The 276500-nt window shown below is 42.2% G+C and overlaps 38 protein-coding genes, 1 long non-coding RNA gene and 1 pseudogene across 49 annotated transcripts; 18 read left to right on the top strand and 22 right to left on the bottom strand.

Moving 5' to 3' along the window:
• The first annotated feature begins 61162 nt into the window (after positions 1 to 61162).
• Positions 61163 to 61615, top strand: LOC128310363 (keratin-associated protein 19-2-like). The gene has a single exon (XM_053046990.1). The coding sequence runs from the start codon at positions 61163 to 61165 to the stop codon at positions 61613 to 61615; it is 453 nt and encodes a 150-aa protein (XP_052902950.1).
• Positions 61616 to 65450: 3835 nt separating this feature from the next.
• Positions 65451 to 67065, bottom strand: LOC128297929 (beta-1,3-glucan-binding protein-like). Its single transcript, XM_053033645.1, has 3 exons — positions 66706 to 67065; positions 66470 to 66624; positions 65451 to 66340 (listed from the first exon to the last, which is right to left on the bottom strand). The coding sequence occupies exons 1-3, from the start codon at positions 66988 to 66990 to the stop codon at positions 65566 to 65568; spliced, it is 1215 nt and encodes a 404-aa protein (XP_052889605.1). The 5' UTR covers positions 66991 to 67065; the 3' UTR covers positions 65451 to 65565.
• A 1876-nt stretch (positions 67066 to 68941) lies between these two features.
• Positions 68942 to 70383, bottom strand: LOC128297930 (beta-1,3-glucan-binding protein-like). The gene is made up of 4 exons (XM_053033646.1): positions 70242 to 70383; positions 70064 to 70158; positions 69835 to 69989; positions 68942 to 69776 (listed from the first exon to the last, which is right to left on the bottom strand). The coding sequence occupies exons 1-4, from the start codon at positions 70381 to 70383 to the stop codon at positions 68981 to 68983; spliced, it is 1188 nt and encodes a 395-aa protein (XP_052889606.1). The 3' UTR covers positions 68942 to 68980.
• A 2009-nt stretch (positions 70384 to 72392) lies between these two features.
• LOC128297928 (facilitated trehalose transporter Tret1-like) lies at positions 72393 to 75101 on the bottom strand. The gene is made up of 5 exons (XM_053033644.1): positions 74889 to 75101; positions 74385 to 74826; positions 74143 to 74312; positions 73494 to 74054; positions 72393 to 73400 (listed from the first exon to the last, which is right to left on the bottom strand). Exons 1-5 carry the CDS (start codon positions 75099 to 75101, stop codon positions 73140 to 73142), a joined length of 1647 nt encoding a protein of 548 aa, XP_052889604.1. The 3' UTR covers positions 72393 to 73139.
• A 3169-nt stretch (positions 75102 to 78270) lies between these two features.
• Positions 78271 to 85158, bottom strand: LOC128297674 (leucine-rich repeat-containing protein 58). 4 transcript variants are annotated; one of them, XM_053033357.1, is made up of 6 exons: positions 85003 to 85158; positions 81036 to 81728; positions 80155 to 80371; positions 79087 to 79276; positions 78913 to 79006; positions 78271 to 78835 (listed from the first exon to the last, which is right to left on the bottom strand). In XM_053033357.1, exons 2-6 carry the CDS (start codon positions 81524 to 81526, stop codon positions 78757 to 78759), a joined length of 1071 nt encoding a protein of 356 aa, XP_052889317.1. In that variant the 5' UTR covers positions 81527 to 81728; positions 85003 to 85158; the 3' UTR covers positions 78271 to 78756. The 4 variants fall into 4 exon arrangements, with proteins under 4 accessions (XP_052889317.1, XP_052889318.1, XP_052889320.1 ...); XM_053033358.1 differs by lacking the exon at positions 85003 to 85158 and adding an exon at positions 82445 to 82704; XM_053033360.1 differs by lacking the exon at positions 85003 to 85158 and adding an exon at positions 82445 to 82704 and having other exon boundaries at positions 81036 to 81725.
• An 836-nt stretch (positions 85159 to 85994) lies between these two features.
• Positions 85995 to 87322, top strand: LOC128309713 (SUMO-activating enzyme subunit 1). Its single transcript, XM_053046171.1, has 2 exons — positions 85995 to 86179; positions 86253 to 87322. Exons 1-2 carry the CDS (start codon positions 86088 to 86090, stop codon positions 87157 to 87159), a joined length of 999 nt encoding a protein of 332 aa, XP_052902131.1. The 5' UTR covers positions 85995 to 86087; the 3' UTR covers positions 87160 to 87322.
• LOC128309712 (sialic acid synthase) lies at positions 87290 to 88566 on the bottom strand. Its single transcript, XM_053046170.1, has 2 exons — positions 88457 to 88566; positions 87290 to 88379 (listed from the first exon to the last, which is right to left on the bottom strand). The coding sequence occupies exons 1-2, from the start codon at positions 88562 to 88564 to the stop codon at positions 87363 to 87365; spliced, it is 1125 nt and encodes a 374-aa protein (XP_052902130.1). The 5' UTR covers positions 88565 to 88566; the 3' UTR covers positions 87290 to 87362.
• Positions 88415 to 89270, bottom strand: LOC128309714 (dynein light chain Tctex-type protein 2B). The gene is made up of 2 exons (XM_053046172.1): positions 89132 to 89270; positions 88415 to 89016 (listed from the first exon to the last, which is right to left on the bottom strand). Exons 1-2 carry the CDS (start codon positions 89268 to 89270, stop codon positions 88760 to 88762), a joined length of 396 nt encoding a protein of 131 aa, XP_052902132.1. The 3' UTR covers positions 88415 to 88759.
• A 961-nt stretch (positions 89271 to 90231) lies between these two features.
• On the bottom strand, positions 90232 to 92525 carry LOC128310678 (zinc transporter 7). Its single transcript, XM_053047376.1, has 3 exons — positions 92374 to 92525; positions 91541 to 91897; positions 90232 to 91470 (listed from the first exon to the last, which is right to left on the bottom strand). The coding sequence occupies exons 2-3, from the start codon at positions 91719 to 91721 to the stop codon at positions 90515 to 90517; spliced, it is 1137 nt and encodes a 378-aa protein (XP_052903336.1). The 5' UTR covers positions 91722 to 91897; positions 92374 to 92525; the 3' UTR covers positions 90232 to 90514.
• Positions 92526 to 93059: 534 nt separating this feature from the next.
• LOC128302312 (40S ribosomal protein S25) lies at positions 93060 to 93943 on the top strand. The gene is made up of 2 exons (XM_053039110.1): positions 93060 to 93109; positions 93428 to 93943. The coding sequence occupies exons 1-2, from the start codon at positions 93107 to 93109 to the stop codon at positions 93782 to 93784; spliced, it is 360 nt and encodes a 119-aa protein (XP_052895070.1). The 5' UTR covers positions 93060 to 93106; the 3' UTR covers positions 93785 to 93943.
• A 3-nt stretch (positions 93944 to 93946) lies between these two features.
• Positions 93947 to 95041, bottom strand: LOC128302301 (nucleolar protein 12). Its single transcript, XM_053039099.1, has 2 exons — positions 94845 to 95041; positions 93947 to 94755 (listed from the first exon to the last, which is right to left on the bottom strand). The coding sequence occupies exons 1-2, from the start codon at positions 94925 to 94927 to the stop codon at positions 93999 to 94001; spliced, it is 840 nt and encodes a 279-aa protein (XP_052895059.1). The 5' UTR covers positions 94928 to 95041; the 3' UTR covers positions 93947 to 93998.
• Positions 95042 to 95353: 312 nt separating this feature from the next.
• LOC128306453 (protein FAM114A2) lies at positions 95354 to 97705 on the top strand. Its single transcript, XM_053043977.1, has 2 exons — positions 95354 to 97492; positions 97566 to 97705. The coding sequence occupies exons 1-2, from the start codon at positions 95402 to 95404 to the stop codon at positions 97638 to 97640; spliced, it is 2166 nt and encodes a 721-aa protein (XP_052899937.1). The 5' UTR covers positions 95354 to 95401; the 3' UTR covers positions 97641 to 97705.
• Positions 97706 to 97780: 75 nt separating this feature from the next.
• Positions 97781 to 98862, bottom strand: LOC128306463 (probable dimethyladenosine transferase). The gene is made up of 2 exons (XM_053043989.1): positions 98750 to 98862; positions 97781 to 98690 (listed from the first exon to the last, which is right to left on the bottom strand). The coding sequence occupies exons 1-2, from the start codon at positions 98805 to 98807 to the stop codon at positions 97828 to 97830; spliced, it is 921 nt and encodes a 306-aa protein (XP_052899949.1). The 5' UTR covers positions 98808 to 98862; the 3' UTR covers positions 97781 to 97827.
• Positions 98863 to 99129: 267 nt separating this feature from the next.
• Positions 99130 to 102595, bottom strand: LOC128309970 (uncharacterized). Its single transcript, XM_053046489.1, has 8 exons — positions 102534 to 102595; positions 102307 to 102439; positions 102129 to 102227; positions 101814 to 102050; positions 101639 to 101733; positions 99913 to 101554; positions 99618 to 99847; positions 99130 to 99544 (listed from the first exon to the last, which is right to left on the bottom strand). The coding sequence occupies exons 1-8, from the start codon at positions 102539 to 102541 to the stop codon at positions 99376 to 99378; spliced, it is 2613 nt and encodes an 870-aa protein (XP_052902449.1). The 5' UTR covers positions 102542 to 102595; the 3' UTR covers positions 99130 to 99375.
• Positions 102596 to 102968: 373 nt separating this feature from the next.
• LOC128308493 (centromere/kinetochore protein zw10) lies at positions 102969 to 105188 on the top strand. The gene is made up of 3 exons (XM_053045497.1): positions 102969 to 104573; positions 104640 to 104905; positions 104973 to 105188. Exons 1-3 carry the CDS (start codon positions 102995 to 102997, stop codon positions 105186 to 105188), a joined length of 2061 nt encoding a protein of 686 aa, XP_052901457.1. The 5' UTR covers positions 102969 to 102994.
• A 106-nt stretch (positions 105189 to 105294) lies between these two features.
• LOC128308510 (phosducin-like protein) lies at positions 105295 to 106509 on the bottom strand. Its single transcript, XM_053045498.1, has 2 exons — positions 106371 to 106509; positions 105295 to 106297 (listed from the first exon to the last, which is right to left on the bottom strand). Exon 2 carries the CDS (start codon positions 106236 to 106238, stop codon positions 105357 to 105359), a length of 882 nt encoding a protein of 293 aa, XP_052901458.1. The 5' UTR covers positions 106239 to 106297; positions 106371 to 106509; the 3' UTR covers positions 105295 to 105356.
• Positions 106510 to 106874: 365 nt separating this feature from the next.
• Positions 106875 to 107776, top strand: LOC128309629 (uncharacterized). The gene is made up of 4 exons (XR_008288856.1): positions 106875 to 106965; positions 107054 to 107234; positions 107414 to 107545; positions 107639 to 107776. It is a non-coding gene; the product is annotated as an uncharacterized LOC128309629 (long non-coding RNA).
• A 254-nt stretch (positions 107777 to 108030) lies between these two features.
• Positions 108031 to 109497, bottom strand: LOC128309628 (cytoplasmic phosphatidylinositol transfer protein 1). Its single transcript, XM_053046067.1, has 7 exons — positions 109241 to 109497; positions 109029 to 109177; positions 108882 to 108970; positions 108803 to 108810; positions 108597 to 108668; positions 108275 to 108529; positions 108031 to 108213 (listed from the first exon to the last, which is right to left on the bottom strand). Exons 1-7 carry the CDS (start codon positions 109289 to 109291, stop codon positions 108031 to 108033), a joined length of 807 nt encoding a protein of 268 aa, XP_052902027.1. The 5' UTR covers positions 109292 to 109497.
• Positions 109498 to 109799: 302 nt separating this feature from the next.
• On the top strand, positions 109800 to 111773 carry LOC128310643 (CAAX prenyl protease 1 homolog). Its single transcript, XM_053047336.1, has 3 exons — positions 109800 to 109902; positions 109975 to 110081; positions 110145 to 111773. The coding sequence occupies exons 2-3, from the start codon at positions 109992 to 109994 to the stop codon at positions 111426 to 111428; spliced, it is 1374 nt and encodes a 457-aa protein (XP_052903296.1). The 5' UTR covers positions 109800 to 109902; positions 109975 to 109991; the 3' UTR covers positions 111429 to 111773.
• A 1194-nt stretch (positions 111774 to 112967) lies between these two features.
• On the bottom strand, positions 112968 to 114776 carry LOC128297170 (protein C1orf43 homolog). 3 transcript variants are annotated; one of them, XM_053032762.1, is made up of 6 exons: positions 114583 to 114776; positions 114272 to 114337; positions 113905 to 114209; positions 113753 to 113839; positions 113392 to 113672; positions 112968 to 113079 (listed from the first exon to the last, which is right to left on the bottom strand). In XM_053032762.1, the coding sequence occupies exons 1-6, from the start codon at positions 114730 to 114732 to the stop codon at positions 113045 to 113047; spliced, it is 924 nt and encodes a 307-aa protein (XP_052888722.1). In that variant the 5' UTR covers positions 114733 to 114776; the 3' UTR covers positions 112968 to 113044. The 3 variants fall into 3 exon arrangements, with proteins under 3 accessions (XP_052888722.1, XP_052888724.1, XP_052888723.1); XM_053032763.1 differs by having other exon boundaries at positions 113007 to 113060; XM_053032764.1 differs by lacking the exon at positions 114583 to 114776 and having other exon boundaries at positions 114272 to 114576.
• A 339-nt stretch (positions 114777 to 115115) lies between these two features.
• Positions 115116 to 121117, top strand: LOC128309726 (uncharacterized). The gene is made up of 8 exons (XM_053046186.1): positions 115116 to 115282; positions 115341 to 115461; positions 115548 to 116205; positions 116281 to 116343; positions 116417 to 117578; positions 117663 to 117855; positions 117932 to 118072; positions 118542 to 121117. Exons 1-8 carry the CDS (start codon positions 115116 to 115118, stop codon positions 121008 to 121010), a joined length of 4974 nt encoding a protein of 1657 aa, XP_052902146.1. The 3' UTR covers positions 121011 to 121117.
• A 67-nt stretch (positions 121118 to 121184) lies between these two features.
• Positions 121185 to 128185, bottom strand: LOC128309725 (dynein regulatory complex protein 9-like). Its single transcript, XM_053046185.1, has 3 exons — positions 128133 to 128185; positions 121796 to 122186; positions 121185 to 121724 (listed from the first exon to the last, which is right to left on the bottom strand). The coding sequence occupies exons 2-3, from the start codon at positions 122183 to 122185 to the stop codon at positions 121185 to 121187; spliced, it is 930 nt and encodes a 309-aa protein (XP_052902145.1). The 5' UTR covers position 122186; positions 128133 to 128185.
• Positions 122289 to 124017, bottom strand: LOC128310353 (uncharacterized; annotated as a pseudogene).
• LOC128310342 (uncharacterized) lies at positions 127983 to 130236 on the top strand. Its single transcript, XM_053046968.1, has 3 exons — positions 127983 to 128187; positions 128788 to 129560; positions 129625 to 130236. Exons 1-3 carry the CDS (start codon positions 127983 to 127985, stop codon positions 130234 to 130236), a joined length of 1590 nt encoding a protein of 529 aa, XP_052902928.1.
• A 10131-nt stretch (positions 130237 to 140367) lies between these two features.
• LOC128306702 (synaptic vesicular amine transporter-like) lies at positions 140368 to 161199 on the top strand. Its single transcript, XM_053044292.1, has 8 exons — positions 140368 to 140417; positions 145305 to 145541; positions 159230 to 159373; positions 159474 to 159612; positions 159699 to 159757; positions 159843 to 160438; positions 160521 to 160717; positions 160848 to 161199. The coding sequence occupies exons 2-8, from the start codon at positions 145328 to 145330 to the stop codon at positions 161197 to 161199; spliced, it is 1701 nt and encodes a 566-aa protein (XP_052900252.1). The 5' UTR covers positions 140368 to 140417; positions 145305 to 145327.
• A 4917-nt stretch (positions 161200 to 166116) lies between these two features.
• On the bottom strand, positions 166117 to 169166 carry LOC128306694 (polyphosphoinositide phosphatase). The gene is made up of 4 exons (XM_053044283.1): positions 169021 to 169166; positions 167360 to 168953; positions 166683 to 167277; positions 166117 to 166607 (listed from the first exon to the last, which is right to left on the bottom strand). Exons 1-4 carry the CDS (start codon positions 169090 to 169092, stop codon positions 166301 to 166303), a joined length of 2568 nt encoding a protein of 855 aa, XP_052900243.1. The 5' UTR covers positions 169093 to 169166; the 3' UTR covers positions 166117 to 166300.
• Positions 169167 to 169354: 188 nt separating this feature from the next.
• On the bottom strand, positions 169355 to 170118 carry LOC128298094 (ATP synthase subunit s, mitochondrial). Its single transcript, XM_053033829.1, has 2 exons — positions 170057 to 170118; positions 169355 to 169997 (listed from the first exon to the last, which is right to left on the bottom strand). The coding sequence occupies exon 2, from the start codon at positions 169979 to 169981 to the stop codon at positions 169394 to 169396; it is 588 nt and encodes a 195-aa protein (XP_052889789.1). The 5' UTR covers positions 169982 to 169997; positions 170057 to 170118; the 3' UTR covers positions 169355 to 169393.
• Positions 170119 to 170291: 173 nt separating this feature from the next.
• Positions 170292 to 173626, bottom strand: LOC128309941 (KAT8 regulatory NSL complex subunit 3). Its single transcript, XM_053046456.1, has 3 exons — positions 173161 to 173626; positions 172272 to 173096; positions 170292 to 172189 (listed from the first exon to the last, which is right to left on the bottom strand). Exons 1-3 carry the CDS (start codon positions 173430 to 173432, stop codon positions 170392 to 170394), a joined length of 2895 nt encoding a protein of 964 aa, XP_052902416.1. The 5' UTR covers positions 173433 to 173626; the 3' UTR covers positions 170292 to 170391.
• Positions 173627 to 174179: 553 nt separating this feature from the next.
• LOC128296809 (DNA-directed RNA polymerase III subunit RPC4) lies at positions 174180 to 175568 on the top strand. Its single transcript, XM_053032296.1, has 4 exons — positions 174180 to 174508; positions 174580 to 174740; positions 174808 to 174996; positions 175064 to 175568. The coding sequence occupies exons 1-4, from the start codon at positions 174279 to 174281 to the stop codon at positions 175546 to 175548; spliced, it is 1065 nt and encodes a 354-aa protein (XP_052888256.1). The 5' UTR covers positions 174180 to 174278; the 3' UTR covers positions 175549 to 175568.
• On the bottom strand, positions 175473 to 176431 carry LOC128296810 (probable 28S ribosomal protein S26, mitochondrial). The gene has a single exon (XM_053032297.1). The coding sequence runs from the start codon at positions 176214 to 176216 to the stop codon at positions 175572 to 175574; it is 645 nt and encodes a 214-aa protein (XP_052888257.1). The 5' UTR covers positions 176217 to 176431; the 3' UTR covers positions 175473 to 175571.
• A 4712-nt stretch (positions 176432 to 181143) lies between these two features.
• LOC128310086 (lethal(2) giant larvae protein) lies at positions 181144 to 191202 on the top strand. Of its 2 annotated transcripts, XM_053046633.1 has the most exons (7): positions 181144 to 181809; positions 185902 to 187753; positions 187832 to 188322; positions 188422 to 188861; positions 188936 to 189429; positions 189503 to 189611; positions 189674 to 191202. In XM_053046633.1, exons 1-7 carry the CDS (start codon positions 181726 to 181728, stop codon positions 189906 to 189908), a joined length of 3705 nt encoding a protein of 1234 aa, XP_052902593.1. In that variant the 5' UTR covers positions 181144 to 181725; the 3' UTR covers positions 189909 to 191202. The 2 variants fall into 2 exon arrangements, with proteins under 2 accessions (XP_052902593.1, XP_052902594.1); XM_053046634.1 differs by lacking the exon at positions 189503 to 189611 and having other exon boundaries at positions 190366 to 191202.
• A 2514-nt stretch (positions 191203 to 193716) lies between these two features.
• LOC128299750 (leucine-rich repeat protein soc-2 homolog) lies at positions 193717 to 205371 on the bottom strand. 2 transcript variants are annotated; one of them, XM_053035802.1, is made up of 4 exons: positions 205250 to 205371; positions 203358 to 203487; positions 200593 to 203289; positions 193717 to 197370 (listed from the first exon to the last, which is right to left on the bottom strand). In XM_053035802.1, exon 3 carries the CDS (start codon positions 203257 to 203259, stop codon positions 201478 to 201480), a length of 1782 nt encoding a protein of 593 aa, XP_052891762.1. In that variant the 5' UTR covers positions 203260 to 203289; positions 203358 to 203487; positions 205250 to 205371; the 3' UTR covers positions 193717 to 197370; positions 200593 to 201477. The 2 variants fall into 2 exon arrangements, with proteins under 2 accessions (XP_052891762.1, XP_052891761.1); XM_053035801.1 differs by having other exon boundaries at positions 200593 to 203487.
• Positions 197755 to 199659, top strand: LOC128299751 (CDGSH iron-sulfur domain-containing protein 2 homolog). The gene is made up of 3 exons (XM_053035803.1): positions 197755 to 198273; positions 198788 to 198999; positions 199118 to 199659. Exons 1-3 carry the CDS (start codon positions 198177 to 198179, stop codon positions 199205 to 199207), a joined length of 399 nt encoding a protein of 132 aa, XP_052891763.1. The 5' UTR covers positions 197755 to 198176; the 3' UTR covers positions 199208 to 199659.
• A 694-nt stretch (positions 205372 to 206065) lies between the features above and the next one.
• LOC128304047 (adiponectin receptor protein) lies at positions 206066 to 210579 on the top strand. 2 transcript variants are annotated; one of them, XM_053041173.1, is made up of 5 exons: positions 206066 to 206252; positions 207761 to 208532; positions 208615 to 208802; positions 208874 to 209067; positions 209150 to 210579. In XM_053041173.1, the coding sequence occupies exons 2-5, from the start codon at positions 207778 to 207780 to the stop codon at positions 209288 to 209290; spliced, it is 1278 nt and encodes a 425-aa protein (XP_052897133.1). In that variant the 5' UTR covers positions 206066 to 206252; positions 207761 to 207777; the 3' UTR covers positions 209291 to 210579. The 2 variants fall into 2 exon arrangements, with proteins under 2 accessions (XP_052897133.1, XP_052897141.1); XM_053041181.1 differs by lacking the exon at positions 206066 to 206252 and adding an exon at positions 207554 to 207669.
• A 115-nt stretch (positions 210580 to 210694) lies between these two features.
• LOC128310239 (sorting nexin-6) lies at positions 210695 to 214219 on the bottom strand. Of its 2 annotated transcripts, XM_053046829.1 has the most exons (7): positions 213787 to 214219; positions 213497 to 213640; positions 212666 to 213403; positions 212411 to 212593; positions 212187 to 212204; positions 211969 to 212078; positions 210695 to 211890 (listed from the first exon to the last, which is right to left on the bottom strand). In XM_053046829.1, exons 1-7 carry the CDS (start codon positions 213790 to 213792, stop codon positions 211797 to 211799), a joined length of 1293 nt encoding a protein of 430 aa, XP_052902789.1. In that variant the 5' UTR covers positions 213793 to 214219; the 3' UTR covers positions 210695 to 211796. The 2 variants fall into 2 exon arrangements, with proteins under 2 accessions (XP_052902789.1, XP_052902790.1); XM_053046830.1 differs by lacking the exon at positions 212187 to 212204.
• Positions 214220 to 214516: 297 nt separating this feature from the next.
• Positions 214517 to 216582, top strand: LOC128297205 (actin-related protein 5). Its single transcript, XM_053032806.1, has one exon. The coding sequence runs from the start codon at positions 214595 to 214597 to the stop codon at positions 216560 to 216562; it is 1968 nt and encodes a 655-aa protein (XP_052888766.1). The 5' UTR covers positions 214517 to 214594; the 3' UTR covers positions 216563 to 216582.
• Positions 216583 to 217372: 790 nt separating this feature from the next.
• Positions 217373 to 221740, top strand: LOC128309445 (acyl-CoA-binding domain-containing protein 5). Its single transcript, XM_053045836.1, has 5 exons — positions 217373 to 217582; positions 218108 to 218543; positions 219533 to 219644; positions 219717 to 219798; positions 219882 to 221740. The coding sequence occupies exons 2-5, from the start codon at positions 218483 to 218485 to the stop codon at positions 220731 to 220733; spliced, it is 1107 nt and encodes a 368-aa protein (XP_052901796.1). The 5' UTR covers positions 217373 to 217582; positions 218108 to 218482; the 3' UTR covers positions 220734 to 221740.
• Positions 221741 to 222243: 503 nt separating this feature from the next.
• On the top strand, positions 222244 to 224259 carry LOC128296694 (G patch domain-containing protein 4). The gene is made up of 3 exons (XM_053032158.1): positions 222244 to 222323; positions 222394 to 222838; positions 222910 to 224259. Exons 1-3 carry the CDS (start codon positions 222278 to 222280, stop codon positions 223877 to 223879), a joined length of 1461 nt encoding a protein of 486 aa, XP_052888118.1. The 5' UTR covers positions 222244 to 222277; the 3' UTR covers positions 223880 to 224259.
• A 767-nt stretch (positions 224260 to 225026) lies between these two features.
• LOC128297633 (exonuclease 1) lies at positions 225027 to 227811 on the top strand. 2 transcript variants are annotated; one of them, XM_053033315.1, is made up of 3 exons: positions 225027 to 227336; positions 227370 to 227555; positions 227641 to 227811. In XM_053033315.1, the coding sequence occupies exons 1-3, from the start codon at positions 225027 to 225029 to the stop codon at positions 227665 to 227667; spliced, it is 2523 nt and encodes an 840-aa protein (XP_052889275.1). In that variant the 3' UTR covers positions 227668 to 227811. The 2 variants fall into 2 exon arrangements, with proteins under 2 accessions (XP_052889275.1, XP_052889274.1); XM_053033314.1 differs by having other exon boundaries at positions 225027 to 227555.
• A 196-nt stretch (positions 227812 to 228007) lies between these two features.
• LOC128309942 (uncharacterized) lies at positions 228008 to 230364 on the bottom strand. Its single transcript, XM_053046457.1, has 3 exons — positions 230170 to 230364; positions 230022 to 230099; positions 228008 to 229933 (listed from the first exon to the last, which is right to left on the bottom strand). The coding sequence occupies exons 2-3, from the start codon at positions 230065 to 230067 to the stop codon at positions 229143 to 229145; spliced, it is 837 nt and encodes a 278-aa protein (XP_052902417.1). The 5' UTR covers positions 230068 to 230099; positions 230170 to 230364; the 3' UTR covers positions 228008 to 229142.
• Positions 230365 to 276500: the final 46136 nt, after the last annotated feature.

The raw sequence follows: 276500 nt of genomic DNA, 5'->3' as shown, positions 1-276500 counted from the left end.
TGGATGCTAATCAAATTTTGCTTAGCTACGCAAACGAACCGAAGCTTCCCTGCGCACAGGCCCGCCTTCTTAAACGAGGCTTTTCTTTTAGTTCTCGCGCTTTTTCCACCGCAAAACTTTTCACTCGCAAGGTGGGCTGTAGTCCCCACAAATGCTTGCAGTTTCAACGCTCTCTTTCGTGTTCTCTCCCACCGACTCCCGGCCCATTCAGTGAGACGCAAAACGGCAAAGCATGGATGATTCCTTTTGCAAAAAAACTTTTTGTTTTCTACATGTTGTCTCCCTTTGCATTCACCCCATTCCGCATTCTACCCCAAACGTCCGCGATGTCATCAGTTGAGGGATGGTTCCCGATGCGACCGCGCGTTCCCTGGAGGTACTGCCGTGGAAAAGGTAAACGAGCAGCGTAAACGCAAACAAACACAGCCATCCGCTAGGCACAACGGAACGAAGCGAAAAAAGCTTTCGGGGGGAGAGTCGAAAGAACAGCAGCATAAAACAAAAGGCACACAACAACCAACCATCCAGCTCGTGCGAGATAGCGAGATGGGAAACGGGGCGCCGTGGAAACTCTCGATAATATTACGGCAAACCCCCACCCGATGTGGGCGCGATGTGGAAAACGCATAGGAAAATACGACCAAAATTTCACGCGCACAGTGCGCGTTTTCGGAACAGGATGAATACACACCGATAGTCGGTTGCATGAGATAACATGACGCGCTTATCGGGCATGGGAGGGAAAGAAAAACCAGCGAGACCAGGAAGGACTCGACCCGAATGTTGCTCTGGAGTGAAAATTGCTTTCATGGCAGGTTTTTCTCCTACTTCCTTTATTGCGCCACGTTTTCATCGAGCGTTCGTTCAGGTTGGTAGAGAAATTATGAAACTGCTAACGACGCGGTGTGTTACATTCAAAAAAAAATAAAATCCCTCACAATAGACGGCGGCGTGCATTGTGAACGTGCAGTGTAACACATACCGTGAAACACAAATTTTTACAAATTAGTAAGTGGTTGGATTTTTCCTCCAATGTTACACTCACACATACATTGTCGCTCAGCGTGAGTCTTTTGTTTATCCTGCCAAATAAAAAGGACATATTTCGTGGCCTGCTGGGAGTACAAACAAATACATACAAAACCAACGTTTATTTCACACCGTGCAGTGATGCCGCAACGGTGGGGCACAACGGTGGCAAAAGGCCCTAGGCATCCATTAACGAATTCAATTTGTTTTCATTTATAGCACACAACCGCGGCTGGGGCAGGCGAAAGAATCGGCACCACGAAGAAGAACCCACATGCACGAGTAGCGCAAGTATGTTGTGTTTACAATACGCGAAACTTTAATAAACGCCAACAAATTGTGTCAAAATTTTCGCATGAAGTGATATTTTCGAACAAAACTTCATTCATTCCGCGCCCGAACACACTGTCGGACTGTGTCGAAGCTGCGGAGTTTGAGCCCGCCTGTCATCGGCGCGGTACACGTAGCCAACTCGCACTAATATACTCCCAGAAACCAGTGGCTGCGCTAGTGTCTCCGCGGGTAGAAAGTTCATAAAATTTCACAAATTTACCACCAGACGCGTGACTGCCACTTTTCCCTTCGAACGGCAGGCTAGCTTTGTTTAGAATAGACACGTTTTATCGAGTTTTCTCCCCACCTCGACGATTGACACAAGTTTCAAGTAAAAGTTGTTGGCCGTTTCTTTTTTTTTTTTTCGTTGGTGGTGGTGTTGTTGTTGTTGTCGCTTTTCGGAAAAAGAACCCCCACCCCCTCGCCCACTCCATTACTACTGGCAAACCTTCTGTAGCGTCAATGGTTTGAAAGGTACTGGGGCGACTGACAGCGAAGAACCGAAACGAACGTAACGGTTCCAAAGCGCGAAAGTTCCTCTTTTGATGTTGGAATCGAGTGCTTCCACGACCAAGGCTGCAGGGTAGCGATGGACGTAAAATGATACAGTTGAAATGTTGAGCAGTCGGTTTTAACGATAGACCTTATGGAGCTAGAAAATAAGGGTGGAATAAAGAGAACTTCACTGCGTACCGAAGAACCAAAATTTTGCAACAGCAAGAAAATTCATTAGAATTTAGAAATTTGATCAGCTTCGATCGAATATCACCGCAAGTTTGTTAGCCGATGGTTAACATGAGTATCAAACGAATTTCCCCATTTGATTCATGTCCTCAAAAAAATTATTATTTGGACATTATTTGGACACTTAGGAAGGTGAAAGCAATTCAGTTATTGCAATTAGCCAAAAACTCATTGTAAATAATTAAAACAGGTATTTGTTGCAGCGACAAAGATTTGTTGAAAATTACCTAAAAGAAGGGTGACATGCGTACAGTTGCATCAATTAATTTCGTAAAGTTCATCATTTCAGTCAACAGTGTAGTAATGTAACACAGAGTAATTCACTTCAAACGGAATGGAAAGAAAATGAGGGCACCAATTACCTTTTCTGTTTTAAGAAACGCCTTCATACAGGTCAGACGCGAGTTTTCCACTGCTTGAAACGCGTTGCACGATTTGCCCTTTCGGTCGAAGTTATGACCCCCAGCGGAACATAGCTATCCTCTGATAACAAAATTCCACATTCCATCTCAAACCGCACTCATCGCTCGTACTTATCCGCAAACAGCAATCATCGTGGTACCATCCTCTCGATTCCGTTTACGGTTTTACACATCAATCCCAAAACAGCACAACGCTCGCTGCTGCAGCGTAAATAATCAAACAGCGCTTCACGGGTTTTCGACAATCACTCTCTCCGCACAAATACGTTTCAGCCGTGAACTTGAACGGAAACGAGCGCACAATAAATGGCAATAATAAAAGGAGCAAAATAAAAAAAAAACCATTCCAGCCAACCATCACCTGTAGAGCACTTTACAAACCGATTAGTTCTTAACGGTCCAGTTTACTTTCAGCCAAAATCACCTATTTTCGATTTCCGCCCCGCTTTTACACCTTCGCTGGCGGAATGGCTTTTGCGATTCATCGATATCGATTGAACTAGCACCATTGACCGCAGAGTTCGACATTTGCTAGCACTACTACCTTCGGTGTTTCCTTCAGCCACTTCACCAGAAACGAATGTGGCCGATGATGATGAACGTTTCTAATGGGTTCTTCGGTTGCGCACGTCGCGCGTAGTTCCCGCGTGCGGATTGTTAAGATTTTTCCACAGCAAATCTCTCTACTCCTATTCGCCCTTTCTACTCTTCAGCCTCACGGCCACCTCTCACCCACACCGATCAAAGTTTTCAAAAATTGAGAAGCTTAAATGAAAAAAAAACCGCCAGGCTTACAAACGGAGAAAGCAGCAGCAGCAGCACCAAAAAACAGACGCAGGCAGCAACGCTCTTCTGCACTGCGGACGAAAAGAAAAAAAATCCCCCATAAGTCTTTAGAAATCGTCGTCTGGTGAGCCTTCAGCGAATGATTTTTCCTTCAGCGTTGGTAAATTGCTATCAAGGACTGAAAAGAACCTGAAACACATAACCGGATTGCTTTTGTTTCCTTCTGCTAGATTTCCGTTTTTATTCACTGCTGTACTTTATGGCTGGTGATTGAGGGTTTTTTTTTTTTTTTGCTTCTCGTTTCTTCAAGATTTCATTGTTTTGCTTTCCACCTTTCAGAAGTGTGAAATACTACAGCGCCCGTAAAGCATCGCCAGGAATGGGCCTCGTCGGGGCGACCACTTCCGAGCGGCCACAAACGAACCGCAAACGAACTTTGAAGCGCTGTTCAACAACAACTGCTCAGCAAAACAATCGATTTAGCCACCGTAGAACACCGGTTATACCAACCAGACCAAAGGGGCTGTTTGGCCTATTTTTATTTCACTGTAAAGATAACAAGAAGTGACAAAACTGCTGCAGCTGGTTCTGTTTTCGCTATTGATTGGTGAAATTTTCAAAACCTCCACTTCTCCACAAACCACAAACCACAGCCTCCCAACGCTACGTCGAGCGTATCTTCATCGATCGGAGACGTTTCTGCACATCAGCCATTCCGGTTGGGTCGGGGAAGCTCCACAGCTCAGCAGTAATGGAAAAGGGACATTCGGCGAATGCTGAATGATCCTTAACGAGAGAATCATTGTTCCAAAGGTCCTGCCACCGCCCACATCTACACGCGGGCGGGGTAAGACGCACAAGCTGCTAAATCCGCACTACTTCAACATTGAACCCGAACTGCTGCCCTTCCGCAAAAAAAGGGCTCAAAATGCGGGGCACCACAACACACCACGCGAACTGGGCGCTAAAAACTGAGCGGAAAACCGCAAGATGAAGTGCCCAAATGGAAACTGTCAGTTCATTTCCGCTCACTTCCGCACAATCCCGGGCTCCGTGCCCCGTGGGAACGCGGGTGTCGCACGGTTTCGCCGCGACGGTGGTGGGCGATGTTTTCTGTTATTGTTTTTGTTTCACAGTTATGTGCAGAGGGGCGGGGGGGGGGGGGAAGGGAAGTAGTCCCCTTTCCGGAAATTTATTGTTTGTTTCCGCGTTTCAAGTGTTTTTATTTTCCCCATCAATCGTTTTTCCGTTACTTTCCACTCAAATGCTACAGCTACGGTGTTGATTTCTTTTTTTCTCGTCTTTCGCTTTTTTGTGGGTAGTTTTTGCCGTCCAATTCCTTCAGCCTTTTCCCTGTTTCGGTCGGTCCGCTCTCACATTTTCCCACCAGCATAGCCCACAGACAGCAACGGCAATGCTGGCCACACCAAAGGATATACGACCAGCCATCGAGGATTATTGGGTTATTGTTTTTCTCCTCCGAGATAAGCCCCGTTGCCACGCTCTGGGGTTGGGCAGAAAGGGCCGCGAATGCGGAATTCCGTTCGACTGACGAATTTCTGAGCGCCACGCTGCGGTTTGTCTCTGCCCGGCCGTGGGTGTCGTATTGTGTCATTTTATTTATTTACTTTCTACCATTCACCATCACGGACAAGGATAGAAAAATTCTGGAAACACCCGACTCGGAACACCGCTGCTGTCAACCGCTTACCACTAAAGGGTCCCAAATTTGACGCATTTTGAATATATTAAACCAAACCCTCTTTGTCACCAGAAAAAAAAAAATCGCACCATCTACCAAACAGCAACAGCTGTAAGCGAACGTTCTCCATCGATGACCATCCTCATGGACAACCCAGGTCGATTTGTTTACGTTTACTTCTAGGCCAGGATTCTGCTGGCCGTGATTGGGATTTGCAAATATTTTAATTTTGTGCTAAGCTGTTTCCTCCTGCGGTTTGGAACAACATTTTCAATCCACATTCCGTAACGAAAAAATACTTGTGTGTTTGTTTCTTATAAACACCATTACCTTTTACGGATTGTTAACCGGGTTCATTTCTCACCGTCCCCGTGTCTTGTATTTTCTTTTTCAATTTTTTTTTCTCACATTTACTTCCATAAACATTTTCCATTCTTTCGAGTGCTTTTCAGTGTAAGGTTTCCGTTTTGGTTTCCACCCAGCCCCGGCACTATTCCACCCAACGGTCGTCCATTTCACCAGAAACAACAGTAGGTTTTTGGGGGAGAAAGAAAACTTTCCTGCACGCACACACACTAACACACACGCGTATCATCAGAAAAACACACTTGTGCCGCATCGCTACATACAAACGCCGCGCGTAATTACGCACGTACGGATATTACGTCCTGCATGTTTCCCAGGCGTCTGCCAGCGATGAGATCTTTTGGCGCTCGGTTGCACGGATAACGAGATGAGTGGGATGATGAGCGCGTGATGGCATCTCCACTCGGTTCGCCAAGTTTCAAGGGTCATCCACAGCGTAGCGCACTCCCTGCGTCCATCTGATTGCCCTCGCGACCGACCATCGCTCATGCCGGCCCGCCCATTACATAATACATAATTGAAAACGTCCCATTTCGCATCTGCTTCGGCCGGCTTTTCATGGGCCGCGGACAGGGCTTTCCACAGGGCGACCACACCACGAGATGGATTCTGGGGCGATTCCGCTACCGTTAGTCGCCCGTTATCCACCACTAGTCCACCATTTTGCGCTCATCATCGTCACGCTATTCAGCCGCAGCTTTTACTTTGCTTTTGCTTTGTTGCATTGCATTGTGTCATCTTCATTAGACACTCATTTCTTCCATTCCAACTTTGGTTGGCGTACCCTTATTTGCACAGATCACTAGCTTTTTTTGGGGGTTTGATCGACACTACATGCGTGCATGAGCATTTTTTCTTTCTCTGACAATGTTTCCATGCCTTCATTTTAACTAATCCATCCCATGGCATAAACACTTTCAGAAACGAACCATTTTGTAATGCTATTTCATCGCAGAAGATAGTACGATAGCTGAACGCGTACGGCGTACAGAGATTGGATTCGTTATCCCTTACCATTCCTGCACACATTGCACACAACTCGCTTCACTATTTTTGTAAAACGCTGCCAATAAAACGCTCCCACACAGAGCATTTTCCCACCGAGCAATAAATGCGTCGCACGTGAAAATTCACACCCGCAGCACACCCACCTTTCGGGGGGCGGCTAGTGAAAAAAGGATTGCTTTTCTCCGTTTTCCCGTCGCTATTGGCCCACGAGTCACCGAAAACTACGCGCACGAAGGAACGAACCTTCTTCACGGGCGAACGTACCGAATACTACCAGCGAGCGAGCAGAACGTGTTCGAGCGGATTCTGGTCGAACCGACGACTGACTACTGAACGGATGTGCTTGTTGTCGTTGGACGGGTGATCTCACGGGTTGGCATGTACTTTGGTCGGGTTTTCCACCTTCCCGCAACACGCAAGTCGCCCGCCCGGGGCGTATGACGGGAAGCGTGGAAAATCTGTTCGGGTCACGACTGCGAGATTCGGGATTCGTTTGCTGCTGACACGGAGACAGGCTGGCTGGCATGATTCTTGCAAGGGAATGAGAAGGACATTTTTTCCACCGTAGCTTTCGGTAGCGACACGAAGCTAGAAGCTTACGATGCCCGATCGCCACCATTTTCCGAATGAACGTACGAACGAACGAACGAACGAAGGCAATGAATGCATGAACGAATGAACCTTCCCAACGAAGTAACACTCCGATGAACTAATAGCTGCGATTCAATCGCCTGCGCGGTGGTTCATTTTCGAACTTTTCGAAAAGCACATAGCAAGCGATTGAAGTACGGCAGGCACATGCTCGAACAGCGGAACAAACAAAACAACCGTCAAAGCGCAACACGTAGCTCTAACCCTCCAAAGGAACTGTGATCCTACTGAGGAGGCGTAAGAGGGACAGCACGTCGAAATGCTTACCGCCGTGATGATATGATGCTGCAGCTGTGGCCATTTTCGAAAATGAACTTCATTGATTGATGTGACGAAGCACACCGATGGATGACACGAATTCCACAAGAATGCTGCCTATTTGCTGATGACTCCCAACCGTTCAGCACGGTCCAGTTAGAATACTTCCGGTGGGCGGAAAACCCCTCCAGTTCTCCCTGCTGCGAGGCATGTTGTTTTCGTCTGACAACATCTAGGAACGAAAGCAGTACCAGCCACAATGCTCTAGATGGATGAATAAGGTTTTCTAATGTGGAAATACCAGTATATGCACTAAGCAGGCAGGTGCTCCTTTAGCAACAAGAAATGGAGGCGCCCAGTTGTTTGTAAAGATTTTCTTTTCAGTCAATATTTTAATGTTTTCGAATGTTTCAAGGATTTCAAGAATAATCTTTCTTTTTTGCCACAATTTTCAAAACCTATTTCTATTAATTTTTTAACTAGTAGGTAGATAGTCGATTAAAAGGTCTGCGAGGAGTTCTTAAGTTTCATAATATGAAATTGTATGGTTTCAACAGGCATCCAACGACCACTGTGGGCTTACAGGGGGCATGTTAAAATAAACATCGATCACCGTGTCACATGAAGTGTGAAGTTATGCAAGCAAAAAAAAAAGCAACAAAAACATCTCAACGAGTCGCAAGCTTAGTCCCATAAAGTCACCGGACTTTGTTTTGTCCGCACTCTAAATCTGACGCTCAGCCACCCACCATGATATCGCACCTAATCCCCGGTCAATTTATTCCCCGTTACGCGAAACACACAACGTTGTTTGTTTCGCCGCAACTTCGGTTGCGAGAAAGTGTGATAAGAAAATTACTCTACACCGTACCGGAACGGGAGACAATGCGTGGAACGGGAGAGAGACAAAAAAAAAAGGCCAAACGAAACAACAAACTCATTGATTATTGCTAATGTCAAAACAAAGACTCAAAAACATCGACTCATCGTCATCTTTCTGCTGTCATCGTCGTGTTACGTGTGGAAGCACAAATCCCGTCCGGTGGTCGAACGGATCCGGAAAAAAAAATAAATAAACTTCACATTCCTAACCCATGGGCGAACATACGTGAAAAAAAAAAGTTCCATATGTACAGACTGGGTGGTGCTAGGTACATGCTTCACGAACAAACCAACCAACCAGCCCATGTGCCTCGTCACTAGACTGATGATTATCGATCCCAGGCTGATGAAGTGCTACCGTTGCTACCTCCTGCTATTGCTCCTGCTGCTACTGGAAAAAATATCCCCATCATCCATCATTTCCCTTCAATTGAAATGTGAGGAAGCTAGAGAGGTAGAGCTATGGCCGGTAGAGCCAGCTTTTCTTGCTCCTGGAAAATGTCGACGTAGCTTGGCCATCAGCACTTGAACTTCAGCACACACACACGCGCGCGCGGTTACTGCCCGCATTTCATTCACCTACCCTAATTCAATTCAACTACTCCGCTTTAGATCCCTTTGCTTCTTTTCATCAACCGCCAGCATCCTCAGACGCCTCCGCTTACCTCGAGACCCAGCCCTCAACATTATCAAACCCCGGTTGCCCAGAGAGAAGCAGGACACCGTCCAGGAGGAAAGAAGTCATGTCCCGCGCTATGCCAATCGTTTATCTCGTGCGGAAACGCAGAGGGAACCATCGCAGGGCGAGCGCAGCGCAGGGAAGAAATTCCCACACAAAACAACATGGCACAACAAAAGGGGTTGGCATCCTTCTTCTTCAGCGCTGAAATAATATTGATAGCACCAATCAAGCGTGTCCTGCCGCCGAACAACGCCCGGCGATACTCGGTCGGTAGCGAGGTTGCGATGGTGGTGGTGGTGGTGGTGAAAACCTTTACACGATGGAAGGAGTGAATCTGTGGCGCACATCGGCAAGCGACCGGAATAAGACAGATGATGATGATGACGGTGATGAAATAGCGAAAATTGCCGCCGTGCTAAGCGCAATCGTCCCTTACAGCGAAAGGGATACCGCACACCGCAAGCGGACAGCTGTACAAGTTTTGCAACGCGCACAGGACATTCCCCACACGAGACGATCATAACATAACGTCTGCTACAGGTTCCTTACTTTGGGTTGGTACTGCAAGAGCATGAAAACAACATCCGATCGATACAACTGATTACTTAAGAGATTTGGAATGTTTTCTATTTTTCATGCACCGCGCGCAAGCGGTTCGCGGAAGCTTTTGAATGACAACGGAGCGTCCGTACCCATTACTTTCATATGTGTCGTTTTTTGTTCCATTCCTCCTCGCTTCTACATTTCATACTTCCATGATTTGACCCATGAAGGGTGAAACATCACCTACTTGTACCATCGGCCAACGATCTGAACGATCGAGATGATGTATGGACCCGCTCTGTCACATAGAAAATCTTCTTTCGCCGTCCAGCTCACACCAACAGGCGGTGCCTACAGGCCATTGCCTAGCATCCACGACTCTGCGCTCGTCGCCCATCAAACACTTTGTGTGCACAAAGACAGCCTGCCTGTGCCTGTGTCTTTGACCAAAATTTGACTCCACCGAACGACGAATCGCTGCACCCGAACTCGCCGCGTTGATGCCGGTGACAATGATGATGATTAATGGATAGTCATTTGTAATAAAATTAAGTCTTCTATTTTAGACAGCACACCGCACGCCCTGATCGTCCTAGCTGCGCCGGACCGACTGTGAAGCCAATGCATGCGAAACCGGGCCATGAAACTTGTTGAACTCTTGGAAACCGAGCATGGAGCTTGGCAACCGCCGATCCATCAGGCGAAGAGGATAGATAGGCTCGTCTTTTGAACTGCATTTGGTGTCTCGGAAGCGGTATGGTTCAATATCAAGGTTAAATCGATCATTATCACACGATTCGAATGCTTCGCTATGTTTGCTCTGTTAATGAGTATTTATTATTGGATTGCGCTTTAAGCTTTCAGTAAAAGCAATTAATAAAGCTTGCATCAATGGGAAAAAATTACAAAAGAATTAAAAAGAAGGTTATACGATGTCCTCGCAAGCAAACATTGAACAAAAATTCAAGAATGAGCAGGAATAAGTTATTTAACAATTGTAAATTTAAACCAATTCTCAGGTTCGTCACAATTTGAAATGTTAAAACCCGGATTTAATTATAACACAAGTTTACCTGCTGATCTATTCTTTTTGTTAACATTATCTACAAATATTTATCATATAATATAGTTTAAAAAACATTGCACTTTAATGTCTGACATTGAACTAGAATCGAACTGACCTTTATCATTATCATTTTACATTAGCCACTGACGTCCGTATGCTAAAAATTAAAACACTGACATATGTTGTACAACATTTTTTGTTGAAGCAAAAATTGTTCAACAAATAATTTGCTATTTTTACAAACCTACTCTATAAAAAAAAAACACAATCTTGACAATACTCGATGTTCAACACATGCCTCAGCTCGTTATCACCATTTGCACACTTACGCTTCATACCATTCCGAAGCAAGACAATTTTCCAGCAATCGAACAGATTTACGTTCGTCCTAATACAAAAGCAAGCATCTAGCCCGTTGTTTCAGCTTCAACTCAACTGGAAGAAAACGCCAAGTACAACAATATAACTGTGCGACTTAAACCGCCATGTCTTAGTGTGCCCAAATGAATTCCAAGGAAATACACTCCATCGCCAAGTGGCTGCTACCGAAATCTTGATGCTGCCTAGCGTAGAACAGAAAGTCATCAAATTAGGCTAATGACACAGCTATTATCGTGCCGCTTGGCTTTTCAGCTTCGTGGTCAATGCCTTTGCTTTTTATGTGCCGATGTACTGATGCTTGAAAATTGAAGGAAGACTAAGGAAATCTGTTCCTGTTCCTGTATCTTTTGTTTTTGCTGTCATCTGAAGCTGTGAGGCTTGGGAAACAGCCGATCGATACAACGAACGAGAACTACATGCTAAGCATGAGCCCCCATGGCTTTCGATGTGTTTTTTATACGTACATCATGTGCTGGCAGTAAGGCGCAACATGTTACCACATTCGACACGCGCTCCTCAGCGGATTTTTGCACAACAGGCTAGACTTTATGTATGTTTCGAGAAAAAAATAAATAAGCAACAATAAGTATGGGCTTGCACGGACAGTGAATAGCAACAATTGTTTGTATTGACATTTTATTATTCCTCCATTTTATACATCTAACATCATATATGGCTAAACCCTATCTGGCTGATTTGACTGATTTTGGCTACTTGCATAAGGGCTCATTCAATTATTACGTAACGCAAAAATTGTCAATTTTCGACCCCCTCCCCCCCTATTGTAACAAAACGTAACACTGGATGCAACCCCCCTCTATTAATTACGTAACATTTCGTTGACCCCCCCCCCCCTTGTTTGAAAAAAAATGAAATTTTCTTAAGTAATCCATGTAATTCCATCGAATTTCGACTACTGCAAAAAGAAACAAACATACTGCCTAATAAATTTACTACTCACGCCAAGCTGACTTGCTTCATCGTTGCTAATAATTTGAAGCGGTTTTAGAACCTACTTCTTCCATACAGCTACGTTTCTGCGTACGATACTTCCTTAACCTTGTTTGTTTTCCGGCTGTCTGTATCTTTCATCAATATAATTCATCATTGGCATGTACATGATTGGCATGTAGTGAACTAACCTAGGTTGTATAGGTTCTGGATAAACATAGTAATTTCTGGAAGACGCTTCGTATAAAAGTCTTTAACACCACAGATTCCAAACGAAGGATTCATTTGCTAATCGTGCACTGAGCAAAGCTTAAGAAGCTCGTTTTAAAGTTTACACTACATGACGAATCGATGTAATCTATTAAGAACAAGAATTCATACGTAAATTATTTATCAGTACTATTCCTTTCTTATTTATCCAGCAACCTTTCTTTTTCGTATTTGTCTTCTGTTAATTCTCATTATTCATTCTCTTTTTAAACTTTCTTATTTTTTAATAAAACACAGATTTAAAGGATCTAAAAAAATAACGAAAGTATAAATACATTTGTTGGTAAAGTAGATTTAGTGAATAATTTTCAGTTGTACCAAGCTGGGAGCATATAGAACTTATATAGCTCTAGTACTTTCATACGCCTGTGAGACATGGACTTTGTCCAAAACTGACGAAACCCTCTTAGCCGCGTTCGATAGGAAGATGCTCAAAAGGTTTTTTTGGCCCCATGTGTGTGGAAGGACAATGGAGCCGCTGCAATGATGAGCTCTATGAGTTGTACGGCCTACAGTCGTACAGCATAATAAACGACCCAACAATTTTAGCCGGTATGCTGACTTCGAACACGGCCATACAAGCACCGATCACGATGTTGCACGTTCTAGTTGGCAAAAGTTATTCATTGTACCGTAAATGAGCTTCCGAGCACTAAATGATATCGAATAATTAACTGGTGTATAAGCTCTTTACGATAGTGGATAACTTGGATGCATCATTCTGAGTCTGTTTAGAGTTCTTCAAGCTCAATGTAAGTTTTAAGAGTCGGCGATGCATGCTATGTGACCATGGATGCAAACTGGATCCACTACAACACACAGGATTCCAAAATCACCATCTGATTGGACATCAGAAGTCATCAATAAGTGGGTATCAAAAGATACCAAGAAACTTGACCTTTGAATAATCGAAAAGTAGATAGGTAATATGGAATTTGTATAAAAATCTCTGAAATAAGTTAATTTTTCATACATAGACTATGAAGCGGGAATCTAAGTATAATCTTATTGTATGTTACGTAACAAAAAGTTAAACCCCCCCTCCCCCCTATGTAACAAATCGTAACGCTGGTACTGACCCCCTCCCCCCCCTATCATCGTTACGTAATAATTGAATGAGCCCTAAGGGGATTGCGGGTTTTTCTCGGGAAGCTGAAGATTTTTCTGTTTTTTTTTTCAAATAGAACTAGACTATACAGAGATACAACTCCATCCATTCACACTCTCTGCAGAATTACAAAATTAAATTGAAATCTTTGTAGTATGTAAGAGTTTTTCGATGTTATCTACCAACTATTTAATCCCAAACCCTTCAATAATAATTTCAAAAAGAACTTAATCTTCTAAATTACAGCAAATCAATAAAAATGCAATGTTAAATAATGGATCACCATTTCACCACAGTGCACAACTAATCTGTGAGAAATTTCAATTTGATCGTTTGAATGTAATGTGCTATTAAATCGGACTCACCTGCCCAAATCCAGCCGGTAATTAGCTGTTTCGCTTTAATTAGGGCTTCATATGAAACATTATGTACAGCGACTCATACCGCGCTAATCAAATCAGACGCAACGGACACATCATTAGCCAAAGCCAAACAACACAACATCCCCTTCGGCCGGAAGCCATCGCGGGGCGAATGTTTGGATAAATTGTTGAAAATAAATCATGGTTTTAGCATGGTTAAAAAGCTCTGCTCTACACCCTTCCAAACCGTCTCCGCACGGTTGATTTGATTTGATTTTTGTTTTTCCCTGCTCTTGTGCGCTGCCTCGAAGGATATCTGATACTGGCGATTCATTAGTGGAGCGGGCGACCGTAACGTACGCTTTATGGTCAATGTGTGCGTATGTGTGAGGATTTGCGGCCACGGGAAAACTTGTCAGCACGTTTCGAGTACGTGAACGTCAGTAAGTTGCGCGTTCCATCGCTTCACGCCTAATGTCCACCGTGTTTCTCTCCTCATATCATTCCTATTTTTATGCGTACACTCTTTTCGAGCAGCTACCGCATCACCATTCCTCTTAGGCTTTTCTCAATAAAGCCGAAAACAACCCGCAAGACGGCTTGAACTGTAATGATAACGGACACGACGTGTGCCACTGGACCATTCGACCATCTGCAAAAGCAGTAAATCTACGGATCATGAAGCAAATTTATCATTCGCTTCAGAAGTGCTGAGGACTGCTGCCTTCGTTAACGACTCATCTGTTAGCTTTAGCGGGTGGAAAAATCCTTCCATGCTTCACTGTAAAGTGTCCTTATGGAGGCATTTCCGCGCCAACAAATAGCGATCTAAAATTGGCTTGCTTCGACTTACCCCGAGCTATGCACTTCGTTTTCTACCAGGAATCAGGTCTGAAGGATCAAGTTCAAGGTATTGTTTTTCAAGACACGATACCGTACGTTGGCTTGAGAGGATTCAACAACAACGTGGGACGAAGCTATTATCTAGCACAGTACTGTTCTACTATAGTAGGGTGCAATCATCCTTTCTCTATTCGTATGCATCTTATATCGGTACCATACGGTCGCATAGACCATCTCTCTTACCAGCTACACGCACCAGATATTTAAACAAGATAAACTCCACCGTAATTGCCAATTGTCAAATGCAGAACCTTCGCTTAGTACTGCATCAATACTGAATGGAAAATTCCAACTACCACACTTCCGTGCAGTAAAATCCATTCGTTAGAGAAAGACATACTCTTTACTTTCAAACCATACTAAAAACCTACCCCATTAGTATCACCAGGAGCAATCTTCTAACGAATACTTAAAATTTCACGCAGTGTGCCTCACTCCTGGTTAATTTTGCATTGTTTTTGTCGAGAACTTCTTTTCGTCGCTTATGTCGATTTTCGTTTCGAAACATCATCTGTAAATGTGGACGCTCTTAGATTCTTGAATTCAATTATAAAAACAATGCATTCAATCTTCCTCGAACGTAAGTAACATGTCAATGCCTAAGGACGATGCATCATGGAATAAAGGAAGGATTCAAATGCAAATCCCTCACATCCTAACGAAGAAATTTGGAAATGAATTCTTTTTTGCGCGTAACATACGAATTGTTCGGCAAAACAAAACAAACAGAAAATTGTTACGCAGCAACATACAGACCTTTAAAAATAGAATTAAATGCAAGCAATTATCTACGCTTAAAAAAGAAATAATTCCAATGTTGCGACGCAGTACTTTCTTATAATATAAAAAATATATCTAACAAATAATCACACTTATTCACAATTCACCACTTTACCATAATGTTGTAAAACGCAAATTATATTTACCTTGAACAATACACTATACACACCGGAAGCTGAGGATTCGATCTTCGTTTTCGTGCCAACGTCCTGACTTGTGCAAACGTGGCTTAAAAAATGGTGGCGCTCATCCTATAAATATTTGACAGCTGACACCTGTCATCTATGGTATATCGCACGTCGCGAGCTACCCAGATGACTGTGATCGATTTAAACTTATAACGGGAGTTCTAAATGATTAAATTTATTTGGAATTACCTAGAACTTTGATTTGTTTAGGAATTAAAGCAGCCCTCAAAATTTCCTAACCCCATTTCCTAAAGCAGGCTTTAAAGGAAAGAAATCGAAAAAATAAGTTTTTTCTCAACGTCTGCAACATCTACCCACAGCATTTCTCGAACCAACTCTGGTCTGGCACAAAGTCATCATCAATGTTTCTACAGTTTTCCAACTTTTCAAAGGGGCTTGTCAAATGCCTACCACTTTTCATCTGCATCAAGCACCGTTTACGGCTTTACCAACCACGCAGCAAGCTATAACTCTTTGTATTTAAAGTCCTTGAAATCGTAGAAATACAGAATTCCGATGCACGCAAATTGGAAACCAGATTCTCCTTCCCACCAGATGGTTTTGCAGTAAAAGATAATATTGTTCAGATAACCGCAACTCACCGTAACCAGCGTTCTAATCCTAATGCTGCTGCTAGCTAGCACAGTACATTCAGCAGAAGGAGTACATTCAGCGAGTACCTAAAATTATGTAAAGCGTATTCATACATTCCCTGGTGACCTTTAACCTCACCCAAGGTTCCGGCGATGAGCGTAAGGGAACGATTACCCTGTTGTTGAAAATCGGGAAATTCGTAGAATGGAATAGGAATGCCTGCACGCAACACATTTGCGTTCGAAACTACAAACAAACGGTCGGTAGGAATATACGCGCGTTCTACGTACGCGCACAGCATTCTCTTTATTAAATGTGCGATGAAGCTATTATCTCCTTCATATCGAACCCTCAATTCACACAAACAAAACCCGAACCGTATGAACTCAATGATCAATGATTACAACGCTAGGAACAGCAGTTCTCGCAACAGATTCGTATAACGCCATTGACGCAGTAGTACTATCTCTGGAAAACTGGTTTTCACTTTAAACGAATATAGGCTTGTCCTGGAAGTCACCCACCTTCCACAGCTAGGAAATGATCCAAAAATCTCCTAAAGTTCCCACTTCTACCCACGCAGCCAACATCTATTACTCTTTAGTCACTCGTTTAGTGCTTTCTTGTGGTAAAATCTCAAATCACTTTCCCAAGTTGTAGGCCAGTCGAGGCTTTTTCCGCATCGTACACGTTTCGTTTAAAGTCGTCAGAAGGAGCAGTTGTTACATATTTTCGATGGAAAATTGCTACAATCCTGCCATCCGGACGAGTCCTTTTCGGTGTTTACTGTGCCGACTTTCGGAAAGCTTGGCGTGCTTTGCCCATCTTTCCGTAAAAAAAAATCCCATCGTCATGGATGCCTTCTCGCTGGTTAGCAACACTCCAAAATGCTTCAAAATGTCGTTTAGGTAATGCATATAAGTGGGTACGTATACATGTAGGCTTCTGGTTGGATGGAACGATTGCCGCTGTTTTTCCTCGCTAGATTCGTGGATGAAATGGCGTTTTGAGCACGAAGCGGGAAAATTGCCCCCGCTTTGGGGAGGTATCGTTTCGTGCGTGAGCTATTTTTCTTGATTCTTGGGATGGAAAAATTCCTTCACCCTGCACTGTAGCACAAAGTGTGATCGCTCGGGCGTTCTAATCCAGCAATAATAACGAACAGAACCGTGCAAGTGTACATGCTTGAAATAGCCAAATTGTGTGTTCAGTTTTCTAACGATTTAACTGATATCCATGAAAATTGGGGAAGATTTATTCATGCTGATTGAATTACACTCAACAGAATTGATTTTAGTTTCTAGCTCTGATATTATATCATGTTTTGAACCGGTAGAATAAACGATGCAGCAAAGTGAATGTGCGAATATGACATATTTGTGACATTCTCAACTCCGCGATGTATTAATCCGGAAAACTACAGTTCATTCGTCTACTGTAGAACTCAAAATTCATTACTTTTTCCTGTTTGTATAAACCATCCCCTGGCTTCTTGCTTCGAGTACTAACAGCTACGCACGTTAAATGTGCCCTATCTTTGCTCTTCGTTTTAATAAAGTTTCTTTATATTACATCTGCAAATAATTGCACTTCAATATTTAAAAAATCCAACAACCATCATCGTTGCAAATGCAATGAAGCTTTGCCTTGCGCTACCACCCCGTGTCGTTAAGTCGTGTATCATCATTTCAACTATACGGCAAATATTTATCTTGCGAAATGAAATATAATTCATATTGACATGCAGACAACGAGCAATGACAATAGCAGAGAACAGAGCTTAGCATTTTTGTTTAACTCTGGTAAGCTTTCCCAACGCGTCATTTATCATGTTTATTACGCATTTATGTTATTTGAGTATCATTTTCAATGTCTCTTGTTAAGACAGGTAAAGAAATAAATCTTCAGATCTGTTCCTTCTTATTTCTAGCTTTAAGAAAATCCTTCTATTATTAAATTTTATTACGCAGTTATACAAAATACTCACTAGCTGTTAACAAAATCATTTTGAAGGCTTTTTGTTTGTTTTGTTTTTCAGTTTTTGCCACATTATTTTAATAAGGACATAGCTTTTAATTTTTTTTTGTCGCTTATTCCAACCATAGCATAACAGTCGAGTACCATAGCATAACAGTCGAGTGGACAAAATGCAGAACGATCACACATTTTGATAAAGTATATTGCATGTACAGCGAATATTGACCAAAAATTTTGCTGTAATAATTTTGGAACTTTAAACCTTTTGGCTGAAATTTTTGATTTGCCATTTTTGTTAGTATTTATTTGCTTACTCACTTATGAATATTGCTACAAGTTAAAATTGTTGAAATAACAACTAAGTTAGTTTCTGCGTTTAACTTCCAAATATATTTTCACTCTCTGAGTACAGCGATTGTCCATTAATCCGTTTTGTACCGCATGTGTTCTACCGGAAAGAACAATCCTACTCAGTTGTCATTTTGGTCCCCATCTGTCAAATACAACGAGGTGAACAGTGTTCCCTTTCCACAAAAATTAAATTGTGTAAGTATGTACTGTATTCACTAATCTTTAATAAAGGTATATTTTGTGTTAAGTCACATTTGTAGCACACTCTGCAAGCGCACAATATTAAAATAAAAAGCAATCGAAAGTTCAACTCTGTAACTCCCCAAAACGCATTCATCATTCACTAAAGGGATTGCTTTATTCTACCTTACCTTAGAACCTGCCTTAGAACCCCACAAAGGAATCCGTTTTATGCCTTCACTCTCAGACAGTCTCCATTCTTATGCCTTCCGGTATAACTCTGATTTTTTGGTCAAAAACTTTACCCTCAACACTTTTTTACATCCAAAGCCTGGCCAAACTTTATCCTCATATGTGTGTGTGTGTGTGTGCGTGTGGGTAGTAGTAGCTTTAACTCCAGTGGTGACCCTACTCAAATGTGTGCTTGGGATGAGTTAACGCTTACTCTTTGCAAGCAGGAGAACCTGCTTCTTTGTTATTGAATTTGTTTTAGCTTTTTCATAACACATAACTTAGCTTATCTTGATTAAAGACTCTTGGGGTGAACCGATTCCAAACAAGCAACAAGCACAGCGGCCACACTGAGAACTAAATTGTGCGATATTAAAAGAAAACGTTGAAAACCCGCGTTGTTGCTTGAAATGAATGGAGAAAACGTGATCTCCAACGCCCTACAGATAAGTGGTGCGTTCGTTTCCCCGTGGTTTATCGTGCATTCTTTTAATACGAAACAAACGTACAGAGCAACCCAACGGACGTAATTGAAACTCCGACTTTCAATAATAATATTTGCAGTTTCGCAGCATCCTTTCAATTCTACTGCAATAATTCCCATATTCCTTCATCCCTATAATTCTTTTGTATCGTAGTCCTCATCGAATAGAACTTACATGTAGAAGTACTCTGAATTTTATTCTCTAGCTTAGTAAAGAAATATTACAAATATTCTTGTTATGATCATTCAAATTCAATGATCTTCTCATTAGCTGCAAATGCGCAGAAAGGTACATGTAGCCGCAAAAACTTTGGGATGGCATACTACCCAAGTACTGATTCAATTAAACTGCTGACAGATAAACATACGGCTAGTTTTGCCTAATGGAACTATTCGGAAAGACAGATCAATTTCCGCTGAACTTTTAAACGAAAAAAAAATACAAAGGAAGTTGCAAAAAAAAAGATCCCACAAACACGACACTCCCACGCTAACACATACTCTTGCACAACAAAAGCATAGTTTACGCCGACAAACATGCGAATGCAAAAAACGGACCAGCCTTGAATGGAAGTCTATTGTGGGTTTGTCTTTGCACTCAAGTCAAAGACGAGAGCCCATGGACACCTTCAGCTTTAGACAATCGGAAAAATAAACTCCAGGACCAGCCCCGACGCGTGATGCAGTCGGAAAGAAGGGGGGGTGCGGAGTGTAAAAACAAATCCTGCAAAGAAGCTGCACTATCGGAACACCAATGCATCGGATTGCAGTTCGTATCAAATCGCCCGATGCCCGGAAAGCATGTCGCCAGACCGTGCAAAACAGTACGGACAACTTTTCACCGATGCCATTTCATTTTTCCCTGCGCCCTGCCCCGTCCATTACTCCGTGGATGTTATTTTTCACTTCAATGGCGACAAAGGACCCTACCGGTCCATCCCCGGAGGGTGAACGACGACCGTTGCAAAATGCGGTTATATGAAAGCAAAATCTCATTTTTCTTCAACCATTCCACCAAACGGATATCGTATTTCGGTCAAATTGTGACACAAACTGGTTGGCGCTGAGATAACTTTTACGATTCTGATAAACGAACGGCTGGGTGAACTTTAGTTTTCATTCGTACCTCGGATCGTCGTCCATCTGAGCGTCGTCCAGTTCGTTTTACGGGTTGTCCCAAAAGTGAGTGTGCCTCCCTTAATACGAGCGATTGTATACGAGCGAGCGGATGGCGTCACAACAAAATTTCACCAATTGAGGTCAAGAGTTGGAAGCTTACCAGGAACAGGATTGCCTCAAATGCCATCGCATTGTATCACTGTGAGCTACAGTTTATAAAACTTCGAATGAAACTATATCAAATTTAAACGTCAACATCATATCGTTTGAGGCACACAACTTAATTTCCATTAACCGTAGACGACCAACCGAATGAATATAGCTAAAACTAAAAATAAACTCCACTACAATATACATTACGTAAATTACATTCATCGAATTATTCAATTCTTAAAAATGTAGTTCTATAATAACATAATATTATTCTTGAACAAAGTGCATCAGTTCAGTTCAGTTCAGTTCAGTTCAATGTTCTTTCCACCCATTTTGACTATGGCATCTCCCTGTCTTCATTTCGCTCTCGTATGTTATCCTCTTTTTTCTAATTAGCTATCTTCCTGTTTTCTTTTCGCTTTCTCTTTTTCTTCCCACTCTGTTTACTCTGTTTTGTGAATTGTCCATATTCTCTTCTATTTGTTTCCTTCCTTTTTATCTTTCCGGTTTAATTGTACTGGCTTGTCCCTGCAGTTTTCTTAATTTTTTCTTTTCGTTGTAGGGTTTAGCTTAGGGCCACTTTAGATTTAAAAGTTTTTTTTATACCATTGTACAGCCCGCATAGAAACAAACAATTTGATTTAATAAATAATAATAATAATAATAATAAATTATTTATTCCTCCTTGATGTCGGCAATGCAACATTAGTGTTGATCCAAGTAGCACATTAGTCATACCAAGAACATATTGAACTGATGTTGACGATATCGACTCCACTCGCACTGGTGAAATTAAATTGTTTAACTTCAAACAGCATTACTTTGTAACGAAACATTATCATACGTTACATCACTTCAACAACAAGCGTTTAGCCCTAAACCTCTTAATGTTAACTAGTTTGTCTTAGCTCAAATATCAAAATTTTACTAAAAACTTATACAACCTTGCTCGTAAAATATCATCTCACCGATCATTCCTCTCACGCCCCATTCGTAGATGTGCATCAGATTTTTTTATTTGCGACCCTTTTACCGCGTACAGATGAAATATCGAAACGGTAATCGCATTTTTTCCACCACGTCAACCGCTACGACTCCATCAACCATCGTCCATGACCACGGGGTTTTGTGTCATCTCAGCATAAAGGCATTTCCGTGTGTCCGTCCCAAGTAAAGCCAACGGTGCGAACGCAATGTGCAGAGCGAATTGGCTGTTTGCCTGTCCGGTGCTTGTCATATTTTTAACGCATTTGCTGTCAAACGTAGATTTCCGATTCGGAAAAGGGTTAATTTGATGCCTTATCTTGGGTTCTGTGCCCGGTTCTCGTTCCCATTCCTGTCCATCCGCTGTGGGACATGGTTGCGCAATGTAAGGCAAATGTTCTGTGATTGCAAAACCGGGAACAAATCAACATGGAACTACTATCGTATGGTTTCTGTTTTTTTTATCTTTCTAAAATACAAATGGATTGAATTACATACAGCTGCTATCACCTTACGATGAAATTCTCGTTTACGTCTATTCATGTTGGATGGCAGAACAATCTTACCGAGCGAAGAATGCCGTACGTTGAAGGTAAACATCATCTGCTCCTATGATAAATTAACTTCCTGACGGAAAATTCGATTGCCAAATCAACATTCAATCACATTGGCACACCCACAAGTGTGTTGACATTTTTGCTCGTGCTTGTATTTTAATGAAAAAGGCCGATCTTTAAAAAAACATCTCTCTCAATGTGATGTGATGAGTGCCTAACCATTACCATCAGATGTGTGACATGTGTGGGTCCGAGCACCGAAGATATCAACACTTTGCCACGCAAAATAAAAAGCACTACCCTGGTCAGCTCTCGAGTGCCAACCACAACTTGACCAAACCCCACCCTCACGCGTCAAACATGTTACCTTGGTACGTCGTCGAGTTATAGCCGAAATTTTTGATGAAGGATGATTCCAATTCCACTCAGACAACCAGATCGGCCGGTTTTGATGCTATGAAATGAAGCCCACAGAAATGAACCTTCTCAAGTGGTTTCACACAACAAAAATACAAAGAAGGATCCCAAGAACCAGGTACTCCCATGGTCCCAGCCCTGGAACGGTTTGTAAGCTGTCAACTGAAAACCGAAAGTCTTGCCATCGTTTGCGAAAGATCAGATTAGCTTTGCTACTGATTCGATGACAACAAGATCGTAATCTTTTCGCTGTTGCACCCAACAAAATGTTGATTTCTTCTAAAGGTAGAAAATCTGAAGAAAATCGATCGTTTCTGTGTCCTACACTAAATTCATAACATTTAATGCATGCTTGGACAAAACAGAAAATAAGATTGTTCGTTACAAATGCTAATTTAGGTTATTTATTTAAAAGAGGGTTATTAAAAATATCCTACTATCCAATATCCAATTAAAAATATTAAAAATATCCTACTTTCCCTATTGTACATTTATAACACTCATACTCGAAATTTATGGTTTTGTTCAATAAGCAAAATACAATCTTTTATCGTTTGGTTCGAAGCGATTTCGATAAGAAGCGCTTATTACACATTAAACCAAATCAACCAAATGTTTGACACCGGATCAAACCCTAATCTAACACACTGATTTACTTCACCTCCCATCGAAGGGTTTGTTGCACAACGTCCTAGAACGTGTCCTTGTTCCGTATACTTTTTGCTTCAGACCTTTCTTTTGTGCCAAACCAGCTACAGAATGCAAACAAATCACCATCTGGTACACCTTTCCGGTCGACTATCCTTCCGGAAAAATCACCTTACCCGATAACAGGAAGGGATTGAAATCTTTTCGAACAAATCCTAACCTAACCTGTAAAGAGGCTTTCATGCTAATGGTGAGATTTAACACACACAAATTCAACATTTTGCTATCCCTTTGCAAGTGTCACATTTTTCATCAACCCTACGATTCGTACATTGCAAACTGTACTGACTATTTGCAAACTAAACCTATGCTCATCTATGCATAACTATCTCCTCTCCCTATTCTTGATGGTTTTGGTGACATTTTCTATTTTTCTATTTCATCACTAACACAACCCGACCAGTTGCTTTATTTGTTACACTGCATTTTCATCACATTAATTTTTAAAATTAAACGTGCAGACAGAATGTCAAACCTTCTAAGGTTGCTGTGACGATAATGAAAAAGGAAAAACAAAAAAAAGGGTGACATGACCTTTGGGGTCGTTATACCGAGAGAAACTAGAAGTATTTGTGTGTCATCCGTTTCACCAATTTCACCGTCAACACCAATTCAAATAACCGATCAGATCGACATTACTGGTTATGAAATGCAATTATTTCATTATGTATCAATATTTGTTGTAAAATAGTGCCATATTATTCATGCAATGTGTAATTATGCTTCTGGTTAAATATGGTAAAAATAAAGCCAACGCAACAAATTTAATTAACACACCACAAACATAATTATAGCAAGTTAGAGAATAGTTTCATAACACATTCTACACCATGATAATTTTATTATTCATTTGTGTGGTAAATTTACTACTTTATTGTAGCCAAAACGTTATTGTTACATTTAATACGACGTAAAAGCTTTTAGAGTAAGACTTAAATGCTTTTAATTTTTGTTCAAGTAAATAAACTGCTGGCGCTGCTAACATCACCATTTTACGGAAAATTTCAAAACATTTCCGATAAAGCTGCATGTTTTGCAGTGAACATAATCATCATAAAATTAATCAGTTCCATTCCAAGCAATAAGCTTATGTTCATCAAAACGTTGTTATTCACAGTACCTTCATGTCGTCCCATCTCACACAGCATTGTAAAATCCATTTTCTTTTCGCCATTACAAGATAATCGGCCAATAAATGTAGTTTAGATCCAAGTAAATGATTCGTCGATCAAATTAGGCAAATTGTTCCATCCAAGTAGGTTCTCTCGACTACATTCGGTGCTCGCTGATTTTCTGTATGTCTTATGGATCGTCAGATCTTTCGGTAAGTAGCATTTAGTTTAGTCTTTGTTGTAATATTTGCTGGAAATGGTAACATTGCAACATTCTAATGCCGTTTTTTATCAACATTTGAAAAATTTTACATCATAATAAAAATTATTTTATACTCGATTCAAGTAGTTATGATTACTAAAATACAATCACGACATATTCATGATGGACAGTTTACTAATTGTTCAACATAAAGATTACATGCATAATATGTTCCAAGGTTAGACTAAGATGATTTATGAATGTTGCTTTTCCATACACTCTCAGCCAAAGTTAATTTACCTATAGTTAAGACAATTGCCACAGGTATCTTAAATATTATCCTTAACACAAAACAACGTTCTTTTCATATTCATAGCACCCCCAATTTACAACACTCCTGATGGACAACCTGTGTTTTTAACGATTCTGGTTCTCCCCGTTTTCATTTGCTCTACACATTCGCCCTTTTATGGCATCCGTGATTTCTGCTGTCATCTGTCAGCCTGTCCGTCTCTGTCCTCGTCTATTTGCAAAACAACCTTCATCGAGCATATGCCTACCCAATATAAAAAGTACGAAAGTCTCAAGATGTATCCAAATATTCCTATCGCCCTCTCACCAACAACCGCTCCAACAACGCTCTTGAAGGGAAGCGTTGAATAAAATTAAAAATAATAACACCAATCCCACATCCCCAACCGAACTGGTCGGTATCGTTGCTGCAAGATGGCAGCAGGATGAATAAATTCCTTGCATGAGCAGCCGCTGGACAGGGCAGTTCCGACTGTACATAAAAGTACACTGGGGAGGCTGGGGATTTGGCACACAAAAGCACAATCGGAAGAAACCCCTCGAAGTGTAAACGATGGCAGAATAAAGACGATGAGGGGTTCCCTATGTTCACCCCGCGCATACGTATCCCTGTTTACTGCCGTCCAGTACCTTGCAACGCGGACAAGTCGGCATACGGCGTTCCTGTACCGCTGTTGAGGGATGGATGGACCGTTTACTTTTTTTTTAATGCTACAACGCATTCTCTTTCCTACTGTCCATTCTTTACTTGTAGCGACCCAAGGGCGAAAACTTGCACTACCTTCCCAAGCGCGAGTGATTCCTTCCCTTCAGTAGGTGGAGATTTTCCCAACAAGCCCGCCTACACAATTAGCACCACCGATCCTTTTGCCATCCCGACCGAAGGGCAGGCTGTTCGGTCGAGTGGAAAATAATAAAATTAAATTAGACCACCGAAAATTGTACGGAATGCAGCGCGTGACGAAATGTTATTACGTTCTTGTTATTTTTTTTTTGCAAAGGATGGCTCGATCCGCAAACGCGTGGTATGGCAACGGGAGGACCAAAAAAAAACACACCTACAAATAAAACAGGAAGTAAATGTGGGTCTAAGTGGGTCAAAACGAACGAATCGATGAAACTGGGTGGAATGTCCAAGGGCAGGGAATGATATTCGACGGTGCGTAATAGCTACGTATCCGTTCCTGCACTACTGTTTCAGTTGAAAATCATTCCCTTGAAGCGAAATGGTTCACATTTTTACGAACAGTTGTCGTTGGGACAGTCTGTTTTCGATTAGTCATTCCGGTTCCGGTCGTTGTGCCGTTGGTAATCAATGTGCACTTTAATACAAAATTTCATCTTCCGCTTGTAAAATAAAGTTAAATTAAATTCATCAAAGTTGATAATAAAAAGCTTTACTCGCAAAATGAACTAAGCAAAACCCGACAAGATTTAAATCATTCTTAAAGTTAAAAAATATAAACCATCGTCTTCTCCTTACGTTCTAATAATCTGAGTTGAGCAAATCGAGAATGTGCTCTATTAATTTGTACTGCACGGTGTTCCCCATAATAACACCAGCCTACGCTTTCAACAATTCTTAAACCGAATCACCCAATTAACAAAGCACATTAACTATCACACAAAATTGCAGCCACGTACAGTGCTTGCTAGTAGTATTGCTAGTATTGATCGTTCATTTTCCCAACTTCAATTTTTCAAGCACTTCCTGTTTCGTTTTGGACTTCCCAAGGGTAACTTAATTTTTGCCTTTCTGCTGGCAAATGATCTTAAAAAGCTACCCCTCTCACAACATCCCCCTTTCTTCGCGGCATATTGACAGTTAATTGTCACCAACGTAGGGTAGGTAAACTTAAATTAATTTTCCTTTTCCTGCATTGCAAGGATTACCGACGGCTCTGCTTGAAAGCATCGGCTGTAAAATGTGATTTTAAACGTAATAAACTCTACTTGCTGTTAGGCCGCTATTTTCATCACTTCAGTGAATGTTTTTAACTTTATAAGATACGACATAACCCAGCTTCAATTAAAATTCGCATAGAAGCAATGGACAGGCAATGACTGGGGTTGATTTTGTTACAGTGACTGTATGAATGTTGTAGAAAATACCTTATTCTTGCTACTCCTTCCTATGAGGTAGAAAATACCTTATTCTTCTTTTTATTTTTTTAAACCATCATAGGCATTTTTAAGGCTTTGAAATAAAATATTTTATTATATTCCATAAAATAAATAAAATAAAATTACTAATTGGAAAAATTGTAATTGTGAAAAAAATGTGAAAAAAACTTTCAACCCAAAAATGTTATTTACTACATAATGTGGTATTAAATTTCAAATATTTTTCTTTTTCTTCATGGAACGACCTATTAGGTCATGCCTGACATTTCTGATTGACTAGACTTAATGTTACTATATAGCCGGAAGGTCAGTCCTTGCTACGAACAAACGATCCGAATATGATTTTGTACCGGTTATGTCGCATGGCGCGAGTGCCACTACGAAATACACCACCGTTAACCGATCCCGTAATAGTTGATCTCACTAGTTTCATTCCATTAATAACAACATATTAATGTTCGAGACAAAAGCACCCCAACCAAAATGTTAAAACAACAATGCACTTCATCTAGAATCTGGCAGCATAGGATACTAGATTGCAGCGTACTGACTTAACGTTTGATTGTGTATTGATTATACATTTGATTATGCAACGTTTGTTTATCATTGTATTTTGTATTTATTTTTGTTTTGCTCTATGTTTATTGTCTTTTTCGGCTACATAATATATCTTAACCGAATTTGATTCTTGATAGAAATCGGCTCTGTGGAGGAATTGAAACTGAGAACAACACTAAGTAGCGGATCTTTTGCGCGTACCGAAGTAAGCCGCGTTGCAACAGCGAGGAAATAACTAGGACGACGTCAATGGAGAGGGACCTAATAAATTTTTGTTCAGAAAGAACGCACACTAGGTTTTGCTCCTTCTTATTTTTAAACAATAGTAAAGTTAGGTTAACTCTTTTTGTAAACAAGTCACTAAAAATAATTATACTCAGACAACACTTTACTCATCTGAGCTAAGCGCACTAGTCCCAGTACAAGTTTTGCGTCAAACACGACAGCACGAAACATTCGTACGTTTCAGCACAGTACATTACAAAGTATGCAACCGTACAGTAGTAGTTCCGAAAAAGGTGAGCAATCCATCACAATCATAAAACAAAACATAAACCGCGCAATCCAAACAGCAAAACATAGCTGCAAAATAAAACAATCTAACAACATTCAAACTTTATTCGGATTGGGTAACGCATTGTCTGGTCGGTAATCCAGAAAGCGTCATTCCAACCCTATCCAGTTGCGATCGGATCCGTGGAAAGTTATTACCATTGCTTACGAATGCATCATCCGCCGTTATAGGTTGTTACAGCATAAAAATTCACAACAAGTGAACCGTGCATTATTACAGCTGAGAAGGAAAACGGAGGGAGTAAAATATTCAAATCAGGTAAATGTTGTTGTTTATTTAACAGCACGCAAATGTACTTGTGCTATTTCGCTTTACCAATCAAACAAAAAAACATCAATTGACTCAATTCTTTTGTATTGTTCGCATGACTTGTTTGTTTGAGTTGATTGAGAATGTACCAAATAATGATTGGTGTTCAGTTTTGTATGTTTGTATGTGATATATCTGATTGCTTCATTTGAATAGTAAAACTAGCTTTTGATTCGCTCGGCATGGATTGAAATGATTTTGTTTCCTGGGATATGATGAGATTTTTTTTGGTAATAGAGATGAGATTTATAAACTCAAATATAGTTTCGTATAATCGACTAACACTACATAAAGTTATGCGAATTATTGCTAATGGTACAAGGACTCTTGATTGCATCATTAGTGCCAAGTGTAGTCAGTTTATGGAACAGTTCAAACTTTGTTGCTCTCTCTCTCTTTCACACACTCTCGCTCTCTGTACCCCGACGAGTGAATCCCGTTCGTCATCGCACAAGTTGGACCCGTGTGAAGTTGTCCTTGTTTCGACAGGTGTCAAACGGGTCAACATTTGTTGTACAAACTGTAAAGTTGTAACTGTTGGCCGGCTATGAGTTCCATCACTGATTAGAGCACCGAGTGGACCGAGATGTTTAGGATAGGCAAACGTTGCTTTGGATGGGACAATTCTGCATTAATAACTTCCATGCCAGCGTTAGCGATTCCATCCTTCCGGTTATGGGACCATCGTACAGCCAAAAGACGCCCTCAAGTGCCATTATTTAAGCTAGCTCCATAGCATTACCGTGCACTCGTTCCGGACCATACCTATCAAACATTGGTGAGGCGCTTGGTTCAAATTGAAAAACTTTGTCCATCAAGTCAAGCTACGGATTACGGTGCCCGGTACAACGATGCACTCAAAATGATAATGTGTGGAGTAACGGAGCACTTGCAACGCGCAACAAGGATCTACGAATTAATGGTACGTGCTCGACTGATGCTTCTTAATACGCTTGCTTATTTTCTGAGGGCAGTTACAGTAAGGAAAAACCAGTTCCAGTTCTTGAAAACATTGCTAGAATCCCTGTAACATTATTTTTCTTTCAAACCCGGAACAAGGCTTAGAACTGGATGTACTATCCGGACGTGTTGCATTTGCTGACCCTGAGCCGGGCGTCTACGATGGGTTCATCGAAAGGACTTGCAGTTCGGGCTTCCATTATGTTAACTCGTAAGCTGCCGGTCTTCAATAAACCGTAAAGCAAGTGGTAGGTAGGGCAAGGTAGTGAAAGGTTTATTGCATTCGAGCTGCCAAGTCTGGAGCCTTTGAGCCGTGCTGAATCTGGATTTAAGCTTTCTTGCGGTAAATTGAAACGATCGAAACGTCTTTCGAAGCGTCGTGGTGAAATAGCTCAAATGTTGTAAATATCTCGCTCCTGTCATTCATTACACAAAATACATGTATCAGACATACCCATAAATGAAGCAAACAAGCATCAACTTATAAACCTTGTATAACATAACATTTCTGGGAATATTGCGCTTAAAACTTTCTTATTTGCAAAAGACAGTCAAACCTGATTTGCAGAAGCATCATTTGCATACAACACCGAAAAACTCCAAAACGATCACGTGCGTCTCTACAGTGGCAAAGAGAATAGTGCTGAGAGGTTGTGTACCGGTAGCAAAATTATTACCGCGTGACGATTATATTTCTTTACTTTACAGCCTAAAACCGTATAAAATATAACATTACAATGGTGGTTGTCTCGATTATCCCAATATGCATCCCCTTTGCACCGCGGTTTTTGCAAGTTGGTGAGGCTAATGCTGTTTTACAAATATTTTCTTAAATCATATACACAACATTTGATTGGTATTTTAAAAATAAACATAATGAATAACGTGGAACATTTTTTTTATGGGCTCAATAACCTCAAGAGCTCCAGGCCTGCCATTTCTGGCTTTCTGTGGCTTTATTTACCCTTTGTTAAATAGTCAGTTCTGCGTACGGAGAAATTCGGACCAATGAATGAGATTATGGCCTGGTCTGTTCGTGTGGAGACCGGCGCCCCTACCATCATGCCACCGGGCCGCCCCACACATTTTTAAACACTAGTTGAAAAATAAAATAATTTTTTCTATAAAATTTATAAAAAAAAACACACATTTACATACTGTACTATTTTAGATCAAACTTGTTTTAATAAACCTCTGTTATTTTTCAGATATTTTATTTAAAAAATTATTATTGGAAATATTATTTATGGCCAAGAATGTATTTTTTCTAAGTGTTCTTTTACTTAAGGATCAAAATTTCTTTTCACATGCACTGAAACAATTCTCAGAAAAATATGATAAGACGAAAATTTATATTTCAAACAAGATGTTCCATCATTGTTATAATATATCTTAAGGAATGTAGGTCAAATGCAACAAAAGGTGCTCTTCTGGTGCTCTCTGATTTACCTTCAAAGAAATATCATCTTTAGCCCTGTTGGATGATTTGCGTATTATGCACTAAGCGTAACTACATTAAACTTGGAACTGATTCGTTTACTCTATCACGTTCTAACTTACACCTGCTAACAGGTCTCATCGAACATTAATACGCCTTGTACCCAGATATTCCTGGTTCGTTTAATTTTATCGCACAACATCTACCGACGCAAATAGTTGCAATTCGTTTCTTTTAACTTTTCATACGATGAAAAAAGCTTTTCCCTCCAGGGAAATTTGATTCAGCAGCTTTTGCAGGCTTTGCTGATTGATGCAAGCCCGCCAGCTCAACCAAAACACGCCCGTTGATGTCGTTCAATTTCAGCAGCTTATGCTTTTTAAGATCCGTAATTTTTCGCCCACAGCACGTGAGCGAGGACGGACCGTGCCGCCAACCAGACCATACCGCGACGCTTCACCACAAACGTATATTCTCGCTTTCGAAGGATGCGTGAAAGATGAAAAATGTGCCCTGCCTTTCAGTGTGTGTTTCTTTTCTTTCTTGCCCACAGGGCTGGAGCTTTCCAGTTTTCGGAACACACCCTTCTTCCGGGTCTAATGGAGTCGGCTTCGTCTGACCTCACGTATATTGTGGGACGTCGTACAACCGACACACGGTTGAAGCATAATCCGTTTGATAAATATCGATAACGTTTCGCCAAGCTCGGGGAATATTTAATTAAATCGACCGAAAGCGATGAGGAAAGTGAAAATTCGTATCTATCCTTTTTCAGCAGTCTCATCATAAAGCGCAAGATGAAGAGAGCAACGGGACTCGCGCTGCATTTGGAGCGATTTATGTGCGAAAAGATCCCCACACGAAGTCGGCCAATCAGTAGGGTTTCAGTTGATTTGATTAAAATTCATGGTCGGCAAAAGGTTGCCATAATCACAACGTCGCGCATAACGTATGGCACATGGGTGGAATGGAATGGTGTTTGGTTTTTGATTTCGTGGCACAAATTCAGCCGATTCGGGTTGGGATCGATCGAAGTTAGGGGGAGAACCTGCAGCACAAGCGTATTTCGAACAAGGTGCGAACATACAGAAATTGAAGTTTGAACTGAATGTGAAATCTGCCACGCTGAGCTTTGGAGAAATCTTGGGATACTATGATTAGGAAAACGCTTTATGTTAGCTTAAGTTTTCACTAAAGCTAATGTACAACTTCCTGATTTAGGACCTCAAGCAAACGACAGATTGATTCTTGTCCTTGTCTTATATATTTTTAAATAACGTCCTATGGTTAATGATTCAATAAACGGCCATTTAAGGTAAAATGAGTCCATCAAAAATCACATACTGCTAACAATTGATGCAGATTTGTATTAAATACAAATTTGGCTACAAAAAAGCCACGATTTAAGTGCACGAAACAACTATTTTTTTATAGCTATTGAAAAATCCTATTGCTTTTTGCTAAACAAAAAGTATGACTTGGTTGACCTGTTATCCAACCTCTATTATTAATTTAAAAAGTCCCATACCTAACGACCCAAAATCACTTTTTGTGTGAAATATTCAGGGAGATTAATTATTTGGGGTGTAAAAGTATGTAAGTGTTGGTAGAGAATTTAAACTAATCATCACATGACAAATATTGTAAATAAAAAGCCGTCGATAAGCGAACACTCTGCTCATCCACTGCAGGCTCGCCCACTTGAATTAATTTTTATCTTTCTCAAACTCTATAAATACCCAGAAAACTTGACTAAAACAAAACCCTTCAGACAACCATTTGCAATAGATTACCTTAAATACCCTACCCATTGACCATTTGCGTGTGACGCTAAGTGATCAATCAGCCTTGCAGGGACTAGATCAGCGTGCTTGGTGGAACTCGACTAAGGGAATAAAATAATGTGAGATTTTAAAGCTACAATTAGCAGTACTAATCTACCTCGCAAATTGCTTTTTGCAGCACGAGCACAGCATTATATTAAACAAAAATCACCGCTACAGCCAGCGCGCTGCAGCAGTCCGTTTGAGAAGAGGAATGATAAATGGGTCATTTATTTCTCCAACTCGGTGCAATTCCATGCCAAATGGCCATCTCAAAAGAAAGACATTCATTTGAGATATTTATGCAAGCACTCACACACACAGAGCCACCTACACAGTATTGTAGAGGTTAAGCAAAAACGTTTAACTCAATATCGTACGCTTGACTTGATTTGCAGAAATACCCAGTAGTAAAACGTCCCTCTGTTACGAAATAGAACCCATAAAAAGAAACGAAAACCTAAAGATTGCAGAAAGGAAAAATATGTTCGTGATACAACAAAAAAAAAACGTGTTCCATTTTGTCACGATTTTCATCCGCCCACTCGTGTGCATCTGCCAGCATGAACAGGCGATGCAATGCTCAGGCAATGGCAGTCTGGCAGTATAGTAAATTAATGAGGGTCTTCTCAAGGGACGAATTAACATACTAGGGCACAATAAAACTTCAAAAACCAATCATTTATAACCCGGTCCAACCGTTCGCCAGCACGGAATGAGCTTAACTCGCTTGCTGCTTCAATTATTGCGTTAGGGTAATCACCACACTCAATTGAGGAACTCACATCACCAGCAGGAGAACGATCAGTCGATCAGTGTGCCATTTCACCTAAAAAAAAAAAGAAACATCGAACGAACGAGCAGCGATTGAAAAGCGATGGAAATCAATTTGTTTGCCGCTCACTGACATCGATGGGTCAGTCAGTTGGAACACACTTGGCGATGCGATTGATAGTGGAATTTTAATTTGGTTCCATTTATATGATAATTTCCACATATTTTGGCTATCATATTTTTTTATACGTTGTACAACAATTCCATGCTATTCGATTTTATAGTATAATTAATGGAAAAGTTGATCAATTACTTAAAATTATTTCCGAAATAAGTAATATAATTTTCACAAACTAATTTAGTTTATGTGTTTTTTTGTGTTTGTGTCTATGGTTGCTTTAATTGATTATATCACTTTTTATTCATTACCATCGCTCATAAATAATCTACTCCTTTTTTTCGTCGCTTTTTACTCGTAATCTGACTTCCATTTCAGACCCTTTTGATCTTGAATCTGCATCGCCAAAATCACACGCAGTATTCAACACACAGCTCAAATCGAACCGAAATTCCTAGAATCATTATTACTTTCCATTGGATCTCATTTCAACTAGAAGTGCGTTCCACCGTGAACAAAATGAACGGCAGGCAATGCCGGGATGATGAAGTTAATTGAATAAATTTCATTATATTGAGTGTTTTTAACTTTAATAGCAAATCGATACATTCCATACACTTGATATTTCCGCTTTCGATCATACTGGTCACGGGTGAGGGTCACGGTCACGGGGGGCCTGACTGCACTGACGAGCAGATTTTGGTGAAGCGCTCATGTGTCGTCAAGCGTTCGAATTGCGCCAATGTGCGGACACGCGTGTCGGTATGAGACAGTTGACTGTCTCGATAGCCTACCAGTGCCGCAGCAGAATGAAACAAAAAGCCCCCGTTTTTATGATCAAAACTTGATGGCACCGGTAAATTCTCCAGTGAACCGAACTTCAGGCCTTTGTTATGGGTCGGACGTGCTACATCCGAAATGGCTTCTAATCAGCAGCAAAACATCGACTGAAATGGCAATTCCGTTTGCCGTATCAGCTCCCATGCAGTTTCTCTCTACTAAATCTGACCTTTTACAAGCTAATAACAGAAGATAAGTATGGTGTGCACAGTGTTTTACGTCTGCCGATTCGGCTATTGACTTATTACAACTAATAGTTGTTGACAACTAATGGTTATAATTACAGATAATGATTCATGAACAGGTACAGATTATTGGGACCAAATTACTACAACACTTAGATTTCTGATATTGCTTCTATATAAATGAAGTATGCGATACTTGTATTCATTCGTAGTGGGATAATCATCACTTGGCACATGACAGCGCAGCTTCACTGATGATGGAAAGCAGGATAGAAATGTCAGATGTCCCATGCTCAATACGTAATCATTAATTAGTAGTAGTAGTAGTAGTAATAGTAGTAGTAGAAGTAGTAGTAGTAGTAGTAGTAGTAGTAGTAATAGTAGTAGTAGTAATAGTTGTTAAGGCAGCAGTAGTAGTAGTAGTAGTTAAGGCAGCAGTAGTAGTAGTACTAGTAGTAGTAGAATAAGTACTTATAGTTGTAAACCTCACGATAACATTTAAAACATTCACTATCAAGTGAGAAGTTGGTGTCGCTACCAATGCAATACATCTGTTCACTTTCACACAACTTTTAGGCCAATTGAATCATATTATGTTGAACAATTACTTTGTGATAAATTCTAAAACAATTTAAAGTTTCCTTTTTTTATTATCAAGCGCTAACTTTGCTTACTGCAGAGTCATAAACCACTAATAACATTAACATAATAACAAAATAATTGCATTCCACATGAACTTCGCATCCCTTTACGACAGTTCCAATATTATACTCCAAGCTTAAAGAGAACCGGATACAAAAAATAACAGATGCATAAAAACTTTTGCCCAAAACTCATTTCGGCGGGGTATAAATACTACCACACGATCCCGAACACGTTGTCGAGTGTTTCGTTTGCTACAGTACACACTTTTATTGCCGGGTTCTAATGCACAGCGCTAAAAACAATCAATTACGTTTACAATCATCCTTCCAGGAACCAAGCGAGAAACAAAATTGCCACCGGTTTCACTAAAAGCCGAATGTAAAATTGATTTCATGCTCCTCCTCGCAGCATGCATATGTGAATGCGTGGCAGAGGGTGCAGGCAACGACCCAGAGAGACAAACCTAGGGACTGCACTAAATCCTGACACACGCTGCACGTTCCTGGCGCGCCGAGATGGCATGAATAATTCAACCCACCCATCAAGGAGCGACGCGCGCATCGCTCTGTCTCTCTTTAGCGCTCTAATTGGCCCTAAAAACCTGTGATAGTGTGTACAATAAACCGATAGCATAAATTAAGGCCCACTGCCACCGTCCGTCTTTGCGTCCAGGCAACAGCATTCCACAAACAGCAAGTCCGTGCCGTTGGTGGTCGTTTTGCCCGTCTGTATGGTGAGTTGATTATGGTTCGACGAGGCAGAAAATCCGCCTCTCAAGCACAGACACTCCAATACATAAGCAAGCAAAACATAAACATCCAAATAATCCTTACTGAAGATACTCGCGTAGCTGCCAGGAAAGCCGTAGCCCGACGGCTATGTACTCCTCTTTCGAGACACAGCCTTACTTACGTCCTTGGTATAAAGCAACGTGTGAAGTTTTGGACATAATTGAATATCGGCGAAATGATCCATGCGTGTGTGTGTGGGTGTATAATTGTGTCAGCTTATAGGACCGGGTGCGGAAAAGAAAATAAAATCATCTCCCCGACAAGGCTCACTTCTCAATCACAATCGCAGGGCCACCGCCGTGTGATGTTTGATGGTTCTGACAAATGGAAGAAATTGTCAGACGCCTCCTGTATCATTTTCACCAACGAGGCCGCCCAGACTCAAGGGTTGCGCCGCGGGAAGGCCCAACTGCCGAAAAACTTTTTTCCCACCGTGCATGCCTCCCATGAAGCGTGAGAGACAACGTGAGCATAAGATGAGAAAAACGGAAGTTCGCTTCGATCGTAAATAAAAATTTACGACAATTTTCAAGAGAACCTGTTTATGGCACCCTCAGTTTATTGTTTCGGGGCCTTATCCGACTCTGTGTTCCATCATGGCGCAAGATGATACGGTGATACAGCGTGGGCAAACCAAATGAACACGTTCGCTCGATGTCGAACGCTTCGTAAATGAAGTGTCACTTTCTCTAGGCGTTGCGTTTGTGTTTACGAATTTCCGCAATGCCTGTTAGTGTTTCACTTCTTTTTCTTACTTTTACTCCACCAATTCCAGCATCCGGAAGCTGCTCGCCCCGTTACGCTGCTCTATGTATTGCTAGTCAGCCATTTTTACGACCCATCGTATATTGTTGCTCTGCATTCTGGAAAGCACTGTCGTTACTGTTTGTCAACTTCATCGTACTAACCCCAATGGTTTCCTTCGCCAGCGGATAGAATATTGGGTCGTGTAACGTGTTGAACTAACAAAAATAGTACACACCAAAGAAGTGAAATCCACGCTGCTGGTGCAGCACGTAGTCCTTAAGAAGATATTTTGTATATACAGTGCGATGCGTTCATTTAGCCACACCAGCATGTTGATATGTTTCTCAGAGAAATAAAATCCGATTAACTTTAACTTTTCCACATGAAAGTGTTAATGTTAAAACGAATCTTTGAAGCCGTTAAAACCAAAAAAGGAGCTACCAAGCACTGAAACATATAATATCAGGACTGTTCGTTATGCCTTCTTAAAGGGCATAACGATTTTTTTAAAGTATCCAGATGTCACCACCGTCTGACGTTTGGAACCGTGGAATGACATAAGTCAGTAAGAAAAGAACAAGCGTAGGTTTCTGGATAACACGTGAAGCACAATACACAAGTAAGAAATTACTCAAATAAACTGTACTCCGATTAAAAACACAAAACTGAGCTAAACAAGGACAGTATGTCTTATTTCTTTTACTGTTTTAACGGAATAGCTAAACGAATGCAACATCCTTTGCTACGATTTTACGATGTTGATGGGTTTTTTATTATAAAAAGAGTTTGAAAAAATAAAATTTCAATTTCAAAAGGATTTCAATTCACTGAAAAAAACAAATATGCTGGTGCAGCTAACGCATGCATCTCACTGTACTTCTATCGTCGTCGGCGTATTGTTTGTCATATCATTTAATTGTTTAATCTATTTCAAACAAGATTATGATATCACGAGGCATCCAAAATAAGCTACACAAAGACTGAAACGCATAAATATTATTTGACTTTAAGGGTTTGATTTCTAACCGCCCAAAATCAATCTTCGCTGAAATTCATTTCAGATTTTTATACGCTAAATTTTAATTACAAATATAGCGCCGAAACCTTATATTACCCTTCGTACTGACACGTAACAAAAACATTTAGCAAAAGGCCTTACCATCATTTTTCTGTCCCATTTAGCTGCACCATAGCAGTACAAACTACTTAATGAGCAGCTTCTTTTCCACTATCCCACCATCTCAATTTCGCCTGACTTGCTAATTGCTTCTAGGAAAACTTATTTTCTCTTCCCGTTTTCGCGCATGGAAGCAGCTACAGACCTGGCCGGACGATAAAAGTCCACTGCAATAAATAACAAAGCTGAAAAGTTTTAATAAATCTCCAACTTTTCAACACCACGCTACTTGTATCGGATCGATCTATGCGCAAAAAGGGGGCCGGGAAAATATGGCATTCATAAAGCTTTCCTCCAAAAAAAAAGCAAACACTTTCAAAAGATGCGCTACGGCTCACACTTTGCCACAACCAAGCGAAGAAGCTGCAAACCAAGGGTATCGATTTCGCGTTGTTTAAAATTCTATCAATGTTTTACTTCTCTTGCTTGCTAGCTATCCGCCAATGGTGAAGCTTTGGGCAGGTTATAAACAAAACGCTTCGACAGGTAGATGCATTATAAGTGCATTCGGGACGTGCACCACGAAATTGTCTTTAAAGTTGTGCTGTTAATTCGACTTCGTTCGTCACTTCAAGGACGCAACGGGTTGGTTTCTTAACAATATAGGATTAAACTCTTTTCTTTAGCGCAGATAAAGCGATTACTACAGGATTTCAAGCTGGATAAAGGATTTTTTCTGATGCGTTGTACTGAACACCATTGGGTAGGAAACAAACTATTCTGCAACAATATTTCGCTTCTGTACAGCTAACCTAGAGAATCAAAAAAGTTTGCTACTTCCTGTAGCCGGTATGCAAACTGCATATTTTATCTAGAAGCTACCGAACTTCGAAAAGCCAATTATCGAATTTGTTTTCATTTTAATAAATTGGCTTTGAGTGATACATTATCTACATGTTGTTCACATTTTTACATTTTTATTTCTTAACTTCTATTATAATTATTTCATTAAAATACATCCACAGCTTATGCATCTATTGAGGCTTATTTGGCCTTATTCAATTAAAACACATTAATCATTTTGAATATGTTTCCCTATCTTCAGAAAAAAGATTTTTTCCCAACAACCTGAAATTACTATTACATTTCCATTGTTCAACCAAAACCATCCACAAGCGCCCACAATCAAAGTTCCTCCATTTTCTGTACAATTTACAATAAAGATCCAAAGCTTAATAAACTGAAGATTAAAAAAAAACAACAATTAATAAACCAGCCAACAGTTGGTACAGCACAAGGAAAACTACATTCAAAAGAAGGAAAAAAACACAATCTTGCCTGTGAAGCTGTTATTCAATCGCCGCGCTCAGCTCTGGACTGTGCATTGTTCCCGAAACGATGTTTAATTATTTCCTGCTGTCAGTAAATGAACTAAATTACGCCTGTTGGCCATTTCCCTTCAGCTATGGTGGATTATGCTCTTCTACCGGTGCAATTGCACTTTCCAAGCACTACGGTTTGACGGATGCACAAAACGCAACGCGAAGGGAAATTTCATAAAAATGAAATTGAAAGAAAAACAGCCGCCCGACAGAAACTCCACGCTCAAACGCGGCTTTTTCTTAGTTGCAAGCTCGCTCTCTGCCAGTTCTGATTCCAAGCCTTCATCCCTACACCGTAAACACAAGAACTAGCACAAGTGTCGCTAGTTTTTCATCGCGCACATCATATTTTTCCCCCTTTCGGCTTTTCCTGACCAAGGCCCGGCGAGTGTCGCTCTCTTTGGACGAAACTTTCTGGTGTCCGTTGAAGTTTATTAATTATAGTTTTACTTTCTGCCTCTTTCCATCCGAACGCTTCTGCTTTGGCTGACTGCGCGCGGAAAGATTGATGGTTCACCGTTACTGTCGCAGCAAATGAAGGCGTTAAATCGGGCTTGAAACGGACCAGTACCAGTAGCAAAATAGTTTTAATGAAGTTTGACTAAACGCTTAGGAACAATTTTCAGCCCCAGTGACGATAGAGTATCATCTAACGCTAAGGATTGACGAGGCAGGTAGAGAATTAATAAGAAACTAATGAAACGAAAGTATTGTCAACAAAAAAATTGTAACAACTACGTTTTCCCAATATAAAACACCACTTTGAATTATCGTTGTGCTTTATAGGTATTTGGGTATAAGTATATTATTATTTTAGTCGTTGAAACTATTCCTCCAAAAGATTCAATCACAAAGCAATACGGAGCTGTTGCTAGAAACAAAGGAGTGTAAGAATCATCACTTTCATTTCCGATTTCATGCTAAACTTATTTTCACCAGCTCAGAACAAATTCTATCGTTCTTAGTTTCACAGTTAACGCTTCACTAAACCATCTATCAAACAAACTGCAATCAGCATGAGTAATGGATAATCAAAGCGATGATTTTTACGCTTTGGCAATCCATTTAAATCCAAACGGCATTGCATCGCTTCGCCAACCAAGAAACAGCATTCGCACAAGAAAGGAAACGCCGTTCCATTCATCTCATGATGCGCTGAACAATATGTGCACAGGAACTCTCCTTTACCGTATCTCAGATGCAATGATGAACAATTTCCGGTCAGAAATGGGACTTTTAGTGCAACGATGAAAGCATAAATCATTTGCTTCGGTGCACCAGCGTCGCTGCAGTCCGGACACTTCCTATTTGCTTTTGCCCGACTTTCAAAGCATCTGTTACAATTTTTTCAATAAATGTTATATGGTGTATAAACATTAATTTTAGGGTTAATAAAATTAGGTATTGATTGAAAATGAGTTTAGCCCGCGAAACTGTAATTAATCCGAAACGAATAAATAATAATAATATTTATGATTATGTCTGCAATGCCACGAAATGGTTGTTGTTCATATATCATTCAACCAACTAAATTCATTACATCTTGGTAACAAATATCTAACGCTATTTCGTACGAGTTCCCCGCCATCTACTGGCGAACTGTTTCCTATTTTGTAACTACCTTATGATAAACAGCTAAAATATGACAGCGTTATCAGTTGATGCATGGATCGGCACAGTGCGGCCCGCAATAGCCTTACAAACAACACAAATAACAATGTATACATGTGATTTATCATTGACATCAACTGTGTCATATTTGTCTAAATTAAAAAAAAAAATTGTTGGGTATCTTTTCCTAACCAATTGATTTTTGGTCGGTCTAAAAGCTTACTAAAGTTGCTTTAACGCAAGGTCCATGTCCACGCATGCAGTAATTGTGCAATTGTGTTTAAGATTTGTTCCATGCACAAATTGAAACCAGATGTCCATATTGTAACGATACCATGTGACAGGGCACGAGGAGTTTTAACATGGTTATAAAAATCCGACTGAAAAACAACGTGTTTTCTCTCATCCCACAAGGTATTCTAAGTCTGAACAGAATAAAACATTAAAAACATACTGCGTACATTTTGTAATAATAATTTTGAAAAGACGTTCGTGTACCAGCAGAACCGATACAGCTTGAAAGAATAATGAGAATTTGTTTCAATGGTTTCGTCTATTGCATATGTCTAAAACCTCCTTTGGAATGTCTGGCCGGCAGTTTCAACGTTGTTTCTACTAGCTGGCTCTATTCGAGAAAGGAGTACAGGCCTGAGAATCACCTGAGTTAATATGTAATGGCCACTACCAAAATAATGATTTTTTTTCCAAAATAATGAAATAACTAGTTTTTTTCCAATTTTAGCATATTTTACATCGAGCGAAGAAGGTCATTTCGTAGGACAAGACACTTCATACACTCCGATATGGTCTTCATCCTCAAGAGGTTAGGGTGACAAATAGCAGTCTTGTTCTCCAAAGGCAGCTGAAACTTAAGAAATACATCTTTATCGCTGGTTTCTCTATGGAATCTGAATCGACCAAACATTGACGAAGTATCTGAATAAGAAGGACATTGTTTTGTGAAAGTGTTTGTTAGGAACAGTTGCATCTGACCAGCAGGCAATCTCACAGCAGTTGCAACTGTTCATAACATACTTTTTGAATAATGAATTTCTATGTTTAACCGAAGGTCACCAACCCTAACGGAAGCGACGAACGAGAGCGATGAACAGATTAGAACAAACCTCAATCAAATGCAAAGACTTCGGAACCAACACGAGGTGGCAGTTTAGAACCAAGACCACGAAAAAGCAAACAAAATGCTAATATTTTTGTTTTGCGAAGCGTTAGCTAACATTCTAACAGCCCGTTGGACCGATAGGGCTTAACAACATGAACTATCTCGCATCCTGCCCAAAAAGTAGTTTTCTCGTAGGAATAAGCTATTTGCGCTAAGACAAGTGCTCCACTTTCGCTGGAGGTACCAAAGCTTTTATGTTACCTTATTCCAAATTCATAGAATCATTTGCCGCGAAATGGAAAGTAAGTCAAGTTGCCATTGTGCCTTTTAGGCACCCCGACAACGTAACCAATAGCATCCCGTCTGGCATCAACAGAGGCAGGTGTGCTAACATTTTCCCAACCGAAACAAATCTAATCACCGGTGCCGCGCCCAAGTGCAATTTGGATACCACAAACATGGTTCGTGGGAAAATTGCTTCCCCTGACGGTACCATCGAACGATAATTAGCATATGGCTGTTGTCGAATTTCACGCGCCCTTCTCGATGGCTAACACGGCCAAGGTTTAACAGCTGGTAGACTGTTCTGCCTACCGAACCGCAAGCAGATTCGCAATTGTTTACACAACGATTATCCAAACAGCATCACCTGGTTCGGAAATGCGTGGCCAAGTCTTATAATAATTTTAATTACGACGAATGTTTTCTTCCGCGAGAAATTTAACACCGTATTTCTAACTCCTACAAAGCCCTATCATACTACCCAAGCAACTGTGGCCAACATATGAAATCAGATTTGTTTTTCAAAATGCTTCAATGTGTAACAATTAAAATCATGTTCTAAAGCTAGTGTTCAAACGATAGAACAAAAAAAAACCTATGAAAAGTGCACAAAACTGGGCGTTTGCTCAAATTGCATCGTATGAGATATGATACGAATTTATTAATTCTCAAGTGTGATAAGAAAACGTCCTCCCAAATATACCCAGACAAATTTGTCCATAGTTTTTAATTATCTTAAAGGAAGCTCTTGGTTCCAATGAGGGTCTATACCGTTATTTTCTTCGTTCGCTGTAACCATTTTGAAAAAGGCCTACGCAGGGCGAAAGCCATGTAGTCATGAAGTTTGTGTTATGTTATTATATATAAGGTTTAATCTGAACCTAGGATGAATAATATGTCACACAAATTAAGGCACCGCTCTACTGCGCGCTAATCTAATAACTAATCTAAAGCCAATAGGCGAGTATAAGTCATTCCAAGAAGATAGAGAACGGAGCACTTTAACAGTGACGGCAAGGAGAATGGTACAAACTTGCCCAATTTGCACTTACCTTGTTGCCATTACGTGTTGCAACTGTGGAGAGTTGTAGTGCATCAACGATAAAAAGGACTAAAGCACTATGCATTGCAGCTAACGAATTCATTAACATGCACTGGAACTGTTCTGAATACACCACCATGTTTAAAAACTCACTAAGCAAAGCTGTGACAAAGATGAATCTGTAAGTTCATGTCTTAGCAGTACTTACGAATGCTTCCAAAACAATGAAGTGTGTTTTCAAACCGATTCTAACACAAACCGTAATGTTACTTGCGCGTAAGTCAACATGGTTTCCTACACTTGTTATCGGAACGATTTCAAACTTCTCGACCTCAACTTTACTGTTTGCGGAAGTCCCCCCAGTAGCTCAACGTGTCTGGATTCAAGTTTCCGGAATCGATAACAATGTTACCACGGAACGAGCCATCGCTCCAATTTCATCAATCTTGGTACCTCAAGACGTGCATGCTTAAAGTTTGCTTGGGAAAGCTGTCAACGCGTATGATCGTTGTCAGATAAAGGAAGGATTCGTGATGCACGCCACAAAAAAGCGCTCTGTTCGTGGCTATGACTACATGACCACGTGAACCATCTTTCAAATATTGCACACACAATAAATAATCAATGAAGTTTCGAATCGTCACACAAATTACCGTACTTCGGAAGCATGCATACCGAGCAGCAACCAAACACCCCCAAAACGACACCCCAACACTCGACCGATACTTTCGATAATAATCCGATCCACCAGCGTAAGCTCAAGGGCGTAAGCATAAAACTAGCCCGTTTGACGATCACAAGCTGAATAAACAAACAGCTACAGCAAAACCAACAATTTTAGTGCTGGTAAGCATGCTACACAACTACGACCTGATTGCTTTATCAAAAACTGAGTTAGGCGCACTGGGTTACAGATTTTCGGCAGTTCTTTCTCAGTTTACCACACGGTTCGCATCGAAGCAAGTAGCACACCCTTTCCGAGAATGTAATACATGCCTGATAATGCTTTAGAAGATGTAAGTGTGAAAATAAATTTGCCATTTAGCACGCTGTGTTTAGAAAACGTTTACATGTGCCAAGCACCGATATGACCATAGCGGTCGATTTTGAGTGCACATGAACAGTCCGCTAAGACCTAATGATATGCTAATCGCATGAGACGATTGCTAGAACCTTCTTAGCTTTTTTTAAAGATGTTTTAGGCCTTCCAAACCCTGTTGGTTTTCAAGTAGCTCTGGAATTGATTTATGAGTTTTATGTAAAAACTGTTGCTTTATGTATGCTAACGATACGAAAATAATTAGCGTCGCGAGTGTAACTAGCCACTGCAAACAATTATCAACTGCAGAATTTTAAAACCTCTTGTGTTGTGGTTTAACAATTGGTGCATATTGTGAATGGGTGACCCGGGTGGTGTAATGGTATCGATGTCGGTCTTTACACGACAGGACCGGTCCAAAACCCCATCTGAATTGATCAGGATTGATTACCCGGTTACGAGTAAATTGAGCCAAAGAAAGTCAAAAATGGCATGCCCCAAGACCTCTTGAGGTTCTTGTGCCGATAACGAAGAAGTAGCATTTAGCACTTGTCGATGTTTTTTTGTGTTATTATGTTATTTCATTCAGGCGTCCAACGAGACTACTGAAATACAATTACGTTAACAATGGACAAGTCTAGTACCGAGTACTGAACGTATTTGTGACCTCGATGTGGTATTAGACTTAAAACTTACTAAAAGACCTCACCACGAAGACATCATTGATCGTGATTACAGAACAGATTTGATGATTTCTGTTATTTGTTCAATTTAACATTTACCTATAGGTCTTATAATGAATTTGAAAAAACGCTCTCTTAGTTTCTTAGACTCTTTTAGTAGTTTATTTAATTCCGCTAAAAATTAATCTTTGCATCGGACTTTGCAACCTTACTAGAACCGCCATATGGGACAATTTTGTCCCATTCGTTATGTATAAATTTTTAAACATGTTTATTATTTCCTAAGGGTTTCTTGTGATAAAATAATTAATAAACATCACAATTAGAAATAATAAAGCTTTATAAGCAACTTAATCAATAATTAAAATTGAATTGAGATCATATCAATCGCATACCAATGATATCAAGGCCAGGTTTTTTACATTAATATAACATTTTAGGACTTTTAGTGATAAACGCTTTTAATCATTCCTTATAGGGTTGTACGACAGTTAATATAGGCTTATAGCTATTAATTTTTAATACAAACAAGTGATAAGTAGGGTTTTTATGCAAATAAACCAAGTCTTTTGTTCTAAGTTGTTTGGGTCTACGCGGGCGTATGTGACTCCCTTTAAAAACATTACAAAAATTCGATGTCAATATAGCTCTAAATGACCAAAAGAAGAGGACAAAGCTTTTTTCGAAAGCAAAAGGAATACCTAGATTAATTATGTTAAGCATCTATAACACATCTTTTGGTTTCTTGGTATCAGGACATTATATTACATTGCTTCATCAGAACCTGGCTCACATGAAACGCATACGTACGAAGCTTTTTGAGTACATTTTTTACATACTGGTCTATTGCATGTAAAGCATTCGTTAGCACTTTTGCCCTCGGGACAAGACATTTGAACCTGGCAACGCCGACGAACACAAGTTCTGGAACACAATCTTCAAGCTGGTTGTCGGATGATTCACCAGATGAGCATACCAATGGATCAAATAAATCGCAGTTAGAGGTATCGGCCAGAGGATCCCCTTCTGATTGATCACTGGATATGTCGTTCAGAGCAGCGACAATCTTTTCGGGTCGTAAACCACACCGGCGCACCATATTTAGATACTCTTGAAAGTGCACAAATAAGAATTTCACCTTGCAAACACTTGCAATGTCCTAAGTACACCAGGCAAACTGGTTACGTGGGTGTTGGGAGAGCATACACAGCGACCAAGACCAACAGGCAAATCGAAACGTAAAGGCTACTTGTTTGGAGCTGCAAGTATTGTGCTGGGGATCTCAATACGCAATAACCAGCAGTTGATGCTTTGAGTGGAGAGCTGGGGATAGGGGCACTCAGACCAACCAGTGCTTCCAATAAAATTGCGGTAGAGTATACAAAAATGGTGCTTACATATATTAGCCGATTGATAATAGCGCAAAAATACACACATAGTAAGCAAATGTAAAATAAGGTATGCAGTTGAATATTTTCGCGCACTTTTATTGTTCTATTCGTATTGACATGCCTTGTCACGAAAACGCATACACGCTAGTGCTGCCAGACTTGCAGAAGCACATCCACCACTCGTTGACAGCAGAAATATCAGCCATCACAACGTATTTCGCCTATGGGACAAAAATGTCCCATTTGGCGGTTCTAGGTTGGAAATGATTTTTTTAAAGTACCATATGGGATACACAATTTTTGATCGGCGCATTCGAAAGATCGTTAAAATTAATTAAAAGTCACAAAATTTCAATGAGTTGACACAACGGCAAGCGGAACAACACACCTTTTCCGAGTGCGATGGGACAAAAAAGTCCCATCGGCGGTTCTAGTGTTAAAGCGCTGTTCGATTAGAATTCGATCAGACAATTTTACGTGTAGTAGCGCCACCAGTGGTGATATATGGAACTTTTTGACATTTTTGTGTAGGTATTGGAGCACTCATTCAAGCAGTGCAATAGTTTTTGCAAGTCCGTGCAAGTATACAGTTGTGGTTAACAGTGGAGGATCAATCCCCTTGGAGGCCCAGGGCGGAATTTTTAAAGCGGGGCCTTTAATTTTGCTACGGCATTATCGGTGTTAGGGAGATGTACTTCAAACATGATTTAACAACACCAGCAAAGTCTCGGAAAGAAAGCTCCCTTGCGTACATCTCAGAGTTCTGTTGCGTGGCCCTGTAAACGGGCCTAGTAAGCTACTCTATATATATAAACGTTTGTATGCGCTAAGGAGAACCATAACGCCACTACTTGGATCACATTTTCTACGATTTACGTACATTTGCGATTCCTGTCCAACGCCTTCTATGATTTTTCGCCTAAGGTACAGTTTTCAATCGGTTTACTTTACGGAAACAATCAGAGAAATTTCTTAGAAACCTGTTTCGCTCATGTTGAAGATTTAGGCGATGAACAACACAATTGTTTTCAGATTTGCGAAATCAGGAAAGCATGCTTTTCAAGAGGTGACACCTGCAGTGTGGAATAAATTTGCCCATCACTATTGCTATTGCATACTACCAAACCTGTGAGAGCGATCGCTAGTGTACGAAAGATGGATGAAACGGAGAGCATCCTTCATCTCGCTCAAACTTTCCATTAGCTGGTATGAAATTCCATACAAAACCAGCTGTTTTCAGATTGCCGATACCAGGAGAGCATCCACGGAAGAGGTAGCACATAGTACAACAATTTTGCTTGAAAACCGCCGAAAGGTATGCAATGTTTAAACACTAACTTTCCCGTTTTTCGTGAAAATTTTTTTCGAAAACTACCAGTTTCCGAATTTAAAGTACCAGGAGAGCATGCACGGAAGAGGTAGCTCCTGGTACTGCGCCGTAAGGTATGCAATGTTTATACACTAACTTTGCAACCAACTTGCAACGCAATGCGCCGTAAGGTATGCAATGTTTATACACTAACCTTGCAACCAACTTGCAATGCAAGGTTGGTGCATGCAAGAAACTTGCAGCAAGATGGCGCGCAAGATGGCGTCCAACTTCGTACTTGCATGCAACAAACTTGCATGCAAGCTTTCATGCAAACTTGCATGCAAGTTCTTGCAAGCAAATTCTTGCTTGAGGTACCAGGAGCTACCTCTTCCGTGCATGCTCTCCTGGTACTTTAAATTCGGAAACTGGTAGTTTTCGAAGAAATTTTTCACGACCAACAGGAAAATTAGTGTCCTGGTCCTGGTACAATTTCGTTTATACTTTAAAGTCACTAAGTCGATATTCTTCTCTGCATTTAATTTATCACATAGAAACAAATGTTTTATATAACCAAGGAAGATATTTTTGATAAATTTGTTTACCTTTTTGATTAAATTTTTTGCTATAAATTAACTTTGTTGTAAAATTTTCAAAAATCGCACAATCGGCACAAATTTTTTGGAGCCCCCAACACGGCGAGGCCCTAGGCGACCGCCTACTCCGCCTACCGTTTGATCCGCCGCTGGTGGTTAACCATGGAGCTGGAACGTCGCAGATTAATTGTGCACACCCACTTAGAAAGTCCAACTTAGTCCAGGAGAAAAATTGCCTAATTCCTGAAAATCGCCGCTTCTACAGTTGGATGTGCATTAGAACGGTGTCGGGAGTGTCAAAGTACTACTAGAAAGGTCCAACAAAATCGTCGATCAGAAACAGTGGATCAGTACAGTAAGCTGTAAGTGGAAACAGTAAGCTGAACGGGAAGGTGTTGAAGACGCTAAAAGCTTACCCTGGACTTTCCGATGGGGATGTTGCAAAAAATACGGTGCCAGCATAAGTACCGTCAAAAGAATCCGGTTAAGAGCAGGCTACCGCTCTTTTCATGCATCTAAGGAACCCAACAGAACTCTGAACAGAAATTTAATTGCAAAAACACGCGCCCGAAAATTTGTATGACCGGTACACGACGAGGTACACGAGCTGCATTCTCATGGATGACGAAACGTACATGAAAATGGATTTCAGACAGGTTACTGGCCAAAAATTTTATGTTGCTACAGTTCGGGGTGATGTCCCCGATAAATATTAGTTCGTTTTTGCCGACAAATTTGCCCGCAAATTGATGGTATGGCAAGTTATCTGCAGCTGTGGCCTCAACACACGGGTTTTCATAACCAATAAATATATGAATTCAACAGTTTACAAAGAGCAGTGTCTGGAGCAGTGTGTTTTGTCTTTCATCAAGGCTCACAAAGCCCCAATAAAGTTCTGACCAGATTTGGAAAGCTGTCACTCCAGTCCGGATGTAGTACAATGGTGCACCAATAACAACGTGGACGTCATCGGCATGCATTTGATCGCACCGAACTGTCCAGAATTCCATCCGATAGAATAATATTGGGTGATAATGAAAAGAAAATTGAAAAAGACAGGCAAAACCACCAAAACAGCCTCACAATTGGCATATTAGTGTAAAAAAATAGCGGCTGAAGTTGCTAAATCGCTTGTGCGACAGCTGATGGGAAGCATCAAAAGAAAAGTCCGTGATTTCATCCGTACATCAAAATTATAAATTTTCAAAAGCAATTAAAAAACCGTTCATTTGATGTGAAAATTATACTTCTATGTTAAAAGATGGTCCATTTACAGCTTGTGATGTGTGACCGAATTCTAAATGAACAGCACTTTATTATAAATTAATACCATTAACTATTACTATTATTACCAAGAACCAGGCAGCCATATGGATTAAAGGTATTCAACAACTCTCTATTCCTAGTTTAAAAACTCATGTCGAACCATTTAGTGAAGAATTTATCGTTATCATTTTAACGGCCAACTGATCGATACAGCTGACGCAAGGATACCGTTTTACTAATCGTACACATTTTGTTGAAAATTCGATACCATCGCTGATAAGAAATGCTTTTGTACCGTCGCTAAAACATACACCAACGTCGCGTACATTGACGACCATGTTTATCGCATTTTCTTCAACATTATTGCTCCTTCCATGACTAATCGCACCAAGTGGACGTGCTAAAGACAAACGCAACCTACACGTACAACGCAAGGTCCTCGCCCAAACCATCACCAAAACGGGATCAATCAATCTCCCGACAAGAAATCTCTCCCCGTACAGCAACACAAACAGACAGGCCGCGTGAAAATTTCCTCCCATCCCCTGAAAAACCCCAGCCAATGTTTGCCAAAATGCCAAAGCAACGGCCTTTAAATTTGACATTCCCGAGCTAATCGTCGATGGTGTTGGTGTATTTGTTCCACCAAGAAAGCACGGTTTCGCCTGACTAATCAGTGTCTGCCTACGAAACTAAGTCCACCTACTTGTGACGACAACGGATCGGTAGGGATCTCCGCTCCGTATAGCAACTGCTCTTCCATCCCAAATAATTGATGTCGTTGTCTTACGCCTGACGATGAGCACCGAAAGTAAAAGGCATCGTCTTACCACACGAAATGGCGAGATGGCATCGAACGCCATTACGTTGATAGCGTTTGATTGATGGATGGAACAGTGGATCGATGGTTGCTGAAATCTAAGGGGAAGTCCCTTTCGCCTGTGTCACGTGTAGGATAAACAATTTAAGAGGAACATTTTGCTAAAACTCTACCGTTCAACAAGCCTTCTGTCGATATGATCGGAGAAACAGTCAAATTGTTCTTCTCAAACAGTCGACAATACAGGGGCTGCTTATCGTGCTTTTGCATGAATTGGGTATCTCCTGACGTCTCTTAGCATAACTAAAATACGATTCTTATTATACCGCACATCAACAACATTCGAGAATTGTTCATTTCAATTTGATATTAATGTTGCATCCCAGTTGAATTTCGCCAATTCAAGCAATATCTTCTGGTCGAGCAAAAATTTCAAAACAAATGATACAATAGGGATGCAAATTATCAAAGAAATCCACTTTTCCATCCCCCGATTTCCCATGAGATTTTTTTTTGTTTGACGCCAACTATTAGGTTTGCGAAACTTTGCATCATAAAACATCGTTCTAGTGTGGATGCGAGCTATTATCAAAAAAGCTATCGGCATAATCTGCAAGCATTGGGATAGCACGAACATGTTGTTTAATCAAAAGAACTCCCCAAGCTTAGAGAACAATGCGGTAAATAAATTATCCTCGATATAGTAATTTTCCTAACTAGCAAACTTTTATAAATAACTATAACTTATTTTTGCCTGTAATCACAGCGTCTTTTCTCACTTTATGATACTAATTTATTTTCCCGTGCAATTTATGCGCCCGTGCACAAGCCAACCGGTCCGGATTTGATGATAATTTGTGTTTTATGGTAGTTATAAAATAAAACATTGGCCGTTTATGACTAGCCCATAAAATGTACGTTGTATCAAGCTCTTTTTTCTTAACATTATTTTAATACCTGTAAAAAACTGCACACAAAAAGTATTCTACTCCGTTAATAATATTTCAAAGGCGGCTCTCCATACGGCCCTGCACGGTTTTTTGCCCGGAGAGAACTCTAAAATTCGTTCGTTGTCATCATCAGAGGAGCACGCATGGGAAGGACCACTATAAAAAGGCTTCGAACTCAATGCGCAATCCTCTTGTGTAATTGAACCCTTATCAGAAACCAATTTATGAGTGGGTTGACCTCCATCAGCACCGCAGCTTTCAGTCGTTCACCAACCGTAGAGGAAAAATCTTCAATGAAGACTTTTTAGCAAGCAATTCCCTAACCACCATCTATCCTTTTCCTAGCTAACTGAGAAAAACTAAACAAGGGATAAAATCCATTCAAAGCAAGCAAGTCAGCGTTAAGCAAGAAAGGAGTTTTCCAACCCTATGGCGTAGGTTTCTATAGGTTGGGCTACAATATTTTGCAGCTAAATGATCGGTTTACTTCTAACTTTGGAGTCGAAAGCCTTGCTTTTACATTCCCTTTCAATGTGAAGAAAATCCTAGTTCTACAGGAATGAACAGTAGTAGCTAATTTAGAAAACCCTCTGTCTATTTATAAAACTATTTGCTTTAAAATATATTTCTTGTGAACTGTACGTAATTTGTTTTGTTCTACAATCACGCCTTCTATCTCCAACGATACGTCAAGATGTATTTATCACCCAAACCAACGATCGTTTTCCCCTGTCCCACAGAAACCTATGTGTCCTTGAAATTCAAACACTTTACCTCTCCATTAACCCGCAATTGCTAACCGGGTGACCTTCTTACGAGCCCTCCACGCCGGTAGCAGAGTCTGTTTCAATTAACTTCAAAACCAAATGATTTATGCAAAACGAGTCCGGACACCCTTCCAACACCGGTCACAGAACTCTTCTGCTGTCCTATTGCTGTCCTCTTACCATTCAAATGTTCCATACCCTTAAACACTGCTAGGTTCATCTCGGCGAACCCAATGAAGTATTTTCCGAATTCCTACCTAAACAGTCCCTGCAGTCTTTAAATTAACCAAACCGCCCCATCTAACAGGACAACGCACAAAGTGTGTGAATGTTGAAAGAGAGAGAGAGAGAGACAATTTAAGAAAAACGAGCTAGGGAATATGGAAATACACCTCCGACACCAACGCGCTATGCCCCCTGGACGGTGGTACCATGTGTGGAGTTTGGTTATTTATACGACATTGCCCAAGATTTATGAACGCAGTGCGCCATTTTGAAGGTAAATAGCAGCTCCCATAGCTTCCTGCAGCCTACCACCCGTTGAAAACTCCTGGTTTAAAACTATTCTTTGATTTACGACCTCTTCTGGGCTGTCCGTACAGTACCTGTGTACCATCGACACGGCTAACCTAAACGACGTCCCCGTTACGTCCTATGATTCCTTCTCCTACCGAAAAGTCAAAACACTGTCGAAGTGTTGTTGGAATATCATGGTAGCATCATCAAAGAGCCCACGTACCACTATTATTGATGTTGTTCCTCAAAGGGAAAGAAGAAGCTGGAAGAACTGGGAAGCGATGAGAAGCGACAGAAAGAACACTTACCGGAAATTATCGAAGGATGCTTCGTGGTACAAGAGGTGTACAAGAGGCGAAAGGCGAAGAATGGAAAACCAAAGAAATTACGGAAGCCAACGTAGATCGTTACGCTGCTTTCGATCTAGTGCTCCATCTAATGCCGGCACCATAGTAACCGAGTCGTTTGCAGTGGGCATTAATGTTGTTGAGCTTTAAATTTAAATTTACGATGAGTGCTTTCAGTTTATTTTCATTCATCCGTTCGCTTTTACTCGTGCTTTCTTGATCGTCGTCGGTGGGAACAATTCCAATACTTCCTGTCAGCTTTTACCATCTTTGACATTGTGCCAGATGACAAGCCGTCCTAAGTGCGAATAGCAAGCAGTCTTGGAGGTCTATCCGATACCAGTTCCTGTTCCTGCAACCGGTGTGCATGCATGATGCGTTTTTGCTGCACAAATTTCTAGACCGCGATGGAGAGGGGCTTTTAGCTTACGATTGGACATGACGAAAGACCGCAAAATGAAGCATCGTCCCCATGCTATAGGATAACTCTTCCGTATGGTTCATTTCGAGTGCAAACAAGGCTGTTGCATCATCTACAAGCGTCGTTTGTGTTTCACAATCCGTATGGAACTAACCACAATCCTCAACTAAATGCGACTTCCTTCCTGAATGGATTGTAAAACTGAGTTATCCAGCAACATTATGTATGCCCACAAGGTGTTAAAGTTGAAATGGAAAGATTCTTAAACGGTTCCTGTAAAAATCATGTCTAGCAGATGCAAACACTCAGCTGCTAGTACACAAAAAAGAACATTTTTAAGCCTACTCGTGTAAACAAAATAAAATAAACCGTTTTCCTTATATACTACAAATGAAGCGGTTTTTTCCTTTTCTGTATTTAGAGGTGTGCAGAACGCATTATACAACAGATCTCTATTAACCGATATTAAGCATCGAATACAACTAATAGTAAAATCTAGTTTAATTTACTCTTCGTTGGTAAATCTTCACCTCTGTAACCCTTTCTTTTTTTTGTGTAATGTCACTGGTACTAACTCGAGAAAATATTCTATATAGGAGGATTTTGATTTCACGGTTCATTGAAACGGAAATGCCGATGAGTGATCTTCTCAAAAAAAAAGCGGAAAGGCAAACCACCCAAATCCTCACCACCTAGAAACAAATGTTTGAGGAATTGTTTCTGCATGTTTTTGGGTGACGCAGCTTGCGTCCGTATCAGTGTGCATGTGTGTACATATAACGCTTCACTCAACAACAACCCATACCCAACATTAGAGTCGATCGATTGAATCGAACCTTTTATCAGGAAGGGATTTATCGATAAAACGGAACTTTGGTATACTACGGAGGGAGATTGTTAAGAGGATGTTAAAGAAGGAAAACAAACAAATACATCCAACCACGTACGTACGTTGGATGATCCTGTCCGTAACCAGAACGGATGAGTGATCATGGGCTCAAACTAATCGAAAACTGTGATTAATTTGGTTCAAGTGTTTAGATCCAAAATAAAGATACTTTTTGGAACCGCTTTACCGGATACCGGTACGGTCCCAGGTGACATGGCATCTTTTTCTTAGTTAATATTGATGTTTATTAAGTTCACTGTTAATGTAACGAATTCTTACTGATTCCTACTACTGGAAAAAAGGTTACTACTTAAACTCGTTGACTAAGGTTCGACAATTTAAATTTTTACATCATTCGCAACGTTATCTGTTGCAGCCTGACGTTGCAGCCGCGACACTGCTTATCCGCACGCTCGATGTTGTCTGGGAACTGACAGCATCCGATGCGTAGCGGATATAGTCGTCTCTGTCGCTAGCTGTGGTTTAGCTCTCTCCCTGCTGGTACAATTACGTCCTGTGATGTGGCGGGAGAAGATTCGGTTCGTGATCGACAGGCTACAAGGACGTGGATCTAGCGCGCGGCACGATCGCTGATAGTTGTATTCGTTTTAATAAGTGTTTTTATGTACGGAGTTGTTAAGTGTTAATAAATAAGTTTTTACCCACAAAAAGACACAAAATTATCCATTTCAACTTACTTTTTTAAATTTCATCATAGTTGAATCCCTCAGAATCCTTCCAACTTAAAGTATCTGTTGACAAACATCAACGTCGATGACAGCCGGTTTGACAGAAAGCGCGGGCGTGAGTGAATCTAGCCCTGAGTGGAGAAAGTCCGGCGCGCTCACTCACACACTAAGGAAAAGGGAATGACCTGTTGGCAAAGGCGATGACCGGAGGACACGCGTGGAATCAGGTGAACTGGGGCCCAGTAACAAGCCAACCGCGGTAGAGAACACGTTTGATTTTTTAATCCTTCCCCGTGAGCCTACGATTAGGGTATTAAATAAAGGTATTAAGAAAAGTGAATTTTCTCGTGCCGCGAGTTTTGTTGCCCTGTTGCGTTCGCAACAGTATCTATAAAAAAACTTCTATACGTTAGAAGTTATTGTTGTAACCGAGCAGCAAGTAAAACCAAAGAGTTTCTTCCGTTTCCTCAAGACTCTATATATTTCCACATTCGTTGTTCCTCTACAGTACTTTTTCCGTCTTCCCGCACTTTTCCTTCTGTCATATAGCGTCCTAACTTGACAGATGTCAAGGTTGCTATAGTAGTTATAACAACTCTCCCCTTCGTAAAAGAAAGCTTTTCCGCACTCTCACAGATTCATTCTTTGGGGAGGTTTACTCACACGAACGGAGCGTCGGAGACTTGGAAGTTCCAAATCGGCAGATCGATGTTGTTCCACAACAGTAAAGCTCTCGGGGTCTGCGACAGGCATCGTTGTCGTCTTTGTAGTTGCATCATGAACTGTCTCCTCATTCGTCTCTTTACTCAGCTTCGTAGTTGTCGCAGGATTAACCTTAGTAGGAGTATGTGGGTCGTAGTATCCAATGCATTTCCCCTCATTAGAAATGTTCGATGCATTACCGCGTAATTCGTTGCCAACTCCAGCTATGTGGTCAATGTGGCGTTCCCAGATCCGTCCATCATCTAACCGTATCGTGTATCGGAGTTTGCCAACCTTTTCAGCAATCCTACCAAACTTCCATTTATCGTGTGATAAGAAGTCCCGTACGCGCACTCTATCACCGTCTCGAAATTGACGTATTACAATATCTGCCTTGTTCGACGTTTCATTCTTGGGTAGCAGCAGGTCGAGTCTCGATCGAATCTGACGTCCAAACACAAGCATTGACGGCGTTTTCCCGGTCGATGGATGAATCATCTTCCTATATGTGAGAAGCATGTTGCATAATACCAGATTCATCTGGGACTTAGGGCAATTCATCGCTTTCAGCTTTTGCTTAATGGTCTGAACGTAGCGCTCAGCTTGACCGTTTGTAGCAGGGTGATATGGCGCTCCCATTTTGTGCACAACGCCATTCATCTTTAAGAATTGTTCAAACACCGTTGATGTGAATTGCACTCCGTGGTCGCTTACTAGCACTGATGGTATTCCGAACTTGCTAAATATCTCGCGACACATATTTACAGTGTTTTCTGCAGTAGTAGATTTGCAGATTTGTACCTCGGGCCATTTGCTGTAGGCATCAACGTATATGAAAAAATAAGTGTCCATGAATGGCCCTGCATAATCAACATGGACTCTTTGAAACGGTGCACTTGGAGTTTCCCAGCAATGAAGGTTCATTTTCGCTGGTTCAGCACGAACTGACTGACAGTCTGCACAATTTGCAATCGTGGTTTCTATCTCACGGTCTAGTCCAGGCCACCAGCAGTATCCTCTTGCCAAGGATTTAGTACGGTTTACTCCGAAATGGGTAGAATGTAGTTCTTGCAGTACACGGTTCCGAAGCGGAACAGGCACATACACACGAATTCCCCTTAGTAGGCATCCTTTCTGTACGGAAAATTCATGCTGTAGATGAAAATTCATCTATTCCGAATCGATCCTTTGCGTCAACCTGTTGACCATGTTTGATACCTTGTAGTAGTACACATACTGATGGATCTTCGATGGTGGCTTGCCCTAGCTCGGCAGCCGTCAAAGGTAATGTTTCGATTTGATTCAACTCTATTGAATCCGATTCTTCGATTACATTATCCGGATCAGTAAAATGTAGAGGAATTCTCGACATCGCATCAGCATTAGCGTGATCAGTAGACTTCCGGAATTTTATAGTGTAATCAAAACTTTGCAAATAGGTAGCATAATGCTGCATACGTAGTGCAGACATCACCGGTAGTCCTTTATGTTCTCCAAATATTTTCGTAATTGCTTGATTATCCGTAAGGAGAGTAAATTTCCGGCCGTATATATACTGGAAGAATTTCCTTACTCCAAAAACAATGGCGTAAGCTTCCTTGTCCACCTGCATATACTTCTGTTGTACACGATTCAACGTCTGTGATGCAAACTGTATTGGTCGTTCCGAACCGTCTGGAAACACATGACTAAGAACGGCTCCCACGCCGTAGGGTGAAGCGTCCGTCGCTAGCAACAATGGTAATTCCGGCGAATAGTGGACTAAGCAATTGTCAGATTGCATTTGTTCCTTTACTAACTTAAAGGAATTTTCGCAGTGTTTTGTCCATTTGAATGGCACGTCAGTCTTCAGCAGATTGTTCAAAGGGTACAAAACCGTACTCAGGTTCTGAAAGAACCGGCCGTAATAATTAATCAGTCCGACGAATGATCGAATCTCGTCTCTGTTCTTCGGTCTCGGCATGTCTTGTATAGCCTCCACCTTCTTCTTGATCTTGTGGATGCCATTTCGGTCAATCAGGTATCCGCAATACTCAATCGAGTCTGCAAAGAATTGGCATTTATCCTTATTCACCCGTATACCACGGTCATGCAGTCGTCGAAGAACCTCTTCTAATCGACTTAGATGTGCTTCATCGTTTTCCCCTGTAATCTTTATGTCATCCAAGAAAACACTTACTCCTTGTATCCCTTGCAGTATGGATTCCATTTGTCTTTGCCAAATAGCAGGAGCCGAAGCCACACCGTACATGAGACGATTCGGACAGTAAAGACCACGATGAGTTGATAAAGTAAGGATTTCCCGATCTTCTGGAGCAACTTCCAGTTGTAAATATGCTTGGACAAGATCAATCTTGCTGAACTTCTTCCCTCCAGCAAGTGAAGCAAACAATTCATCCACTGTAGGTAGCGGATGCTTGTCCACAACAAGGTTGGGATTTACGGTTTGTTTGTAGTCCCCGCAAATCCGCACTCGATTCTGTGATTTCTTCACAGGAACTATAGGGGTAGCCCAATTACTAGAATCTACCTTCGTAAGCACACCTTCTGCAACAAGTTTATCCAACTCGTCTTCTACAGGTTTAATTAAGTTAAACGGTAGTTTCCGTGCTTTCATAAACACTGGTCGTACGTTTTCCTTCAGATGCAAATTAGCCTGTACATTAGAAATCCGACCGATCGAATCGTCGAAAACCTTCGGGTAAGTTTGCAGTAGAGTCTTCAAAGCAGCAGCACGGCACGGGGAAGCAGCAGCAGCAAGCGTGTTTACCGTATTTCTATTCGCAATCACACTATTCCAGTCCAGTGAGATTTCTTTAAGCCACTCACGTCCTAACAATGGGTGTTTTTCGGAGTTTACAACATACAATGGCAGCTTTACTTTTTGATCGCCTAATTGCACCGTAGCATCCAAAATTCCCTGCACTTTGATAGAAGTATTGCAGTAGCTCACCAATTCCGTATTGCATGTACGTAGTTGCGTTTGTGGAAAGAATCGGTTTTTACATGTAGTACTAATGATACTCACCGGTGAACCAGTATCAATCTCGAATTCGATCTGCTTCCCGTTCACCGAGACATCTATTGTAAATTTCTGGAACCGCGATACCACACCGACAGAACAAACATCGTAGATTTTTGTGCTATTTGTTCCCTGTCGATCATCGGTATGATCGACGTAATTAGCATGTACCGCCTTAGGTTTCTTCATTGGACGGGTCTCGTTTTTAGCAGACTTTTTAAGGCACACTTTTGCCAAGTGCCCTTGCAATTTACAAAACGAACACTCTGTTCTTTTGTGTTTACACACATTTGCAAGATGCGATTTATCTCCGCAGCGGAAACAACTAGAACCGTTCGCATTTTGGTTCTGTTTCGTATTTAGCGGTCCTTTTTTTTCCTTGCGATGTTGATGTACCGCATGTACGTCCTGTTTGGATGAACCGTTTTCAATCTCCGCTCGTCCCTTACGTGACAACTCCACGCTGATAGCTATTCCGAGTGCTGTGTTCAGTGTAAGCTCACGTTTCTCTAGCAGTCTATCGCGGATATCGCCTCGTTTAATGCCAAAAACCAACTGGTTTCGCAACGCCGTATCAAGATACGCCCCAAAATTGCAGGTTACTGCAATTTTCCGAAGAGCCACCAAGTATTCTTCCACTGTTTCTTCAGCCGAAGCAGCATCTTTGTCCCCCTGTCGGCGACAATTAAAACGGTAGTTTTCGGCAATTTCATGTGGTTTCGGACTGTAGAACGTATCCAAAATAGAGACTATTTCTTCGTATGTTTTCACTCTAGGGGATTCCGGAGCCACTTTGTCACAGATGATGTCGTACGTTTCCGGACCCATGTAATGCAAAAGAAAGTTTTTCCTTATCTCATCATTATTTACCGCATAAAGAAGAAAGGCCGTCTCAAGTCGTTCTACCCACCGCATCCATTTGGATTTCTTCTTATCGAATGAATCGATGATGAAATTCGGTGGTAGAACCGCAGTAGCAGTAGCAGTATCGGTAATAGCAGAAGTACCCTCAGAAGCAGTATTCGACGTTTCCGCTGTTTTGGCAGGTTTCTGCCCAGCAACACTTGTAGTACGCGGATTCGTCATCCTCGTCGCCAAAACTGTTGTAACCGAGCAGCAAGTAAAACCAAAGAGTTTCTTCCGTTTCCTCAAGACTCTATATATTTCCACATTCGTTGTTCCTCTACAGTACTTTTTCCGTCTTCCCGCACTTTTCCTTCTGTCATATAGCGTCCTAACTTGACAGATGTCAAGGTTGCTATAGTAGTTATAACAGTTATAGTTATGGTAGCTGAGTCGTTATAATAGGATTGATACCCAATTACATTCGGACTGTTCAAAAACTAACTATCGAGTTGGATGGTAAAAATGAATCTACTAGGCCAGCAATACCAGACCAGACCAAGAAGTTCGTCACGCCAACAAGAATACAAGCTGGCTTCTCATCCATATCCATTCAGCTGTGGCACCATCGTATTAACACCTTTGCCAATTAATTTCCAACACCTTACTTTCCTATAACTATAAGATTCCGTCATACTCAATCCTATACAGGGGTTAAAGTGGGGCCATCATAAGCATTAAAACTTAGACAAATGCATGTAGAATGACCTTGATTTATGGCTTATTATGATTAGTTGTCAATTCAAAGAATTCTACACTTCTCTGCAATTCCCCCTCAATATGTGGTGTGTTTTTTGGACCGTCGTACTTGCTACAGTATTTCACCATTCGATCTTCATAGTTCTAACCAAATATTTGTTGCTATTAATGTGTCAAAATACTCAAAATTCATTAGCAGTATTGATCATGAATATTCCATCCCAATCTAAACTGTTTGTCCAAGTCGTGGGGGTCGTGTCCAAAATCACGCGGAGAATTCCAACGGCACCTAAAATCAACTTTGTACATCATATCCCCACCAAACGGTTCTATCAGCTGTACAGTTGATATTGTACAGCTCACATCCTACGGTATTCAAAAAACCGGTTAACGGTCTCGCTTCTACGCCTACCAAACTCACCAATACCATACCTCAAAGCGGCGGTGAATCATCGTGGATGTGTGGAAGTGAGAGTGGTAACCGGAACAGAATCCTTCCGCAAAACGCCTACAAGATTCAAGCACGTTCGGACCTATCCAGTCAATGAACTTAGACTGCGTTTGCCCCGAGTGGAGATGGTCTCACTCACATTGTCTCGAGCGCTAAAGATCGCACTGTTGCACCAAGGTTAACTGGTCCGAAGAGCGCACCGTTGAAATCGGTCCGATAGACACCCGTTGGAATGATCGAATGCGAAAAAATCGTTGCGGAGATGGGTAGTTTGTTTTCCAACCACCGAAAACGAATCCAATGTCAACAAAACACGTTTTGTCAAGGCTTTTAACACCCCGTATGAGCCAAACGTCAGGTGCGGGAAGTATAAATAAGAACCGCTCTCTTGCAAATTCGCATAGAATCGCTAGAGTATCAAGTTGTGAATATAACAGCTCGAAAGAATAGATCCAAAGCAAACAATATGTTGTTGCGGACCGTTGCAATAGTGCTTCTCTGCGGGACGGCGTTTGCGGTGCCTATCCAAAATTCTGGACCGTCTGGAGTCTCCTCATCGTCGCGAGTGGATTCGGCCGAAACCAAAACTATCTCACAACCATTGGCCAACGATCCGGAAGCGGACCGCAACAAGCGACATCTCGGCTTCGGAGGCATTGGCATAGGCGTCGGTCTATTCGGTGGAGGCTTCAGTCCGTATGACCACTATGGGTATGGTGGTCATTATGGAGGGCATGAAGGATACTACGGAGGCTATGGAGGTCACTTTGGTGGTGGTCCCTATGGATACGGAGGTCCCCATGGCTTTGGAAGCCCTTATGGCTATGGAGGTCTATATGGTCCGCCGTACGGAGGAGGATACGCCAATGGGTACCACTATGGCTACGGATCGGGATTCAGCAGTGGATTCTTCGGTTAGCTACACCAAATTACAAAGCCTCTCTTGTTGTCTATAACTCTCTAGTTCTTAAACCATGCCTCAGTATTAATTTATTCAAAGCAAATAAATTATTTTCACTCCCAAGATTTAATCACTGTATGTGTGTGCAGTATTTTTTTTTTCAAAAGTACTTTAAATTCCGTACTCCCGTATCACCGACCATACTGCTTGTCGAGTCGGCTTTCCAAAAGTAAGCTCCATTTGCACGGTAAACATGATTTGACATTATTCAAATTTATCTTTCCAACACACAAAAGAAACACTAACAGATAGTCGCCGAACCTGTTCTTAATGGAGCGAAATACGGCGCAAAAACCACGAACAGCCCGCAAGCCATCCGTTAATTACGTGGAAGATTTATTGCTCTGCTTCGCATCCGGTAATGGCAGCAGGGATTTTACCGTGTACCTCTGCGTGATCAGATAAAGATCTCGAACAACGAGCTGTGATCACATTCATACGTCAGTTGAAGGAAGGCTTGATGGTGGGTTTGCTCATTGAATCATCTTCATCGCATCGTAAGAAAGTCTTCTTTTAACAGTACAGCCGTATTTAATTGTACTTTTAAGCATTCGTTTCTTACCAACCTAATTTAAACGATTTGGTTCGCTTCAATGCAAGATTGCCCGTTTCAAAGCGAATGCTTCGTGAAAACCGTCGATCATTTATTATCCACTCGTAACCAACAAACGCCTCCTTCGATTGAGCTATTCCAATTTCTGCTATTTGCCAACCTCCAGCGTCAGTGTCTGGAGATGAAAATTTAACTTCTCCATACTTAATTTTCTAACATCAAAAGTGCCTCCACAAAAATCCAAAACACCACAACGAACTTCGCACGAAATTGCGCAGATACTTTTTAAGGCTGTTCTAAAATTTTATGTCCTCCTTTCGTTCGGCCGCAAAAATCAAACCGAGATTTGATCAGAAAGTAATTCACCGAAAGACGCTTCCACAACGATTCCTCCGCAGTGGGTGCGGGACGGGAAAACCAGGGCCAGCAACGGAAAACGAAGCCCGTTAACTTTCACCAACAATTTCCTTCTGCCTAATTGAAACTTAAGCACTTCTCCCTCTTCCGACACAACTTTGCTCATCCGCGTGGTGCGACGGATAGCCCGGTAGCCCGGTGGGAGGACACGCAGAATTTAACTCGCTCCCAGTAAAAATCGCAACAATGCTGCGGCGAGTGGCCGCCGATGGGAAATAAATTCACGCAACTTTGCCCCTTGGCTTGGGGAACCTCCTGCTCCGGTTGTGCCTTTTCCCGATTCCGCGGAAGTGCGAGGTAGGAAATTAAATAAATTTGTAATAAATATCACATTTCTACCAGCTCCCTGCCACAACAACACCCTGGACAGCGTTCAGGATCTGTTGCTCAAGGGTTGCGATTGATAGTCCTGGTTTATTTGTGGTTATTCGCTTCCCTTCTCCATATCGTTTAGAAAATTTCCTTTTACGAACGAGTTATTTATCGAAATTGCTCACCAACGTGGCCAGCAGATTGTTGGAAAAGTTGCTCGCAAGAACCAGGATGCATTCGAACATTGGCAACAATTCCGTAGCAAAACTTCGCACTCCGGTGCGTGCTTGAGCCGTGAAAGTTTCCTTTCTCCGTGTACCGATCTTTCCGGCACAGCACGCACTCGGATTGTCGATTTTCGCTGTGGCTCATTTGTCTTCGGTCGATGTTGCGTTCGATCTCGTTTGCCAAAAGTTTGCGGGAGTGTAAATTTTTCCAGCCGACATTTACCGACACACTCCAAACCCAATTCATAAATCAAACCACGGTTCACCACAGCATTTTCACAGGAGCAGGAAAAGTAACGAGTTATATGCCAATACACTTTATTGCGTTTGAGTTAGCAATTTGCTGATGCTGAAATCCCGCAACGTATCGAATGAAGCCTCGCGGAAGTAGCGTTTAGTTTATTCGACGGTGTATCGCATGGGATGTGAAGGAGACGTAAACTTTTTCCCCAAAGATCAGACATCGAGACAACGCACAAATGGAACCGAAAGAAAAAAAACAAGCTAAGCGATACCGGGCTAAGAAAATCTGGCATGAAAGAAAACTGGAAATGGGTTCGTTCGAAAAGCTGAAAAGTTTATTACAAAACTTTTTCAATATAACCGTGAGGGCACATTTCGGACGATTTCCATCAACTCGCATGCGGACCTGATGGATGGCGGATGGTGTCACACATAAACATTCCCTTCCGTACGTTCCTCCCGTTGCGCAATGCTTAGCAGGGAATTGCATCGAATCGATTCGGCACCTTAGACATGGCTTAGTGCCATTCAAGCGAGCTTATGCGCTGTTTGCCGCCCAGCACAGCAACTTTAACGGTGTTATCGGTTATTGATGGGGTGCATTTTTGCGGTAGATCAAACAATCATTTGGCAATAATCCACCCCCATCATTGCACTTATGCTCATCGATGTTGGAGGTATGCTGAGGTAATATTAGACCAGATCTCAATGCACAAACTGCACTTCAACGGGGTTTTTTTTTATCTACACAGACCGACCGAGGTCTGCACGTAGAATGCATAATCGTCCCTGCAATCAATTAAGTCATCCCCTGAGCGTTCCGAGTTGTGAATAACTTGTGCCTTCTAATTAAAACATTTTCTACCATGAATGAATAAATTATCACTACTGCTCTAACGAACCGCAAACGACACGGCTAGCGAAATGCACCTGTTCAAAGTTATTCCCCGCAAAGAAAAGCACACCAATTAGTGTCTTCACGTATGGCGTTAATTGTAAATAGGCTGGACATTAATTATTAAACACAGAATCTCTCCCACTCAACCAACTAGCGATCAATTTGAGTGATATTTTTAAGTATGCAGTTTTGCCGAACGGCAGTACACTGCAACTGTAATTTAATTAGTGTTTACAAATGATTGTTCGACTGCTGCTTTCATGGTTGAAGGTGGAATAATAAAAGATCTCTGGCTTCAAAGCAATCGCTCATTGATACTTGTTGACAGATTAAGTAATTGGGAATTTAATACTGCTTCTAATTGCTCCCAAGCCAATACCATAAGTTATGCATATTGTTTTATGATTAAAAGAAATGCAATGGTTGCAAGATAACTTTGAAATTTATTGACCCAATGTAGTAGTCGTTTGACTCTACTCATTTCTCCCTCATCATACACTTTAATTCAATTTTATTCGAAAGGAACGGATTTACATACGAAAGAAATAATGATTTAAATGAGGTCAACATGTATTCAACTTGGTATGTTCATTGACTTTGATACTTACTGATATTCGGAGCATAACACGATATGTAACAAACGTTAGATATGATTTAGATTCAAAGTGATTTTACTCTCTTAATTTACTCGTGACCGTTGGATGAAATTGCGCGGTCAATCATCTAGTACTACCCCAAAGATGAAAGCGACCCAGGAGGTCCAAAGCCTCTATAAAAAATTTCAATAACAACATTTAGCATTGACTATTTCCTTGACATCAGAAACTCAACAAGAGTTTTGGCCAATTTAATTACTTGAAAGTTTTTTTTTCAATTGACAACTATTTGATATTATTGTTTTCAATTAATTAATCAATTCAAAACTAGTGCCCACCATGAGTACAATGCTATTGATTTGTGCAGCCTCTGAACATTTTATATCAGTCGATAGCTTCTTCATTGTTCCAACATCGGCTTCTAGCAGCAAAAAAAGTATTCCTGGAATGCAAATGCTCGTTATGCGTGTCCATACAAGGGTTTTATCTGTACATCAATGCGATCCTTTCACCTATGCAGCTGGTACACTGATAAAGAGCAGATATGGATTGATGAGATAGCTTTAAAATTTTATTCGAAATGATTAAAACATAATAGTTCGTTGAACGATATCATTCTGCATTAACTATAAATTCCGCAACATTAGCTATAAATTCGGAACCTACAGTGCCCAAACTTTCACGTAATCCACCAGCAACGAAGCCGACTTGCCACCATCTTTATCCAGGTTCCACGTTGGTAGCCATTGTGTACGGCCATTCCAAAAATCGGTCGCCGCCTGAGGTGAGTTGTTCGTCCATGGTTTGCCCCCGGGGTTGGTGGCCGCATCCGGGAAGAATGCTACCCCACCGACCGCCAGATTGATGATGAAATGAAACTCCTGATCGAACGGCGCCATGTGCGTACCGTGACGCCACGGATTCTCTAGGTAATGCTTGCCGAAGTCACCACGCGTCCAGAAGTCACCTCCGATCGTAACCAGCTCTTCACCGTTGACGCTTACCGTGATGTTATCGGGCGTCCAAACGAAACCGAACGTGCTGAAGTTTTTATTGAACTCTTGCTCCGGCAACGCATTCTTTGTTAGCGTGGCCGTCGGATAGCCATTGTACGATGGATTCGGTCCAAAATGCAACGTCTGGCCGACCTGCCGCGTTCCGATCTGTACTCCATCCATGTACAGATTCTCGTTACCACGCGATTCCATCAGATCCATCTCGCCCGAAGCCGGCCAACTACCGTAGACGTTACGCTTCGGCAGCAACCAAATGGCGGGCCAAAGCCAATCACCGGTCGGTAGCTTTGCGCGCACCTCCGCCCGTCCGTACTTGAAGTTGAACGAACTGATCGTACGAATTCGGGCACTTTTTACTGGATTCACTATATGTTGGTTATTGCCGACCCGGACACAGCCGAAAAATGCATCGTTTGTACAGCTGCAAAGCGAATGAAACGGAAGTGTAATCATTTTCACTAGAGAACGGTTTTACGAACACGTATTCCACAGTTGAGACACGCATTTTCGTTATCAATGCAAGGTTATCGCTACCGAAAAGCATACTTACTGGTCCGTGGGATAACTGCCCTGGAGGCTCAGCGTACCGGATGTCATGTAATCAAGCCCAAATTGATCTGCGGTCAATGTTGGTCGAATATTGAGCGCTCCATCCTCAACGAACGAATTGGACCGATTGTTGGTGTACCATTGGAACTCCCAGTTCTGTGAAGGTTTGTAATATTTTAATTACTACCACCATTACTTACAATTAAAAAAAAAAAACTTCTCCAATATAACACTTACACCTCCACCTGCTAACGTATTTTCATGTTCCCATTTTTCAAAATCGAAAAAGTCGAAATTATCCTCAAATATGAGCTCTCCGCTACAAAAAGTACGACCTCGATCGATCAGGCTGCCACTGGCCGTTGTAACAGAACGCACACAATCGCTGGATGCCATAGCAGGCGTAGTAGCATCGGCCATTTCGTCGGTCCGAACACCGGTTGCCAACAGCAACGACCCGATCAACAAACGCAGCGAAACGACCGGCATTATGCAAAGCTTTGTTCGCTTGATCACACACATTCACAGCGTACCGAACGCGATTACCGGTTGGATGTTGTGACAATTCGAGCGCGATCCACCGCCTACCAAACCCGAAGAGAACTGCAGCGAGACTGAGTTCATCGACGCTGGTAGAATTAAGTTTTATAACAACCGGCACCAGAATCCGGCTGCAGATCTTCGAACCGAGCGTTGTCAAACTGGTTGTTTGATCGCAGCTATAGCCCTGTCTGACCCCGCCGTATGCGTAAAGCACGTGAGGCGCAATCGTATGATTTGAACCAGTAGTAAAATTCATGCTGATTAGTGTTTGGGTTGTTCAAAATGTCACGCGGTATAAAAGTATAAAGTAAAGCTTGTAAGTGTTGCTTTCTGTATATTGTGTAATTTATATTGATCTGCTGCACATGGTTTCAATGGTCTTGAGAATATGAATATTTTGAAAAATATATACACTTACGATTATAGCGATTAAAGCGATTAAATAAATGCAACACAATATCAATGAGACGGATTTGCTTGCCCAGCACATACTTTGAGCACCAAACGGCGCTATAATAGGCAAATTTATGTTTTCAAAATTACACAATTTTAAATTACCTCTTGATGCAGTAAAACCATTTGCAAGCTGAAGATGGTGGGCAAATCATGATTCTTATGAGGACTACGCAGTATCAGCATCAACAAAGAAATTTTATTTTTAAATAGAAGCATGGCCATAAAGACACCGATAGATGCAAACCAGAGTTGATGTTTTCTAAGGGGCATAGGTGTTCCATTTCTGGCTTTCTTTGACTATATTCATCAGAAGATATACCGGGGATTTTAGACTTGCCTTGTGTGTTCTGTCTTGTGAAGACCGGGCCGGTCCATAGCATCAATTAACATAACAATATAAAAAGTACAAGAATCCAGACCGACGCCGCTACCAAAACACCACCGGACCACGCCAAACCGAGTGCTATTGAGGTCAAATTGGTAGACTTTTAGCATTATTTTTGAACGAATGGCAAAAGTTTACACATTTTAACTTCCTCTACTTTTCCATCAATGATGTTGGTAAATATGTTCTAAGGGTTGCACCGTTGTTCAAAATGATAAAAACCTTGATTACACAATACAACAACACTTTCATGACAACCCCACAGAACCCGTAGTGGGATTCACCGATCAGTATCATTGCCTTGCCGCTGCACGACTCACTTCATGTTTGAACCGTCTCCCAACCACGTCACATCTGCTATACGATTAGCATTTCGTTCATTTTTTTTGTTCTCTCTATCTCTTTCTCTCTCACTTCTTATTTATTCCCAATATTGTTTCCTTCCATGCACACAAAAGGTGATGACCGGCTTTTTATATGATTTTACCACATCAAAAACTTTGCCCGCTATGGAGAAGTTGGAAATTTGATTCAACCGTATGCGATTCACCATTATAGCACTGTATGTGCTGTACATATTATTATGATCGATGGAAAATACAGAACCAAATAATCGAAAAGCGGAATTCCCCGCGGGAAACAACATTCTCGCTGCACGGTGCACGGCGAATGTAAAAATCCAAACAAGAGTGCCCATGCGGTCTGCTAATGTAGCAGCGAAATGCTTCGTCTCACATCACAGACCTGGTTGCTAGATACTTTTATGAAACATGACACGCTGCATCAATTATTCCCTCAAGCATTTCCAAATCCAGTTTATATTCACGTTCCATCATTCATCCGCACGTTCATCGTGACAAGGCAGCGATTGATGGGCCGATATACAATATACATTCAGTTTGAATAGATGTGCAGTACTGTCAAATTAATTAACACATTGTTAAACAAACGCAAGCGACAATCACGTTTAGTTCAAACGGGTAATGAATAGTGTATTACAGCATCTTGAGATCAACTACTACCGCAAGTACAGCAATCTTTTATTAACAACACTCTACCAAACTACTCATCGTTTGATTTTGGGCCATTTTCTTCTACTGACCCGAAGCATTTTGCGTCTTCTTTCTATCATAGGGCCCAAACCCGCACATAATCCACCTGCATCGATGCATCCTTCGAATCGCTGTCATCCAGCTTCCATGAAGGCAACCAATCGTTCTTGCCATTCCAGAAATCAGTCATCGCGCTCGGTGATCCGTTTTGCCACGGTTTGCGTGTCGGATTAATATCGTCATCAGAGAAGTAGTCGGACCCGCCAACCGCTACCGATATCTTGAAGTAGAACTCCTGGTCGAACGGTGCCATAATGCTGCCGTACCGCCAAGGATTATCAATGCCGGGTGCGCTTATATTGAAGTTACCCTTCTGCCAAAACCCTGTTCCAACCTTTACCGTGCCCGTTTCGATGTCGTTAATGCTGAATGTTATGTGGTCCGGTGTCCATTCCATCTGATAGCGATTGAAACCGGTATGGTAACCCTTGCCAGATTCCGAATTGCGCGTAAAGGAAGTGCCCGGAGCTCCATACCCGGAATCGTACGCGTTGTTCGGGCCAAACTTCAGCGTGGACGTGACCTGCTCGATGCCGACATTGATGCCATTCTTAATCAGGTCCCGATTACCTTTCGATTCCAGCAGATCGATCTCTCCGGACGCAGGCCATCGACCGTAAGCGTTCACCTTCGGCAGGAACCAAATCGCGGGCCAGAGCCAATCCCCAGCCGGCAGTTTGGCGCTTACCTCTACCTTACCGTACTTGAACGCGAACGAATCAACCGTCCGAATGCTGGCGCTCTTTACCGGATTCAGCACCTGACCGTGTGACCCACTACGTTCGCAACCTTCCGGCGAGTGTTTGGTGCATCTGCGATACGAAACGACAAATTAATAATCGGTTCTTGTACAGTGTCATCCGTCCTTACTGTTCCGCTGGTGATCCACCGTGGATATTCAGGACACCGGAGCGCAGAAAAGGTTCGCCGAACTCGTCCACCGTCAGCGATGGTCGGATAAACAGATTACCCTCTCGGACGAATGAGTTCGTGCGATTGTTGGTGAACCATTGAAACTCCGAATCCTGGAAGAGAAGGTCACAAACAGTGTTGTCTAACCGCGATATTACACCCACGATAGGATAGCAATGTCCCTTACTGTGTTGCCGGCGAGTGTGTTTTCGTGTTGCCAAGTATCCAAATCGAACCCATCGAACGTATCCTCGAAAATGAGATCACCGGGGCAGAACGGACCTGTGTACGGGAAATGGCTGTTTTAATCTTCACCTGTTGGTAAGGAATCTGACCCAATTGACGAGTTCAACGTGATAACCCACCGGACGGGGCCTTTGTGCCGCTTGCACTCGTCAGGGACTTTTCCTGACACTTGGAACTGGAGCTTGCTTTCCCGCCCAGAACGGTCCCGACCATTACCACACCCACCAGGAACAGGTTCATCGTCCGTGCTGCCGAGCTCATCACAAAATGCCGTAAGTAATATTCTAGCTCCACGAGAAATTCACGTTCAACCTCCCAGCGAACTGTCCTGATGAAATCAACCTACGCTAGGCTTTTATACTAACTTCCCACTGGAACTATGGACCTGCGCTACTTCACCGCGTGGGAACTGACAGACATCAGTTAGATTTACAGCATAATTATGCTCGTCGGGCATTGATTTACCACCGGACCCGCTCAACATCGATCATTCGGCGGAGGTCACACGCTCGCACCTGCTGGTGACGAAACGATGAAAGACTTCGGAAGTAACGTACCTCGACGTGTGAAAGTTGGAGCATCCAGCATCAAGTTGCGACAATGCCCAACACACCGCCTTCATGTCTGTAACGAGATTACTATCGAAAGTGTCATGTTGGACACGGCGCATCGATGATGAGCAGCCGGTGTCATGAGTGCATCATTCGTACGGTTGTCAGATGCACACCATTAGCATCGAACTGGGCTGGAGCAGGGCAGGGAGCACCGGAACACGGGGGAATGATTCGCGATAAGAATCGGAAAATGAAGTGAAACCAAAAGCTTTCGTCAGATGTGGCATCAGTTTAATGACATTGTGCGACACTAGGCGGCACGCGGGTACGATAGACAAACGATCTGATAAATGATTTACGCACCAGTGTCCAGTAGGGGTTTGTATAGTACGGGTCCGTATTAAAAGGTTTGTTATATTTCCAGCCGTTGCAAATGTTTCTATTCCATGTTGATAAATTCTAATAAGTTGACAACGGCATTTGAAAAGGTTTTGCAACTAAAATGAGAAACAAATAATTATAACAGTAGTGGCACACACTAACCTCTCTTACATGTATGACTTTCGTTAAATTTCTCATCTTATTTTATGGATGTTATAGCAAAAAAGGCAATTCACAAGAAAAAACATATTAGTATTCCTGTATCAAGCGAATTATATGAACGAATAAAATTAGACTTTAAGCTGCCGTACAGCGGACGGAGTTGTATGTTATGGCAAATTGCAGACATTATTTTATAATCAATAATAGTAATAATACTAAATGGGCTTCATTTTTGCTTCATTTATTGTACTCCTGTGTTTTTTTATTGTGGATTTGTCGGTTGTCGGCCCACCTTATAATTAAAACATATATAAATAAGAGGGAGAATATGATTAAGAAATATTTTATTTTGAATAAACCATGATTATTTGTGAAACACATGGTCCTCTTTAAACAAAATTTAAAAATTAAATGTAATACATAATGTCAGCTCCTGAAATTTATGGACAATGAAAGAAAATAAACACTCTACATAATTAAACATTGCGATAGAAAACCCACAGATACTTTCAAACTATCAACTAATTCAATTGTTCCGTCATCGCAGGGAAAATGTTCTCCATCCAGAATATCTCCCAAAAGGTGATGATTTAATTTATAAAAAAAAAACACGCGCATACACAGAAAACTCTAGCCATTTCCACAGAAATTGGCAAAAACAAACTTTTCGCTCGCAACAAATCCAATGCGCCCCAGGAGGATGATCCGGAAAAATGAAATCAACGTGAATTATTCCGTTCCAGTTGAGAGATACTGTATTTGCTACGGAAGCGTGGAAACGTTCGCTATTTTCCACCCATTGCTGCACTGAAATCTAAAATCGCGTTGCTGCTGCTAGAACGGATTGCATAAAATATGCAAACGTTCCAGTGCGATGTCACTTGATAATGCAGAACGATTGATCAACTTTCCACCGAAGCGAGGGGTTACGCTATTAGTTTTATCTCCGCACGGTACACACTCACTGTGTACACTATACTTCATCTCTCAACATTTATACCTCTTGTCTCACGGGGGCAAACGGCTAGAAGTGATAACGAATCGTGCACTGAAGCGTTAGTAGAACCCAACTTTGCTTTCATTATTATTGATGCTTACGCTTCTATGGCAAAATGCTAAAACAAATTATCACAATGATTAGCAAGTTGTGCCATGTTTGGCTGTATAGCTGTTTTATTTTATTTACGCTGAAAAAACAACATATAAACCACCTGCCAATCCTTTTGTCAATGGATGAAACGCACCCATAGCAAATAATCTCCGATACAGCCGTTGCAGAATAACCGTTTATCTCGATTGGCAACATTTTTGCAACAATTTGTAGGATCTAGCTGTTCCACTTTACCTAGCGGATCCTCTCGCTGATAAGATAGCAATTGAATTTATCTTACTAATTAAATACAACCGTGTCTGGTTCAGCCCACATCAAAAGACGCAGTTCTGCGACGGTTTAACATGTTATGTTTATATTTCCACTGACCTCGTTGTGTATATGAAGATAAAAACGGTTATGGATACACGTTTAAATTGTGTTGGACGCCGTCTTCGTGTCTTGTTTTCCTTCTTTAAAAAAATCACTTACCACATCCACTACATTACATATTCATTTCATGTCTTTTTCCTTCAAATCTAGCTATATTACTTCTGTTTGTTTTTGGCTTTGGCTCAAGGTACTTTTGTGTTGCATGGTAGCGAGTAAGTTACTTGGAAGACTACTATTATTTGTTTCATCGCCACCAACTCACTCTGCGATGTTAAATTACCCTAACTCACAATCACCGCTGTAGTTTGTCGTACAAGTTGAATCGTTACATCAATACGTACGAACATGACCCTACCTTTATATAAAATAAAACCAAACGCATACAACTTACGTACAGACACAGAGGCGTATCACTAAACCGGATCGGATTCTACTGTCTAAGTGGCACATGTTTGTGCGGTCTCTCTTCGTCGGTGGTGTTTGTCATTAAAGTATTGCTCGATCTCGGCAAAGCTCTTGCCAAACGTTTCCGGCACGTAACAATAAATATAGGCTACTCCAGCAAAACACGTGACGGCATAAAGATAGAAAATCCCACGTATTGCAACCTGCTCAAGCAGATAAGGAAAGATCTTGACCACACCGAACATCAGCACGTACGCCACAGAAACGGTCAGCCCTCCAAGCTTTCCTTTGACCTAGAATGTGGGAAAAAAATCCCCAATTCAAAACATTAGCAGATAATTAATAAATCATACGAAAGGTACCTTAAGGACTTCGTCGCTACTTACATCTGTGGGCAGCAGCTCTCCAATCATCGTCCAGGGCAGCACAAGATAACCGAGCGCGCTGAAGCATACATAACCAAGAACGCATGCCAGCAAGACGTAACTGCCAATCGCTGCATTACCCGTACGGTTGTGCAACAGATCGAGATATAATCCTCCAATTGTCATGCATACACCCATCGCCAGTCCCGAGATGCAAAGCAATGGGCGGCGGCCGTACTTTCTCGAGCAGCCTGACGTTATAATAGACATGATGAAGCGTATCAAGCCCAAGACTACCAGGGCAGTGTACTGATTGAATGTAGCTCCCTGTTCGCCTTCCAACGTAGCTTCGTTGATCTGTTGGAATACATTCAGCGCGTAAAAGATGAGTACGTATGCACCGGAAAGCTGTTGGAATAGAAACACTAGCAGCAGGATGGTCATCGGCCGGTACACTCGAGGCTGAAGAAACACTTTTAACGACAGTGTGCTGATCGCAGTCGTTGCTTTCCCGGTCGTTACGTGAGGCTGACGGATCGCAGTAGTATTTGCAGCGATTTGTTGAAATTGTTCCTCTGCTAACTGCAAAGCAAACACAAATGAATTGTTACAAATAATAAAAGGTTAGCACATCTTCCTATTACGGTTAAACCATGACCCAGCATCTTACCTTCTTATTACGGTACAACCAATAAAGAACGCTCCGCGCCTTCGTAGGATCCTTCTTTGTGAATGTCACTAGCCAATGTGGAGACTCGGGAATTAACAGAATCAACAGGAACGATACAACAGAGTATCCAGCAAATATGTAAGCTATCGCTCGCCAATCGAAGAAAACCGCTGAAAAATGTATTAAAAGAGAAACAATTAGTTCAAACCTTTCACTGTTCACCCAACAAGCATGCCTCTCACCTAAAACGCAGGTAAGTAGAATCCCGAACGAAACAAACACACTGTTTGCGCACAGGAGCATCGGGCGCAACGATACGTGAGAAATTTCACTGACGTACACCAGTGCCACGGTTGTAAGACCTCCGGACGTACCCAAGATGATGCGAGCAACGTATATCATGCCGACGTTCGATGCTGCGGCAATCAAGATCCAACCGAGTGCAAACGGAATGCAGGTTGCAAGCGATATCTTCTTGCGGCCAAACTGATCCATCAGCTGACCAACGACAAGCGAACCTAGCGGTAAGGCAATTGTCACCACCGACGCTATCCAGGATGCTTCATTACGCCCTATCAGGATGGGACTGTCCGGTTCGGACAGCTGTGGCAGAAGTATGGCTGAGTAGGTCATGTTAATACCCGCCTGCACAACGATCAAATTCACCAAACATGTAGCGAGCACCTGCAATAAACAAGCACAGACCAATTACGATGGGTTTCTTTTACGTTAAAGCGCACAGGTACCTGGCGATATGCATCCTTCCAGCACACACTCGTCAATGGTTTGTTCGGCACAGTAGTTGCTGGTAACTTTACGCTTTCAAGTTCGATCGAAAGTGGTTGTGCTTCGAGATCGTGATGATCCTTACGTTCTTCGTCTTCGACACCATTCAGTGTTCCGGGTATGCCGATGCGCGTTCTCTCAATATCACCAGTTCCGTTCTCGGTCGGAGCCATTTTGCAGACCGCCAAGCTCTGGGTGGATGTGCTATCAGCGTCTCATTGGGAAGGGTGTCTCGCAAACTGTCAGAAAGATGATACGATGCTACGCTGTTGTAGATAGTGTTCGGAGCGATATGCAACGTTTCAGCGGCGCGGTGCAATCAGAAGATAAATAACCCTCTCTTGTTTCATTGAGATAAGACCAGCTGTCGAGGTCCTGTTGTTTGTTCAACGCCAACCACTGAAAAGAGCAACACTTGGTTACAACTGGAATGGTTGTGTATGGCTTATTAGTTTGTATGACTAATATTCCTCCTATTAAAGGATCATCGAAAACAGTCGGTAAGGACGTAAAAACAAGTCATAAACGGCATGAAAACATTCAGTCAAATTATAATATCATTCATCAAAGTGCTGATGCTTCAATTATTTTAAAATTAAAAATAAAATATTACGAAATATCATGATTCATGATAATCACCACAATAGCTAAACTTTTAGAGGCAAGATATTTTACAAGATAACAAAATATTATGGTTGTGATCATTTGTTTTAACTCATTTCAATGAATAAAATCGTGGATAATTTTTGTTACTAATAGTAGCAACTCTATACTTTCAATGGTACACAATTCAATTCGATTTTGATTTATTGATTTGCTCTCGAACATGCATTCCCTGGAATGTGTCGGTTATCTATTTGGTTTCAATACCAAGCACATTCAAGTTTAAAACAATTAGCTATGCTATAACTTTTCAATTTAAGCCACAAATAATGGTTTAAATGGCATTCACAATTAACTATCATTTTCCTCACATAGTCACAAATAGAGGCGGGCCAGCAAGGCTACACCGGATCGGGCACGTGCTCTGTGAATGATTGTGATAATAATTATTGTTGTCGTAGTATTCACCTCGCAGAATATATTTTCGTAATGCTACATTGTGTAGTTTTTTTTTTGTATTAATTCCTGCACATAAACCAGACACTCACATACTCACGCACTACACTCTAATATACGGAAGCGTGTGCTGCTGACGGAACAGCGATGAAAGTGAAACGTAAACAAACCACACTACCTTCATTTCTGTTTTGCTCGAAGGCTACACGCATCAAAGCAAACCAACAGTCGCTTGGGAGTGTTTTAGTTCACGAACAGCTGATTCCAAATGTACGGAACACTGAGAGAGCACGTTCAGAGAGATAGAGCAAGGGAGCAAGAGAGCGTTTTTGGTGAAGTTGGACAAAACAACAATGAAGTATGCTAAGAAACGTGAAGTTACATAGCAACCAAGGACAAAGAGCATCCGGAGGGTGCGTAAAAAGTAGAACATTCAACGTTGAACGACTTTTACGCATACGCGGTGTAACAACATCACAACAAACCACACTACGCTTGCAGTTCATCTCACTACTACTATCGATGGTAAAAAAAATGTTCAGTGTAGTCTTGTGGCGCGAGGTCAACAAACTTTCGAATTAGATTAGATGGAGGTTTTATAGGAATACGCAACTGAATAGTGCAACTGCAGCATTACACATTACACTCAAACGAATATTTACAACCAGTTACTGCCTGAATATTACTGCACATATGCCACACAGAGACGAGTGATATGAGATAGAGATTAACGACGGATTTTCGTTAGCAAAGAAAACAAAGAACGATGAAACAATCGGAACCACGAACTGCCTCGAAACGCAATGTAAAAGATGCCTACCTAAGCAGCTGCACACTATCACACTACACATGGCTCACCATCCATCCATCATGCGTCTCCATCGACTTCCGTACCCCACTTATAACCTCCGAATGGTTCTCAACGTATGCAGACACCTCGAACACGGGCACCAAACTATATGCAATCAACCGATACGTATTATTAAACTTATCCACTACACACTTGGCGGGTTGCGCCCGGTTTCCCTTTCTGGTGGTACATCAGCGAAAAATGGCACCCCCTACTCATAAGCAAAAAACTAGAACGTAAACACGGGGCGACGACTAACCACGAACAATGACAGCACGCGACAGTGCATTGCGTTAGATTGAGCGTACGCAGTGCGGTTGCCTAGCATCGCTTTTCGCTGCTATCGCAAATGTAAACAATATTCAAATGTTTGTGCGGATCCTACTTTTAACTCCGTTTAACTTCGTTTGTACTCCATTTCTGATTAATATTTTCACAATTAATTTCAGCTATGTACTGCTTCGAATAAACAATATTTTCCAACCGTTGGAATAATCGAAGCACAAACCACTGTTCGTGACTAATTCGTTATTACACAATTTAAAATAGTGCTTTTACTAATTGGTAGTGTTATTCATAATATTTAAAAAAAATTACCTCAACAGTCTCCACATTTTTAGCTCTTTCCCCTTTCAGGACAGACAATCCCTTTAAAATAAGCTATTTCATTACCATCTTTTCTACACGCACGTAAAGATTTTAATTCATCGATTTTGACACACCCTGTATTGCATTTTGAAATATTTCAACATTCCAGCCAGTTGGGATGTTTGTTCAGATTGGTTTGAAGTCAAAGCCGAATGTAGCTGCCCTGCTCAAAGTCTCTATAAAAATAACAAACAACATCTAGGTTAAAGTTTCATACATTCATTCATCATTCATACTCATCAACATGTTCGGACGACGAATGCCTCAATGCCAGACTATTTACATCAGATATTCAAATAGATCGAAAAATAGTATGTAAGGTGTGATGATTTCCCAAAACGTGATTTTTGAAGAGAGATATGCAGTTTATGGATGTTATCTGTAATTCGGTAATCTGGCGCTGCGGTTGCCGCACGGCAAATGCTGCAAACAAAAGAAATATCAGTTTCCAATCATTATGAATTGAAAAGCATTATGCAGTTTGTGATAAGTAGCACAATTCTTTTGCCAATCGAAAACGGAACAAACGCTAGGTTCAACGACAATACTATCTCACAATCTTATCTCTCAAACAGCTATCTGCCGACTAATGATCAGGCATCGAACAGATGATCGCAGGTAAGAAGAATCACGTAACCTGAAATCATTGCATGCACCCACAACAAAATGACATTTATTTTATCACTTCGCAATTGAGCTCTTTCTATTATTACTCATAACAATATCATTCTGATTAGATATACACATTATTTGAACGAGATCTTGTGATATTATTACGTGAATAGAACCATCAGTAGTTTATCTTTCTTTTAAAATGGATCTTTTTTGTATGCGTTATATTGTAAATAATAGTGCATTCCGTTTAGCTGCTCTTGGAGCAAATCACATTATCTTTCCAAGAGGTGTCGCGGACATCTGTTTTTCGATAAGAGAATGATGTTAAGTGTGCTGCTTTTGTGGTTCATTTACAACTGGTTGCCACAACAATCTGTATCATTTCTCTTTTAAATTCGATATCGATCTCACCACAAAGTGGATATTCAGCAGCAAACAGTATAATATTCTTTGCTAATCTTTTTCAAACGTTGAATCAAGTTGTAACTGCAACAGCACTATAGTATTGAACAACAATCGACAGATTTTTTTTGCAGGGTTGTAAAACACAGCCGCAGCATATAGGTAGCCGTACTATGATTGTCCACCCGTGTATGGCGTTATTTGGCGATAAGCTCTAACAATTTGTACCATCGACATTGAAACATAATCTCCAGCTAACCGAGTAAAACTTTACGCATCATGCTACTGCTCGGCTCGCTGCCCGGATCCGATGAGCTTGTATCCGCAACGCATCTGTAAGTCAAAATGGAAAAGTTGTATTATTCCTCATTTTAATATCAACTTGTTAGTTAAATAAAATCATTGCTTACTTTGAGGAGCATAAATACTGCAACAAAGGAATACGGTATTTGCCACAGAAATCGACGAACTTGATATGTTCTACCCGGTTGTCGAAAAATACTCCTAAAAATATAAAACACACAACACAATAATATACAAGAAGATCCAAATTCCTCGCACTAGTCCGTCCTTTGGTTGCTCACCTTTGCAATTTGGGTTGACGCAGCAGTTCGCTGTATGAAGATACTCAATCAGGGTACGCGGTAAATCTTCCGCTCCATACCGAATGGCACAGGTTTTCACAGTACGTCCAGCGAGCTCCAGCAAACTTGGCGGATTCAATGTCATATCCTTTACGAAGCGCACGACTAATGGGTTATCGCGCAGACTTAGCTGTGGACGCAAAAAAGGTAAACGCAGTTAAGACAAACGAGACTAAAAATGTACGTGTGTGTTTGTTTTTTTTTCTTCCTATTAGCTGCATTCTCCACGTGAGCGTGCCGTGATTGTCTCGCAGTGTCACCTTTCCTACTAATGCAGGGTACCATATGTTTTTTTTCTGTTAAAAGTGCATGTCATGTTAAAGTGCGAACTACGCTAGCTAATCGTACTGCATCATCGACGATCAGTGTTATCAGTCGTGTTGCTCTTTGTCAACGAGAGCCCTTCCCTTAATATCAGCTCTCACACTATTAATCAAGATCAAACAGGCTAAATTGTACAAGCGATGACGTAGATCGCTCAAGACTTACTAAGTATTTTACGTTGTGTTTTCTTCACCTTTCCAATCTTCACTTTGAACGGAGTAAACAACAATACGGTAGTATTAAAATGATGCACAAAATACTTGTGCTTACGATAGGATTTCGACTACAATATTATTCCACTTTTTCCATAGTCATAATCAAAAAATAAGGGCCGATCATGTAGGATCCATCCAAAAACTCGATTTCTTGCTAAAAAAAAGTATGTTATCTCATAATCAAAAAGAGAAAGCAGTAGATGCTATGCTTAAGCTTTTCTTAACCCTGCAATTACAGTAATCTAAAGTGGGCGTTGTGTGACAAGACAGTTACACCATTAACCAATCCCTTTTCAAACAAAACCGCACCCTTGCGGAAAAGTGGAGGCAACTAGACTTGGCTTTATCGGATTTACCACTCAATTTGTCAAATAACACTATAAAAGCTATATTGAGGTCAAGACGCCATACGTTTAACATCGCCCACAATGCCACAAACTTTCAACAGCGTCCTGCAACAGTAACGTACCTCAGTTAAGTTTCGCAACGTTATAATCTCCCGTGGAAGATGTCTTAAACGATTTTTGTGCAATAGTAGCGACTTTAGATTGACCAGCCGTGCTATGGACGCAGGGAGCATCTCTAACAGATTATCACACAGGACGAGGGCGTGCAAATGATTGAGCAGTCCGACAGTCTCCGGGATCTCGGAAATCAGGTTTCCACCGAGTGAAAGCAGCTGCAGGCTATAAAGAGTGAAAACGAGATGGAATTAACATTAACTTATTAAAATATATATTTCCTACCATCATATAAAGGAATAAGTTGAAAAAACGCTTTTGGAAGCGGATCATGAATTTGAACACTACTCAAGCGACTTCATTATGTCATTATGCAAACCAGATAGATTCGTAACATTTTAATACGTACACGAACGCAATTAGCAATAAACGCACACAATAATGAACAATAAAATGCTCCCCAAAAACTTTCCTGCTGTGTTCACGATAACGCTCCTATCTCATAGCACTGGAGCAATTGCTATCTGTCAGGCAGTTTAGTGCAAGATAAACGAATTGTCGCCTCCTTCGCAACTGTTTCTAATATTGTGCGAAACGCAACTAGGACCATGAAATGCGTTATCATGATAAAACAAAGCCCAAACAGCCATATCAGCTATTTCTCGAATTCAAAAGAGCATAGAGCTGGTCTAACAATTAGAAAAAATTACGTCAAATGCAATTGCTTCGCCTCAATATTGATTATTTTTAAATGAACTCTGCTAGTAATATGCTCGAGCAACCGTTATTTAGAAGTGTGCGTTTTTTTAACTCGCTAATTACACTAACCGTATGTGTTGTATCCACTATTTCAATGCCTTTAAGTATTTCTGTTCTCGTGCCAACTTACTTTTGCAGCTTCCATATGTCCTTTGAAACGTTGGTGATCTGGTTGCCCCCTAAATAAAGATATTTCAGCGACCGCAGCTCAATCACTTGTTCGGGAAAGTGTGCGAAACGGTTGCCACTCAAATTAAGTTCCTTGAGACCGCTCCCGGCAGCTGCTAGCAACGATTTTGGCAGCGACTTATCCGTCAGCAAATTGTTCTTCACGATCAGCGTCGTCAGCTGGCATTGCGTGATCACCTCGGGCAGCTCTTCCAGACGGTTATTGCTCAGATCCAGCACCTTCAAATTGGTAAAGTCGCCAAGCGACAGCGGCACCCTTATCAGCTTGTTGTGATTGAGCAGCACCGTTTCGATATCTTCGGCCAGCTTCTTCGACTTCGAAACGCGCAACAGATCGTCGTCGAGATGTCGCTTGTTCGAATGGCCCAGATCGACCGTTTTCTGTTCGCGCGAGTCGCTATCGCAGCTGTCCGAAGTGTAGACGACATCCATTTTGTGGTGTAGGCGTTGTTTTTCGAGACGAAAACCCCACGATGCAAGTGTCTTCGGTATTATCTATCACCGTGGACCAACGTTCCGCACTGAACCAGCTGTCCTACGTTCTGGAACACGTACACTGCGTTCCGTCGATCGATCGAGGCATCGAAAGATAACCAACGAAACCTGCTGAACTGCTGGTCTTGGTGGTGTACTGCTGCAAGAGAGAGAGGGAGAGGTTTCAGAGACATAGAACATATAAATACGCCGGTCATATAAGCGGAAGCGGACTGTCCTAGCAAAAACACCACTCACACAGAAGACACAAACAGATCAGACCAAAATGCTAAAACCTAAGATGAAAATAGAACAACCGATAAATAAAAATTACACACAGTCACACATTCTCGCGGCTACACAACATATGAGGGGGTGAAGGATCAACTAAGAATTAATGGCACTTTGAGATAAAAAAAACACTACAGCAACGCAAGCTTGATCATACAAAGAAATTTGTATTGAAGGTAGGTTTCACTTGGTTGTTTTTGCTAACTTACTGACTATCTTTTGCCACAGGGAACCGCGTCTCGTCGTGACTACAGCACAAAATGAACGAATGTGCTCGCACGCATGCGATTCGCTTTGCGCAACAAGTGTAAAGTATTTACGCGATAACAACCCAACGACAACGACAACAACAACAGTGCGCCGCTTCGTCCGGTATTGTTACCGTTGAGAGACCAAATCAATGGCTTCGGGTGGATCGACGAATAGCTCGTTTTATATAGGCTACGGTCTTGTTTCCATCTCTTTCAAGGCCGGATGGGCTGGGTGAGCGCATGGCGGTGTGGTGGTGGGTAGATAGATTTTGCGATGATAAACATGAGAAAATAAGTCCACCACCAATACCGCATCATGCAATCATGCTATTACCTTTTTTCCTGCTTCGAGAGGACACTTGTTCGAATCTCTTGTTCGCATAGGAATCTACCCTATCCAGTGTGTGTTGGAACGAATCTTTTTGGGTAGTATGCGTGGTTGTCGTCACCCGTTATCAGCCAGCCCAAGTTGCCCGTTGCCCTCTCTTGACGGTGGTTGGCTGAATGGCACACTGCTCTATGGACATTCGGTAGCCCGCGACAGTACTCGCTGTCGTATGCCAGACGGGATGAGAAACCCACCAGCAACGTCACGACAAAAAAAAAGAAACAGCCTCCAGCAGACTTATCACTGCAGGAGAACGTTGCAAAACGGCATACCAATTCCACGACCGTCTAACTGTTCGGACGACTTCCAACTGATAGAACCATTGTGCAAATGTATTGTATTAGCCCGCCACTGCCCGAAACTACGCGCACATACGCATCTAACCGACGTTGAGGACCACTTACTTGAAAGTGGGAGATTGATACCTCCGCTTATCGCGGCCTTTCCTTTAGCTTCCCATAGATGGAAAAGAAAGAAAAAGTTAGTTTGATAACCGTTAGTAGCAATACTAACAGCGACGTACACCAACACACCACCGTCCAGACTAAAGGAACTGGGAAATTTGCGAGCAGTAACGAATCATTCGTCCATCCGAGCCAAGTGATCGTTTGAAGTGACTTAAATGAAATTATGAAACCTTGCTCTTTCAGACGACACATGGAATTGGCTGACATCAATTGTCTTAATCGGAATAAATTAATGATCATTCAGCAATGCGATCAAGGACTGGACAGTGGCCAAATGGTCTTCACTCCCTTTCGAAATCGAACGTGCATTTTTTAAATGTTTGAAAGATTTTTTTTGAAGCAACGTGAAACGATATAAACGAATAGATGTGGAGCTAAAACAAAGAATCAAAATTACTCACAGAATGCAAATAAGGTTAACAGAAAGTGAATGCTAAAGTGTGGTAAGGAATTTTGTAAAAAATTAAACCAATAATAGGTGAAACTAGCAAATTGATATCCAAACTACCACGCCGTCTCTCACCTCAAATTAGTTTAATATGTTGGACAACAGTGACTCTCGATTCACATGCTTTAGCGTTCGTTTAAATGTTGTAAAACTTTATCGCCGACTAGTTCAATACTAAGCGTTGCTGCAGCTCACTAGCGGCCAGTTGTACACCTGAAGAGCTTTCAAACATCAGCCTAAACTACGTTTTTTAAAGTAAATAAATATGCAGCTTCTTTTACGTCTACACAGAACGAGATCGAGTTTACAGCGCACAATACGAATGTGCTGAATCGTCATCCTCTCCACACAGTTGCTTCAGCGATTTTCCCTTCAGACGAATGTACTCCTGGTACCATTTGTTAATTTTCGATGCTTGTCGTTCCTCAAAGTAACTAATGGCGTCGTGGATGAAAATGTCGTTCTCCAAGCGCTGGGTACCGTTGGCAAGTGCGGACCGTGATAGCTCGTCCGCTATTCGGTTTCCGCACACCTCTACGTGGCCCGGTATCCACTGAATCGTAATTTGAAATGTACGCGCCAACTCGAGGATCTCGTTTGCAACCGCGTTGCGATAGCGGGAGATTCGATTCTTCTTCAAAAACGTGCACGCCGCTTGGCTGTCGGTTAGCAAGACCGCTCGATGCAGGCTACGTTCGGCAATATGTTGCATGGCTACCTTGATCGCTAGTGTTTCCGCTGTCATGATGCTAGTGTCGAGCTTCAGCTGAACGGCTATCCGCACGTCGTTCGTTTCGTCGTACACACCGATGCCACACTGACCATCCGGAGATTTTGAAGCATCCGTGTAAATATGTACACAGCCACAGTACTCACTCTCCAGCACATACTCGGTCAGGCGGCGCATCGTTTCCGGTTGCAAATTGCATTTTCCGACTTGTAACTGTTCGAGTGTCGGATTAACCCGCACGTCGGTCAACAGTTCGGCGGTACGTATGTGCTTCGCGATCGCCTCAAATATATAACGATTCTCGAGGAATATCCTTTGCACGAACGACAATGGTTTTCCGGTATCCAATGCTTCCAGGTCTCGCAGTTCACTATACGTACGATTGTTGCTGCGGCAGTGTTGAGCAATTTCACGAGCAGCAATCATTTCGCGGGCCAATTCAAGCTGTTCCCGCTTGGCAAGACGCTGGCGATGTTTCCGGTACTCCAGTAGCAGAGCGTTCCGACACATATTCCATCCTCCAGTTTCGCTATGCATCCCACGAGCCACACAACGGTTATCCAACGATGTTGCTAAACTTTGTGAACGGCAACTGCAGTATTCTTTCAAGTGACTCAGGAACTTTCTGTACAAATTGACCCACAATTCATAGCGAGTATACATTTTCAATCTCGAACCGAAAAACGAGCAGCAAAACACTCCGTAGCTTATATTCCGATACTCAAATTTTGCTACCAAAACAAAACACAACCTTCACGACAGATTCAAGGGCCTACTGCGCATCAGCACAATTCTCTTCAACACCAAGAGTCTAGAGTTCGGCGAATACCTCTCACACAAACAGAACCGGCAGTATTACCTTTATTGCGTTTTTTCCACCGCCACACACGATCGCAGTGAAACGTACACGATTAGAACAATAGAGCAACGTAGGTGCGCACCAGCATCTCGCTAGTTCAGATTATTGTGCCGCCTTGCGACGAGATGCAAGAAGAATCTTTTGAACCTCTGCATCCTTCGTCATCTGACACCCGTTCAAAACAACATCAGCTGTCAATCCGCATGTACCCAGGCAGCAATTATGGCAATTTTTTGGCGCATTTTCGATTATTCGCACTCACTGCATAATAAATAGCAGCTATTTTCAAGAAATGTGCTACACCATGCAACATTTTCCGTTTTCCATTTCCTATCCGTTTTCCGTTTAGCTTTTCTGGTCAAATCCTCGCTCTTCCTTTGGAGTTGGAGTTCCTGCTATTGATACGCCAGAGGGTGGACTGAAACTAACCGGGTCAGAGCCATCCGCATGCGATCCGAAGCGATCGGAAGTCGCAGCTCCAACTGATCGTCGTCAGTTATGCCTACTTGCATCATTTGCATGTAGGACAGGTCAAGCCAGTAGGTCCGATTCTACCTGTACACGATTCTGAAGCGAGCACCCTGCATTCACGGGAGCCAAGCTCATTCCACCCATGAGTTGAATTTGCCAATCTATCGAACCCGTTGCACCAACGATCGACGTCGATTCCGTTTGGCACTCACTCGACTAGTCAGTATTGAGTCTTGAAATTAATCGTTAACGACACCACTAATTTCGGTGCTTGTCGCCACATGTTTTTTTGGTGTTTTGCCGATGAACGCCTTATCCAGCGTGAATTGTTCGTCTTTTGCTTTGGACAGTGAAAAATAATTAAATATTGGGGATTTTGATTTTAAAAAAAATACTACAACGCTTGATCGCGAACGTCTAAAATTTATTCTGGCACTGCACAACTGTCAAATATATTATAGCACGGGGAAGACGAATGACACATACAATTTGACATTGTATCTGCCGAAACCGGAATTCAGACGCCGCCAGAACATTTCGGTCGGTTTTTCGCGTTATTTACGGACATTTTCAGAATCGTTTGCGCTGTTTGCTTAACAAAACAACACAACAAAATGGTTCAATCAAATGGTGCCGATTTGACCGAACAGGAGGCAGAACTGTACGATCGTCAGATTCGTTTGTGGGGCTTGGATTCTCAGAAGCGGTAACTATTCCTCCCTGATTTTCTCCTAATACGTTGCGATTGAACTTTCTGCTGTGCTTCGTCTATTCTACAGTCTCCGTTCGGCCCGCATTCTTATTGCTGGCCTAAATGGCCTGGGTGCGGAAATAGCCAAAAACATCATTTTGGCCGGAGTCAAATCTGTTACACTGCTGGACGACCGGAAAGTTACGGAAGAAGACTACTGTTCCCAATTTCTGGTTCCGCAATCGTCTCTCGGAAGCAACCGTGCCGAAGCGTCGCTTACACGTGCCCAGATTTTAAATCCGATGGTTGAGTTGAATGCCGACGCCGAAGCGCTCGATTCGAAAGAAGACGCATATTTTAAGGGATTTGATGTGGTTTGTTTGATCGGTGCATCTACTGCACAACATGTACGAGTGGACACCATATGCCGAGAAGCAGATGTGAAATTTTTCGCCACGGACGTTTGGGGCATGTATGGATTCTGTTTTACCGATTTACAAAAGCATGAGTTCGCGGAGGATGTCGTAAAGCATGTGGTGGTATCGAAACCACACGAGAAAATCAAAACTGAAGCCATCAGCACTACGGTGAAGTGTACGCTGGAATTTCCACCATATCAGTGTCTGGTGGACTTCGATTTTCGAGATGCATCGTACGCACGGTGTCTCAAAAGAAATGGTCCAGCTCTTCCCGTACAACGAGTGTTGCAAAAATTCCGTGACCAAGAACAGCGCGATCCGGCCTATGCCAAACGTGAGGAGGATGTGAAGAAACTACTAGAACTGCGCGATACGCTTGCCCCGGAGATAATTTCGGATCCATCTTTCGACCACGTGTTTGCCCAGATCTCTCCCGTAGCCGCCATAGTGGGAGGTGTTGTGGCACATGAAATCATCAAGGTCGTCTCGCAGAAGGAAAGACCACACCGTAACGTGTTTCTGTTCAACCCGGACACATGCTGCGGATTCGTAGATGCTATCGGTACAGCGATGTAATGCTTAAAGTGATTTTCTTTTATATATATGGCATTGCGCCATCAGGGGGTGCGATTGCTCCACACCAATTTACAACAGAAAATTCGATAACTTTAATTTCAATTCCATAATACATACTCATACGCGTGTTTCTTCTCAATAAATCTCTATCATATCGTCATCACCTTAACGGGTTTTTGAATAAATTGCATTGCATGGTGTTCTCAGAAATGTAGCTCCAAAACGGGCTTATCTTTGAAAGCGGTATGGTTTACCATTTTTCCTACAACAGAATCGTACAGCCTTGGAGATAAACCTTTTGGTTCGCTTACTTTTATCCCGAGATCTGACTCAGTGAGGACAGTGCCAGGATGTACATCGTTAGCATATACCAACGATTTTCCCAACTTATCGCAACACGGTCGTTCACAGTCTAACAGCTTTCGGTCCTGTACGCCTACCTCCTTCAGTGCAACGATTAAGTCGCGTTCATTAAAATCCTCCTCATCTAGAACCGCTTTTAGTCGGTCGATTAAAGAAGCTGAGTCTCTTGAAGGCTGTGCCTCCAACGCTCTAACACAATGTACCATACGTGTGAATTCGGCCGGATTTAACGATGCCTGATGATCGGTTCCTTTCCACGATTTATCCAACGTGAAGTGTCGCTCGATGATCTGTGCACCTAAACCTACGCTTGCTACCGAAAGCTGTATGCCCAGCTCATGGCCAGAATATCCAAAAGTTAGCGCGGGAAATTGATTACGAAGCAGAGGAATCATTCGCAACATCGTATCTTCGGCCGGTGTCGGGTAGGACGATACACAGTGCAGCAATGCTACATCATTACGATGACGGAACATACTGTACATAGTGCAAATGTGATTCCAATCCTGCATTCCAGTGGAAATTATCAGCGGAACGGATCGGTTGGCTGCGTAACGAAGAAGTGGCAAGTTATCTGCATCACCAGAACCGATTTTAATGAAAGGAACACTTAGTTGCTCTTCCAGCTCGCGGAAGGAAGCAGCGTCCATAGCCGATGCGGTAAAAGCAACGTCGTTTTCGCTAGCAAAACGTTGCAATTCACGATACTGTGTGATCGAAAATTCAAGCCAAGCTTTATGCTCCCCATACGTATTGCCCCATGAATTAGGTCCGACGTAAGGGCGTGCCAGAGCATCGGCGGTAAACTTTTCCGTCAAATTCGATCGCTGAAATTTTACACAATCTGCTCCACATTGCTGAAATGGAGTGGACATGGGTTTTTAACTACTTAGGTAATTTATTTAAACATTAGCGTAATTTAAAATGTGTCTACCTTCGCCGCTTTTATCATTTGCTTTGCTGTAGACAGGGACCCTTGATGGTTCTGGCCAATTTCAGCGACTATGAACGTTTTGCCTATTTCCTTATTCCATAATGCCATGCTTTTCGACAATTGACCTACGTAGGTTTTACACTAATTGAACACAAAAACAATTTATATACAAAACACGCCGATACTACTCTACAAACAGAAGATGGTGGCGATGCTGATAGGAATGAGCATATGACACATATTCATGTTCCTCCATCCTCCCTTTCTCATGCTTATGATCCAGCATCACAGTTTTTCTCTCCATCAGTAGAGATACAGCCCGTAAACTGTCACTAAACAAAACATGGTTGAGTTCTTAAATTCGGCCGTCGCATAGTTATCGCACTCCGTATCCCAACGGCATCGGGCCACACATTTGCAACCGGCCCCCAGCTGCTGACCTATCCACACTTGAACCACATGTTTGTAATGGTGCATTTCCAGATCCTTTACTTGAAGACTTATCTCATCTGCCATCGATTTCGTCCAGCGCGATGCATCTGCTGCCGAATATGTTTGACCTAAAACGATACCCAACAGAGTAGATTTTACACCTTCAGGACTTCTTAAATGCTGGCCTTAAATGACCAGATATCTTGAATGTTTGGCTAGACTTTTCGGTCCTATTTAACCTACCAGTTAATGTTTCCGTAAGCACGTTGTTGATTATTTCGCGTATCTTTTCCGATTTAAATGTTTCACTCAGCTCCGGGCGCATCTGATACCCCGCTGGCGACGGAGTAATGTTTCCAGCTTGAGTCTCGTTGAACGGCATTTTACTAACCACTTACTTTCTGGTTTGCTTAAAAGTAGTGCTTTAGTGAAAATCGACGCGGTCCTCAGGGAAAAAATGGTAGCCTGGGTAGATTTGTTTTGGTTTCCAGAGCGACGAATACGTTGTTTTGTGCCGGCTGTTATGAATACAGGAGATGCTCAATATACGCTTTGTATACTTTTCGTGCACGTAGCGCTAGAACGCGTATTCGTGCTATTGTATTCTGATTCTTTATCATGTCAACTTATTGCTCGCATTATTTAAGTATTTGTATAATAGTTAAGCATCAATTTCACCTTTCAATCACAAATAAATCTATTGCAAATCCATCCCTACATAGATGCGTACAAAATGTCAATTAATAGTTTAACACATATCTAGTCGACTGGATGACAAAAACGGCTTTTGAATTGCCACTGACACGCGTTTATGAAAACATTCAAACAGTAGTTGCAATAAAACAATACGCACATTATCGTTAACAGAATTGTATTTTTCTTCCCGCTATCATCTATCCTACAGACATGTAGGCATTGTAAAATCAAATGCATTACATCGTGCTTTACCATGTTTTTTTCTGGATTCAGCAACTGTTCGATTCTTTTCCTGCAGGTATGTCCCCATTATTACGAATATCCTATTACAACATGAACAATGCATTCATGATCCCTTGGAAATAAATCTTATTACAATGTGTGCCCTTCCAGCTCTTCAGTTCTTTCTGCATGGGGAGCTTGCGCTTGTACAGCGCAGGACGCGGATGATACCATATGTATAACATTTTATACTTAATTCGTCTACGTTCAAAGCTTCACGCAGCGCGAATCATTGACTTTTAGGTTGGAACCGAGCCATTACTAGTTGATTTGGCTTATTTCGATATAATCCTAGAATCATGAGCACAGACTTTATCGCCTAAAGGAGGACTAAACAATGCCTAACGGAAACAGTAAGTAGGTAAAGGTGTGTTTCATAAAACAAAACTTAGGCTCTATACTAATTCGTACGTCTGAAATGTTTGTATGCAATACTTCTCCCACTAGGTGGTGCCTATGAAATAAAATTGATACGAAAACGCGAAAATCTCTAGCCGATTGGGAGTAGCGTAGAGGTAGAAAACAGTGTTACCATTGCAGACAGTGGTGTTGGTTTTGGGTCAAGAAAACAACCTGAAACAACAATACACGACAATTGAACGGAACTTTTGTCCCGGCCCCATCTCACAGCGCCACTACGTGGGTTTATCACATTGCAGTATAGTCTAGCTGAATGTTCATCTGCCGTACGCCTATCGCTTCGAAGATCATGCGCGTGTGCTGTACCACGTACTTGGGATCAACGTTTTTCGATACCTCCAACTTGATGACACCTACGTACACGTCGGTGCAGAGGGTCCAAAAATGTGGCTCCTGTACGCTGTACACACCGGCCAGACCGGTCACCTTCTGATAGCAGGATGGCAGTAATCGATCCAGCGCTACCGGTTGGCGCTGCATAAGCACCATTACCGATTCCTTGATCAACGAGAGCGTACTTAGCCCGATCGTTAGCGCAATGAACATGCTGCAAATGGGGTCGGCTCGCATCCAACCAAACAGCTGCATCAGCACTGCCGATATAATGACACCTACCGATCCGAGCGTATCGGCTAGAATGTGCAGGAAGACACCACGCATAATCTGCGAGTTGGTGGAAATAATCTCACTGCCACCTCCATGGCTGTGATGATGATCGCCTCCACCGTGGGAATGCCCATGGTTATCATTATGATTCGACAGCAGGTGATGAGTATCGTGGCTGTGATGGTTCATTGCTCCACCATGGGAATGTCCGTGACCTCCGCCACCACCGCCGTGCGAATGACCGTGGCCACCGCCACCACCATGCGAATGTCCATGGCCGCCGTGTTGGAATGCATAGATACCGACCAGGTTCACCAGCAACCCGAGTACTGAGACGACGAACAACCGTTCATGTTTCACTTCCGGAGGCTCGATTGCACGTTCTACTGCCTCGGACATGATGAAGAATGCGATAAACAGCAGAAAGAGACTGTTCACAAAGCCAGCAAGAACTTCGGCACGCACGTATCCGTAAGAATACTTCTCATTCGCCCGCCACTTTGTTATAACGGACGCAGCTAATCCGGCCAACAACCCCGTACAGTCGAAGAACATGTGGAACGAATCCGAGATCAAACCTTGAAGTAGAGGTTAAAATCAATTAGCATATTTCAATTGCTACGAAACTATGGCCGGGCCGAAACTTACCTAAACTGTTCGTCCATATTCCGTACATCAGCTCGACAAAGGCAAAGCTTAAATTAAGCAGTAGAAAGAAAAACAAATTTCGCGAATTGCGATCCGACAGAATGAGCCGGCTCCAACTGTTGAACTTCTCCCGTATTCGATAGCCAAATCCACGGGAATCCTTATGCGTTAGTGGCAGCATCGTGAGGGTGAAGGACAAAACGCTGATAAGCACTTAGAACAAAATCTTGAGTTACTGACGCAGGACGTAGTCGATCGTGGAGGGGAAATGAATTGGTCGAAATCAACTCGATGGAGCTCGTACGGGGTGGTGATGCACGGGGTACCTTCTGCAGAGATCTATCGCAAACCTGTGCTCTGTAACGATAAAACAATAATCGATCGTTACCGATAACGTACAGTGAGGGATGATTCATAGAGTTGATAGTACAAGATTTTTGGCTATTGTCGTATGTGTGAAAATACATCAAACATAACTATTCACTACGCTTCCTGCCTGGGCCATTCAGTTGCTCTGGCACACCACGTATTATCCCGACCCTGACCAAGATTGTAAACAATGCCATTCCACCGGAGTGCTTACGCCTTGTTTTGCTTACGTATGCACAACTAACCAAATAATGATCCATTTCAGAAGCTTCCTTGTTTCGATATGAGGCAAAACAAGGTGCCGTTAGAAAACCGACGGAATAGGCTAGCACTACGCCCATGTTTTTGTTCTCATTTCAAACCCCCGACGTACGTACAACGATTGGTCGACAGCAGGAACATTGCGGAAGCAAACATCGATCGCGACACAGCATAGAGACGACCACGAACAACTAAATACATACCCTATGTTGCGGATAAGCTTTTCGATCCGTATTGGTCACGGTTGCAATGGGCTTCAAAGATCAGCATCGTTTGTAAGACATTTTTTAAATTTATTTCGGTTTTTGGATTCAGTTCGTCGGCTGACCGAGCATCCGTAATTGCACTACGAGCGGTGTAGATTTTCTTTCGTACACGGTGTTGACACGACATCCGAGCCGATATGACAGCTGTGTGATTGGGGCTCTACACACTCTGTCGCAATTGCGGTACGTTCTTCTTTCAACACTTTCGGCATATGTCTTCCACGCCCTTTTGATCTCATATAATTAATGGTTTGCACACAAATGCCTTCTCCATTATCCCTTTTCATACGTTCCACGCGGTATACGATTAAGTACAGTTTAATTTTAAGTATTTTTGATTGTAAACGCATTGATAACGGGCAGAGCGAAATGGTGCGAAATGGTGGTGGTTGGAAACAATTCTAATTCCGGGTTTTCACATTTATTTTCATTGTGTTTTAGTTCGGCTTTTAACACTATCATAATGTCTGATGGGTTAGACAAAGATAATGATTTAAAACATCGTTTTCATTCATTTATGCTGAATAATAAAGCCGGTAAAAACGCAGATTTTCAGACGTTTCCCGTTTGACAGCAAAGTGTGCGTTTTTACCATCAATGCGTTTTTGCACTTCCTTCTTTCTATCAACTGCCGCCGACGTTCTCTTTCTTTTCGAGTCCATACTTCAGAATGGTAGGTTGAATTTGGTTGAGTTTTTACGAAAATTATCGCACCATTTGCGTGGAATGTTCTGTGTTGTTAGCTAAAACGTGCTTCAGAGTGTAACTGAACCGATGAAGTTGAATATTGCGTAAAAAAACAACTCAGATGAACCTCCCAGCCGGAGGAAAAATAGTGTAGTGCGGGTGTTCAAGGGCTGGAGGTTCGATGTGTATAAACATCTATTTGTATCACTCAGCATTAGACCGGTCGCAATGCAAATCGACTTATTTCACATGGACGCTGATGCCACTGCTGTACACTAATGTTTTGTTTTTGTTTCAATTTTAGCCTCCGAAGAAGGATACCAAGGGATCGGCGAAACAGCCGCAAAAAACCCAGAAGAAGAAGGAGGGAGGATCCGGTGGAAAGGCCAAGAAGAAGAAGTGGTCGAAGGGAAAGGTCCGTGACAAGCTAAACAACCAGGTCCTTTTCGATAAGGCCACGTACGATAAGCTGTACAAGGAGGTCCCTGCCTACAAACTGATTACCCCGTCGGTTGTATCGGAAAGGCTGAAGATTCGTGGATCGCTCGCGAAGCGCGGTCTACGTGAGCTCTGCCAGAAGGGACTGATCAAGCAGGTCGTGCATCATCACGCTCAGGTCATCTATACCCGCACCACAAAGGGAGACGATCCAGTGGCGTAATCTGATGATTCCGTTGTTTGTTTTGTGAGTGCAAAGTGCTCATCCATCTCGAGCCAACGAGGGAAACGTTTTCTGTGGAAACATTCAGAATCCATACCCTACATGTGTATCCATCATTAAACGCTTCGGAATGGAAGAAATATACTTCTTGTAAACTAAGTGAACAATAGTGATCTTTTATTAACTGTATGTCCTTCTGATTTGCCTGGCTTTTTCAATCGTCGTTTCGTTTTCGCCTTGGTTCTCTGCGACCGGCAGTATTATTGTGCTTCTTGAATCCTTTTTTTTGCTTCATATGTTTTTCCTTCTGGTGTCGAATACGTCGCGATTGTTTAAGCTGTTTCTGCTGATGCACGCGCGCTTTCTGCCGAAAAGCCTGGCTTTTCTTCATAGATTTCATTGCGTAGCGCTTTAGTTTGTGATTCAACTCCTTCTTTGAACGAATGCCCTCCAGGTTGAGTACAGGACCCTTTTTCGGTTTCGGTTTATCTGCTTCAGTGCGGTCTTCCTGTCCCTCACGACCGTCGATCGAATCTTCATCGGGCAACTGCTTATATTTTCGTTTAACCCTTTTCTCTCCTTCAAGCTCCATACCGGGGATAACACCGAGTTGCTTTTCTTCCAGATAATCGTCTTCATCGTCACTTGGTTCCTCGGGTCCGGATTCTTCATCTTTCTCCACTATACCACGATTTTCACCTATCCAATTATTTTCCTTTGCCAGATCCCGGGTGGACAGTTCCACTACCTTTACTGTAACATTTTCCATGTCGTACTCATCTTCCTGTTCGACTGCCTTATCCTCTTCCGTCAGCTCCGGAATAGGCTTGTACGAATGGTACAGGTTCTGCATTTTTTCTTTCGCCTCTGTACGTATCCTTTTCGTTTCTTCTTTAAGCTTTCGTTGCATTTCTCCTTGAGCAATTTTTCGGCGATGCTGCTTGCGTTTGTGAAATCCAGTCAGAAATTCTCTAAAATACAGCATACAATCAGTAACGTTCTGTCCATCACGACGGTCTACGCTACGAGTCATTCGATTGGCTACGTGCTTGTTACTTACATCCGTTTTTGGGGATCGAATACCAATTCAGTCTTCTTTCTCTGAAGAGCTTGTTTATTGCCCCCCTCTGATTTACGCTTCATTTTCAGAAAAAGATTTAAAGATACGGTTTTAGTACGAGTTTCTAACTGATCACGCGCGTTCTTCTATAGAGGCGGTGCTGGTTGGAAGGTTGTAAACAAAGAGCGCGTGCATATTCTTCGCAAGTTGATGACAACAAATCGATGAAAATCGTGACATTCAGGGTTGGTTCGATGTTTGAAATTAGCAAAGTGCTATCATAAAATGCTATTTTAATTTAAAAATGCCCTACATGGTATTTATACGTAATATACTTTACATTTTGCAACTACAGGTTATTTGGCACCAAAACGAGAAGAATTGTTTGCCTGGAGCTTTCAATTTCAATAACCTCATGTCAGCTGTTTGCCAGTAAAATCGACCAACCTTTTTTTTGTTGCAAAACGTCATTGCGTGTCATTCGTCTCTGTTTTTATTCGCAAGCAAATTCGTCGTAATAATATTAGCTTGTACTCGTAGCATTTTACTAATTAACAATGTGCGATTCAGATAGTGAAGAGTTCGCAAGTGCAGATGAAGATTTCGAAGAGATAGAACCAGACGAGCTGGAAGAGGTGCTCCAAAGCACAAAACCTTCAGATGTGTCCTCCAAGAAAAAGTTACAGCATGCAGCATCGACAAAATCTGCAAACATCGACGTGGAGCCTGCAAGCACAACTATTTGCGAGCCCAGTGATGATCAACTGGTGGATAAATCAGATTCCCATAAAGAAAGTAACACTGCTTCATCCGATAAAATCAAGAATCAACCGAAGATTTTGGACAGCAAATCCGACACATCGCAGGTTCAGTCTTCAGGGTCCTCGTCGGATAAGAAGGGAAAAGAAAACGTTGAGTCACATGCTATTCTCACAAAACATGCTGAAACAAATGAAACATGTACGGAATTTGCCAAGCAAAAGCCACCGTTCCAACAGTCTGACCCCGGAAATGCGAAATGGGATGAAAAAGACAACGCAATACCAATAATCTCAAAACCCGAAGTAAATAGATCGGATTCGCCTCCCGAAACAGGCAATAAAGCCAAGAAACTTGTACTTAAACCGGCTAAACCACAAATGTTGGAACAGACCATGGCAAAAGTAGAGGAACCCACGGTGGAAGTGAAGGAAAAGAGCATCAAAGAAGAAAGCAAATCCGGCACAGATGAGGGATGGGACGATTTCGATGACGATTGGGGAGATTTTACCGTTGAAAGTGGTGGTGGTACCGAGGGCAAAACCGAAAATAAGCAAACGAAGAGTTTAAATAGGGATACCCTTTTCCACAAGCCTTCGCCGGTGGATAGCTCAGCAAAAGCCAGCTTCAGAGATGTGGATATCGATGAGGTTGAACACAAGTTGAAGGATTTTATGAAACATAAGGATGATCCCCCTTTGACATCCGTTCTCGATCGACTCTCGACGGGTGGAGATAATAAAACAACTGGCGAGTCGTGGGGCAGCTGGAAGCCATCCTGGGGTGGGGCCGCTGTTTCCTTCTTATCGAACGCATCAAAATCGGTTGCCTCGATTACGACCAACATTACGCAGGTAATCGAATCTGGTATTGGTGTACCAAATCCGGAGGAGTTAGCCCGCCGTCAAGCAGAGACAGAAGCTAAGTTGAAATCGGAAGGATACATTCGAGAAGAAACTGAAACGAACGAGAAGGCACCGTCAGCCGAAAGGCAATCGGAAGACCGATTCGGATTTGATCAGCTCGTTTCCGGAGTGACACAGATTAGCAGTAAGGTTATCACGGGAGGTTTGGATACACTCGAAGGAATTGGGAAGAAAACGATGACCATATTGCAAGAGAATGACCCAGGATTGCTGAACAAGCGAAAGTTGCTCGGTTTGCAGCCGAACGACGGTGTAGTGTTGAGCCAGGTTCTGCGAGAGGCAAAGGCAAAGACGGAGAAACGCGAACGAAATCTGAAGCAAATCCAAAAGCATCAGTACAAGAAGAAGCTTCACTTTGAAACATTGTTTGACGATTATCACGGGTTGGTGCATCTGGAAGCTCTTGAGATGCTGTCGAAACAAGCATCTCTGAAGCTGGAATCCTTGATGACACCACTAACCGGAAAAGCACTCGAGGAACTTCAAGAAACCATGAGCGAAGTGAAGGAACTGTGCGAACTTCCTGAAACGGACAACGACGATGCGGATGGGCTGCACACGGCGGACGATCTGGAATTGAAATTGAAGGAAACCATCGTTGACCTCGATCCGAACGTTAAGGTCGACTTTGCAGAGATCGTAAAGAGTTGGACCGAGTACACTGAGTGGATAGATAATAGGCAGGACGAGCGAACAGGACAGGATGTGTTTGAAAAGGCCATGCGTGCACTAGCCCAAACGACGGCCCTATGTGTCTTGCGGATGCACAAACTGGCGGAAATTCTACTCATCAGCGAACATCACAGTACGGCCACTGAAGCCGATGTGCTGGTTCAGCTAACGACAGTGTTCTGCTGGCATTTGAGCGGCGTTGCGACCAGATTTTGCTCTGAGCTAACGAAAATGAAGGATGAGTCTGGGGATGATAATGACAGTGCGCTTATAACCAACATATTTTTAGAGGTAATTTCATCGACTTTCAGATGCCTTCAGGTTCTGGGACGTATCATTCTAATCGATATGTCTTCTTTTGCAGGGCTCGAACAGCACGTCGTACGTTCAGAATGCGTTTCACCTTTTTATTCCGATCTTACAACTGGGTGCGGCTTAAAGTAACTAATGTTGTCATCCACAAAGTTACACTTCCGCTAGCAATGCAAGCATCACCAAGATGGGTGTTAAATTTCCTTATCTTAACCGCTTCGAAGCCACCTCATTGTTATATTAGCCTAAACGATTTTTATTGGATAAATATACATACAAAACATAAGTAATCGTCTCCACCGATCCTTCTAGGTTTAGCTGAAATGAAACCCCTCTGCGTTAAACGCTTGCAAAACTGTCATGAAGTCGTCGATGTCCATCGTTCGTGCACGCTTGTTGCCAGCGTCCACCTTTTCCAGTATGCTTTCCACCATATCTTTCACATTGAGATCCATCGGAACGTCAACGTTCTTCAGCGAGCAGTGCAGTTTGTAGTTATCTTCCAGCGTAGCCAGTACCGTTGTTTGTTTGAACGCTGCAGCAAGTGTTTTGTTTTTGCGCAGAAAAGCAATCCGTGTCAATCCGTCCCATTCCGTATAGTTGATCGGTGGTGGTGGATTTCGTGGCTCAATGCGTACCACACTCGATTCAACCTTTGGCGGTGGTTTGAAGTTGTTCTTTCCCACCTTCATCAGCATGTCGACACGGGCGAGCAGTTGGGTGTTAATGCTTAGTCGACAATATAGCTTATCGCCCGGTTTAGCCACAAGTCGTTGGGCAAATTCGCGTTGGAACATTAGCACAGCGCAACGAAAAAATGGCCTATGAAGCAGCAGCTTAAACACGAAAGGTGAACTAATCTGGTACGGCATGTTAGCGACACAAATGTCGAAAAACGGTAGGTCCGTTTTCAGTACATCGCCGATCAGGATTTGCAGTTTTGGCTGCATATGAGTGCCTTGTACACGCTTCTGAAGTTCCGCTACGAGGCGCGTATCGATTTCGCATGCCACTACTTTCTTCACCTTTTCCAGTATCTTTACCGTCATGTTACCGGTACCGGGACCGATTTCAAGCACCACATCCGTAGGGCGCAGAGCCGCCTTTTCCAACATAGAGGTGATAACGAGCGGGTTCTTGAGAATGTGTTGACCGAAATCTTTGTTGAATACGATACCTAATGGAACACAGCAATTGCTAATTATCTTTGCCACTATTAGTCGTAATTTCACTTACCCTGCTTCGCAACTCCCTCGTGCGAACGAGATTTCTTTTCTGCACGTACTTTCGGCATTTTGTTACCGTACACTGAAAAACGCAACTATCTATTGCTGTTGGAAATATGTGCTGTAAACAAATGCCATGTGCGAAATAAGAAAAAATCCGTGTACTGTCATCCACTGTCTACAACTGTCAAATTGCAAACCAATCAAAACAAACCTGATGCGGTCGGTTGGAAATTGCCCAAAACTTATGATCGCAGTAACATTAGCCAATCATGCCGCATGCAAAATAATGAATGTACAATAATTCTGAGCACCACACCATTTCAAATAAAATATAACTTACACCCAACAAATTGCACAATTGCTTTTTGCTTTTCATTCCTACGTCAGGATATTTATTTACGAACGTACTTCAAACAAACAACACAGAAATGGAATGGAATCCTTTGAATTAAGTTGTCTAGGAAATAGACAGCTAATGATGAGAGTAGTAGGTTAGACGATTATTAAAATTTGGCCCCGTACGGAGAAGAACACGTATTACGGTAGGCAAAACATGTGATGTGATGCGCAAGGGATATCTTATTCTCAGTACGATGTGTGATTAGCTAAACATATTGATTGCACAGTTCCCGTTTAAAGTAATAACGCAAAATGATCGCGCTCAATGCGCCGTTTGGCACATAGCGGAATGGCACCCATCACGTCTTGCGGCGGAGGTAGTCCTCCTTGCGCGTTCGCAACCTGCGTGTAAAATAGCTCCCGCATTCCACATTGATACCCATACAGAACTGTTTCCTGCGACCTGTAATGAAAAACATACAAGCATTACATCCTGCGAATAAACTTCCTGTTTCTCTCATATGTCACTAGCTCACTTCAGCGTAACTTCCGTCACTAGGTTGCTCTTCCTGAAGTGAGTGTGCAGAGATTCCGCGGTTTGCAACTCCAGTGCGTTCCATGGTCCATTTTTCTTGGCCACATCCCAATCAGAATCGAGTGCAATTAGGCTGTAACCGTCCGCCTTATCAAAACCATCGACGTTAATATTCATTGCAAGTTGAATGTCGTTTTCAATCCGTAGAAATTTCGATACACAGGATTCAAACTGAAAAAAATGTTAGATTAAAATGAGATCGGATTGAATCGGGCACACAAACCCGACAAACGTACCAGTGTTTGCACTAGGCGTTGATTTTTACAGTTTTTCTCCTGCATAACTAGAATCAACGTCATGTTTTGCTGTACGCAAACGAACAGATCCACCTTGACTAGAGCCTTCTCATCGCCTGAGGGTAAACCGATCGAAGGTGCCACCGACTGTGATATGTCTTGTGATTTCCGCCTCTGCGGAATGTATTCTTGCGGTGAAATTGCCATATTGTAACTGCATCCTGGTGTAGTATCCCAGCTAGATATGCCACTCGATTCGGTGTCATTCATTGCCAGTACGGTTAGTTTGGTCATGAGTGGTGTTAGTTCCAACGTGCTCTTACGGCGTGTAAACAGTTCTTGGCTAACGTTTGTTCCGCCATTGCTAGTCGATCGCGCAGGAAGTGGATCGTCATTCAGATTGAATGATTTTATTGGCAAGCTGAGACTACGACGATCTTTAGGTGTCGTAGCTGGCTTAGTAACATCTGACTGTTCTGATGATCGATCCATGTTAAGCGTTGGATATGCTACCGTGTTGCTCGCCGATGTTCGAACATCTGTTGCGCATGAGTTTGGTTGTGTATCTTTCTTGGATTTATCTTTGCCTTTGGTTTCTTGTTTCACTTCCTGTTCGACTAGCTCGGCTATCCGCTCGCTTCGAGTTCGTTCGAAATCTTGGAACAAACTATACGACATTGCTCTTTTACGCTGATCCACAATGGGATAGAGCGGATCGCTGATAGTTTTCAGGGAGTCACATTCCTTAGGAAACAAATGTTGATACTTATTCTTCATTTCTCTCTCTCCACATCCTTCGGCAGGTGAATATTCTTCCGTTTCGTCATTTTCTATCTCAGTTAAATTCGACATCGATGCACAACGAATATTTGTCGGCATCATGAAAGGATTATTGAGGATACTGTACTTCCTGGCGTTGAAACATTTTAAAATACTGGCATTTGCTTCCTTCGATGCTCGTAGATCATTATCCTCCAGGGCATCCGTATTGCTGGCACTTTCTTCTTCCGGCGGTGCAGACGGTTGTTGTATATCCTGTGTGACACATATCGACATTATGTTCCTATTTGGCACGATCTTATTCTCAGTCAGTGGCGTTGAACAGACGCTCGTTTTGCCAATAAAATTAGGGAAACTATCGGATTCATCAAAGTTGATGGAATTTACACCCGAGTCGATGATGTCTCGCGATGTGAGATTTTTAAATTTCAGTGGCAGAAATGTTGGCCTAGACACGGTGTTGAACGTTTTCTTTTGGATCTGCTCACAAATCCCACCCTCTGCACCGACCGTATCTTCCTCCGGAATATTTGAAAAGATAATCGATTTGTCGGACTTCAGCATCGGAAAACCGGCAACGGTGCCACCGAGTTCCTTCGACGGGATTAGCTTCTTCTTAATGGCAAATGGCACTGTTCCGGTGGATGGTGCGGTCGTAGCGCTATTGTTGAAATATATTGGAATGTTTTTCGTTGCGTCCAGCAGTTGCGAGTAGTCACGCTTTGTTATATACGCACTAATGAGGCTAACGCCGTTTGGCACATGGAATGTGACTGCTATCATTTCGGCTAGTTTCATGCGATAAGGATCGGAATACACGAACATTTTCGTCAAATTTGTCGGCAACTGTGAAGCCAGTACTCTGCAAATGATTATTTTTTTTAAAATTTGGTACCAACACGTTATCTTTACAATGCTTTCAACCTAGACCGCAAAAAATACTTACTTGTTGTGGTAAAATATAGACCCGCCCAAGACTCCTTTATTTTGTAGGAAACTCTGAAGAATTTGGTTGGACTCCAAGTAGACATTGCTTGCGCACTGTGTAAAATAGCACGGAATGAATCAAATAAACATGAATTTCGTACATTCGTTGTGTTTATTTAGTGCATCGAACTTACCTTAGGTAGCCGCAGCAAGGGCATGTTCTGCAAAATATTACCATTATATTGCAGCAATGGTAAGGTAGACTCCATTAAACAGAACACTTTTTCATTAAATCCAGTTTTCTGCTCCTTTTCCACGTACACGTTGTAGAGCGTGTTGAAATCACCATGATATAATTCAATCAACGAGGACAGCAAACTGGCCCGGTACTCAAGAATGGACTCGGCTATGTTTCGGTCGGACCCCACAGCCTACGAATATAGCAACAAATTGAAAAAACGATCCCATCTTCCGTGTAAAATATCGACGAAACAACAAACAATGCTTACCAGCATGAATCGCCCATGCGACCGTAGAGCAAATTTGCCGTTCTGTAGGGAAATAAACCGAACCTTCGACAGCGTTTCGCTAAGGAAATATGTGGATCCCTGTGGAAAAACGAATTGATACAAATACGGTAAGATAACATATTTTTGTCTCCGATAACAGCATACATCTTTCTCATACCATCAGTTGGCCGCAGAGCGATTTTTTCTGCAGTTCCGACACCCACATAGGGTGGAAGTAAATAATAGAACCCGTTGGATCATCGTTTTCCACCTTCTTAGTTAGGTCGTAAACAAAGATTATCATCGTTTCCCTGCACGTAGAAGTAAAGAATGGCGGTACAATATAAGATCGCACATTGAAACACTGGAATAGTAGCTACGGTTTGAAGAATGATTTCCACTTACTTCGACATTGTGAACAGTTGATTTAGTGCACTTCATTTGCTAGAACGTAAGATGGGAAAAAGATCGATGCAATACCAAGTGTCTGGTTGTTCTTCTTCCAATATCAAATTACATCTAGTGTGACGTCATGCAAAGGTAATTCGAAAAAGCTATCCCGCTAGACGTATTGTGTGCACCTTGAACAAAAACGAAACAAAACAAACACAAAACTATTTTTTGTGTAATTTATTTTACGAAAATCCATTATTCCAGTGCGAGTACATACTTTGTTTTGTGAATAATTATCGCAAGGCGCACAAAATAGTGCAACAATTCTACAGCCCATTCACGTCTAGACACCTTGATAAGCTGTCCCGCTATTTTTGACAATTGTAACCGCTTTCCTGGGCGCTTGACAAGATTTACGTTACTCCAAACAACAAGCTGTGTTCGTGGTCACTGTCGTGTAGAAAAGCGAGAAAATGGAAAATATTGAACAAGCGCGGTTTGAAAATGTGTCCTTTAACGTGCCGGAAGTGTTATCTCGCATTCGCAGTCATCAGAAAGATGTGCGAGACATTGTAAACGCCAACTACGTGGATTTCGTGTCGATCAACACTCCCAACATTATCGATGGTCTGAAGTCGTTGGAAAGCGAAATAAAGGAACTCGTAGCGGCTACCGGCCAGCTGACAGTGGACAAGTCCAACGTAGCCTGGAATGATCTGCGGAACTATCAACGGGATCTGGAAGAAGCTATGCGGGGCTATAAGATTGCACGTAAGCTGCTCTCTATTCATGATTTGTTTGAAAGCTTGAATCTGTCCGGCAATGGATACGAGAAGACGGCCCACATCCTTGGCAAAGTGAAGGCGCTCTTGGACGAGATGGAAGATCCTGTTCTGGGTGATCTGCACTGCTTTCACGGCTTAATTCTACGCTACGAAACAGAATACGAAACACTCATTAATGACCTGAATGGCAAGTTCAATGAGTTGGTTCAGCTGCAACATCGGTCGTTCCAAAACACCAAATCGGTCACAATACGCATTCATAAAGATGAAAATTTGCTGTATCAAGTCGTGGTAACCCTGTTGAAAACGCAGCACAATTTCCAAACAGTGTGTCAGTTCCTGATGGAAAACGTATTTGCCCCCGTCATTGTCAAGCCCGTTTCGTTGATATGCGACGAAAAATCGAACGAGCAGAGTGTACTGATTCAGATGTCGTATCAGCTTGCAGTTGGAGAAGAATTGCGCCCGGGGTACAAGACCGTGTTGTCGAATGTTATGCAGATCTTTTACAACTTGAGCAACATGAATATTGTGGTATCGGAGGACGAATGCTTGTTCAAGGTGCTTGCCAAACAGATGAAAAAAGAATTGTGCACCAAGTTGATCGAACTCTGCCTAGAACGTGATATTCCGGGAACTATCGAAGGCATGAAAGAGAGTTCGATGGTGAAGGACCTCTGCGAGTTCAACAAGTTCCTGTACACAACCAACTTTGTGGATGGTGAAAATGATCAATTACTAGAGGAGTATGCTAATTCCATTGAAATAATTCACCAGAAGAAGCTTTGCGACAACGTGCTCGACACGGCTCTCGAGATTATGAAGCGTGAAAGCCACGAGATGGTGCCAATCGAAGATCATGAATATCAGTTCGTAGGTAGCTCAACGGCTCAGTTATCAAGCTGCATGGTGACCCGCACTGTAGTAGAGCTGAAAAAGTTTCTAGACAAAGTGTTAACGGAAGCGTTCGCACACGGAGATGCGGCTAGCCGGTTCATTAAAACAATTGCCACCATCCTGGAACGATACATGGTCGACGTACCGATGGCAAACGAGAAGCTGCTCTTCAAGATTCCCCAACAATCTGCTCTGTTCCGTAACGACTGCACCTATTTAAATTATTGGCTGCAGAAAAACGATAGCAAGCTCAACGACCATGGTTCATTCGCAAACATATCTGACGCATTAAAAGCTTGCGGGGAGGACATATTTCAGCAGCAGCTAAATAGCCAACGTGCACAAATGATGCAAGCATTGAGTGGATTCAGTAAGTTAATGATAAATGATGCAGCAGCAGCAGCAAACATACAAACCTCTATTTCTTGTTTTACAGAACTTTCGATAAACCTGCTAGAGTTGGGAACCGAACAGCAACGAGCCATCAGACAGTGTGTTCGACAATTTGAGCTGCTAAAAAATGTATGGCAGACCGTTTTACCTGATTCCGTATACAAACAGAGTTTGTCGGGACTGATCGACCAGTTTCTACGGGAAGTAATGAAAAGAATACAAAGTCTTGAGGACATCACGACCGCAATTGGAAATGGGCTGGTGTTGCTTATCGATATCATGACTGAAACATTGCCCAATCTGTTCAGGGTATAGTAAATTTCATCCGCTATTGGCCAGTTTTCGTGTTTTCATTTTATTGTTCTTTAATTTGCAGGAACCTAGCGAAATTCATCAGCTTGTCAAACAGTGGCCCAAATTGCTACAGTTACGACAGATATTATGTGGTTCACTGGTACAAATCACGGAGTTGTGGGCCGAAGGAAAGGGCCCTCTTACGATGTGCTTCAGCGCGGAAGAAATCAAACATATGGTGCGTGCCTTATTCCAGAACACTAAACAGCGCCAAGCTTGTATTGCTTCCATCGTTTAGTAATCGTAGTAATACTACACGACAACAAAAACACAATTAACGCTAAATGATGATTAAGGTAATGCGCGTAAGAAAGTAATGTTTGTATGCGCGGCATAAAATATCTTTTCTTTAATAAAACATGATGCGTCATTGCAAATAAGTAAAATGAGATCCCTTTTCACGGTTCTACTTCTGCTCAACGATGGTCGGTTTGCAGGACTTGTCGTTGATGATGCCATTCTCTACTAGAAAGCTCTCAACATCACTGAAATCAAACTCATCGCTGAGATCATCGACCAGCTTCACGAAGTTGCCAATCATCTGCCCACCCTTGTAGACAAGCAGAGCTGGGACACCGGAAGTTTTAAACATATTGCTTAGCCCTGCATCGCTGCTAATAAATTTGCAAAACTTCACGTTTGTATACTCCTTCGCCAGTGTTGTGAGCGCTGCATTCATCTTAACACACGGGCCATACTTTTCACGGTAGATATGTATGACGACGGTCGTGTTTTTGTCTTCCTTATCGACGGCTTGCAGAAATTCACCTCCATCCTTCAGGTGGATAAGTTGCCCGTAGCAACCTTTCTTGTCCATTAAGGCAAGCATCTCGGCCATGCGTTTCCGCTGATATTCTAGCAGAAAATCCTCATCCATTAACTCTTGAAACTCTGCGTCTAGTTCGCTCATTGCCGCGGCCGCATTATCTTCTTCCTTGGTGCGTGCAGTAATGCTAAGCTTCTTAAGCAAGCGCAACTTTTCCGCTTCGTCTTGTTCACGCCGTTCGGCTTCTAGCTGTTTGAATCTTTGCCAATCTTGTATAACTCCTTTCGGACCCGTATTTCCCGTCGTTCCTGCCCAGTGGGTTTTGTTCTGCGTCAGTGTAGCAGTCTCACTATCGGTCACACGACGAAACCCAGATTTCGACGATGGGCCCTGCTTACCCGCAGACTTTCCCGTACCAGACGCCTCACTCGAATCGCAATCGTCTTCTGCAGCTTCATCTTCGCTGCTGCTACAATAGTTTTCTAACTTTTCCCCCAGCAGCTTATCGTCTAACGTAGCCATGCTTTAAGTCAATGTGTACGAATGGGTGTGCCGTTTTGATGAACCCCAGTGCGTGGAATCTAATTACAAGAGGCAATTATTAATTAACACACGCTACCGATCATTCCGAACCTTGCTTAGGATCAAACTTACGGATGCGTCTTTACTTCACTAATTAAGTTTGTTCACGTGCAACGTTTGGCCATGGATGCAAGACACGTAAAACAGATTATTGGCTCACAGCGGAATTATTTCATACAATATAAACAAGAGAAAGGAAAATGTACACCGATTCTGAAGCCCAGCAAAGCTTGGGTGGTAGCAATTAAACAAACAAACAAAATATGTGCATCGAAGTGATGCTCAAGGTTGGTACATGTGTTCACACAAGGTTCACAATGGAAGATGTGGTTTTTGTTTCGATTCGTTTTTAATTTCGAAAAAAAATTTAGTTTTGCAATGGATAATTTCTCGTGTGACTTCCGCACTACATTAATTGCTCGGGTAATTTATGTTTTGCTAAACAGTTGCACATTTTCATGAATTGCAAGAAATTACGCAAGAACTACCATTGAACCCGGTACTATAAACATCTACATTTAAAATCGACTCGCAGTGGAGGCGTACTTCATATCTATTTTTACCGTCATGGATTGCCGTAGCGCAATTTATTCCTCAGCATGGAATTCAGTACGGGAAGTTGGTATGTAATCTGTAAATAGTCAACACCGGGAGTATGGTGATACAGGTAGGTATAGTAACTTTATTCCTCCGGGTTGTAATAACACAGTTATTCGTATTAAACCCTTTTTGTGGTCACGTTTATTTTTCGCTAGATGTGATTAGATCATCGTCCACTGTTGCTTTCGTTATCTTAAGACGAGTCCAAACGCCCTGACGTTAATCTGGCATCAATGATGAGCACAGGTTGGGAATCGATAAACGATCGCAAAACCGGTTTTCTATCATATTTGCCACGCTCTAGTCGAACCGAATGGCAATTAATGTTATATTTAGGTAAGCATGTTTCTTGAGATATGGATGTTTCCTACACAGTAATCTTTTAATAAATACAACCTGAAAGTGTACATTGGTGAGGTTCCGTGTAACGTCGTAGACGTTGGCATACAATATTTGAAGCAATCGACGTTTTGCATCATTATTCATGTGTTTCACTATTTATCGCTGCTGTTCAGGAGTTGCAAAACCAGGTTGATTTTCTGAGATCCGCACATCCATCCGGATTGCTTACGCTGGATCCTTCCCAACAGGAAAGTCTTGACACGAAACTTCCTTTTACCGAGGAAGACAGCAAGAGCCCAGAACAGGTTTTTATCGGATTCTGCACAGCAAAAAACAGAGCATTCCGACGTTGGAGTTGTACTAACCATTTACTATTAACTATTTTCATTCTATTCTAGATGATGATTGACGAATCCCAGTCCGTATTTAAAGTATTTGACTACTGAGAAAGCTATTTGACTTGTAATCGTAGTGCGTGCGTGCGTGCGTAGAACATCGATGGTGCTAGGGCAATAAAAATTAGTGACAATATTCGAGTACAGTTTCCGTTTGTGCCTCATAGTTCCAGAGATTCTATTGTAGGGAAAGGCAAGATTGCGACTGAAGTAGTTATTTGGTCGAATTGGCTATTAATCTGAGCGAGGATTCTTGAGCTATTGATCGATAGATATCGATCCATCCAATTCTAAACACTGTTTAAATTTTTCTTTTCCATCGATTCTGTTCGAATTGTTACATATGATTCAGAGTAGCATCATATAGCATCTACACTAACATATTCGCCGATGAGCTAATTGCTTTCCTGGGTGTTATCAGTTTCCAGCGCCGGAGGCAACGATTGTCGTAGCTTATCATTCGCTTCCATCTGTTTATCTTTCTCGTACATGCGTACATCGTCAATGGTCATTCCGTGCCACTCGTCTATCCATGCGAATGCCTGTCTGTGGCCCAGCAGGAGAACATCTCGAATGCACTAAAAATAAAATTTGTATCAATCAAAATGTTTATACTGGATTATACTTGGTTCGAAAAACCTTTTGTATGAAGTCCTCCACTCTGGTCTGTAGACCCCAGACTTCAAAAGAAGTTTCCACCAATTTGTAGGAGCACATCATTGGGCTGTCTGTTTGACGCCATCCCTCTACCAGCGGCCCGCGTCCGGTGATACGTGACTTGAAGAACTTGGGGTCTTCCTCTTTTTTGTAATGCTTTTCCGCAGGTTCCTCAAAAGCTATATCAACATGATCGACTATTCGAGTTTTTAGAGCTTCTTCTGAAAGATTCAGACACTGCAAGAGAGTGGAGTTATAGTAAGCTACAGGACAAAGACGTGTACGACAGACTGGTTTAGCATACGTTTTCAGATGTACCAGCGTTATCTTCAAACCGCGTCAGTATACGAATATGTAGTTTTGGGATAAAGGAGCACTGATGCAAATAAACAAAACAAAATATTTTCAATTAAGATGAAACATTTGAAAATACGGCATTGCCGTCATAATATAAATTAAATAAATAAAAAATAAATAAATGAAACATTTCCACAGACTGATGCTACTTACCGTATATTCTACGGGAAGAATTGCAATGAAGATAGTAAATAATTAATATTGCGATTAAATATGCTATATCTGTACGTACCAGTCACAGTGTAAGGATAATAGTTCCAGCCTTTCTCTATTACATAGAACACTTTTGGACAAACAGCTTGCAGCCAGTAGGGAAGCCGGCTAATCACAAATGCACGATTATATGTTATGTTAACCAAATGACCATGGTGCAACATACCTGGACAAGTGTATCCGCTTTTCTGTGTATTGACCTTTGCCGTGCTCAGGATCGAAACATTCCTTATTTTCAATCACCTCTACTCCCTCTCCATCATCCGATTGTTCAAGACTGTGGCGCGCAATCATATACAACTGCCCTATTTTATACTGAAAGCGAAGAAAACGTGTTCAACAATTCTAAAGCACTCATGTTACATCAAATTTACTTACCTCCTCCACAGTCAGCGGCATGCATATTCGGTATTCCTTCGCAAGCACCATGCTGTTGAGAGCTTAATTACTCAACAAACACAGCTAGTCTAGTTGATCTTAAGCAGAGCTACAATATTACACTATATTTGTACTACAATTACAATCATCGGTGGGCAGAACTGGCGGGAATTGGTTTTTAACCGATTCGTTCGCTCAGAGCCTCAATGCGGCTAATATTTGGTACGAAAATCTTCACTTTTGACGGAATTTTCCGAATGTTGACAACATTTAGGTGTTTGCTATCGATTTCTTCTCTTGTGCTAGGTTTGTATATACAAGATACATACGACAGCATTGTTTCCATTTTCGGGAGTTTGTAGACATTTGGATAAAAAGTTTGACTTTAATAAGTGGATAGATCAAACTGATATCTATACCGAGTGAACATATTTCGCAGTTAAATTGCCATTAGCATTGGTCTGTTGAAGAAAATTTGTGTAAGTACAACATTTTTCCAAGAATGTTCTTGGTCTTCTCAGATATCTGAAGCTTGGTATTACATGACAACAGTTGTCAAGTTATGTTTGGGTGACGAAACGTTGTTTTTTCATCGCCTCAATCCGGCGTTTTTACAAGTTACAACTACAAGATCTGGAAGCCACTCTTCTGCAATAAATCTGGTAAAATCAAACGTGGTAAACTGTATCGATTTACGATTCTAAAAGAACACGTTACGTCTTTCTATTTGCTAGCCAATTTTACCGACAAAATGTGGGACGCTTCAGAAAGAACGCTATATTCCATGTTAGCGTTTCTGTTTGTAGAAACGCTTCTAGAACTGTACCTCACGATGCGTCAGGTAATTTGTACCGCATTAAAATTGGTGCACGAGGAAATCAATAAATATTTCTTTTCGTTACAGATACGCGTTTACAAACAGTGTAAGTCCGTGCCGAAAGAGCTAAAACATGTAATGAACGACGATACATTCGAGAAAGCTCGTGTTTACGGATTAGATAAGGCATACTATGACATCTTCAAGATGATTTTGTGCGGTATAGTGATACTGCAGCTAGAGCTGTACTTTGGGTTTATGGCGATTGTATGGGCACGTTCAGTTGAGATCTCCGTCAACATAGGTCTTAACCCAAAAAGCGAAATTCACGTAGGATGCCTCTTCGCTCTACTACTGAACGTAATACAGGTGCTAAAGGATATGCCCTTTAAAATTTATGGAACGTTCGTGCTTGAGGAAAAACACGGTTTCAACAAGCAAACTGCCGGATTCTTCGTGAAGGATCAAATCAAAGCTTTTCTAGTTTCCCAAATTTTGACCATTCCCATTGCAGCAGTTTTTATTTACATTGTACAAATTGGTGGAGAATTATTCTTCGTTTGGCTGTGGGCATTTGTAGCTGCCGTTACTCTAGTGCTCATTACCATCTATCCAGTATACATCGCTCCCATATTTGACAAATTCCGTCCGTTGGAGGATGGAGAATTGAAGCAAAGCATACACGCGCTGGCAGACAGCGTGAAGTTTCCATTGGGGCAGTTATTCGTTGTCGAAGGTTCGAAACGCTCTGCGCACAGCAATGCTTACTTCACCGGACTGTTTGGAGTGAAACGAATCGTGCTGTTTGATACGCTACTGGTCAATAAAGGCCTGCCGGAAGACGATCCGTCGCTGACGGAAAGCGACAAGGGTAAAGGATGCAAGAACGAGGAAGTATTAGCGGTCCTTGCACATGAACTTGGTCACTGGAAATTAGGACATGTTTCGAAGAATATTGTAATTGTACAGGTGCAAATGTTTCTAATTTTCCTCGCCTTTTCACAACTTTTCACCTACGGTCCGCTCTATGAAGCAATCGGTCTTCCTGTCGGCGAGAAACCCATCCTGATCGGGTTCATTGTTATCATGATGTATGTTTTGGCGCCGTACAATACAATGATTTCATTCACTATGACGGTTATATCTAGAAGATTTGAATATCAAGCTGATGCTTTCGCCCAAGAGCTTGGGTATGCTAAAGATTTGGGAAACGCGCTCGTCAAGCTGCAATTGGACAATCTTGGATTTCCTGTGTATGATTGGATGTACTCCGCATGGAATCATTCCCATCCAACCGTGCTTCAGCGTCTAGACAGGCTCAAATCTTACACCGAAGGAAAAGAACAACCCCACAAGCCCAAATCCCAATAAGCTGGGAAATTATTCCGAACAAAGTCAGATTGTAAGAAAGTCGGATATTATACTTTGAACGCTTCGAAATTCATCTGCAAAAGAACCTAAACATAATGGATTTATCGTACAAAATATTTTTTGTTGCACCAAATAACCAAACACTTCTAACATTTGTACATTCACGTTTTGGATCCAGATATTTGGGATTTCAAAAGAATATAGTAGAAGAACATGTGAAATAAATAGCTTAATCCAACTTACTTAGTTACTAGTATGTTCTCAATTATAACCAGGACTTCTTCTTCACACAATTCTATCAGCTGATGGCATCAAAGAACTTTCTACGACACACATCGAATTCCATACACTTCCAACACTTAAACTACCTTATACAATTCCCTAGTCCGAGGTCTGTCTAGTACTATTGATTGGGTAATGGTCAACCAGCTTTCGGGACTGTTCCATGCATATGGCAAGGTCCACAGACACCAATAGCGTGTTAAGGACCTACCTTCCGGAAAAGGGGAACGTTCTGAGAGTCGACCTTGCCAGACTGCACAAAAAACGACATAACCCTTGATTGTCCACTTTAAGAAGTTGAAATATAAAAGTCATTGTCTGCTGCACAATCATTTGCTCGACGATGAACGTCGAACACAACCCAAAATCAACCTCATAATACGATTCTGCAATCGTTGAAGCCTATAAATTTTTTTATTTTCAAAATTTATGATTCCGAACTAATTCAATTAACCCCAGCAGAAACGCAATGTTTCGAAAGCATGAAACTATTTTTTTCTGGAAATGATATTCTTTCCTAGCCGGAATTCAATAAGCCCTTTCCTTATAATAACAGACGCGTCTCACCACGCCATAGGAGCAGTGCTCAGCAATCGAGAAAGATAAACCGATACTTCCCGAACTACTCTTACTACGCTATACTAATAGAGAAGACAATTTTTCAGCAACTGAAACAGAAATGTTGGCTTTCTACTGACCGCTGAAAATTTTTCGCAACTTTATCTAAAGGCAAAGGTTTAAAATTATTGCTGACCATCAATCCTTAACATTTTCCTTTTCTTCTGAGTAAAGCAGAACAAGTATCTAAATGTGGAGCTCCGTACAACTCGATTAGCATTCCTTCCTGAAGTGAAGGCGCCCGTAATTGTTCGGGTCAGACAATTAGCATGGAATCATTCCCATCCAACCGTGCTTCAGCGTCTAGGCAGGCTCAAATCTTACACCGAAGGAAAAGAACAACCCCACAAGCTCAAATCCCAATATGCTGGGAAATTATTCTGGCCAAAGTCCAAAGACATTATAGAAAAGTCAGATATTGTACTTCCAATGCTACGAAATTCAACTGTAAAATAACATAAACATAATGGATTTATCATTAAAAATATTTTTAATGAATATAACAGTAGAATATGTGAAATAAATAATTTAATCCAACTGTCTCGCCGATCTTAGGCTAATTAGAAAAATAATCCGACTTACTTAATTCCTAGAATGTTCTCAATTAGTCCCAGATATTTTACCTCACACAATTGTATTTGAAATTTAAAAATTGGATATTTTTATTTATAATTATCATCTTACCGATTTCTATCTAGTACGATGTTTAGACCATTTCAATTTTTGAAAGACCTGCGTATAGTAAATGTTTCTTTTGAGTGATTTAGAGACATAATTGAACAATTCAAAGAAAGAGAGAGGGAGAGAGAAGAAGAGAAAAAATACGCAGTGGCAGTAGAAGAAGAAGAAAGCAGAAAGTTAGAGATAATTGTGTAAATGTGTTTGGCTAGTGCTAAGATAAAAAACAAAAATGCTACAAGCATGAAATACACCGTACTGAAATAATGTAATCTCAAGTATGTTGATACAGATACAGAATGATGTAGTGAGGGAAAATAGATCAACACGATTCAACAATAAACGAATAATGCAAGACACTACGATTAACTAAGCACTTGCTAACCTGTTTCCCCATGGTATTGTGAGATGCTGAGAATTTCGTTTTCCTCAAGATCGGGCTGTTGAAATTGTTGTTCTTGCTGCTGTTGCAGTTGTACCGCTAGTGAAAGATTCATGCGGGTGTTGGAAATTATCGTATCGCCCGCATTTCCTGCAGTGAGCGCTACTGGTGGAGGGCGTAATCTGGCAGGGTCGAGCAGTGATTGCATTTTGGTGTGTTTTTTCACCGGTGTTCGATTTGGTGAAGATTTTCGACTGCTAGAGTATGATTTCAGCATTTTTGTACTGAGCACATATTGATAAAGAAAAAAATATACAGATAAAAACTTGTCAAATGCTTTCACGCTTACGCTCTTACAACTTACGCTTCAGACAATTTTTTAAGCAATCGTTGATAAGATTGATATTCTTCCTCGCCAAACTCATTAGGATCATGCCGAGCGTGTTCGTACCTACAACGAGAGGATCGTGTTATAATTACATATAAACAAAGTTTCTCTCCTCTTTGGGAACTTACATATCACAGAACTGATGAATTAGTCGCTGGCCTGAACCATTTAGAGGGCCCGCCAGTGTGGTTAGGAGAAACGCTCGCATGCTATCTCTGGGATGTCTTGTGGCACCGTCTTGTTTGGCAATTTCCCGCTCAAGATCTTTCACATCATCCACTGCCTTCATGCGCCAATAGTATGGCGGTAAAGTGTTATCCGGTTTCAAAATGTATTTTTCATCGTCCTGCTGTTTATCATCCCAGATGAGCTTCGGTTCGTAGTATATTTTTTGTATGCTATCAAGCCTACGCTCTATCTCCCGTTTGATGGACTACAATATAATCAAGAGCATTTTTCAGTACAATTTCTTTCTCAGTTATTAGTACTACTTACCTTTTTGGCATCGTGTCCAACTGCGACATGGGGTCCGCGGCGTTGCCTAAGGGTAAATCGTACAATCTGCCGTTTTGCGAAAATGAAACAAATTGTTACACCCAGAACACCACCGCCTATTATCAACACTATCATAACCCCTGACAACTCTTCCATATTGTTTGGAATGCTCTCCCGGTTTTGTGCACTAGACTTTTAAAGCATGATGAGCAGCAGAAATTATTTTACTTTTATGACGAAAAATCGATAATCCAACCTATCCTCTAGTGCATTCACAGCGTGTGGAAAACAGTTCAGCTTGCATTGTTTACCTGCTTGGAATGTTTGACAGACGAGCGAACAAAGCAGTGAGAATAAGAAACGAAAGGAAAATAAAATATGTTTTCAAAACTAGAACTAGTATTGTATAAGTAATCTCTAACGATAATTGTAGTATTGTGACTAAATTTCGTAAATTTCATCAAACTGTTGCCAGAAAAAGTACACACACTTGAGCAAGGAAAAAACCAAAGGATGACCAAGGTAAACATAGCCGAGCAAACGATGTAGAAATGTCAGCATTGTGGCTCATTCGGTCGTTGATCGATGTGTGCTCAATCCGTATGTCAAACCTGTTGCTCAAAATACGAAAAAGCGACAGATGTAAACAAAGTTCTCGAGACTCAAACAAACTGCGGCACCACGGTTGCATGTCAGCTATGCAAGAAGGTATCCAGAAATACGTTACTCGTCATTCGTTCTACAGTGAAATTGTAGCGTTGGGTATCGTGTGGAAAAACAGAGTGAAAAATGGCATAGGCCAAATAAAACGATTCGAATAGAAGTGACAACGCTTGTAACTGCAATGGAAAACGAAAAGACTGGACGGAGGGAAAGCTCATCATCAGAACATTCGTCGAGCGGTTTGTTGACTGATTTCGACAATGATATCAGTTCTACTGGCCAATCTACACCAGCAGCAGCAAAGCCAAGTACAAGTTCCGCACCGAAACGCCAAATCAGAAGAAAACGGTAGGTGTATAATATGGTAACATTTGTGAAACAAACCTAATGTTGATGATTGTCCCAGGAAACGAATGTCCTTTCCCAATGAGAATGAAGAAGGGTTTGATCGAAATTTTGAGGAAACCATAAAATCTGCCGCCGATAAGAATAACTTAACTCCGATGTGCGTCAAAAAATTGCTGAAGGTAATTATGACTTAGAAGATCGACGACCCTCGGTTCATTCAAATTTCCAATCCACTGTGCCTATTCTGCCTCTTCTATACAACCAGAAAATAGTCGTCAATGATCATGTATTTGCAATGGTTCGATTGAAAGAGGAAGAAGAAGCCAAGAAGTTAAGGATGGGGGCGGGTAAACACCTGCAAAATAATGGCAACGAAGACGACGATGAGAAGGAACAACCCGAACCAAAATTAACACGTCTAAAGGCAAAACAGCTAAAACAAATGCCTATTCGGATAGCGTCCTTAAATGAACCAACTCCAGACGAAGAGGTAGCAGCATTGATTCATCAAGAATTAAGCTCAGACGATGACGACGAAGAATATAAACCGGCCGAAGACGAAACTGCGTCTGATGAGGATGCAAATACGACCGTATCGGATATCGATTCACAGCCCAGAACACCGGTAGCAACAGCCACATCTATTGATCACGATCATGAGTCCGAAGTGCAGTATACCAAAGATGGACTATTCAAGATACCAAGACCACGAAATGATAGCCTTTGCTCACAATCTGAACAAGAGCAAGAGCAGGAAAACATTGCGCTGCGAACCAGGTCGAAATTGTGTCTCTCGACGACAGCAATCGAAACACTAGAGTCTACATTTATACCACCTGATATTACTAACGATATGTACGAATATGACGGAGAAATGGATCAAGCATGGAAAGATTTTTTGGAAGAGTTCACGAAACCGTTACGTGAGTATATTGAGTACAAGATTAATAATTCCTATATACAATAGTCATTACTATAACATCCCCATTCATCTACAGCTAACAACCTAGAAGATGATGATGATAATGACCCGGAATATGTTGCGACCGAAGGAATACCACGTACGTTTGGGATTAAACTGTTAGCATCTGGAATGTACGAAATATTCACTATATATGTTAAATTTCGTTCTAGTTGATCCCGAGGAAATGCGGGCAGTGAAAGTGTCCAAAAAAGAGCTTAATGAATTGGTTATGGAGTTGATGGAAATGGGTGGAACCGACGACCATACGTTAGAACAAACTTTGACCGAAACTATCAACGAATCTCTGAACTGCCAATTAGATGACCGTTCTGAAATGTTAAGCACCCCGGTACCGGATGTGCAAGAAATGGATTGCCGTATTGCAATGCAATGCACAATGATGGGAACTGATTCTTCCATGCGATCCGAGCAATTTCCGTCCGTATCAATGTTACCGGTGGGATCGTCAGCTAACGAGTCAATGCAAACAACCCAACAAATGGATAGTACGCAGAGTGACTTCAGCTCGACAACTATGTGCACCTCTGCATACATGCCGTCTCAAGCAGATCAAAATATGCCGATGGTATCATATAATGTAACTACCGCTATGGATTCAGCTCTAAGTTCTTCGGATGTCAGCATACCTACCTGTTCAGATGTAGTGAACCTCAACAATGTTGATCAATCGTTTCTGTCGGATGGTTCACCTAAGCCCGAATTTTTTGTGAAATGTTCTTACTTGGAGGAAGTGACCTTAGAGGATGATTCACTACCGTGCACGATGGTTTACAGTGATAACCCTCACACGCGATACCGAGTCCAATCTTCAACCGTTCCCATAGAAGTGAACATATCAGACAAGGAATTAGGATTTAATGATATTCAATTCCAACTACTGCATCAACAGCTGCGTATGCATGTACAGTTGACCACGCAACACTTTCTTCAGACGTATGAACACCCTGTATTCAAAGACATAGCTTCGACGTGTAGTAATATGCTTACAGAACTCGAAGATATTGGAAAGACAAAACCAAATGTTGTTCCCTGGAATTTACCACCCGCAGTAGAATGTTGCCAAAAATGGAAAAAGAAAATGGCCGAGAATAGAGGTGATACGAAGTCGTTGAAGAAATATTGGAATGAAGAAATAGCGCGTGAGAAGTATTTTCAAGAACGGCGGAACATTTATCGTAGCGAGTTACATTGGCTGGTTAAAGAAACAATCTTAAACAGCAAAGCATTTCTATATCCGGCCTTAATACCTTGGAAAGCTTTTCGCTGTTCCATGCAGGAAATAGTGCTAAACAATTTCATCTCCGAAAGACAGTAAGTTAGATTTGCACGCGAGTGCTGCAGTTGTTGAAGACGAGGTTATAATATACATATTTTTTATTGCGGTTCTCATTGCAGTCTGCTTGCGGTGTGGCTCGAACGAGGATTCAATGAGTTGAAGAAATTACAAACTATAAAAGGTAAGCCCTCGATGGCTCGTGTTTGTGCATATGTGGCCAAACATTTGTGTCCGACGCGCAATATGCATGGGTTAAAAAGTATGTTGTACAAACATAAACCAGTGCCTGGCAAAACGTTTGATCCTTTAGGGGTAAGTTTGGGTTTGCTTATATTTACCACATCTTTATTCGTATTGTTTTAATGTTTTCTTCTACGGGCATCAACAGTATTTCATTCAAAACGGTTATGCACCACCATTTAAGCATGTCCTGGAAGTGTTCGATCCTGCTAAGGTAATACTACTGTCACAGTATCACCAAGGCACGCTCCATCACAATTGGGAAAATGATATGTTTAGCAAAAGAAAGGTAAGATATATTAATTTATATATATACGTGAAACGCAAAGTAAGACAATTGTTAGGTAAATGTTACAACAAAATCAATGCTATTCAAACACAAGCTTTGAAAATTGCCCGCAAGGTGGCATGTTGCCAGGTTGACAATTGTGTGATATGGATTGTTATATTTTATTATACTGCTTTTTGCCATCAATTCCAATAATTGTGATGAAACTTTATTGAAAGTCATCTTTTCCATTTCGACAACTTTCCCATTTATTGTCACTGGTCGTCCAGAAACTTTCAGTATCGAGTACAACCTAAAAAAGCCCGATGGGCATCGATCAGCTAAAACGTCATAACAAAGCACAATAATGTCGTAAACTTCTTGGCTTCTGTTTTGTTTGTTGGCGCTTAATGTACTGAATTTGGTATGAATACTTGCAAGTTTGATCATATTTTTATCGCTAATACCTGCTTTATTCTATCCACTACAGGGTCGCCACACGAAACATCGGATAAAATCTCCCAAAAAGCTGGTTCCGGTTGCAAGTGAATCACCTGAAAGATCTCAGTCACCTCTAGCTCCTGTGTCCGAAATAACACCGAATAATTCGGATTTGCTTATCAAAGTAACTGTTTTGCTTCCGGTGGATACTGAACAGGCTACAAGCAGCAGAAAAAACAACATTTCTTTACAAAACAGTGAAAGTCACGCGATAAATCCAGTGAACAATGATACAACGGCTGCAGAAGTGGTCGCTATACCCTACAACAATTTTGTGTTGAACATTGTGGATGAAGATTTAATTAGAAACACAAACAGTAACATTCATGTAGGAAATGTAGTGGCCACGGAAGTGATAAATGTGGGAACGTACGAGGCCACCTACAATCTTGGTAGTGAGGAAAATCAAGATAAAGCTGTATCTGTGATAACGGAGTGTGAAAGTGATGGCAAAAGGGTTGAAAGCAAATCATTCGAAGCCGATTGCCACCGTAGCCATGCCACGGATGCTGTTGCTAAAGAGTGTACATCTTTGGCGGGTCAAGTTGTTGGAAAAACTACTAAACGGCATGTAGAATACTCTCGGTCAGCCGCTGGCGCTACATTGTACTCGGTCATGAAAAGATACCTCCAAGTGCTAAAGAAGGAAAGTAAACAAGAGTGTGTGGCTTCTCGAGCGAATCATAAGATTTTTCGAGTGTATGCCCACATTAAACAATTAGAAGTCTATGCTCGATTTCTAGATGAACTGCGAACAATGAGTGAAAATTGTGGCACATATCGATACAGACCTCGGCCACAATGCTATTTTCGGCAGACGCTGCAGGGTTTATTTCGGTTGTCATGCGACCATCGTGCTGATGGCAGTTTCGTCATAAATGCAGAATATATTACCGATCAATTCGACGATTATCAGAGCATGGAAGACAAGGATGCTATTTACGCCTTTAATTACTACGAGAAAGTAGAGGAAACGCTGCTCGCTTCCGGTCGGGTCGATCTTCTGGAGCGCTTCGAACAAATTCTGAGAAATTTTGATGAGATCGAAGATCGGGTATCCTCGCTGTACTATCAGATAGAAGATTTGCTGGGTGAAAGCTACCCGCAATTGGTTGACGCGTTTCTTACCTTTCTTCTACCGGGACAGGCTGCCCAGGTAGGCAAGTTTTTCGAGCATTTCATACTCACAAACATGGGAGATTTTCTGCAGAAGCTGAACGTGTTTTTCGCCAAACAGCCATCACAGGTAAAGAAAATATATGCGTGCCTAAATGAACTATCGAACGAACCGGATGTTACCATGGAGCAGGTGAAGATGAAGGTGTTACCGCTGCTAAAGGGCAGTACTCTACTTACCGAATGGTTTTTGCAGTTGTTTCCAGGCGAACGGCCGCCGGAATCACCAATCAGCGATTATGAGCATATAGTGATGAAGAAATATCCAATGAGTGATAGTTGTGACGCCGTGTCAGTTTATGAGCACATTTCGTACACCGAAACGCTTCCGGAAGGACCAGAAAATGCTTGTGCATCTAACGGGATACGGTACATACAGGGAAGAATTTTCCAAGGAGCATTACCTGCCCGGCTTACCTTCGTTGCAAATAGTTGTGTGACAAGGGCGGTCAATCAGACTACCGAAGATGCAGCAACTAACGGTGATAATTTGTGCGATGATTCAACATTGATGGCTCATGCCATTCGTCTTAACCCGCTGGTGCACTGCCCGAAAGGTATAACGTATACCGATGTTGCACATTTGCTGGTAGAACCTAATGGGGAACCGGAAGTTGGATCGTCTCCTGAAACTTCGACTACAAGTACGCATATGGAGGATGTGGACGCTGGCAAAACAGGAACCACTTCCAAAAAGCTAACACCAAAGCTACCATTAAAAAAACGTTTTAATTCACCTATATCGCGCAAGGCGGGAATTTCGCCGGGCGATGAAAAAACATCACCAGGAGGAAGTAGCAAGGAGGCAACCACACCGAAAAGGCAAACAAACGCTGCTCCGGTAACAATTCCTTCAGATTCCAAAGCGTTGATAGCGGCTAGAAAAATGAAAATGCTGTTAGATGCACCACAAACCAGCTCTCAGGAAGAGCAACAACTGGATGATCCTTGCTCTAATGAACCGCAAGCTAATACAAAGGAAAGCTTAGAAGCTCCAGAACATTCATCATCGACGACGACGACGGAACCGATAAATTGCAGTGCAAATGTGGAAGTGCAAGAGGAACCCAAAGCATCGGAAGAAATCAAACGTACAGACGAAGTTCCTAGCTGGACGCGAGAGGAAGACAAAATCATTCTGCAGGATATAGTGAAAGGATTCTCATCGGTGGATACGTTCGTAAAGCAGATTGGACAAAAAATACCGGACAGATCTAGTGAGCAGATTAGAGACAGGTTCGAATTTTTGCACCGAATGTTACGACAGGTCAATCAAAAGTGAACTGGGTTGGAGAAAACTTCGACGGGGGGTTAAGATTTATTCTGCTCAGTGGCGTATAGTATTATATTGAAAAATTTGTAAATATAGGACATGTATTAAATTATAACCTGTAACTCCTTGGTGTGAACATTACGTGCAAATTGATTGCGAAAATTATGGATAATATCAAGGGTTCTATTTCTTAGTTTTTTTGGTTTTCTTATCCTTTGCTTTGCTTTTCTTTCCCCTGTTCCTTCCAGATGTGCCAAATTTGCCATATCCTTTCCGTACCATTACGCCGCGCCACCAGGCTTGCAATTTTGTGGCCATACGGTGGCAAAATTCTTTGAATTTCGCTTCCGTTTCCCAACGCTCCAAATCCTTTTCTAAATCAAGTATTTGCTGTGCCTGTTGTTCGTAAAGTTGTAGTAACTCGTTCCAATACTTTTCTGTGGCGCGAGCCTTTTGAAAACGAGCATCTTGTTCCTCTTTCTCGCGATCGAAACGCGTCATCCAGTCTTCGATGACTTGCTCAGTGTTCGCCAGCTTCCGATCATAGTACTGATCTATTGTATGCGCTGCCTGAAATGCGTTTGCCCTACAGCGGTCCGAGATCGTCTGTTCTTTCTGAAGATCTAAAACACGCAGCGAAACGGATTTTTGCAACTGCTCTTTACGTGCCGATTCCCATAGCATAACAAAGCGTTGTTTGGTCATTTCGATTTGTGATTCTTCCTAATGAAATAAGTTGGAATTCATGAGTGGAATAGAAAGAGAGAGAGAGAGCGATCAAAAGCTGGACTTACGTGAAGTTTGTGATTCCACTCGTGGTATTGATATTTAAGCATTTCAAGCCTTTTTGTCAGTCGTTGAATCACTTTGCATCGGTCGAGATACTCAAAGCGATCATAGTAAACTCTTTCTTCTCCTGAAGCGCTTTCATCACACGGAAGGCAACTTCCAAGTGTGCTTTGCGAAGTATTTGCGAAGTGTTTTGGATTTTCGGCAATTTCTTCCAAAATCGAACGCAATCCTTTGCCTTTCTGGTGCAGCAGGTTAGCAATCGAATACGTGCCAGTAGAGTCGTACAATTTCGCATTCTTCGAACACCATTCTAGAATTTCAAATTTTTGTAAGCATGATTCTGCGATTATTCCAATGATGCGTGCGCTTTCTTCATGTCTAGCTTCGGCCATGCTTCTGTGTTTGTATTGGATTGCACAATCAGGCTACTGTGATGATTTTCCCCGGCGATCTCAATAGAACCAGCCGCTTCACTAAAGGGATTAAGTTTTCAGCCTAGTTAAACAGCCTCCACAAGAGGAAAAAAACAAATTCAGCAAATGTGATCAAACTGCAGCCAAGAAAGAAACCTCCCAATCCGCCAATGTACACTGGAAAAGTAGATCAAAATATAAAGTAATGCTTTTGAAACCCGGGCGCCCAAACCCTGTCTTCCTACCGAATACATCAGACAGTCCAAATATTATATCCCTGTTCAGTTGCATTTTGGGATAGTCCGTCAAACCCCACTGCAGATTTGCTCCCAGAAACCACTCGCGGGATCGCTGTAACGAGAACAACAATGCGGATGATGTTAAGTGCTTCCCATGCACGATCACCCAGTGATGGAATCTACGCACATGTGCTTGTATGAAGAAATTCGAATCATCACAATTCGGTAAGCAGTTACATTCGATCGTGTACCTTTTGGAACGTAACGTTATCATCTCATCTGTAATAATGGCGTAAGAATAATATTTTTTTTCCATCAGTATATCATTTTCGTATGCTAAATTGAAATGTGCGATGTATTTACCTGCGTGCTGTCCAAGACATCGCAGACCTTCAAAGTCACAGATACGATATCGGAAGTTACCTTTCCCGATTGGCCGATAGAAATGTGGCACACAACCGCACACCTTGAAAGCAAACTTCATGCGACACTCGATACGGCACAGATTATAGCTATACACTGGACTGAACATGAGCATTTCGCCTTCCTGTGTAAAGCGACACTGGCGCTGGGAGATGGACAGTTCGCGAGCGTTGCGTGAGGTAAGTATTTCCAGTGCTAACAGTTCGACCGTGGTGTAGTAGGACTCCTGGAAAGAGTACTGGCGTTTCGAGATCTCGGCCACCTCCATCGAACCGTGGAAAAACACCTCGTACGAGGTTTCGAGCTTGATCAGTTGTCCGTAAACTTCCCCGTCCAGTGGATGCACGACTAGTGGTGCCGGTTCGTACATACGATCCCAGCGACGACCCTGCCAATAGCTGTACGAATTGTATGCGGCGATCCGCGAGTTTACCGCTAAACAAAGCCCTAGTTCCGTAATTGTCGGCTGGACGGATAGTGCTGCGGAGGTGCCACTGTTGACCTGCGGTTCGAAGCTCCAGGATAAATTATGCAACAGCTCCATGTACTCATAACCGGCGATACCGAACGTTTTGTACATCGGCAGATCGAGAAAGGTGCTGTACGACACGTTTGCGAGCAAGACAATAAACTCGCGGAACTGTTCAGCGTCATCCTCGTCAAAGCCCCGCAACCGCACATAGTCCGCCAGCTTATCCTCGTCGATGCGTCGATGGGAGCAGATGGTTAAGCTCGGGAAGCTCGTGTTCCAAAAGTACATGTTGCGATCCATCGAGATGACGGTCGGTGAGGTTTGGAATCTGTTCCAGATGCGTTGCGACAGGGCTACCATACCATAGACACCGATCGATATACAGGAAATCCAAACGAGGCGCTCGATTATGTGCAACCCTTCTTGAACCACGTGTCCAATGCCGTGTGCCGAGGTGGTGGTCAGTAGATTTACGACAAACCGTTTGGAACGTTCCAAAAACCGTCTCCACAATCTGCTCGAAACCATCGTTCGTACTTGAATGATGAGTGCCAGCGGTGTAATTGCTTTGTGTGGACTGCGTTTTCATGCTCCCTAATTGTTGTATGGTAGTATTTTCTTTTTTGTTCCTAGTAGCGTGTGGACGTGATGCTTGGGTTGTGGCTTATCACGCCCATTTAATTCAATTACGGCATGACGAAATGTCGATCACCAGAATGGCGCCGGAAATGGGGAAGGGCTTTAGCGTTTCTTTCTGATTAATCACCCACTTGCGGTAATGGTAAGAATTAATGATCCTTCCCGGGTGACGATGGCCTTCCGAAATAGCTTAGTATCGGTTACATCGCATCTAGATTGTGCTCCGCGAACCGTTAAATAATTCATGTCATTAGAATCACGGTAAGCTATTGATTTTAGTGCATGCTTGTTAGTTAAGTGATATATTTTTACTAAACGAAATGTATGAAAGTATGTGCAGTAGAAGCTCTTACCGCAAAAAAGTGAGCAAGATAAAACCATTATACAGGACAAGATGGGGATTGTGTGATGTACGGTACAATATGCGTCTTAAGCAAGTGAGCTCCGGCTAGAAATTCTCCATCCACAATAGGACGACATCATCTCAGGCGCCTTCCAGGCGTAACTTGTTGAGAAGCAAATATCTTGACAGCCCTTTACCGGATAGCCAGTAAATGACCAACCGCTTACGCATAGAACGGACGAGGGTAGTTTTAAAGTGTGGTCTTCTCATACGTGCTAGTTCGTACAAGAAAGCTGCACTATTTTACTGTGCTGTTAAAATTTAGTCACGTGAGTCGCTGGGGTTTACGGTGAGATAAATGTTAATGTTCCGTAGCGAATGGCTCCCAACTATCGTACTCTGGCCAAAGGAGCATCCTATTTTAGCGTATACAATGCGTCACATATTCTGCTTGTCATTTCACATATGCCTTCCTTTACGATGCTATCGATATGTGCTAGGATTCGATATTACGTTATAAAACTCCTCACCAGAAGAAAAATGGGAAAATTTAGTTGAAATGTGTTATTTATAGGAAGATTTTCATAAACAAATATTTGAACAAATTTATTGATGTATTATGAACAATTATTTCAACAATTAAACAATCTTTTAAACTATAACACTCTAAAATTACTTCTATATTCGTTCATGAAATTTTTTGTATTAATGTCAAAATTCACGCATCATATAAATCTCTATTTCTATTACTGTAATTCGTCTACACCATGAAACTCCTTCAAAGCCCGCCATACCACTGTTAACAGCTCTAACCGCAAAGAACAAATGGCAAACGAACGATATTCTCAGCCCACGCAGAAGGGTGTCATTATTTTATTATTGAATTCCTTTGACGATTATTAGAGGAATTCCTCACAGAAAGGAAGAAGTTCGTGAGAAAATTAAATATCTTAACTTCGTCAGCAACTCAGTACGCAACTCCAATTCGACGCCCTTTTCCGAGGCGATTTCGCACGAGTTCGCACGCAAGCACAGACGGAGCACAGTACCTTCGGTTGTGGAACGATTTCTTGGGTCAATGAGATTCAGTCGGCTGGCCTGCTGGAAACGCGCAGAACACATCGCAGGCATAAAAGGGAATAATGTAGGCTGAATAGAGATGAGATAAGATCCTGTTCCGTTGCCTTTCCCGCCGTCCTTCGACCACAACCGGAACACTAGATCCATATCCTTACTGTCTTTTGTTGGTGATCGTATGACAAACAGAATTCCCTTTCCTCTGCCTTTCCGCAATTCCTACAGGGCATAGCTGTATGCATAGCGTGCGTGCGTGCACAGCGGGCACGATGGAGCACACTTGGTGGACGGCCTATTTGCCTATTCTGTTTGGCTGTCTCGCAGTCGCACGCGTTTGGCAAAAGGGAAGTTGATTATACCCGCCGTAAAAGGATGATTGGTATTTCGAACTTAACGCCGGTCCGATATCGCGGAATCGAAATCACCGGTTAAAAATAGCTTCCCATTCGGAATGAATAAAATGGCGTTGGAATTTTCTTTGAACGAGTTCTTTTTCACCGTTCTGGGAAAACGGGTCGGTAAGGATGTGCAACTGTCAATCGACTCATGTGGAGTGTAGGTTTCGTTCGTTTCCTTTTTTTCTGTCGAGTGTTTTGGAGTTAACTGCTGTAAAGTAATTTCAAGTTAATTCTTTAAAATAATACTGTAAACTATTCAAAACTAGTCTGGTAAGAACACTAGGAATGACATAACATTTTGTCATTAAAACTCGGCTAAAACTTCTATTTCAAATTACTCTCAGGTATTGACAAAGCTATGAATAGAGATATTCGTATAGGGGGTAAACATTAAATCAAAATAATACAGTTCTGTTCCTGCGCGCCACAACTTTACCAATTTTGGCCATGTATGTAATTTTTTAATTTCAATCGCACTCCTACTAAACGCTTTGTTAAATCATTTCCGGATTAAATTTATAGAAATATTTTGGAGTTCATTAATTCCGTAAAGCATCATATGTCGGTTTTGCTGTACCGCTGTTGTCAAGACTAACTTATCAGACTTGCCATCAGAATGACGCCATATGCCAGGTGGAACAGTGGAAAATGTCATGATCCTTTGGTACCAAATGAGGTGTGCACGAAGATGTTCATCTTTTCGGATGGTCTGCTTCCGTGTAAGTCGTTTGTCGACATCAATCCGTTTTATTCGTCTCACAAGCACACCCTTTATCATGGATAACGGCACAGGTCATCAGAAGAACTAAAACATTCCATGACCCACGAATACCAAACCGGAAAAAGACATCCAGCATCTGAGTGTATGCCAATTGCTTCACTTTCAATCCAGCGTTTAAAAAGGCCAGCCGAAGCTCGGAGATAGAATTTTAGGAAACTTTCTTGTAAAAGCTTATCTATGTACTGATACGCTCGCAATTTACGCTATATAAGTGATAGCTCCTTTGTGATTGTATAAAGGTTCGCCTATCTTGAGTTGGAAATTCAAGTCGAAAACCTCGTTGATGTTTAGATACTATATAAGCTATATATATAGTATCTAAATATATATAAGCCTATACTATGTATAAGCCAACTAGCCATTTTACAAACTAAAGGATCTTTATCGCTCAGAATGCAAAATTGAAAGCGGCGATCGTACAGAACTATGTATAGTTTCTGGACTGAAACACGCCAGAAACAAACTCCGCCCAAAGCTAACAAATGGCTTAGGAGCAAATTCTGGAGGAACGAATATTACAATAACGAGCTTCATGATACACAACAACGATCTCACTTTTGTGGATTAAACTCACTCATTAGAATAACACCGGATACCAAAGACCTACAATCTTATTATTTTATTCACATTGACCAAAAGAAACATGATACGATTCAACTAAGATGAGGTGATGACTTTGCTGTGTGTATACCAGAAGACCTGCGATATACTGCTGCCAAATGATGGCGGCCAATAGTGAGCGGTTCAGGAGAATTCTTCAGTAGATCGGTCTGGTCATTTATGGCTCTCCAAATTTATATTTTCCCGTAGTAGGACCGGGTCACATCACTACTAATAAACCGTGGCTACAGCCATGCATTTGTAAGAATCCAACCCTCAAATACTCTCAGGATATATATGTAGTAAGTGAGGAAGAACGACTCTTGATTAGTGTGTACTCCACAATGAGTAGCTCAGGAGTGTTCCTGTGGGCGTTATACTTCTTGTTTTCTTCTTCTTCTTCTTTTTCTGGCACAACACACTCAATAGGTCTAGGATGCACAATAGCTGCCATTTGTGCATTTCTTTGACTTTTATCACCCTTAGCTGGATAGTCCTGCCCTGCGTACGGGGCATTGATACGGGTGGGATTTGGCACCGGTTCTGCCGTGTGAAACCGCCCCATGGGCATTATACATCTATTATTCATTCTACAACTAATGAGAAGTAATCATTCCACGTCCACTTTACGGCAATAGTCGTTCCCCAAGCGTACAACGATTCATCAACATTCGGGGAGCTGAAATATGTCAATCAAACGAAATCAGTTCGTTTGATGTGGAGCTACCGCACGGTTTGTCCTTCAATACTGTGAGCAAAAGTGGGTCGTGTGTGTGTGTGTGGGTGTGTCCCTGTCGTAAAAGGATGTTTACTAAAGGCTTCAGCATTGCGCTACTGTTGGCACACGTGTGGTTAGGGTCTTTGGGAAGTTTGGACAGTATTCTTGAAGAAATATCCATGGATCCAATGGGTGAACGAACGATGCGTTCGCTGATGTTGCGCTACTTCCGAAGCGTACGGGTGCTACTTCTGGGAAGCTATCGTGAGCTTGGTGAACCATCGGTCGAACGTAAGTGTAGACGAACGAGGTGGATTCGTATTTTTAGATTTAGTATTGTTTGGTGCATTTTTTTTATGATTATCACTTCCAGTATTTGCATCACTTCAATTACCGCTGTTGATGTTCACTCACACACTGCAGAACGTGCAATCTACGGAATGTATGCAATCGCCAGTGGGAAATGAAACCCAACGCTGCCAAAGTGGAATTGGAACTGCTACTCTTAGCACGAATGAAAATATCTTTATCTTTCCGGAGCATGCCGAGGTAGGAGTGGTACTGCTGTTTAGTACAGTGTGCCACTTCACACGTTACAGCCAAGATGTCCACCCGCTGCATGAACGTGAGCGCTATGTGCATGGCAACTACCTGATCTTTATACAACAGCCAACATTGTCGATCGAGAACCTCCGCGCAGCCGTTTACTGACTGTGGCGCTATTATTCCGTTCTCAATCTGGTGATATCTGTTGGTCCATTGCTGGCGGAAGCTACAACGGGCATCGTAAGTTTTCTGAGCGACATTCTGTTGCAGCTTAATTCGTACATTAAATATACGCTTTATTTATGTCCTTGTAGAAACTGTATTTGTTTAATCCCTTCCACGCAGAGGAGATTGAGCAGCTGTTACCGTTTTACATCCGGGAGGATTTTGTGTTGAGTCCCACTGCTAGCGTCAAACTGAACATCTTCAACGGCATCCCGATACGTTGTACGGTTTTTCCGCGCAATCCAACCCTTCTACCGTGGGAGAGCCTTCCGGAATCGTTTCGCAGTGTCCAGTACGTGCAGCAGTCTGTCCAAGCCTCGAACGGTTCGGGTGGGCTCGATGGAATGCTGCTCGGTAACTTGGCAGTGGCGATGAATTTCACGGCTGCAACAATGGATGCATCCGATGGATTGGAATACGGCTATCGGCTGCATAATGATAGCTACGTAGGATCGCTCGGCGATCTATTACAGTACCGGACGGACGTTTCGTTTAACATTCGCTTCATGAAGTATTACGGCACACATGGAATCGAGTTCCTGCATCCGATCTATTCTGACCAGCTGTGCATCCTGGCTCCCAAATCGTTGGAGATACCTCAGTGGTTGGCCATCTTTCTCTGCTTTCATCCGTACGTTTGGGTGTCATTTGTGGTGATTGGATTCTTCGGAGGCTACTGTTGGTACGTACTACGTCGCTGGGGACTGTGCAAGGTACGCCGCTATAGGCAACGTTTGCGCAAAGGTGATCGTGCCCAGTGCTCCGTGCTATCGATCGAATTGTGGCTGGTATTGCTGGGCGCAAGTTCAACGCAACTGCCAGTTCGAATGATCGAGCGACTACTTCTTACAGTGTTTCTCATTGCGAACGTTATTATATCTGGAACATTTCAGGTACTTTTCTGTAAGGACTGTCATATCGAAATATTGTGTTGATGTGTGTATCTCTTGTTCCTAGGGGACTCTGACCACAGCATTCAGCACCAAATCTTACTACAAGGACCTAAACACCTTGGCTGCACTCGATCAGTCGGCTATGCCGATCGCAACGTCCTCCCGCTCGCTGTTGGACATATTCGGAAATGCTTCACTCAGCCCATTGTATCGGTCACTCAAAGGAAAGCTTCAAGTACTGAACGAATCCGCCCGTCACCGGGCAGCGTATGAACGGGATGTGTGCAGCATCGAGCGCCATTCGGACGTGCATCTGATCATCAACACGGAGTATAAACGACCAAACGGGCAACCGATGCTGCATGTCGTTGAGGAGTGCCCACGCGTGTATTCCCTGGCCTACATCGTCCGCAAAGGTTGGCCATTCGCACCACTGTTTGATGCCGCCATATACCGCTTCGTCGAGTCTGGTCTGTGTATGAAATGGTACTACGATACCGAAGATGCACTGATCTTGCAGAAACGTATCCGGCAGCAGATCGAACATCGCGAGGAACCAGCACTGCGGAAACTTACCGTCGTTGATATGCAAACATCATTTTACATCATGGCGATGGGTGTATTTATCAGTTTGATGGTTTTCGTGATTGAATCGTTTGTCGGCCGGGGTGAGTGAATGGGACTATTTACACTATTTGATTTTGTCCTTGCTACTTTTGCCCTTAAAGAAAAATAGTAAATTTGGAAAAAATATGAATAATATGTGAATCACATCTTCAATCGAATGAGAATGAATTTCCTGATATCGCTGCGTTAGTGATAATTGAATAAAATTTCATCGATGCTGATGATGTTTGAATACGAGACTAATTTTCTAGACGGTATGGGGTGTACTGGAGTGAAAGCTCGACACATTTATACCACATGCAAATACCATCATGTCCCGGTGCTGCCTATCGATTGATCGTTGGGCAAAAAAGGGTTTCCACGCGTTGCGCTGAAAGGGAAGCCGAAAAGGCAGCGATCAATGATGTGAATGGATCAGAAAAATTAAATTATATACTCACTTTCTTCGGACGAGTTCAGCGATAGATTGTAGCAATGGGCACAATATACCAACACACCAATTAAGGAGGTGTGCGTCAATCGTGTCGACATCCGGTTAAAGGGATGTCTTTGGCAGCCTTATCCTAAGGTAAGCATCTTCGGTCGACTTTTTACCATTTTATCAACTAACACAGCACCTTTCCGAGCGGAGGGGAAAAAAGTGCTTACGATCGTCTTTTCTTCGCCCTACCTTCCGAAACTTTACAGTCAAACAGTTCCGCTACGGAGTGCCGGACGCGTCTGTCCGCTTCGCGGAGTTGTCCTTTGGGAGTGATAAAAGAAGTGAAGAGAGCAACAAAATCAAGCCACCAATGTAACGATGTTGCCCGTGGTGCCAAAACACTGCTGACAAAATGATGGGATTCCCGGTTTTCTGATTACCCTGATTGATGGTACATCACGTGGTGTAAACGTGCGAAACTTGTCGGCAAGGACGTGGACGTGACGTGGTGCGGAAAACGGCGCGCTAAGTACAACACGAACGGAAAGTTCAGAATATCCTTTTTCCTTTCGACATTCGGCGAGTTCAACTCTTCAGGTACCTACATTTCGCTTTTTTTTGTTGTTGTATATCTCTTAATCATCCGTTAATGTAAAAACCCAGGTGGAAGCGGGAACGGTTCGAAGCATACGGACAAAAAATATGCTTTGTGTCGGATTACTTTGTGCGAAAGTTAGCAGAAGTAAGCAAAATTGTTGGAAATATTCCGCAGTACATAGCTGGGTGCTTATTTAGCTTCCTTCCTCTCTTTTTTATGACAGCTTTTTTTTTGTTATTATCCGAGCAAGTGCTAGCTTGGCACATTTTTAACTCTCCAGTATAAATATGTATATCTATTATATCTATCTTGATAAGATATACGGGCTGGCCGTTCTACCGATAATGCAAAAAAAATCTATCTTGATAGACAATAGTAACGCTGTAAAGCCAATTACATTTCATTACTAGTTTTCACATTGCCCACGATGCCAAGGGAGCTTCTTCGTTCTAATGGATAAATCTGTTAGTCTGCTAATCAATTGGAGAGAAAACCACAACACACTGGATAATTTCGACGCCCCGTACCGACCAAACCGGGAACCATTTGCACACCATCCGGAAACTGGCGAAACTTCCGTGTGTTGCGGTACCGACGGGCGCGATAATATACCGAACCAGTTCGGAACAAGGCTGTTTCTGGCGGAATTGCACGGTACCATTGCCGAGAGTCAATTAAAATGGTATTGATTGAATTTGCGCCAACCATCGTACCGCTTCCTCCCTCCAACACGTCATCCATCAAAAGTGTGGTGTGACGTAGTAAGGCTTTCAACCAGGACCCGTTTCCCGAGTGGCTCCATAAGAATGCTTCTGACAGCTTCAAGTGGTACTTGTGCGTGGCGCCAGGATCTGAATTCAAATATCCCGTCCGTGCGCTGGCATTGGCTGGTATCGGCTAACCATACCACCGCGTCGTATGCGTCGAGTTATCATCGAACATCGCACATGGTTGAGTGAAATGTTTTCCTGCTGAAATGTTAGCCCGGGGTACGGAATGCGTGTTGAGCTTCTGTGTTTTCTTTTTTTTTTTTGTCTTCTACTCACCATTTCAGGACTGGGATCATATTTTGAGCTGAAATGGTCGCATGAAATGCTGACAGAATAAGCACATGTCCCGTACATCTAATTGTACGTGTTTCTATATTCGCTAACGCTGATGTCATCGGGCTGGAAGTCGGTAATTCATGGTGTACGATGGAACATGTAGGTTATACGTTCTACTTCTCGTTTTAATTATCTGAGACAGTCAAGAATTTCTTGAAAGCCGTTTTTTTTAATTTAGTATTTGTTATCAAACTTTGTATTAAATTAACAACAACGAATTTGTGTTGCTGCCACATTTTCTATTCGAATAGCGTAAATAAAATGACCGAAGAAATCCTCGGCGAATTTTTGAACGCAAATCCCCTGAAGAAAAGTCCCCGTTCACTTGTTGATTAAAACAGTGTACGCACGATGGTATCAGCAGTCTCAGTCCAGCTTAACCCAAAGCCGGTTGCAAGTAAGTGTCAACGAGCGGAACGATAAATCTGTTATGCAAATTGCGGTAAGTGAGTAACTGATATCATATTGTTGTAATTTGAATTTCATGGGCACTAGCCACCCGCAACAGTTTGGTGGCGCAACAGTTTCGCAGCACCCAAGGAGGCTGGGAAAGGGAGCTGGGTTGGCAGGGAGAAGGGCAGCACGAATCTATCGAATCTTCCTAAAAGGACCACCCATCCCTTTGGCTCGCTTTGCTGCGATTCGTGATGTATAGCGGACCGAACTGGATGCCGGATAAGCAACCAGCACCAGCACACCGACCACCTACCATTATGCTCTGCATGGCGTGTACTTTTTGTTTCGCCTTTTTCCCTACCAGTACCCTTGATCCGACGATAGATTCCGGGTTGAAATGAACGCACATAAATTTTCATCACATTTCTTCAATTTCGGATAAACGGTCTGGAAGACGATAACGAAGATGCGAAGATGGTCGGAGGAACGGCCAGAATCGATGGAATCTGCCACAGACAAAACCCGAAGTCGAATGGTCGAAGATGTCCTTGCCGTTTTATGGCACGAGTCTGACCGAGGTACAGCAACAAGCTGGACGACTGGCGGTGCAAATGGATGGGAAATAAGTGTAGGAAGCGACCAACGAGGAAGGTTAGTGGCGCGTAAGAAACGGTAGGCGCGCGGCTGCCACTTGTTGAAATTGTTCTGCAATGATGCTTCTTTTTTCCTTTCATCCACGGAAGGGGGGAGATTGACGCTATTCGTACTGATGTACTATTTCACCCTGTTGCGCTCATCTTAAACTGCTTCACATGAACCTTTTCCACGTTGGCGAAATCGGCTTCCGGTGCGGTGCGGAAGGGAAGGCAAAAGTTCAGCGGAGACTTGCGGAAGCAAAAAAAAAAACCCGAGAAGCAGAAAACATGAAGAAGGACGATGTCGTCGGAAGCGGGAACGTTCTGTGTGCCGCTATCTAGAGACTCGAGAAATACGAGCGCCACACATCCGAAGACATTCTAACGAACTTCCTTCCACTAGCAGGAAAGCGATATAGTGTGATGATGATGATGATGATGGTCGCTCGGTATATCGTTTCTATTTTCCTCGCGTGTTTTTTTTTGGGTTTTGTTTTTACACCCATTTAATTGAGCTCGTGCGAATCAAACAAGGACGAACGCTGGAGACGAAGCGCCGAAGTGACATGAACCGTTTTCCCACGGAAAACGAAGAAAGGGATGCCTGTTTTTGGGGGAACGGCGAAAAGAAGGATTTGGCTTTGGAAATGCAATAAAACGTGCGAAAGAATTGTACCGCTCCCGGTGGTACACCTTTCCGTCCCTTCGTCGATCGGCGAGCAGTGTTGCTGATGGGAAAAACTGTTGCTGGTAAGGATTTTCCGAGCATTGTTCGCTCGGGTGTGGAAACGGGACAACCATTTGCTTCGTTTCGGAAGCGTACGATACCGGATTCGGAACGGTTCGGTACATGGTTTCGGGTTCGGTTGAAGCGGATTCTTTACCAGCATCCAACCTGCCAGCAAATCGACCATTCGTCGGACGTCTGCTAGCGTGGCTCACAGTACGAGACTGGATCTCGTCCCAGCAGCAGGCCGCGTTTCGCTCTGTTCCAGTGGTGAGACCTACAGCCAAACAGGGCCTTGTATCGTGTACGGCATTAAGCGGCATGTTGGCCGCCCCGCTGGCTTTTTCGGTTCGGTTTATCAGATTCCGCCCGTATACTTTCGTCGGCAAAAACTCTTGCTCAAGCTGCATGCGGGAAATTGTGCTAAAAGTGTGGAAAAGTTATAAGTCTACACGTTACACGTTATCAACATAAACGAAAAGATGGACGATCTATGTGCCGCACTGCGAATCAAACAATTCTGAATTACGATTGGAAAAAATATAGTGTTTTCCAGTTAACCGCGCGTGTAAAATTTCCCGAATCCAGCATTGCTCATAACGTCCATAATGTTACTGCCCACCAAACATTACGCGTGGAGAAGAGTTATTACGTAGCCACCGTTCAGCAGATTTTACGTTTCATTTCAATATCATTTTTCGTCATCTCGCCGCCCCCGCTTGGCCCAATCCCTTACCCCTGCAAATAGTTCCGGGTTCGGTACCTAATCGAACGTTAACGCAAACGAAGCGAATCTGCAGGGTTCAATCTGCCGCCGTCTCTCGTTGGTGCCGTCGGAAAATCGTGGGAATCCAAACAGAAACCGAAAACATAGCGTTGGCTCTGTTTCGATTCCGCCAGACGATTTTGCCAGATTTTTTATTCGTTTGACCGTTAACGTTCCACAGGCTGCAGTCGTTTCGCATCGCAATCGCAACGAAAACAACACACATACACACGCACACACAAAAAAAAAACATTAGTGAGAACACGTGGTGTTGGTGGTGTCCAGTGAAGCAGACTGCAGGTGGGTACCGTTCCGGTAGCGCCAACGTCCCTGACTTCCGTACAAGGAAGTACACCGCCAAACGGACGCCAGGGAAGGAAAGCTTTGTGAAAAACTCACAGAACCGCAGCCGTCGGGTACTCGAGCGGTACGGTACTGTCGCTAAGCTTGACTTCCAAGATGAAGTGACATTGTTCCGCAGACTACCGCAGGTTCATTTGCGATCCCTCCCGTAGACCCACAACGAAACCGAATCATGTAAGTAACCAAAACGGTGTGTAGCGAGAGCGCAGCAAGCGGCGGAATGTTGACTGCGAAGTTGCTAATCCCGCTGTGAAGTAAACTGTTCCTAATGCGCAATCTTTCCTTTCGCAACGGTCATTGGTGGAATTTCGGCAACTTTATATTTGTTTTCGTCTCCTTGTCCTTCCAAACAACCTTAAGTGAATCCAACCGTTTGAATCCAATTAAAACTCACTCGCGAAAGCTCCCGACTCTTGTTGCTGGTTGCCTAGCAACGATGGCGACGCTTTTCCTTTCAAGCTTTTCAAAGCAGAAGCCAAACAAATGTTGTGTACCGGGTACATTGGAGAGATATCGGTGATGTATCTATTTATATTTCTGCTGAACTTGAAATACCGGGAAAATATGCGACAGCAAAAAATAAACCCTACTCGTGCCAGCACCCGCAGCAGAATGAGCAAGCGTCTCTTCCCGCGGGGACACAGAGCCACGTGCGAAGCTGCTTCATACGGTGGGACAATATTTTCCACCTCTCCCTATCGTGCAATCCATGCCATACCGCACAAACGTGGCATTGCAAATGGCTTCCGGTGTCGGTTTGTCGTTTCGCTTTCCCTGCTACACGTTTTTCTCCCGACGCACCTGACTTTGTGCTTTTGAGAGCCAAACGCGAAGAGGAAAAATAAAACACAAATCATGAAAAGTTGCTAAAAATCGAGCTCTTTCACAGTCGGTTAGGGACCCGTTTACAGGTCGTTATCATCGCTGATTGTTGCCATAAAAGCGGTCGCAGCAGATGAATCGCGCCAGACGATGGGAAAGCACCGCGTAACCGGAAGGAAGCAAGGACTCGAGGCTAGCAGAAAAACAGCAAATCACGGCGACAATCGAGAAAGCGTGAGTGCTACACACAAAATGTATGTTGATTCGTAAAGCGGCTCAAAGGCGACACTTTCCATTTACCGCCGGTTATTGAGCACGGGGTGTAGCTTAACGGTTTTCCCTTTATTGGACCTGATCGTTCCACCGAATGCCCGATTTCCTTTCCGTTCAATCAAACGGCTAGAAACAAGCACAATTGCGCTGTGCGCGGCATGCAGCGGCCTGACAGAGCTGTGGTACACGGGTCAAGTAGCAGTCAAAATGTATCCGTGCGAACCCAGTCTGGTGACGGTAGAGCAACTTTTTACATTAACATTTCATCATATTTTACCCGCTTCCCGTCCGGTTGCGAGAAGAAAACTTTCGTTGTATCTCAATTAATCCGTGAGGAACACAACACAAAAAGACCGAACCGTCCAACCGAGGTACACAAGCGTGGTTTCGCTACGGAAAACACCAGACGGAAACTAGTCAGATAGATTCTAGGAACCTATTGAAACCGACAACCTTGAAAGCTGTTTGTGTTTTTCAGAGTCTTTTCAAACCTTTTTCCAAGGCGTTTTGCTACGGTCGTAAAACGTACCTGTAACAGACAGTTTAACAGAAACAGAAAGGTTAAAAATGTTAATATTTACCATGGAACTAAACCCATGTAACCTATGAACCTTTCAAAAGGATGTTTTTATCTTCAACACGATTTTTCCCCCTTTTTTTCGGAGGAGAATAAAAATGGAACATAGAATATAAACATGATAGAAAAGAAAAAACATTGAAATGAACGTAAGCATTGAGATGAGAGCATCAGCAAATATTCATTTTAGTAAAATTAATAAAAAATATAATAGTTCCAGTTGATTCAGTTGGTAATTATATTCTGACGTCGGTGATTAGTTCTTTTTCAGTTGCGATCATTTATTTGTTTGCTTTATGCTTAAATGCTTTAATTCAAGTCTACCATTAATCGGCTGAACAAGACGTAATTTACAAAAAAAAAAAAATACAGTGGACTGGAGCTTTAGTGAAAATCGAAGTGTTCAAACATGTTGTTTGAGTACTTTGGACATTGCGAAGATGGGATCATTAGATCCATTCGAAGTGTTCAATGTGGTTTCCTGAAGCGCAACAACTTCCTGGAATGATCACTTTATTATACGGCAACCCATTCGTTATTTTCGGTTAGAAAATGTCATATTTGCTAGATCAGTAAATTTGAATTGGCAATCGGTTTCTGATGAAGATCCACCAAATCAGACAGTTGGTACCAGGAGTACTGATAATCGATCTATAAAAACTTAGCCAAAATTCCTACAAAATATGTAATTGATTCAACCAACTAGCTCTGTAACCGGAATACTTCTTGTAGCAAATAATTAAATATTATAAAAATACACAGTTTGAATGAGTTTATACTATCGAATAGATGCTTCAAAAGCATGCATTTTCTTCTTTTTCGAATTCAACAACTATTGTTTATTAAGCGAGCTGTTAGCTAAGCGCAAAAGGAATGTAATATAGTATGTAAATTTAACAAAGCAAAAATTTAACATGAGTGAATATACTTCCTTATTAACTGTCCAAAAAGTCTTTTCTAATTGTAGTGCATAAGGAAATATAAATTTTGCAGTTACTAGGCAGATAAAGTAGAAAGTAAATAAAAAGGCATTCAAATATATGACACAAAAAATGGTAAATGATAAAAGCAAGAAAAAAGCCTAATTGAATGAACAAATATCGAAAAACAGTAAATACAATCAAATAAAAGGCTAAAATGAGATATTAAATTGCTCTCTGAAGAAGTTTATCAATAAGAACCAAAGTTTTACATTTTATTTTAATTGCAGTTCGAAAATCTTCTTTAAACCTCTCATTACTAAACATGTAACATGCAAATTCTTATACAGCAGTGAGCTTCTGCAACGCTGTACCAATTTTAAATTAACACGCAAGTCGTCGGAATTTTCAAATACAACCTACACACGACTTGTGTCCGACGCACGGTTCTTGCATACTTTGCGATAGTTCAAGGTTTAACGGTGCGTGAAACCAACACAAAAAAAATTTTCCACTGTGTGGCGCAAAGGTATGCGCTTTCCTTGACATTGTGCTTGATTTGGCTGATAAACAGCTACTTGTTGCTTGCTGCGCGAGAACATTTCAGTGTTACATGTACTTGATTAGCTTACTTATTCTAAAAAAAACATGTTTTAACGTGTCAAATGTATTAAAGATTGATAAATAATCAAGGTGGCATGAATTTAAAAAAAATTAACAGCTTACAGAAAGTACTCATAGAATTTGGGGCTATAAGTTGTAAGAATTATTTATCATATTTTTAGTACCTGGGCTAAAACAAATTGTGTGTTTAAAGCATAAGTATTGATATATAAAAAAAAAACATGATAACCATTCTCGGAAGATAATGCAGAATTGGGGAAAACGGGTAAAAATTGACCTTGACGCGGTGTGTTCCTTAAAAAACGAGAAAAATAAAACATACAACATTTGCCAGAACATGATTTTTGTTTTCGTTTCTCCAAGCGAAACCATCCACCGGTTTAAATCGCGGACCATGTTCCGCCTGCAGATGCTACCATTTCGTTCTAAGCGAATTAGGATCGCACAAAAAACAATACCAACCGAAATTTGCTTCTGCCGTCTTGTGTGATAGAACTGCCTTGTGTGGATGGTAGGAGACTGCCTTGCCTTGGTTGTTGCAGCAGTGATCCAACGTGATGTGCCCCACCAACAACAACGGCTCTGGCTAGAAAGACAACACACAAATCACCAAACACCTCTCGCAGTTGAAACTGAAAACTAAAACGAGGAAAAGAAAGAGGTGAAAATCGTCCCAAAACAGGTTTTTCATCCTGTCGGCGTTTGGGGGAGCTCTGTAATGTTTGGTGTTCTCGATGGGGCTCTTTTGAGGCCTGCTCATGCTCGCCTGGACAGTAATAGTCATTGTATTGGCAGAAGGAAAATGTTATGCCAATGTGTTGAGCATCGATGCACATATGCCTATTTATGAAGTTATGTTTTCTGTGACAGCTGTCAAAAAACACATATTACAAAGGAAATGTAATTGTACCGATTTAGTGCGAGTAACGGTAACTCCTAGTTACATAATGTATTCAAGCGCACATTTCAACAAAACATCTGCAGCACACTGTAGCTTGGCAAAGATTCGGCTGTCCATCCATTAGAACCAGAACAGATGAAAGTTGGGAGAATTCTATGGGAGGATGGAGAGGCGAAAGATGCTGTGGAGTGAATTGCGTACGGGGCGTTTAAAGAAGACCCAGCAACATTAGCGGCAGCCAGCATGTATGCAGGTACCTGTTGAGCAGCGATGCCCGTGTTGTTCCAACAAGGATTATAACCGTCAAACCGTGTGTGAAGCGGTGGAGGTTTGACCGGTCTGCATATTGATTGCCGAACTCGAAGAACACCCGAAAAACACGGGGCAGATGATGAGAATGCATACAGCTTCGCGCTCTAATGCCGGTTTGGGGATGAGTTGAGATAAGTGTAGCCTTTTGGTGAGTTTGGACAAGAACTGGTCCTCTGTGGCTGGGGGATGTGCGTGCATGTAACAGAGCTTTATCGTATGCGTGTGCGCGCGTGTTCTGACAGAAGCTTTGCAGAGTAAACGAGAGATGGAACGAGAGACAGAAACATAACGCGAGTCATCTTAGAAGCTGCCGGTAATAACTGGTGGGGAATAGTGACAAAGATAACAGCGACGGGATCGTCGGGAGAAATGTGTTGTTAGTTTTTCTTTGCCACTCACGCGGCAAGCATCGGTACGCCAGTGCCTATCGGTCGGAGTGATCGATTCCGCCGTGCATTTGATTGTGTCGGTAAATTTTCAAATCATAACGACGCCACCAACGATGCGATAGCGTGGCCTCTTGTACCAACCAACCAAAACTGTGCGTGTGCAGTGTACAGTGAGAGCCTTTGTGTTTCGGATTCAGCCTACTAAGTGCCATTTTTCGAGAAAAATTGTGATTATCTTTTGTGCCCCCCAGGACGGGTCTGTGTGTTTGTATCGGCGTTGTGAATGAATGATATGGTTAGACGCCACCGTGCATTTGTTTGTTGATCGGTAGTATATGTCGTGTGTTTAAGGTGAAGAAGCTGCAATTTCACGATCGTTTTTCTCCTCTATTCCAAGCAGGTAATGTGCGTAAGAAATGTAATCTGTTTACATGCTGAAGGTCGCTTCTCGATGACATTTCATTCATAACGATCTTGAAGTTCACTAAACCATAAACGACACATTTTACACCACTCGTTCACACTGATGTGCTAAAACGTGGAATGCGCTATTTGTGTATTTGCATTCTCCGTTCGCAGGGGAAGGTAATGGACGAAAAAACCTCAGAAAACCATTTATTTTTGTTCTTAAATATTTAGTACTTCACACATAGTTATTCATTTATTATAATTACGACAGATCTTCACCGCATTATCATTGCTTCAAAAATAGTTTGAACAAATATTTCATTCAGGTACAAAGAGCCGCTTCGTTTGATCGTACCTTTGAGTTAATTTACGCGAATAGTGTGTGTGTTTTTGTTTTCTTTTGTAAACAACCATCATATCGCCCAACTGAGTACATTTTACGACTCTCTGATTTATGACTATTTGAGGATAAAATTTTATTTTCTCCTCTTGAGGCAACTGATTGACTGTGTACTTTGACCAATCATTAACTGCCGCGCTCTTCAGTGGATGCTGAGACACGATCGTCATTTGCATTCAAACGTGACGAATCGAAATTGACGTATCTGTGCTACCCATTTTTTATTGATTCTCTATTGTTATCGTATTCTCAAGAAAACAGTAGCTGCTTGTTCTTGTCAACGAAAGATTTGGTTAAAAACGACTAGTAAGTCGGTAAGCCCTTGGAGACGGGCTAAAGGACGGGAGAAGGGCCACTCTCCGTGAGCCGTGCAGCTTAATTGTCAGAAATGAGGAAGTTGGCAAAATATAATCAAGCTAACACACATACGGACGCCGATCGCCGTGAAGCAATTCGCGGCCACATTTAGCGACTCACAAACGTCCAACAATCTAATAACTACATTTCACCTCACTTAGCCTGCACAAAGATCGTCCAAACAAGCCGGTGACATTCATTGACCACGGTCGAGTGATTAGCACGTGACGACCCGTTAGTTCCAGTTTTGGTCACAGCGGCCTGCGGACGGTGGCCGCCCAGCGAGATGCATTACGGCGCAGTTACCTTTTGTCTTCTCCACCGTGCGGTGAACTACCGGTGCACAAACGGGTTGTGCAAGAGGCTCAATCATCTTTTACCACGCATGGTTCACATTAGATAGGAATCTTTCCATTCCACCCGCACGCGGCTCTGTGGCCACTGTCCGGTTGGCGCGCTAGCCTCAAGCACCGGGGGCACCTGTCACAATCATCATCGAATCCAATCATCTCGCATAGGTGGCCACGCTGGTGTTGTTGCGCTGAGTGCGACACGAAGCCAGCGGAACGGTTTGGCGACGCAGGGAGTCCAGAGTCATTTGCACTCCGCTGTTTAGGCGCTAATCGGTGCATCGCGCACCATCCGGGAGTCGTAGTGAAAACACTGTGCTGAATTGTGAGCATCACGACCTACGCAATGGTTTTGCATGAATTGAAGCGCGCGTGATAGTGAACTTGAACGTGGAACTGAGCATTGTTGCTGATGGCAATGGAAGTTCTAATTTGGAACGTGTGTACTTCAGCTACGCCGGCCCATGGCGGGTTTGTGGCGAGGGCGTGCGCACGTGTAAAATGGATACACAGTATATTAATGAGGACGGTGTTTTGAAGCTGCAGAATGAGAAGAAATTTCGTTGAACTTGCACGAAATAGGAAAATACATACCATGTGCGAAACATTATGGGAAATTCGGTCGAGGTAACTCCATAGATTACCGTTATTGAGGCTATTAAAAAAACATCATTGCACTTTGCTCTATTACCGTATTACCGTACTATACTAGTGTATAGATATAACATGTGTACATAGTTTAATAAATTAGCTGAACATTACCACTTTCAATATTATAAGTAAAGTATTTTGATACTACAGTGCTTGAAATTGTTTTGGGGCATTTTTTAATGGGGGCATTTTTTTTAATTTTAATATTACACCTAATTGTTAACGTAAAATAGTTTTATGCATTCCTGTTCATAGGACTGATGAACTTTTACACTTTGTTCCAGTAAGTCATTTTCACTTATGGTTGTAATGGATACCACTATCATGTGGGTATAATTATTTCAATTCGAAAAAAAAAACTCATCCCAAGTTGTTTGCCCAAAACCTTCGGCGCAAAAACAAATATTTACATTGATCAGCTTGTTGAAATACACCTCACGGTTTACACAAGTTTGGAGAAAAAAGCATATCGGCCTGATTACAGGGTTTCGTAACAGGCCTACCTGGAGAACGCAAAGGAGTGTTCTTCCCAGCTGATTGAAAGGTTTTTCAATTCGAGACAGAAATCTTCCTACATAGTCATTTGATTTTGCAGCGAGGGCTCTATTACAGGTTATATTCAGAGTTCTACTTTATAGTCGGATCAAAAGCTATATGAAACTTAGTTGGATTTTCAGTAACGGTACAAATAAAGATTCTACAACACACACGATTCAACAGTATGTCCGATTTAGTCTCAAATCCTCTTGCCTGCAATAGCAATTTGTCCTGCAATAGCAACCATTTCTGCTTACTAGACTTATTTTACCACAGAGCCAGATCTCCTATGGGCTACCGGTGCTTGGTCCGGATGGGATTTTGGTACGGTCCATTCGTGTGAAGACCGACGTCGTTACCATCATGCCACCACGACTGATGGCATTCGATATTATTTTTTCCTATCGTATGCCCAGGTATTCTTTCTTTTCGCTGGAATTCTTCAATGTGTCCAGATTTGGATAAGCTTTTCCACAATTTCAAAAATCTAACATCTCCCTAATGCCGTCATTAATAAAATATTAATGCCTTAGATTGAGTAAGAATTCCTGACCTTGGCCATTTAAGATTGCTAGGACCCATCTCTACAATCTATATAATCCGGGCTGGGAAACAAGCCATTCTTCGTCCAGTCCTGGTTTCACTCCCGTCACCTTCACCAGATATACCTTACCTTTTTTCTTGCCACTGTGTCACGTGGTATTGTTTTCTAACGCCGATAGAAACATTTCCTATCTCCTTGTGCCTATTGTATTGTGTACGTTTTCAGACTTTCGTAATTTTATCCACCTGCACAATAGTAATTGTAAGTTTCGCGATTTTAATAATATTTTTTCCTTAACAATTCGTACATTAAACCCATGTCAACAGGATCGTTGTTTCGTAGCCTACAATGAAATATCTATCCTTGCTATCCCACTGTCATTTGATCATCTCTTGATCATTGGCATTTCTTCTTCCGTTCCTCTACTTCTGGTACTATAACCTCCGAAGTCTTGGAACTCCATTACTTCTCCTTGACTTTCCACGATTTATATTTACTCCCAGCTGGATAGTTAGTTCAGCATATGGAGGAGCGATCCGAATAACATTTGTCGTGAGGAAAAACGGTACGGGATTCCTCAAAATTAATTGCTTGAGAATTCCTTGAAATATTCTCAAGCAAAATAGCCGAATTGTGGACGTTTTAGACATGGGAGAGTAAAAGTAGTGATGGGGTTTGATTTGATTTCAATAACAAGCAGTAGAATAGTTCAATAATTAATTGCCAATTATTGCACACTGTGTTTAAATTGCTTTATTTCCAAATATTTAGAAAACATTGATGTAAGACATCATTTATTCCTAAAATATTGATAAGTTCTACTGCAGATACGATAATTAATTTCGATTTTTTTCAAATTTCAAATTATTCAATGCCGATGAAAATATTTGCTACGGTACTGATAAGAAGGAATGGGAAAACTGCTCAAAAGCTCAAAATGTTTGAAATGTTGCTATTGTTTGGCGAATGAAATCGATTTGAAAATGAGATAAATGAAATGAACTGTATAACAAACAACTTATTTCGATGTTTGTTGTCGTTTAATTCAAATAGTTTGAATGTTTCTCCAATACATTTTTTATACAAACGAGGACATTCGACATGGATAAAAAAATCCCCATATATAATGAAAACAATTTCATTCCTGTTGTGGTGTGTGTGAACTTCATTTCCTAAAATCTACATTATCTGAAAGAAATTGGAATGATGGTTCAAAACTCAAAAAATTTATCTCAAAATTAGCTTATAATTGATCCAACCATTCCATGTCCGAATAGTTCGGATGGCGTCTCCAGAAACGTTATTATAATGCAGCGTGGCATAACCGATTCGTGGTAGCGGAAATAAAAACGTCACCTTGGGAAATCATGAAATATGAGACGGGATACTTTTCAATTGTCGTAAGACAGTACGGTCGGCTGTCGTTCGCAACCGTGCCGTAACCATCCTAATCACCATTAGATCCTTCCACAATCGTTGCGTACAGAGTGGTTCCCCCTTTCCGAATCTTCCCTCGACGTCATCATTCGTTTTCTGACAGTTCTTTTCCCAACATCCTGTGCAGTGGGATGTCCCTCCAGCATCCACCCTGCGTTCCCCTGTCCCTGTCCCACCAGAAGTTCGCCAAGCGTCTTGGGCGGCATTTTACTTTAATCTCGCCAGCAGCATCCCGGTTTCCGCAGGAACCGACCCATGCCAGCAGCAGTCGGTCTTTGATCCCACCTCGCCCGTTTCGCTTTCTCGCATCCTTTTCCTTGCCCGCGTACAACCCTGCCCTACTACCGCTTGCATCGGCACGTTCCGCAGTGGCAAAAGAAAGTAATCCGCTTTTCATTTCAATCTCTACTTTCCTGTTCCGCTTTTTGGCGATGGACACCCAACCGCCGGCAAACGACCCAACCTGGACCATCGATGTAAATGCGGGTACGACAACTGACAACGCTCATCACCCGGCTTCTCCTCGACCCTCGTCCTCGACGGCATGGCTGGCATGCTTTGTTTTGGGGTACTTGCTCTCTGCCTTTTGCACGCACCCTTCAGCCACTGGTGTTGAGTAAGCTGAAATGCAAGCAACGGTCTCGGAGGGAAACGGTCAGGGACCCAACAGTAGCAGCAGCAGCACCGGCCACAATCACTGCTCCTCACCGAAACCACCGCCGCCCGGTTCTTGGGCATCGTTGAAGGCAAACGTGATAAGATGGCGCGGCTCGCGGAAACTGGTGCTCGTCATCGTCGCCATCGCACTCCTGCTCGACAATATGCTGCTGACCGTCGTTGGTAAGTGCTAAACATTGTGTCAATGGGAACAGAAACCCGAGACTAATTACATATGAACTGAACTGCACAAAGAATGACAACTCAATATTATGTGGTACATTCCACATGCAGGAAGCATGAGAGTTAAATTTTACTCTTCATAATGAGCAGTATTATTTTTCTACCACTAACACTATTTATGCTATTTTTAAAACAATAGAACAATTTTTATATATATAGTTTGAAAAATTATTTTTGGGAGACTTGATATTTGGGCTTAACTCCCAAGCACTCGCCAAAGTAATTGAAGCAATAGTGATCTATTCCCGTTAAGTTCGAATACAATAGGTGAGGTTAATTTTCAATGTACATAATAACTAAGAGCACGTCAGTGTATAACAGCCCATCCTTTCCAAATGAATCGTAAAATCAATAATGATATTCTAAGCTTAATAGCACAACGAGAATACGTCAATGTTACATTCAGCACGCAGTACGTCGTATATACCTTTCCATTAGTAGCGAAGAAAAGCTTTTGGTTAATTACACACCAGCTGCGGAAAAAAAGGAAAGGTGTAGAGTGTACAGTAAATACGCAAGGTTCCGACGATGTAAGATGATTTTCACTCCATCATCGGCACAAAAGCTTCACACCATTTTTCTTGTGCAGGAAGTACACTACGCAAAAACAGCATCTTTAGCTAATAGACTAATAAGGTAGCCATGGCAACGCCAATGAGGAACGATGAATCATAATACCCTTGCGTCGCCTACTCACCATGGTCTGTCATTGCCTCCTTGGACGATCGATGGAAAATTACAATCTTCACGATGCACGCCACTGCTGATGAATGCTATTTACATCACGACCATGACGGGTACTAGCCCACCTTCTTCAGCTGCTCGCGATATCAGTGTGAGCATCGGTTCACAGAAGTTGAACCCCGAAAGCTTAAGAAATCGTTTTCCTCCCAATGGAAGCAAAGTGAAATCATTTCCTTCGCACAGGATTACCAATTGCTCTTGGGTTGGGTTGGGTTGGCTTGGGTAGCGAATACAACAATCTTCCAATCCCCACGCTGGCACTTTGCTATTTTGTCGATTCCTTCCAATTCCACTGGCAGTAACCTCGTTCGTGGATTGCTACCCGAAATCGCCGGAAAAAGGCAACATAATAGAATGAAAATTGTTTCTTTAAAGCAGCTTCATTGCCACTTACTCGGCAGCAGATCCTAATCATTTGGCAGAGACGTGTCTATTACTTAAGCGACTGCCGCTTCTTGCTGTGCGGCTTCCAACGGGTACGGAAATGGAACGGAAAATGGTACCACCAACCGGAATTTGCTGGCAGTACCGGAAGGGAAGCGCAATCCGGGCGACGATTGTAGAAATCGTTTCGTCTTTAGTCCTTTGCCCGGTTTATGTACGATCTTTCTTTGGTAGCGTCTTTATGGCACTTTCATGCTCATCTGTTGCATTCGATTGCGTTCGTTTGGATGGAATTCGTTGGATTATGAACGCTGGAAAAAAGTCCCACAGTCACCATGTCACCATCAAGGCGTTGAACCTTTAATTTATGCTGATAAAAATGCTGTTTTATAGACAGAGAGTTGATCCTTATTTAACAGGGTGGAATTTGTATCAAAATATGTGTAAATGTAGCTTTATTTAGACTCTAGTCGTTTGAATGTCTAGCTTTTCCGTGAAACGAATTATTCTTCAGAAAAATTGTGTTCTACACCACGAATGCAGAGGAAAGGGAAAATTGCACAGAACAAATAAAGGTTGATAAATAAATACCGGGACCTTATGAGCTCTCAAGTGCTCGAACACATTACATACATTCCATACATGTCTGAACAATGCATGAAAGTCTATCAAAATGTATGACAAATGGAGAAACTGTTTCGTTCATTCAGAGAGCAAGGGCTTTCAAAAAAAAAGTGCAGTGGTAAAAGATTGAAGGACCGATTTACGCTCATAAGTACCACCAGAACCAAAAAAGGAAAGCGGTACTTTCCTTGAAAGATCCCCATACCCCATGATGTGCTGCATGCAACTTGTTGCATTGTACAGCACACGCCCGGCCACCGAGTGAAATGGAAAAAGAAAAACATAATTTCCTTTTTGTGTTCACTTTGCACAGTGCAAGTGGCGCATGGTTTCACCCGGAAAACGATGCATAATGGTGCAGCTGCGACTAGTTGCATTCATTCAATTGTGCAATTAATAAAGAGAATGGTACCGAATGCATTGCGCTACATGAGCATTCACCCACTTAATTAAGCATTTGTAACAGTTTGAAATTGCAGCTTGATAGCCTGGCGCATAAGTTAATTTAATCATGCGTTTGTTGTTGCTGTCGTTTGAGATAAATGCACTTTTCTTCAGGCTTGGAAACTGTACAATTTTACTTACAATAAAACAAAACCGCAACATATTCGACATTTATGTTATTGTTGCAATTTTCTGTACGTTTAGAGAATGTTTCGGAACCTGTGACTTGAGAAATACTCCAAATTAACAGTTAAGTATGAAAATTGGATAACAATAACTATTATTATGACATATCGCTGTGCATTTTTTTACAGCGTTGACACTAACTTTAGTTGAAACATTAGTCAAGTACTGGGCGTCTCCAGCTGCATGTGTACAGATCAAGGTCTGTGTAGGATTGGAGGTCGAGTAATACAGAGCAATTTGACAAGTAGCCAAAAGTTCGTTACACGTGATTTGACGTTTGAACGCCATTTTCCATTTAAATGTTTTGTGTGTAGTTGTGTTGATTAATCGGGCCGGTCATAGCAACAAGATTTTTATTGTTTTAGATTTGGTTGGAAATTTGTGTCGCTGTTTTTCGATTTTAGTCCGGAATTAGATCTGAAGATCTTATTGGCGATTGGTGTTAGGTATGATTGGTGTTCAAGGCAGGTGAGAAGGCAGAGAATCGGATTTTGTAAAGCGATCATTTGGCTCTTCACATGGTGAGGCTCTTCACATATGAGGAAGAGGATGAGGCTCACCATATCTCCCGGTTCACAGTACGACGTGAAAGTTTGGTACCGTGTGATCAACCCTTGGTTCAGACCACTGATAGGTGATGACCACACACCACTTTATAAAACCATCAACAGTTTGCTGTTTTAACTAAAGGCATTCACAACGAAGGAAAACTTTAACGACCAAGCTAATTGTGAAACTTCGCGATATAGTAAACAAGTAGGCTTGACGCAAGGAAAAAGTGTCGCTAATACCACGATAAGAGAGTGTGAGTGAGCATATTACACGGGCGACCAAACGTCAAATGAAATCCAAAATGGCGAACCTCTATCTTGGCTATTACTCGACCTCTATCCTACACAGACCTTCGTACAGATACTCCCTGATATCCGCTGACAGAAGGGGCAAAACGAATTCGCAAATTACATACGACTGCACGGTTTCTGTGTATATAGAGGTTCTGTTGGTCAAATGTGAATATGAACATGTTTTGGAGCTGGTTATAATTGTGTTTTTTTTTTGTTTCAAATCAATCACAAATTAAAATGTTTGGGGTTGAGTTAAGCCATTACATACGTTCTTTTTTTTTAAACCTTTGACATCAAACTTAAATTTACATTATCATTTTTAAATTTATTAAAAGAAACCCGTTGAAAATTAAGATAGCTATTGAAATAGATTATCATTTCCTTGGTCAATTTGCGTAGATTTTTTATGCGCAAATAGTGTACAAAGCACGTCTATCTGTCGTAGAGTCGTTGGCCTACCGGCTGCATTCGTCTTTTACAAAGTACAAAGCACGTGCAACATCGCGTCGAACAAATGAACATCAAAAATGTTAAAAATTTGCATTAATGGATTAACAAATTAACCCTTTGCACACAAGCAGCGCCGACACAGCGTCCAGCCGTCTCGCAGCATCAACTCAAGCGGCAGTGCTACGGCGCCAAGCCAGTTTGTAAATGTATTTTGATTTTTTCGTGTGTTTTAGTAAAGGTTCACTCAGTTTTTTTCAATTCTTTGTGTACCTTTAGTACTGTTATAGTTTGATTTTTATACCCTTTGTACAGAATTGAAACAATGAAAAGAGGAAAAAAGCCACTAAGCCTTTTGAGATTCCTGACAAAACTTGTCACATAATTGACGCAGATCTGCCGCTTGACTTTTCACCACGAAAACAATTGTCTAAACCACCTCCCCCCCCCCCCCTCGCCGTCTCCATCAGGGTCTCATCAAGGGCCATATCATACCGCCCAGGAAGGGGGGTATTACAGAGCAAAAGTCATATAAAATTTGGTTATTTGCGATTACAAAAATTACATATTGACTTATCTTTTTAATTTTCCAATGAATTTTTGTTACTTACAAAACTTACCTATAAACCTATAGCTTACCCTGAAAAATGTTCACCAAATCTGGTCGAAATCGCCTCGCTCAGGCGAAAACGCTCTCACAAAGGATCAAAGAATGTGTATTTGTTTTATTTATAATAAAATGATAATAGATTACTGTAAGAATATCTTTTTATCCAAAAATCTTAGAAAAGATTGCAGAAATAAACAAATTTAATGAAAAACAAATTTTCTGTTCTACACTTAGTAAAGCACGCCCTGTTCACATGTCCAGGTTGGATACCCTAGAATGTTTAATATGATAAGAGATAATCAATGTTCACTACTCAAAACCTATAAACATTACTTTCGAATTGTAAGAATTTAGTTTAAAACCAACCCATAGCAGCTATGCTGTGCTTATTTTTAAAGAATTTACGCGTGTTTTAAAGGGTGCAAGGGCTATTTAGCGGAATACACATCTCCGAAAAAGGTTTTAGAAACCCGCATGGCATGATACCGTGCGTGGTCCTATATCACTTTTCTCCAGCACGATAATACACCCAGATGAGGATAATGAAGAATAACCCCATTAGCGATTAATCCCCAGTTATAACGGATGTAAAGGATAGAAAAGGTAATATCGAACACTCGTAAATGTTATGGATTTAGAGGTATGCGACGCCTCACAGCAGCATAACAATCCCGTTGGCCATATAACACATTTGCTATTCGCATTGCGACCATCGATCTGCTGTACTTCGGCTCGGGAGAGTCGTATTTCAGGTGGCTGGTAGATTCATCTCCGATTGGGAAAATGAGCGTTTCTTGCCAATGTAAAAATGGGGCGGTAGGGCGGCATGCGATAAGCGCACACATCCGTCCTTCCCGAGTCTGCTTGAAACTGCCAGGTATGGCGGAACCGCTCGGAAGGGTTTCTTTTATGTGAAGGTTATTTATTTACGTTCTCAAACCACACTTCACATAAAATTCCAGTCCGTGGCGAATGAGTGGCGGAGCACCGAAACCGGTCTCGAGGATTGTACGAGGATTACATTAAACGGTATTATTGGGTGATATTATGCGGAAACCGTTGAAGTGGTGCAATGTTATCGATTGAACACTTGTAAAAGCAGGGATGCGAATGTATTACCTGTTTGTCGCTTGAAACATTGTGGTCAGTGGAACATGATGATGATGCTGGAGCAGAATTTTTACCAATTCAAACATGCTGGAATCCCACGTCCTTCTTAAAACGGTGGATCAACGAGTATAAAAGCAATCTCTGTTCTTGACACGCGGCACCTGTAACCGGTGCGAAAGTGATCGATTCGAAATATTATAACAGGTGGGCTGATAATTATTTGGCCTAACACATTTATCGTGCTAGAAGATTTTTATCCATATCATATTTCGTTTGTACCAACCTTCAAATGAATTCTGTCCAAATTTGACAGCACTCGGGCCACAACCTAATGAGCTAGAGCATTTTGTGTGACGCAACTTTTGTGCTTTGAGTAATCATGGAAAAGAAGGAATTTCGCGTGATGATAAAGTATTGGTTTTTGAAGGGGAAAAATACAGTCGAAGCTAAAAATTGGCTTGATGAAGAGTCTTTGGACACTGCTCCACCAAAACCAACCATCAAATATTGGTATGCTAAATTAAAAAGTGGTGAAATGAGCACTGAAGATGGTGAACGCAGTGGACGCCCAAAAGAGGTGGTTACTGACGAAAACATTAAAAAAAATCACAAAATTATTAAGAACACCCATAATGTGAAGCTGATCGAGAAAGCTGACACCCTAAAGATGTCTAAGGAACGTGTTGGACATATCGTTCACGAGTATTTGGGTATGAGAAAGCTCTGTGCAAAATGGCTGCCGCGCGAGCTCACATTTGAACAAAAACAACAACGAGTTGATGATTCGGAGCAGAGTTTGGAGCTGTTTGAGCGAAATAAATCCGAGTTTTTGCGTCAATATGTTACCACAGATGAGTCTTGGCTTCTCCACTTCACTCCACAGTCCAATAGACAATCATTCGAGTGGATAGGACGCGAAGAACCTGCTCCAAAGCGGGGGAAAACGCAAAAATCAGCTGGCAAGGTTATGGCGTCAGTTTTTTGGGATTTGCGAGGAGTAACCTTCATCGACTATCTTGAGAAAGAAAAGCCCATTAACAGCGACTACTATATCAAGTTATTGGAGCATTTGAAGGACGAAATCGCCAAAAAACGGCCGCATTTGAAGAAAAAAAAGTTTTGTTTCGTCAAGACAACGCACCGTGCCACAAACCAGTGAAAACAATGGCAAAAATTAATGAATTAGGCCTCGAAATGCTTCGCCACCCACCGTATTTAATAGATCTGGCTCCCAGTGACTAACTCCATTTCTCAGATCCCAAAAGGATGTCCTCTGAGAAGAAATTTTCGTCGAATTAAGAGGTGTTCGCCGAAACTGAGGCCTTTTTTGAGGCAAAGCACAAATACTACTACAAAAAGGGTATCGAAAAATTGAAAGACCGCTAAAATCGGTGTATCGCCCTTGAAGGAACGTATGTTGAATATAAAAAAATAATTTGGCCAAAAAAAAGTGTTTTACTGTCATAGGCCAAACAATTATCAGCCCACCTGTTAAATCATTCGGATGGTTTGCTCTTGTGTTTTGTGCACTTTGCCTGTCACCGACAGCATAGGCCAAGTGGTTCAATCTTTGATAGAGTATCACGTTCCATCGCTTGTGGCTGACACATTTCACATTTGATACTCATTTTTACTGATGAAACAGTCACACACAATAATTGTGCTTCGGTTTACTATAATATCTATGGAAAATAAAACTAAGTGAAAAGTAGTTTGTTCTTTTAATTTACTTAATTCGTTTAAATTCATCATTCGAGCAGTGCATAATCGTTTAAAATCAAGATGCACCGTCCTCACCGTTACAAAATGATGACCAGCAAGCACATAAAAGGGTAGCCATCGGTGCTATCGATGTTGCCAGAAGTGTAACGGGTGTATCGCTCGGTGGTTAACCACCCAACACGAGCAGAGACACGCATTACATACATTCGTACGGTCGTTCATTGTGCGCCGTTTGACGTAGCAAGACCAGACGAAAGGAACATAATTTTCCGATTAGCAGCCATTACGAATCGGTTGGCAAAAAATGACAATGAATCACGCTCACCGCCCATTTCCTTCGATTCTGCTACGATGCCCCTGCCTTGCCGGTCATCCATATTCAACAGTTGGCCGGATAGTGAAGGGAACGCTCAAACGCGTTTCCCCGTCGTTGCTCGGAAATGGCTAGAGAGAACAAAGTCAACGAGCTGGAAATTCGGTTTACTTTAGGTGGCCACAGTCACAAACGCTTCCTGGCCGTCCATCGGAACCGGTTCGGTTCTGTATCCATTAAAAATGTGTGGATCAAGCGGAGTGTGTCTTCGCGTGTGTTTCCTCCAGAACGTAATGGAGGCGCCTGGTCGTGTGGTGAAGCGGTGGCATGAGAGCGAATAAAGCGGCACTTCAAGTGAAAGGACAAAGGCAAGCCGTGAAAAATCGTTGCTCTAGTGGATTAGATCCGATAATGAGGGTGCCTTATTCCCTTTGTTTTGTTTTCCCTTTTTTTTTGGGCATCCGATGATCTCACATTAGAATTGGTGATGTGAACTGATCCCACCGCCATGAACACAGGTCGTACGGCGTTATTGGTGAACATATCACTTCGGAGGAGGAAACTCTTTCGGAACACTCACAATACTGCTGCTGTTTCTAGCATAAACAACCCTACTTTAACATCATCGTGGTTTGCGTAGCGTGCCAACACCTCACTGAGTCGAATGCAGTAGTGGAAAGGGACGAGATAAAAGGAGTGCTCAAACACCCTCCCAATCACCGACCGTTGTCTTTTTGACCAGGATTTGCTACGTGCTTCGTGAGGATCATACTGTATAGGTGCTGAGACTTTCTTACCCATGGCGAGAAGCAGCAGCAACAGACAACGCCATTAGCCGTAAGCCGTTGCGAAATGGTGCCTGCTAGTGCTGCCAAGCTCGGGCTCACATTGTTTCCCAACGTTCCGGCAATGGAAAAGCTATGTCTTTTTGGGTGCTTTATAATGTCTTAATCACCATATAACTCCTAGGAATGTGATAATATTTCGCATTGTACTTTTATCGTGCTGAAAGCATACGTATGTTTCATGCCAGCACGCCTTGCGGGCTATGCGAGACAAAGACGACCGTGCTATGACTAATCGGGGTGTATCTGTCAAAGTCACCAATGCTTTAGTACTTTTGAGCCGGGTATGAAACGAACATTGGGTGTAATGCGGGCATTATCACCTTTCTCCCATCAGTTCCCTTTGAAGCGGATGAGAACTTCTGTTCGGTGAGGCACAGACTGGCACACTCGATTCGAAACCTGGACATTGAAAGACCTTATTTATAGTCCAACTATTAACGGCATTTAATTAAAATTATTCTAGGTAAACTCTCTTTCGTTTTCGATCAACCATAGTTATCAGCACGGTTTAAAAAAAACCCATCCAAGTAAGCATATGGGTCTTTCAATTTTCACCCTACCAGCATAATTTATTTCAATTCTGTAGTTTTACTTTAATCGCTTGATAATTAATAAAATCACCAAACACGAACGAATCTCATGTTCTGTGTGAGAAAAAATAAAATTAAATATTTTAAACCTCCTTAGTACAACCATGACATGGGAGCAGCGATCATGACATGGAAAATAAAATAAAATGTTCTCGTAGCTTCATTCTTTGCGGTCATGGTGGTTCTTACTTACAACCATGATTTTCACCACGAATCATTTGCTCTTGTGCTTTACTTCTTGAACAAAGTAAATACACGTTTCGCCGTATGCCTCGTAATGCACTACTTTCCTTAGTACGGATGTTTTCTTTTATTCTCTCTCTCTCTCTCTCTCTCTCGCTCTCTTTTTTGCTCTCTCTCTCTCTCTCCCTTTATCCTTTTCTCACTCGTTTCGTCCTCACTGGGACTCTCGCTGTATCAAACATAGCGATTATTTTTTGTTTTGTGCTGTTGAAGTGTAAAAAAATGCGGTGATACTGACAAAGTCCGTCATCAGACACACTCGGCGGTGAGCTGTAAAGTAGAAGGGTAAGGGAAAAGCCATAAGCAACCCCAACCGGTCACTCGCTAGACGAAAGCCAGAAGGCCACCAGCATACTTTATGCAGGAGAAATGAGTAGCTGTCAGATGTGGTAAACGAAGTCCCGCTCCACCGTGGTTTTTGGTACGGTGAGGGAAGAAAATCATTTATAATTTACCGCACAGTCGTTAGCCAACATCATTGGTTTAATTTGGCATTGTTGGGAGAACACTTCCTGCTACTGCTGCTACTGCTGTTGACCCACCATTTGCCGTCCAGTCGTCGGTATGCAGGGTAGTGATCGCTTAGCGATGTGGGTGTTCGTAAGAAGGGGCATTTGCCTTCAGCATTGTTCACATTCCGGACGCTCCAATGTCGATTCCATTGCCCGTATTCGTAACCCATCCGTTTCCACTGCGTGAGATAATGGAGCGATTGATAAACTATTTTCCGCAGAAATTCCAACGCTCACTTTTCATATGGTTGGTATGCGCTGGAAGTTCGATTTGTCGTTAAATAGACTGTCTTCCGTGAAGTTGGTTGCAGATCCGTTCGGAAAACGTGGAAAAGGAGACGGTCATATACTGATCATCAGTGTAGAATAAATAATAGAGGTTTGTCTGCAGGTTACACTACGTGATTGAAATACTATTTAACACATATTTACACAGAAGAATGAAAAAGTGGCTTAAAAGCCAGTACAGTATAAGAACATTCAACATTACATAAACTTTACATTCGTGTAATTATAACAGGATCTTCCAAGAGGACTAGATATACAAATGTGCTCCCGTATTCAAATAGATATATTTCATATTTGATATTAGTACTAAGTTTCGCTAAGCTTTGACATTACAGCATCAAGGTAATTTTACGACTCAATCATCATTTTTTATCTTAATATGAAAATTTTATCCAAACATTAAAATTTAATATTGATTTAAAAATATTTTAAAACATTCAATCGATTCGAGACTCGATTAATATTTCATTTATATGTGGTTCATTAACTATCTAGTTAGTCTTATATTTAAACTAAACGATATCTGTGTTACACTTATAGACCTGGTGAAAATGTGTAAAACAAAACCCCTTCTGAAGAATATAGGTGATAAACTACAAAACCTTAAAACGCAACATAAATTAATCAGAAAATTAATTGATTAAAGTTAAACGAAACAGAAAATTGATGAATTTGGTTAATTTGAACCAGAAAAATATCGCCTTATACAATGTTTCCCCTTCGTAAAACTCTCCGGACTCCGGAATGATCGTTATTTTGTTATTTATGCAAAATAATAATATTTCAAAAGCACTTTCAGTTTAACAAACAATTTTACAGTAGATTCGTAACAAAACAAAAAGTGTTTTGCGAACTCTACTGCATACAATATTTTTTTCCCAGTTCGGCACGCAAAAAAAACACAATGCAACGGTTAATCAAATAGATAAATAATAGTAACAAGCGAAACTTCAGCCCTCCATCCACCGTTTGTGCTAAATTGAGGAAACATTAATGATGCACGCCCATCGGCAGCTTCTGCCGAGGATTGAAACGAAAATAGATAGCGCAGATCAACGCAAAAAGCCGAAAGGAGTGAGGATTTTGGCGCGAAACAAGCTGTTAATTTCTTGTTTATTAACGGCTAAACGAGTTAAAGGGTAATTTAATTGGCGGACTATGGAGGACGCTTTCCCCCGGCCAAACAGTACCTGCCGGCGGCAAGTGATGATAGCGATAATAACGACAAGCGCTCGTGGTTGGTAGGAAACGTGGAACGGAGGAAATTATTCTACGAAACGAACTGTAACTAATCCTTTACTGCTTCGGGCACTAGAGAACCGGTGTACCGGCGGAAACGCCCACGGATCTCGGGTTGCTTTTTACAGCATCCCGTCACCCATAGGATGGAGTTGCTTTTCCTGACTAATTACCGTGCAGACATCGATTGGCTTGGATGTACTCTCTTCAGCAGATAGCTCCAAATCCGAACGTAACACAACAGTTGCTGCAAACGTTGCCAAGGTGCACTGCACAGCACTGGCGTTGAATTTGGTTTGTGTGCGATAAATTATCGACATTTTATCAGCAAGAGGAAGACGAAACCATTTTCACACATCCTGCCTGCAAAACGATGAATTTCTTAGAACCCCCGCTAGACGCAATTGCAAATAACGTTAGAATGGGTGTCGATGGCGTCTAGAAAATGTGCAACGTTAGACGAAGCAACGTCGAAGGCAATGATGACGATCAGCGTGCCGAAGTGTGTTGAAAAGTGCCCTGAAAGCACTGCCATCATAATTGAATCATCAAAATTTATTCGATTACAAAATGGTTCGCTTTCATGTGCTGCCATCATCGTACAACGCCTTCGAGCACTTCATTTTAGTCTGATTGTCTTTGATACACCAGAGCCGCGACGCAGGTAGGGCCAGCGGATGGGCACCAATTGGCCCAATGGTTCCGGAGCCATGAAAGAAGGAAAGATTGTGGCTTCCCCCCGAATGGATAGATCAATACACTACACAAAAATCGTTCGGTAAAGATGGCACAGCAAGGATAGGGCGATATTAGATGTAATTGCGCTCCGTAATGCTTTGTACATCAAGCGGATGGTGTTCGGTCGAAGATGATGAACCTTTCAACCGATTGAAGTGTATTTTACACCGAAGGTGTCAAGCATGAAGCACCTTTTCATTGAATTCTTATACAGTGTACGTAATGATAGATTTTTGCAAAAATGGATGTGTGAGAAATCCTACTTAATGTTGTATCCGCGCACTGTATCTTTCGCAAAAAATGTTTCTATAACCGAAACCCTAAAAACGTGTCTTACAATCTCCGTGTTCTGTTTGCTACTGTTTATTCATTTGTCTTCCTTTTCATATTGTAAAATTCATTATTTATCTAGGCAAGATTATCTAGGGCAATTAGTCTTTCGTCAAGTGCGTGAAACCTTTCATGAAACCTTTCATGCACAATAATTCCAACAGGATGCTTTTGCATCGGTTTTGCATCAACTTGCTCTTGGTTGTAAAATATTTAAATTCGTTGTAAGAATTATGCATAAAAAAATGTAAAACCTCACAGATTCGTCAACATACATTAATATTCCTAAGTAACTATTTACATATAAACACACAACAAAACAAAAAAGAACATTACCGCAAGCAATAACCATACTAGGAATGGATGTAGCAAAATGGAACGAAAAATCCGTATCCGACATCGCTGGCACTATTCTCGAAACAATTAGAAGCAATAATTAAAACTCGCACTCCAGGAAGGTGGTTCGAGTTAAAGTAAAATCTCAATTAAACACACAATCAAAAACTAACAAACCAAACTCAGTTAGCTGTCTATCTTCCGCTTCCGGCTACGAACCGAACCGTGGCGAACGCAATGTTTTGTCCTTTTGCCTCACCGGTAAAAACCATCGGTAAATGGGGAAACCACCGTACATCCGGTACGGTTGGGTATCCGTGATGCAAATTCCCTGCAATGATGCGACCCCCGTAACCCGCCTTAGAAAGGGAAGGAACAGAATTGACAGTTTAATTTCAACTTTCATTTAAAACTAAGATAATTCAATTACCTCCACTACTACACGGGACGGAGGACGTGCGCTACGTAGATACGCTAGTCTCACAGCTAGCCGGTATGATCATCATCATTTTCTTCACCGAGAATGGCAAATGATACTGGCACTCCATGGCCTGGCTCCATGTGGATAGATGGGTAAGCGCACCGTTGATTTTGTTATTACGCTAAGAGAGCATCGGTGCCTGTGCCTGTAATAGATGACGCTATCGATGCAGTACTTTGTCTTGAGAGGATATGCTGTGCGGAGGTTCAACTGTGTCCGGAAAGTTTATACTTGCGACACATGGAGCAACTCAATGGCTTGTGGGCAGCTTTCGGTCCATGTGAAAATAACTGCCCCAAGGGTCGTAACACGGCTATACTTGTTGAATGCCTTACCGAAATGGTGTGTTTATGGTGACCTGCCGACAGAAGAAATAAAATCACCCTCAATCTGCACATCGTGCTATGTCACCTTAATATCACTTCGTTAAAACGAACATCAGCGGGTACGGGTATGATGTGCGCTCCCGGTCCATCCATCGATTGCAGGTATTTGCCGGTGCAGGTTTTACGATCTACGTTTCGAACCTGGCAAACTTCCCATTCCGTGCCATAACATCCATCCCCGTTGCTCTTTCTCACGCTACTCCTGCAGTGCCAATCATTCCGGAGTTTCTTTACGACATCAGACACCCGGATGCACCGCTGGCCAGCTTTCCTAAGACACCGCCGACTACACCGTGCGAGAAGGAAGTGACGACACCGTACAATGGAATCGATGTCACCACGCAAGGTTACGGTAGGTTATGGATGGCGAGCCTACTGCCACTTTTCCATTATGTGAACACGAGCAATTTTTACTTTGCTTTGGTTCGTTTTAATATGTCGCCCCGTTACAGATAATGCCAGCTGGTACGCAGAACGGGAGGAACGGCACAAGGAGCTGGTTGAGGAGACGGTCGAGGTTGGGCTTATGTTTGCGTCGAAAGCATTCGTCCAGCTGCTGGCTAATCCGATCGTTGGACCGCTAACGCACAAGTACGTACCTTCGAGTTGTTGGGAACTGCAGAACTTAGAAGCTGATGTCTTGATTCTGTTTGCCTCCTATTTGTTCTCCCTTACAGAATAGGTTACAGTATTCCAATGTTTGCCGGATTCGTCATTATGTTTATCTCTACTTTGAGTAAGTGCCATGTAGCTTAATACGAATTGCAAGCAATTAACATTTAACTTTATACATTTCACCGTTCCAATCACTTTCGCGTCAGTTTTCGCATTTGGAAGAACGTACTCCGTGCTATTCCTGGCCCGAGCATTGCAGGGTATCGGTTCGTCCTGTTCGTCGGTATCGGGCATGGGAATGCTGGCCGATCGCTACACGGACGACAAGGAGCGTGGAAACGCGATGGGCATCGCGCTCGGCGGGCTTGCGCTGGGCGTACTGATCGGGCCTCCGTTCGGTGGCATCATGTATGAGTTTGTGGGCAAATCAGCACCGTTTCTAATACTCTCCGCCCTTGCCCTTGGCGATGGGCTGCTGCAGCTGATCATGCTCCAACCGTCGGTCGTCATCGAGGAGTCGGATCCACCATCGCTGAAGGCGTTGGTTACTGATCCGTACATTATCATTGCGGCCGGTGCCATCACGTTTGCGAACATGGGTATTGCAATGCTCGAACCGTCGCTACCGATCTGGATGATGGACAACATGGGTGCGAGTCGATGGGAGCAGGGCGTCACGTTTCTGCCCGCCTCGATCAGCTACCTGATCGGTACCAATCTGTTCGGCCCGCTCGGACATCGTATTGGACGGTGGCTAGCTGCTCTGCTCGGTCTGGTTATTATCGGGTTGTGCCTGCTGTGTGTAAGTGTGGCCGGGTTCGGATGGTTAGCTGTGTTCTGTTGGCTTTTTTTTCGCTAATTCGTTTATCTTACTACTCCTGCAGATTCCAATGGCTACCTCGATCAACCATCTGATCTTGCCGAATGCTGGCCTCGGTTTCGCCATCGGCATGGTCGACTCCTGCATGATGCCCGAGCTAGGCTACCTGGTGGACATCCGACACTCGGCCGTGTATGGTAGCGTATACGCCATCGGCGATGTTGCATTCTGTTTGGGATTCGCCATCGGTCCGGCACTCAGGTACGCGAGCGTCTATTTGTGTGGAAATTAAAACTCAAGTAGCAGACACCATCCAGCTCCTTCGGCGAGATTCCTTATTTACCAAAACGCTGACCCTTTTCCCACTTTCGGTTATATTTTCGTTCTAAAGTGGCACCTTGGTAAACACCATCGGTTTCGAGTGGATGCTGGTTGGGATTTCGATCCTATGCTTCGCTTACGCACCGCTGATGACTTTCCTGCGAGCACCACCGACCAAAGAGGAAAAGAAGGTAAGCGTTAACGGTGGCATCGACAATGCTGGACTTTCGCTCGAAAGCGGACCGTGCAGTTCGTCTAGCGCACCGACAGCGAACGCGACGACTTGCAACACCAACGGAAAATCTCCCCAACCGAATGGGAAAATCAAGAACGGAAATGGTAGTGCCAATGGAGTCTCCGACACAACAGTTGTTTGCCGTGACAGTCCGAATGGGGGTGAAAATTACGTGACGAAGCTTTAAGTCTTCGTAAAGTCGTAAAAAACCATTTACGCTAGCTTTGCTCTCAGGCTCTCTCATTTTTCCTCCGTTTCTTTAAATACAGCAACACACCGTAATCTAATAAACTCGCCATCTTAAGCATACATTCAAAGCGTTACAAAAAAAAAAACATGGCGTGATTTGTGTTTTTAGTGGCGATTCAATTATTGGTTACTTTGTTTCCTGATTATCTGTACATTAGAATGCATTTGAGTATCGATTGAATTTATTGCTACAAAGTATTTTAGTTGTTAAGTTGCAACGGTGTACCCTTTTTGAAAGTGAAATAAAGATTTTGAATATTAATTTTAATTTATTCTGTTACTTTCTTTTTGTATGAATTGTGTTTTTTTTTATTTTTTCTTATATTTAGCTAATTATGGTTTGTATATTGTTTTTTTATTACTTACGCATACTTTTACTTTTCATCATTTAATTGATTTAAGCTTTTAAAGACTTGTAACATCCCTGTATGAGAGATATTCCATGGCATTGTTCCTCACTGTTCGGTGTAATGCACAGTGGGTGATTGATCGAATCTCCTCTGGATCGGTTAATCGGCATTTGCTTCATCGTCTAGTATATTGTCTCGTGAAAATAGTATATCAAATGCATTAAACAGATCTTGTTTTTGAAGATCGTTAAACACACACTCAATCAGTTTCAAAAAGAAAATATGGAAGAATATTGCATTCAAACGCCACTAACACACTGTAAAAATAACGCTTCTGCATTCCGTTTCTTTTCCAGTCACTCATCGTTGGAGAGCGCTCATCAGTCCGTTACGTGACCTACCAGAACGAGGAAGAGGACGAGTAAAGCTCTGATACCAAACAGCATTTCTAAACTTCATCAAGTTAACCAATATCCCTCGAGTCTGTACCACTTGACCACAATTCAACAATAGGACTCGCTATGAAACAATAACACAACCCAAGAGACCAGGCACATTTTAAAGACTGTTACAAACAAAAACAACGTGAAAATGCCACACAACAATCATATGTGTATAAATGCAACTTTGTTTAAGCCTAACAGCAAATGAATGATAGAAAGGAACGTGCAACTATCAGGAACAATAATTTGGCCCCAAAAGGAGAGGGAAAACAATAACCACACTTGTTATGCGAAGCACAGACACGACCATGTTCTCCTTTTGATGCAAATGACGATTGTTAGAGGTGGGGCAGAAGAATTGGCGCATTTACTTTAGCATGTGGCTATAAGAAAACAAAAGAACGATCACACAAATTTCGCCATTTACAGCATATTATGAAATATCTTGCCCGTAGTATAATTCCACTACTATGGGACACTTTCGATCGGAAGATGGAAAAGGAAACTTTAAGCTTAAACAAACTATAATTACTCCCTGCAAAATACTAAGTCAATCGGTTTCGTCCTTGATTTTGATTGGCACTATATTCGATGCTTTTTAAATACGATCACTGTCGGATATGGATCGTCGTGCGTTCAGCAGACCAACCGTCGTACAAGTTGTCATAGGTAATTGAAAAGTGGCATTCAAAAGCATCGATCGAAATCGACCTAGCCTGCTGCGACTGGACGAGCCTACCGCTAAACAAGGAGTTCAGTAATGTGGATACTCCGATACTGCGAACAGTTTGACAGCTCTGTTTGTGCGTATTTCGTGGTGAGATTACGCCGATCGGACAGGCGCAAACACAATCATACGCATCCTTCTGCGTAGGTGTTTAACGTTTGCTCTATTGATGGAATCGTTAGCAACCGATAGGTACAGATAGAACCGATTTCTTTTCGGTACGGAATTTTGCAACTATTGACAAATACTGCTCCTACTGTGCTTCTCTCAGGTAAAACACCACACGTCGAAAGAAGTTACACGATATCGTCTGGTGTGCGGCGTGGCTGTATCAATGCTGGAAATCATTATTTCAAATGAACACATACTCTCTCACATGTTATCTACTTGACAGCTTCAAGTCATACTATCGAACTGTTAAACTCTTTGCACATTATCCTTATCGTTGTTTAGCCGTAGGATGTTGCAAAAGTAAAAACAAAAATCTGACCAAAATATGGGAAAACAAATACGATACCTTTGGCATGCCCCGGCGATGCAGATTTGCAACAATGGGGTATTGCTTGCACTCTCCCCAACTAAAATGCGTTCGGTAGAAACACAACGCGCTACTAATCTTTCCTAAACAAAATACTGCATTGTTCGTTACCATACGATTGATGTCTATGGCTTGTAACACTATTATACATGTAACGCAAAGCACTATAGTATGCAATATCCACAACCAAATTAGAGTAAACATATGAACGAGAGACTACTTCTTGCAGATACACCAGCGGGCAACATTGAAGCGCTGCGTCCCTCGACATCCAGGACACACATGGCAGCGATGGCGATAATCTCTTTGCGAAACTTGAATGGCTGCAAGTTTTGCTAGACACTATCCCATCCCAGCTGAAATGGATTGTCACACTTTATAACACATAACTACTACGTAACTATCATTACAGTGTAAATTATTAGTTACCAATGCAAAAACTAAACCAAAATACATAACGGCTAATCCTAGATCAGGTATCAAAAGGCAATACAAAGGACTACTACTAAAGGACTACTCGAAGTAAACTTCACCTTTCCACTAGAAAGATGACTAATGCATTCATCAATCAACTGGTGTAAAAATTGGAACACTTAAATTGAAGAGCTGATGGATTTAAAAAAAAACTTACGCTACGTTATGCTAAAGCACAACTAAACGCATAACAATTATATATCTTCCCTTTCTTAACAAATGAGAAAGAGAAAACCCACGAACAAACTACAAGAACACAAAGAATTGAACTCAATGATGATGATGAATTGCTGACTCAATCAAAAACTAACATCAATCGAACATCGATAATGCGTTGTACAGGTTTTGTAATATGATGTCAGACAGTTGCGAACGAGATGAATTTCTTGTTTAAATATATTTCCTGCTTCTTGCAAATCTTCCGCATACGAAACGGGCAAAACTGTCCAGACGATCGCAACAACAGCAAAGCAAAAACAAAAGTCCCCAAAACATAGTAGTGATAAGCCAATAGACCTGTAACAACCCCCAAAAAAACACAGCTTTCTCCATGTACTACCCGATTGTCGTGTGCTAAACTTTGTGTTCCGCAGTGTGCGTACGTTGTTTGGATTATCTGTTGTCAATCGTTGTGCAGATCACTGTTACAATAGGACGGGTGAACACAGCTGTAGAAAAGAAAATTCGGTCCACCGTGAGCCGTGTTATTGTGAGTTAGACAATAACTTTTTGCTGATGTATCTTTGAACGAGGAAAACGTTTGAACGAATCTTATCCACACATCCAAAAGCATGAACGAATGTTTCGAATCATCCTTCCAAACATCCAGAGAGGCGTTTAGTAACTTGTTCAGTGCTAAAACTGCATACTCATAGCGCTACTGACTATCGTTGTATTTTAGTACCGCACATCTCAATGTTCGTACGTTAATGGTTGATAATTAGTCTTACAATGGAAATAATTTTGAGCATTGCCGACAATCATTGCTCTTACTCCGCTGATCGATTGGTTTTGCATTAAGTTATCGTTGTTATGTATCGTGCTAACGGAAAAAGCATGCACGCGAAACATATGTATGTATCTATTTAACTATCAAATACAAGGCTGGTATGGGGTCACAGATTCACTGAAGTTCGTATCAATAGGTAATTGATCGAATTGTCTTAAAATCACACTATTAAACTATTAAACATTAGTCCATTAGTCGATAGACACTAATGAATTCCATTAACCCATTCATTTCATAATTCGCTACCAAATGAGCCAAACCAAAAATGTTGGAATGAGAAGAAGATGTTTATCGTATACTTATTATTGATTTTGATATAGCCCACACCGTCTCCCTTATTGTATACTCTAGTTTGTGTATAAGATTTCACAGTAAAACAAAAAACGAAACTACACTAATTAACCAGCGCAAGTAGAATTATTGTCGGAGTATGATGAATGTTGCTAGACATGTTTTTAAAATGTAATACAAACGATCGGGAACTTTCGTAGTCCTGTGTAACCTATGCGTTGATTCATTATTTTTAGTTTTGTTCTCATTTAGAACCTAAAAACTAACAAATCTACGATCAAATGATCAACACAAAGACAGTACATCTATATATCCACTTGTGCGAAATATAATAACAAACAGCTTTATGAATAGTACGTGAAACATTAAACTATCACTAACAGATAACAAATTAAGATTAAAAAAAAAGAAAACCAAAAAAACGAACAAAACACGATCATCGTGTACGCTCCAAACGAACGTGTAGCATCGCCTACCCTTGATGTTGTAAAGCATGGTAGTAGTAATCTACATGTTTTTAGTGCTTTAGTGACAGATTCATGGAAGCAGACGGTGGTAAAAAGAGGTTAGACAAAATATTAACAATATTTACAAGTTATCAAAACGCAAGATATTCCATTTGTTGTACTGTTTGATATTCAAATACGACCTAGGAATATCAATAAATATACAAACGATCCGTAGATTATGTTGTCAAAATAAAGAATTGGTGGAAGCAAACGAAATAACATCATATGCTAAACTAATAATTGGTAATAATATATACACAGTTTATAATACCAAATCAATCATGTAGTAGATACTCTCCAATATATATATATAATTATACAACTATACACTGTAGGTATGGAAAGTAAGGTATGCGTATATTATATATGGTGATAGGAATCTATGGGAACGATGTTATAGTGCGATTGGCAAAATCTTTTGCAGTGGACCGTACTGGTCCTTTTTTAACACGCGTTTATCAGTGTATCCATTGCTGTGACAAAGGCAAAGACAGGAAAATGTAACATTTAACTAGTATATAACAGTGGTAGCTATTGTACGTGGACAGAGGCAAACGCCTGTCAAGCACACCGCCATTATAACCATGCTGATACTAATATGTACAATCAAGACGAACAAAAATGGGGAACACAGAATAAAGTTGTTGGTGACATCTATTGCGCTGGCGTTGTTTATTTCTTATACCCTTGGTGTACGCTTATGCAAACATATTTACATACTCCAGTATCTTTGGATCGCAGCGAAAATCATGCATGATGCTGTACTTCAACATACAGTACTTTTCGTAGATCGCTATACTTTCCTCGCTTACGGTCGGAATGGCAATGTCGTTCTGAATATCCTTTTCCATCGTTCCATTAGTAATAATAATTTCATTGTTGCATATCGAAAGTCCACCACTCTCGTTCATTTGCGCGTGGCGGTTGTACTGATGGGGGGAGGATGGTCGAATTGGCCCACCGGATGAGCTACAGATTCGATTGATTTCAGCATACTTCTCGTACCTAGATGAAACAAAAATCAATACATTACCATCATGCAGTATTTAAAAAAAAACCATCGAATTCCGCAACACATACTTCAACATGTCCGCTTTTTTGGGCATCCGTATTTCAAATCCATATATGTCATTCGTCATCGGAAACATGGAGCTCAACGTTACCGGATCCTCCGCACGGCTGCTATTGTTGCTGCTGGTTGGAGCAGTGTTGCGATTACTTTTATCTTCCTCATCTGACTCTGATTCATCGTCCGAACGATCGGACGACGAACTGTTTGCCGAGCTGGTCGATGATTGACCCGTCAGGGAGGGATTTTTCAACGCCGTACTTTGCTGTCGGCGAATAGGCTCGAACGGACTAAAGTGGGACCGAAAGGCGGGCGCAAGGTTTCTTGACAGATGGCTCAGCTGATAGTCGATGTGCTCCTCGAACGACGTGAGCTTATAATCGTAATGGAAGTTTGAATAGTAATCTATTATTTCAGCATCATTCGAATGTATCTTGATCAGCTCTTTCACGACACGATTCTCATCGCTCACTGCGGCCGGCAAACAGTTCAATACGAATGGACTAACCCATTGCGTGAGCGGTGTGGATGATATCTGTCGAATTTCATCTAACCGTATATTGTGTATGTAAAAATCCGTCTCCAAATCCCAAATGTGTAGGGGCTCTGCAACAAGTAAATGTTTTAATACGAATTTAAATACGTTATTAATTTCTAAATAAAACCTACTATAATATTCGATACTCACTGTTCACCTCCGCTTTCGAAGGAATGTAGTAGCCGAGGAATAGATTGATGCTGTGTTGTTTTTCGGTATCGCTGAAGGTATTGCTGTAGTATCGACTCAGCGTTTGCATAATGTCATTACCCTGCGAGGCCCATACCGCGGTCTTGCGATAGGTTTTAATCCGGTGCACTAGTTGGGAACCTCCGTACTGTAGTGCCAACGTATCGCCATGATCTTCATACAGATTCTCAAGCATCGTTATGCAATCCGACTCGAACTCCAGTTTGCGTTCCTTCAAGAACCCTAAATCATACAACTGGTGTGCCAACACACATTTCCCAATCGCAAACTGTGCCGTATTGGTACGATCCAGACAGTCGACACAGTTCACACGCACAATTCCGGTCTGTCTTTGGCTGTGCTCATCGTCCAAATAAAACATGCCTGTCTGTTGGATGACCGTTTCCGCAATTTTTGCTAGCTTTTCCATCACGTTTCCCGTACCTCGGCTTTTGCGAGCCATATCGAAATCGATGTAGCGTATGCGAAGGTTCGGAGGGAGGAACTGATTTAAGTAACTCACCGTGGATTGCATTTCTTCGCTAAGCAAACTTTCATGGCGACGTTTTTCTCTTGTTTTCACTAAATTTAGTATGATAACGGGTGCGCCATAGTGAAACATCAGGCGTTGGTAGTGCTTACCTGCCGTTTCCCCGTATGGGTCGGAAAGATCGATAGCAATCTGGGGTTTCGGTACCATCTTGCTAACGTCTTGCGACCAGTGTGAAGGCACCGAGCCTCGAAGCTGCGTAAAGCTACACATTCTATTGCCATCCAGCACAATCTGCTCCGTCTCCACCTCATTCGCGACGTCACCGTGAAAGTTAGCACCACGTTTGAGGAATCGAGTACCAGCATACCGAGTGCTGCGGCGCGCTATCAAGCAAACGTACACTTGCCGTCCAAATATGCTGATGCTTGACTGGCTAATGAATCCATGTATAATTTCTAGCATCCAGTCCTTGTGAATAACATCCCGCATTGGCTTAAGATGAAATGCGTTCCATACGAATCGTTCCCGTGAAACTCCCCGGAATGCATACGTAATTTTTTCCCCGGTTCGGTTCTGCCAAACAAGTGGTTCATCCTTGACAATATCGCACCGCGTACCGACAAACTTGGGTGCGGCCAGATTATATTGCAAGCTATGGGTAAGGTCATAACTGTAGCTGAAGTAAAAATTACTATTTAGATCTACGTTGTTAAACATCTTCACATAGCGCTGCTCCAACGGGTGCATCTGTTTGCTGGAAGATTCATTCACGCGAATCATGGCAGTATCCTTGATGGTGTAGATTATATGCTTGCCAATGAAGGCACATCGTGTGCGTTTAGTGACCAGTATCAAATAGTACCCCTCGAGGAATTTAACAAATCCCAGAACGCCGTAGGCACTGATGGATCGAATGAAGGAACGCGACTGAACAAACTTACGTATGTCGCCCTTTTCAAGCTCGTTTGGATTTTCATAGATCGTCAGTTCCGGAGCACGCCTATCAATTTCTAGTACGCGAAATCGCGTCTCCTTACTGTTGCTCCCGATAAGGTACAGTTTCTACGATGAAGATATTGCACAAATTAATCATCACCAAACGAGCCATTATTATCAAAAATACACCTACCGCTTTTGTCTCAAACAAAGCCACCTTCTGTATCGAGCTTATAAGAGGGTGAAACCGAACATTTTGATCCATCGTTAAAGTATTATAATCTTTTCAATCAGTTTGTTACCACGATCCACCCAACTAAGTTCGTATTCGCACTGCTTGCTGTCTCCACTTGTTGTGGAAAATTTAATCGTCTGTAGAAATTGTCATTGTTTCATCGACTACTGCTTACCAGCTGATTCATAACATTCGACGAAACACTTGTTTATGCTTGAAGATTTTTACCTTTCTCTATTGGCTAAAAATAGTATTGTGATTGGATTTACATCAGACTGGGTAAGTCAGTTTATTCATGTATCTGATTTTACCTTCGCTTCCATTTCGATTTTTAAGAATTCATTTCTAATTTGCAACTGGGAAGGGCTTGCTTTAGGGTTTTTTCCACTTCCTGCATATTTTTCACATATGGTAAATCGAAGGCTTTCACGTGCTGGAGCTGCGTTAGTTGCTTAAGCTGCAATAATCCATGATCGGTAACATTGCCGCACTTGGAAATTTGTATTTCTTCCAGTGTGTTGGCTACGTATCGTAGCTTCCATAGCGCTTGATCGTCAATGTACACACAGTTGTGTAGTACCACTTTCCGAAGTCGGGTCAACCCTTCGAGATGATCGAAGCCGATGTGCATTATTCCCGAATCAGTTCCATCGAGCTCCTCCATTAGCACCGGTAGCGATTCTTCTGGCAGCGCGTTAAAGTGTACGTGTGTTCGGTTGTCCTTGACAAATTTTGCCTTAGCCCCATTCTTCAGTAACCATTCGGCACAAAGCCGATCGGGACCAACCTTCTTCAGCCGGGCACGGTCCACACGGTTGAACATCATATTCACCCAGCCCCAAAAAGGTCGTTTCAGGGATTTTGTTTGCACAGTCACCTGTGCCTCCAAAAGCACGCCCGCGGTCCTTAGGGCTAGCATTGTCTAAAATTTGAGACTAAAATCATGATCTAGATAAGATACAGGTGGCCATTCCTTCGTTTAACACAAACTTACAGAAAATTCTTATTATTCCTGCAGAAAACCCGGTGATGTACCGGCACAGAGCTTTGTATTGCACTATTTGACAGTAATGTGTAAATAAACACAATGTTGCATAATCGGCCAGGGAAAAAGTAAAAACACAGCAGTACGCAGAATCGTGAACCTAAACGTTTAGCAGTATCGAAAAAAAAAATCACTCACTAAAAATGGTCAGAGATCTACAAAAAAAAACACAAAATGTTAAAAATTATTTGAATTTTTATTTCATTGTTATATACTCCTCTGCATAATACCTTAATATGCTTAGGTTTCTAAGCGGGTTTGTTGTACGTAAAACATTTAACGAATCATTTTTCCTTTGGCGACCCATCAGCATTCCGTGGTGTACTACTTTGCTTTGTACCCGTTGATGTGGAAACGATGTTGAATTTTTGCAGCATTATATTCCGTCCTACCATCGAAGATGCAGCGCTCGCAGCAGAAAGTGCCGAGGTGGTAGTTTTGATTAAAATCTTATTACTTCCGACGATCGGAATGCCACTGGTCGCGCTTACACCACCTACGGATGTGCCCTGCACAATGCCCCCACTGGTTGTTTCTTTACCAGCCAAGGTTTTTTGCAGCTTATTTCCGCCGTATGAATTGATGACGTTGATGGTCACTGGAGTCCCAGTTTGTTTCACGCCACCACCACCAGCAGCACAGTTAACAAACCCAATTTTGCTGCCAGATAGTAACTCGCCCAAATTCTTTACAACACCACTGTTGTTCACGGTGGTCGTCAGCGGTTTGGTTAAAAGAAGCTTCGTAAATTTGGTTTTACCCCCTGCCCCAGTCGTCACTACCGTGCCCGTAGTGTTCGGTGGCGACGCGCTGGATGCGACAGCTAGGGGGAGGTTAATTTTTGTTCCCACGGGCATTATCATACTGGGATCGACGGGTTTTAGCGTCCCCTTATTGATGACTACCAACTGTTTCGACTTTCCAATCGCTAGAGGCATAGCCCCAGAAGGTTGTTGCAGCGTAATGAAACGATTGCCTGACGGCTGCACCGAAACGACATTACTTTCTGCATTTCCAGACGTCGGAGAACCTCCTTGTGTTGTAACGTTGGTTGTTGCTGTAGCTGCAGCAATGGTTGGCCGAATGTCTTGCTTTGGCTTTTCAGGGGAACCCTCTTGAATAACTCCATCATTATCGGCAAACACAATTGGAAGGTCAAAAATGTTTGTCTCGGACAAATCCTTGGTGGCTTTACTAGCATTTACATCTCCGGCAGAGCTGTAAACTGTTGGTGCAGATCCCGTACTGCGTACGATAGTAAACTTTGGCGGGCTACTAAGTTCAGTCGAAGATATGTTACTTTCGTTCATAGCTGGACTTGCATTTCCTATCACGGAGACGACCGGTTTGGAGGTCGATTTGATGGAGTAAAACTTCTGCGTCGTTCCGGTCGCTGGTTTTAAATGAATGAGTTGATTAGATTCGATCAACTTCACATTCACATTACCCTGCTGTTGCAACACCCCCGTGGACATTGTACTGTGTGCCGAATCTCGCTTCAGTGCAGGGAGCACAATAGGTGTGCTAGCTCTGGCGGAGATGATCTGCGTAGCACCAGATTCATATTTCAGCACCTCGTCGCTATTTGCGAGCGGAAGAATAATTTTCTCACTCTTTATTTGCTTCTCAGGTGTTGTTGGCAAAATACTCTGAATAGCATTGTCCAATGCATCCTGCGAAGACTGCGATGTAGATTGGGAGAACTCTTGGCTGGATTTGGTTGGTCGTCGATTATGTGACTTTTTATGTTGTTTAGAATCAACTTTATGATCCTGGGCGTGCTTTCGCTTGCGCTGCGCCGCCAGATCGGTTTCGTTGCGTTGTGTTTGGGTCTCCGTTTGGAACACGCCATTTACGAACTGTCCAACCACACCGGATTGTTTCGTTCGTGGCGGACTGACCAAGCAGTTTGTAGCAAACTCTGCTATCTCGTCAGCCACCATATTATCCACCATAGACTGGGTAACTCCTTCAATTTTACGTTTCGTTTTAGATACACGAAGACATTCGTCTGCTGCTCCCACCACGACAAGTGATGTTTGGGTAGACATACGATCTCGTAGCATTTCTATTTCTTCATGGCTACAAAATAAGAACGGTGATGGAAATTCGTTTTAGTATCAATTTAGCTACGGTTGGTGCGTCAATAAATTAGCATTCTTACCTGGCGCGAGCAGAATTTTGACCAATGACGAATAATACAGGACAAGTAATGTCAACAATGTGATCATCAGGTGTACCACGAACTCCGTTGTACGTGCTGTATGAAAATCCCAAGCAAATAACACAACTTACGGACTCTACCAATCCGATCTGCAGGGCAATAGCCGAACCAGCATCAAACCCCACCAAAATAATGGATCGATTGGGTGTGTTGTTGCGCACATGTTGTATTTTAGCGCGTGTGGAAGTTATCATATTTTCCGCTAAAAGTTCTAGCGGTTGTTTATCAATATTTGTCTTATTCTGTGAACCTTGTATTGGTATCACCGAAGACATCGTGGCAAACAGGCTGAACCACTTCTGTTGGCGAGCCGTCGGTTGCGAGAAATTGGGAACCGATGGCACTATAACGATGTACGGCTGACCGGGTAGTTTGCGGTTTTTGTGCGACACTATCGGTTCCCATGGCTTCTTCAGCACCGGCCCGAGCAGCTCCTGGCCTACATTGAGTGAGCTACCGAAGATCATTTTGTTCACCAACAGCGGCAGTTTGGCGTGCAGAGTTTGCAATATATCGATGTAAATAGCCAAATATGACGGAGGCAGATTTTCCATCAGCAACACATGGAGCCACTGCGTTAGTCTTGTTTCCCACGAAACGCTCGCCAGTGACTGCCGAAGCCGGCTCACCGATTTATCAATGACCGTGCGACGATGCACTGGCTCGTGTTGCTTTTCCGTGTTTGTTAGCCTTGCCAGACGGTCCATATCCAAAAGTCGTGCTACACGATCGAACAGATTAAACTGTTGTACAGTCCATCCGAACCTGAAATCGATACGATACGGTTAGCAACAACGAAAGTTGAAAACAAATTCAATACAATTCTTACGTGTTTACTCGTTCCTCCCAATCTTCTTCATCCGACACGGAGTTTCTAGCTGTAACAACAATGTTTTCACTTTCCTGCATAGCCCGTCGTGCGCTTTCCTCATTGTATGACGGAATCGGTGGATTATATGACTCCTCCAAATCGATACGCTCATCGTGCGAATGCGTGTGGCACGAGGGACACTGTGGCGGCCGATGTATCATCAGTGTACGAGTCGTTGCGGTTTGACTGCTTTCCAGCAGACGAAAATCTCGCGTATAACTATGTTCCATGATAGGCGTCGTCGTGATGTTTGCTTCTTACTTCCTTCCCAAACGCACTCTTCGAGAAACCGGCAAATATGTGTTTGCTGTGCTGCCAACAGTTGATAAAACGCTTTAAACAACAATGCTCAAAGAGGTTGTTAATAATACACGAAACTATACCAGGAACAAAGTATATTAATTGCGTTTTACAAAACACTACACGAGAGTATGCTTTTAGCTTGCACAAACAAAATAGCGTTTTTCACGAATGAAGGCGCACTTTGACGCCTCGGTGGTCATAGTGAATGACATTTCAAAAAATACATTTTAGAACATGCGGGATCTCCATTCAAATTGGGGGAACAAGATTTTTGGGTTTTGCATTGATTTGTTCTTGAACAATTTGCAATAAATAAACGAATCAGCAATGCAAATGATAACGCATTCTACGCTCATATTATAACATGACCCAATCCTTGCATCGTGCTTCAAGCATGGCGTCCCTTTTCCCAAGTGAAACAGTGTTGCCAGTTTGTGAAATAGTTTTTCGTACGCATTTTGTGTTGGCACATCACGGACTCCAAACTGATATTGGTTATTCTCTGTTGTTATTTTCATGCTTTGTTCACACATGCTGTTATTCTCTCCATCGTTCTTTCCATATATTAAATATTTCAATGCAGAACTGCGAACAATTCGTTGAAGTATCGATGAAGATGTGTGCCAAGGTAGCTACGCACGTCTGTAATGTTGTACACACCTTGTAGGGGATTGTTTTGATTTTACTCATTATTTGGAGGAAAGCGCGTGTACAGCTGCTGGCAAAAATAGTTACCTATTTCATCTAATTGCAATCCCAATCAACAAGCGAAGATGGACTCTTCTCCGCGCATTAAGCAGGAACCAAATATGGATTCGCCATTCATAGAGAAAAGTAGCAAACTAATTAGCAGCGTTCCTATGGACGCAACAGTGAAAACGGAGCGCCTACAATCATTCCGTGAACCGCGGGATCTCACTCTTGCCAATGGGCGCCCAACAAAACCTCCGGTAAACAAAAAAGTCTACACCCCAAATTTGAATGCAGTGCGAAACAAAAATACGTAAGTTGAGAGGCGTACGTTGATAGAAAAAAGTTTACTGTGTTTATACGACAAAATGTTATCCATTGTAGAGACGTAAAAACAGCATCCACGGGTCCAAAAAGTAGAGTTAAGACTGATCGAAATAAAAATGATAAAGATACGAGGAACAAAAAGGCAACAATGATTCAAACATCTGGTATCTTTTCGGATGGTTTAGCTCAACGTAGTCTGATCCGAGCATCCAAATCCGGTACGTTACCCCGGTTTACGGCCCTGCATGATGCAATCTTTTAATTTTGATTTATTTATCTCTGCAGACAAATCTAGTTCTTCGAAGGAACCGGGAGACTCAATTCGGAAACCTGTGTTTGCGAAAGCGGACAATAAAATAAATGTGGAAGTTGAGCATAAACTGATACAAAATTTGTACAACGATAACGAAGATTTAGCGGATCTGGATCAAAAATTGGAAAACGGATTAAAATTTCCAGTAAAGCTAGAAAACTGTGAGTTAAGACTAAACCATGCCCATCATCCAGCGTCGCTAATCTGCATGCTTTATACTCATTTTAGCTGATTACAAAATCAAACCACCGGAGGTTAAGGTGGAAAATATGGCAGAACCCATGTTGGATCCATTGAACTCGGTTGAAAACGTCCTAGCTGGCGAACAGTCAAACAAGATCTTCCTTTTACAACTTCCCGATGCATTACCCGGAAAAAGCGATAGCGTCGACAAAGGTGTACCAAATGGCAGTGATTGTAAAGTGGAAGCTACGGTAAATGGCGAAGATGCGCCACAGTATTGTACAGTTCGTGATTTGGCAGAAGGTTACATCGGTAAAATAATTAGGTATCGTTCGGGAAAGGTAAAACTAAAGCTGGGGGAAATCATGTTTGACATCAACCTCGGCATGGATACGGGATTCTTGCAAGAATTAGTTTCTATCAACACTAATCAAGCAGAACGCAATGGCAACATAATTAACATCAGCACTATCAACGCAAAGCTGAATGCATCCCCAGACTGGGAATATTTATTCAAGAATTCTACATGAAATATACGACACTAGGCGGATATCTAGCTTTGTTGATTGGTTTCTTTGGGCGTAGTATCCGCAGCTCGGTGCAGATTCCCATCACGGTCTAGAGCAAAGTTAAACGTGGTTGGTTGCACTAGTGCCAGTTCGATCGCCTTGTCGATGTTTTCGCGCGTGATGAATGTTTTCGACAGTTCTTTCTCGATGCGCACCTTCGCTTCAACCTGCTCCTTTTTATCTATTTCCCGTTGCTCCTTTAGGACTAGCCTTTCCAGTATGTACTCCTTGCGAGCCGCCCGTTCTGTAGCCAACCTTTCTTCACGTTTTACAGCTGTTTGCTGGTTCCACTCGTCGTTTCTGCGCAACGCTTCCTGCCATTCCGCTTCCTCTTGTTCGGGAGTTTGCAGTACTAGACCGGCCCGAGAAACTAGCTTGTACGCTTCTACTTCATCCCTCAGAAAGTTGCGTACCGCTTTCATTTGAGTGCGATAGTTATTGTGCAATCGTTTTAGCTCTTCTATCTCCTCCTCGATCTGTTTCTTGCGTTCCGGCACACGAAACAGTTTGCTCTTGGCTGTACCGAGCCAGCGTGGTTTTCGCCGAAAGCGAACTGTGGTGTATTGAAGAAGTGCCACTGCTCTCGATTTTGTAAAAACACCAGAAAATGCCGCCGCTAAGTTAGCCATTACTAAGATACTTTTCTTCACGGTAGATTGGACACGCTTGTTGACTCTCTGTCGATATTGAATAACATTACTTTGAAGTATAGATGCGAATGGGATTGAAATGACATTAGAGGAATCCAAATCCCAACGCCCGCAATTTTCAAATTTGCAAGGGCTCCAATTCAAGGATAGAACAAAAATTTAATATTTCAAGATCGGTTTCGGTTGAAACACAAAGCAGTTTAACAATTTTTTTTAGCATTTATGAACAACGCCTCTTTTTATGCGGAATGCTGGAAGTGGAATTGGAAGCAATTGTCAAAACAACTGTCATCAACGCGCGTTGGGACGTTTTGTACATGCCAAAAGGAGCCATTCCGATTATCCGTGGCGCTGAAGTGTTGGGCCAATCCCACGGATAAATGAGATTTTATTTCTTGTATAGCTTCCGAAGAGTAACTTTGGCCGTGCGGAGTCCGCCTCGTTAACGTAAATAGTTTCGCATCCCGTGTATTCTGTACTGTACACTCGAATTATCTGGTGCGCAGATTCAAATGGTAACAGTTTGTTGTCTTTTACGATAGATATAAGGCACACGGTTATGAACAGTTCGTTAGTGACGCGTTGTTACTTCTCCGCAATGTGTATTGAATACAGAGGTTCGTCGTATGGAACGGCACAAGTAGGTGTGTGCGGTGCAACGAGAAGAATGACAACTTTGTGCCGACCGGTGTTGAAATAGCTTGGAATGGTCACAAACGACTGTATTGAGAAGTTTTGACGCATTTTACCATCAGACCATCCCGATTAGGTATGCAGTAGTGGGAACTGTAGTTGTAAAGGAAGCAGTTGTACTGGCAATTTGAACTAGATATGCAAAGTACGCCAACGAAAGTTGCTGGTAGTGATAGAATTTACAGTTTCGATATTTCATGCTGTGCCTGTTGCATGTGTGTTAGTGTGTACGTTGCTGACTAACGCCAAGTACCGATTATATCACCCCTTTCGGGTACTATTTCTCTCGCACCTTTCCCCATCCTTGGGCCACCCCTTTGGGTGGGGTCTTGAGCGATCTTCTACCGCAACGTCAGAGAAACGTGCCTGACAGCCAGCAGAACGAACGCGATCAAAGCAAAGATACCAGCGTAAAAAAACCGGGTGCGTCCAATGGTTTTCACGCCGCTTGCTTGGCTGTGGTGGGAAGTATTCTGCACTTACGTGCGCGTTCGGGTTCGGTAAACCCTCAGCAATAGGCGCGTGTGTGGCTTCTGTTGTGTATACGTGTATGTGTGTGTGTGTGTATGTGTGTGCGTGCGTGCGTCCGTGTGTTTTGCATACAAACGTACGGAAGCAAGCAAGAAGCGTTCGTCCCCGCATTCGGGCGCGTACGATTTTCCGGTGGCCCTGCCGGCGGATGTTGCTGTTGAATGTTTATAGTTTTTCGTGTGCTTCTGCACTGCCTAAGCCCTCGGAACGTTCCGTGCCGGAAATTATAAAACCGTGACTGGAAAGAAAAGATCATACCACATATAATGGAGCTGCAAGCCAAAGTTTAGAGTTTTGCTGCTGCATACATGAACGGTGAAGAACGATCGAAAAAGTGCAACGTGGTCTTTACTATCTTGTTTTACGCTGTGTTTATTAGATATTGTTCCCTTTTTTGCAGGTGTTTGTGTCTAGTTTCGGAAATAGTGCCTTGTGAAACTTAAGATGCAAAAAGATCAATGAATTTTGGTCTTGTTCAAGCGTCGCCAAATCAGCGAACTCGCCCGCGTGTAACTGCAAGTGGAAAGGTGAGTAGTATGGGTGTTGCATGTTTGTGTTTGGTTTGTTGTGAATCGAAAAGATGCTGCGAAACACCTGTTGCTTTGGATGATGGGTTAGCAGTTTAATTGAATATCTTGTTCTTGCCCAGCTCAAACGTCTGCCACCTTTTATTTTCATAATAATAGCCAGGCCCTACATTTATCATTTTACACACTATGTCACAAGCTTCGCAAAAGCGTTTCTACCGTTAATTAAATGGATTAATTGTTTTTGTTAAGACAAAAAAAAACATTGGCCAGGACCTAAAAACGTTGAAGCATTAATGAATATTTAGAGAGTCGCCCCATGATTACAATGACTTCTCATTGATGATTCATTCAAATGACTCTTTTCTAAAGATTCATTCAGCACCACAGCATTTGTTGTTTTGTTCCAAAGTGTGCTCTGTGTACGAATCTTGTTTCTTTTGGAGTGTATCGAAGCTTTGATACCGTGTACCCCGATGATTTCATAAATCATTCGTTAATTCTGTTCAAACTCGTTTCACAGCGTAAATATCGTGTGAAAATAGATAGAACTTTATCAAAAGTAACTACCAAATTACAAAACCGGGCAGCGGTGGAATCGATGGGAGTAATTAGAATAAGTCACAGTAATTTATGTTCCTTTAAATGTACTTTGCAGAAAATCAAGATCATGTTGGGAAGGTGCTGGTGGTACAGGATAAGCAAGAAAATGGGTTTTCCTGCTTGGCAGGTAGATATTCACTAACCCGAACCGAAAAAATCCCAAATGTTGGATAGAATTACAAGTGCATCACACAGAGAGGGTGAGATACAACCGAGGCGACAGGAAGCACAGACAAACATTCATGTGTAAAGGGAAACAGTGCAACGGTATAGCACGATGCGCATCTATATCCTTTTGATTGTACAATGGAATGGTACCTGTTCGTTAAACATGGTTGATAAATTGTGTACGAGGTACGAAAATAGCAGCGAAGATATCCAGTTTTGTGGTAAAGTGTGGACTTTTGTATGAAACTGTAACGTGTAGGTATTTGTATGCGATTTGTTTTTGCTTCTCCCCGTACACATGAAAGTGGATACGTTCTTGCGCATTTTTATGGTTTGATCGTTCGGTTTCACCCACCTTCCTGTTGCCACATTATAAATCTTTTTCGTCTAGTGCTTTCAGTTCTTAGTTTTAACGTTAAGTGAAGCACTTTACATACATTGACGATAATCGGTATGTGATTATCGAGAGCATATATGCTAGGATTATTTACATTAAGTAAATAGTGTTTGATACACATTATATGTCAGTCTTATTGGGGTCGGTATTCGTCTAAGCGTCGCTTATTAAATTAGTGAGACACCATCACATGGATGCAATGGATCGCGTCCAATCGGGTGGACCGTTTCTTCTCAACCTCCAAGTCGCTGTTGCATGACAATCATCTCAATCAATAATCATCTCCTAATAAAATAGTCATACCCGAACCCGCAGTTGTTGATCTACTAATAAGCGTCAGAGCAAAGGTTGGTTTTCGTTTGATTATTTTCCGCCGATACCGTATGTATCACACATTTACGATCAACGTAATGATCGAAACACGACGACGATGGTGGTTTTATGTTGTGTGAACACACTTGCGGTTACCTTCCGTTATCCACCCACTCGAAACGTCGATACCACCAAGGGTTGGAGGAACGCATCCTGCACACGATTCTCGAATCACTTTAGCTTGCCCTGCTCTCTGCTTGCTTTTTTATGTTGCACAAAGTTAGTGCACCACCACCCCAATATCATCCTCCCCCTTTAGTGTGCAGCCATTTCCTTTCGTTCCCGTTCCGTCACTTGATGTTAGCGATGACCGACCGTGCTGGTGATGATGGTGTGGCGTGTCATTCATCGGGAATGATGTCATACCTTTCTTCGTACCAAATTACTTGCTCACCACCACGTTATTTCTTCATGCTGTTGGGTCATTTTCATCGCCTCCCGCATACTGTGGCCTCTGTACCGCCAGCAAACAATCGAGAAGCTTAGACCGATGCTAATTTTCATCCACCCCCAGTTGCTACCCTTCAGGCTGAGGCGACGTTTTGTTTGCCGTCGAGTCATTTCGGTATTAGTATGTTTAATATCATACTTTCACGTTATGATGCTTAACTGGATGGGGTTCTGCTGCAATCAACTTTAGGAACTAGGAATACAATATTTGCAGTTTTTGCTCTATATTTGCATATTAATTTCGTCAGGTTTTGTTTGCAGAATCATGACTAAAAAATCTTTTTAAAAATAGAAAACAAATCGAGAGTGACGGCGCACCACCAACATCTTTGAAGAGGACAGAGCAACGGGACGAAACGATGATTCTGAAAGCGTGAATTCGAACGGGGCGCGCGTATCAAATGGTTGTGGGGCTGGATGTGTTTGCTAAGAGCAGTCGGCATTTTAGCTTAACCCTGCCCAGCTCCTACTTCCCGGGCAGAGGAAGTGTTTATTTTCTAAACAAATTATGTACCGCAATTGTATATCAGATCGCTATTCGGGAGAGCCACGCCAGTGGCGGAAGGAGGATGCCGGGTAGGAAACAGGAGGTGTACACATACCCGAGATGGATGGGAAGGGGTTTCAATGTTGCCCAAGAAAATGATCGTTGATGGATGATTGGGATAGGATGGTTGGATGGGTTGAATAACCGGTTTCTCAAAGATCGAAGTGATTTCTTAGTAAAATGAACCCGAATTTGATACCTTTCCCAATGTTAGATACATTGCATGTACTTGCTTGCAGGTTGTTTTTCTTTACAGTTTATATTTTTGTCATCATTTAAAGATGATATTCTTAAACTGCGCTTGTTACTCCAAGGTGATAGATAGATGATATCTATTTTGTTAAAAATGTTTGTTTTTCCATCGGTGATCGGTGATCGGTTTATAAAGTCACTGTTATCAGGGAAAGAGCTCTACTTTCTGTACTTAAGTATAACATTGGTCAAAATCGATCGATCCATCATTTTAATAGTTATGCCAGCTAGAACGCTTCAATGCCATAACATAGATTAATCATTGAAAACACACACGGTGCGATAAAAACAATCATTATGTGCATTTGTTAAATCGATTTACTAATATATATATATTATTATTCTATCCATTTCAGACATCAGCTGAATCGCTACATGGTCTAAATTGCTCTTGAGAAGCTACGTCGTATCGGAGAGAATATTCGTTCTTTAGTAACATAATACATCGAAACTCTAACCCACAGTGTGCCTTTCACAATACCTTTAAAAGTACAACTGGGAAATTAAACCAGCATCGAAGCTATCGAAGACAGTGACTAAATCCGTTAAAGAACACATACTTTTCTCAAACCTAGCATCATCGCGATTATAATCCGCAAAGCAAAACAATCGATTGGGTAGATGAACTTCTCACTGAAGTAAACAATTCCACCCGTCTTCAATACAATTCGTTCATACACCTAATGTAAATAGGGGCAGAGGTGGAAAACATTATAGAAGAACTCGTAACACAGAGCATCGTGCAGAAGGAGCCGGAGAAAACCCAAACTTCATTCGAACGAAGCAGCATCACACGCTACACGGCTAACAGTGAAAAAAGTGTAATCTAGCGAAAAGCGATAGAAGCAACATAAAAGTTGCTGGCATTTTGTACCGAAGCAAATCCAGTATCTCCATCATAATCAATTCGCTCATCGCAAACGCTCGGCAAACAACAGTGAAAGAACAATGCTGAAGTTTATACGTGGAAAAGGCCAACAACCTTCGTCGGAACGGCAGAAGCTGCAGAAGGAACTGTTTGCATTTCGTCGGGTAAGTTGAGTTTTGTTGCTTAGCTTTACACTCTAATGCGCTCCACTTCCTCCACAGCTTGTTTGAGGCAAACTTGCATTGCATGCACACATAAACACAACATTTGGTGTGCGCAGCAAATTGACGCATTCGCCCGAGTTCACCCAGGGATAAGTTGTTCTTTTTCAATGTTCCAAGAAAGATATGTCTCCAAACTGTTGTGAATTGTACCTTAGATCAAGATTGCAACAACCAGAATAGCCGGACAGGCTGGTTCTTCACGAAAAAAAAGAAGCGTCATGTATTCGTTTAGTGACCTCGTGCGTGCTTCTAACTTAAGTCACGTAGATGAAAGTTACCTCACTTAATTTCGTTTATACTTTTTTTTGTATTTTACTGCCAACCGGGTGGCTATCTCTAACTTATTTTTTTATTCGGAAGACATTTTTTTGCTTCCATCTCCAACTCATATTACAGACGAATAGTTAATTATTCTTAAGGGTGCCATGGTTTAGCCGATATTTTAACCCATAACAAGTGTGTTCCTTAAGAGGTCGAATGTTATCGACCACACGAATTGTCTTGGGTTCAACAGATTAGTGATCATTGTTCATCAAAGCAGTATAAGCGAAATTATTTATGAAGTCGCTGGCATCCCTCCGGTTTAGAACCGTTGACGAATCACAAACAGTATTGACGTATTCGCGAACACAAACTTATCTGTGATCGTTATAAGCTGTAATAATTGCATAAACTACACATAAATTAACAATAGGACTAGATGTGTGACGCTGTTTGATAGTTGGCATTTTTTTAATGTCTGATGTTACTCATATCTTATAAAACGATTAATTGAATATGAAACAAGTCTACTAAAAACAGTAAAGCGAAACAGATAGGTTCTATCGTACTCTTTTAATTTCAATCTCATGTAAAATACGATTGAATCTGGTGCGGAAAGTCAATTAAACCGCTGAGAACCACTTGCAAGTGTTACCACACCTGTGCGTATCGGATGTACAGATGAATGAATGTAAAGCTGCTTACGCACAATACGTGAGTCATGAGAATAATTAGCTACTCACCGAATGCTACTCACATGCATATGCTTAATTGTGTGTTTGTATTTATGTTTTTTTTCTTCTACTGACATTGCACAACTGTTGCGCGTGGTTTCCATACGCTGCGTGTGTAATAATAAACAATTGACACCTTTAGAACAGTATGGCCTAGCACCCTTGAAATGTGTCTGAATTGTTAATTATGTTACTTTTGCATTATAGATAGTACGCGATGTGTTTGTGATAAGTCGAATTGTTCTACAAAGTGGAATGTTTTTCTTTAAATTTCTATTTGGTTTAAGAACGAATTTTTGGTAAAGTTTAGTGTAAAGATAACAAGCATTTGCTATGCTGCATTTGACCTTTATTTTGTAAAAAAAAATAAAGTCTTCCAATCTAGTAGGCAAATTGTGTGCATCATGAAAAAGAGATTTGGGTATCGGTTCTGTATTTGCAGCAGCTAACGTAGGGTTGAGTTAAATTATGCCTGGCCGTCCATGCGCCTACGCATCAGTTCCTTTTTGAGATTGGATCATGAACCGTACAGCTTCACAGCACCGTGTAAACGGAGAAAACAAAGAAGCTCAAACAAAAAAAAAACAACAAGAACGAATCACTGTTCACTTTCTTCTATCCTTCTCTCTTTCGGAGATACACTTCCGCTTGTTTCATTCGATGAGTTCTGTAGCCGTCGTTAACGTTTTGAGGTGGTGGATCTGGAACGGACCGCAAAATCTCTGACTCCGAACTGTGTTGGCGTCGTCGTGCGCCTTTCGAGCGTGTGATGGCAGAGGGAAAAGTAAACTAACGGGTTTTTAGCGGTGTGCCTTCCTCAAATGTCCCATCTGCGAATGAGTTATTCCAGAGCTTTAAAGCTTGTTAAATTACCACGCCGGACGATGAAGATCGTGGTTGGGTGCGCGGGTAGAATGAAAGGTGCTATGTTTCGCCCTGAGATGATCTTAGTCTAACTCTTGCTTGGTAGACCGAGTAGAAAGGTCACCGTCATGAGAAGAAAGTAGGGGACGAAAAGATCGAAAGAAGTTTTTCCGTGGGTTTGCGGCGAATTCGGGAAAGCGAACGGTTTGGATACGTTAGTAAGGGAACAAAAAGCACGTGGATCAATAAAGCGATCTGCTGTTGAATGCTTGGCTAGTATACACTGTCCTGTAGGATAGGTAGACTGGACGACTATCATAATTGCGGCATTAAGCCATTGAATGTCACGACTGTTTCACCTCGACGAGCGTTTGGTGAGGCACATTCTCTCTCCATCTCCGCGTCGTGAAGCAGGATGATGAAGAATAGCAAAGTTATGGTCTAGAGAAGCATGCACCCTGAGTACGTTGTCGGGTGAGTGGGGTAGGAATAGTCCCGTTAGTCTGGAACCACAGTTTAGCTTCAATCTCGACAAAGCAAATCTTCCTCCTCGTGGCCACCTAGATGGCGTGCATCGCCTAGTTCTGCAAAGCATGCCACACCTTGAAGACCGACCGAACACCAGTGCACGGTGAAAAAGGTAAAGAAAATATCCGCCTTTTTACGCCATGGAAAACTGTTCCAACTTTACGTTATATTGCCATCAAGTGGTGGAGAGGTTTTGTTGTGTTAGGGTGCGCTTTAACCATATGTTGATACACTAATCGATAAAAGGAAGGGTTACTCGGCATGGTAAAAGTAATGCGAATTCAAACATCACTCGTTTTTAATGTCTGACTAGAAAATGTTCTGCTCCAATGCTGAAGTAAACGATACAATTTCAACTGTGTGACTACATGCCAGGGGACAGATAACATTGGGGAACCGTAGCAAACAAAATGTTACATATTTGGTAACGGGTAACGGGTGATATCATGCTTAACCTCGTTCTTCCACTTGAAGGTATTTACTTAAGATAACAGGCTCGAACCGAGTCAACGAACACTTTGCAAGGTGCACGCACCATGCTTCCTCAACTGTATGTTATCATCAACAATTTCAAATTGCTCTACATGTTTGCCAATGCCTTGTGGTTTGTGTGTAGCGAAAGTGTATTTAAAGTGCTGTCGCTTGGAAAACCTCAACCAAAGCGTGCCTTCCACATTGAAATCAAATATTGGTGTAAATGAAAGAAAGCTTATTTGGACATCATTTTGTTAAGATAAAATGTGCAATTTGTTCATTTTTTTCGTCCTAGGTTTGCTTTTGAATTATTCAACAGCATGGACAACTGAAACGATTGCAACATATTCGGTCGCGCTTATCGCTGGCATCGTGTCATTAAACGCGGATGCTATCAACGAAGGGAAGGTTGTTTCTGTGTGGTTTGAGCAACGAGCGCTTAATCATCGGGTTCTGTTTCGGGGTGTACCCAGGTTAGACCGTAGTCGCTTGGTACTTTCAAGGGCCAACTCTCGAAACGCACCACACCAGTCTGTGTCATATCAGATTCGTTGTCGTTATCTTTTGATTCACCTGTTCCTTTGGCAGTGTTTGAACAGCGATAAACCCCCGCACCCTTTTTTTTATCGATGGATCCGTTAACACACAACAGCTCACTTTAGGGTTGGTTTCGGTTATCAATACTCGGTCGGTGCACTAGCTACGTACGGTCCAGCCGGAAGGGAAGATATGGACCCTAAGATTTCCAATGCCGATAAATAGAACAAAAAAAAACGACCGTAGGTTTACAGATAAATTCATGTGGTGATGTGTGGTAGCTGCGGTGACCGTGAAGGAATCGACACGAAAGTACTGATAACGATTTTAGTATTTCATTGAACAGAAAAAATCGATCATAAAAGTGTAATGGGGTAAATTAATGTAACGTGCAAAACTATGTGCGTGTTGATGATAAACAATATGTTGCTTTTATTAACTTTTTTGAATATTTTATTCTCACCTAATAATTTTTCTTTATAAATCGAGTTTCATTCGAGTTTGTAATTCGTCATTTGCTTTATCTAATAGATCTATATCCGTAACAAAATGGAGTGCAACCAGAATAAAACATGATATTACCCGCAAAATTTTAACAATATTAATCACTTTTCTTCTTTTTTCCCATTTTTAGACCGCCCAGCATGGCTTCCCACACAAACCATCCGCCTTGGCGTACGACCCGAAAAGCAAGCTGATGGCCATCGGTACTAATAGTGGCGTCATCAAAGTGTTTGGTCGTCCCGGTGTGGAGTTTTACGGTCAGCATACATCGCCTGGCAACAATCCGGCCGACTTAATCGTGCAAATGCTCGAATGGATCCCAGGTACAGGACGACTGCTGTCGCTAACGGCTTCGAACCAATTGGTTCTATGGGAACCGGCTGGCACGTTGCTGGTTGCTATCAAGAACCTGGCCTTTGACGGCAAGCTGAAGAAGATTTCTTCGCTCTGCTGTTCGTACATGAAGGACACTGTTTGGATTGGCACCGAAGGTGGCAACGTGTACCAGTTCGACGTGCGCAGTTTCAGCGTTAAGGAATCTGTCATCTATCACGATGTGGTACTGGAACAATTACCCACTTCCTACCGATTGAATCCGGGAGCGATTGAATCGGTAAAGCAGCTGCCCAACAATCACAATCTGCTACTGATCGCTTACAACCGTGGCCTCGCCGTCCTGTGGGATCTGGAGAGTGCGAGTGTAAAGCAATCTTTCATATCGCCCGGGCACGGGCAAAGCGTGGGATTGTTTATCGCACAGGATGCTACCCAGTTCACTTGGTATCATGCGGATGGATCGTACGCTACCTGGGACTTGGACAGTCCGATACCACCGGAAAACCAGAAGTACGTCCCGTACGGTCCGGACCCTTGCAAAGCGATCGATCGCTTGATTCGGGGACATCGTGGACGGTGTGAGCTAGTTGTCTTTTCGGGCGGAATGCCTCGGTCGGCGTACGGTGAGCATCAGTGTGTGTCGGTGCACTGCAAAGACGGTACAAAGGTGGCTTTTGATTTTACATCCAAAGTAATCGATTTCTTTGTAACGTTCAACGATGTCCGGCCGGAACAGGCGGAAGTGTTAGTGGTGTTGCTGGAAGAGGAACTGGTTGCGTATGATTTGACAGATGAAACTTTACCACAAATCAATGCGCCCTATTTGCATTCTTTGCATGCATCTGCCGTCACCTGCAATCATCTGGTGTCGCAAGTGTCACCAGATGTGTATGCCAAGATCCGGCTGGCTGGAGAGCTGCAGATGGCCGAATATAGTTGCAAAATTTGGCCCATCACCGGAGGTATTCTGCCGAATGAACCAGCGGATGATGAAGAGCTGCCGATGGAACGAGACGTACTGATTACCGGCCATGAGGATGGATCAGTGAAATTTTGGGACTGTTCGGATGTCTGCTTGACGCCGCTATTGCACGTCAAAACCGCACCGCTGTTTAATAATAGCGACGATTTCGAGAGCAACCTGAACGCATCGACAGAACAGTTGGATGATGGCGAACCTCCATTCCGTAAGGCTGGCCAGTTCGATCCCTACTCGGATGATCCTCGCTTGGCAGTGAAAAAGGTGCAATTGTGTCCGCAAACGGGAACGCTAGTTATTGCTGGCACAGCTGGCAACGTAGTAATGGCAAACTTTGACACACCGCCTCACGACCCAACTGATGAAACGCAAACACAGGGACCGTTTAAAGTGACTACGATGAATTTAGTGAGCGATCGGGATGGATTCGTCTGGAAGGGGCATGACCAGCTGAAGGTGAAGCGCACACTGTTGGAAGAAAATGCGTCTATCATCGAAGGGGTAAATTTTATGGGTGTTCTTCAGGTGCTACCACCAGCTGCCATCACCTGCATTGCTATGCAGAGTAAATGGTCACTGGTTGCCGCCGGAACAGCCCATGGTCTCGTGCTGTTTGATTTCAATAATCAGTCTCCCGTGCTGCACAAGTGTACTCTAAATCCGAATGGTAAGGACACGCTATTATGCTACTAGTTGGTGATTGTTTTAATTAATATTCCTTTGTGCGTTTTTTCCCATACAACAGATCTCACCGGTGCCGGGGAAACACTTTCCCGTCGGAAGTCTTTTAAAAAGACATTACGCGAATCCTTCCGCCGTCTGCGCAAGGGTCGTTCGACAAGAAACAATCCAAATGCCGCCGGTGGTGGTGGTGGACAACATCCGCAGTCGGCTGCAGAAACGCGTCCGGTAGAGCGTCAAATCGAGGCTCGTCCAGTCGATGACGGCATGGGATCGATGGTGCGCTGTTTAACATTTGCGCTAACGTTCATTACCAATCAGAATGTGTACATTCCGACACTTTGGGCTGGTACAAATTCCAGCTGCGTGTCGGTATTCGTGCTACATCTTCCCCCGAAACAGCCTGCCACAACTGCAGCTTCAGCAGAAAATGGAACTGACGATACGGTACAATCGGTGGCCGCACCGCAAGGGCCTCCGGTTACTGGTAAATTGGCCAAGGAAATACAAATGAAACATCGTGCTCCGATCATTGGAATAGCGGTTGTTGACAGTGTAAGTGATGCGATGGTGAACGGAAATAGCGGTGTTTTCGAATTTGAAACCTTATTATTTGAGATTATAATGTTACCTTAATTATTCCCCCTTTTACAGAATGGCGTTCCTTTGGAATTCCAGAACGTCCCTGGACCGGCACCACATCGAGTGTTGATTGCATCGGAGGAACAATTCAAAATTTTTTCGTTGCCGCAACTGAAACCGGTCAACAAGTACAAGCTAACCGCACACGAAGGAGCACGTGTACGGCGCATTGCATTCGCTACATTCATGTGCACGGTTCCGACTTCTTCTTTGGTGCACTCGAGTCCTCCGAAGTCCATGCCCAAACCGGTCACATCGCCGCAAGCAACAGAACAACCATCCACCGACAACAACACAACAGTGGCGAACGAATCGAACGTTGGTTCGGATGTGACGAATCATTACGAAATAAGTTTACTTTGTCTGACGAATCTGGGCGATTGTCTTGTACTGACTGTCCCGGAACTTCGTCGTCAGCTGAATTCGGCTGCAGTACGCCGGGAAGATATCAAGTATGAATGTTTGTTTCGAAAGTGTTATTTTATGTAAAGTTGACATTTGTTTTGCTTTGAATTTATCCTTTCAGTGGCATTTCATCGCTCTGTTTCACAAGCCACGGTGAGGCATTGTACATGATGTCATCTTCAGAGGTACAGCGGATCAGCCTTTCCGCTACGAAAGTTATTACTCCGAATGGTATGATTGATGTGGAAGATTGGTCAACGCCGATCGAAAATGCTGCCGAAGAAGGTAACGATCAGGAACCACAAGCACAAGAAAACCCTGAAGGTGAAGCTTCAACTGAGCAGGAGGTTGAAAATGTTTCCGGTTCCGTTGCCGCTGCGAAGAGCGAACCATCGGTTTCACGCGAAAAAGAAATCGGTAGCGCGACCGCACTTACAAATGGCACTTCCAACCCGAGACTTAGCAATGGTGTTACTAGCGGAGATGAAGCTTCGCCGAATAAAGCCAACGAAACGATTACCAGCTCGATTGGTGACATAACGATCGATTCCGTGCGCGACCATTTGAATTCTACAACGACGACCCTTTGCTCTACCACGACTGAGGAAATTGTCGGTAAGATTCAAAATCATTTCGCACACTGTACCAACACCTGAAGGCGCTGCTTTTTTTGTTCTCTTTCATTTAGGTCGGCTGTCCGTATTGAGCACTCACACAAGCCAATCTTTGTCCACGGCCAAGAACAGCGAAATATTGAGCTTAAATTCATCGAACATAACCAACCTGAAAGGACTTGGGTAAGGAGAGATTACGATATTGGTTGTTAATGATATTTAATGTTTTTTCGTACATTTTATAGCGATACGACAGAGAAAACATCCAACTCGGCAATCATAAAATCAATCATCACCACCGTTAAGCATGGTTCAAACGTAACAAATGGCGAAGCGAAAGAATCAAACAGAACGTCCACAACCACCACTACCACCACAGCGACAAGCACGTCCGTCAACGGCAACGATACAGTTCCACCGCCGCTTCCAACGACGGCACCGCCACTTATCACTGTGCTCAGAAAAGAAAGTCAATTCTAAGAGCTTTCAACGCTGGTGAACGCGCTTTTCTTTACTCACACCCCAACGCGGTTGTAAGTGAAAATGGTATGACGAATGGTTAAAGTTTATAAAAACCGAACGGGACAGTATTTTGTGTACTGATGCATTAGTATTCCGAAGGGGCTGTTACAGATGTCGGGGCGCTAATAGTAACTTAACTCGACACACAAGTATTAGATAACTTTCTTATCATGTGTCAACTATACCGATGACAAGCATTGCTTTAAGCACGAGACATTACACAAGACGTGTGTGAGAACAAACCAGAAGACACAGAAGCCGTCACCAATTATGCCTTTCCACGCGCTGTTGATAACACAATGAACAGTGAAATAGAAAACATTAACAGCAAAGTAAAGGTTTCGACTATCCCCTTAATGCCAGGTTATTATATGTTAGCGATAGAGAAAATCCTTTGTCAGACATCTACGACCAGAAAAAAAAACAATAAGGCAACGGCGTATTTTATTAGATCTATTCTTACTTCGGAGCTAAGTTTTTAATAGATAAAAATATATTCAGCTGTTCGAACTAGTACGAAGGAGTAAACCAATGCTCTTTCTTCATACCGTTTGTAGAACGCAAAGAATCGAACGATCGTTGTAGTTTCATTGCCGAAACTGGCCAAGTGCGGCAGTGCCACAAAATGGGCTTCGAAATTAATCTGCACAACACTCCACAGTTTTATTCACATGTGGAAATCAACACACCCAATCCATATAGTGATGTGTGTCCACGGGTTTCGGATGATGTTTATGTTGTAAATCCATCGATCATTGCGGAAATGAAGTAACGTGACGGCCTTAGCGAAATGGAAGTAAATGATAGATTTCTTATCCTTAACAATAACGAATATTTCTTATTATATGGGTGGGTAACGTTCCATCATGCCAATCTGTTGATACCAAGTGAACGGATTTTTACAACCGTCGTACCAACAATGATTCTTCCCAACGGTAGAAATTACTGCATTCATAACCGTTCCGTCTTCGGTTCAAAACAATTAATGTTAATGTTGCAAACGAAGTAAAACATTCTTTGGTGTTTAATATAGTATAGTATCGACATAGAGCATAGAACTGTTTACGAACATCTGTGAAGCAAACAAAAAAGAGAAGCACAGAGCATTTTAAACCTTATACAGTTGGTGAACTTTTATATTTTAAAACGAAAATTATAAGAACGTTTGATTTATATATTTCTTTTTTTTATTTTTAAGCAAAACAACAATACGTTTTCGGAAACTGAAATTACATGTGTCTATTTAATCGCATGGAAACATGGAAGTGTTTGACGAACTGGGTGTTTTTTTTTTACTGAAGTCCGATCCGAAACAAATCATCTCAACTAGTAGTCCAACAAGTTGGAGAAAGTTGTCAATATACTTAAACCAGCATAAAAACACAATTTATAACGTTCGTATGGTAACGCCCGTATGGTTACTTTCGTGTCGGAGGAAACAACTTGAAACAGTGGAGGATCAATCCGCTTGGAGGCCCAGGGCGGAATTATAAATGGGGCCTCTAATTTTAAAAAAGGATGAATTTGGGGGGCATTGAGGCCCTTGAAATGAGGCATAGCTAAAGGCGCAGTAAGAAGGGGCATTACAAACATTTTTTGGGGCCTCCAACACGGCGACCAGCTATTCCGTCTACCGTTTGATCCGCCGTTGATCCCTTTTCTCAACTCAACCACGAATCCGAAGATCAAACTATTAAATAAACTTTTAATAAACACACAAAAACACTGTCCACAAAATACTTCATATAAACACGTATGTACGTATAAGCGTTTAGAAGAAAGCGTCGCCACCAGCAGATGATGATCGCGCCTCATAATAGCATGCGGTTTTATGCTGAGTATATAGTTTGCATGAATATACCGGCGAGCTGAGCTGTGCCGGTGCCCGAAGGACGTGGACACCGCTCAGCATACGACGAGGCGAAAAAGGAGCAGTACAATAGATGTTAATATCACGTATCACATATATCAGCAGATTGACTCGCGGTACTGTTTGCCTCCCACATTTCCACATTCCCACATGGTTATTCTTCTTCTTGATAACAATCTTTGTGTTATCAACAGAGGCAACAACAGAGAGCAAAATGGAAAGAATTAATCACCGTTAGTGTTTAGTGTCCAGCTCACAAAAGCTAGAGGAGCGCACGGTCTTTCAGTCGCCATTACATATTATTTGTAAGCGCTTTTCCTTTCGTCGAAAGTCTCCGCGCATGCGAGCGGAGCCACCAAAAAGCGACCAGTTTTGTGATTTCTGACACCAAGAGAGCATCCATGAAAGGAGATAACATCAATCTGATCCGCACAAGGATCCGCCATGTTTGTACATGCCGTTTGCTCACGTTATCAGTCACTGTGATGCTATTGATCAATTAGAGATCTTCTACGATTGGCTATTAGTTACACATACTATCAAACTATGGAGAGCGATCGATAGAGTAAATAGCTCAGCTACTGTGAGGAGAATCCTCCATCTCATTTCATCCATCCCGTTCTTACAGTGCGTGTCATAACTGTACAGCAGGTAAGTTTTTTAATTATAAGCAGTAGGAAATGTACAGTGCCACTATTTTCGAAGACATTATGTATTATTTATTGTACGGTTATTTTCCAATATTTATATCTAATGTCGTCATGGAATGTGCGGGGGTTTAGAAGGATGGCATACATAAATATTTTCCATCAATATTCCACATTGTTATTTCCATAAAAATAAACTTGTGTATAGTTATGGAACGCGCTGTGCTGTTTGGACGAACGGAAAGAGATGAAAGATCAGTTGACGGATCAAGCGCTACGATCACTAGAGGGAAGGATACAGCTAAATGAAATGCTACCACGTGGTACGGAAATTTGTGCTACCTCTTCGTTGATCATGCTCTCTTGGTGTCAGAAACCAAAAATTCCATCGTTTCTGAAGCGTTTTCGATGCACGGAACGGCGCAAAATACGAAAGAGATGAAGGATCCGTTTTGCCTTTTCCCCCTTCACTCTAGTGCGTTTGATAGGAATGTGAAAGGAATCTTCTTTTGTAAACCTTAATTCTCACATTCCGGTCACCAAAAAATTGAATTTATGGGTATATATGGGTATGTGCCTTGCCTTGTTATCACTGACAACTAACTATGAAAGTAAATAAACGAAAACATGGTTTGTTGCTGCATGCTATTCAGTGCCAGTGCCAATCTTCTTATCCAAATTGCTGAGCACATTTGGATTGGGTAACATTGCCAATCGGTACGACGTGTTTACCGGATGCTGTGCGCAGCGTCACTACGCGAACTGTTCCGCCCTTGCCAGGATGAACCGAAATAATACGCCCCATTGGCCACAAGGTAGGATGCATGTTGTCTTCTTTGATGATCGCCAGTTGGGGTTCTTTTAGGGATACTGTTCGACTATTGCAATACTTGGCTCGCGCTTGCAATTGCTGTAAGCATTTTGCTGTAAGCAAGTGAACCGTGACTCCTTTCATGCTTGCAGCCCGAATGTAGCAGCAAGCACCATACGCCACTTGTGATGCATCTGCGAAAATGTGTATCTGCAGATTTGTAGCCGAGTTCGCTATCCCAGTCCCATGACTTTCCATCCTTCTAAAGCGACCATAGTTGGGACACTATAACTGAGGGTTTTTTAGTAAACTCATTTACCATGAAAGGCGTCAATGGTCCGCACACAACACTCCTTCGGGCGTAGTCAGTGTTCAACAACACTCCAGTACGCAAATTGCATAGCATCAAAATAAAACAAAACATTTTTACATGTATAAACATTTATTTATGAAATTTTGTCATCGTCAGTTTCCCATTTGTTTGTCAGTATTCTCTCTAGTACATATTTTGTTGTGCTGTTAATTTCAATTATTCTTTTATGAATTGGTTTGAGAAATTATTTTCCGCCTGAACTAACGCTGAAATAGAGCCCCTTTTCTTATTTTACCCATTCGTACCTCACAAAAACTTGTGTAAAACTATTAGCTTGTTTATGCTTCAGACCACTTATTTAAACCTTTCGAGCCGTGCGGGTTTTGCGTGTGGCACAAGGGCAGACAAAAATAAAACGGATTTTACTGCGAAGCAATGGAATAACACTCGGTTGCAACAATATTTCGTCGGCGTATTTCGTTATTTGCGATTGTCCTTTTTATTACAAAGGAGTGAAGTTCTGGTTTTTTCGTGTTTTGTTTCGATCGCTACCTTATTATAATCAATGTTGGGGGGGCTTTGGCACACGGGAACCACACAAAAATAGGATGCTTCTACGACACAGCTTATCTAATTCCACCAGTGTTGCTAGTGCATGGCCTGTCAATGAAAAAGAACACAGAAGCCCCTAAATGGCACCGAACTTAAGTAAAGTTCGTTTCAATTCAAGTGCACTGTTGGATGAAAAAATTAATGTAATCCACAAAATTTCAGCTAGAAAATCGCAAACAATCGCAGCAGAGAGCTTTCTTTTGTCCTTCTGTGTACTACTTTCACCCTTTCGTGTGGTTTTCGTATTTGAACAAGAACATTTGAGTCGATTAAACATAATAATGTTTGATGTCTACGGATTTACGGATACGATCGTTCAGTGTTTTTTTTTTGTTCTTACATCTCAAATTTGCAACCATGTTTTCGCTGTATGCTTTGTTTTGTTTGTTTGTGTATGCGCGAACATGTGTGTGTGTGTGTGTGTGTGTGTGTTCCTTTTCTTCTTAACTTCCCACTTTTGTATCATACTATTTTATTCGTTTGCCAGATATTGCATAATTGTATCATATGTACTAAGGTATGTTTATAACTTGTTTTGTTTCTTCTTTACCTTACTACTCGTTACGGGCTGATTCACAACCACCCCAGTCACTAGAGAAGCCCTAGTGAGTAATAATTTTACATTGTATTATACTTTCGCTAGCGTTATCAAACGATGTTCGATCGTTCGTGAATCTTGCATCCGTTAGGTTGCAGACGGTAGGGAATTTGGAACCCTTTTTGTCAACGGGTTCGTTTCTTGTTTGTCGTCGATGTCTCGAACATCAGCGATCGTTTATTTGCAACTTTATTTAACGCTTGTCGTGTATTTCTATTTCACGAACTTTATATTATTTTTTTGTTGCCATCTTTCCTATCTTCGAATGGTTCTGCTTATGCTATACGAATCAGAATACTTTATTTGTGTGCGCATTATATTTTCGTATTCTTCCTCCTGCTCCCCTCGCTTCCCTCCGCTATCTCCGGCCACTGCCACTGTACTGCCTTTCCTTGCTTGTTAGTCAAAAAAAAAAGGATGCATATCTCCATATATCTCATGTACGATCATAGGTAATCTATCTTATATTACATAAAAATTAAATATAGTTTTTTGCTCTCAGCATAATCAAACAGTTAGTGTCTAGGTTTATCTTACGTGCTATGCCTCCGGATTACTGCATCTGATTTTTTAGTTTCTCCGGCATGCTTCTCCTACACGGCCCCGCCGTCGCCAGTATTAAAATATAGCGTCCTGTTTGATGCTTCTTCTGTGGTTCAGCGTAACTGTTCAGCCATCAAACAAAAGGGAATTGTTTGTTCTGTCAGATTTGTTTTTGGATATTTGCAGTATGTAGCAGAAGTGCATGATGGCGCGGCCGCCCTATTACCATCACTTCCTTCCACATGCTTTGGAAATACATAGCTTTAATACAACGTAAAGACAATAAACAAGAGCTAAAAAACATGAAATCTTTGAGGTTTGGGTTGTTTTTCTTGTTCTTATCTTGCTGTTTTCACACAAATCATGCATATGGCACCTGGAACTGGCATTCGCAACTATTAGCTGTAATGTCCGTGCGGCGATACAGCTAGAGAACATATGGATGCAATTGAACATGAGCAACACAAACTATGAAGCGTGTTTGTGTATGTTTTTTGTTGTTGTTTTCCAACTATGCAATTGCAAGCCTTCGAAGGTCATACCATTTCAGTAACTTGAAAAAGCACATGCACCGCTGTCTATGCATTTTTCGGTTTTCTTGGCAAGCGGAATGACATTCATATTAATTATGTATCTGTTACTAGAAATGTCAATTCCATTTTTGCTGTTAAATTCGATCTTCGACGAATACATTCTGGGTTACGCTTGTATAACGGATTCCTTACTACCTTACATATACATATATATAATGGTATAGTAATCCGATATATCGTTATCTGCCTGAAATAATTAACCGTCTCAACGGGGTAGCTGGGACAATAATAGTTGTTACTATTATGTGTACATCATTCTGTTACAACATTTAAACTACTACTTCTGCTTCCCATTTACGTCATGTTTTACATCATCATTATGAAACAATTCTCAATGTACACATTACATTTTTTCATCTCTTTACCGCTGATTTACTGCGCTTTCTGATTAATGACTTACTGCTCGCGTACATTTATGTATGATCCTTTCATCGCTACATTTATTATTTAGGCCATGTATGCATTCCGCTATATGATTCATTAACTTTCGCTGTGTACAGGATTGTTAAATTTCTGTTACTTGTTTTACCATCTTAAACGATATTGTTTACTCTTTTTTATACGTGCGTGTGTGTGTTTTTTTTTACATTTATCATTAATTTAGCCGCAGGTCACACAAAGTGCAACGGAATAAACCAAACATTATTGAATTATGACTAGATTAAAATGGATCCCTATCCGCAACCAACGTATGAAATGTTCAAAATTCGACCATTCTCTTTAAAACGCATAGTCAAATAAGCTTATGAGTGAATCACATTCCTATTTACTATTTGCAATTTAGTTCATCATTTCTTTTAGCGTGTTTAATTTCCAACCGTTCCTTCTCGGTTAAGGGGACTTTTTTCGTTCACTCATCGTTCAAAAGCTTTAAATTCGTTGCAGTTCGTTTCATTATGTAAACTCGAATTCCTTATATTGCATTTATTAAACGTTCCAAACAAATCCTTTTTCCACTACTTGAAAATTAAATAAAACAAGACATTAAAAATCGATTTCGGCATTCTGTTAATATTAGAACGTCGTCAGTGTAAGATGCCCAGTTGATAATAATATATGGAACAGTTTACGTATTTTTTCTTCCCTGATCAAAAACTGAAACAGAATTGTCGCTACGATCATCAGTAAAATTGGTACAAAAATATGTTGAAAACAATTAAAATTGTTACCTTTATGGTATGATTGTTGGCTTAGTGTTTACGCGAATCCTCTATCGAAAGAGGGCAATGCTTTTCGCAGAGATCAATGAAAATGTTCAACAAAACATTGCAATGTACGCCACATGTGAACATATTTATACGAAGGATACGCAATGGCTTGTGAAAATTATCTTTTCTTTGCAGCGTACGATGGAGCTTTCCCATGAGTATCGATCGTAATCCAGTACAAGCATTTGTGCCAGTGCAGCAAACCGAGACACGCAACCAAGAAGTCTGAAACGAGATGTAAAAAAGAATAAAGCATAAATTATTAGGATTTCCTCATGTTTTCTTATTCTTAGATATGATTCGATATTAAAAAAATAATATTTTGAAATGTTTATTAGTTAATTTCAAATAGGAGTTCTTTTGCAGACTACAGCCTCATAGCACGTTTTAACGTTAGGCATTATCTCGTTGACAGTAAAACGATAACTTTTGCACCATACAGCTGTGCTGCTTTCGCACGACGCAATTGACATGTGGCCGAAAGAGACAAAACAACGTGAAAGCGAACGTGTGTCGGTGTATGGTGAGAAGGAAAGCAAGCATTGGAATGATTATGGTGCGAGCGAGATACTTGCGCAACAGAAGAAGAATAGGGCCAGTCCATTTTAGCCTTTCCTTTTGCTCAAAAAGCCGTGTCCGTGAGGTTAGAGTGTTGCGAATATTTTAGGTGCAAAGAGACCATTTCACACCTTGAATAGGACGTAAAGTTAATAAACAACTCTAGCTACAGCTAAACGTTGCAAGGTGTACAACTTTTTGTGAATCGTGCAAACTTTGTTCGGAGCCATTATTCGGCCGAAATCCAAATCGGTCCCATTGCACTTGTCATCGTCGTCGCGTTGTGCTGCTGATCGTTGTGTAGCGAAACAACACAGCACCACCACACCACACCACGCACAACTACCTATTTGATCTAGTTTGGTTGGATCCAGCGATAGTCCACTAAACACACTACACATCTCGTGTACACAGTGTAAAACCCAGTCTGCTTAGACGGTTTTGATTTTGTGCAAATTTAGTGACCCTCCATCATGCAGCTGCTTTCTGGATTAGTGAAGACAACTGTGCCAAACTATCTATCGGGTTTGCCAATTCCGGACAGTTTCGGCGGATGGTTCCGACTGGGCTGTAAGTATTCGGCACATCCCTACAACATTCGTCTGTTTTATACCAAACCGCGGCATACTATGGATCTGGCGCTGATACACGAACACAGTTTTTAGGTCGTTCATGCGTAACTTATTGCTTCATCGAATCGAGCAAGTAAGAGCAAGATTAACAACAGGGTAGACGTGAAGAAAACCCCAAAAGTGAGGTCCTTCACCCGCACTAGATGGCTCCATTTTTTAAAACATGCCATCACGCTAGTATCGTGCTCTACAATGTACTCCCCGGTAGGAGCTGCGGGCTTCTGAACAAGCATGAGATTAATTCTGCTCGTTATGTAAGATTTGTTTGTAGTCAGACACAGATAGTGACCGTACGTAGTGAGACGCGTTACACATTGCTGCTTCGTCACATTCATCTTGGAAATTTATGATCGCCTTTGATAAAACGGTTTTCCATCTTCCTTTCACGTATTTCCTACGATTGTCATTATGTTTTTACACAATGCTGTACCTTTTTTGTTCATTTATTACAGTTAAGGATTGGCTCTCGTTGGTTCCACCGACGGCAGCCATGGCCGGAGTCGTTTATATGTCATATTTAGCCTTCTGCCCGGAAGCTCGTCCGAGACCGTCAAAGAAGGCGAATAGCAAGATTCGACTGGAAGAACCCAAAGTCGTGGACATGATCGATATTGAAGACATTGCCGAAAAAGCCGCTTTTTGCCGATGCTGGAAATCCAACAATGTAAGCGTTTGATATCTGATGGAAGCTATTCCTCTGCCGGGGGACAAACCCCCTTTTTGGGTAGTAACTGATATCTTTGTTAATCACTAATCCCATTTTGTTTTCGTTTTTTTTACAGTGGCCGTACTGCGATGGATCACATGGTGCTCACAATAAGGAATGCGGCGACAACCTCGGTCCAGTTGTCGTTCAGCGAAAGAAGAACTAAAATACAGCAATACTTTAATCAACCATCCATTGCACCATATATAGCGGAAATGGTCAGTGATTTCGCCTATACCAGAGTTGTTTGCACACCAAATTCAACGGTAACGGTAACATTCTAAAACTTATTGGAAACGTGCTATTTCTGTCCCCTGTTGTGATTTCCCTTCAAAATGAATATATGTAGAAGAGAGGTGCATTTGAGTAGAAGATTGATGAAATCAATTTTAGCTACTACTGCAACAGACCACTTTACTGCATCTAGAGCTTACTTTAAACAACTTATGTAAACTTGTTAGCTGCAAGTTAATCGTGTTTCATACGTTAATATAAAGTAGGTGTATCAGATAGTTTGAAACTGTATGTTGTTTTTAACATTTCACAGCATTTTTCTTAAAACAAAAACAAAATTATTCCATTGGGATGTTTTCTTTTCAATAAAAAGTCTTGTTCTCAGCCACACTTGCCATCTGATGTCAATGAATACATCCGAATATTCCATACAAAACAAAATCAAAGCGCTCCATTGGCTCCTATCCTCTATCGATTAGAACTTCAAATTAAAAAAGAGTAACGAACATTCTATAAGCTGAGTATCTTGACATTGTCTTGAAAGTAATATATCTTTAAATTTTTTATAGTAAATGATATTAAATGATACAAAGATTCAGGGTTGGTTTTTATAGTTCTTTAATCTGGATGGAATCCAGAAAAGAATAAAGAAAGAGAAGAAAGAGAATAATTCGTCAAATAGTGACTGCAGCATGTCTCGGTGCAATGTTCGCTGTATTTTCGAATCCAACGGCTTGTTGGAATACTTTATAATCATCTGCACGTGTGGGTCAGCAATCTTATCCAAATATGTGGTATGTGTTTATATGTTTTTATGTGTTAATATGTGTTTTAATACACGGCCTCATTATCGATGGATGGCGCCTCAAACCACTTATGAAGCTGCATTTCAAAAGCGTGGTTACAACTTGTTGTACGGTCAATGCAGGACAAATGTATCATTTAAAAAATGAACCCATGACCAACGTGCGATAGTATCACCTGTCTCCTGGCACCGATGATTTTTTAACACCATGTCAAAATCATGCAAGACAATTTCCATAGAGCATTACTTGAAATAGGGTGATGCGGCGCGGAATGTGCAAATGGCGCTATAAAGTTATAAGGTAGCGAAAAAAAATAATTTAAATAAATTTCTCTTAATTGATTGACTGGATTTTACATAAAAAAAACTTCATCTAACATCATATATTTTAGTGTAAAAAACCTTTAACGATTGTATCAGATCTACCATTCTCATGTCTTTAAAACGAGTAAAAGTAATGACTAAAGTGTAGATGAGTAGAACATGTAATGTAGTGTATTTACAATACTTACCAATTTTCTAACTACTTGTGGCGATCCATATCCCTCTCTTGGCAATTACTACGCAAGCATAAAACTCAAATCTCAAATAAACCATCATTCGTAAGTGTTCACCAAACACAGTAAATACGCGCACAATTTGCGTACAGAGCGGTTATCACTATTGTCACATTTGTTCTTCATTTCACTATTGTCGATAACAAATTAAAAAGGTACATTGCAAACCACAACACAACTGCAGGCACAGGAGATCAACTCGAAAGTAATTTTCATTCACAAACACACACGCACACAGAGTTTAAGAAACAATCGATCGATGTTCTTTATAGTTTCCCGCTTCGAGCTTATTTAGTAACATGTCCATGATGCACCGCACTGGTATTACACCTTCAATCATTAATCTGCACTGTGCGCTAATTTGACGTTCCACGCAGTAGTACGTTTTAGGTTGTATTTTTTCTTTTGTTTTGTTTCGTTTAATAAGCAATAACATTAAAGCTTTATTTTAATCACATTGATTCATTTTGTTTTTTTTTTGTGTGTATGTCTCTTTTTTAATGCGTGCACAAATTATGCACTTAAACGCATTTTTTTTTTCTTCTGTGATTTTCATTTGATACAAATAAGTTGTTTTCTTTTTGGGATATTTGTCTCGAAGAAGGAAGTGGCTGAATGCTTTTGAGTTGTACACTTTAAACGTAAAACGGTGCAGTAAATAGTAGACTTTCGTATGAGCACAAACAACACACCTATGTATCAAGAACGGAAAGAACGTTGCCCCGGCTAGGCCGAAGAGCACAATGAGACATGGGCACGGTGGATGAACAGCAGCAGTTTGTACGTATACAAAGCAGAAACAAATCGCTCGCGGCAGACTGCGGTCCTTCAGCCAGCAAATCACATTTGTCGGTAGGGCGAATGAAGTTTAAGGTACTGTATTACGAGGCTCGGACCACCACTGACAACTTCCGGCGGTAGCGCCGACAGGGGACAGTTTTCGATGCTCATAATCGCCAGATTTTGGCACAGGGCCAGCTCGTACGGTAGCTTGATTAACGACGGATTATCGTTGATGTAAAGCGATTCCAGATTTTCCAACGTGCCGATCTCCTCCGGCAGGAACTGCAGATTGTTCTCCCCAACCGACAGGTACGTCAGGTTCGTCAGATGACCGATGGTGCGCGGTAACGCGCTGAGCTGATTCGACTGTAGTATCAGCTTCTGCAGGTCGTGCAACAGTCCAATCTCGGATGGAAGCGACTCCAGCCGGTTCTCTTCCAAATCAAGCACGCGTAGCTTCTTCAGGTTACCTATCGTGTTCGGTATTCGTTTCAGTAGATTGTTGGAAAGGATCAGTATTTCCAGGTTTTGCAGGCAGTGTATGTCGTCCGGTAGTTTCGTCAGCGAGTTTGTGCCAAAGTTAAGTTCCACCATCTGCGTCCACGTACCGATATCGAGCGGCAGCGAGGTTAGTGCATTTTCCTTCATGTTTAGCTTAGTTAAACCTTTGGCACGGGAAAATATTCCATACTGTATCTTGTCGATTTGATTGTGCTCCAGATTGATGCTCGTCACGTTCGTGAACTGTGCAGGTCCACCGGATGGGTAGCTGTGAAATGCGTTCCGCGACAGCGTGATCGTAGTCAAGTTGCTCAGGCTGGCCAACAGCCCATCCGGTAGCTGACTGATACCGTTCCCTTCCACGTTGAACTCGTCCATATGCGTACAGTTCTTCAGCGACACTGGAATTGACGTGAGCTGGTTGTACCGTAGCCCGAGTCGCATTAGGTTCGACAAATTTCCTATCGATTCCGGTATGTCCAGCAGATCATTGTGCTGCAGATCCAGCGCAGTTAAGTTGACACAGTTACCGATCGCTTCGGGCAGGTGTTTCAGATGATTGTGCGAGAGATCGAGCGTCGTCAGATTAACCAAATGCCCAATTGCTGCTGGCAGCTCGTGGATTTTGTTCTCGCGCAAGCTAAGCATCGTCAGGTTGCTTAGATTTTTCAGATTGTCACCCACCACACGGATCCGGTTGAAGCGCAGATAGAGCGTGGTCAACGTGTGCAGCTTGTAGATCACATCGGGTATGTCCGACAGTTTGTTATGCCGCAGATCGAGCACTTTCAATTGTTTCAGGTTTTGCAGTGAGTCAGGTAGCGACGTTAGCGAATTTTCATTCAGTGCCAATGTTTTCAGATTCGCCAAGCAGCCAATCTCCGGCGGAAGGGAAGAGATCTTGTTGCCGTACAGGTAAAACTCCACCAGGCTCGTACAGTCTTTCACCGAAGCGGGTATGACGGTGATGGAGGATTTGCTCAAGTCGAGTCGTTGGATGTTTTCCTCCTTGCAGCGCTGAAACTCCTTAATCACGTCAACGTCGGCCTGGATCGCTTTCCCCTTCTTGGTGGTTGGTTTCGGTTTGTTCGATTCCGGGTGTTTCACCGTCACAACCTTTGGGCGAATGATTTCCGCAGGCATCTCACTGCCGGATCCTCCACTACCGCTACCGTAACCGCCGCTACTCGCTGCTGCACTAATGCTAGCACTGTTTGCACTTCCGGCACCAACACCACCACAGACGGCCGAATAGGATCCTCCGCTACCGCCGCTGCTGCCACCAGAAGTGTTCGCTGAGGTGCCGGTACCGCCTCCACCGGAACTACCCAAATTCATGCCGCGAGCTCCACTGAGTGCTGCACAATGCTGCAATATGATTGGTTGTTTTGAGACGTTAACGTACTGTAGTAAAAGTATTTTCTTTGGCCACACACTTCAAAGCACAGTTGAACAGCTGATTCGATCCTGTTGAACAGATTCGCTCAAGTAGTCGATACGGTTGAACTCTACACGGTGCTGCAGTTCCGTTCACAACACACAATGCTCCATTAACGCGAGGAGTTCCTGTGGGAAAGGAAGGAAAAAAGCGTGTTATTTTATCTTACTACTTTCAACCAAAGCTGGTGACAGATTTTTCCGATAACATTCAGTTACCGTAGAGTTTCCCTAGGTCCTAGTACACCAAACAATTTGTGACACGATTCTCCCACACCCATTCGGGAAGGTTGGGGGTGTAATAGGGATGGATTTTGCCGGACGTAAGCTCGTACCATCGTGTCCCATCCCACACTCGTGAAAATCCTTGACGAGTTCTTGTAACTAGCTCGTGAAGCGATGAGCCAGCGCCAGAGAACGTGAGAGATTGTGAGAGTGCGGTGGAAAAACACGTAGTTTCAGAGTCGGCAGTGAAAAACGCTGAGCAAATAAGGGAGTCGTAATTTTAAATGCACCCTTATTCAAACCCCCCAAGGTGAGTGCAATGAGAGCGAGGTGACGAGAAATGGTGAGAAAGAGAAAGGCTCAGATGAAGATTGTTCGTTCGGCCCACAATGATACACAACACAACAAAAGGACGACCCCAGGGATTGTGTAAGTAAGCGGGCGACCAACACACAAGGACGCACCAAATAATCAGTTAAATGTCGGGCTAGTACGCACTGAAGAAGAAAAAGAAGAACCTTCCCCCCGTGACTCAGAAGAGCACCTGACGTCGGAGAATGGGATTGGTTTACACATCTTCCAGGGGGTTGAAAAGAAAACATCACAAAACTGACTCACCAAACCCATTCGCATGGCTTGCTTGTACTTCATGGATTCGAAAGTGTAGTTTCTTACTAAATTTCAAAAACTGCTGGTTGGTTGAGTATGCTTACACTAGCTTCCCACCAAGAACTGTGGCAGCAAGCCCAACGACCAATCGAACAGGATGATTTCATGTAGTTCGGCGACAGACATCACCACTTTAGCTCACTTTTGGTGTTTATCCTTTCTACACTGCTATGCGGGGTTTCACTCTGTTAGGGGTTGAATTGGCACAAGAAGAGAGTATGCAATGTAATCGGATCCTTTATGTTTCAAGCATCCTGTTACCAATTTCTGTTCACATCCGTGCGGTGCACTCAAGCAGAATGAATAGGTTTCACTTCTGGTGGTCAGACAGGAGACGTCGTGTACCTGGGCCGCGGCGGTTCGACACAAAATTCTGCCTGTTCGATTAAATCTCAGACAGTATTCGCAGCTAATATTCAGAGCATGTTTCTCACACACAATGCTACCTCTGCACCGGACGCATAGTTCATTCTCTTGAATTTCTCTCGCCGACATTTTATCAACAGCATTCAAAACTATGTAACCCTCCCAATGCCGTCCCACCTGTACGTGACATTGAACCTTCTGAGTTAAAAATCGGCCAGAGCCCCTCCGTAACCAGCACCTCGGCCAAACAGGGCCCTTGAAAAACCTTCTAGCCATCAAATGAACTGCACTCAGGATGTTATTTAATTCGATGAAATGGATGCAAAAGGAGCGCGAATATGATTGCGCGCACTGGCTGATACGCAGCGGCTGTTTAGTTGCAGTCAAGCAATCAGTAAATTCACCCTCACTTGCTATGACCATCCAATTCGATAGAAAACTGCAACGAACGGAACGGTCGCCTGGTCGGGAAGGGTTCCTATTCCCAAATCGGATTGCTGTTGTTGTGGGTGTAGCTGGTGCTGCGGTCTGTTTCAATGCTCATCTGATGTTACCACCCGATGCGTCCCCGATACAGCCGGGCTCGTAAAAACTCATAAACCTTTTGCTCGCCTTTGGAAACACTACTCACCCCAACAACTAGAATTAGGATGTGCTAGCTTTGCCACACAGCACTGGTTAATAGCAGCAGCAGCAGCACACACAATTATCACTGAATGGCGCACGTACGGTGCACGGCAGGTGCGGATAAGGTCGGAACGCGAATTCTCGTCACTTTTTCGCTGGTGATGATGCTTCCCTACGTTTTGAAAATTTGACCTGCTGTCAAAGGAGAATCTCCGCTCGCGCATTCTCACACATTCACGCACACTGCCAAAGCATTGCGAGCGTGAAAGAATGTGCGACGCGTGATGCGTCTCTTCTTCTCCAGAAAACATTTGCTCGCGCACCGTACGAATCATCTCCGAAGCGAAAGGGAGAAAAAGCATGGGAACAGAATGAAACGTTGCTGCGAATATAAACCATATGCTAGAGAAAAAAGGCGATATGTGTTGTTGAGAATCCAAACATTGAAACACGTAGAGAGCCAAGAATCGAATCTCTCGCCCTGTTTTTAAACTACGAAATAATTTTCAACTAAGAACAGACAGCATGTGCAAAAACCGGCTCTCACGACGAGAAAAAAACCACGACAACGCAGTAGCTGCTTCAGAATTAAAAGCAAATTTTCAACAACTGCTGTTTGATGCTTATTGTTGAATAATTAAACGCCTTCGTTCAATCAAAACAATCGTCGAAAACTTTGTTTTAAAAAGTTTGACAGCATTCGTACGGTGCCGAACGAACTTTGCGCACAGTGTGGACGCACCACGTTCTGTCAAAACAAAACAGCCATTCATTTCCATACGTCAGTCGCGTTGCATGCTGAAGTTATTTCACGAGTGATTTTTTCGTGTTCGTTGCGTGCGTATCGGTGAAGATCGCGGGGAGTGCAGTTGCCGTCAACGTAGCAATTCCCTTTTCTGCCCCATCCAAGGGCTTAGCTGAAAGGGAGAAAGGGTAGCTTTCTTTGTGGTGGCTGCCACAACGGAACGACAGAAACGTACTTGCCTGTTTCTAGCCACCATTTCCGGGTACGTCCACTAAAGTTATGCCAACCAAAGGCACACTCCTTCTCCAAATGCAACATTACTTTCAGCTGTGCTACTGTTGTTTTGTCCTTGATAGTGTGTGCGAATTGGAAGTGCAATAGACAGTGCTGTGGTTGTGTGTTATGGCACGCAATTAAAAGAGAACACCCTCAGCTCCGTTATCCAGCCACATGAAAATTTAATTGCCCATCGCCTCTAGCGAGATTTATGATTTGGGGGCATCCATTAGTGTCGTTTTCTCCTCTGACCCAACCTACATGCGAATGCGTTGCATTTGGTAGGGTTGTTCCGATAATTCAAGTTGATTTCCAGTTGAGCTGGGTCTTTCACGTCGAATGGAAATGATAACGTACATGCGCTAAGAACGTGCGATATTGCGAAGAAAAGCATCCTCAATCCCAAATCGACCTTATCAAAAAGTAGCACCGAACCCGATGGTTTTTTATCAGTGTTAGAAACTACTGAAGCAATGTCGTGTCTCTGGTGTCTCTGAGAGATTCGTTGTGCAATCACATGATCTCACCTAACATTCGGTAAGGTATTAGAAGGAAATAGCTTTCAGATCGATAATTGGAGGTTTTTCAATGAAAGTGCATGAAATAAAACACCTGGAGATCATCCCTCGGTATGGGAATTGTACGGAGGTTAAGCATGTTCAATGGTTAGACAGTGGAATGGAAAAGGAATGAAAGGAATATTGGGGGTGACGTAGATTATTGATTTTTCCTTCGCAGTCGCATTACCTGGCCCCTAGCTTGCGTTTGTGTGCGAGAGTTCGTGTATGTGTAGTGCGAGGGAAGGTTTGTTGTGTACAGTTTTATGTGCGCTGCTTTAGTGATATATCTAAGCTTCGTGACGAATGATATTTGACGAGCTCCATTCGTTTCACTTTGTGCATTTGGTGGTACGATTTACCAAACCGCATGTTTGGTTCCTTCCAGCGGCTCATTCGTGTAAAAAGTGCATGTTAACAGCTTGATAAGGAAGTCTAGGACTGTGTAGTGTGCGATAGAGTTTGAAGTCCAAGGTGATCAAGCTCCGTACCTTCAGCGATTAGCGGACGCAAATAGGAAAATCTGTGAAATATTAGCACTGATAGTTGTTTCTATTTTGGCGAAGCTATGGCAAAATAGTTTTTGTCTACACTGCCATGATGCTTCAGTGCGTAATGTTCTGAATGTGTCCTTTATTTTATGACGTGTTAACCAGCTTAGACGCAGCGGTGAAGCACTGCGTAATATACGACCATCACAAAGTAATTGATGTATTTGTTAACAACTATGTACTGTCGAACATAAACACATTCCCAAACAACGCCATTGAATGAAAGCTATGCTAACGTGATTGTAATCTTGCAAAGTTTACTGCACGTGTGATCTAGAGTTATCAGCAGCAGAGGGTAGGACAAACGCTTAACGTGCTGCTAAAGAAACAAATCCCATCAGTGTGGAACGTGTTCTAATGGTTTACTAAAACACAATTTCTTTCAGTACTGAGCTGACACACGATGTCTTCGTTGCGCTACGAGATGGACGACAGCATTGAAAGCGGTCTGCAGCAGCAGTCAGCGTCGGGCAGCGGTCGCAAAAGTGCGCTGAATGCAACGCCAGGCGAAGACCTGTTCAACAACATGATGGGGGCCGACTTTAGCATAAGAAAGCGACGCGTTTGGGCCCCGGAAGAGGTTTCGCTCGCGTCCGAGGATATCGATCTGCTGGACGATGATGACGATTTGGAGGAGGAGGAAGACGATGGGGTCGGCTGCCCGTTACCTTCGACACCGGAGGATAATCAGCTGCTCGAGGCAGAAATGACCGAAGTGCTGAAGGCAGGCGTTCTCTCGGACGAAATTGATCTTGGCGCACTGGCGCACAATGCGGCCGAACAGGCCGAAGAGTTCGTGCGCAAGGTGTGGGAAGCTTCGTGGAAGGTTTGCCACTTCAAAAACCTGCCGGCCTGGCTACAGGATAACGATTTCCTGCATAAGGGCCACCGGCCACCGTTGCCTTCGTTCAGCGCTTGCTTCAAATCCATCTTTCGCATACACACCGAAACCGGCAACATATGGACGCATTTGCTGGGCTGTGTGATGTTTATCGGCGTCGCCGCGTACTTCTTAACGCGCCCATCGTTCGAAATTCAGCTGCAAGAGAAACTCATCTTCCTTACCTTTTTCATTGGCGCGATCATTTGTCTAGGATTTTCGTTCGCCTTCCACACGCTGTGCTGTCACTCGGAAATGGTTGGAAAGCTGTTTTCAAAGTAAGGTTCCGTGGTTCACCGGATCGATTAACGCACGCCAATAATTTCTGTTATCCCTTTCGTCCTTCTCGTTTGTGTCTAGGCTCGATTACTGTGGTATTGCCCTCCTCATCATGGGTTCGTTTGTTCCTTGGCTCTACTATGGGTTCTATTGCCACTATAAGCACAAGCTGATCTACCTGACCGTGGTGATTGTGCTCGGAATTACTTCGATCATTACATCCCTGTGGGATAAGTTTTCTCAACCAAATCTGAGACCGCTCCGTGCTGGTGAGTATGATCGTATGTGCCATATCCTAGCTAGACTAGATCATTACAGCATTCTGTCCTATCCTTCGCAGGTGTATTTATGAGCTTTGGTCTTTCCGGCATCATCCCAGCCATACATTACGTGCTTATGGAAGGATGGTTTAGCAAAATTTCCCAAGCAAGCCTGGGATGGCTCATACTGATGGGACTGCTGTACATTCTTGGCGCCCTTTTCTACGCCTTGCGCGTACCCGAAAGGTGGTTCCCGGGCAAGTGTGACATTTGGGTGAGCGCGAATCTGAGCACAATATTTCGTGCGTATCGTAAATTATGCCCGGCCCGGTAATGCTTCCATTTTTTCTTTGCAGTTCCAATCGCACCAGATATTCCATGTGCTTGTGCTGGTGGCTGCTTTTGTGCACTACCATGGTATCAGCGAAATGGCAATGTATCGAGTAACGGTCGGTGAATGCGATATTCCTCATCAGCATCCTGCTATCAGCTTCTAAACGTGCAAACGCGGTAAGCGAATGTGTGTACGGCCACCATCTGAGCTGATCTGATTCCACAGATCTGATTCCAACCTCTACGGATGAGCATGTTTTACATCACACTCATACAAATCATATTAACATCTCAGTGAAGCAATGAGCAGATCACAGCGTGCGGAATCGGATTTTGCAAGACTTTTGGGAAAAAGGAAGGAAACACAACAGCAGCAGCAGCAGGATAATTTATTGTAGCACTGTATTTGGGCAGGGTAGATGATTTTAAACGCAAATTTTGCCTTGAAATATGAGTAATTTTTGTTTTCGCATAAAGGTTAGTTTGCTATACGAGAGTTTGTTTCGAAATATGATTTTAGTACATATAATTAAAGAAAAAAACTAACCCAGAAACATGTTATTAACTGCTACCATTAATGCTAATCAACAACAACACTAGGTTTACGGTAGTATGTCCCCGACTGGATGAGCAACTTTAAGTAAGTGATTCACAACCAAAACATAGACTCTTTCATCCAAACAATGTTTAGGAACTTCCTGCCCGTCCGACGAAACACAATTAGCTCCAGACGTATCCACTCTTCATTAACGGCAAGCGAAACACTTCTTTGTTTGCATACGGAATGCATTGCAATGGGACCCTAATTGCGAGCAGCTGGGTGATAAATGTCGTCAGTGCTAATCGATTGTGGCATGATGAGTATTAATTTTCACACGCATAGATACAAATAACACATAGGACAAAATTTTTGGGCGGGGTGCATATTGAGTAGACAGGCTTTCCACACATTTATCACGCGGAACTTACTTTAGCAAGCAATTCATACACCATTCAGCAAACGGTAACAAATGTAGCTATTTGGTAAAAAAATATCAAAAATGCTGCAAGAAAATAAAACTGACGCGCGCAAGTCGACAAGCAGCGCAGAAGCTAACGAACATTGGAAGGATGACACACTTCCATGATACTTCCGTGCGTAAAGGGCTTCGCGCCGGGAAGACACATTCTGTTTTGCAATGTTGCTGTGTTGTTGGTTGTGTTCATTGTTTGAATACACATAGGGGGAGCTACAAACAACAGGGTAGTGAGGTAAAAAAAATCAAATAAATCTTGGGAATATGAGGATTTCGCATCAGGATAGACGGGGAGGGAAACATAAATGTTTAATCATTAAGTAAGGGCTAAACCAATTATTACAAACACAAGGCACACGCAAACACACTACATGGTAACACGACAAAAGTGTACGAAGTATGGGAAAGTTAAATACAATTCATGTGTACCGACAAAAACCAAACCAAATGAGTCGTGTTTTGCATTATTTGGCAGAAGATGACAGTTCGGCCCGGTTTCGTACTAGGTTGAAAAAATTCTTTCACATTCTTAGCCATTCCGACACTAACGGGTCCTTTAATTCAGTTTGTTGTCGTTTTATTTATTTCATCAATATTTCATATAAATTGCTATCGACTTGTACGCTTCGCACATGATCATGCAAACTTCAGTACACCATCCACCTCAGCGGAGTCCATATGATGGGGTCATCGACGTCTTTTCCGAGACGGAAAGAAAGAACAATAATCGTATGTGTATAAAGAGTATAGTAGAAAAAATAAAATGCCAATAGATTCCTCTACTAGTTATGCTATTCGCGCTCAACGCCAGTGTAAGGTTAGGTGTTTCGGTTTTTCATTTGAACGCGCTATCATTTGCCTTAATTATTCTTTGCGTCACAAAAAAACTGGACTAAAAACGTCTCCCACTTGTCGCTCCGTTTAATATGCTCCGATTCTTATACAATATACATGTTTTCTTGTTGTGGATGCATCGCTTTGCTTTGAATAAAATGATGAAAGTTAACGAAAATGCAATGTATAATTCACGATGATTTCATTGATTTCGAGCGCAACCGCATTCTCATAACTCATAACAAAGGTAATATATAAGGTCAAATATTTAATATTTGATGGGCAAATGAATCAAATAAAAACAAAAGAAACGAAACGCTAAACTACGTTCGCGAAGATTGCTTGCAAACATATTTATGCTCTTCCCTCTTCCTAATCTAAACAGCCAACAATAGAATGTAATAATGCGACCTATGACAATGCTGCTTACAACAGTTTCCTGTAAATTCTTCATTAAAACGTAATGCTTGATGTTAGGGGAATAATAATGTTAGACTACTGAAAAGGTGAGTTTGGATTCTTCCTAAAACGCCTTATGAAATGGTTCGATGCGTTCGTTCTTGTGTTCATGTAGATTCCATATTCCGACTGCACCATTTACACTGGTAGATTACTTATCTATCGTTAATGCCTTCCGATTCGGCATTTTCCAATCATTCGTTTCCACTAGATCACGTTCGGCCGTAGTCAGCGGAATTGGTCCGCTGGCACATAGAGAAGAAATATTGTTCCACACAGACGGCTACGTTTTTATCCCGTTTGCTTTACCACTATTACGGGTATGAGGGGAGTTTTGGTAGTTGGCTTCAATTCACAAAGTTTAAACCAGCTCCTGTAAGGCGAGTAAAGACTGGCGCAATAGTTCGTACTGCCCTTTAGCGTGCTTTATTTCCAACTCGGCAAGGTCGGTCAAACTGCAAAGGGACATTGGATTTGACGAGAGTACGGTTCTGTTGATTAAGGGCCGATGTCATGTATGCTGTATGATTTACCTCTTCTTAAAGGCAGCCACACGGCGCAATCTAAAGCTGACCAACTCTTCCTTCCCACGTGCCGACATGGATTCAAACTTTTCGCACGCCTGCGTCTGTGCACTTTCCGCCTGCAATGACAATAAACACACGATGATGTTAAAATTCGACGTGCTTTGCTAAGTGTTTGGCTACATTCACAAACGCATGCAACTTTTGTAGAATAAAACCATTCCCACCTCCTGCACTTCCAGCGGCTAAAGGGGCCATCGTGGAAGAAAGCATAAAACGAGAGAAAAAGCGTAGACAAACGGGGAAAGATAGAAACGTACGACGTGAGAAAAAGTATTACGATAAACATGATTAGTGATAGTTGCGGTGCGTGTGTGTGTGCTGGAAGGCCAGTCCGATGTATGCTGTAGTTGTGTTCCGATTGAATGCGGGAGTGTTTTTCTGTTCTTACCGCGTGAACGTCCTTATTCTTGGCCCGCGCCTTTTCCAAGTTTCGGTTGGCAGCTTCGTACGCGGCCAAGCAACGCAAACGACGAATTAACAATGCTTTTGCGGCATTGCTGTCACGCTGATAGTACCGTAGAGTATCGCCAAGCTTAAGATCCTGATCGCTCGCGACACGTCCTTCCATATTCTAGCAAAAGGGAACACACATAGTTGAGTGGTTTCGTCTATAAATGCTGTCTCGAATGCTATCAATACTTACCCTAATTTTCTCAAATATATCAGATGTCTTTGCTAGAAACTTCTCCATTGAACCATGTTCCGCAGTCGATAGTGCTAGCAGCTGCGATGAAATGCGCACATGCGAGTCGGCCACGTCCTTGTGTTTGTTGGTCATTTTCTCCGTCCGTATGGCAGCCTCTTTCAGGTGTCCATGGTACTCACCCAAGAACTGCAGCTCGTGCTCGAAGAAATCGTTGACATCCTTCACCGTAGCTCCGAGGTAGATTTCATCCGTAGTTTTACCGATGCTCTTCACCAAACCGCCAAAGATGTCGAGCTTTTTCTTCATTTTCGCGCACAGATCCTGATCGTACACAAGAAACACCTTCAGGTGTGAATCTTCCCGAAACACCGGATGTGTGGCAAGGCGCGTCAGGAAGACTTCATGCATAGCGACAGTCTTTTTAAAGGTGGCCAAATATTCGGCTTCCAGCTCCTGTTTCATCTTTTTAAACTCTTCCTTGGTCATGTTCCCTTCGCCTTCGCCCAGTCGTTGTAGCTTTTCGCGCGATGCATCGAAATCGGGCCGAGGAGGACAGGGCGGAATAATGTAACCGGCATACTCCTCGTTCTCTTCGAAACGATCGTGCAGCCAAACGAATTCTTCATGCTGTCGAACCACCAGAAAATCGGGCTTGTCAAACCCGGACAGATTGGTGCGCGTGTGGACGGTAAATTTTACCCGTTCCTTTTCGCTCAATGCGTCGGAAATGTCGACCTATAAGTGTAAAAGCGATCGTGAAGCCGGATTTAGCACACGGTGAAACGACATGATTAGGCTCGAACAAATTAATATTGTTGGGTGACTTACTAGTAGCGAGTTCTCCGGAAGGGCGGCCGTCGAGCCAGTGGTGGATCCACCCTCTACGGAACCCTGCCGGGATGCGATAGATTCCGGCGCTGTAACATTCGGGCTGGTCACTTGCTGTGACGATTCATTTTCTTCGATTCCATCCTGCAAAAAATCACACCAAAACGATCACAAAGCCGCCCACATATGCAAGGGTGCTCTTATCAGTGCTATGCGTGATGCATACATTAATGCCTCCATACCGCGGTGCCAGCAAGGCACGCAATTTCCTTATGGTCATTTCTACTCACCATCATCTTTGCTTGATTTTGGATGATTCACTACTTCAGGTTACACTACACCCGTATTGGTTTTTCTTCTTTTGCAAGAAGTTGAATATGTGGCTTGGAAACAAAGAAAAATACAGTTCAGCTAATACTGATAAACCAAATAGTTAAACGAAACTAATTTGATGAATCAGTAGTGCGGTGCACCGAGATATACTGCTGCCGGGGTACGCTGAGTTGCAAAATATCAACAACTGAAAGTAATGACTAATGTATCTTCACACCCCTACAATCCATCAAGGGTTTCACGCAATAGGGGCTGATTTATGCCACTCTGTGACTCGATAATTATTTTCTCTACTATCTTCCTACTGTTGTTCTCTGCAAAAGACCTCGTCAGCACAATACGTATTGTAAACTTCAGCTTTCGACAGATAAATTGATACGAACGAAGTGGTGTGTATGCGGGCGGATGCGTGAATGTGTGTGAGTGCGTGATTGCGCATGGGTTGGTTTTGTATTTGTCAAAACGAATAACGGTAACCTTCATCTGTTCACGAACTTTGACACAATACAATCGATTACGAAATAGTTTATGTAACAGGAGTTTGAAATCTAAATTTTGCATATCTTAAAAAGTTTTGGAGAACTATATTCTTACGACGATAAATGAGACAAACATTAAAAGTCCCAATGAATCCGGCAAACTGACAGTCAAGGAGAGAAATGTCAATTGGCAAACAAACAACAATAACGCTTCTGCTTTTGTTTGTAGGCAAAAAAAACCAAGCAAGCCCGGTGCCTTGGATATAATCCTGCAAATCGGTACAGGATGGAAATTTCAGCAATAGAAGATCTTAAAATTGTCCCAGATGTAGTGCAACCATATCCAGATCCGTCCGTGGGTCGCGAAGGTGTCATCGTAATAGACAATGGTTCGTTCAATTGTCGTGTCGGTTGGATGCTAAAGGAAAAACCTGCGTTGATATTTCGCAATCTGCTGGCCAAACCTCGGAAGGATCGCACCAAAAAAGATATCGATGTTGCGACGGTTCCCGTAACGCAGATCGGTAACGATATAGTAAACATCGAGGCGATGCGCTTGCAGTTGCGCACCCAATTCGATCGTAATGTCGTAACACACTACAATGTGCAGGAACAAATTTTTGACTACATTTTCACAAAGCTCGGCATTAACTCCGAAAATGGAGTACCTCACAAGGTGATGATAACGGAGTGCTTATTCAATCCAAACTACTGTCGCAGTTTGATGTCGGAGCTCCTCTTCGAATGCTATGACATACCGGGCTTGTCGTATGGGGTGGACAGTTTGTTCAGCTACTACGCAAATCAACGACCGAAACATGGTCTCATCATTGCCACCGGGTACCATACGACGCATGTTATACCGGTCATGAATGGTCGCATCGTCGTAGAAAACATACGGCGTATCAACATAGGCGGATCGAATATGATTGCGTTCCTGCACCGTTGCCTGCAGCTAAAGTACACCTTCCATTTAAACGCCATCACGTTGAGCCGATCGGAGGTTTTGTTACACAAATATGGTGAATTCGCGTACGACTACATGGCAGCGTTACAAAATTGGGCTTCCCTTGAGTACTATGAGCAGAACGTGAAGAAAATTCAGCTACCGTTTAATCAGACAACGACGACCGCAACACTGACTACTGAGCAAAAGTTTGAGAAGAAAAAGGAGCTTTCAAGGCGCTTGGTTGAAGTCAATGCAAGACGCCGTGAGGAACGTTTGGCACAGGATGAAGAGCTGCTCATACAGCTGCAGCAGTTGGAGGAGTCTGCAGAGGATGGAGATGACATTCGCGAGAGTCTGGCAGAGCACAGTCTCAAAGATGTAGGCGAGCTGAAGCGAATGATAAACACCGTGAACTCTAGAATCGATAAAATGCGCCAAAAAATGAATACCTCTACAGCTAGCAGCTCTCATCATATACCATCCGAGTCGGATAAATTGTTACAACCCCCACCAAATATGACTGTGGCCGAATGGGTTGAAGAAACACGCCGCAAACGGGACGCAATTATAGACAAGCGACAAGCCCGACGGCAACGGAAGCAGGACCTCGCCAAGCGACGGACGGCTGCTGCACAGGAACGTATGCGCATCATTTCACACTTGGCTCGTAAGGAGAAAGGAAGCGATGATTTTGGAATGCGAGACGAGGACTGGGATGTGTACAAACAGATCAGCCGCGATGAAGATAGTGACAATGAGAACGAAAACGAACGCTTGCTGGAGTGTGAAATTATTCTCAAACAGTACGATGCCACATATGAGGATCCGTTGTTAACGATGGCTGGCAATGCGGCCGAGCTGTACCAGTTGCACGTCGGCGTGGAACGTATCCGTGCGCCGGAAATTCTTTTCCAGCCGAGTATAATCGGCAGCTACGAGGCAGGGCTTGCAGAAACGATCGATTTTGTGCTAAAACTATTTCCAGCCAACCAACGGTACTGTTTGGTGGAAAATATTTTCCTTACCGGAGGATGTGCAAAGATCCGTGGTTTGAAGGACCGGCTATCGCGAGAGATGAGAGAAATGTTGCCATTTGAGGCTAGATTTGAGATCGAAATTGCCCGCGATCCGATATTGGACGCGTGGAACGGAGCGAGTAAATTTTGCCTAACGGAAACGTTTCGCCAATCACTAATCACGCGTTCAATGTACGAAGAGTGTGGAGGAGAGTACATAAAGGAACATGTCAATGGGAACGTATATTTTCCGACTCCAACAGTTTCTGATGAGCAGATGATTAGTTAAGATCCTCACTAGTGTGAACATTGAAATCGAATAAAATTGATTTAGATTTGAAAATGTTGTCTTTTATTTTGTCCATGTCTGATGAAATCCTCTTAGCTGTGTTCGAGCGGAAGAATGAACAGAAATATGTTTTTTTCCCGTATGTGGAAGGAGAACGGAGGGACTGCTATAATGATGATCATTACGAGCTGTATAAAAACGCACTATCGTACAGTGAATTGGATTCAAATCAACTATCTAAAAATTGGTGTCATAATTTGACGATCACTTCCATTTGCTCTGTAGAATAAATGTTAATGTCACTGTAGAGTAAATGCGCCTTACAAACTCGCTCTGGATGGCACGTAAAGTGGTAACGATCGGTTTAACGACCAAATTCTCCTATTGTACAATCTACAACCTATTGTGGACCACTAGTTTAGAGACGAAAAGAAAGAAACTTCAATGTTTCAAAATCTCTTTAAACATTAAACAACAACTACTAGTTTAGGGGACTCTCGTAGCAAGCCAATACCGCGAGGCTGTTGTAACGCCTTTTAGATAAATAAGTTTAGATCAATTATTTTGTATGACCAAATAGTTTCTTTTTAGCTGTAGGAACTAAAGTTTTATTGAACAAGCTCCCACAAAAACAATCGTGTGTCGCTAGGATGCACTAACGGAAAATTCGTTTTCCTACACGTTGGGCCATTACGTTTGACAGTTTAGCCCAATTGTTCCAAAGCTTTAATAAAAAAAAACACACACACAGTTGTCAGAGTACTGCCTCATTACTTTGGTTTCGCTGTGCAAAGCCAGAAGGCCAGCTGAAGCAAAACAAGTGTTATTTTTCTGTTGTGATCTTCGTTTTATCGGTGAAGGACCGGTGCAATATAGTCGTGCTAAGGCCGTGATCGTTTATTTGGGTGTCTTTTTTCGTTCCTGTAATCTGCACACGTTACTGCTCCGTTATCAGCTCAGGGTTTAAAGTGATCTTTCGTGTTTGTGAAGTGAATCGAACATCAATAGTACGCTGTACAGGTTTGGGAAAATTGTCATCGTATGTTCGTGTGAGGGGACAAAGTGCAATTTTGGTGGGGCTAGAAGAATTGGGAATTAAAAAAAACCTACGGATCCATTGCACCCGATACGCAATTGAAGTTGGAAGTTGTTCGGGCTGAAACACTGTACGCTCCGTGTCGATGTCTTTTGCAACTCCCTCCTAGATTATTTGTTTAGGAGAGAAGGGAAGCTGGATGCTTGCAGGAACTGCGAAAGCGAACCGAGCTAAAGAGTGACACAGTGGATTACTGGAAATAGCGGAAGGGATGATGAGTTGGTGAAACTGCACGCACAAGGCTAGAAATAAGGCTATTCAACCGTAAACCGTAGTAAACCCGTTGCGTATGTTGAGTGTCCGTCGTGAAGCATGAAGAAGGAAATGCGAGTGCAAACAAAGTAGGACAGTACGGGAATGCCAAATTCTTTCGAATTTTGCCGTAATTGTTTGAGACGCTGTGGAGGATGTTTCAAGGCATAATCTTCAACGAATTACGAAACAAGCAGGCTATGGAATAAAGTAAATATCTGCTACGACAGGGGTGTAAACAATCCAACACCAAGTAGTTCAGCGATGTTACGACTAACCAGCGAATGAAAACGATTGATAGTCCGACTTCGTAACGCAGGAAAGTGATCGCATCGGACTTCCACACGGAATCACGTAAATCCGAACGCGTTGGAGCTATTAATTTGACCCCGATTGCGTAACCCAACGATAATAAGTGGTCTAGGGAACCTTTTACGATACCTTGAAGTCACCGTGTGAAGCTCCATCCTACGACTGCTGAGTGTGATTAGCTAAAGTTCGAAATACGAACACGCCACAATCGACGTGCTGGCAATATTCTCAAATGCAGAGTAGGCCGATTCGATCGCAAAATGTCGATTGAGCAACGATTTAATGCGGCTGTTAATGTGATCAGGGGACTGCCAAAGAATGGTAAGCATATTAATCCATCATTTAAAAAAAAAAACAGATGTTGTTCATCCAAAGAGGACGATGAATCGGCCAAAGGTACAGTATCTTATCGGACAAATTGTTTGTTTTCAGTATTGACGGTCACATCCGATAAGATTACAATGGTAGTAGATAATAAACGAGCCGAAAAGTTTATGAATGTGTATTTGCGTGATGAAAGAGATATTGATTATTGATGAATATTTAAGGAAAACAAAATCAATATACTTCACCTAAGTGAACAACTTGAATTAAACAGTTAAAAATCAATGATCAAGGCGGTTTGAATTGAATTGAATTTGAATACCTCTTTTATAACGTTTTTTTACGCATTATTTTTTTTAGTTCGAAAACTACGAAGTAAAATATCGTGCCACTATATGTAACGCACATAAGCAAGGTCCTCCATAAATTAGCGTACAAATTTGCACATACATCAAGTTGCGCCAGAGTTTGAATAAACGTTGGACTTTCTTCCAAGCGCCAAACCCCTTCCTATGGGTGCGTACAATGCTGAAGCGAAATGGAACAAAAGTGTCCGCCACCACACTAGCAGAGGTTTAACCTTCATGGATGCCTCGAAGAATTAAGTGGCGCAAAACAAGTGACTTGCAGGTTGCAACCGACGAATTCAGCGATATAAAAACCGTTTTTGACACCCATGGCCGAAGCGGCAGGAGATTCAGCCATCGCAACCGTGTGTAGGGTAACAATATTCAACTAAAGTGTCTTTGGTGCTCATGTACCAAACGAAGCCGCACTAAGTAGCAAGGCCAAACAGAGTTTTACGTTTTTTTGCTAGAATAAAACCGCACAATACTTGTGGAACACAAATTGGGGTTTGGTGACCAGACATTTGTTTTATGTTACACTCTTGTTGGTGTGGGAAAATGTTGTTAAATACTTTAAATTCTTTTTTTGTTACTTACTGGAAATTAATTCTTTAATTTTTATATTTCATTTTCCATTAGGACCATATCAACCGAGCAATGATATGTTACTACGATTCTATTCATACTTCAAGCAGGCCACAAAAGGAAAATGTTGTGAACGTAAACCGGCCTTCTGGGATGTTGTTAATCGGTGAGTGAACGGTATTCCAAAAAATCGCCTGTGCCTATATCAATCGTTCTATTTCGATTGTTTTACCAACAGTGCCAAATGGGACGCTTGGAATCGGTTAGGTGACATGGAGAAGGAAGTGGCTATGCAAAAATATGTCGACGAATTGAAAAAGGTATAACCTGCTGGATGAGCTGGATGTGGTTTGTTAGTAGTGGAATCTAATCTAATGTTTGCATCCATAAACGAATATTTTAGATTGTTGAAACGATGTCCTATACTGACAATGTGGCCAACTTTATGGAGTACAGCATGAGCGATCTAGACAACGTGAGCATTCAGGATTTGGAAATGGTTGCACCGGAAGCAATCAAAAAGGTTCGCTCACGACCCAACTCACCATTTGCATCGCGAGAAGCCAGTCCGAATCGACTGTCGCCAGTTACACCTTCGCCTCCACCAATGATGTCCTCGCAGACTGTAGCGATGGTAAATGGACATGTGCATAAGCCAATGGCGATCAATGGATACACCCATAACACTAACGGTTATCACACCGGACAGAATCAACATCATCAGACGAATGGTGTCGTTTCGTCGACGCTCAGTAACGGTGCTAGCTCTGGGCCGTCCGAGCTAAGCGACGACGAGTACATCGACACGTACGATGATGACTTTGAAAGCGAAACAACTACCATGTTCCGTCCAATTGAGGCCGTAAATCACGTCCATTACTATCAGAATGGCGTGTCCAATACGGCGGGCAACGGGCTGCCCTTGGTTAACGGTGGAGGACCGTTCCTGCACGGCTCGGAAGGAGCTGGATTTATGCGCAATGATGTGGCGGCTCAGATTACGCGAACGATCGAACGGCTAAATATCAGCGTACAGCAAGTCAATAACCGTGTGAGCGCAATCGAACAATCCGTGGCTGAATTGCAACAGCAACAGCAACAAGCCGCAAAAATGCGTGCTTCCTCCGTGCGGTCGTCACGACCCACCTGGTGGCCTTTTGCCGAAATTTCGCCCGGACTGTTGGCATTTGTGATCCTTTGGCCGCTGGTGATCAATCGAATAACTGGCAGCTGGGTACAGCGAAAGAATCACTGAAAACGTGTGAAAACATTTAATATCGTCTCATCCGACAGTTGTCGCTAATGCTTTATAGTCGGAAGCCAATCGTATTGCTGGACGATAGAACAAAAAAAGGAGTTGTGAATAGTTATAACGTTTAGCCGAACACATTGCAGCGTTTTTATTCGCTTAGTAAGTAGACCCTTCAACCAGTGCAAATAACACTGTCGTACTATGGCGCCGTAGCATGACTAGCCGATACCGTTTGATGTTTCATTTTGTCGCAAGACCAAATTGCAATATTTTGCTACGCAATCACTTGCACGCTTCAAACGACGAGTAACAAACTAAAGCAAAGTGCAGCTTGTGCGAACAGCATAATATGGATAGTTCGGATCGGCAACTGAATGCAATAGATTTTGGTTTTGTAAATGTGAAGAATTAGTCGAAAACAACATTCCATTACATCCAACGCTGATGTACGGAAACGTTAGAAGTTTCTACGGACGGGAAGCTAGCAGTGAAGTAGCAGTTTTGCTGTAAAACCTGGTAATTTATCTATGTCTCAACACGATTATGTAATAGCCGAAGAATAAGTGCAATTTTTATGTAATTCGTTGTTACTGTGCTGACTATAATATAGCATATAATTATATTGTGCTGTTTGTAATGGACATTAAGACAATTGTTTTATGGTGCGGACACTTTTGTTATTGCAGTTATCCTTTTTTTTATTTGTTTGTTATCATTATCCTTTTGGATTGTATAAGAAGATATTATTCGTTATGTAAGGTTTGGGTTTTCTTTTTGGTGACATTATGGAATTTTGCAGTTAAGAGAAGAAAAATCAAGTGATGGGTGGTCATAAATTAGAGGAAATTCGAGCGAGCAGGAGAGCGCAAAAATATTGGTTCTGTGCGATAGCAAATGATACATTTACAGCGATAGTTAGGCTTTTGCTATGGGTAGGCGCATTGATAGAGAAATTGTAATAAATCTACAATTGTTCTTATGGTTCGATACTAATAAAGGAAGCGCTATTAAATGAAAACAAACATATGAGCTACTTTGAACACGGTAACCATATCTAAAATTTAATGTGCTGTTTAGGCACATGGTTAATATATGTTTGAACGAAATAAGCTGGAAAGTGATAAAAGAAAACATGTTTATTATGCATGAACCGATACCATTGATTTATTAGTAGATTAAGAATTTTCTTAATTCGAGATGATTTAAATTTTTAACAACTTATCAAATTTAATGAAGGTGTGGAAACCTTCGTATATTTAATCTCGTAGATACATTTATCATGTTGCAGAAGTCATAAAAGCAACGAAATCTCCTTCAGCTGTTCAGGTGCGCAGTAAACAGCTAATTTCCTTTTCAAGAAAGATTCGAACGAAATACAAAATTGACAAGCAGTTCTCCGTTTTGTCAAAATTAAAAGTTAAAAATGGCGAATGTATTGTTTCTGAACGGCTGATGTTTTCTGCAGTGCACTGTGGATTGGTGCTGTCATTCTTTGACACAAGATTCATATAAACAATAAACCGAGGAACGTGTTTCTTTGTCACAATATGGATTTTGCTAAGAATATTTTACAAAAATATGGCTGGAAAGAAGGTATTGTGACTAACCGAATAGTTGAACGATTCGCAATCTCTTTTGAACGTCAATCAACGTCCTCTTTCAGGCGATGGGCTAGGTAAAAACATGAATGGCATTGCGGTTCCCATCAGTGTCAGTATGAAGAGAAGCACTAGCGGAATCGGAGCAAATCAATTGAGTGCGGCAACTAACAACTGGTGGGAACGTGTTTACAATGAGGCGGCCAGCAATATAGAGATACAATCCGGTGGCAAGAAAAACAAAACCGGCGAGGTTACCCTTCAGCAGGTGAACAAAGACGCGGTTGAGATTACCACCAAAAGTTATTCCGTAAACAAATTGAAGCGAATGAATCAGAATGGCTCCAAGTATGGGAACGTATTCCTTAAAGCTTCTACGTTGTTGGGAAATACGGGTCGCGAGGAAGAGGATCCAGAACACATCCGTACGGAGGATATCCAGTTTAATCCCGTAAAAACTCTTACGGACGAGGAGTTGTTCGCAGCGTGTGGTGGTCGAACGGCCCACAAGTAAGCTAGAGTTGAGTTAGGTAATTTGTTGAAAGTGATAAATATGAAATCTTCTTGTTTCATTCGCCCAGAGGTGCTCGTCATGGGTTGGGTCTGAAAGGTAAGCTGGCACGGATCGACGAACAGAACAATAAGCTCATGCAGCAGTTGGAAAGCCAATCATTCGAAGCTGTGATAAAATCTAACGACTGGCAGGTACAGCTATCTAAAAATGGGCGCAAAAAATCGAAAAAACAGAAACGAAACGTACAAAGGTGGATTGAGCACAGTTCAGCGGATGTGGATGAGGAGGTGAAGGATATGGTCCATCATGCAGATTACGTGGTGGCGAAAAACAAAAAGAAAAAGAAAGCCCAACAAAAAACTGACCAAGAGCTCGCAGATGAAATGGTGAGCATGTTTGCGGGATTACCGGAAGAAAGTGGCGCTGAAGAGAATGAACCGGAGGTACAGAAACCAAAAGCGAAACGCAAATCAAAAAAGGCTCTATGTTTGAATGCTGAATTAGAACTTCTGAGTGAAAAAATTCGTAAACTGGACCACAGTTCGGTGACGATTAAAAAAAAGGACAAAAAGAAAGTGAACAAACTTAAACAGGCGATGAGCGGCGTTGGTGACGACGATTCTGCTACGCTTGATCCGGCTGCCAAGTATCGCAAGGATTATCGTACCGACTTGAAACAAAACAATCGTTTGCTCAAAACGCTGGTGCATCACGAAGTTGTGGAAGAAAAGCTCGTCAAAAAGCCGGTGGCGTTGCTGCGATCTGACTCCAGTGACCAGGAGGAAGAGGACGTAGTGCAGCGCGTAAACGACGAGCAGAATCAGTACAGGTCGAAAATGCGAGCCACAGTGCCAAAGATAAACATTATCGAACCAACGGAAGATGATTGTTTTGCCATGGGGCAGAGCCTAAAAGAGCGTCATAAGAACGACGTGAAGCGTGTGGGTAATCGAACCTCGAGCGGGAAACGCAAGAAAACGAAGAAAAGAGAGCGTCAATTGGCACAGCTAGCGGACAAATTGTCCAAAAATTTGTAAACGAAAAGCAATAATTTCTTATCAACACCAACAAGTGGTATGGCTCTAATTTGAAATGGAACCCATATACCGTATTTTCACATGTCTAACATCATCTTTTGTATCCACAATTTTAAAGTATCAAGGTGGGACTGGTATTATACATGAGATATAATGCTATTATTCCACTCTTTTTGTGCCAGATCTGAAGAAAAAAAATAACAAAAACAGATTTGGTGTTGTTACACACGCAAAAATACGGTATGCAGCTGATCGAATGAAACGACTGGCGTTTTATTCTGTTGCTGCATTTGTTTCAGAAAGGCAATTTCGGTGCATCTCATGGATACCATATACTTATCCACGTGAACATAATAAAGTGCATCTTGAAATGCAACGCCAGCAGCACAATACAACTGTAGTTAATAATCAGATGACAATTCTTTTGTATTGGGGGAATTGACTCACTTGACCTTTCATTACTTTCAGGTTCAAAAACAGTATCAACCCTATTAAAATCGTTTGGTGGTGATCCCTAATTCCCAACGCCCTAACTGCTTTGAATTTTTGAACGTGGTAAGAGTATACTCAGCGTTTTAGTCGGGAAACGAGCGAAAACAAACGGGTATTAAATGGAAAAAATAATGTAAAGAACATTTCTTCAGGTAACTTGAGTCGAACAATATTTATTGTTCACTTTATATTAGCAGTTCCTTTATCACTGTCATGCACATCGCGTCCAAATGTTTGACTACCCTGTACTATTTGAGAGGCCGTGGTGGCTAACTTCGTAACTTCATCAAATGTGGTGTTCATAACCAATTCATCAAGACGCTTTTTGGGTCTGTTATACGGATGCATTTGAAGGAAGCTATTGAAGTTTGAATGAGAGAAAAACAAACAATTCTCCTTACGAATGTAAAAATAACATGTTTTCGTAAAGATCGCAGAGTGTAAATTTGGTAATTTACAACCACGGTCAAACTGTCAAAGCTGTCGCCCAAATTGCCCAAAACGTCAACCAATGTGCATTGGCGGGAATCGATTCGCAGCAGGTAAACAAACCAATGGCGATGAAGTGATTGTAGAAAGTGATCCGCGAGATAGAACATGAAATAGTCCATTATATTGGACAGTAGCGAAGAAGGCTTGAGATTGAGGTGCAGCAATGGGTATTACGGGTCTACTGCCATTCCTGGAAAAGGCAAGCAGTGCTTGCCACTTACGTGATCTGCGAGGCAAATGTGTAGCTATAGACACGTACTGCTGGTTGCACCGAGGAGCATTTGCATGTGCGGAACGGCTAGCACGAGGTGAATCCACTGATACGCACATACTATATTGCCTGAAGTATGTCCAGCTGCTGCTATCGTACAACATCAAACCGATTCTCGTTTTCGACGGTCAACATTTGCCAGCCAAAGCTGCAACCGAGGCGAAACGGCGCGAGAGCAGAACTAATGCCCGCAAACGTGGCGCCGAACTATTGCGTCAGGGACGGATCGAAGAAGCGCGAAGTTTCCTACGACGGTGCGTCGATATTACGCACGAAATGGCACTGCAGCTGATACGCGAATGCCACAAACGGGGCGTAGATTGTATAGTAGCGCCGTACGAAGCTGATGCACAGTTAGCGTATCTCAACCGCACAGACATCGCACAGTACGTCATCACGGAAGATTCGGATCTGGTGTTGTTTGGCTGCAGTAGAATCCTGTTCAAGCTGGATCTGACGGGGAATGGACGGTTGGTAGAGGCCAGCAAACTTCACCTAGCGATGGGTTGCCGGGAGGATCGTTATAAGTTTGAAAAATTTCGATACATGTGTATCCTGTCCGGTTGTGATTATTTGGATTCCTTACCCGGCATTGGTCTTGCGAAAGCGTGCAAGTTCATGCTGAAAACGGAGGATCCCGACGTGCGGCGAGCTTTGGCAAAAATACCGGCCTATCTAAACATGCGGCAACTGTCTGTGACGGAGGAGTACAAGGACGAATTCATGAAGGCAGATGCTACATTCAGGCATATGGTGGTGTACGATCCCGTTCACAGGCGACAAACGAGACTGACGGATCCGGACGAAGAGGAAACTCCCGAACAGTACTGCTGCAATTCCGGTAAATTTCTCGATGAAAATACCGCATTCGAGCTGGCTGTCGGAAATTTGGATCCCTTTTCTCTGCGCAAGATGGACGATTGGCACCCGGACACAGTGCAAAAGGGGGAGCTTTCCGCAATGGCTAGAAAAATGCTTAATCTCAGCATCTGGAGGAAAGACTTCAATGCGCAAAAGGAAGCGAAAGCTGAAATGCAACCGCAGAATCGAATTTCATCGTTGTCCGTATTCGTGAAACGATCACTGCATCCCGCGGATGAAGCTGACCAAGAATGCAAGGAAACGATCGCCGATGTCTTGCAGGCTTACGGTATTCAGAACGGAGAACCCGTCTCGAAGCGATTGTGCCAGGTACAGTCGGCTGTGTTTACTACTGCATCGAAAGTATCAATCGAGTACAAAGACTTAGAGGCACTAGATGTGCTAGGGCAATTAGATCAACCTGCCACACCGAAACGAAAACGCAATCCATTCGCAATTTCTCCGAGCAGACAGGCAACCGGTAGAGACGATTCGGTCGATGACCTGCTTTCGCCAACGAAGATAACGGCGGCAAACCGATCACTATTGCATAACATAAGTCCGGTAAAGAGGATAGATTATTCTCAGCAACACAGTCAGTTTACAGTGAAAGAGCCATCCAATGGTGTAGCTGCTGTAAGTCGTTTGGGTCGTTTGAACTCGACTCACAGCAAAGGAGTGTCGGGTCTTGCCGATGAGCCGAAAGTGATTAGCCGCTTTTTCGCCTCACAAGCAAAGGTTCAAATGCATCGAACGAATTGCGACACTGTTATAGGTGAGCCCATTAGTAGCCCCAGCAAAAATGGTGGAAGATCTGGCGGTAGTATACTGGTGTCGCCCACTGCCATTGTAAAGGACATCAAAAGTAAGCGAGATGCCCAAGCTCTTAAAGCGACTGCGCTTTATCTTAGCTCGCCGGAAGCACAACTTCAATGTCGCGGTGATCGTACGCCTGTAAAACGTCGGCCCAACGCAACGTCTCCCGAAACAGATCCGGCAAAGGGTGAGATACTAGGTCAGTTGGATAGTGGTATGGTATCGCGAGTTGACACTAAGGGGCAGGACGATGAAGCAGCTTCACTGGACGAGGATATAAGCGCAGGATTAAGCTCTTCACAGAAAGAAAATGACGATGTTGAGATAATTGCGCCTGAAAAACAATGTTCAAACCCAAAACCACGTACCGCACGCTTGGCGTTGTTTGAACGACGGGTAACGAAAACATTGAACCAGGCGCAAAATCCTTCGGAGAACGTGGATGAGGAGCTTGCCATCGTTCTTGACGACGATAGTAATGATGGGGACAACGCAGGAAAGCTACAAACAAACGACCGACAGGAAGTGTGCGATGTAATATTAACCGCAAAACATAAGACTGAAGAACGAAATGCTTCACTGCTCGCGCTTACAGCTAAAGTAGAAACATCAACTAAAATTAAGGCACGTTCGTCTTGTAAACGGCCAGGATTGTCTACCACTAGGAAATCTACCAACTCCAAAACGGATAACAGTGCAGGGTTGACTCAAACTAGGTTGTCCATGTTCGGGTTTCAGAAAAAGGTAAGCTTCAAAAACAAATAAATCAAATAATGATGTGCCTGAAGTTGGAATATAATATATCTTTTTACAACCAATTTGGTTTCAGCCTTCAATGCAACTGAACAATCGGTAGCTCTACTAGCGTGTGCCATCTGTATACTGTGGAGCCTAATACGGATAACGAACCAGTTCCATGTGTTGGTCAGCTACAGCATCAACATCAACATTTAATTTCGAACGAAGTTACAGATCAATTTTTGCATGTAAGATGTATAAGTTATATTTTCTCTATTGAAGTTTTACCCAAATGAAAGTCTGTTAGCTTTATTTTTTTCTAATATTAATACAAACCAAAGAATCCTTGTGAGTTTATCACACAACAAAAGGTACGTATCAGTTAGCATACATAACACCTTCTAGGCATATTTCGTGGGGTTGTTCATGAAACAAATCTTTGAAAATCGTGTTTTAGTCAGTTCAAGTAGACACAATTTTCCAAATGATTTTTATTTAGTCATTTCACATTGATTTATTGTACATATTGTGTACCCCGCACGACTGCTAATTCGCCTTGGTACCATGTTTGTGTGCATGATACCAATTCGATATCGTTTTTCTGACACATTTTTGAATGAAAAATGTATTAAATGTAGTACAAACAAAGAAAAGTGGGGTAAAACGGTGCAGTTTTGCCGAGATCCCGGCTCTTAATCCAAAGAGGTTGCGCATTACTATGAATCTGTTCTGGTAATGTTTGAAAATGACTCGATTAATTTTAAATATTATCCCCCTTACACTATTGGCTGGACGAATACACACATTCGTGCACTACCTAATCGTTTTCCTATCGTCTGGTGGTAGTTACACGTCGGTCAAAGATAGCTTCTACTTCTACAGCAGAGTATTGTTGTGGATAATCATATAGAACACGTACCGTTTTTTACAGGCAAAGAATGTATTATAATACTACTTATTATTCGCACGCTAACTAGCGATATCTGATTTTAGTGAAGAATTTAAATTCGGAGGAATATGTTTTACTAATATAGATCTCGATTAACCTGGTTCATGAATGGCTGTGCAATCGTTTCTGGTGTCAGAGCCTGTTGATTCCTTTTGCGTAGTCATATTGTTGAGCATATGTCGGGCAGGATATTTTCTTCTCTTATTTTGCTCTGTGTTTTGCGGATGTCGATTATATATTTTTTTTGCCATGGTATTAAATGATTTCTTTAAAATTGGCCTACCGTACTTAATGGTTGGTTACAAATTACTTGAATCTCGTCCTACCTATTCATCTCTGCATAAACGAAAGTACCTTGTATACGGAACGACATGGACTAGTTGAAATTTAAACTAGAGAAGAACGTGTTTCTAGTGACACCGTGGATTCGGCACCTTATCGAACAAACTACGCTGTATCGAAAATGTTTTACCTTATACTCTTTCATTATTGCAACCGACGATTGTGTCGACGTAGGAAATATTAGCGATTTGCGAGGAATCGTCTAGCATAAAATGTTGGTTATGGAAAAGTACATCCCTTCAGCGCGCGGAGCAGAAACCATACTAAAACTAGGCATTTCGGCTTAAGCCTACCAGTGTGACCTAATCCTTAAAATGGGGCTTAAGGTATTTAAGCATGCCAAACGTACGGAATCGCTTGACGCCGATCACCTTCTGCAGATCCGCATCGCAGATGGCATACTGTCTGTTTTTTGGATCGTACAGATTACGCTCCTTAATGATGGCCCAAATTTTCTTCACTACCTCATGTCGAGGCAACGATTCTGCACCGCATATTGCCGCCAGATCCGCTGACAGTGTGTACGGTCGTGTGTATCCGCTCGATTTCTTGGCCCCACCAGCCTGCTTCGGTTTGGCCGCTGGTTTTGACCGTTTCCAGCTTGCGCCCGAATCTGAATCGGAATTGTTCCTTTTCTTCCTTCCACCCTTGCCCCCTTTAGCGCCAGCTTGAGGTTTGTAGTCATCGTCGCTACCCTCCTCCTCATCATCTTCATCGGAATCGTCATCGCTGTTGGATGTGCGTTTCTTCTTCTTAGCTGGGCCACGTTTCGCCGGTGTACCGCGCTTTCCACCGCTTTTGCGTGCCTTCGGTTTCTCCTCCTCGGATAAATCCTCTTCATCTTCCTCCTCCTCATAGTCGCTGTTTTCCTCTGCTTTACGATTATTTTTACCCTTGCCGTTACCTGCATAGTCCTCGTCCTCCTCGTCATCGTCGTCCTCATCGGAATCGGAAGCTTGTGAATTTACGTAGTCCATTACTAGATCGTCCACCTCCTTCTTACGATTCGACAGATCGCATTTCAAGTTTTGTTCCAGCTGTAGGCGCACTTTTTTGGCCGCAGTTTCTTCCAGATTGGCATCCTTCAGTATTTCTGTGGGAGGATAGTATTCGTGTGAGAAGTCGTCCCAAAAATGTGTAGGCATTGGTGAACAGGTTGCACCGGCGGCCAACGAACTTACTGATAATTTCAGCCTTCAGCTCTGCTTTTGTAGGATTTTTACTCATTTTGCCGTGTTTGTCGGTGTTGATTTTGTAGGCTGGAGTAAGCGAAAAAAAAAACATTAATACGCGCTTCATACCAAGCACGCTTCGACTCTGATAACTCACATGGTTGTGTAGAGGTTTTATTGCGCTATAAATTGCCGTACCAATTTCACTGGTGTAAAGTTGCCTGGTACACTACAGTAGTTACACACTTTTTCTGTGCAATAATATATTTGTTTCTTTAAGTTTCGGGCCGTATATTAGCAAGGATGTTAATAAATACAGCTTGGCTAAACGAGGAGACCGATGTTTTCATGAAAGTGGTGAATACCGGGGTGCCGAAGACGCTTACAGCAGCGCTTCGTGCGGTTGTTTGCGGAACCCTGAAGACGTCGGTCATTTTGACAGCAGCCATCAGTTGCTGTCAATTAATGTTGTTGCTGATAGGCAATTCAAATACATCGTTGGCCGTCTTGGTACTAGTTTTTCGGCATTATTGAAAATTGTGCTTTCACAAATCGAGTATTTTCTATTTTCCTCTACAAATTGTACTTTCGTACGCGGTTGAAATTTTCGTTGTGGTTGTTAATTTTTAACAGTCTTACAAGAATCAATATTACGTTTCAACTTCAAGCTGATATAATAAAATTATTTGAGTTCTGGATTAGAGTCTTGAATAACAGTAACAGTAGCGTCGTACAGTGGATTAGATACACCAGGTATCTGAGATGGATTGATGGTTTGAAAGGCTGAGATAATTGTAGCGGCTCCTCCATTGCTCTTCCACACATACGGGGTCAAACATTTTTCCTGAGCATCTTCCTCTCGAAGGCAGCTCAAAGAGTTTCGTCAGTCCATGCCTCAGAGCCGTATATGAGTACTGGAACTATAAAAGTTCTATTAGTCCAAGCTTCGTTCGTCGCGACAGGTGTTTTGACTTGCAGCCAGCACAATAGCGCGTAGCTCAACATCAATTTCGTTGTCGGTGCAGACTTTGATCCAACATAGGTGAAATTTAGGACGACTGCAAACGTGTGGTCGCCTAGCGTTGAATTTACTTGGCAGATTTTTTAGAATTCATTAATTGAACTGATAACCAATCAATAAATAACTTCGTTTAATTGCATTATTTCAAAGTGTATAAAAAGAAGTGTGGTTTAAATTGAACCAAATTAATAGACATCTCGAGGATCGCTTACTACATTTGTTTCTGGTTGTTCAGTTGCCAATGAAACGAAATGGGGGTAAAATAAAACAGCTGTTTGCTTGGGCTGCAAGAGCTTTAACCACCCAACAATGTGGAATTGGTTTGGAAGCTTTATGATATAGTTTGGTTTATGCAAGAAAAACGACATCATTTCGATCGAATTTGAACCGAAGCTTGCCTCCCAATGGTACTAGTGCACAAACGATCATTAGTGCACACTAGAATTAGGCCACCACAGTTCCTTGGGCATCGGACAAGTCCTTGAAGGTGGCATTCTTTACAGTCACCGTGACACGTTAATCCGGCAGTTACCGAGATTGCCGGTAGCAGCGGTAGAGGCATACATGCGCGCATAAGCATGTGCTTGAAACCTTTTAATAGGCACATAATGAAAAATACGCTCCGTGCGCTAACGGCATACATTGCAACAGGTGTGCATGCATATGACCTGTCGAAGACTCGTTTAATTGGTAGCACGGGTATTTTTTGGCTTCAAACACTTCGACACACCGGAACGGAAGCGGGCTGCTGGTGGCTTAAGCCTGAGGTGACATTTGAATAGGAGGTCTTTTATGTTCAGTTCCGATCAGAAATGTGTCGGTTGTTTTGTATTCCGATGTTAAGCTTAGATAAAGGAAGCACTAAAAAGCGGTATGATTTGATTAATTGCTCCTTTGGATCGGTCTCGTGAACGGTTAATGTGGAATGTTTTAAGAAAAACGTTTAAGCTTTATGGTTTAATAGTTCCGAATACCGTAATAAAAATGTAGGTAATTTGATTGCACATGTTACGTAAAATTAACTATAGTTTAAAAAAGGACAATAAGGATAAGATTTAACCTGGAAAGCTTTTAACACAAATTAACGAGAACAACAAAAACATAAAGTAATACATTTTATCATCTTTCAGTGCTTTACTGGTGGATGTAGGAAAGATGGAGCATTCACACCAAAGCACATTCGTTTTTAATTTAGAATTTAATTGATTTAATTAGGATTGCAGCAGTTATGTTTTCAAACAAAATGCTTAAATTGATTGTTGCTGTGTGTTGTGAACAACATAATATATTATGAAATCACACTTGTCGGTCTGTCTGTCTGGAATTTGAAATGTTTAACGTTACATGACTGATCCGTAGTAATATACAGTAGATCGTCGAATATCTGGGGCCTGATTAACCGGTCAGTGTTGAGGAATTTGAGAGTTTTTTGGTATAAAGAGTTTATCAAGCTAGACTCTCTGGAAAATGTTTTATGTAGTTAATAAATAATAACTCCTATTATTAAAAACTTGCGAAAGCTTTCAACGATGACCAGCCATCTTCAACAATTGCACGTACCTAGGGTCTGTTATGTGTGGAAATCAATTAACCGGTATTTGGCCAGTCTGCAGTTGCCCGGATAATCGACGTTCTACTGTATTTCATAAACCAACTGTATTATAATATTGAGCAAAGCTCCTCAATCGTTTGAAAGTAAAGCACTGATACCAATAAATATCATACATACGACTGTTTTTGATGAAAAACCACGCAGTCAAGATAATCACACGTTTCATAAAATCAAAAGAACCAGCGGGAAGAGCGCTTTTCTTCCCACATTTTGCCGCTGTCGAATGTGTTGACCACAAAACGGAAATTCTTGCCAATGCAACGCGGGGCCGGAAGATGGTACAAAACGCGAACCGAGTGGATGGAAGAAAGGGCACGAAAATTGCCACTTTTTCAGCTTCCGTTCATTGCCTTACACAGTTGGATCGTTTCCTGCCGAGCAGCAGCCTACCGCAATTCGATAGCGATTGGGCTCACCCGGTGTAGGTCAGTTCAGCGTGGCCGTTTGCCGGGAGCACTTGAGGCTTGCACCGTTGTCATCGATGCAAGACCCCTTGCACGTCGGCGAGACCTTTTTGCAGCTATCTTCGCCGGCATTTAGCCCCGCGCTCTTCATTTGCTGCGATCGGATGCTGCGGAAGGTTTGGTTGCCATCGGAACAAGGTGTATGCACGGTGCTGAATTGTTATTTTTTCCATCCTTTCCTGAAGCCGCTTTTTCGCTATCAATATTTGCTTCTCTGGCCTCTGGTTCGTTTGGTGAATTCTCTCGTATCTTGAGTAATGAATGGTTTTTTTTTACCTCGATTGCCTGCACATTCGCTGGCAGAGGCGAATCATGACGAATAAATTTCCTGCAACCGTTGGCAATTGATTGCTTAAATTAAGGCTTTGGCAAAACGCACAGGAAATGGGCTTAGGCTGAATGGCGGATGCCATTGGCGAGGCGAACCATTTGTTTTTTTGTGCACCGATCGTATGGTGTGTGTTTATTTTTTTTATTCAGTTCAAATACCGCGAGGGTCTTGGCGTTGGGCGCTCGAGATTAAGTGTCTCCGAGCAAAGAAAACTATAATTATGAACGAAACCCACGTGGACACAAATAATTTCGAATTCATAATCACAGGCCATGCATTTCCAGCTAAAACCAGTTAAAATGACGCCTGATGTATAATAAAAAAATGGAAAATCATTAAATATGTACCTTAACATTAAACATAACACATGTATAAACTAATATTGGCACACAATTTCTACTTTAGAGTGACAATACGATGTTGCTTATGTTGTGGAGTTTATAATTAGAACTTCAAACATTATAAAGAACGTCATTCGATTGCATCTATGAATTAGAAGTTTAGCTAATATTACTTATTTGAGTTCCAAACGCACACTTGCAATCTCGTGTGAAGGCAAGAGAAAAGTCAAGCAGAAGTCAAAATAATGAACGGAGCTATTGTAAAAGAAAAGTTGTCTGCTAGATACAAACAAAAAAATACAAGAAAGACAGACTTTAAATAATATCATATCTTATAAGAACCTGTGGGAAATGTTCAAACCAGAGAGAAAATGGAAACAAAACAAACAGACTCGAGAATGGACGAACAAGCTAGAAAAGAAAGGCAAAGAAACAAAAACTCTGCGGGGCATTAGGTTTTGCTAAGCTTTCGGTCCTCTTTTGTTCGGTTTGTTCGGTGGTGTTTCGTTGATTGCTACCGATCGCCTTTAGTTGCCTGGATGCAACGCGCCCTTTTCGGTTGATTTCGTTCTAAGATGGCGGTAATGTGAAGCGCTCTATCCATCGCTGTGCAGGTGTTAGGATGGAAAGGGAGCAAAGCAGCAACAAAAATGGCTAGAACATTAAATGCGACGAAGCAAAAACACAAAAAAGGCACTCACTCAACGACCTGCAGTAGTTTGATCTCGGTGCGATGGTTGCTTTTTGGTAGTGAATTACAGCAGCGCGAGCAACCGTCAATCATCATTTGATACGCCCTTTGTTGTTAGTTGCCTTCCGTTCTTTCTCTCTCTCTCTCTCGCGCTCTCTTTGCTTTTTGATTTGAAATTTTGTTGTTTCGCATTTTTACCGCGGGGTTTTCCATTACTTGTACGCAATATGATCGCGCGAAAAAGGTAGCTTGCGTTGGTTGTGATCATCTGTGGACAATTTTGTTCGCTGTTGTTCCCGCGTCGAGCCACGTTCTAGCGTCGAGCGATCGCGAACGGTTGCCTGCGGGGAAGCAATTCTAGTAGCACTGTGTCGAATCACCATCATTACCGCATAGGATTTGATAAAACTTTGCGAAGCTCGGCGCCATACGGAACGGGCGAGGTGGATGAGAGAGCTCGATAAAAAGGTAGAGAAACCAAACCAAACAGCAAAATAATAGTAATAATAAGTGATGAAAAAAGCGTTATCAACCGTGCTTTTTTTATGAAACTATTTCACTACTGCATCCAAGTTTCTTTGAAGCGCTTGAATTTTTCTATTGCGGCGGTTGAACTCATGGTGCGTTGCATTCAAAATCGCTCCACGTCCAGTTTATCAGACATCTAAAGTTATTCGCACTTTAAGTTGATTCAGCAATTTTTCTAGTTTTTAACATTTTTATCAAGCTTCTTCTATCGACTGCCTGAGGTGCATTATTTTTTCTAGTCCATCCTTTCCTGTCTCTCTTATAATTTCGTTTGAGTTATTTTTTGCTGTTGTTTTCGTTAGCTTCATTTCGTTGTTATTTGTGCAAAAAGGTACGCGTGGTGCATTTTTTTTTATCTGCAAAACCCCTTTTCCAGACGTATCTACAACCGTATGTCCTGAAGTTGCCGTTTAAAACTGGTGTAATTTTATATAATGAATTCCTAGCCCTAGCCGTTGGCAAACAGTTTGGTTTAGTATTTTCCCGCTTTCCCTTGCGTCACTCCTGCTGGCCCGTTCTGTTGACCCGTTTCGCTATGGCCGGTGTAGTTTTGTAGCTGTCTTCTGCCGCACTGTGTCTTGTGTTACTTTTTTAAGTCATTTTCTCTGCTGTCATCTTTTTGGTCTTTCGCGCACTGGTGGATGGGGATGCAGTTTTTTTTTTGGTTTGTGTAGATGTATCCATTTTTTTGTTTTCGTTATTCGTTCGCCTTTGCTCCCCATCGCGTTTTCCGATTGAACGTAAATGGCGAGCAGTTTTTGTTGTTGTTGTTGCTGTTGTTGCACCCCATCTTCGACCGCTGAAATAAGTGCGCAGCGTGGCGCGGTTTCGTTTTGCGGCAATACACAATACACTTGCGCCCGATGCCGTCCTGGAACCGGAGGCTACGCTTCTTGTATTTTAATTCCCTATCTTCCCATAACCACTTGCTAACTGAGCCACCCCTTGATGGGGCGGCTGCCAGGCATCGCAGCGTTTTCCCGAGCAGTGAAAACGCTAGCGGTCGCCATGTAGTGCGGTGTGCATGCGACTGGTTCTTGCGTTTGCGTTCGTGCTATTTTAATTGTTACGAAATACTATCACGTAATTTGATGGAATCAGGTTCTGCCCGCTCAGTTCCGATCAGTTCGTTCGGTCAGTTGCTTCCTTTTGGACGTTCGTTCCCATCCTTGCTTTTTACATCTATATTCTAAGTTATGTGCTTTTCTGAAAGACATCTGCGTCGGCTCAAAGCTTATATTGCCTGTGTGTATTTGCATCACCAGTAGTATACAAATAGTACTTAATACAAATAGGTAATATTAAATATAAAAACAATCAGCGAAAAAGATAAAGAGAGAGCGAGATAGATAAATAGAAAGATAGATAGAGCAATAAGGAGAGAGATAGAAAGAGAGAGAGAGAGAGAGAGAGAGAGAGAGAGAGAGAGAGAGAGAGAGAGAGAAGGAGAAAAGGAGTTCTATATAAAATGGGAATAAGTATCTTCTGTTGTTGTAAGGTTTTAAACCTTGTAGACTGTAATATTTTGCTGACTTTCCTTAAATGTCACTATACCCTTACACTAAAGTGACATCAATCAGCGAAATTTTGGAAGATCTAGTAGAACAATAAATTTAAGGATGGAAAATACTAGGGCGACTGTTCTATTTTTGCAATGAAAATTCTCTACATAAGTGCAGTGAAATGCAATAGATATACCCAGTTTACGTTTTTTTTTAAATTTCTTCCGACTATGTGGATCACATAGCAGTAAGTACAATACAAATTTTATGATATTTTGTAATTTTTATATTTTTTTAAAGCTACAAAAGCGAAATATTAAATACTAAAGAGGATTATTTACAAAAAAAAAATAAATTTCATTAAAAATATAACCATAAGATAAAGAACCCTCTAATTTTCTTCTATAAAAATTATTAGTTGAGAACATTTTTCTTGAAATTAATTTATTTTCCACTTTTAAAATTTCGGGCTTTTTGTCAACTGTGGTATCGTGGATCGCCCACGAATTCTCGATTTAGACTGATGAATAATAATGAAGATCAACTGAAATAAAAACAATGCCATGGGTCAATATATTCATAAAATAATTTAATTCATTTGATATTAAGAATTTAATATATTTTTGAAGTTTTTGTATAGATTTACGTGCTTGCCGTGCCGTGATTAAATACTTTAATACAAAAATATTAGATACACTAGAGAATTAAAAAGAATGAGCATGCATGCTTGCGTTGAACAAACTAAAAAAATTGTATTGCGATTTTAAACTTTAAATATATAACTTATCCAATTCAGAATTAAAGCATAGTTACTTTGTTAAAAAGAAAACTAATTACCCTAATTTTATAGACCCAGAATCAAAAGATAACGAAACGTCAAATACGATATTTACTGTGACCGATTCAAAGTTATTGACTGTGTAAACTCAGCAATATGGGCCCGAAATGTGTCCTATACATCTGTGGGCACGGTTTTTAACGTCTGCCAATGGAGGCATTTGTCTTTAGGATCATTTCAACTAAACTCCAGACCTGCCCTGAATCGAGACTACTCAGCAAAATTGTTAACGATATTCCATCATGCCATAATTCTAATGGTTTAAGTGGGAAGCAAATTACACACAGCTTGATTAAATACAGTTGAGATGTTTGCAATCCTAATCTTATAAAAATGTATTAGTATATGCACCAGCCTCGCAGATACAGTATGGATAATCTGCAAGTATGTTTGTAAGAGGGTTTTATATCAGCAATTTTATGCTCATGTTTTTATGAATGATTTTCATGGAAGTTAGCAACACGAATAGTCCTTTATCTATATATCCTAATTGATTTGTTTAAAAAGTCATACACCCACCAGCTTCGATAATATTTTGTATTTAATCTTTTGATTGAAAATTGGTTGGTACTGGTTACTGCAATAATACTGCTGCACCAGTCTTTACACGAAAGAACCAGTCCAAAATCCCATCCGGACCTATCCTGGGCTCCAGCAACGATAAATCCGCCTCTGAACATACAAATAATATACATCAACATGAACATGGATGCTCATTCAAGCCCATCCAAGCAACAAAGACATTGCTGATTGTGAGGATCAAAATTGTAGATTCGATTAAGAATTTTCCCAGCCAACTTGATTTGGATACGTTGAGGACGCTCAGTCGATCTGCGTATTAAATTGACTTTTAGTCAAATGTAGCGTCTACGCCCTACACTCGCGTTACATCTGTTTCGCCTGTTTGTTTTCGTTTTCGTTGCCTCGGGTCGGGGTCTTCCAGTTTCTGGTACTACCATCATCAACGTACGATAAGCCGAGCGTTGGGTAATTTAAAACCAATTTCAAAACGCGAAACTATAGTACGAGATCTAGTTCCTTCCTCCCTTGATCATCCCTTAGGTTCCAATGGAGCTCCAACTCGCCGTTCGGTTTGGTACAATCTACCGAGGTGTTTCGTTGCTGGCAGCACCCCACAGTGTGTTCCGCCGTTCCCAGATTTGCGAACCGATTGTGGCGATCGGATCGGGGGATCGGTTTGGTCGGACGCACCGCGCTGATGTGCATCATTTTTTTGCGGGCGTGTGTAAGTGCATACAGCATTATTGTTATTGTTATTAGTGTTATTGGTGTTGTTTTTTTTATGTCGTTTTGCTTTTGGGTTTCATTCGCGCCGTGCATTCGCTGCGTTGGGCCGTTTTCGTAGTACATTCCACCTCGTCGATGCGTTGTGTTGCATTGCGTTGCAGTGCGGAGTGCAGTGCGGAGTGCGGCGCGAGTTTCGAGTGTTCGACCTGTGCTGTCGGTTTTATTTTCGTTCGCGGTGTTATTTTTTTCTCCGTTTTATTGTTGCGCCTCTCTTTCTGCCCGACTGGTCCTGTCCTGTCGGATTTGGCGAAATGTAGCTTCGCTGGAGAGAAGGGCGAGGAGGGCTCCGTTGACGGGTTGACGCAGGGGGCAGGAGTAGTGCGGAAGAGGGGAAACTTGTTTTTTACTTCGATTTGGTTGTTTATTTTTTAAAGATTGAACCGCAAAATTGGCGAGAATTGCCCTTGCTCGAAACTGAACCCGACGTGGTAGAGGTTATCCCAGGGGGAGATATTTTACGACGGCTGGCAGATACGTTGATTCGTATTCTCTGGGCTGTATGTTGGGGAAGGTTAAGGTTACGAATGAAAGCTATATAGTACTGTAGCGAGTACGGCCTTATTCTTACTGGTAAACTTTTGGTATATTAATGGGGTTGAGTTGAACAGAATAATTTCTTTAAATGGTTGTTTGTTTTCGATTTGAATTTACATGTGGTCGATTCAAGGTTTATTTATATTTAACTCGTATTTATTTTTTTTTCTTGATTATATTATGCGAAATGGTATAAACATATGCGTGAAATGATATAAAAATTTTACATGCAAAACTGATCCCCTTTCATACATCTTTGTTAAATCGCTGTAGTTTCCAGTTTACATAGATGTTTTAGAAATTTTTACGATATAGACGAAGTGTATAAGACTATAACATTTCTTAAGGGCAAGATACCGACAAAATTGCATTTTTGTTTTGCAATTTCAACCCACAACGGTACTAATTAATCAATTTTAAACCAACGCGGGATTACAATCGGACCGGCTATTCCGTTATTTTTCCATTAACATTTCTTTAGCTCTTACCGGCTTACCGCGTTAGATGCGTCATCATCTCGAACATGTCTGGCTGTTGCAGCATTTGTCCATTCCGAAAATAAAAGATTGCAAATGGCGCAAAAGAAAAACCACTCCAAAGACTGCAACAGATGCGCACACATACACACAATCTCGCATAAATACAGCACCGCAACCTCCTGCCTGTATCTCTCGTACTCGTAAAAAGATCTTCTCCATCGGAATGGCCGAACCGCTGAAGGATGCTGCAGTAATAATAATCGGCGTCATGATCAGCATCATCAGGGAACGCTGGTCCGCGGTGAGCAGGATTTTGTGTGAATGTATGGTCCACATGGTCGAATTGGTAGAGCGATGCGGTACGGTGGTGCTGGTGCTGCATTTTAGTGCGTTCTTCAACCGGGGCAGGGGTGGAAACACCCCCCCCCCCCCCGTTACGATGACCAAACGCTTTGTGGCTCAAATGTGCAAATTCCTCGCCAAATGCCACCCAAAGAAGGCATGCCATCTTCCCACCCTGGGCTCAAGCCCCCCTAACCCTGTGCGGTGCAACTTCAAATCAGCCGCACTATTGTATCCATCGAAAAACTTTGCCACCCTCCTGGGTGCCTCCCCGTTGTGCACACAAAAGTGAAGAAAAGCTGTGCAAGAGGAAGCGAAGCGAAGAAGAGCATAAAAGAGAGTCGAATGGACGAAACGCGTCGGTATCAACGAAAAACAGGAAATCTTGGCAAAAATAACTGCAAAAGTGACAGGCGAAGGCTACGGTTGGGCCCGCCGGTGCACAAGAAACGGGCACACACAAAAGCACAATCGCCAACGACGAGAAGGCCTCGGATGCTTTCGCGTGATTGACGAGATCTGACCGCGGCGGACGACGAGCACGGCCGCGTGCTGAAGAATCGCGTTTTTTTTTGCGGGGGCGAGAAGGACCCGGGAGCGGGCCGGGTGTCGCCGGTGTCGGACGCGAAGGCTTGGAATCAGTTTTCACTCAAAAGTAATAAAATAATTTATAACATGTGAACTTGATAGATAGCTGCTCGAATCTTGCCTGCAAGTCCGCTGGTGGGGGAACCGTCCGTTCGCTTTGGTCGATTCCCGTACCACATTCATTGGGATTCGATGCTCGTGAGTATACCGGCCGGTCGGGAGCCGGCCTTTCTGCAACATTGATGAACACACACGCAATGGTTGTTAAGTGTTGTTGAAGCGAGCAGATATGCAGGTAGTCGCTGCATTTATCGAGGCAAGGAAAGAAAAGGTTGATAATGATTTCTAATACGATCCACTAAATAATTGTTATTTGATTGTTATTTTAAGGAAATTTAAGAGAAGAAAAGTCTACTATACTTAGATTCCACAGTGCGTCGCGGAATGCCACCTGAATACCTGTTTACATTATCATATTATAAAATATATAATGATTATATAATTGGGACTGCTAAAGACCTAATCAAACTGGTATTTCACTTCAAGGATCCAGCTTTATTTAAATATTTAACTTATGAAATATTGCTTTGTATTTTGTTTTGGGGAAAAATCATTTAAGTCTAGATATCTGGAACTCCAGGCCAGGCTTAATATGGTTCCCCTTCGTTTGGTGGTTCATGTAAGCCATTTTGGCTCCCAGCACGCACTACTTTACGTCGGTCCAGGCTCTCGCAACTGCGTCCCTTCGATCCTTCCGTATGTTGCCCTTACTCATTTTCCTCCCCAGCTCCAGCTCAGCTTCACGATGTATGGTCTCCCACCCGTGCAGTGCCATACTGCCCTGTTATTCCTGCCCGTTTCCCAGCACGGATATGACCACCGGGCTCCCACGGGATCGGGTCGGATGAAGTGTGTACAAAGGGAATAATTGCTGTACATTGACATCAATCTGCGCTGTACGTTTCGCTCGCAACTCGTCGCACGTCTTGATTCGACAAATCTCCACTCGTGGCACTCATCTCGTTCGTCTTCCACCGACCGAAACAATCCGCCAGCAAATCCGCCCGTCTGGTCTGCACACTTTTTCCTACACCTCCCGATCCCGGCTGGCAGCAGGGACAGTTTGTTTTTTTCGCGTACGGCACATTTGAAGAATCTGACGTTTCTGACTCCTGCGTCGCGATGGAGCATCAGCTCCCAGCACTCCTTCCCGCATTGGTCATCTCTGCTGGCAGTACGGCGAAGGGTTTATGTTCTACCATCGCTATTTGTCTCTAGCTTTCTCGCTCACGTGATCTCGTTTCCGTGCCGTAGCCAAAGTTTCTGATTACGTACCGTCTCAACGCCCTCGCCAGCCTCAGCTCGGACCGCACCACGAACTCGTCGTGCGTCGTGATTATTTTGATGCTGACACACCAAAGCGATGGGGGTCGCCGGTCGAGAACGGACAAACTGGAATGGATCAGGATGGATGCTTAGCTTAGCAGCAGATGATGAACGATGACCGAGTTGAGGGAAAATGAAATCTAAGCGTAGAGAGATGGGCGGAAAAGACAAAATGAGACTAATGTTGGTATGGTTTAGCTAGTAGCAGTCGGTGCAGAAATGAGATCATGCCGAAAGGAAAGGAAATGTTGAAGATAATAGAGCAAACAAACACGTAAGGTACCGGTGACAAATGAAGAGGAATAAATTAATTAATAAAGAATATTATAAAATAGCTAACTTCACAACCTTCGAGTTCGAATGAGATAGTGTCTTTTGAGGGAGAATTATGCTCGATTATGCTAATTTATTTACAGAGGACAGTTTCATGAAATTAATGAAAGTTTGTTATCCTTCTTTATGATTTAGAAGTTTGATAAATGTTTCTAATCTTTACAAACGCTTCAGATGCTCGAAACATCTTTCAAAGCGCACCGACGAACGTCTAAAATGTTAAATATTTGCACAAACTTTTAAATGAACAGTTCAAACGATCCGTTTGTGCCATTTCGCGTCGGTTGCAGTGAAACGCACCGTACTAAACCGCTGCAGCAAATAGAAATTGCAAAGAGCTTCCTTCGCATTCAAATAACTTTTGTTCCCGTTAGAAAACCGAACCATTTCAGGCAGGCAATCGTTAGAGAAACCGTTCGAACATATTTCGTACAGTTTTGTCATTTTTATTGCAGGTGGAATAGGGGAGGTGGAAGGAACAATGATGGAAGGGGAGGGCTAGTAGATAGTACCGGTCCGACCGAATGGTATTCGATAAAATGTTCTTCTTGGAGGAATAGACCTGGTTGCCTGTAGAAATAGTGCTGCTATTTCCATGGATACATTTCTTCGGAAGCTTTCCAATCGATCTTCTGCTGGAAGTCATCCGCATGCTACTGCGGCAAGGCATGGAGATTCCTGCACTTGTGAATCATAAGCGCCATACAATAAATTGAAAGGTATTTGGTATTTTTAAAACGTTTTAATGTGCTTACGGATCACGTTATTTTACTAAAAAATAATTTAACAGACTCAGGAGCTCAACGATAAGGGTGAATTAATTTTTATATTTATTAATATAATAGCTATTAAATTTATATAATAGCTATTATTATTTAATTATTTATATAATAGCTTATTTATGACAGTTTTATTAAAATACTACATCCAACCCCTGCTACAGGCTGTTACTTATTTGAACTTCACACCTCAAACAATTCACCCTGTGTAATGTCATTACCTTACCACTCCTTGAGCACATTGTGCCACCACACACACACATACACACACGTACGCAAAAAAATAGAAGTAAATTTATACTTGACAGTTTACACTTTGCATATTTTCTGACCTACCCCAAAAAGAGCAACAAAAAAAAACAAAAATCGAAAAGCCAACGAAACAACGCAGCGCGACAGCAGTGAATGCCGGGCAAGGGCGCGGCCAGCGCATGACATGCAATCGATTCCATTTGCTGTGACCATTTGGCGGTTTCTTCCATCTGTTTTTCGTTAGAGTGGCCATTCGAAACCGTCACGGACACTCTGGACGCCACCGTATCGTCGATCGCTGTTTGTACGCGCCCGAGCCTGGGTGAAGTACACACGGCTATAAAGTGGCAAAAGTGGCGAAAAAGCGTGTGGTGGTGGTGGTGGCGAAGTGCAGTTCAAAGGCTTGACCGTGGTCAGTTACAGTTCAAAACGCAGTCAAACCGATTCGAACCAATTCGATGCGACATCATAAAGAGGAAAGGAGAAGGAGGAGAAGGGCCTTCGAGAGAGGGGGGGAAGGGTGAGAGCAGGAACGGGGGTTATGGGGTGGTATGGTATGGAAACCGTATTTAGTCTTGACGGATGGACATTTACCAATGCCGTCGTTCGCTCCACCATCCGTCTCCGTTCGTTCCGATTTCGCACGTTCCTTTTGGAATATTCTTCCTTAAGGTTCGCTGTCGTGTCCATTTCGTTCCTATTTCGCACATGAAAACCATCCCCAATAAAGCGGGAGGGAAGAAGAGCGAACGTAACGTGTATGGATGTGTGTGTGTGTGTGTAAGGAAGGGGGTGGGGGGTTGCAGATGGTTTTTCGTTCTTTGGACAACGATTTTCGTCCTCGTCATCGCCATCATCATCGTCTTTGTCATCGTTGTCTTGTCGTCTCATCATCATCATCATCATCATCATCAAGTCCGCTTTTGTCGTACGAGCACTGTCCACTGTCCAGAACGATTGCAGTCGCCCCTAATGGACAAACCACAAAACAACCAACCCCCTCGCAGCCCAAACCGAACAGGTCGTTGACCAAAACGCCATGCTGTCGTCCGGGAGAGGGTGCATCACTGTTGTTTACACAGTGCCGCATCGTGGGGCAAGTGTGTGTGTGTGTGTGTGCGTGAGGAAAAGAACTCGATATTCAATGATGATGATGATGATGATGATGATGATGGTTTGGTCAATCGTTGTCACTTCACCCAACCTTCCACTTTGCATCTTAAAGGGAAGTGAATAAAAAAACAAAAACACACACACACGCAAACACACACACATACACAACGCGTTTGGTGCAATTTTTCGCATTTATTGCACTTTTTCAAGTTTACTGCCGTTTCGCAACATTTCAGTAGTGGTTTTTAGCGCACGCATACACGCAAACACCTATCGTGCGCAAACATGCGTCAGATAACAACTTCTTTCCGTGGTGAACGCGCGCGAGAAAGATGATTTATCATGATCGATGGCCAAAAGCCGACGAGACCTTGACGTAGGTCAGTGAGCAGCAGAGTCTCGCCACCGATGGGGGCGCTGCTTTTGTATGGCTTTTATTTATGGCTTGGTGCATGTTTTGAGTGTACGGCTTTGGCAGGGAGGCAGCATTTAATTTTGAGCAAAACAAATAAGACGACGTGTCGTGGTCGAAGGTGGCGGGTTTGTTCTTCAGAATTTTTGCCAAACTTTGTTGTTTGCTTGGTTGCCATAGCGACGGGGCAGGGGCAGACGGGCAAAATTGCCTAATTAAACATCCCGCTCCCGGCGACCGGTGGTACTGCATAGTTGAATGTGTTAATTAAATGAAAAAACTTGTGCTTCTTCTTCTGCAGCACATGCATTGGTTGGAAGGTGGCCGATGGGACAAATGCTTACTGCGTTCAGGGAAACAGGGCAGATCCCCGGGAAGTAAGGCACAGAGTCGAACATTTACATTCAGCATCAAATTTATGCTGCAAACCATGTGTTTAAACTGTTGCGTTACTTTCGACTTGAGAATATTGGTTACACACGTCAGCGTAAGTGCTTTGTAACTGATGCAGAGTTTGACATGAGTGCCGTTCAAAATTTGTGCGAGTATGGGGTACCGAGTTGTGAATAAAATGTTTTGGAAGTTCGAAACAGTGTTATCACAGCATACTTTAAACTTTCATTATTAACTGATGCCTTCATCTTCCAGTCTAGCTTGCCCTAATGTTCGGATGTTCCACATTTGCCTGACATTTAGCCCCGGTTGGCGCAAACCCCCCAAGATTATGATTAAACGTTGTCAACCAAACGCAGTGACGGGTTTGCTTATCAGGAGTAATTTGCTCACAACAGAATCTGCGGCGGAGAAGAAGCCATCGACAGTTGGAAGTCATCGGCTAGGAGCCGGTTTTTGCCATTGACTTCCGGTGCTCCGGTTCGTTGGTGCGGCGATATTTTTCAATCTCATGTCATCGTGCTCTTCGCCCTGGTGGCTTGATGAGTTCTTCTTCAACCTATCGCACATTTTCTTTCTGTTTTTCGGTACGATATCTATGCGCGCGTGTGAAGTTGCTTGTAACCACCGTCGAGTCGAAGAAGGTTGCCACGCAAAATGCGCACAGGAAGTGGAGAATAAATAGAGGAGCCGAAGCCGTAACGTAACAAAAAAAAATGTATGTATATCGTAGCAACATCGACGATAGCCTGTCAGTGACGATAAGACTAGCGAGTGTACAGGGCAGGCAACCAAACCGACCCGGTTAAAATGGCGAAAAATGGAACGAACGACAGAAAAAAAAATGCAATAAAGTAAAGATCAATCATGTTGCAGTGGCGGCGCTTCTTCGGCGCTTTATCGACGTCGGAAGTGTTCTGCGGGCGGTCGGAAGATCCACCAAAGTCTGCACGGTCCCGTGGCGGGGAAGGATGGCCATGCACGAAACCCGAAAGCAATAAACGATCAATCAATTTTCATAAAACACATCCCGGGCAGGGAACCGATGGAGTGTGCGCGTAATGGCCGCACGGACATAATAAAAATAAATTACAACTTAATCTAAATTTTATTGAGTCAGGTCAGTGTCAGTCAGAACGTGGCAGACGCCTGGTTGGAAAATCGTTATCGGTAGCGTGCAGGTTTCAAATCTACCGCAAAGTTGCATAAAATTTGTGAATTATTTAAGTATCGCTTATATTAACATTATGTAAAAAAAATAAAACTTTGCTGTAAAATGTAAAATGAATGGCATAACGGTCCAAATTTTTGCTCTTCGGTATTGCTACTGCTATCGCTTGGCCATTTCTTTCGCCCTTTCGCCACTTGTGTTCTGTTTGTTTCCCTTTCTGTTTGCTGTTTGTTGCGCCGTGTAGTGCCTTCCAGAAGAAGCGATCATCGTTGCACCGGTGCGAGCAATTTGTTCCGTTTTGGTTCGTTCGATTTGGTTTCGGTCGTGGAATCTCACACTGAACTCATTTATTTCTGCTGCTGCAGAACATCGCCCAGTGGGACAGAAAGCCACCCTGATGCGTACTTTATGTCGCAACCGCCACTTGTCGTCTTCCTAAATCGTCTAATCCAACGGCAGGAGAAAGACAACCATTGTCTTTGCTGGCCGGGGAACAGTGCTGTTCCATCGGTCGACCCCGAGTGGGGATAGTTTCCACGGAGGGTAGTATTAATTTTTGTTCGCCCCGCAGTGGCGGAGACGAATGCGAAACAAGAGGCAAACGACCAGCATAACTGAATGCTTAAAGTAAACCGAATCTGTTGGTGTCCACCACGGTTAGCATCAGCTGAAAACTGGGCAAAGAATGGACAAGATTGTGCTAATGGTGATGATCGCGCTGCTGCTGCTGCCGCGGCCGCGACCGCTCAAGTGCAGGATGAAGATGCACACACATGAAGAAAACGTTGCTGATGACGGTGATGATGATGCTGATGTCGGTGGTACTGTTTGGCAATGAGGCCGTGGAACGGAGCAAAAACCCTTGGCGTTCGCATCTTCGCATGCAGCATCGCAGCAAAAACATCTGCGCTGGGGCTATCAAAATACGTTTCGCATTGGCGTAGGTCAGTAACATTCGCAGCCAGCACAAAATTGCACTCCCGGCGCGTCGACGTGAACGACGTGAATTGATTAACGAGGTTATGTTCGACAGATGACTGTGCTTTTTCTTCATGAATTGTTAATTTGCGGCGTGCCTGCTTTTGGATTCCGGCGCGGAGCGCGACCGGCGGTGCGTGCGTGTGGGGACGGACTTCCCTTCCCCGTACGAGTGCGAATGCTCGATTGATTTGATTGTGTTGAAGTCGACGAAGATGATTTGAGGTTGGCAGGATTTTTCTTAACGTTTCTGTGTTTTTATACGTTCGATGGCACTTTACCAACATTTCCGCAAAATGTTATCTTTTCGCTTACAATAGTATTTTTACTTTTTTCTTCCGAAAGTGACACTTCCACAAACCCGCTGTTCACTAAATTAAAAGCGAGAGTAAAACGGAAATGTTTATGTTACGAGTGCTTTCCGTTCCGGACACCCATCGAATTACACCTGCAAGCGAATTTTTAATTTTCAAGTACTTTCATTTACCTTGTTCTGACTGGTTTGGAGTGAAAAGAGGTGATTTAATTATTAAACATAATCGCAGATGGCATTCTGAAGAGGCATTCTGCATCAACCCATTACATCCAGAAGCTGTGATAATGAAACTAAAGTTTCAAGCTTATTTTAAATGATGTTAGCTGATTATTTAATGTTGAGTATTTCAAAAGATATTGTTTTAATTTATGATAAAAAGATAATGAATAAATATATGAATATGTGATCCGATCCTGTATAGGTTGCGGCGCCGCTCTTTACACGACAGGATCAAGAAAAAATCCCATCCGAACCAAACCCCGGTAGCAAAGACTGACAGTTCGACTGGAAAATAAAATTCTATACAACCAGGCCGGTCTAACGAAAACATTTTATATCAAACATATCATATCATAACTAACATATTTTATTATTACGACATCTTGACCTCTCATGAAGGTCAAATGAACATAGTGCACTATTCTACCACTTTGGGATATTTCTAGATGACTTACACAGCTAACATGCAATTTGAATTAAAATTTCGAACTTCTTCGCCAACAAACTGAATTGTTTGATGACTTTCATAAATAATGCAATATAAAATAAATGTTAATGTAAATAAACCTTTTTTTTTATTCAAGAAGAATGGCTAGTATTTAAAAAGTTATAAACTTTAGGTAATAAAAGAAGAACTTGAAGCAATAACAATTTCATGAATAAACAGAACATTTCATTAAGTTATTATTATTATTTTAAATATTTGAACAAACTTTAGGACTTTAGGATACAAATGTTAAGATCTTCGTTAGTATACTCGAATACGATAAAAACAATATTTTCTATAACGTATTCATATATTGTAACGTAGTATAATCAACGTAATAATTACCTAAGTCATGCAGGTTTTATTTTAAATTAATAAAAGAGATTCTCTAATGCCCGTAATGCAGTAACCATGAAATTATTGGGTTTGAAATGAAACAATAACTTAAAAGAAAGATTAAAGGTTTGTTTTAGTAAATCACGTTAAGTGCAAAACATCTTCTCCTTCAATATTTTCCTTCAATCACATATTTCCCTCAAACAATTTGTCCAATAAATGTCATTAGATTATTTTAAATATATGTTTATATTGTTTTTAGAACAATAGCATATACACATATTAAGAACTTAGGGGGGAAATGCACTCAGTAGCTCAAACATAAAGTAGTAGAAATAAGGTAAGAGATTTTTTTAATAAAAATTTTCTCTTAGATAGAAGTTGTAGCGTTACTATTTGAGAGTATACACATTTAACAGTGCGTAGTTTGTTCTTTAAACTTGATCACTGACATTGTTATATTGTTGACATTTGAAGTTGACATGTTTTGAAGAAGAATTTTAAATGTAGTACTTCTCATAGCGGATTTTAATGTTTTTAATTTATTGCAAACTAGCGTCAGGTGGAAAAGCTATTTTTATATTATAGCTATATTTTTACCATAAAGCAGAACGACAATATTGCAAAAAAAAAACATAAAACTATCGCAAGCACTAGAAAATTGTGGAAAGAATTTCGGGTGAAAATTGCGGATCAATTGGGTCTCAACAAGTTTCCCAAAAATTTTGAGAATTTTCGTTTTTGCATCATCATGCACTAATTCCTGCGTCTATCTCTTGTTTTTTATATTGGTGTGACAATTCACCACCTAATATTCCTGATAGTAAAGAAATCAATAAATAATACAGTGAAATGAGTGCTGATACAAGTACATTAGATAAGGTTAGCAATGAAAAAACGTATTATAAAAATATTTATTTACAATTAAACATGGCGCTTCATTTCATTGATGTGTTGAGCTTGTATCTATCCTCAACGTCCCCGGCAAATGGCGAAATGCATAAAATAGGATAAGTTTTTTTATCGCGTTCCATTTCCGGTGATGGTTCACAACGAAAAAGGGGGTTCAGTTTTGAAACATCCGTGCCTGCCGTGGGGAGATTTAAGTTTAAAGTCTACACATGTGTGCCGTCGTTTGCCGGATGAAAGCAAAACGGTCAAGCAAACAGCGCGCGTCAAGGGGAATCGTAGCGGCCGCAGATTAAAGCGGAGGCATGGGGTCGGCGAAATCGGTCATAAAACGTGCTCGGCTCTCGAATCGGATGACGATTTTGTCGCATGTCGGTGCTGGTCGCTGGTGCGATTGAATTGTGGCCAAAAAAAAAAGAGAGAAAAACACTAAAGAACGGCAAAACACATGGAAACGCGACCCAGAGAAACAAAAAGAAACACATTTCAACCATCCATCTTCATGAGCTTCATTGCGAGTTTGAGGGGATTTCCTTTTCGCAGATTCACGCGAATCCGTGTTCTTGCATCGCTGTCGGGGTGACACACCGGCACGCTGGCAAAGGTTTTCCCACGACACACGGGCGAGCACAGTGGTGCCGGGTGGAAAGTTATGATTTATACAATTTATAAATTTTTATCTCAATCCAATGCAATCGAAACCGCGTTCGATCGCGTTCCGTTCGATCGAGGAGAAGGGGAAAAAAAAACAGATCCCTCAAACAGCGCACCGCTGGCAAGTAACGCTCTCATGCAATCAATCAAAGGCGCGATTGTTTGCAATTTGCGAAATTCAATATTGTCTGTGTCTTGTGCGAAATCGCGCGGATATGGATTTGGAATGGATTCGGATGGAGTTGCAATTGGATAGCATTTGAAGGAGATCGATTGAAGCGGATTGAGGAGGAGCTGGCTGGTGCATGCTTTTGTACGCTTTCCGCGGCGAAAGGGTAGTGTTTCACGGTGCATGACGAGTTGATGGCCGGATTTTCAGCCTGTTTGACGAGTGGGTTATACACGGGCGTTGTCACCATCGCCTCAGTGCTGTAGTGGAAAAATGAAAAAGGAATCAAAACCCATCGCTAAACAAGGACGATTGATTTAGAGCAAAATGGTCCTTACCGCGTGAAGACCGAGTCACTGAGGGATAGTGCTTTGCCAGTACCAGCCAATCCTTCAGAAAGATGTCTCGTACTAGCTGGGTAGTAGGGCTAACGGAAGCATCCAGGAGATACCTTCGGCTTTTCAATCTGCCAAACTTGGTGTAGCCCGTATCATCTCCCTAACTGGGTCAGTCTTTGAAAACTGTCATCATTTTGCTGTCAATTTGAAAGACGATTTAGGGACGGGGTTGCTGGTGCAAAACGGGAAGGCGGTGGATCGCCCGAAACAAAGAACTTCACAGTACGTCCGCAATGAAGTTCGAACTAGAGCACTGACCATGTGTGTGCGGGCGAAAATGGACATATTTTGCTATTTGTGAAAATGTAACCATAGCTGAAGGGATTTGGAATTGTGCAATAGCCGGGGGAAGGGAGCAGGGCTTTTGGAAGGAAATATGGCTGTCCTGGTGACTAAGCCATGCTTCCGTTCTGCCACCGATCGACACATCTCCCAACCCAACATTCTGACTGACCTCGCTGTCTAAAACCGGGCTGCTGCCCCCGGGGCACGTCGAACGCGCGAGGAAAAAGTATATTGTAAAAGGTATTGGCAAATATTTGCCAGCTAGCAAACAAACGTGTTGCATGTGCCATTTTCCCTCCACGGACCCCGCAACACCGTCTAGCAGCCTGCTTTGCCGGGGTGGGTTTCTCTAGAAGTTGACAGTACGTTGCATGATTGTTTGTGTAGGTTTTTGTCTCGATGGAGTATACATCTTTGTTCTCAAGCACCCGCTCGGTAGCTTTATTTGACAGGAAATGTGTACAAGTTTTGTTGAATAAATAACTTTTCTAAAGTTTTGAACGTTTGAGACGTTTTGTTACTCTTCTCTCTTTTTTTGAATTATTGAAAAATTTGTCTTGTTGAGGAAAAACTGCATTGACTTTTGTTTAACAATAGAATTATATTTCCCTTAATTTAAAATATGCTTTCATATTCTAACAGTATTATTTCATTTGAGTGGCCCTAGCGATCCATATGCACATCGTTTCTCTGTTTGTTAAAATGTGTCGCAAGGGATTACTTTTTGTCAATTTATTCAATACTGCGTACGTTTCGTAACGAACGAATTCCACATCAATTGTATCAAATATCAGGTTGCATGTCGCAGAAAAACAGCAGGGAAAAACTGGCTCCCCGTATCGAAAGGCGTGAATTTTCCACAAACTAACCGAAAACAATCGCGTACGACCGTACCTAACGAATGCCACTTATGGAAAGCACCCGTCTGGCGGGTATGTTTTCCTATTGTGGAGAGTATTTCGTGCTGCTTTATTTTTGCGAAACTACCGTAACAAAGTTCTGTGTGTTTGTTTTATGCTTTATTTTTGGTTATCTCACCTGTTGCCTGTTCCCGGTGCACACACACACCTGAGAATGGTTGCCTATCGCCCCGGTGCTACACACCTGACAACGGTACACAAAAACTGGCACTGCAGCGAAGTGAAAATGACAGCTCTCGCGATTAGGTGCACTCGCTTTTGCCGGCGCCGGTTGTGCCAGGATGGGCGACATCAACGGGGTGGGTGGACGAAGGAATAAAAATAAATGAAAGACAGGATACGGTCCCGCGGACTGGATGTCCTCCCGGAGTGACGTTCATTAACTCAATTGAAGAACAGCACCGACGGATCCGATGGCAACGGCTCCTGTTTCCATTGGCAAACGGTAGCAATTGAATAGGACCGAATACTGAACAGGCGCATCGTGTCTGACGGTGGGCGACAAGGCTGGTGATAGTAAGCGCAGATGTGGGATGCATTGAAAAATTTACTAATGTTCTCATTTTCGCCTCAGCCGAGCGCCTTCCCCGGGCCGGTCGCTTCCTTGATGTCGAGTGGGCGCGCCGAGATGGATGGATGCCTTGAATAATTACAAGTGATGTATCATCGTAATTTTAATAAAGTTTGCCTTTACCACAATTTTGCATTCCGGTTCTCATTTCATCATGGTTGACACGGTTAAGAGCCAGGCAAGCATCTTCCAACTGTGAATGGTGTGGGGATGTGATGTTGGCTACAGAGCCGGTTAGATCCCATCATTCCATCCTTTGCCGGAGTTCGTTGGCGAATAAAAAAAAGGATATACACACACACACACACACATACACACAAACAATCCAATTTCAAAGTGAACCTACCTCTAACATCATTCGTTATCCTCGGTTTTTATTCCCATTGCATACATTTTATTTTTGTCATTGCTTCGCATTCGTAGCGTAGCGAACATCATCTTATTTTACATTTCACAACCCGACAGCTTTAAGAATTGAGTTATTGGGAAAGTTATCGGCTGTTCTAAGCCACATATATTCAGGAGGAGCAAGTAGAGGGAATCTTGTTCAAAACATTGAGCTATAATGAAATTTAAATGATTTTGTATACGTTTAGTTCGTGAATTTTGTAAACTTATAGTATTATTTTAGCTCATCAGAATATAGCACAGAAAACTGTGATGACATCATATTTCTTATAGCATAACCATACAGATAGAAGTCACTTTCTTGGATTCCATTCTTGGTAATAGTGTTACCGATCTTCCACTTAACAAAATTTAGCTTTTCCAGGCATAAACCAAACAGGTTGCTACACCAAACAGAAGACGAACAGATATCATCTTGTAACTTGGCCTTCTTTGACATGAATTTGTCGTTAGTTAGGAAGGTCTGTCCATTTCGACAGTCCCGTCGTGTGAAAAACCACTCTCGTTTCTCCATGGTCCCCTTCTGTGCATATTAGTAACTCCTCCAATCAATGTAACAAATTCAAACTAAAATGTATAATTTTCTTTTTTCCACTTTTGCTATAATTCTAGTAATTTATCATCATATATAAAGGCGGTAAGAGACAATGAGCTTGTGAACAGCATATTCTCACGCCAAAAACTGTGGCCAACGAACAGACGCAGACGGTTCATTGTGTGCGGTCGTTAGAAATGGAACTAATTTTGAAGCAATTTGTCTAGCGAAAGAGTCCATCGAAGTAGACGGTGTCGGTTGGCACGATGCACAATAAATCAATCAACGATCAAATCGATGGTTGAACGTTGCACCAAGCGTTTTTAAGGGAGGTTCAACGTGCAGTTTAATGTATGCGGTACTAATTGTAACTAAAAAAAAAAGGATCGATCATGGAAACCGAACCCACTATTGTACTGAAGTGTACTAGAGTTTTATGATTCCATAACATGTTCAGAATTTGGAACTGGAAGTTATTAACGAAACCGGATTTATTATCAGGTTAAGGGATTGAAATTATAGCAAACTTCTTTACAGAATACTTCAATAAATATCCAATGACAATCGTTCATAGAATATTGTTTTCCGGTGAAGTTGTTATTGTTTTTGAGGTTGTTTGAATTATTAGGATTGTAAGCTAGGAAATTAAGTACCAAATATAGACGAACCGAATAGTGGGAATGACATAACAATGAATAATGGGAATGAACTGTCGAATGAACTATCGAATGAACTGTACATTGACTTAGGAATAAACGAGTTTCAACTGGACCTTTCGAGTGGTTACATCTATCCTTGTGAAAATTGCAATATCGAACAGAGGTAAACTATTGTTATATAATATAATCATAACAATTGTGTTGTTATCTTTTCTACAATGTTACCATGTCTAGGCGTAGTGTAAGTTACGTACCAAACATCAGCTGTGCATCACTTTCACTACTGTCGCTGTTTACGATCTCGGTGACGCAATACTATCTCACTAACCCGAAGGGAAGCTTTAGAGTTTAGTAGACCAGCGGTGGCCAACGCTATCGTAGAATATACTCGCGTGAAGCGTCGTTGATGGTGCCGTCGAAAGTCATAAAATGTGTCGATGTCGGATGAGTAACGACTAGAACGGCGACTAGCAGACGTTAGAAAGAGATAGTGCGAGACAGAGTGCGAGCGAGCGCCACAAGGATGGAAGTAAAATGGTTGCAAAGTAGTTGGTCAGTAGGTCTAGTGATTCAACTGTCAACTGCCAGCAGCAGTTATACGTGCTGCCCAGGTATAGCTGTTGCCGCAGCAACACAAGGAGACGCTACGCTACGGATAACCGTCGTTAGAAGAGCAATCATCCTCGGCGAAGGTATCGCGCCGCCGCGCCCATATTGGGATGCATCCGGTGCAACAGGGAAGAAGCCTACGTGGTGACGTCTTGCCTGTGTCACGTAACACATTAATGGGTTATAATAAATACAACTTCATTGCCGACGCATTCATTGAATGGCGATGTGTAGCGGTCGGTCGGTCGTGTTGACACTGGCAAATCGAAAGCGAGAGTGATTTACGGCTGACCGAATGGCCAGTGGTTGCAGCAAATGGGAAAGTGATGCGAACGTACAAAACAAAACGCATTGGTGGATGTAGGTGGTATTATGCCTTCTCACTTCTATGTTGCTCGCAGTATCATAATTAGAACGACTAGAGCAATTCTCTGATGAACGAAATTAAATGAAATCACGCAAATTACCGACGAATTACAGGTTTTCCATATGAATATCAAAATCAAAATATTAAGGTCAATTATTAAGTAATAATTCATTAAGAATTCAAAATATTGAAATTAATTGCGTAAATGTTGAAAATTTCTTAATCTTTCAAAAAAAAAAGTCAAAATAACATATTTTAAGTTCATTGGAAATTATGTGTCAGATAGCCACGACCCTATCACGACGACGAAACGTTCGTTCGGTTCAGGATGATAAATATTTAATTTTTCGTTATAATTCAATAATCGTCCATTTCCTTTACAAATAGCGACAATGTTCATCGTGAAGATAGGGCCGTCGCGTATCCCTTGCAGCCATTGGGCCGCAGATAATGTAAGCGGACCGGATCGATCAACGACTCGATCGACATGAATGAAATCAGAACCAGCAGAGGCTCACGGTCACTTCCTTCTTTCCACGTCGCCAACACCTCACCTTCGTCGAGAAATGACGATCGCCACTATCGTCGGGCCGAACCGATGGTGTATCTTTTTTGCTAGCTTGCCACTCCACGGGGTGAAATTGGATTTGAGGGAACGTGCTACCATGCGTCCCCTGTGCGAGATCTTGCCGTCGAGATCGATGCGATGCGTTGATCGTACGTTGCGTTGTATGCCGTTAATAAATAGTTTAGTGGTCATTTTTGCATTGTAATTTGTCCCTCGTACGTCCGATCCCTCGTTGTGCGATGCGAACGAGACGAGAGCGACATGTTTGAGCGCCTTACACCTACCCCCCCTCCCCCGCTGCCGCTTAAAGTGAAACACCAAATTGAGAGCACGCCAAAGCGATTCCCTCCGCGCGGTGATGAACTACTTGCCCGAAAGGGTTCGCAACGCGTTTTGCCGATATAAGAAAAGTGCAAATAAAAAAGGACGGAAAGAACTCGAACCCGATCCGGAGGCATGGGGAGTCGCGCCCGAACGGAAGGCAACTACTACCGTACGGGGCCCTTTCGGGTCGGTCGCCCCGAGGAAACTAGACAGAATGGGGAACGCACCAGAATGTAGCCACTTTGCCTGCACCGTGTCCCATTCAGGTTTGGTGCTTCGGTTTTCGACGTTGCGGCGAAACCGTTGCGGGTCGGGGCAGGCGTCCGGCACCCGGCGGCCGTAGGTTGGGTTTCGATCGCGAGCGGGCAACTATTAATGGCAGAATACTTAAAAATAATTGGCCAACCGGGGGATAAAATTACTACTTTTTTCGCCTGTTTCGTCGTCCATCGTCGTCATCATCATCGTCGTCGTCGTCGTCCTCTTTATCGTTGTTGCCACTCCTTCCGCAGGTGGCAGTTTAATTAAGAACACGGTGTCGGTGGACGCAGTTCGCCGCGCGGAGATCGACGGAGCAGTTCGGAATTCGTTTGTGCGTCCACCCTGGCTTGCGTTTTTCAATTCTTTTTTGCTCGACATCGGTATCGCGCTATCGAGAATCGATGATGGTCGCTGATGATTGCGATGATGGAAGGGTGCGAGAGTGACGGGTCAGTTTGGGGCCTGCAAAAGCTGCGGGTTTTAATTTGAGCTACATACAGCGCAGTAGCCATCGTGTACGCGTACGGTATTTTTATTCATTAATATTCCTAGAACCGTACACGCGTGTGGGGAGCCTCTGCGCTACGAGGAGCTTTGAAAAAAGAAAATGAGAGCAAAAAAAAAAACAGAATAGAAGGAGATAGAGAGAAAGAGGTAAAGGTTGCAAACAAAAAAGGACCACGATCAGATCGCCGATCGGTTCGCCCGGCGCAATCCCATCCGTTCATCCGCCCAAGCCACCTATCCGGTGGCCGTGACCATGAATGGTGGAGTGTGTTATTTGGAGCAATTGGCGTGATTGGCAGCCTTTTCGCCGGTGGCCAAAGTAAGGGGTACTAAACAACAGGTGTCCGGTATTGTGGCAGCTTCGCGAGGGCATCATCATAAGCACAAGATTGGGAGTGCCACCAATTGGGTCCGGTTGGCTTCCGAAGCAGGTTTCCCTCACGCCATGTTGTCTATTCTTGCGATTGGCTTGGAGATAGTTTCTCCCTCTCTCTCTCTCTCTCTCTCTCTCTCTCTCTCTCTCTCTCTCTCTTTCTCAGTTTCCTGCGACACTTGGGTCACTGTACTGGCGTTGATTGCCGTTTGTCCTTTCGGAGACAGGAACGAATTATTTAATGCTGTACGAAAAAAAAACCGAACTGATTGCAGAAAAGAAGATGAACGCGCTGCTAACAGCTCCGTTCTATTTCGTTGTTTCTTTCTGGTTGGTTAACGTGTTTTTCAGATTGAGATTCAGAATGATTGAGAACGTTAGATTAACGATGTTTTCAAACAGTCATACCGTAGTTATTGAGCACAATTGCATAAATACTGCAACGGTACCCAACTAAAGAAGGTAATCCCGTTGTTTAGTTTGTTTTACACTACTATGTAACGAAAAATGCCCGGCTGCAACGGTGCCGGGAAACCATCGATGGAAGAAATGCCCAAACGGAGCAAATTTACCGCAGATCATGGCCATGTGTTGACTCGCGCGTAAGCGTTGCTTTCTTTAAAAACATTTCTCCACCCCAACGATCCAACACTTCTTCCCAACACCCAGCCTCCTTCGTTCATATTTTATCGCAATACTCACAGTTAGGTTCTCTGCTGTCAATGGTTGTTCTCGATGCAGATGTTTGTTTCGTTTACAGGGCGTCGTGAGCGTGAAGTAGAATCAAAATGAGTCACGAAAAAAAAAAATGGTTGAAAAAAACAATAAATAACATAAGTATATTATGGGAGCGTGTTATAAAATGTGTGCATACGATGGAAAAGTGGATGGTGAGTTAGGTTTAAATTTGCGGAGAGTTTTTTTGCCTTTTTGTTCGTAAATTGTTCACTTATTCAAACATGGAAATACTTTTGTTACATGTTAAATTATAAAAGGTTCTGCAATGTGCCCCAAATGAAAGAGCCCGGATGAAAAGAAAACCAGCGTACCGCACCTTAATGGTCTCCGGCGTACCTCTGCATGACATTACACACTGCCATACAGTCACGGGGCCGGCAGTGACCGTCTGGTGTCGGAAACCCGAACCTATCCTAACAAAATAAAAATTGAGACAGGTTCGTTGACCTTCTTTCCGGTTTCGAATCGACTGTCGGTTCCTTGCGCGACCATTATCTCGTCCCCAACCCCTCGACGCAAATCGCTACCGAGCGACGGTTCTGCCGGCGCTCTTTACGCTTGCTTCCCTGCTCTCGCATTCGCTGTCGTTCGATCAGGAGAAGGAACTCATCCACCGTCGCTGCACCGTACACCGCCAGCGCCGACCGACCGGGAGGGTGCCATCCGTTGGCGCGTTGGGTTTGAGTGATGGAGACGCACGCTGGATCCGTTTCGTACCGTCCGCCGTCGACACTAACACATTGACACTGCCTACCTCCACCACGAGGCTTCCTCCCAATATCCCCGCAGCGGCCACGGGACACGGGAAGTTGTTTCCGAAACAACACAAAAAATTCAGCCCGCGAAATTATTAGCAAGTCCTCTCGCTTCAACCCATCGCAACCGCGGAATGGCGTGCGTATGGCAGTGGTGGAGATTTCGGTTTCTTAGGCGGTTGGCGGCTTTTTCGTACGGCTGTGTTCGTTAAACGTGTGTAGATGGGATTTTTTTTTTTGCGTTTGCTTATCGACCATTCTGTAGCTCATTCGCACCGGGGGTTGTTATTAGTTTTTTGTTGCTCTCAGCAACCATAATGGCTGGTGGTCGTCGTGTAGGTTTTAGAGTCGATAAAGCGTATGAATAATAAAAATAAAAATATTGACCCATGTTTATAAGACAACAAATATTATAATGTTTGTTTCTATTGCTACTTTTTGTACTTGCTTTTATTGCATAATAAAGATAAATTTACATTGTGTTCATAACAAATTTTTCATCGATTTTTACCACTGTTCCATATCAGGTCCTTTAAAATGACCTTCAAAATGTCATAATAATGAACATAGTTCCTGTAATTTACCTTGGTAATGGTTGTTCATGGCAATAATTACATACCAATGCACTGACAGTTTAATTAACTTTTATTTTTTGAAAAATAACAAGACCATTTCTTAAATTATAAACGTTCTTTACACTAATAATCATTGATATCGGAATGGTTCGCGTATTCAGCTGAGTAAATAGCCTGCCCATAATAATTTGGTCCTAATGCTTCAACATACAATATTGCACCGAATTGTGTATCATTAGCATAATGTATTCTTCAAAAGCGTCAATACAAATCAAACTTCAAACGTTATTCGAGTTTGGGAAATTGAGCATTACAATGAAATGATTAGAGTTGATTGAAATAATTAATAATTAATTCCAATACAGCATTTTTTCCACATTACCACATAGGTGTAAATCTGTGGTGCCTATGGCTGCAATGAATGAAAGCACTTCGCATGAAAATTAATGGCGCAAATTCCTCATTAAAATCATTACCGGTTCGCTTTTGTGGAAGTTCCCATTTTTGCCCAATGCCAGAATCAAGCGGTCCTAATGACATTCCAATCGTAGCGTTTGCTCGTTTCACATATGAGCCTTTTTAATGTGTTGTTTGTATTTCGCATAGCGCTCTACCACACATGCACCACTGGTACACCCGAGGGGTAATGACGATAGCGGATACTTCGTACGTAATGAGGCCAAAAAGCGAGATTTGATATGCATGCATTTTGGGAAAGATGCACAATCTCCGCGCCAAAGCAAAAGAATGCTTTGGTTCCATCTGTCTACTGAGCGCGAGTGAGCAAGAAAATTATAATTTTCTAATTATGACGATTTTTCACGGCAGTCACATTGAATGAACGGGCGTAATGAACGCGGTGCATAGGTGCAGGCTTTCACTAGCACTAGTGTGGTGGCTTGAAAAGACATTTTATGTGTGTGCCTTTTTTTCCTGAAAATCCCCGATAGTATGTGGAGCCTGAGTAGAAGTGGCAGAAAAGCAGCGGTCTTTTGGTATGTGATGATATATTTATCATGCGGGGTGCTTGGTGCTATTGAAGGGTTTGTGTTTTTATTCATTTTCACTATTTGTTTGGCACATGACGAATGTGGCCTAGTGTGGCGCACAAGATTGCTGAAAAGCTTTCCCATTCTATCGGGCTGTTGCAGCTTCGGGCTCTTCGGGCAGTTAATGAGATGTTTTGTCTGCCTTATAGCAAACATGCATTCATTCAACGTGAATTGATGTTCAACGGTGTTGTTGGGCATTGTATTCTCGATGAAATTCTTTGGTTTCTCTATAATGCCCACGGAAGGATATTATGCAATCGATAGTTAACACTAGAATGGACAGGGCTGAGAGCATTCCTCTTCGACCAGACATAGCTCATAGTGTTTAAAGATGTTTGAAGTCTTTGAAAAGACAATTGTTGCACCAGTCACAATGACTGGTACTAAGACCCTTGAAAATATGACCCCAACCAAAGCTCCCTTGTATCATGGATGATTTGGAATCTCTGTTTTGGAACCTTTGTTTTTCGTAATACTTTACATTACTCGTGATTAACAATGTGTGATTACTTAGCTCGCTCAGCATCGAACCTTTGCAGAGAAAAGCTATTCAAGTGCGTAGATGTTTTGGTTCGTAGGATTTTAGACCCTCAAATATATCGAAAGATGGTAAGTATAAATGTGTTAACATGATCGACTTGCTCCATTCGTAGATGACGACGACGCAATGAGCTGTTTACGAATCGAACTTACAGCGAACAAGGCATACAGACGGACTGTATCTATACGGACCTAAGGGCAGCCTTCGATAGTATATCCCATGAAATACTACTCCGTAAGCTCCATGTGCTAGGGATCTCCATTAAAATCACGGCATGGTTGGGCTCTTACCTCCTCAACCGCACATACCGCGTTCAATTTGTCCAACACACCTCTCGTCCTTTCACCAGCACCTCAGGGGTTCCACAAGGAAGCAATCTGGGACCGCTTCTATTTATCCTGTATGTCAACGATCTGTGTTCTGTGTTACCTGATGATGCCTACCTTCTATACGCAGATGACGTGAAATTGTTTTGGCTTGTAAAAACTGCCGATGATTGTGACCTGTGGTGCGTCGGGAACTCATTGACGGTTTGCACGGAAAAGTGCTTTGTGATGTGATCAGATAAACGGAGTCAGCATAGCAAGAACCAAAGAAATGCGTGATCTAGGCGCTTTGATTGACAATAAGCTGACATTCAAGCATCACTATGACAACGTTATTAACTGCGCTAATAGAACATTAGGCCTACTGTTTAAATCGACGAGGGACTTTAATGACCCACAGTGTCTAAAATCTCCGTATTGTTCGTTGGTTCGCCCGTTATTGAAATACTGTTCAATTGTGACTTGTCCGTATACTATCATATCTATAAGAATACTTGAGACAATACAGAAAAAACTCACACGATACGCCATAAGAAAGCTAGGTCGAGCACACGGATCCTTGCTACCACCCTACAAGCAGAGTTGCCTTCTTCTGGAGAGTTCAAGTCAAGGTCTGTGTAGGATAGAGGTCGAGTAATAGCGAAGATAGAGGTTCGCCATTTTGGATTTCATTTGACGTTTGGTCGCCCGTGTAAGATTCCTTGCGTCTAGCCTACTTGTTTACTATATCGCGAAGTTTCACAATTAGCTTGGTCGTTATAGTTTTCCTTCGTTTTGGATGCCTTTAGTTCAAACAGCAAACTGTTGATGGTTTTATAAAGTGGTGTGTGGTCATCACCTATTAGTGTTCTGAAACCAAGGGTTAATCACACGGTACCGGACGTTCACGTCGTACTGTGAACCGGGGAATATGATGAGCCTCATCCTCTCTCTTATATGTGAAGAGCCTCACCTACTCGTTGCCAAATGATCGCTTTACAAAATCCGATTCTCTGCCTTTTCACCTGCCTTGAACACCAATCATACCTAACACCAATCGCCAATAAGATCTGAAGAACTTATTCCGGACTAAAATCGAAAAACAGCGACACAAATTTCCAACCAAATCTGAAACAATAAAAATCTTGTTGCTATGACCGGCCCGATTAATCAACACAACTACACACAAAACATTTGAATGGAAAAGGGCGTTCAAACGTCAAATCACGTGTAACGAACTTTTGGCTACTTGTCAAATTGCTCTATATTAGTCGACCTCTATCCTACACAGACTTTGGTTCAAGTCATCTTTATTGCAGGACTACTACTAGGAACCATAGATGATCCGTCGCTAGGAAATCAGATTTCGTTTGCTGTCCCGCGATCACTATCTGGACACCAACAAATGTTGCACGAACCTCGCACTAATATAATGTACGGTACTAACGCCCCCCTTAAAGCCATGATTAAGCGATTCAATCAATGTTCGTGTCAGTTCGATTTTATGATGTCTATGTCCCAATTTAAAAGTTTTTTGCGTTTATTGTAAGTCCAAACAACGATCCTCGTATAACCGTTCTCGGTGGACGAATTAATTAATAAACAATAAACATTAAATTTACCAGATCAAACTTAACGACGCGTATCGGGTGTTAGTGGATAAAAAACTCTCAGGGCCCGCAGCTTCCATCAAGATCCTGCGTCAAGGCTGGCTTGTGCGGTCTTTAGCATAACCTCAGAGCGGGCTTTCCGCGAATCGTATGTGGAAACTTCGTGAACCATCTTCCATAAGTCAAATCAAGATCATGGCTTACGCTGATGACTTAGACGTCATTGATTAACGGTTCTAGTGCGTTACGGTTGCTAACCAGTGGATCGAGCAGCGGAGGAATTCGTTTGAAATTTCATCCTTTTTGGGTGCATCGGCTACAGCATTAAAGATCAAATATGCACAGGGAGGCTGTCTGCCAACTGATTCTTCCACATTCTAAGGAAACTTCTCTACTCAAAACACCTGTCGTGACTATCAGAGCTGGGACTATGTAGAAATTAAATACAGGCAGTCCCCGAGATACGCTATTATAGCGTATAACCCGAGAAAAATCTACGTATCTCGAATTTCCGCGTAAGTCGAATCCTGGTGCAATTTTGTTTATACTTTAAAGTCTTAGAGTTGACTTCCTTCTCCGGACTTAATTTTTTCACCGAATCAGGCGATTGTAAGAAAAAATACATTAAAATTAGTTAGAAAGAAATGTTTTATGTGACAAAAAATGGATTTGAGACCAATTTTTCACCTTTTTGCTTAGATTTTGTGCTATAAAACTTATGAGTAAGTCGTATTTCCAAAACCGCGTATCTCCGAATCCGCGTATAAGAGGTACCGCGTAACTCGAGGACTGCCTGTAGTTCCGATTAGATTTTTCTGATTCCATTATCGTGTAACTAGAATAGCCCCGGAAGACACCGTCCTTAAAGCTAATATAAGTCGTCGAGGGCAGACGTGGAAAGCCTAAATTGAAATGACGTTGATGCATCCGGGAAAAAAGGCTGGGACATTGTTTTTTCGGAAAATTGTTTATACAATTATAATATTAATTGATCCTATCTTGATAATTCATAATATAATTCAGTGAAGTATGTTGAAGTAATTTTTCAGAAACTAAGGATTATCTTAGCAGCGTTGCCTTTCCCGGAAAGTGGTTTGTTGTTGTGAAATTATAGTCCGCCGAGTTCTCGGCCCGTTTACTCGGTACCATTTTTCATGTGCCCCATTCAAAAGCGCGTACATTGTTTTGCGTGTGCTTTCTGAGCGTAATAATCGATTCATCAAAAAGCGAACAGGGGTGAATCCGTAATGAGACCTTAATTTTAATATCCATTTCACGCGGAACATTAATCACAAACCGGGCTCCCATTTTTGTGTCTGTTATCTGCCAGAAAAAAAGCTGCTTCTCGCCGCACGGTGTACGCTAACACTAAAGCAAGGAAGAAGAAAAAAAAACACATCAAACGATTGTACGATTAAAGCACCTGGTTAAAAAATAGGCACATTAAGAACGGCACTAAGCATATGCGTTGGGAGTCGGGGCAGAACGGACGTATTTCTGGCAAATACTCGCGAAATCAACCAAAGCGCACTGTACGCGCGTGCCTGAGGGTTTGCACAAAAGGCTTACACAAAAAAAAGGGGCTGCGGGGCATATAAATATAAATAGCTGAAAGAAACAAACATCCATTAAAGAATAGAAATGTTAAACAACGGATGCGAGCAACCGGAACATGCCCCTCGGTGCCCACAATCATAATTGTGGGAGAATGAGTGATGGCTGTGGATGCTTTTTTTTTGTTTTCGTTTGTTTGCTTTGCTTTTGCTAGGCCTTACGGCGCATCATTTTTGTTTGTTGCAATGTTTTGATGCTACAGGGCGGGCTGCCGAACCGGCCGGGCTAATCTCGCGAATCTGCCAGAACCCCACAGGCAATGCAACACTCCCGAACGGAAATGGGAATGATCGAAGCATTCCGCAAACATTCAGCAGCAGGATGGGGGAAACAAAACACCAACCATTCGCAAACGGTTCGCGCAGTGAAATGGTTTAAAAAGCATTCTTGTGGTGCATCATAACAAGTGCAAAGTTTTTCCCAAAAGCTTAAAACCACACACACACTGCAGCGTGGGGAGACGCAGTTCGGGAGCAGAAACCGCTGACGCTTACATGGTTCCGATTGGCAGTGGCGTGCCGCAGTGGCAGCGCAACGCCACCAATGTCGGCTTACCATCATGCGTGGTCTCATTATGCTTGTGTGCAATTTAATCAATTCTAAGTTGAGCGCAGCGAAAACAGCACCACCGTGTACCACCGCGGCCACGGGCACGGTCGGCAAATGGGCGCGAATCTTGGCGGAAAAAGGCAGGAAAATGGAAGTGCTAGGTACACCGGACAGGGTAAGGTCTTGGACATGGATAAAGTGATGTTTTCGTTGTAGTTGCGTTTCGCGAAACAATTCGCGATTCTGATCGAGCGGGGGAAGGGTGGCACGATGGTAGGGCTTTTAATTGAAGAGAAAAATCGCGACGGTCCCGTTAAAATGGCGCAGAAGGGCGAGGAAATGAGTAGCTCCGGAAATCGGAATTGTAGACAAAACCCGAGGGTGGCACCGAGAGGTGAGAACGCACGTCACAAAAGCGCGTCGACTTAGCCGGCCAACCCCGTTCAACTGTTTGTGCGTGTGTGTGTGTGTGCTGCGGATCGTCCCGTTTGGATATTGTTTTTGATACGAGCGGGGAAGAAATAGAAAGAAAAAAAAAACAAAGGTAATTATGTGTATCATCGCCGCCAGCACTGTTGCAGCTTCTTCCTTGCTGAAAGGTGCTGGAAGGTGATGGTAGCGACATGGCCAGTGATAATGGTCGTAGGAATGGGCACGCTCGAGCACGGCAGTCGAATCTTGAGCGGCATTAAAAACGCAGTCGCGCAACCTGTCATCAGGGTTGGAGCGCGAAACGAACAGAACCGAACAGTAGTGGGGGGCCCAGGTTGATAAACTCTCCCATTCCGATCGACGCGGAATCCGCGGCAGACTGGGTCGCCTCGATTGTGGTCGTTGCGCTTTTGACGCCGCGTATGGCATTCGACCCCTGCGGGATGGGTGCATCGTACCGGAAGGGTAAGGCTAGCAAAACATCCATCAAATTAGCATAATTATCCATGTAAGCTCGAGACGGGATCGAGACTAAAATCTTGTAAACCGTTCTGACGGTGTTTTCGAAACTGATGGCTTAATTCAATAGTGTTAGTGGATCCCGTGGGACTTGTTGTTGTTATCAGGGTTCGTTGCGGATTTTTTTTTGTTCGTTGTTACATCAATGTTTAGGCTTTAAACCAGTACCTAAGTACGTGTTACTTGGGTATTGTTTGTTGTGACAGTTTGTAAGAAGAAGCAGAAGAAGAAAACGGGGAAACGTCACAGACGCAAAGGGATCAAAGGGAGTACGATAAACCAAAACAAAGGAAACACGAAAAGGAGCAGTTTTGCTATTGATTTTAGCATAAGACACCCCAGAAATTCCGAAAGCAGTATCCTGCATCAACAATCAACTCTTTGCATAAATATGATCAGTGCAAGTGCAAAGTTCATATCATTACTTTCAGTATATTGTGGAGATATTAAATTGTCCGATATTAAAATGTCACGCGAGTTGATATCGATGAGTTGATATTTCACGATGCATACAATAATCTCCCCGATGCATAACGTACAGCCTGTGACCTTGGTGTGGATCGAGGAGGCGAAATATCGGTGACGGTGACGAGTGATAATGCTAACAACAGGCGTATTGGACGATCATCTAATTTTCCACGCGGAACCGCCTGCAGCCGTTGCAACAGGCGGAGTGTCTTTGTTCCGGACGGTGTTCTTAGAACGGTGGCGTCATCATCGATACCTGCGCAGCTGCACCCGCCAGCCATGATTACCATGATCGACACCCTCCGAAACTAATCCATCGATCGGGTGATTCATAATGGGTTTAAAATTGTTCTTTTTTCCGCATTTTGCATTTTCCTTCCCCAGCCCCAGCGCCGTGTCGCGTTGGAGCAATGAAATCGAGAAGGTCAGTAATTTATTTGCATTACCCGGTGTATCTGGGAGTTTGTTTGTTATTACATCTGCAGCAACAACAACAACAACAAGTGCGGTGCAAATGATGGTTTATTGCCAGGGCATTCCATTTGTTACAATTATTCATTCTTGGGCGGCTAATACAGTCTAATCAGCAAATACTTACAAGTGATGTAAGACCATTTTTGTGACAATTTATCATAAACCATTCTTCAACCAACTCTCCACACTCTAGTTCTTGTACTATTCTCATTTGTGCATCCATCTAACACACACAGTGTGTAATATAATTGTGTTTGGCATCGAAATAACATTGCGTTTAAAATGCGAACCGATTCGCAAAGGGGGACACTTGCAATTGCCTATCACTTACGATGCTATTGCTATTGCTCGTGACAAAAAGGAATCTCGCCCTGGAATTGTGTTCCGAATAGAACGAGTCATTAATTTTTTCTTCTCACTGGCCGCACGAGCGAACTGGCCGCTAGCTACAAAACCTTCGAAATAACAACAACAACAAATGCAGCAGCAGCAGCTGAAAAAGCTACGGGACAGCAAAAAAAAATAAATAGCTTCGCCTACAAGGTTACCATAAATCAGCGGCAAAACTCACGGGAGTTAAGCTAATACTTGCCATTATTCGCCACAATAAGGAAGGCAGCAGGTAAAGAGCAACCGGCAGGTTGAGGTGAGGTGAGAAATCTAAAATTCTAATCGCTTCGTCGGTATAAATCATGCTCTGAACGGGGAAGCAAATCGGACGGCACGGAGAAGTGTGGAAAAGTTAAGGTTACTAAACGATCGTTGCTTCCACGCCAGAGGCTCCATCAAGGGACCAGAGCAGTGGCTGCAGGGGCGCGGAGGGATCTTGAGTTTAGTATCGTGATTTCACGTTGGATTCGGCCTGAAACTGAAAGCGTGCCGCTGCTAGTTCGCGGCCAATTGGTTCGATTTGTTCAGTCTTGTTGATGACCATGAATGTTTGACGGTCTTTTGCACCTTTGCAACTTCTGGAGTTACAAGAAAGATTCACAAGAAGAGGATGCATGTGTGCTGGGCTGTGGTGACAATTCTAATTCTAAAGCATAATGAACAGGATGTTTTGATTTTGTACAGCTAACAATTAGAATATTACCACAATTCATTCCAACTCCATTATTCTATTCGAGTTGCTTTGCAAATAATTAAGATATTAACCGCGTCCTTAATGATGTCGTCATGGGATGTTTTCTCGTTAGTCTGTTTTGTTTTCACGGGTTCGTTAATTCACGATACAAAAAAGGCACTATTATCATTCTGAAAAGCCACCGTGACGCGCGGTATAACGCTGCAGTAATATTGTCCAAGCGATTGACGTCGCGGCTAGGCTTTCATCAAAGATGCGGACGAAGGAATTTGATTGACAGCTAATCGGTACACAGAGCACTTGCAACACGCTTGACCCCGGGGTTGAAATAATGTCGCTTGGATGTTGTATTATTCATGGTGGGATTTGAAATTCTGAATTTATGGTTGTTTGTTTTAATGGAAGCACATGCAGCTTAAAAAACCCCCATTTCAACACTAATCACACTCGATGTCCGGTTGTCCATGAACACGATCGAGTGCGTATTGATCGTTTGTGACGGGCACTCCTTTTCCTGATATCCTTTTTTTGTGATAAAGTAAGATTGTGTTTGGATTAGCAATAGCGAACAAAGCATTGAATACGAGTGTGCTAGCAGGGATTTTCAGCAAAAAAAAAAAACAAACAAATTTAACTTAAAGAACATAAAAGATTTTCTGTGTTTTAATGATCAGCTTATTAATGGCCTGGTCAGTTCTTTAATCTGAAAATGCGTGCATAACAGGTGGGCTGATAATTGTTTGGCCTATGATTTTTTTTGGTCAAATTATTGTTTTGTATTCAACATACGTCCCTTCAAGGGCGATACACCGAATTTTAGCGGTCTTGCGATACCCTTTTTGTAGTAGTATTTGTCCTTTGCCTCAGAAAAGGCCTCAGTTTCGGCGAACACCTCTTTATCCGACGAAAATTTCTTCTCAGAGGACATCCTTTTGGGATCTGAGAAATGGGTCACTGGGAGCCAGATCTACGAAATACGGTGGGTGGCGAAGCATTTCGTGGCCTAATTCATGCATTGTTGCCATTGTTTTCACTGATTTGTGGTACAGTGCGTTGTCTTGATGAAACAAAACCTATTTTTCTTCAAATGTGGCCTTTCTTTGGCGATCTCGTCCTTCAAACGCTCCAATAACTTGATATAGTAGTCGCTGTTAATGGTCTTTTCTTTCTCAAGACGATCGATGAAGACTATTTATTGCGAATCCCAAAAAATTGACGCCATAACCTTGCCAACTGATTGTTGCGTTATCCCCTGCTTTGGAGCAGGTTCATCACGTCCAGTCCACTTGGATGACTGTCTATTCGACTTTGGATACCGACGCAAAACCTCTGATTTATTTCGCTCAAACAGCTCCAAACACTGCCCCGAATCATCAAATCGTTGTTGTTTTTGGTCAAATGTGAGCTCGCGCGGCAGCCATTTGGCACAGAGCTTTCTCATATCCAAATACTCCTGAACGATATGTTCAACATGTTCCTTAGACATCTTTAGGGTGTCAGCTATCTCGATCAACTTCACATTATGGTTGCTTTTAATAATTTTGTGATTTTTTTAATGTTTTCTTCTGTAATCACCTCTTTTCGGCTTCCACTGTGTTCACCGTCCTCAGGGCTTATTTTACCACTTTTAAATTTAGCATACCAATATTTGATGGTTAATTTTGGTAGAGCAGTGTCCAAAGACTCTTCATCAAACCAATTTTTAGCTTCAACTGTATTTTTCCCCTTCAAAAACTAATATTTTATCATCACGCGAAATTCCTTTTTTTCCATGATTACTCAAAACACAAAAGCTGCGTCACACAAAATGCTGTAGCCTACTAGGTTATTGTCCAAGGCTGTCAAATTTGGACAGAACTCGTTTGAAGGTTAATATAAACTGAATATGGATTTAAATCTTCTAGCGCGATATATGAGTTAGGCCAAACAATTATCAGCCCACCTGTTACAATCCACGAAATTTTCATCTTATTTCAATAAAAAGTAACTTTTAGTGCATCGACTCAACTGTATTTCTTTGGCACAAATAAAAGATTAATCAACCATTACTTTACATAATACTTTTAAATCAATAACGGCCGCATGAAATGGTCGTAGTGCATTGAATTACTAACTAATTCCTATGTCGTGTGTTTTATGACTTGACAGTCAATTCGATATTAGCAATATTTTTTAAATAATGGGACAACCAGGCGCACTTATAATATTCTTAAATATTCATCGGCTTAGGAAAATGAAATATATAGTCTTAATTTAAATAAATTATAAAAAAGATAGCTTTTTCTGTGCATATTTTAAAGTTCGTATGATTTGCCATCAACACTCATACAGGAAGAAACGATTCGTTAATATCACTTCTCTGAAATGACTGCTGACAACAAGTAATGCGCCAGTATTGAAATCTCCACACTCGCTGTTGTCGCTTCTAGCCGCTGTTCAGTCCATTTTCAGTGTTTTCTAATAATGATACAGCAGAGGCCAAGCTGCCGATGCCAATAGCAAAGATAATTTATCTCTTTGATTCGCTGCGGCATCGCGAGGTGCTTCCCGTATCGAGGGTCATGATGGCCGCAGTTCACGGATATCTTTTCTTACAACTGCCGTTTCAAAGACACGAACCTTTTGCGGCGGCTCGAGCGGCCAAGATGCTGCCGGCTGACACTGCCATTAGCCCATATGTCAAATGTTGATAGAGTAACCGCACGAGGGGCTACGAGCATTCGGCTAGCATTCGGATGGCGCTTGTCTAACAGAGATAGAATGCGAGAACGAAATTAAGCTCCCGCCAGTCAAACTTTCAAGGCCATTTTGCTTCAGCCGTTTTGACTCGATCGTTGCTATAAAATGGCAGTTGGGAAGGAGCTCCATTGATTGGACGTTGCCGGATCGGCACCGAAGGGGGGTGCTGGATGCTGCGCACCGGCTGTGGGATGGTCATGGTGGCTAGAAAAAGTGGTACAATTAGACTCGGAAAAGGTTGGCGGCAAAGGCACGGGGTTCACAAAAAAGTCGCACCAATCGCGCAGGCAGCAAGTGTTGCGCAAAGGCCTAAACAAACGACGAAGTTCAATGCAGCAAATGCAGCCGTTGCGGTGGCCGAGAGCGAGAAGAAAGACGCAAAGTTTTGGGGGAGGGAAGGGGGAAATCCGAAACAAGACAAATAAGCATTGATCTTAGACCTTGATCCGACGTACGACGAACGTTTGTCGAATCAAATGCATCGAGCGTATGCGTCGAGGCACAAAAAATCCAAACGTTCGGTGTGCTGTGGTCGTCCGAAAGCAGCAGCGTAAATGTAATCAACGGATGGTAGAGCGAGCGATCATCACGGATAGTAGGAGTGGGATGGAAAAAAAAACATTGACTATTAATTAGGCCGAGAGGGATAGCTGAGCGCTCAAAATTGTTCGCTATCGCAAAGCTTGGCTGCTTGCGGCACGGTTGCACTTGTTGATGCACAATCCGATCTGAACTGCATTTGGTGTACCGAGCGGGTTTACAGGCCAGCCCTTCCCCCGAGCTTCGCTTCGTGTGGTGCACGCGTTGACTGTCGATTGTTTGGCAAATCGTTACTATTGCGCCATAAAATTATTCGTCGCTCGAGGCCACATAATTGACATTCGACAGAAAGCGCAGCGAAAAGTTTACGTTTTAGCTAGCAGATGGCTTCTACTGGATAGAGTGCGCAAATTTCTACGCGAAGGTACGACCGTGTTCGTAACCGAGAAATGGAAACAGTTTGAGAAAAAAGGATAAAGCAAAGTAGAATAACCATTTCTACAAACAATGCGTATAATCAAAAATTTTGGTTTCATTGCGAAAGAGTATGTAAAACAACGATGTTGTGCACTAACGCTTTTGTGAAAAGTTATAATTAGCTTTACACATTTTACGTTCGGGATGAAAAATGTGTTCCATTATAGCGATATGCTTATATGTCATTTGTTAGAAACAGTTTCTTCTGTTTGGAAACGACCGTATGAGCCGTTTTGCAATCGATTGCTGTTTGTTGAGCTGTTTCATGTTTGTTTCGTTACGAACTATTGTCGTGCATGAAGGGGAAGGATTTTATGTGGGCTGCTAGTTTGGAGTTAGCCAATAGAAACAATTTTCCAGCTTTTGATTTTGTTTTACAGATTTTATGTAATTATTATGAATCGGTGGGAAAATTAATTCCAGTAACATTGCGTCCCATCGCAGGGTGAATAGTTTATTTGATGATTTTAACGCAATCTATAAAAGGTTAGATCACCCGAGTATGCATGGCATAAAGCATATTAAAAGGAGAAAAGGCTGTGTGAACATTGTACTCACTTCAGCCGAATTGGGGTTACATTTCACAGAAGAAAAACTTTTCGAAATTTGCTTAAAAACAGGCTTACTTACTGCCTACTTTGCTATACTTATGCTTACTGAAGCATACTGTTGGTAGTTATTATGTGAAAATGCGAAGCAAATTGCTTCTATTCGTTGAGCAAGATTGAGGTCCCATATGCTTGTAATAGAACTATGTAGTTTCTTTGTAATTTAAGGAGCAGTAATGCCAGTCTCGTCTGTCAAAATTGATTTTCATATAAACCTCCTTCCGAGTATGATTTGGTTGGTGTCCAGCACTCTTCTTATTCTACTTTACCAGCACAACAATAATTAAGAGCCCATTTCTAATTTTCTTTGACTTCATTGATCAGCTGAAAAGTCAGTCCTGCATATGGAGGATATTGGTCCGGATGGGATTTTGGACCAATCTTGTCGCGTGAAGATCGGCGCTACTACTTAAAGCACCACCAGGTAAAAGAAACTCTGAAACTGTGGTCCAGACTGGTTTTTACAAAAGGAAGGTGAAGTTTTGGTCAACACCAATAAGTTTCCGCTTGAAAAAAGCATCTTTTATGGCAAATGCGAAAGTTTATCTGGACGCAGGAGTTTTTTTATTAGGCTTTCTAATGGTACGTTCTTTCGTGAAATGGAATAAGCATTCCACTTGGAAGACAAACCCTGTAGAGTAAATGGTTACAAAAGTTTTACTCCAAATTTTTGTTAATATTTATGTTTAGTTTTAGAAGTTTTGAAATTGTATTAAAACTGATCGAGTACAGTTTTTGTATAACTTGCAGCAGGATTTTTAATTTCTCAATTAAATGCTTATATGTCAAATACTCATCAAAGGTTGACTTGATCAAATAATAAATCATATTTGAATCTAGTTTGAAAATTAAATGTTTAATATTGCTACAATTAGTCATAAGCCTAGGTCTTCTACAGATTTATGACTTAGTATGCCTTACAAACAATAGAAATAGGGACTTACTTTTATGTTATAGTCGAATAATGAGTCTTTGCTCTCTCTCTCTCTCTCTCTCTCTCTCTCTCTCTCTCTTTCTCTCTCTCCGTCTCTCTTCCTCTCTCTCTCTCTCTCTCTCTCTCTCTCTCACTCTCTCTCTCTCTCTTAGTCTTTTTCTCTTTCTCTCACTCTTCTTGGTTTAACACCCTGCTATGTCAAGCCTACTAGACTTATTTTACTACGTAGCCGGATAGTCAACCCTTGCTATGGGGAATTGGTCAGGATGGGTTTTTGGTCCGGTCCGTTCGTGTGAAGGCCGGCACTGCTGCCATCATGCCACCAGGCAATCCCTTTGCTCATTGCTATCATTATGTACAAAAGGAGTGAGAAATGAATAAAACTTTAATCTTTTGTAAAAAAAATCTATAGCAGAAAGATAATTTACAAAACAAAACCCACGCACTCACATGCTAATATTTCCCAAATGACAAAGTGGCGTCCGAAGTCTACTTTAACTCTCAACATTTTAGCGTTCGTACAAGCGTTAAAAGTAGGTGAAGGAGGCAGGATTACAAAAGGGGTCGCAATAGTGAAAAGAAAGCAGGATTATTTGGAAGCAACAATGCAGTGATATGCACAATTGTAGGCAGTTTTCGACTGAAACAACAATACACAAAGGAACAAAAGCTGCGTGACATGAACATGCGATTGCGTGAAGGACGTGTGGAGGAGTGATGCACGCAGCGAAACACGTTAAAGTGGAGTCAATACAGTGTGTTGTATTCGTTTGTTGAAGTATTCGCTTTAATAATCGACCCAGGAAAGATATCAAACTAAGTATGTTTTTGTTATGTGCAATGTCTGCGGACTTTTAACGTAAAACGTATGTATAATTATCGATGTTACTGACACATAAATATGTAAATTTAACATCAAACCAGTCTAGTAAAACTTGTTGTTTTGTGTATGTAACAGTTTCTTTAAAGTTTTACTTAAACTTTGTTTCCAGATTGATGTTGTGATTTTTAGGACTGGCTTAAAATGTATGGTATGTCAAACTGGAACTTCCTTGTTGTTCCAATGCAAACAAAGCGACCGCGCCCCATCCAAAACAGCTACGCCGTTGCATGTACGTACATGTGTGTGTGTGTGGGGGGTCTTTTCGAAAGGACCTGCTGGAAAAGAGGATCAGGGATTTGCACTAGATGCACCAGCTGTCACATTCATTTGATCCACTGTGGCCGAAGTGAAAGATGCACCGTCAACTGCCAGCAGCAGGTGAATGTTAAGATAAATGCATGTGTGCATGCGAACTGCATTACATATCAATACACGGGGTGAACTTTAGCGATGGACGGAGTTACTGTGGTGGAATAGAAAACAAACGCCGGTATCTACAGTAGCGCTGGAGGATCATTAATGACACATGACTTCATGTGTGAAAGCAGGACCATGCTGACGGGTCGTTCGAGCCCCGTCCTTTTCCCAGCAGCCAGTCTCCTTCGTCCCGTTGTGCTCGTGCTTTATTTTTATTTCTCCAGAGTCCTTTTTTCGTGATTTCTCTTTGCTTTGGATCGTTTACAGGCCGTTCTTTATCAAGCTTCTCTTTACATGCCTCGTCTGTGAAAAAGGCCGCACAAAGTACGGAGGACCCGGCCGCATAGTCCTTCCAGGATGCTACCAAACGTAACAGCAATAATTGGCAGGAGGAGAAAACGGGTTGTAGGAGAATTTTCGCCGGAACTGAAAGTACAGGAAGCGATTGTGAGCGGGTCTGCCGTTAGGCAGATTCCTCACAAATTCTAGGCTGTAGCAGGCTTGGGTGGCGTGGGTGAAAGGATGGAGAAAATAAAAATACAGTGATGGGAAAGATTTTCATCACAGCAGTGAAAAATAAGAGCTATTGAAGCGCTTTAATGTTTGTTTTTGTAAACTATTGTGTATAATGAACTCATTTCGAAACATTGTAGCATTGCAGTAATGACTGGAAAATTTAGTATTTTGGAGAACATAACGAAATCAACAAAATTGATAAAGAATTGCCGAACATCGTTTCGCGCGTCGAGTGTGTATGTGAGATCCTTATTATATATTGCGCTTCAGCACACTTCATTCCGGGCTGTTGTGCAGTATGCATACGGCAGCATAGAATAGCAGGGGAGAAAAAAAATCAAACAATGATTATGTTTTTAAATTGGATACTTGCATCAAAAGAGAGGGCGCCCTGAAGCGGAATGAAATCATTATCGCTGCTTAAATTGGTTTTTAAAGTGCCTATCGCTGATGCTGGGAGTCGCCTACCCGGGGAGTCCCAGTCCGCCCTCTGACACATTCTCGGTTCTCGGATTGTAATGCGATCGTAGCTAGGGCATCCGTGGGCATCTTGTCGTTGGTATTGTTATGATCGCAGGCAGCGCGAGCCCTAGCCCGGCAACGGAGATGCGTTCGCCATCGGTAGATGGTTGAACCGGGAGATGCTATATCGGTAGATAGTTCGGCCAAGCGATGGAAACCGGGCGGAAGGTGGACCGAGCTGAACCAATCGACTGTGATTGTTGCTAACGCTCGATGTGAAAATAAAAGCGTACTAGGGGATGAAAATAGTGCCGGTACATCGACATGCGTGTATAGAACGATGAGGGAGCTTTGCATGCTACTAGTTTTATTCTACAGAAACTTTACTGCACTATTACCCATCATCTCAAGTTTGTTGACCCTGGACGCTAGCGAAGGGTGGGCACGGATGAAGAGATTATTATTCATTTCAGCAGAAATTGATTCGATTAATAAGTAAGACCAATTGTTCATAGTTAAAAAAGCAATTTAGCCAAAACATTGAAATTGTTGATATAAAAACGAAGATTTGTAGTCAATTTTTTGTGAAATGCAAGATGCAAGACGGAACCTGAAGTCTTCTAATTATTAAAAATATATTGTACACTTCTTGCTTCTCATTCAATATTATTAATCCAAACAGATCCTTAATTTTCTTGTTTATTATTTATTTCAATTGTCCTTCGCCATTCGGTAACGATAGAAATGAATGTGTAAACATAAACACAAATGTAGTAAGAAATAAAAAAATAAAAATGATCATAATGGAAACATGAATTCAATAGAATAAAGTCAGAAAAAATACATTAATTTAATCGTTCATTTGCAATGTGTGGAAAATGTTTGTGTGCGTGGGTGCATGCGTTAATTCGGTAAAAAATGTAAC

Source organism: Anopheles moucheti, chromosome 2, assembly GCF_943734755.1.
Source record: "Anopheles moucheti chromosome 2, idAnoMoucSN_F20_07, whole genome shotgun sequence".
Taxonomy (NCBI): domain Eukaryota; kingdom Metazoa; phylum Arthropoda; class Insecta; order Diptera; family Culicidae; genus Anopheles; species Anopheles moucheti.
This window is presented reverse-complemented; position numbering and strand designations above follow the sequence as displayed.

What these genes read in the sequence shown, in the direction of transcription:
- LOC128309714 (XM_053046172.1), bottom strand. Translation starts at nt 89,270, where the DNA reads ATGCCGTTCAACGAGACTCAAGCTGGAAACATTACTCCGTCGCCAGCG. An exon ending in GCTTACGGAAACATTAACTG is followed by an intron (nt 89,017 to 89,131) that starts GTAGGTTAAATA and finishes GTATCGTTTTAG; the next exon opens with GTCAAACATATTCGGCAGCA.
- LOC128309712 (XM_053046170.1), bottom strand. Translation starts at nt 88,564, where the DNA reads ATGGCATTATGGAATAAGGAAATAGGCAAAACGTTCATAGTCGCTGAA. An exon ending in AAATGATAAAAGCGGCGAAG is followed by an intron (nt 88,380 to 88,456) that starts GTAGACACATTT and finishes ACTCCATTTCAG; the next exon opens with CAATGTGGAGCAGATTGTGT.
- LOC128306694 (XM_053044283.1), bottom strand. Translation starts at nt 169,092, where the DNA reads ATGGATCAAAATGTTCGGTTTCACCCTCTTATAAGCTCGATACAGAAG. An exon ending in TTCGAAAGCGGAGGTGAACA is followed by an intron (nt 167,278 to 167,359) that starts GTGAGTATCGAA and finishes TACTTGTTGCAG; the next exon opens with AGCCCCTACACATTTGGGAT. An exon ending in AAAAAAGCGGACATGTTGAA is followed by an intron (nt 166,608 to 166,682) that starts GTATGTGTTGCG and finishes TGTTTCATCTAG; the next exon opens with GTACGAGAAGTATGCTGAAA.
- LOC128299751 (XM_053035803.1), top strand. Translation starts at nt 198,177, where the DNA reads ATGCAGCTGCTTTCTGGATTAGTGAAGACAACTGTGCCAAACTATCTA. An exon ending in CGGATGGTTCCGACTGGGCT is followed by an intron (nt 198,274 to 198,787) that starts GTAAGTATTCGG and finishes CATTTATTACAG; the next exon opens with TTAAGGATTGGCTCTCGTTG. An exon ending in GATGCTGGAAATCCAACAAT is followed by an intron (nt 199,000 to 199,117) that starts GTAAGCGTTTGA and finishes TTTTTTTTACAG; the next exon opens with TGGCCGTACTGCGATGGATC.
- LOC128309970 (XM_053046489.1), bottom strand. An exon ending in CGCATGGGCGATTCATGCTG is followed by an intron (nt 102,051 to 102,128) that starts GTAAGCATTGTT and finishes CTATATTCGTAG; the next exon opens with GCTGTGGGGTCCGACCGAAA. An exon ending in TCTATATTTTACCACAACAA is followed by an intron (nt 101,555 to 101,638) that starts GTAAGTATTTTT and finishes AATCATTTGCAG; the next exon opens with AGTACTGGCTTCACAGTTGC.
- LOC128308510 (XM_053045498.1), bottom strand. Translation starts at nt 106,238, where the DNA reads ATGGCTACGTTAGACGATAAGCTGCTGGGGGAAAAGTTAGAAAACTAT.
- LOC128297205 (XM_053032806.1), top strand. Translation starts at nt 214,595, where the DNA reads ATGGAAATTTCAGCAATAGAAGATCTTAAAATTGTCCCAGATGTAGTG.
- LOC128297170 (XM_053032762.1), bottom strand. Translation starts at nt 114,732, where the DNA reads ATGAAATTTACGAAATTTAGTCACAATACTACAATTATCGTTAGAGAT. An exon ending in CTGTCAAACATTCCAAGCAG is followed by an intron (nt 114,338 to 114,582) that starts GTAAACAATGCA and finishes GCAAAACGGCAG; the next exon opens with ATTGTACGATTTACCCTTAG. An exon ending in CTTAAAAAATTGTCTGAAGC is followed by an intron (nt 113,673 to 113,752) that starts GTAAGTTGTAAG and finishes ATATGTGCTCAG; the next exon opens with TACAAAAATGCTGAAATCAT.
- LOC128304047 (XM_053041173.1), top strand. Translation starts at nt 207,778, where the DNA reads ATGTCTTCGTTGCGCTACGAGATGGACGACAGCATTGAAAGCGGTCTG. An exon ending in TCTGAGACCGCTCCGTGCTG is followed by an intron (nt 208,803 to 208,873) that starts GTGAGTATGATC and finishes TATCCTTCGCAG; the next exon opens with GTGTATTTATGAGCTTTGGT. An exon ending in CGGGCAAGTGTGACATTTGG is followed by an intron (nt 209,068 to 209,149) that starts GTGAGCGCGAAT and finishes TTTTCTTTGCAG; the next exon opens with TTCCAATCGCACCAGATATT.
- LOC128309725 (XM_053046185.1), bottom strand. Translation starts at nt 122,185, where the DNA reads ATGGCCGAAGCTAGACATGAAGAAAGCGCACGCATCATTGGAATAATC. An exon ending in AGTGGAATCACAAACTTCAC is followed by an intron (nt 121,725 to 121,795) that starts GTAAGTCCAGCT and finishes TTATTTCATTAG; the next exon opens with GAAGAATCACAAATCGAAAT.
- LOC128296809 (XM_053032296.1), top strand. Translation starts at nt 174,279, where the DNA reads ATGGACTCTTCTCCGCGCATTAAGCAGGAACCAAATATGGATTCGCCA. An exon ending in GATCCGAGCATCCAAATCCG is followed by an intron (nt 174,741 to 174,807) that starts GTACGTTACCCC and finishes TTATCTCTGCAG; the next exon opens with ACAAATCTAGTTCTTCGAAG. An exon ending in TCCAGTAAAGCTAGAAAACT is followed by an intron (nt 174,997 to 175,063) that starts GTGAGTTAAGAC and finishes TACTCATTTTAG; the next exon opens with CTGATTACAAAATCAAACCA.
- LOC128297930 (XM_053033646.1), bottom strand. Translation starts at nt 70,383, where the DNA reads ATGAGCTCGGCAGCACGGACGATGAACCTGTTCCTGGTGGGTGTGGTA. An exon ending in ACACACTCGCCGGCAACACA is followed by an intron (nt 69,990 to 70,063) that starts GTAAGGGACATT and finishes CTTCTCTTCCAG; the next exon opens with GATTCGGAGTTTCAATGGTT. An exon ending in GGTGGATCACCAGCGGAACA is followed by an intron (nt 69,777 to 69,834) that starts GTAAGGACGGAT and finishes TTCGTATCGCAG; the next exon opens with ATGCACCAAACACTCGCCGG.
- LOC128297928 (XM_053033644.1), bottom strand. Translation starts at nt 75,101, where the DNA reads ATGGCTCCGACCGAGAACGGAACTGGTGATATTGAGAGAACGCGCATC. An exon ending in TCTACTTACCTGCGTTTTAG is followed by an intron (nt 74,313 to 74,384) that starts GTGAGAGGCATG and finishes TACATTTTTCAG; the next exon opens with CGGTTTTCTTCGATTGGCGA. An exon ending in GGTTGTACCGTAATAAGAAG is followed by an intron (nt 74,055 to 74,142) that starts GTAAGATGCTGG and finishes TTTGCTTTGCAG; the next exon opens with TTAGCAGAGGAACAATTTCA.
- LOC128309726 (XM_053046186.1), top strand. Translation starts at nt 115,116, where the DNA reads ATGGAAAACGAAAAGACTGGACGGAGGGAAAGCTCATCATCAGAACAT. An exon ending in CGCCAAATCAGAAGAAAACG is followed by an intron (nt 115,283 to 115,340) that starts GTAGGTGTATAA and finishes TGATTGTCCCAG; the next exon opens with GAAACGAATGTCCTTTCCCA. An exon ending in GCGTCAAAAAATTGCTGAAG is followed by an intron (nt 115,462 to 115,547) that starts GTAATTATGACT and finishes CTATACAACCAG; the next exon opens with AAAATAGTCGTCAATGATCA.
- LOC128302301 (XM_053039099.1), bottom strand. Translation starts at nt 94,927, where the DNA reads ATGAAGCGTAAATCAGAGGGGGGCAATAAACAAGCTCTTCAGAGAAAG. An exon ending in TTCGATCCCCAAAAACGGAT is followed by an intron (nt 94,756 to 94,844) that starts GTAAGTAACAAG and finishes GCTGTATTTTAG; the next exon opens with AGAATTTCTGACTGGATTTC.
- LOC128308493 (XM_053045497.1), top strand. Translation starts at nt 102,995, where the DNA reads ATGGAAAATATTGAACAAGCGCGGTTTGAAAATGTGTCCTTTAACGTG. An exon ending in GCAAGCATTGAGTGGATTCA is followed by an intron (nt 104,574 to 104,639) that starts GTAAGTTAATGA and finishes CTTGTTTTACAG; the next exon opens with AACTTTCGATAAACCTGCTA. An exon ending in CATTGCCCAATCTGTTCAGG is followed by an intron (nt 104,906 to 104,972) that starts GTATAGTAAATT and finishes TTTAATTTGCAG; the next exon opens with GAACCTAGCGAAATTCATCA.
- LOC128297633 (XM_053033314.1), top strand. Translation starts at nt 225,027, where the DNA reads ATGGGTATTACGGGTCTACTGCCATTCCTGGAAAAGGCAAGCAGTGCT. An exon ending in TGTTCGGGTTTCAGAAAAAG is followed by an intron (nt 227,556 to 227,640) that starts GTAAGCTTCAAA and finishes ATTTGGTTTCAG; the next exon opens with CCTTCAATGCAACTGAACAA.
- LOC128297674 (XM_053033357.1), bottom strand. Translation starts at nt 81,526, where the DNA reads ATGGATGTCGTCTACACTTCGGACAGCTGCGATAGCGACTCGCGCGAA. An exon ending in CGTCAACCCAAATTGCAAAG is followed by an intron (nt 79,007 to 79,086) that starts GTGAGCAACCAA and finishes TTATATTTTTAG; the next exon opens with GAGTATTTTTCGACAACCGG. An exon ending in CAGTATTTATGCTCCTCAAA is followed by an intron (nt 78,836 to 78,912) that starts GTAAGCAATGAT and finishes TTTGACTTACAG; the next exon opens with ATGCGTTGCGGATACAAGCT.
- LOC128309942 (XM_053046457.1), bottom strand. Translation starts at nt 230,067, where the DNA reads ATGAGTAAAAATCCTACAAAAGCAGAGCTGAAGGCTGAAATTATCA. An exon ending in GCTGAAGGCTGAAATTATCA is followed by an intron (nt 229,934 to 230,021) that starts GTAAGTTCGTTG and finishes ATCCTCCCACAG; the next exon opens with AAATACTGAAGGATGCCAAT.
- LOC128296810 (XM_053032297.1), bottom strand. Translation starts at nt 176,216, where the DNA reads ATGGCTAACTTAGCGGCGGCATTTTCTGGTGTTTTTACAAAATCGAGA.
- LOC128310086 (XM_053046633.1), top strand. Translation starts at nt 181,726, where the DNA reads ATGCTGAAGTTTATACGTGGAAAAGGCCAACAACCTTCGTCGGAACGG. An exon ending in AACTGTTTGCATTTCGTCGG is followed by an intron (nt 181,810 to 185,901) that starts GTAAGTTGAGTT and finishes TCCCATTTTTAG; the next exon opens with ACCGCCCAGCATGGCTTCCC. An exon ending in GTGTACTCTAAATCCGAATG is followed by an intron (nt 187,754 to 187,831) that starts GTAAGGACACGC and finishes CCCATACAACAG; the next exon opens with ATCTCACCGGTGCCGGGGAA.
- LOC128310643 (XM_053047336.1), top strand. Translation starts at nt 109,992, where the DNA reads ATGTGGGACGCTTCAGAAAGAACGCTATATTCCATGTTAGCGTTTCTG. An exon ending in TGTACCTCACGATGCGTCAG is followed by an intron (nt 110,082 to 110,144) that starts GTAATTTGTACC and finishes TTTTCGTTACAG; the next exon opens with ATACGCGTTTACAAACAGTG.
- LOC128297929 (XM_053033645.1), bottom strand. Translation starts at nt 66,990, where the DNA reads ATGTGTGTGATCAAGCGAACAAAGCTTTGCATAATGCCGGTCGTTTCG. An exon ending in ATACGTTAGCAGGTGGAGGT is followed by an intron (nt 66,625 to 66,705) that starts GTAAGTGTTATA and finishes AAACCTTCACAG; the next exon opens with AACTGGGAGTTCCAATGGTA. An exon ending in GGCAGTTATCCCACGGACCA is followed by an intron (nt 66,341 to 66,469) that starts GTAAGTATGCTT and finishes TTCGCTTTGCAG; the next exon opens with CTGTACAAACGATGCATTTT.
- LOC128306702 (XM_053044292.1), top strand. Translation starts at nt 145,328, where the DNA reads ATGCAAGCAACGGTCTCGGAGGGAAACGGTCAGGGACCCAACAGTAGC. An exon ending in TGTCACCACGCAAGGTTACG is followed by an intron (nt 159,374 to 159,473) that starts GTAGGTTATGGA and finishes GCCCCGTTACAG; the next exon opens with ATAATGCCAGCTGGTACGCA. An exon ending in TCGGGTTGTGCCTGCTGTGT is followed by an intron (nt 160,439 to 160,520) that starts GTAAGTGTGGCC and finishes CTACTCCTGCAG; the next exon opens with ATTCCAATGGCTACCTCGAT.
- LOC128310363 (XM_053046990.1), top strand. Translation starts at nt 61,163, where the DNA reads ATGTTGTTGCGGACCGTTGCAATAGTGCTTCTCTGCGGGACGGCGTTT.
- LOC128309628 (XM_053046067.1), bottom strand. Translation starts at nt 109,291, where the DNA reads ATGGTGCTTGCGAAGGAATACCGAATATGCATGCCGCTGACTGTGGAG. An exon ending in AAGCGGATACACTTGTCCAG is followed by an intron (nt 108,971 to 109,028) that starts GTATGTTGCACC and finishes ATTTGTGATTAG; the next exon opens with CCGGCTTCCCTACTGGCTGC. An exon ending in TGGAGGACTTCATACAAAAG is followed by an intron (nt 108,214 to 108,274) that starts GTTTTTCGAACC and finishes TTTTATTTTTAG; the next exon opens with TGCATTCGAGATGTTCTCCT.
- LOC128310678 (XM_053047376.1), bottom strand. Translation starts at nt 91,721, where the DNA reads ATGCTGCCACTAACGCATAAGGATTCCCGTGGATTTGGCTATCGAATA. An exon ending in AATATGGACGAACAGTTTAG is followed by an intron (nt 91,471 to 91,540) that starts GTAAGTTTCGGC and finishes CTCTACTTCAAG; the next exon opens with GTTTGATCTCGGATTCGTTC.
- LOC128306463 (XM_053043989.1), bottom strand. Translation starts at nt 98,807, where the DNA reads ATGCCGAAAGTACGTGCAGAAAAGAAATCTCGTTCGCACGAGGGAGTT. An exon ending in CGAGGGAGTTGCGAAGCAGG is followed by an intron (nt 98,691 to 98,749) that starts GTAAGTGAAATT and finishes GTGTTCCATTAG; the next exon opens with GTATCGTATTCAACAAAGAT.
- LOC128309713 (XM_053046171.1), top strand. Translation starts at nt 86,088, where the DNA reads ATGGTTCAATCAAATGGTGCCGATTTGACCGAACAGGAGGCAGAACTG. An exon ending in GGCTTGGATTCTCAGAAGCG is followed by an intron (nt 86,180 to 86,252) that starts GTAACTATTCCT and finishes TCTATTCTACAG; the next exon opens with TCTCCGTTCGGCCCGCATTC.
- LOC128298094 (XM_053033829.1), bottom strand. Translation starts at nt 169,981, where the DNA reads ATGCTAGCCCTAAGGACCGCGGGCGTGCTTTTGGAGGCACAGGTGACT.
- LOC128299750 (XM_053035801.1), bottom strand. Translation starts at nt 203,259, where the DNA reads ATGAATTTGGGTAGTTCCGGTGGAGGCGGTACCGGCACCTCAGCGAAC.
- LOC128296694 (XM_053032158.1), top strand. Translation starts at nt 222,278, where the DNA reads ATGGATTTTGCTAAGAATATTTTACAAAAATATGGCTGGAAAGAAG. An exon ending in AAAATATGGCTGGAAAGAAG is followed by an intron (nt 222,324 to 222,393) that starts GTATTGTGACTA and finishes GTCCTCTTTCAG; the next exon opens with GCGATGGGCTAGGTAAAAAC. An exon ending in GGTGGTCGAACGGCCCACAA is followed by an intron (nt 222,839 to 222,909) that starts GTAAGCTAGAGT and finishes TCATTCGCCCAG; the next exon opens with AGGTGCTCGTCATGGGTTGG.
- LOC128309941 (XM_053046456.1), bottom strand. Translation starts at nt 173,432, where the DNA reads ATGGAACATAGTTATACGCGAGATTTTCGTCTGCTGGAAAGCAGTCAA. An exon ending in TGGGAGGAACGAGTAAACAC is followed by an intron (nt 173,097 to 173,160) that starts GTAAGAATTGTA and finishes TATCGATTTCAG; the next exon opens with GTTCGGATGGACTGTACAAC. An exon ending in CAAAATTCTGCTCGCGCCAG is followed by an intron (nt 172,190 to 172,271) that starts GTAAGAATGCTA and finishes CTTATTTTGTAG; the next exon opens with CCATGAAGAAATAGAAATGC.
- LOC128306453 (XM_053043977.1), top strand. Translation starts at nt 95,402, where the DNA reads ATGTGCGATTCAGATAGTGAAGAGTTCGCAAGTGCAGATGAAGATTTC. An exon ending in TAACCAACATATTTTTAGAG is followed by an intron (nt 97,493 to 97,565) that starts GTAATTTCATCG and finishes CTTCTTTTGCAG; the next exon opens with GGCTCGAACAGCACGTCGTA.
- LOC128310239 (XM_053046829.1), bottom strand. An exon ending in ATATATTTGAGAAAATTAGG is followed by an intron (nt 212,594 to 212,665) that starts GTAAGTATTGAT and finishes CCCTTTTGCTAG; the next exon opens with AATATGGAAGGACGTGTCGC. An exon ending in GTGGCTGCCTTTAAGAAGAG is followed by an intron (nt 211,891 to 211,968) that starts GTAAATCATACA and finishes GTCCCTTTGCAG; the next exon opens with TTTGACCGACCTTGCCGAGT.
- LOC128309445 (XM_053045836.1), top strand. Translation starts at nt 218,483, where the DNA reads ATGTCGATTGAGCAACGATTTAATGCGGCTGTTAATGTGATCAGGGGA. An exon ending in CAGGGGACTGCCAAAGAATG is followed by an intron (nt 218,544 to 219,532) that starts GTAAGCATATTA and finishes ATTTTCCATTAG; the next exon opens with GACCATATCAACCGAGCAAT. An exon ending in ATGTCGACGAATTGAAAAAG is followed by an intron (nt 219,799 to 219,881) that starts GTATAACCTGCT and finishes CGAATATTTTAG; the next exon opens with ATTGTTGAAACGATGTCCTA.
- LOC128310342 (XM_053046968.1), top strand. Translation starts at nt 127,983, where the DNA reads ATGTTTACTAAAGGCTTCAGCATTGCGCTACTGTTGGCACACGTGTGG. An exon ending in TGGTGAACCATCGGTCGAAC is followed by an intron (nt 128,188 to 128,787) that starts GTAAGTGTAGAC and finishes CCTTCCACGCAG; the next exon opens with AGGAGATTGAGCAGCTGTTA. An exon ending in TTATATCTGGAACATTTCAG is followed by an intron (nt 129,561 to 129,624) that starts GTACTTTTCTGT and finishes TCTTGTTCCTAG; the next exon opens with GGGACTCTGACCACAGCATT.